At 36.1% G+C, this 243,850-nt stretch overlaps 6 protein-coding genes and 2 long non-coding RNA genes across 24 annotated transcripts; 4 read left to right on the top strand and 4 right to left on the bottom strand.

Moving 5' to 3' along the window:
* Nucleotides 1–3,028: 3,028 nt before the first annotated feature.
* On the bottom strand, nt 3,029–20,759 carry LOC106070902 (cyclin-dependent kinase 14-like). 3 transcript variants are annotated; one of them, XM_013230891.2, is made up of 16 exons: nt 20,543–20,759; nt 17,684–17,755; nt 16,562–16,620; nt 15,470–15,638; nt 15,187–15,356; nt 14,164–14,335; nt 13,299–13,393; nt 10,124–10,186; nt 9,720–9,781; nt 9,450–9,511; nt 8,147–8,267; nt 7,355–7,512; nt 6,762–6,859; nt 6,389–6,479; nt 5,474–5,617; nt 3,029–3,922 (listed from the first exon to the last, which is right to left on the bottom strand). In XM_013230891.2, the coding sequence occupies exons 1-15, from the start codon at nt 20,589–20,591 to the stop codon at nt 5,502–5,504; spliced, it is 1,557 nt and encodes a 518-aa protein (XP_013086345.2). In that variant the 5' UTR covers nt 20,592–20,759; the 3' UTR covers nt 3,029–3,922; nt 5,474–5,501. The 3 variants fall into 3 exon arrangements, with proteins under 3 accessions (XP_013086345.2, XP_013086346.2, XP_013086347.2); XM_013230892.2 differs by having other exon boundaries at nt 15,199–15,356; XM_013230893.2 differs by having other exon boundaries at nt 15,470–15,602.
* A 498-nt stretch (nt 20,760–21,257) lies between these two features.
* On the top strand, nt 21,258–23,787 carry LOC129923293 (uncharacterized). Its single transcript, XR_008775239.1, has 2 exons — nt 21,258–21,499; nt 23,473–23,787. It is a non-coding gene; the product is annotated as an uncharacterized LOC129923293 (long non-coding RNA).
* Nucleotides 23,788–26,179: 2,392 nt separating this feature from the next.
* LOC106070901 (uncharacterized) lies at nt 26,180–48,132 on the top strand. Of its 5 annotated transcripts, none has more exons than XM_013230888.2 (14): nt 26,180–26,662; nt 28,898–29,066; nt 30,873–31,076; nt 31,681–31,862; nt 36,289–36,448; nt 36,878–36,998; nt 38,089–38,275; nt 38,497–38,617; nt 39,259–39,434; nt 40,176–40,310; nt 41,982–42,026; nt 44,081–44,221; nt 45,600–45,713; nt 46,854–48,132. In XM_013230888.2, exons 2-14 carry the CDS (start codon nt 28,949–28,951, stop codon nt 46,998–47,000), a joined length of 1,851 nt encoding a protein of 616 aa, XP_013086342.2. In that variant the 5' UTR covers nt 26,180–26,662; nt 28,898–28,948; the 3' UTR covers nt 47,001–48,132. The 5 variants fall into 5 exon arrangements, with proteins under 5 accessions (XP_013086342.2, XP_055869535.1, XP_055869536.1 ...); XM_056013560.1 differs by lacking the exon at nt 28,898–29,066 and adding an exon at nt 28,714–28,825 and having other exon boundaries at nt 26,181–26,662; XM_013230889.2 differs by lacking the exon at nt 26,180–26,662 and adding an exon at nt 27,105–27,169.
* A 2,358-nt stretch (nt 48,133–50,490) lies between these two features.
* On the top strand, nt 50,491–57,169 carry LOC106070900 (death-associated protein 1-like). The gene is made up of 4 exons (XM_013230887.2): nt 50,491–50,683; nt 54,177–54,279; nt 54,986–55,043; nt 56,239–57,169. The coding sequence occupies exons 1-4, from the start codon at nt 50,635–50,637 to the stop codon at nt 56,353–56,355; spliced, it is 327 nt and encodes a 108-aa protein (XP_013086341.1). The 5' UTR covers nt 50,491–50,634; the 3' UTR covers nt 56,356–57,169.
* Nucleotides 57,170–58,434: 1,265 nt separating this feature from the next.
* Nucleotides 58,435–162,514, bottom strand: LOC106070898 (uncharacterized). Of its 7 annotated transcripts, none has more exons than XM_013230883.2 (55): nt 162,357–162,514; nt 157,344–157,777; nt 149,984–150,157; nt 148,963–149,153; nt 146,946–147,103; nt 123,133–123,348; nt 122,248–122,478; nt 121,625–121,831; nt 120,795–121,026; nt 119,900–119,996; nt 119,436–119,736; nt 118,185–118,485; nt 116,959–117,162; nt 116,465–116,589; nt 116,085–116,197; nt 115,197–115,318; nt 114,758–114,880; nt 113,822–114,087; nt 111,673–111,696; nt 109,076–109,690; nt 108,276–108,461; nt 106,852–107,051; nt 106,281–106,418; nt 105,215–105,386; nt 92,457–92,686; nt 91,234–91,365; nt 90,390–90,548; nt 89,471–89,794; nt 88,163–88,378; nt 87,554–87,653; nt 86,732–86,871; nt 86,035–86,182; nt 85,410–85,627; nt 83,143–83,254; nt 81,634–82,010; nt 79,941–80,142; nt 79,499–79,663; nt 78,952–79,077; nt 77,951–78,138; nt 76,330–76,507; nt 75,633–75,728; nt 75,438–75,531; nt 74,786–74,829; nt 73,985–74,134; nt 72,911–73,043; nt 71,970–72,130; nt 69,896–70,081; nt 68,754–68,906; nt 67,250–67,385; nt 65,826–65,973; nt 64,668–64,823; nt 63,946–64,176; nt 60,879–61,089; nt 60,270–60,451; nt 58,435–60,059 (listed from the first exon to the last, which is right to left on the bottom strand). In XM_013230883.2, exons 2-55 carry the CDS (start codon nt 157,599–157,601, stop codon nt 59,811–59,813), a joined length of 9,999 nt encoding a protein of 3,332 aa, XP_013086337.2. In that variant the 5' UTR covers nt 157,602–157,777; nt 162,357–162,514; the 3' UTR covers nt 58,435–59,810. The 7 variants fall into 7 exon arrangements, with proteins under 7 accessions (XP_013086337.2, XP_055869523.1, XP_055869521.1 ...); XM_056013548.1 differs by having other exon boundaries at nt 69,896–70,051; XM_056013546.1 differs by having other exon boundaries at nt 105,218–105,386.
* LOC106070899 (uncharacterized) lies at nt 102,552–112,379 on the top strand. Its single transcript, XR_008775238.1, has 4 exons — nt 102,552–102,802; nt 104,813–104,876; nt 111,089–111,217; nt 111,515–112,379. It is a non-coding gene; the product is annotated as an uncharacterized LOC106070899 (long non-coding RNA).
* Nucleotides 162,515–170,233: 7,719 nt separating the features above from the next.
* Nucleotides 170,234–206,382, bottom strand: LOC106070896 (uncharacterized). 3 transcript variants are annotated; one of them, XM_056014229.1, is made up of 4 exons: nt 206,225–206,382; nt 175,133–175,330; nt 172,982–173,137; nt 170,234–171,637 (listed from the first exon to the last, which is right to left on the bottom strand). In XM_056014229.1, exons 2-4 carry the CDS (start codon nt 175,314–175,316, stop codon nt 171,480–171,482), a joined length of 498 nt encoding a protein of 165 aa, XP_055870204.1. In that variant the 5' UTR covers nt 175,317–175,330; nt 206,225–206,382; the 3' UTR covers nt 170,234–171,479. The 3 variants fall into 3 exon arrangements, with proteins under 3 accessions (XP_055870204.1, XP_055870205.1, XP_055870203.1); XM_056014230.1 differs by lacking the exon at nt 206,225–206,382 and adding an exon at nt 183,451–183,700; XM_056014228.1 differs by lacking the exon at nt 206,225–206,382 and adding an exon at nt 183,384–183,698.
* Nucleotides 206,383–210,445: 4,063 nt separating this feature from the next.
* On the bottom strand, nt 210,446–217,809 carry LOC106063523 (testis, prostate and placenta-expressed protein-like). 3 transcript variants are annotated; one of them, XM_056014855.1, is made up of 5 exons: nt 217,682–217,809; nt 216,090–216,335; nt 213,833–214,009; nt 212,594–212,745; nt 210,446–211,174 (listed from the first exon to the last, which is right to left on the bottom strand). In XM_056014855.1, exons 2-5 carry the CDS (start codon nt 216,246–216,248, stop codon nt 210,988–210,990), a joined length of 675 nt encoding a protein of 224 aa, XP_055870830.1. In that variant the 5' UTR covers nt 216,249–216,335; nt 217,682–217,809; the 3' UTR covers nt 210,446–210,987. The 3 variants fall into 3 exon arrangements, with proteins under 3 accessions (XP_055870830.1, XP_055870832.1, XP_055870831.1); XM_056014857.1 differs by having other exon boundaries at nt 212,594–212,741; XM_056014856.1 differs by having other exon boundaries at nt 216,090–216,266; nt 217,682–217,799.
* Between the last annotated feature and the right edge of the window lie 26,041 nt (nt 217,810–243,850).

The raw sequence follows: 243,850 nt of genomic DNA, 5'->3' as shown, positions 1-243,850 counted from the left end.
GTATCTGGCCAGAGGTTCACGATTCCCAATGCCAGCACTAGTATACATTAAATAAAAGTTCACTTTCACCCTGATACGAAACACACAATGTATAATATTTACAGTATATAGCACTTTTTTTTGGTCATACGCCATGCACTATATTTAAAAAAAAAAAAGAGGAAGGAGTGGGTATAAATAAAGGAAGGGTCAGCACACATGCTGTTTCAACTAGAGGCATAACAAAGCTTTCACTCAGAGGCATCAATGAAGACAGCACAGAGTATAAAAGTAATTTGTTTTTTTTATAAAAATATTTTGTGATTGATTTTTTTTAGTAGTCTGTGAAACAAAGCATAATGCATGATTTTAGTTCATATTCAAACTACTCAGATTGGTATTTATGCTGCACATTTAAATATATTACTGTACTGGAGAGTGCATCTTTGCAACAGAAGTGTACTTTTTAAGTAGTTACAGGTGGCAGTGGGGAAATATTGAAATTTCCTAAACTACCAGTGTTCCCTCCGTGCCCTATTAAGGCTTTCTTTTCTTTTTATTTTTGGACTAATATGCTGTCACACTACATATAAATATGAAATGTTTTAAACAGTGAAATATTTCAGTGTTTTATGCATTCCTTAACCTTAATTTTTAAATAAATATGTTGATAATATGCTTAAAATATAGTTGTACCGATTGGAAAAGATGAATGCAACCTAGATATATCCAATCACCTTTTAATGTTACAATAATTGTCTCAAAATATTAGCAGCTTAACAATTATCTATAATTAACCTTGTGTTCTCCAGTAAAATATATATATATATATACATGCACAGTGAAATACCGCAGGAAAAAAGAAACTGCATGAAAATCAAGCACGATTTATTAGTTGGGAATCAATTGTCTACAAAATGTGTTCACCACGCTTGACATACATTTTCAGCAATGCTGAACAAAGTAAGCACAGCACAACAGGAAGGAGAAATGGGCATAGTCTTTATGTACAGGGCTTAAGTACAGCTGGCTTGAACTTGTTTCAAGGCTGGCCAAAAAGAGGGCCTCAAATGTTCTGGGAGTGTGATCATTTCAATCTAATATGTCAGCAAAACAAATAAAATTGCCTTCAATGTTTATTGGGAGGCTGAGATGTACTTCCATGTGAAGCATTACTGCAGAATGAAATCATGCTAGAAATCAGATTAAGTTAATGGTCTACTAAATATTACAGTACTTATGGCCTGTGGTACTGAAAGAACTTTTTAATTTGTTATTCCTTATGTAAATGAATGAATTACAGCATACTTTTTAGATAGGCCTATAGGAGATTAACTATAAGTGCTTTTTAAAAATAATGCTTAAACCACAACATTGGAGAGTGGTGTTGATACCAAAAAAAAAAAAAACTCTTTTCATATCCAAAATGTTCAATATTATATAAGGACAGAACAGAAATGCTAGCAAAATCAGTGACTTAGCAGAAATTAAGTCAATATGCATGATGCATAGGAAGTAATCATCTTTTTTGATGTAATGTCTGTATTGTATAAGATAAAAAAAATTATTTGGATCAGATGCACACAAAAATATTAGATCCTAAAAAACAGTAAGTCTAATCCATTTGTTCAATACTTCAAAAATTTCTTGACTTTTCTCAAATCACCATATCAATAGTCAACTCACTGAAAATGCTTTGAATCTATATCAACTATTCTAGTAAAACAAAAGAGATGACATAAATAGTGCATGATATTGGTGGTGATGACAAGGCTAAACTTTTCAATTCCCCCAATAAAATGTATTACATCAATATCCATGATTTTATACAGACATCTGAAATTTATGAATAACATGCAGCCTTCTTGTCAATCAGGTCCTACACAATAACATGTAATTTCCCTATTTTAAAAAACAACTGCCAAGTACCCTAGTAGTTCTAGACAAAATTTGATGGTATATATATACCATGTATAGGCAAAAGAAAATCAATCATTGTTGACAAAGTTTAATGGATGTGATAAACACAAGGTCTGAAAAAGGTCTCAAGGTAAATAAAAAGGGGGTGGGGGGACATTTCCCCAAATGGACATTGCAATTTGTTTCTTATTGCTAACTTTCATCAAGTGCCCCTGTTGTCCCCCCCCCCCCCCCCCTTTCCCTTTTTCCCCCCCAATGTCCAATAAAACTGGTGAGTGTTGATGACTATAGTACAGTCTGACAATGGGAATAATTCCTTGCACTAACACAATCAACAGAATTAAAGCAAAATAAGGCCAAATCCTTCACATAATTTCTTTTGATGTACATTCCCAGTTCTGTTAAGGTCATTCCATTCCTTTGTCCTTTTCTAACAACTCTCACAGCAAACTATAGTCAATGTAACATTCACATTGCTATCATGCTGGTCATGTTCACAAGGCCAAGAGTGTTCTATCAATGTGAAAAAAGGTACATAATTCTGGTACTGTGGTATACAAATACTACAATTCACTGACAAATGGTAAGCCAAAAATAGATTTAAAAAGAAAAGTAAATACTGCAGAAGACTGATCACAATACAATTAAACAGGCATTAGTTTTGCACAGGTTAGCTAACAAAGGTTCTGAGAAGCAATACAAGGCAGAAGTTTCTTTCATGAGCAAAGTCAAGCTCATTCCCCCACCTACTTCAAGGTCTCTATAATACAAAGATTCTTTTTGTTACTTCAACTCAATTATTGTATTTACAGCTTAACATTTACAACTGCCTTTGTTTAGTTGATGGAAAGCAATGCAATGACTTACTAGCAGCTAATGATACATTCAAAGCAATTTGAATATGTACCTGTACCAATATGTAATGATAAAGTCAATCCAATAGGAGCATGACAAAGCCATGAAAAACAACACCATAAACCAATAAGCATTAAGTTAGGTAAAAAAAAAAAACCACTATGTAGTAATGTATATTTTTTTGATTAACAAAATGATTATGACTAAAAAGAACAGCTAGAAGATCTTCACTTAAAGAAAGCAAAAAAAAAAATATTTAAAAATGTTTATGACAGATTTTTTACCATATTTTTATTTATAAATTATATAAGTCAGACTTTTTTAAAAAGGCCAAAAACTATCCATCATTCTTTCTTTTCACCGCTGACTTGACCTTACGAGAATTATTGTTATTTTTTTTCTCATTCAAATGTACTAGTATACCAATATGAATTTTTGGATCAAATCTGCTAAATTTTGATTAGAGCTTAACCATTAGGTTGAAAGGCCAAAAGATTCTATTCAAGGTTGTCAGTACGATGTAAGATTTACTGCTATGGAGGTTTGGCAAAGTAAGACTTCACCTATTGCTGGGGACGATGCTTAGGAGAGAACGTGTGAAAATCACAAAGTAGAGCTGCCCTTAACTGTTTCTTCCTTTAGAAGTCTGTTTATACAGGAGAATCACTATTCTCTGGACAAGGGTTTAAACCCAAGATCTTCATATCAATGTTTATATCACTACCACTAGAGAGACTTGTGACTAAAAGCTGACTTACATGTTAAAAAAAAAACTATTACAATATTTTTTTTGTATATTGAGGGTTGATTAGTATAGTACTAAAGCAAAATCCTACAGTGAATTTATTTTACAAATATACATGTATTTTTTATGATTTCAAAGTAATGCTTCAAGTCCTGACCTTACCATTAAAGTTGTGTGTAACAATATAGTATTACAGTTTCATGTTAAATTAAAACTGTATTGTGTTTTCGATTTTCTCTTGGCCTTGTTATATTGACATCACAAATTAATAATCTGAACCATCAGGCTTTGATTCTTGCTGGTTTATCCAGAAAAAAATAAGTTGAATTTCAATGCCAACTGTCTCCTTTCTTTGATTGGCAGAGAGAAAGTATTTGTTGAAAAATTGAGCTCAGTTGTTTGTTTACAAAAATATACAAACTTCTGAAAAAAAGAATAATGTACACATTTTAGAAATAATTTCAAAGCAACATAACAAGAACTTATTCAACAAAAAATCAAATGATTCTTAACAACTTTGATCAAAGATACAATGATATAAAAAATATTCCAGACTTAAAAAAAAAAAAAATAATAAGGCTTGTCTTCAAGTCAGAAGATTAATCAGGAATGCAAAAGTCAGAAGATTAATCAGGAATGCAGTATTTCCTGCGGCTACGCAGCCCCAGCTGTGACCTACATATTTTGCCACATCCAGGACAACTATTAAAAGGTGATCACTTTTATGAAAAGGTATGGTGAAGGCCAGGACATGAAGGAAAAAAAGTTTATAAAATACACAAGATTAGACTATATACTAAAAACAACAAGGTTACAAAGACAGTTTGTGTGGAAATACAAACTCAAAATCGGACCCTGAAGTGGTCCACCCAGGCAGGTAAAAAGGCAGGTTTAAATTTTTTCAGAAAGAATATCAGAATGAAATTCTATCAAAGGCAAATGACAAAGAAGAATGGAGAAAGTAGTTGACAGATCTTATGTGGTGCCCCAACTGTCCAGCAGACCAAGGGATAGGTAAAAGTGGCCTAACTGATGTCTTATAATGAATATCTAATTGATCTAAATGTTTTGTAAAGGGTCAATCTCTAATTCAAAGCCTCAAGAAAAAAAAAATTGCAGTAAACAAAAATTCCTTTAGTTAAGAGTTCCATAGCCATGGAGTTTCACTGCAGTTCACGTATGTGATAATATGAAAAACTAATTAATTGTTGGTTTAAATTATGTTCCATGTATATGCATACTAAATAGATTTTTTTCTCTTTAAAAAAAAGTAAAGATTTATTTTTGTTACTGGGTAATGTATTAGTTAGTATGACAGAACTTACTTAACTTAGCAATACATTTGTTGAAAAAAAATTTTTTTGATAAAAAATCTGAAACGGTTTGCATAAATATTTTCAAAATATGGTAAATAGCCATCTCCCTTACTAAATAGCCTCCAGTGTTTGTTACTATTAATAGTGAATAGTTAATTTTAAAAATTAGATTTTTCGCTTTCAGAAAAGAAAAAAGCCATTGCATCAGAATGGTCTAAAATATTATTATGTCGGATTTTCACTATCTTTTCTAGTTTACGGGACGAACAACCACACAAAACTAATAGCGTCTTTTCCCCTTTGGGAGCTGCTAAAAAGTAAAGGTCCCAAGTCAACCTCTATTGACCAAGATTTGACTCAGGGTCTCTGCCTTCCCCTTTTGTAGGAATGAAGAAACAACAGTTTGATGTTCTGTGCCAGACTTGCTGGTTCCACAGGTCAGGGAAACACAACTTGCTCTTGATTTGTAAGGAAACTTCCATCATTATAAACAGTTGCAAGGCTTTTAAAAGGAAGGATTGGGTCTCTGTAGCCTTCACTCAAGTTTAAAGATGATAGAAAATGAAAACAAAAATTTGAACAAATTCTTTAAGAAGATAAGATAAAAAAACAACAACAACAGAGCATATTTTTTCTCGAAACTTAAACATCTACATACCCATTGAGAAAAAGCAGGATTTCTTTAGTTATATTTTGAGTGTTGTTCTAATACCAGAACGTGAAGATTGCCGTCTCTGAGTAGTTGACACATCTCCTGTTTCAGGAAGCAGGCGAAGACCAGGAATGTTAAATATTGATGTAGCTGTAGACAAAAATCAAGTATTCATAAGATTAATTGTGTATAATGGTGAAATGCAAAAAAAATATGCCAATAAATACATCAGTTCAGTATAATCTTATTTATCTCTATGATAAATAATAATGATTTTTTTCACAGGACCCCCGGCTTAATCACTACAACTTAACCCTACATAAATAAATAATTCTTCATTTTCTAATTTTTTTTAAAGAAAAAGAAGGCTACAAAGATAGTTTGTGTGGAAACACAAACTCAAAATTGACCCCCAAAGTGGTCAACTCTGGCAGGTAATAAGCCAGATTTCAATATTTTCATCAAGAATATCAGAAGCTGTGAACTGCAAAATATTAACAACCACAACTTTATCTCTGTTAACACAAAAAGACAGACCACACCAAACTAATAGCAGCTTTTCCCCAAAAGTTCCTAAACCAAAAACCACATACAATTACAAAATGGCAATCCTTTCTAAAGAATTGACTAAACATATATCTACAATATTATTTATGTCTCAAGTTGAAGTACCTGTCGTAAATTTCATTACCTTGGAATTTGAATATGATTATATACATTCTTTCAAACCAATAAAATTAGTACACCCTATTCACCCCCATGTGTTAACCTAATCCCATATGTTAATTTTGAAGTTAAAATCTCTAAATCATTGGTTTTCTTGTTCATAAAAACTACACTGGTATGTTTGTAAAAAAAATGTTTTAATCGGCAAAATAAAATACTGCAACATCTTGAAGAGAAATAGTTTATAAGACTTACTATCAGATAACTCATGAATTTTTGAAGGAAGATCTTTAAAGTAATCATGGCGTTTGGCTGCTGCGGCAGATATTCTCAAATGAGGTTGCATCTGTTTTTGTGGGATGGGAAAAACAATTTTTTTTACATCCATAAATTTGTCAATGCAACACATATTGAATTAAAAAACATCTTAACTTTTAAGTGTGAAATGTCAATTAGTAAATGTGGTTGATAGTTAAGGAAAAGAGACCAGAGCACAGCCCTCTTCCCATTCTGTGATGTAATATGACTATGTATTTTTTTAACTGAATTTTTCAGAATGTGTATAAACTGAAAGTTAATCACATTGACTGTTGCATAACAAGGACAAAAGTTTAGTAGCAAGACTCACCTGTAAACATTGAGCTGCCAACTCTTCAGCATGTGGTACAAAAGATAGTTTGGGTATACAGCAGGCCAAAGATTGAGGAGGGTATCTTTCTAGTTTCTCTGAGGACAAAAAGTCAAAGAATTTAGGTTGAGAAACATTCTAATGGTGTCACTAACGTTACAAACTCACATTTTTAAATCGCATGTTTCTTTTCCTCTTGAATTTGTGTAACATCATGTTAGGTTTAATAGTAATAATATGCAGTACCAGTAGATATGATTACAGAAAATCAATAGGATACTGATAAGATGATTTTAAGTAATGCAAAGTGGATAAATCAGAATCTTATCCAAGGTATTTTAATGAAAATTTCCAATTGGATAAAAATATTTTATTCTTATTTTTTAATTAGCATTTTAATATGAAAGAAAAACAAAATCTATTATTTTTACAAGTTAGCAGTGATGACAAGAACTGAAAATATATGTGAAAACATGCAGTACAGAATGGACAAGTGAACTTGTACTTGTTAACTTTATTTTTATTGATACCAGAGTATTCCCTACTTAGTCAAACTGATGGGTAGAAGTTAATCCAAAAAGAATGTTTCTTACTGAGATCATAGTTGGCATACTTGGTGACCCCTTCCCATGATGCCTCTGTGGGAGTGCCCAACATTTTGAAGATCTGGTTTAACTGGTCAAAGGCATCTTTCATGCCAGGAAATGTGGCCTGACCAGAGATCATTTCAGTTAGAATACAGCCCACACCCCTGGAAAAAAAAATCACAGAATTATAATAATATATAGCATACATTAATATATTTTTTTTGTACTAAAAGCTACATTTAGTAAAGAAAATAAAAAGGTAAAGCAAAGCTCAAAAAATAAAACCCAACTGAAGGTAATTTTAAAATGGCAAAAAGTTAAATACATTTGAACTAAGATTTGACATAATGGAAGAAATGCACAATTAAAAAGATTAAAACACTAACAAAATTTTTTCTGAAGTTGTGGTTCATGAAGTAATGGTAGTTGATGTGCATTCCTGGTCTTCTATGATACTAGTGCAAACAATAACCTAGTTACACTATAACACAAAATTATAATCAGTTCTTCATTATCAAAGGCAGATTTTTAAACAATGAAAAGGAGAGGTGAGAAGTCCCTTTTGGTTACCAGATCACTAGTCTATTGTTATCAGATGAGTTGAACAGCATCCACTATCAACTATAAAGAAGCATTAGATGGATTGATTCACTTCAGGTGGGGACACAAAAAATGCTCTCCCACAAAGCATATTTGTGTTAATTTTGTTATAAGCCATAGTTTCAGCCAACACTGCCAAATGTACATAAATACAAATATTTTACTATTTTAAGATATGTAAAACAAGATTTGACTTACCACATATCCAATGATGTGGAATACTCTGTTGAGCCAAGTAAAACATCGGGAGGACGGTACCATAAGGTCACTACTTCATGTGAGTATGTGTGACTGGGAATACTCTTTGCACGGGCCAGACCTAAAAGATAGGGAAAGAATTTTTTTTCTTTACACAAAATCATTATGAGACAATTTATGAATAATTAATCACATAAAAATTAAGAGCACATTTTAAATTTAAAAAAATCTTTTAAGCACTAAGTATTGAATAAATTCTACTTCTAGCACAGACAAAATCTACCAATAGATCTACAAATTTTACTTCTAGAACTGAACAGATCTACAAATTTAATTTCTAGCACTGAACAGATCTACAATTCTACTTCTAGCACTAATTACTGAAAAAAAATGTTTTCCTAAAACTGATGCCCATATTATTGTTAAAAAACAAGTGACTTTTTAGTCTATTTAAGGTTCTTTGAGAAATTAACAACTAAAATGAGTGATAATAAATGATAATAACTGTATTTCTTTTATGAGGCTGGATGTTTTTACAGGCCTTGTAATAATGTCCACATTTTGAGAAAATCTTTGGCCATGAGAATCGTTTCTAAGTTCCCTTTTTCAGGCCTTGCGATCTATAGGGCAGATGATATTAAGGCCATCTGTTTCTATGGCACACTATTAACAAGGGCGTCATGTGGCCAGCACAAAGACCAACTTCTCCCTAACTAACGTCAGGGTTGGGTGGATTCAGAGGCATCCAAAAATCCTGAAATTCAAAATCCCAGTCTTCACCAGGATTTGAACCCGGGACCCTTGGTTCAGAAGCCAAGCGCTATATTGCTCAGCTAAAGCACCCCCAGAGTCATTTCTAAGTTGGTAATATTCAGAAAGATGATGGGGAAATGGGGGAAGCGTAGTCAAGAGGCCAAGTATGCTTGAACACTTGGCTACCTATGAAGGGGGCTAGAGGTTTGACACCAGAGTTGCGTTTACTGAGCGCCTAACAACAGCACGGAAAACCTTCTCCCAGATACCTCCTCCACCCACTAGTCCACAAATGAGTTTGGGCCAAAGCGCTATGAGCATGCTATAAGCTTGAAAGTAGTGCTACATAAAAGCCATAATTTATTTTTATTTATTTTACTTCTAAACATAAAGATATCAGTATACATCTGTACTGCTTCTTTTTTTTCAGGAAGGAAATGTTCTTAGATAATTTATTTAATGCTTTAAAAAAAAACCCATCAACAATGACATCTTGTGATGTGCACTTAAAGTACACTGTAAGACAATAGATTAATGCCAGGAAACATACCAAAATCAGCTAGTTTGAGTTCCCCAATTTCACTAATTAAAAGGTTCTGTGGCTTCAAATCCCTGGAAACAAAAAAGAGTTAATGAACCTTTACAGAGATTTAAACAAACCTGTATAAATAAAATATAAAACCCATAAAAAACATGTTCGTATTTTTTTTCTGTTAACAAGAATGAAACTAGCAACTTGTGACAGCATAGTTTAGTGTGTAGATTTGGTTTACAATTCATGACAGACTATATTATAAACAACTAAAAAAAAACAATTTACCTGTGCAAAATTCTACGTTGATGGCAAAAGGCAAGTCCTCGTAAAAGCTGGTAAGAAAAAAGCTGGAACAAAATGTTTCAACAAACCATTGTAAGACGATGCAAATTTTCATAGAAACAAAAGCAGAAAAAGAAAACAAAGACAAATAAAAAAGATTTGTTGTGAAAGCATATAAAATTCTTCAATATTGTTTCTATTATTAATATTTTTTTATTTTTTTTGTGAAACAATTTAAAAAAAAGAAAGGGTTATAAGAGAATTAGAGGAAGAATAAAAAAAAAAAAAAAGATTAAACGCTTTCCTGAAATTCAACATTAGAAGGTAACATATCTAAAATACTTAGAAATCTAAAAATAAGATGAATTGCTCTAAATTTCTGATTTCTTTCTGCTTTTTTTTCTTACCTTGACATTAGTAGTATTTAAGCCCCCTGGATGTCTTTCTAGGTACTGACTTAAGTCTGTATGCTGTTGGAACAAAAGACATACTTTTAAGCAGTTTCATTAAACAAAAATAAGACGATTATTTTAACATAATTACATCCTACACATTTCATGTGTCAATCTAGTCATGTATGTTAATCAATGACTTAACCCTTTCCGGTTGAATGTCCCACTGGGTGGGACATTTTTTTTTTTCCTGTTCTGGTCGAATGTCCCACCCAGTGGGCCATAATAATTTGGCTCGAATTTAAGTTAAATATCAAACTTTTTGTTCCACTTCCTGACTCCTAAATTTTAAATTACTATTTTATAAAGCAGAAAGTAAATGATAATCGTGAAATTATTCTAAAAAATAAATAAAATAGCTTGACCAAGATCGTTTTTCCAGTCTGACCAGAGACTAAAAAAATTCCAATATTTCATAGCTATCTTTCCAAACAGAAAGACTAAAGACTGCATTGTTTGCAGTAACAGAAAAACACCAGGCAGTGGGTGTAAGACAGTCTTCTAGTGTGAAACTTACTCTTAGTTGGTCAGTTATGTCACCCTCGAGTGCACCCTCGGGAGTGCTTCAAAAAGTACCATCCACAAATAAATTTTCAAAACTAAACATTGAGACATCATGTTTGGAACATTTTTCGTTGTTATAAATAAAATATTAAAAAACAACAACTGGATGTCTGTTTTATTTTATTTTTCTAATTTCTTGTAAAATACTATGAATCAGCTAGAATTTAATTCAGACCTGGCTGCAAACTCCTCAAAAAATAAAAAAGACTGGTAAGGGTTAAACTCTGCTAAAGTTGTTGATTTTCGTGGCAACCCACTCCATGCACTAATGGCACTAGGGAAGAATGACCATTTTTTTGTCCTAGCATATGGAATTTGTAAAATTATGGTTCAGTGTTTCAGTTTCTTAATGTTTTCTTGAGTGAAGGGGTCCCAAACAGAGGATGAATATTCTATTATTGGCCTAATCAAGGTTAAATAGCCTTTTAGTTTTATGTTCTTATTTGATTTATACAAATTTATTTTCATAAATCCTAATGCTTTATTTGATTTTTTGATAGTTTCATCAATATGGGGATTCCATGACAGTTTTTCATTTATTAGAATTAGAGGTATTTTGCGTTTTTAGTCTGTGTGGTTAACTAAATCTAGAAATAAAAATCCAATGAATTGTTACAGTAAATGTGAGGGCCTATTAAAAGAGTGTGTGTGTGTGTATTTGTGTGAGGAGTTTTTTGTTTCATATGTTTCATGAGATTAGGGCTATTTTATCTCTATGAGCTATAAATAACAGGACCAGGGCTCGACATGGTGTCAGCAGAAATGCTAAAACATGGAGGACAATGCATTGATAACAGAATGACTGATCATCTCTGTTGGCGAACTTCAAAAGTCCCTGAGGACTGGCAAAAAAGAGTGATTGTAAAGCTTCCAAAAAAGGGCAACTTGGCAGACTGCAACAACTGGAAGGGCATTACTCTCCTCTCTGTCTCAGGCAAGGTTTTCAGCACTATTTTGTGGAGGTATTTTCCTCCTAGCCATCGACTACATAATGAGGAGAGCAATGAACCAGACTGCCTTTGGTATTCAATGGCATGAACAAAATCGAATAACAGACTTGGACTTCGCTGATGACGTTGCACTACTCAGGGCTAAAAAATAAAGACATAAGAAATGACGGAGAGCCTAGATAGAGAAGCACCCAAAATTGGCCTCCGCATAAACTTAGATAAGACCAAAATTTTGCGAGTGGGATATAGCAAAGGGTGCCCCCATCAGACTTGGCGAGTCAAAGCTTGAAGAGCTGGACAAGTTCACGTACCTTGGCAGCATCATAACAAATGAAGGGGATGCCTACCATGATGTAACGTACCAAATAGGAAAGGCGGGGAGCATTTTCCAAAGGCTGCAGCCTATTTGGACAAGCCAAGCCATTGGACTCGAGACAAAAATACACCTTCTCAGCACAATTGTCATCCCAACTGCAACATATGCATGTGAGACATGGAAGTCATCTGTCAAAATTGAGAAAAGACTAAATGTGGCTCAACTAAAATGGCTGAGACGGATTTTGGGGAGTCAGTTACACAGATCTGGTCTCAAACAAGGAAATCCTTTGCCAAACTGGGAGTCAAACACTTAGTGAGGTTGTGACAGAGCGTCACATGAGGTTTGTGGGGCATGTTCTACGACAAAATGAACTACTTATACCAAGAGTTGCGATGACATGGAGCCCAATACGAGGAAAGCGCAAACAGGGACGTCCTCATATTACTTGGCGCCACACCTTCATGAAGGATCTCAGAACAGTGGACACCAGGTGGGAGGAGGCTTCAGACATTGCCAACGACAGATCTTATGGAGACAGCTTGCTGCCCAATGCGCCGAACGGCGCGGGAGGACCTAAGTCTAAGTAAGTCTCAAGGTAAAAGTCTAGATCTTTACCAGACAAAATAAATTTAAAACTCATGGTCTAAATTATGAATAGTGGTGTCCCTTTTCCAGGGGAAATGAATCAAGTGTTGTTGGAGGGAGGGCAGGGTTGGAAGCAAAGAGAGAAGAAGGAGTGAGGAGAGAGAAAGAAGGAGAGAAAAAGAGAGTGGGTCTTTCCACTTCAATATAAGAGATACTAGAATACATAGGCTAAAAAGTATGCTAAGGGGGGGATCATTAAAATGCTGGTTGTTTTATTGGAAGGGCAAATCAAAAGAAGGGGAGTTTCTGGACAAAATAAACAATATTCAATATACAAGCCTAAAAGCAGCTTTTCCACTTACAGGGGCTGCTAAAAAAGTAAAGTTTCCCCATTCAGACCTTGCGATCTATGGGGCAGATGATGTTAAGGTCATCTGTTTCCTTGGCCAAAGGTTAACGAGCAGGGTGTTATGTGGCCAGCACAATGACAAACTGCCTTTACTTACCCCAACTTAAGTCAGGTACCCATTAGAGTTGGGTGGACTCAGGGGCATCCTAAAATTCCCGAAATTCAAAATCCAAGTCTTCAACAGGATTCAAACCCAGGACCTCAGGTTCGGAAACCAAGCACTTAACCATTCGACCACCGCGCCCCCAATGCACTTAATACCAATGTTTAAAAAAAAAACACTTAAAAAGTTCAGTTACTCACCACATATTCAAATACAAAAGTCAAAGTTTCTCGAGTGTGGATTATGTCATGGAGGGTAACTATATTGGCATGGCGTAAACCTTTCAGTAGAGATGCTACAGACATAATACAAGAGGTCAAACATAATGAAAACAATATGAAAATGATATATTTCTATAGCTAAATAATTCTTTACAGTCATCATGTTTATAAAAATTTTTTGAATAAAAATGGCTTGCTTGGCCACGTTTTCTTTTTATATAACAAAAATTAATAGCATAAAAAAAGTATTATGCGTCTTTCATTGCTTTTACATAGATTGACAGTTTTTTATTTTACCATAGACGCCATTTCTCAGAATGAACTTTGTTCATTTGCAATTAAATAATGACTTAAAAAGAGTCAATGTAATAATGTTATATAAATATAATCCTAGCTTAAATTGTTCTTACTTATTAGTGAGGGTAAGGGTAAGAATTTTTTCATTCTCTCCTAAAACAAAATAGTTTCATGGAGATCTTTTGATGTGAAGATGTAGAAGCGTGGAATACATTCATGACCATGATAATAATGAAGTGGTAATATAATATTACATTAATCACTTTTTAACTTTTGAAAAGTTTATGTTCTAAAGAAAGTGGTGAAAAAAAAAAAAAAACAAATTTTTGGGTGAAAATTATACAAAGCAATATACGTTTATAGTGTCTGAAATTCAAGATATCATAAACACCCCATATATAATAATGACTTTTCATTCCATTATATATTTTATTATCATGAGATCAAACTATAAGAGCCTGATGCAACATAGGCAACATTCAATAAATAAACAATGTGCTGGATGAGAAATTATTGATAATAACAATAATAATGATTATAAAAAGACCTTCTCTTATGGCAGTGAACGGTGCACCTTCCTCCTCTTGCAGGCGGATTTCTTTAAGAGCGACAACTTGATTTGTTAAACTGCTGAAACCTTTGAAAACTGTAGCATAGGATCCCTCCCCAAGCTGTTCTAATTTACTGTAAGAATCAGCGCGTCCAAATGCAGAAGGACCCTAAAGAAAAAAAAAGCCTTAGCATAATGCAGCCCATACAGGTATGTTAATATATGGCAAGTTCTAAGACTGGCAGATAAATTGTTAAAAACTGGTGGTTTTATGAATTTTTTGAAGGAAGAATTCTTTTACAGCCATCACTTAATTAAAGCTGAAGCATTTGAAAACTGCAGCGCTTAATACCTCAAATAGCAGTTCATACTTACTCTAAGAATCATAAAGTCCAAATGCTAATTTTCATTGATAATAAACATCATACATATCTAAGTATTATCAAATTGTAGCGAAAATCACTATGCAAAAATGGAGCATGTCCAAGATAAGAAGATACATTGTTAAAAACTACTGGTTCATAAATGTATAAAACACAGTTGGAATTTTTGTCCTTGTTTTATGTTCTCAGAAGTTGACAATAGTTAATTGTTTTCTTTAAGTCCCTTAATGTCTTAATAAATAAATATATTGAAAATGCATACAAAGTAAAATAAATAAAAGGAAGAAATCTATTAAATTTTTCTAAATTCCATTTCCTAATATTTATCACTTAACTATGATAATATTTCTGATTTGCTTATTAAAAGTTTTATTTTTAGATAGAAAATTCATTTTTTTTTTAAAATATATATTTTCAGACTAAAAGGATTGACAACAGATTATTACAGAAAGAGTAGTAAATAATATACCTTAAATGAAGAAAACTCAACTAATGAAGTGAAATCTAACACATGAGTAACAATTCCATTCATTCAAATTTTGATTTAACTTTGATTATTACCAAAACTTTGTTGCTGCTAAAATGATCTGATAATTCAATAATACTGCTATTCCTATAGATCTCTCTTTATACTGACCCCAAAACTTACAGCTCTTTTGTAAATGGACTGACGGCTGTAAACATGGCCTTCGGACTTGGGCCGGGGCTGCTTTTCCGAGGCCACAGATTTTGGGGCTGGGGGAAAAACTGCTCCACCAAGCATATCCCCTGCTGAGTGGTGCCTCTTTACTGGAGTATGACGGCCTTCTGTGAACATTTTTTATAAATAAAAAAGAACTTGACACTCATATAGCAGTAAAAAAAATTGCGAAACAGAGCTTAAAATAATCTACATTTTAGTAAACTAGGTCTAAGATTACCTGGATTTCGGGGAACTACCACCTGCTTTGTACCAGCTGTGTGGACAGTGTAAGCATCATATCTGTGGTTGCCATTGGTTACAGTGTGGTTACCATTGGCTGCTGGTGGAGTATCAGGAGCAGATCTGGTTTTCTGAGGGTAGTAGCCATTGTTTGTTGATACATCAGCCTTAGGGTTAATAGTTAATAGGTTAAATAGTAACATGGTAACAAATTTGTCTATTTATAAAAACAATTATTTCAAATTTTTTCATTCATTATTGATGTGTTTCATTCTATTCTAAATACAAAAGATTTTACTAAAAATAATAATTCAATATTTGTTGTTTGGTAAATGGGGGCATAGTGGCTGAGGGAAAGTGCATGAGGTCATGAGTTCAAATCTAAATGACTGATTTTAAACTTCTGATGTTTAAAACATCCCTGAGACCACCAACTCTAATGGGTATGTGACATTACTTGGGGAATGTAAATGCAGTTGGTCAATGTGTAGCCATGTGGCACAATGGTTCAAAACTGTCAGTCGTAGAAACAGAAAAAGATGTACTTAACATTATCTGCCACGTGGTCAGCTAAGTTTGAAAGAGGAAATTTACTTTTTACTCTTCAATTTAATTAACACAGATTATATTTTAACTTTGAACTGACATAATTTATTCCAAAGAGAATATTTCAGAATAAGCACTGCAACAGCATAACTATTAAATAACACGTTATGAAGTTAATTATTTTTTTTTAAGTTCTCACAAATCAAGTTACAGCTTTGTATCCCTTAAACTTTTTATTTACTTTATTATAAAATAGCTTGCATTTCAAGGTTTCCCTGTAAAATTTAGACCAAAGAGAAACAAGCTTAAAGTACCCAGTGAAAGAAATAGTATTCATGTTTTAATAGGTGTCAAGTACGCTAGTGCTTGCTGAACTCAGGAATAGTCTCAAACCCCCAAGCAAAAATCTAAAAAATCTACCAATACTTTTAACTTGACAACCAAGCACTCTATATATCTTGGTCACAGTGACTCATAAACTCTCACTGTGTTATTAGTTATGAAAAATATCTTGACACTTACAACAAAGAGAATGTAAACCTACTTGAAATACATAGTCAAGCTCATTATCACTTTCATGAATGGTCTCCTCTTTGCTTATTGCTGCAAGGATGGAAGAAGAAAACAAATTTCTTAACAAGCAAAATACAAAAAAAAAAATTATTTTAAAATAAAACAAATCTTATATCAATTAGTATGAATCAGTCAAGTAAATAAATTTGGAATAGATATAGACTAACAATAATAAATCTGTGTGACTAAAAATATTTTTTTACCAATTGTTTTTGTTTAGCGCATTTTCATGCTTTTAGCGTCATACGCTATGATCCTATCACTTGTCTGGACCAGTTGGAAAGGGGAAAAACGAGCGGGGTATCTGGGTGACTGCTTTTTAAATGTACTTAAAAAAAGAGGGAACAACCTGAATTAGAACTTGGGCCTAAAGTCTTCTCAAGCCAACACGGTAACCACTCTGCTAGTGAAGAGTCTATGAACATGGAAAATTGTATAGTTCTCTATTGTTTCTATTTCATGCTTGTGTTCACTAAGCCTCAGACAGCAGCCTAATATAAAGGGGACTAATTCAGCTAATACCACCACTTTAGTCACAAACTATTTCTTTTCCTCGTTTGAGATACCAAATAAAGTATATTATTACTAATAGTTAACTAATTGATTAATTTTTAAAATTGATTATTGTGTTGTCAGGTAAAAGAAATAATTAAGCAAATTTCAGCTCGATCTGAGATTTGGTGTCAGAGAAATAACTTGCACAAACTTTTGGTCACACAGACAGGTAGGCAAAGTGAGTTGATATAAGCTTTGTAAAAATTAGAAAATGTTAGTTGAGTACACTTTATAGTGAAACTTTAAGTACAAGATGTTGTCTTCTGATGTGGAATAATATGCAGGTCAAAACTGGAATCGCATAGCCATGTGAAACACTGCACTCATTCTTAATCTTCAGAATCGAAGAAATCGCAATTATATACATAATATATAATATGTAGGTTACAGCTGGGACTGCATAGGGAATACTGCATTCTTCACTAATCTTCGGACTCAAAGACAACCCTTATTATTTTATATAGATATCATATATATATATAAAAACAAAAATACACATTTAATAAAATAAAAAAAAAGATAAACTGCTTTAACTTACAAAGTCTTCCAAAGCTGGCAGATATACGCCGCCTTAACTTTTTTAGGCGACTTAGTTGAGTTTTTTCTTTACCTGTTTAAAAATGAACAAAATATAGATATATATATCAAAATAATTATAAATTTAAAAAATAAATTAAGACTGAAGATATTCAATGAACTAAATATATATGGTTAATATGTTGGTACATGTTCTACACACTTCTTTTATTCAAATGACTTCACAAAGGCATTTTTATGTCAACAAGGTCATATTGTATATGGAACAACTCTGAATATAAACATAAAAAGGCTTAGAAAAGACTGGAGCATAACTCTAACAAAATGCCCATATGACTTCTTCTTCTTCTTCTAGCTAGCTTTTTGCTCCATTGCAGACTGTTGTTCAACACTGCCGTACAGGCTATTGGTTATGTTGGGCCATATTGGTAGTAGGGTCTGCCTAAGGTGGATTAGGAAGGGGCATTCAAAGAGGATATATGGTTTACGGTTTCACAAGGGTGGGCACAGTGTCTACAAAGGAGGAGTTGTGAGGAACTTATTTTGTTCAGATGGTAATTTAACAGGAGTGTGTGTCCTGTTCTTAGTTGGAAGATTGTAGATTGCTCTTTGCTGGGGAGGAAGTTAATACTGTCCAGTTTGTTAGGCATAGTCATTTTTTGTCCATGGCTCTGCCTGTGTTTCCTGATGCCCATTGGTTGAGCCACTCTTTGTGATTGTTGACTAACATTGACCTTAGGGTGAGGTAGTTAACAAGTCTATCTGGTTGTTCCATAGATTATCCTGCCTTTGATAGTTTATCTGCCTTTTCATTTTCTGTGATGCCAATGAGTCCAGGGATCCACTATAGTGTGATATCGATATTTAATTTTGACATCATCTGATGGATTATCACAATTAGTGTTGTCAACTCTCTTAGGCTGTTTGAGGTGCTACTGTTAAGTGTTTGCAGGGGAGTCTGTAAAGACAACAATATCTGATGATGATTGTAATCATTCAGATAATTTGTTTTCCACTGTCTGTAATGCTATGGTAATTGCCTCAATTTTGGCTAGGAAGTTTGAGCAGTAATCAGGACAGGGTGCACTTATTTCAAAGTGTTTATTTTTGGGGAAGATAGATAGATAGCTGTGTTTGGATAGCTTTCAATTGTTTTGAGCATGCCTACTTTGAGCCCATATGACAAAAATGAGCATGAGACCTAGTTTAATGCTTTTAAATTCAAGAGATTTTTAAAGAGCCTTAAAGTAAAAACACATTTTAATTTTAAATATGAATTCTAAGCTCAGAAAAAGTTTTTCAAGATAGATAAAAAAAATTCACAGCTAATTGTACAATATTGGTCTATTATTTATTAAAAAAATTGACATATTATTATATTGAAAGAATTGTAGAAATTGGAAAGACACATGACATGGTATATGTATTAAATTTTATACTTTAAAAATGTGAATTTGTAAAGTTCAGAGACAAAAAAAATATAAAATATTATCAATCTGAAGTTAAAGCTAAGAGGCTGTACAAAGAAAACTCTCCTTCAACATTATCATGTCCAGGAATGCAAGAAAAATATCCCATGAAATCCTTTTTAAGGCAGCATGGAAACCTCCCAGATGTACCCCAACAAAAGAGATTGAACCACTAAACATGGTTCTGCTAATATAAGAATAATTGATTATATACATTTGTGATGATATAAGAATATATAATATATAATCTCTAGGCGTAATTTAACAATCTTGTTTCACGACTCAAATCAAGAATGTTGCCATATTTGTATAATAATGACGTTTAATGTGTTGTTGTTTCAAACAGCCACACTTTCTTTAATATAAAACATGTTCCACCAAAAAGTAAAGATCCATTCACTTTTCCTGGTAGATTCTACATTCAGAGTATAATTTCATTATAAACATACAATTTATGTTAAAGATCATGGTAACAATCCATCAGAGAAAAAGTCAGATCCTAACATAGGGAAAGATACATTTTTTCAACTTTTTTTAATAAGTGATTTTCTACACTTTGTGACGACATTTCAGAAGGATGAATGGAACAATGTTGCAGGCCAGATATGGCCAGCGGGACGTATTTTGGGCATCATTGGTGATACCAATACCATACATAGACATAGATGATACCTTGAAAAAACTTGATTGTATCTCTACTACTAGAAAGTAAATAACTAAGATCTATAGATACAGACTAACACAAACTTAAAATAAATCCTTAACAGTACGTAGACTCTAGTAGATATTCTAACAGTAGTAACAGTCACTCACTGAGTCACTCAACAAGTCAACTCACTCTCTGTTAAGATATTATTATAAAAATATAATCTAAAATTACAAGTAACAACTAACTATTTATATATTTATATAGACAATATAGAATATTATTAATATTAATACAGATTATAGATCTAGAATATTTCTAGAATCTAGTATAGCTAGACCTAGATCTAGTCTAATTCTAACTAATCTGGTTTGAGTTACACTTACACTAAAGACTAAACTAAAGTAAAGACTCTAGATTTCTCTAGATCTAGATCTAATTGACAATTGTGAAAATATAAAAACTTAAGTTCTAGATCTAGATCTAGTCTAATGTCTAAGTCTAAAGTACTGTAGTAAAGCTAGACTAGACATTGATTTGATTGATAGACCTAGTCTAAATCTTCGCTCTTTCAATTAGACTCTATATAGTATATAGTGTAACTATATAGAGAGTCTAGATCTAGTTAGACTGTATCAGTGACAATCTGAATCAGTGTCTTGTTGTGAGTGTCAGTGTGACTGTGAGTGTCTCTGACTCCTGACTCTGAACTCTCATTTACTCTGAGACTCTGAGTCTGAGTTACCTTCTCGCATATCAGCTCTGCTTGTAGGTTTGTCTGCGTCAGCAGCCATATCTAAATATACATATCCAAATTTCCCATCAGCGTTTTAGGTATTGGCGCAATATTATACGAATTATAGCATGTTATTCTAAAATCTATTTGATATAGATCTAGACTCTGTATCACCCAGTGAATCATTCCTTGGTCGCCATTATTGATGGGAATTTTTTTTTTTTAGTTAAAAAGCCAAGGACACAACTCTAAGAATAAAAAAATACCGAGTTTATACAAAATTTGGATTATTTCCCATTGTGTGTTGTTTTTTTCCGTTGAAAGCGAAAGGTCGTTTTTGTAGAAAACGTCCTCTTGTAAAAAGTCTTGTTTATTTTTTAGACAGATCTATTATTCTATAGATCTAGATCTATACTAGAGCTAGATATTATAATATCACATAATAATATGTCTATATAGATCTAGATGTGATTGTACACAGTAACACACCTATTACCTATTAATATTATCTAAATTATGACGTCTTCTATGAATAATTTGCGAAGCAAGTTTAATGCTTTGTGGCAAAAGCCTTTAACCAAAAAGTTTGTTATAATAGCAGGAACAATCATTGGGACAAGTGCTTTTTATTATCCTATAATACAAAAGTTTTGGAATCCTTATGCGCACATGACGCCAGAGCAACAAGCTTATTTTGAAAAAAATTCTCTTTATCCTAGTATGTAGATCAACAACTAATTAGAACTATATTTTTATAATTCTTACTCTCTGTCTTCTGTATTTTATTAATTTATTGCAGCCATTGTGTCCAAAGGAAAACAACCGCCAGAATCTAGATATAGTATTATAGTAGGCCTATAGTGTGTTTTAAGCTGCCTATCACCAGCTCTGTTTTTTTGCTCAGTGTTGATTCACAGTCTTGAAATCCCATGTTTGGATTAACTCAAGAAATCTATATTAATTAGTGTTAAGTATAATTATTGGTCTTGTAACAAATCTGAATATTAAATGTATCTATTGTTTAGTTGTATAGGTTCCTTCAGAAATGAAGATACTAAGATTATTAAACATCCTAGATCAAACCTCCTGTAGGGGATGGCACTCAGGACCATCATCATGACTTTGACATTCTAAAGTGTTTATACCAATTAATAAACTAGCCATCTATTTCATTAGCAAGCCATTTCATTAGACTTCTCTGTTACTAATTTAGGCTCCTTTTTTTGATAGCATACAAATCATTCAATAAAATAATGAATGTGCCATATTTTTGTACATATAACTCGCAGGTTATACACATTTTTACAAACGAATAGCAGCTATGCAGGGTATACAAAGGTGCAGGGTTTATAAAATTTATTTTACTCATAAACCTAATGGAAATTATGGACATACCTGTGAGTCTTTATACAACATACTGCAAATGCAATTAAACAACATACTACGGAAAAACAAGTATTAACATCATGTACCAGTAATTTATGGCTTGTCATGCTTTGCACATGCTGTGTATGCAAGGGTGTAGGTTGTACAATTTTGTTTTTACTTATTGTAATTTGTGCGGGCTATACGCATATTATGTACAGATTATACGTAGGGTATATGTGCGAAAAATATGTAACGTTTTTATCTTATTAATCAACTTTTGTTGCATTCAAAATGTAAAAAAAAATGTCGATATCTTGACTGAAGTACATTGATCATTTATTAAAGTAATAAGTCTTGAACATACAATTGTAGTAGTTCAGCAATATCATCTTATAATTACTAATAGTTACTTAAACTAAACTTGCATTCACTGCCAACTCTGCACAGATTACTGGGGCCCAGCATTCAGTCTACACTAAATAACAGTGACTGCCACTTCTGACATCTAGCTTACCATGGATGTTACCTGGCTAATGTAATACTGACCACATGTTGATCACCTCTATCATCTCCTTAACTGTCCACACTTATAAAAGTGAATATTTGAGCATTTTTTTCTGCCCAGAAAATTATCAGAAGTAAAAAAAAAATAATACAAAAAAAAAAAAACAACAGTTATCTTACATAGGGTTGGCCAGTGATTCAAAGTAAAAAAAAAATAATACAAAAAAAAAAAAAACAGTTATCTTACATAGGGTTGGCCTGTGATTCAATAGGGGTAAAAAAAAATTGGAAAAAAAAGTTTCCTTTTCAGACCAGTGATAATGGGGCTAATGATGTTAAGGTCATCTGTTTCTATGGCCAACAGCAGTTAACAAGCAAGGTGTTATGTGGCCAGCACAATAGCCACCTTTCTTAACTTTCCCCAGCTAAAGTCAGGTACCCATAAGAGTTTGGGAGCTCTAAAAAATCCAGAAATTCAAAATCCAGTCTTTACCAAGATTCAAACCCATGACCCCAGGTTTGAAAGCAGAGTGCTTAACCACTCAGCCACAGTGCCCCCAGAGTTGTTTCTAAGTTGGACATATTCAGAAAGATGGTGGGAAATAGTACTGCTAAACTTAAAGATATCAGTATACATTTAAATTGCCTTTTTTTTTTTTTTTCCATGAAGGAATGCATCAAAAACTTAACTATAATTACTGGTAACAGAAACACAAAAGTTGATTTAAAATAAGTTTCTCACATTGCACAATTTAACTAATTAGTCTCTATCATCTGTATGAGCTCTGTTTATAGTTTCAGATTTTATATCATAAAATATAATATAAGGATTAATAAACAGTACTCTTTTTAAAGCTTTTATCAACTTTCTCTGTCTATTTGTCTATATTGGAGGGCTTTTCCTTTTTGTCAGTCTTAAACATGTGTTGAAATGGCATCAACAAGTATCAATAGCATAAAAGTTGTCCTTGAAATAGTGTTTTTATCAACAGTCTTGGGTTGAATGTATGCCAAATGTTTTATTTTATATTCATATTGATATAATATTTTTTGTTTTTATTTTTCAGTTCAAGTTCAGAAACAGAGAGAACAAGAGTCAAATCAAACCAAATTAAATATAGGCAAGACATAGTAGAAGAGGAAAAGAAATCCTGATTTCTGACTTTATACAAACAACAGAACTCACTCAAAGTGTTGCAAAAGAATATTTCTAGCAGTTTGATTATGGCATTCTTATATTTGAAATAAATTGTAACAATAAACATTTCTTTTTAATGTAAGTTGTGCAATGTAAAATAATCCATTGTGTATATAAACATGTAGACCTGCAAGATATATTATGAACAGGTATTTAAAATGTGAATAAATATATGTTTATCTTGGTTTCTGTTTACTGGACTATTGCTTGAAAATGTTTATACATGCGGATAGACAGCTTACAAATTATTTACCTGAGAAAAAAAACGGGCCTTTAATTGCCTTTAAAGCAAAGTTTACCATAACACTTAAAATTTCAAAGCAATATGACAATCATATTGAGTCCGAAAATCTAGGAAGACTGTAGTATTTAAACTTTACATGGTTAAGCTATTAGCAGAGGATTCCAACTAAAGAAAAAACTGTTGTAGAAATGTATTTGTATTAAAAAACATTCTAACTGCTACAAAATTATAATAGACATTGTCATTGTTGTTATTGAAGAATAAGCTAAAATAGTAAATCGTCAATGATAAAAGAATTCACACCAACCCCACAGGGACGGGCTTAGATAACCCCCCCTCTTCATATTCTATGAGTGTAGCCAAGATGAGTTTTGAGTTTAAAAAACCCCTCCAGAGGGCTTAAGTTAACCCCCCTCCAGAGTTTTTTTTTAGTTTACCCCATTCCCCCCGCCTTCGGCGGGTTTTGAGGTTAAAAACACCCTCATCAATCAATATAAAACTAAAGCAAACTACAGTCAACAAACTATATGAGTGTATCCAAGCTTTTTTTTTTTTAGTTTACCCCCTCCCCCCACCCTTCTACAGTCACCAAATTTCATGATCGTAGCCAAGAGGGGCCTTGAAGCTACGCCGCCCCCCCCCCACCTTCCTACAAAAGCAAAGCTACATATATATATATATATGTTAAACTTACTAAATTTCATAAGCGTAGCCAAAAGGGGTTTTGTGGTCCCCCCCCCCCCCAAGGCCCAAACGTGACGGTAGATAGCCTGCTATACGTACTTAGAATATGAAGATTCGATATATACGTAAAGAGAGGAATATAGTCACATAGAAAGAACAAGGTAGATGGAGATAGAGCTGTGAATGGAGAAGTGGAGAGATAGAAGAGCGAAAGAGAGGAAAAAGGAATCTGTAAAAAATTTCATGCTAATACGTCTAATAGTTTAAGAGATCTGTTCATGGGCGTAGGCCGGGAAGGGGGTTCACAGCGCTCCCTCAGATCCGGCCCCTAACTGGGCGGGGTGTCATCTATATAGGCCTACAGATGAGTCAAATCTAGAACAGTTCAAAGTTCATGTTATCATGGGCGCCCGCAGGGGGGGGGGGGTGCAAGTTTCCACCTATGGCTCATATTAAAGAAAAGAATTGGTTCCCCCTCGCACCCCCCATACCCATGTGATATTAAGTTCATTGTAAATACTTGTTTCATGATATAAATACAAAAAAAACTAACGTGAAAAACTATTTACTGTTCATCCGTTCGGCCCGTGCATCCCGACGGTTGATCAAACAAAAAATCCAAAACGCTGCCAAAACTGTCAATAAATTTACTACTGAATTGCTTCTCGTCGCGATGGACATGATACGCTTATCTGGCAGTTCTGGTATTATTCTGTACGTTGCTATATTCTTGAATCGTTTTAGTATGAAGACAAAACAGGTTGAACTGAGCATTATTATTGCTTGAAAAGCGAGACGTTATAATGAAGAAAAAACTAAGGAATCAAGATACGGAATGTTAAGTCGTGTGCTGTTTTTATAATCCCAAAAATGCAAACATGTGGTTTTTGCTCGGTGTATCTGTCGACTGCAAAGTTTCGGCAGCACCAACTCATTACCAAGTTTGTCTGCCAGCAGTGTCACATTACTCAGAGTGCCATCCCTGAAGTGTTCCTAGCATGGACGGGTTAGGGACTAAAATTAACCGTTGTGACCAAGAAGTCATGGAAAGATCACTCTTTTTTTTCTACCCCACGTAGTTTTAACGACGAAAAAAAGAGGGTGGGGGAGGAGAACAATTAATCTACTCTGTATTCAACCGTCACTAAATAGCAGGGCTGGACGCAATCCGTTGTGGGGCCCTATAATATGCGAAACGGATTTCGGGGGACCAAGTTTGGGTTGGGATACGGATAATAATAAGTGAAATTTAAGAGTTTGTATTAGAAATTAAATTCGTCTTTGCATTTTATTCATTCTTTACTATAAGTACAGAACTACTTTACGAGCCTTTTATGTAGCGAAGTCATATATAGCTAGTTAGGCCTAGTATATAATAACATTTTATTTCCAACATAGATCACGCTCAATCGCAAGAATTACCAAATGTTTCAATCTATCTGCGAGAATTGTTGAACTCAAATAATTCTTCATTAGTTTGAGCTTCTTTTAATAGATTGCATGCCATTTTTTTTTATCGCGCGAAGGATTGGCGTTTTCCATATTGAATGACACCCCAAAATAGTGTTCCGCGGAGCAAAGGTTGGGGAAACACCGCCCTAGATTAGGCCACACGATTATCTCAAGACTCTAGATCTAGATCTAGATTTCTTGTCACTTGAATTCGATTATTATTATAATAGAGTCAACAGAATTATAAAAAATCGTTCTCTAGATCTAGATTCATAAATTCTAAATAATATGTTATTTAATTATTATTATATAGTATATAGATCTAGATCTAGAATATAATTCAATATATTAGAATAATAGAAAAATTAGAATTAGAGTATTTACTAGAGAGCTAATCTAGCTCAGTAGCTGGCTACCTGTGTTAAGTGTGTTACTGTGAGTGTGTACCGTTAGTGGCGTTCACACGGTTAGTGTGTTACTTACAGTTACACTGTAAGTGTATGGGACTCTAGCTAGGTCTCTTGTATTAAATAGTATTACACTGTATTGTGCAAGATTAGGCGTTTTGATCTAGAATCTAGTCTTTTATTAAATCGAATCAACAATTAACATCGTGAGAAAATTGTTAATCAGCAGGTTAAGCCTAGGCCTAAGCCTAAGTCCTATAAAGTCAGGCTAAGTAAGTAAAATAAATTTTTATTAGAAATGAAAAAGCTGAATATTATTATTTATTTTACAGTCCTAAGACTAAGACAAGATTATTAATTGAAGATAAGATCTGAATGTGATATGTGAGAGCAGCACACCTATTTCAAGAATTTTAATCTGTTGGAAGATGCAGTCACTTTATGTCTTTTGTGATTAGCCTACCTATTGCCATCTCGATGAAGTTTGAAGTGTTGTTAAGTCATCATGCAGGATGGCCGCCTGGCCGTGTGGTTTGCGCGCTGGACTGTCGTTCGGATTTATCGATGGTTCGTGTTCAAACCCTGCCCGCTCCCATCCCGATGATGATCCCCCGTCGTCCTGCGGGAGGTTTGGACTAGGAAGTAATTATCTTCAACTATGAAGGAACATCCGAAACATGTAAAACATTTTACAAACATGCAAGCTTCATTTTAACTGATTCCTGTGTAATTTCAGAAAAAAAACTCCTAAAAAAAAAGCAAACTGTACTGCTCTGTCAGTGAGTATATCAGTCTTTCTGATTAACACGATGAGACCATCGACAGATCTAAGAGACACGATAGTCTGGAATGTTGAGCCATAGGCTAAATGGAGAGGCTCAAAGAGAGTGTGTCTCCAGTGTCAGCAAATTATCTTTTTACCTTTTCTGAAAGCTCCAGTCACTATAGACAACCATCTGGCTAAGGCCTAAAGCATTTTAAATTGGTTGCCTCCAAATATGAGAGTATCATCAAATAGGTCTCTATGTTTACCAATGTCTAAAAGCAGTGGTTCTTGCAACACTTTTGTATGGCTCTGACAGGGCCGGCCTTAGGGCACTGCAACCTATGCGGCCGTAGTGGGCCCTGCACCTTCATAGGCCCCGCGCTAACTCTATTTGTAAATTATTAAATTAAACCATTTAAACTTAACAGAGTTTCCGCTGCCTCCTGATTTTCCAGGAGCTCCTGGAAATCTGAAATTATTAAAATATCCTGAAAACTCATAAAAATGTCCTGAAAAATAGACAAAATTGTCTAACACCAATCCTACTCGCCATTAAAAAAAAATGGCAATGTCAGCTTTCATTTAATAAAAATAATAAGGTGAATTTTAAGCAAAACAAAAAGTTCCAATACTTAATTTAATGTAATAGTCACTGGCATATATATATAGATCTAAATCTATCTCGATCTCTTAAAAAATCTAGTAAATCTAAAAGGCAGTATGTGAATGTTATTGGCTTTTTGTTGGAAAACTATCTTCTCCTATGGATGGCTCGTAAAGTTAATTTGACCGTGATTTTGTACTTTAGTAAAATGCATAGATAATTATTTATTTTCAAACAAACAAATCTTAATTTTCACTTATTATCCTTATCCCTATTCAGACTAGGCCCTGCGCAATCCGTTTCGCATAGGGCCCCGTAATCTGTTGGACCGGCCCTGGACTCTGACACTTGGGTGTTCTAAGGCTCTTGTTAGGCCCCTCCACACTGTAACTTGGGCAGATAAGTCTAAATGGAGGTAACACTCAATTAACCAAATCAGATAACACAGGTGAAAGGTCAACAATGCAGAAAATACTCAATAACGATGTCGAATAAGGCGTTTAATATGTAATGAATGGAACCGTCTAATGTTGCTTAGCCAAAACGTTCCCTATTGATGAAACAACTTTTCGCACCAAATTCCTATTATAATAGTGTCCTAACATTCCTTAAACCATATTATTCCATCAAAGCTCCATAATGGACATACATTGACAACACTACCATACAAATGTCCATATGTTCTGTTGGAAGCACTATTTACTATTCGACAGCTGGTCAGACACCAGTCCCGCATGGTGCAAGACCACATTCCGATGCAATTTTCTTTTTTGGCAAGTTTAAAATAAGATGTTGTGACAGAAGTATCCTTATGAGCACTATAAAGAAAAGATCAGTTCAGGTATGTTTTGCCCTCACTAGCATATAGGCCCTATTGGGGTAAGCAGTTGGCAGCTGATGGTCTCTGAAATAATATGAAACTCCAAAATATAAATTTATATTTCTTTCTCTAGAAATACAAACAAGGAGCATCTTTTTTTTTGTTTACTCACGAAGCGGCCACATCCCTGTTGTCACTTTGAGTTGACTATAAATAGACTATAGACTAGATCCATATCTAGAGAGGTACTTAAACTAAAGATAGAGACTATTATTATTCTTTAAGATTACAAAATATGTGCTTTGTAATTTCTCCAGATGATGTCACTTTCTACTTAGATGTAGCCTGCGTCTAACTCATACTAATAAATGGAGGAAGAAATTAGGCTTGCTACTACAATAATACAGTCTCAAGAGAGACTGTTATTGTTCATTGATTCCTCAGTCTCAGAAGCAAATGGAATAACTAAACAAGATCTTGATCTAGGTACCCAGACATATTTGAAAGACTTATGTACTTATGGCTAGATCTAGAAGCCACAATTACTTCTGTTCATTTTTTTTTAAATTTAAAGGATTGAAACGGAATAGCATAACAAATTGCTTATTTAATATGAAGAGACAGCGATAGTAAAGAAAAAGAGTTCTTCTTCTGAGATCTATTTTAAGTAATCTAAATTTTGAGGTAACTGGTACTTGACTCACTAGGATTTTTGGAATTGAATGTTAACATGGCGTTGGTGAAAAGTTTTTTTTAATGAATAGAACAAAATGGATACATATAGGCTATATCATGTGTTGATTTTGTTTTGTCTGCATCCATGTCATCATCATATCATATATTTTAAACATCCTGGTTGGCACATTTGCTGGAGCTTTTTGCTTCAAATGGCTATTCTTCCTTTTTTCCTGTAAGTGTAAGCTAACTTTAGTTCAACGCATGTTCACACATTCAGTCCCATTATCGGATTGCACACTTTAATGTGGTTTTCTCTTTTGATTTTCATCTGCCATAGGTAATATTTAAAAACTTTGTTTAATCATGCTGATATTTATAAGTTACATAACTTACTGTGTTTTTTAAATTTTTCAACCTATCAATGAAATCTGCCAAATTTGTAATTGTCCTAAAAGTTGATTCTAGGAATTTTAAAACTCTAAAGCAATGGAAGCTCCTCTGTGACAGCCTGTTTGAACTATTGTTCTGTCTAGGAGAGATACCAGTAGCAGATGTAAATTTTACATCCTTATTACTGATGGTTCATTTCCCAAGGCACCCAAAACTAGAAGTAAGGTCGAAGGCTGTGCACACTGGGAAAAACTCCATTGTTCTTTTCTATGTAACAGCAGTCATAGGAGTGTCTGGCATAATTCATCTTGTTTAGCTTTCCTATTGGCCTTAATCGCCTTCTCTAATGGACTGTTTTCACCAAGACGCAACTTTTGAGTTTGAGAAGCATTTTCTAGGATAAAATCCACTATTACCACCTAGAATTAGACATAATGGAGCAATTTTTTGGGGGTTATTTTTTACTTAATTTGTATATTCTTTGAAACTTTGTGCTGACTCTATGCCCACTTCTCTCTTGGCTATCATGCCGAATATCAAACTGTTCCATTGTGTGTGCTTAATACTTTTTTAATACAGTAAAGTTGCATTATAACTTAACATAACTCAGTAACATTAAGGAATATCCTTTCTAAAATAAACAATAAAAAAAAAAAAAAAAAAAAAAAGCTTAATGTCCTACTTCATTATCTGTTTTTTCCTTGCATCAACATAAATAAGAGGAGAATCTAATTTTCATATCAAGTGATTGTTCAACATGCTGACCAACTTTTACCAACATAAGACTTACTTGACTTAATCCTGTGACCGCAACCACACCTCTACACCAAACTTTGTTCTGAGCAGCTTTCTTCATCTGCTCCCAGTATCCTCAGCTTCACTGATGACTGGCCTCTTCCAGGTATGGTTGGGCCTGCCCTCTTTCCACTTTCTTTGCGTATTCCAAAAAAAGTGCCTGCCTTGTTGTATATTGAATTATAAAGTTATGAATTGTCCCATCATGTCTGGCCAGAGAATTAGCTACTACTTGAATACATGTGTCAAAGTAGAACATAAACTGGCTGTAACTTTATCTAACTTTGGCCATATCTCTTGACCAATATGAAATGGCTGACCAATTAGTGAATGGGTCAGACTTAGAACTTGGCCAATAACAAACATACATAGGCCTATATATTTGTACTTATTTATTGAATTGATTTTTTGAACTAATGATTTGTTTAGGTAAAGAGCAAGCTTCTAAATGTCTTAATGCACTCAGAGAACAGAAGTCTTTTCTAGAGAAGAGTGATGTTGATTTCAGCCCTTTGTGTCTGCGCACTGACGACTTAGTAGAGCTCAAGCAGCTAGTATTGATGCACATACCATCCTCACTGAATGCAGAAACATGCACAAAAATAACTCATCTAGTTCAATCAGCTTTTAATGGTAATAATATTTACTTATTGTCAAGATTAGCAACAAAGAACGGAGACTTGTATTTTAACAGCATTATCAAAAAACTATTTTTTTAGTTAACACCATTGACAAAATTAAACTTTTCTAGCAAGTGTAAGATACCAAACTATGTTCTGATTTTCGAAAACAGCTTATGGTCTTTAATACTAGTAACATTACCTTGAATAGTACTAGATATTGGTTTTATGTGTAGAGGAAGCTACGGATCTAGGACAAAAAAGCATTTTCTGCTACATTTAGAAGATTTATCTCATAACTTTGATGGACATTTAGCTGAGGCAGTTGTAGAAATTAGTGACATGGAACCTTTGTGGTTCGTTTTTATGCTCTTATGACAGTCTAGTAAAAAAAAAATATTTACATTATTGTAAGTTTCATGTTTAACAACATAGAAATAAAACGATGGGTATTAAAGCTACTAAATCACTGAATCATGTTTATGATATTCTAAGCTAAAAATGTTGTTCATGGAAATTGATTTATTTTAACTGTTGTTAGTGTGTTTTTAAGTACAGACTAATACTGTAAATTATTTGATATAAATTTAAAACTTGGCTCCTCTATTTATTTTCAGGTCAGTGCAAAGCTATACTTTCCATCACCTTACTGACCTGCCCTTGGTATGAGCTTTCAAAGAGAGAAAGGGGGGAGCAAGCTAAACACAACATCCTTTACATTATTTTCACATCTGCAGATGAGCATTTCTTTGCTCCTGCCAACTCTCAGATCAGGGAAGAAGCTAGTGTTATTGATTTGGTTTGTATTTACCTTTATTTATTTTTCCTAGGGAGTTTTGGGATTTAGCAGTTAGAGTTTCTAAACCCCAGTCTGTTTTCTTGACAACCCTGCACAAAGACATTCATTCAACCTTATGCAGACCTGCCTACCGTTACGCAAAATGCGTATTCGTTGTGCAAAATCTCCCAAAAATGACAGTCAGTACGCAAATACGCATTTAACCCGTCGCGTTACGCATTTCGTATCCTTTTATTTCCCCCTCTCTTGACTAGCTTACGAGAGGTCACGCTAAGCCGTCCTGTTGGGCTGGAGGGGGGGGGGGGGGGGGTAACAGAAAAGGTGGGGGAACACATAGTGTCCAGATCTATACGTTGATTGGTTCTTAATAGCAATTAGATTTAGTCTAGAAATGAAGAACACAAGAGTGAGGGAGTGGCGGGTTGGTACCAGGTTGGTACCGTCAGTTAGCTGATACAAACGGTGACCAACGTGACTTTTTTTTTTTTTTTTGTAAGTTCATTAGTAGAAATTAATTATGTTGAATCCCTGATTCCCGTATTCATTTGTATAGAAAAAATATCGAAGTGCTATCGATTCAAAACACATTGAGTGACATTGTAGATATCAAGTCTAGATCTAGATCTGGATTCTAGATCTAGAATCTAGATAACTTGTTATACAGGAATAGATCCACGGCATCTGTAACACTTGAGCCCAGATCTAGAGTAGATTACAGACCTGCCTACCGTTACGCAAAAAGCGTATTCGTTACGCAAAATCTCCCAAAAATGACCGTCAGTACGCAAATATGCAAATAACCCGTCGCGTTACGCATTTCGTATCCTTTCCCCCCTCTCTTGACTAGCTTACGAGCGGTCACGGAGGTCACGCTAAGCCGTCCTTTTGGGGGGGGGGGGGATAAACAGAAAAGGTGGGGGAACACATTGTGTCCAGATCTATACGTTGATTGGTTCTTAATAGCAATTAGATTTAGTCAAGAAATGAAGAACGCGAGAGTGAGGGAGTGGCGGGTTGGTACCAGGTTGGTACCGTCAGTTAGCTGATACACCAACGTGACTTTATTTTGTTTTGTAAGTTCATTAGTAGAAATTAATTATGTTGAATCCCTGATTCCCGTATTTATTTGTATAGAAAAAAATATCGAAATGCTATCGATTCAAAACACATCGAGTGACATTGTAGATATCTAGTCTAGATCTGGATTCTAGATCTAGAATCTAGATAACTTGTTATACAGAAATAGATCTAGCTAGAGTCTAGCTAGTCATTACGTTATGTCATGATTCTCTACATAAGTAATTACTGTAGCCTACAAGCTAGATCCAATTTAGTTGTAGATCTAGTATGATTTAGATCATTTTAGATTGACTAGATTCTAGATCTAGATCGATAACATCTACTACCATCTAGTCTCGATCTAGACTAGATTCTTAGTCTTGGTATAGAATAGATCAAGGATGAAGGTAGGCCTACGAAAGTTTGGAGAGTAGACCTACGTTTGTAGCGGATCCACGGCATCGGTAACATTCTTGAGCCCAGATCTAGCGACTAGCGTAGATTATATTTATTATATAGACATCATGGGTGTAGCCAGGGGGGGGGGGGTTCCTTGGGGTTCAAACACCCCCCCCCCCCCCGAAATGAAATCACGCCCCCTGCTGGGGGGGGGGGGAGGGAAACGGAATTAAGTGACTGATTTTTGCTTTCATTTTGTTTATTTTAGGTGAGATTTTAATACTAAATCATCAATTACCACAGCACAGCCGAGGGGGGTTTGAGTTAAAAACCCTGTACCAGGGGGTTTTAAGTTTAAACCCCCTTACCAGGGGGTTTTGAGATTTTAAAAAACCCCATCAGGGGGTTTTGAGATACAAATCCCTCTACCAGGGGGGGGGGGGGGGGTTGAGTTTAAAACCCCCTACCAGGGGCTTTGAGTTTAAAACCCCCTACAGGGGGTTTTCAGTTTTAAACCCCCTACCAGAGGTTTTTGCAGTTAAATCCCCCTCTTCTATAAAACAAAACAAAAAAAAATGCAAACTGCAATCCCCAAATTCCAACAGCACAGTTAAGGAAGATTTTGATTTTAAAACCCCCTCCAAAATTTACGATAAACCCCTCTTCAATATAAAAAAGCAAATTACACATTCAAAATTTTATGAGCGTAGCCAAAGGGGTTTTGTGTTTAACAACCCCCCCCCCCTTTCCAGTTGGGGTTTGAAGCTAAAAAGTACCTCTTCAATATAAAAGAAAAAAGCAAATTACACACTATAAAATCTATGAGCATAGCCAAAGGGGTTTTGAGTTTAAATCCCCTCCTCCAGATGGCTTTTTCTTTAAAGTTAAAAACCCCTCCAGATGGTTTTGAGTTTAAAATTCCCATACAGAGCGTTTAGAGTTGAAAACCTCTCTTCAATATTATTTTAAAGCAAACTACAGTCACCAAATTTTATGATCGTAGCTAAATGGGGTTTTGAATTAAAAACAAAACAAAAAACAAACAACTCCAGAGATTTTTTAGTTTAAAACCCCTCAACAGATGATTTGACGAAAAAACTTTCCTTTTCGATATAAAATCTAAAGCGAAATACAGGCATGTAATTCCAAAAGTGTAGTCAAGAAAGGTTACAAATTTCTACCAGTGACTTGGGCTACATTAATAAAGTGTGAATAGTCTTCTGCCGAAATTGAAAAACATTAAATGTGGCTCAACAAAGATGGCTAAGACAGATTTTAGGAGTCAGTCATAGAGATCGGGTCTAAATCAAAGAAATCATATGCCGAACTGGGAGTCGAATCCTTAGTAAGTTTGTGACAGAGCGTCGCATGAGGTTTTGCGGGACATGTTCTCCGACAAAATGAATTATGCAAAATAAGAGTTGCGGAAACAGCTTTCCGGAAAATGCGCCGAACGGCGCGAGAGGGTCTAAGTCAGTAAGAATAGCACATTAGCTTTTTGAAATAAAACTTTTTAATAGCAAGATAATGCACTGTAGATACCTCAGAATATGCATTTTGTTGGCTTTCAATGCCAGAAATAGTGCTCGGCGGCGGGGCTTTGCCCCGCGCTGGGGAAGCGCTGCGAGCTCCCCCAGAACCCCTTGCTAGCAAGGGCGGGGAGTCTACAATAAACAATAAACGTCTTCCGAAAAGGTCAGAATGTAATAAAGATTAATTATGTACAAACACACATATTTTTTTTCCGCGGGGGGGGGGGGAATCCCCCCCAAAACCCCTCCCGAAAAAAAATCCTGGCTACGCCCATGATAGACATAGATCCAGATCTAGTCTAGATATCATCTCTATTGTCGTATTGATCTAGATTTAGATTGTAGATCTAATCATGACATCGAGATCTAATATATTGTTACGCATCTCACTATCCAGGCTCTCTGCAAACTACACCATACACCACCAACTTAAAGAACTTGACAAGTCAGGGCTCCAAAATAACGGAAAGGTTTAATGTCCATAAATAACAGCCAATACTGTACAATTGGCAGCACGTAGAACAGTACAAATAGCTCTGCGATAACAAATATCTCTCCGATAACACCGTTCCGCCGTATCAAGTCTTGCACTGGTCTCTCCGTCTCGTTCCGGGCTTGCACTGGGTTCAACAGTTCGGGACTGACTTCACACACTTGGGCTCGTTGTGTCGGACTCGATCACAGACCAAGATCAAGACGCCGTTCGTCTCAACTGTACTTGACAGTACTCCGCACTGAACCGTCGTAAGGCTCCGTACAGGACCACACCGTTGAACTGTGCTGTAGTCGACCGTGTTCTGAACTCCTGTCGTAAACCCGCTTTCTGAACCGACTTGACTGCGACACCGTCGCTCTTTATATAGGGTCCCTACTGGCCTTCTAGAACCGGACAGAACGCCGCTCGACGTTTCTAGGTGGTCAGATGACTACAACTCTCGTGACGCTACTGAGCTCTGTTCACGACGTCGATCCTTCCCGAACCATCCTGTTGACACACGACTCGACTGACCGTCGTAACTCGTCATGGTTGACCGCTCATCTAGCGCTGGCCTGGGGCGATTTGCGTCGGCTGACTACACTCACATCACTACCCCCATCTGTGCCACCACCAGGTTTATAACAATATATATATATGACAAAATAGTGGATCGCGTAAGTGTTACGCATTCTGGTGCCAAAATACGCATTTTGACCATCAGCGTTACGCATTTGGACTTTTTTTGGTAGGCAGGTCTGCTTATGTAGTATTCTAGAGCCCTTTGTTTATTCATCTTACTTTTTTTGTCAAACTAGTTTTAAATTTTGTTGTTATTTTAAGCACTTAAGTTTTGACGAATAAAAACAATTGAATATTCTTTACATCAGAATTATTGTATTACAGTATATAAAAAGCTAAAACAGATCACATAGATATATGCATTTTTTATTCTTTTTAGGCATGGTTGTGTGCAATAGAACTAACCCACTTTGGTCGGGCTCTGGCTAGAGGGTTAACACGAAGTGTACAGGCTCTGCACTGTAGTAAAGAGGCAGAGATTTTTTCAACACAAGAATGGAATAATTTGAAACAAAATTTAACTTTTCTCAAAATTGCTGGTTAGTTTGATCAAAACCTCAACTTATTTTTGTTTTATTTCAGATTGTCTACAAGAAATATTCCTTTACTAACAACTTAGTTGAATTCAGAGGTTTCCAAAGATTAACTACCTGTAGCATTGTCCCTTCACCTTCTGCTAATTGAAAAAATATATATATAAAAAAACAGCACTCACACACTAAAAAATTAATGGTTAAAAAATTGAAAATGATTAATAAATGATAATCAAAGCTTCGGGTCTGAATTTCACTTTAACTCATTCTATGTATGTGTGTGTGTACAGTTTTGTTTTTTGATAATTTAAAAGTACTGTACAATAAATTGTTATTAACTCTTTATAGTCACTTCAACTTTGATAAAATACTTATTACCGGCACTGTTTCTCTATTTCCAAATGTGTTTTATTATTATATTCTATAATGTTTCAGGAACAAAAACTTTTAAACAAGCATGTTTAGGTCAAGCACTGGGTGTTGGAAAGAAGAAGAAGCAAGGTGCTTTTAAGTTACGCCCTGGAACCTCTATCTTTAAAATTTGTCAATCATTTAGGTGGATCATTTTTGGTTGTTATCAATCATTTATTAACTATTAGTACCGTAAATCATTCTTCTTAATTACAGTGTGTGATATATAAATTTTCTATGACTACATTGCTTAAACTGACTTTGATAGTTAATTTATGTCCTTGATAAAAGCTAAATCAACATTTTTTAAAATATTGACCTGGTCTTACTTGTATCTATTAGAATTTATGCTTAGACTATTTATTATAATAACATAGGTCTTTTTTTTTTTCAAGTGTAACTATTGCTGGTACAGAGAAAGTAAACATGCCTGAAAAATGTTTTTTTAAACATTATGTTTCAACATTATCTTAAATTAATCTGAAGTAACAAGAATTGTGAAATAAAACGTACCGTTTTGTGCAGATGATGTAAAGCTAACCAGTTTCTGTGGCTATTAATGAGGATGTCATGTGGCCAGCACAAGGACCAACTTTAAATCCCCAACATATGTTAAGTGTCCATTAGAGTTGGGCATAAGGGGATCCTGTTGCTTCCAAATTGCGGTGCCATGTATTCCTGGGCCGTCCCTCCTTCCTCTTTCCTTGGCCGTTCCAGGTTAGGGCTAGCCTTGTTATGTTGGATGCAGGCTTGCGAAGGGTGTGACCTATCCATCTCCAGTATCTCTGAAGGATATCTACTTTAATGGGCTGCTGCTTTGTTCTTTGGAAGCAGATGGGCAAGACGTGGGGACAGTTGGAGAGACTTGCAAAGAAACGAGATGCCTGGAGGAAGCTGGTTGGTGGCCTATGTCCCTGAAGGGGCCACAGACAGATGAAGAGATGAGATTAAGGGTATCCTAAAAATATCAAAAAAAAAAAAATCCTAGCTCTCATTGGAATTGGTAGCCAAGACTCATCAGTGTTAGCCAAGCACTGACCACCATGCCCCTTTGTGAAAAGAGCTTAAATTTTTATTTTTATACAATCGAAAAAATAGATCTATTTAAAAGTTTAAAAAAATAGCGTCAATAAAAATGGAAAAAAAAGTTTAATGTGTAGTCTTATATTCAATACTAGTCTATGCATTATTTCTATATAAAATATTTAGGAACCTTTCAGTATTATCATTCACAGGCTTTGTCATCTTGTTGAGCAAGCACTGAAACAAAATGATGACATTTCTACTGTGGATGAAAGTCAACTTTCACTTGTTGCTTCAAAGGCTGTGGACCTGATTTGTCAGTTCTATGATCATCCAGACTCTGTGAAGTGCAAGCATGAGCTATTTGATTTATTATGTCAATGGGTTAATGAATTGAAGGTAAATTTCTATGTATTTGTATTTCTAGTTACCGGTACATTAAAGTTATATTACGCTATTAAATTTGTAATTATTTTAAAAATATAATTTTGTGTTTAACTTATATGCTGGTAGCAAGTTGCAAAGAATAATTGACTTATGTGGGCAAAATATTCATTACTGCTACTTTATATTCACATTCATAATACAGTTAGATTTTGTTTATGATCTTTTCACCAAAGGCAGATCATCGTGTCATTGAGATGGACTCAGACAAAAAAAATCAGACCTTCATTAGCACAACATTAGGTTCATGGTTAACGTCAACCAGACTTCAGGGAAAGAAAATTAAACCTTTTGCTGGTAGGTTTTAAACCTTGAATATATAGGTTTAAAAATACAATCTTGCAATTTTTCCTATCTAATGCTTGTAAAGACTCAGAATCCACTTTGAATTATACGGCTGCTCAGAAAAATGTAAATCAGAAAATGTTTGCAATGTTTATGGATACACAGCATTTACTTGACTTGGAATGAAAGACAGTTTGATATTTCTTGTTGCTTATATGTCTTTACAAAAGAACACTGCTACATCACTACTAATTAACTGCCGTTTCAGTTAATGTATACATTCTGGCATTGAACTTAATGGTCAGTACCTAACTGTAAACTTCAAATGTTTGTTGTTACCATAGGATCAATGTTTTATCATATCATAGCAGGCAATTGTTAACCTTAAATCTAAACCGACTGTGTTGGCAAGTAGCCATTTAAAAAAAAAACTTGACCATTTTTGTTTCCTGTCTGTCCAAATGGTAAATTCTTTTTTTACACTGCACAAAAAAAAAAGATTTGAACTTCAACATGTATCGGTAGCATAGTTTAAACTATTCTATTTTTTTTCCCCTTTTTTTACACTTATGAGCTCTCATGCAAGTATTTGAAGTGTTAAATATGTTTGATTTGCTTTGCCTTAACTTCATAAATATATATTTTTTTTAAAGCATTACCTGATGACCATTCTCAACTGTTAAAAATAATGCAGGAAATAGGGGGTCCAATGGCTAAAATACAACCAGAACAGATTTTACTGGTTACCATTGCTGGTAGCGCTCTGTACAATTTGAAGGTTCCAGACTCTGATGTTGATTACCTTGTGGTGTATGCCTTGCCAACTGAAGTAAGGATGACTTGTTGCTTCATTTATGATTTAGTTTTTACATGTGTGTAGGCCTTTTGACAAAATTCTGTTTACAGTCTTGTCCTTGAACTCGCCATTGAATAAAATAAAGTAGTCTCATTTCATTCAAGCATATGAATATCCTTTGGCATTTAAATTGTACTGATATGGATTCTAGCAGTGGACTCTGGTCCAATCTTTTTTCTTATCTTCTTATCTTATATAATACAGACCTTACTTCAAAAAAGAAGATGATGATTACGTCCTACGTGTCATGCATTCAGTCATGCATATTAACCAATGACTTAAATTCTGCCAAGTCACTGGTTTTCCTGGCTAACTCAGGGGAATTTTTGGGGGAAACAAGTGGTAATTTAAGGGTAACAGGAGAAACTTTTTTTAATGCAGTTTTTAGGCATTCAAATAAGAAACTGGAGTTAAATCTTGACATATTTTTAGTCTTATGATTTAAACTCAAACCCCTCCTTTTTTTTCTATTAGATATCCATATGTCCCACAACCAAGTGACTATGAAAACAAGCTAAAAGCTTAAAGTTATATAAATCCCCAAAATAATAACAACAAAATCATTTCCTAATTAATCTATTGTTAGAAAGATATATTTGTCATTCTATGCTAAGCACTAGAGCTGTTACGATGTAGATATTTTAAGATGTAGCTTATTGTTTATTGGAAGAACATGTCTTCAATAGTTTGGCTAAAGGTTTTTTTAATTGACAGACTTTACTGTCTGCAACAAGTAAGGTTCAAGAATGCTATGAATGTAGAGGTCAGCATCAAGTCATTGAGTATGGTGCCTATGAAGCCAGAACATTTTGCGAGATGCTTCTCAAATGTAGTGTGATATTGCTGGAGGTAAATAGTTCTTCCATATTGCGACATGAGACTTGTGTGTGCACATTCTTTTGCCATAAACTTGAATTTCACAAAAAACCTTCCCATTGAGTCTTGAGGATAAGATAATGTTATCTGTCTGTCCTGATGATCAAGTGGAGTTGTCTTTCTTGTTAACTCATTTTGTTGGATGCACTAAATGCTTGGTGCCCATTTAAGTTGTGTGGATTTAAGATGAACCTTATATAAATTCTCAGTACCGGTTGTCTCTCACGGTCAAAACATTTCTTTATACCTACCTACTTTTATTAGTTAGGGAACATTCAGATATTACATAACGACTAAGTTGGAGAGTGAAGTTATAAAAATTTGTTACAAGGGTGTTAAGGAGTGTGTGTGTTTTTTCTATGGTAGCAGTGGGAAGAGGTAAGCGATTGGTTGTGCATGATGCAAGATAGGTGGCATTGTCATTGGTTTTAATTGGAATGAGACGACTCCAGAACTTAAGACTGTGTTATTGTTAAGATAGTGTTATTTTAGTGAGTTAGAGTTTGTTAAAAAATATTATTATGGTACTACAGTCTACTACATTTCTTTCATCTCATATTAACTTGATTTGGTCTATAATATAATAAAAGTTCTATTTGGTATTGTTCTCAATGAAGTTATTTAAGTTATTTGAAGTTTTATTAGTTAAGATCTATTACGTTTACAGCAGTATAGTTGTCTACCAGTAGTTTGGTTCTACCAGCCAACGACTGTCAACAACAAAGAGGGAGAGGGGTGGGGGGGTCTGAAGATTTGCTACTTAACAAAACAATAAAACATTCAACTGAAATAACTAAACTTTTAAAAATTTTAACTCTTGTGTTTATGTTATTCATATTAATATCACATTGCCTTGAGCCTACTTTATGTTTCTTAACAGTGCTTTATAAATTGAATTATTATTAACAGGTAAAGTGGTCCCTTGACTTTCGTTGGTTAATTTATGTATTCTCTAACCTTTTTTTCGTTCCCATTTTTATCAAAGCTTTCACATTGTGCTGCTCCATCACCAATATATTGTACAACCATTGTGAAATTATGATGAGCACTTTTGTCAACCATCATCATTTATGTCATCCAGGGGACTGAGGGATTTGCATTGTGTTTTTTTGCCTCCTCATGTGACTGTTAAGATCTATCTGAGCCTGGAATGTTGCACAGCACAATGTGCTGATTATTCCAGCTGGAGCTTGTGTCATTCACCTTGTTTTTTTGTTCTCTGACGCTTTTCTTCTGTCAACGCTGTTTTTTCTTCTCTCTGTTATTTTCGTGCCAGTTCTCAAAGCATGTGTCACAAAGCTCTATCATGTGCTTCCATCTTACATTTGCCAGGGTTAATGTTAAAAGCTTTCAGAGACTTTTTTCTTTGTTCACCTTGTGCTCCCATTTCTGGCCATAAAGGAGTCTTTTTGGGAGGCTAGATGTCCATTCCGCTTGCAGACCCACTTTTTGTCTTGACACTTAACAGTATTTTTCTGAGGCACATCACAGGGAAATGGTTCTGTTTTTTTTTGTATGTCTTCACCAAAAACTTCTCATTCAAAATACTTTATGCTTTTGTGTTCTTCAATTTTAACTGTTTATGTCAGGTGCATTCTTTGTTTTTGACTAGATTTATTTTTACTGGGTACTGTTGTTTTTCAGATATTGTACACTGATGAGCATGTATACTCCAATCATCTCTGGCAGGTTGGTCAAGAAGATTATTATCAAAATTTGTAATAAAATAATTTAATGCTTAACCATTATATTTGGTATATCATGGTTTGACAATACACAGGGTTCGTAGCGCTCCTAAAAACTCCTAAAAATGAAAAGTCTCCTAAAATCCTAAAATTCTCCTGAAAATTGCCGAAAGTCTCCTAAAATTTTGTCCACTCTCCTAAAATTTTTACCCAATATTTAAAAAAAAAAAAATAAATTTTGCTTATTTCTTGCTAAAAATGCGGGGGGAAAAAAACAGCGTAACTAGGAGATCGCGTGACCTTACGGGCTGACTGTGTTAATGAGCTGACCAGTGACGCTTCTACGCCGCCTTTCACCCACTTGTGAAGCGCGACCTCGTGATTGAAGATGGCCTTGGTTCAAGCAAGCATTTCACCTGGCAGTATTTTTCTGAAGTCAGCGTAGAAATGTTTGTTTCCATTTATTGTTACCACTAAAGACGCGCTAGATCTAGTCTGTAGTGACTATTGTCTATAATTAGATCAATTACCAGACTAATTTGTAGGCTACACATCTCCGGTCCCTCCCTCACCTAAAATCTTCTTGTAAGTGTAAGAGTGACTTCGCGTGGAAAATCGGTAAATCTTCTAGATCTAGCTAGTATCTAGTAATAGTATCTAGATTTAGATTTAGATCTAGTGAAGATAATTCACACTTAACATGAAAAATCAGTGAATTTTAGTCAATTTAATGATCTCGATACATCTAATGTCTAGATTAGGCCTACTCTAGAAATACGCTAGATTCTAGATTTACGCTAAATCACTTAGAATCTAGTGGAGATAATTAGCACAAAGAAGTGAAAATCCCGCAAATTTAGTGACTTAGATTTAGACTCTAGATCTACGGTATATCCAGTGAAGATAATTCGATACTGCCACGAAAAGTCCGCAAATTTTAGTGACTTAGATCTAGACTCTAGATCTACGGTAGGCTATATTTAGTGAAGATAATTCGCATACTGCCGCGAAAAGTCCGCAAATTTTAGTGACTTAGATCTAGACTCTAGATCTACGGTATATTTAGTGAAGATAATTCGCATACTGCCGCGAAAAGTCCGCAAATTTTAGTGACTTAGATCTAGACTCTAGATCTACGGTATATTCAGTGTAGATAATTCGCACACAGCCGCGAAAAGTCCGCGAATTTTAGGACTTATATCTAGACTCTAGATTTACTTGAAATCACTAGAATTTAGTGAAGATAATTCTCACACAGCCGTGAAAAGTCCGAAAAATTTTTAGTGACTTAGAGTTAAAGTCCGCGAATTTTAGCGAATTAGCTTTAGAGTCTAGATCTTCTGTAAATTTGGTGAAGATAATATTCACACAGCAGTGAGAAGTCCGCGAATTTTCTCGACTTTGATCTAGACTCTATAGATTTATGCTAAATCACTAGAATATATATAGCGAAGATATTTCTCTCACAGCCCTGAAAAGTCCGCGAATTTTAGTGACTAAGATCTAGAGTCTAGATCTACTGTAAATTCAGTGAAGATAATTCTCTCACAGCCTTGAAAAAATTCGCGCATGTTAGTGACTTAGATCAAGAGTCTAGATCTACTGTAGAGTCTAGATCCACTGTAGATTTAACGAAAATATTTCGCATGCAGCTGTAAAAAGTCCGTAAAAATTATTACAAAACAACATGTTAGTTAAAGGGAAAGCTCATTCATTTTTGTACAGTACAGATGGCTTGGGAGGTTAGTCCTTGTTATTTTCAATCTGCTTTTTGAAGTACGGTATGTACTGCCATATGATAGTAAAAAAAAAGTTGAACAATATTTGGCCTCTTGAATTGAATCAGCTTTTTTTTCTTTATCTTTTGATTTATTTCAAGAGATTTTTTTCATCCTACTGTAGTGTTATTACAATATCATAGTCTTTTTCTATGCTTATGAGATGCCATTACATATTCTCTTTTAAAGCACTGGTTTAGTATCATTGTTATAAACCAGGAGATAGAACTTAATATTTTTGGCATATTCTAACAGACTTTTTTTTTTCTTTTCTAAATAGGAACTTTCCAAACATAAGAAAGAATTTGTCACTGAAAAAGCCATACTTCAGTATTTAGGATTAATAAAAAATAACATGAAGTCTATAGCGACAGGAAAACTGGTGCATTCTGTCAAAAGGGACAGAAAGCTTTTCTATCAGGTAACATTATTATCTTTTTCTACACATTTTGAGAGTTACCGGTACACTCTTCTATCTAATGGAATGCAGATGCTTTTCAACTTAATATCTGCATTTTAAAGATTAATATGGTCAACTTTGCTAGTTCAGACAATTTATTTCAAGTTGTCCAATGGAAAGAATTAGTGTGTGTGTGTAAAGTTACTGTTCTTTTGAACATAATAGCTAGTTGAAAGAATAACTGTAGATTGAATTTTTGGCAAAAAGCCAAGTTGCAAGCAATGATAGAATTCAACAAATAAGAATATTGTCAATGTTATTTGTTTTACCTTAGCATCATTGAAGTAGAACTGAACATACATTCTCTCTGTTCTGTTTAACATATTCCTAGAGTATATCATGATGCATATAATTGAGGGACTTAATTAATAGGGACCTGTGTCCAATGATATGTTCTCAGATGATATAGACCTTACTAACACACTGAATGCTGCTGGGATTTAAAAACCAGCTTCTAAAACTGCAAAACTATCAGCCAGGCAGAATACAAGATGTTCCATAAAACTTGACAGACAAACTCTTGATGAAGTCAACATATCCATCAACTTTTTAAAGGCTTACACTTTATAAACATATATAATAAGGAAATTGAATATTGTTTAAAAATTTATTTTTTTTTAACCTGGCCTCTTTTATGAAGTGGGGAAATTAAGAGTAACATTTTTAATGAGATTAACATTGCTCTTGCTAACAATTTTTATACCATACTATTTTTGATTATGAGAGATGGACACTGAATCTTTAAGCTGAAAGACATTTAAGCCTTTAAGAATATATTTTGCAGAAGATTTCTAGGTTTATGATAAGCAGAACATTGCATGTTATCAGTATATGGTAACAGAATTTAAAAAGTTTGACATGCAACTAGTCCAAAGCTAACAGAATGGACTGGGCTGTGCTTGGAGAGGACAAAATCTTATACCTGTAGCTTGGAAACACTGTAAGAGGTCATACTTTGGCCAATATTATCCTTTATGGCACAATGGAGAAAGTACACAGAAATTGTAGTCAGACCAAAATCTGGTTTTTAGAGATTGAAAAGAGTTTAGCTGCCTTTCTGATGATAGACTAATGCAGATATCTACTGACTGGGAGGATTGAAGAACATTAGTTTCTCATAGAATAGCAGCACTCTCCCATGTTGCAAGTCAACAGTTTAAAAAAATGTGTTGCTGAAAAACTATATATTGGTGAAAACATGTTTGCATCCAAAAATGCTTAATGATTTTGTTTTTTTATCATGTTCATTAGTCGGCAACAAACTTGTAGCTAACAGTTTATTATTAATAACTTTATTGTTAACAATATGCACAGATTTTTCTCATTTGATTATCCTCAGAATTTTCATAAGCTTCATTGCCTGCAGTACATGATGACTGGGGAGGTGCCACCTGTCAGGTTAAATGGCCCAATAAGGGACTTTGTAATGAATGTTAGAACACAACATGAAGGGGTAAGAACAAATTGTTAGTGGAATTCATACAATTATGGTGCAAGGTACTGGTACATAAAAAAAAAAAGGATATTGAGGATCGATTATTAAATAAATGGTTTATAGGGCCCTGTTGTACTCTACCATGCTGATCTTGCCATTTGCATGGCTATAAAGATCTGCTTTGAAAGAAGCTTGGTTTATTCAAAATCTAATCATCAAAGTCTGAACAATTTCTGGGTCCTAGCATAGGAAAAAAAAGTACCCTTCACTACATTTACAGAATCATTTGCCAATTATTATAGAGGCCTTATTTCATGCTGGTGATTTTTTTCAGGGCAAACTGTACAGATGAACCAAATACTTTTTCTTGAACACTCCATTTTTTAAATTAAATTTTTAGAGACATTAATTTTTTATTTAAATATCTTTTATTGGCACTCTACATTTTAGTATCACCATTTTGGTTGACAGAAGTTCTGACAATAACTTAAGAAAAAAATAAAAACATTTTATGCTAAACATTTTTGTTTTAATTACTGCAGTCTTCATTTCTATCAACACATTAAGACTGAGAGAAAAAGGGAGAGATATCCATACAACCAACAGAATGCTTTGACCTCCTCACAATTATACAAAGATGTCTGGCCCTCCCATCTTCACTTTAGAGGATTCCTCAGCTACACACTCTGTCACTCAATACCCTTGGCCTTAAAGTGACCATCATTCCTACTCCTTCTTGATCCCACTGACCCTCTCTATTGACAGGACCATTTTTACAGGTTATTTAAAAATTACTTCATCTCTATTTCACTCTCTTCACCTCACTCATCTAAAGATATCTAAGATCTACTGCAACGTAACATTGGACAATGACACCAACATATATATATATATATGTAGTATGACAAATCTCTTATTCTTAAATCTCATGGAAAGAAAAGCTACTGTTTTATACATAAAAAGAATTACATAATTTGAGCACACATATGTAGTACATAAAAGTGTATCAATCTTTTCAAAGACATAATTGCTTGAACGTATATTGTTTGTCTCAGTCAATTAGTGCCAAAAAAGTCTGGTTCAAAATGGAGAAGCCAAAATCTTCTGTCTATTTAACAACTGATGATTTTAAATTTAGCTTTTAATCTTTTTCCTTAGGAGTGGAGTAGAGAGAGTATTTTGAAACAGTTACATGACCAGTACAGAGATGTGAAAGAAAAATTGGCTCAAAGAGAGAGCAGGTTGAAGGAGAATCCTGATTATAACCTGTGTATGCAATGGCTCATGACCTGTAGAGGCTTATGATTGCTACTTATTGGTTTATGTGATTTTTTTTTTCGAACTGTTCAAAGATCTAAGTATGTCTACCTTTTGGCATCTTCCAAAATTTCTAAAAAATTTTGTATCATTATTGTACATTTTTTTTTTTTACAATATTGTGAAAACTAGGAGCCCATACTTGCGATAATTACATGTTTAACTAAAAATTATATTTTATTTATTTTTTTTTTTTTGGTTTCATTTGTGTAATAATCGTATATATTTAATCAAATATAGCAATTTTAAGTAAAGAAAAAATAATGATTAAAAGCTTTCAAATTTAGAGTTAATATTCATTTAGTTGTCAACCAGTTTAGTGTAAGATTATTGATACATTTTGTGAATTATATTTTATTTCACCTAATGTACAGTACATAACGTATTTTCCTGAATTTGTAGTTTTCAGGGAGGGAACATGGAGGCTGAGTGAACACTATATATTTGCATAAGTGTTGCATTTATCTACTGGCAGAGTTGTGCATGTTTGTTCTTGGTGAATCAAATTTTAATAATTACTTTTTTCATTTTTTTGTGATTCTAGATCTTATTTGTAAGCATTCCTCTGTACATTTTTGTACACAATACTACATAATTTAATGTGCCTCTCTATTTCTATTCATTTCAATCAGCAAACTAATATACATTTTTTTTTATCAAAATGAAATTTAGTTATAAACAATGTTATACATGTTCCAGAATTTTTATGATACCAATAAAATCTTGCTTTTTGTTTGCAGCCTTGCTAGAGAACAGCTTCTATTTGTGTTTGTGTTGCTCCGTCTGTGTTAAGAGCTCAGTAACTAAAAATATTGTCGATATTGTGAACCAAATAGATTAAACTGCTTTAAAATGAAATATACATATATATCCAATGCACATACAAGTAAAACATCTGTATAACAAGGTGTCTTACACTGTCTAATTTGTTTGATGAGTTTTGTTAGTTAAGATTATTTATTTTGTAATTGAGTTTCAAACCTGTTGCATGACAGCAGGGTATAACACTGCAGGATTCAAACTCAGAACCATCATGATGACTGTGAACAGCACATACCATGCATCCAACCTTTTTTACTTCATTTTTTTCTTTTTTGTATTAAAAAATAGGGGCAACCTACTCTTGGTCTTCTAAAAGTGTATCATTTCGTTTTTTTATGTATATACTTTTAAGTAAGGTGACAATGTCAGTTTATTTTACACACTTTCTTTCTTGAAATGGGTTTGGCTGTTGAAACTATAACTTCATTTTTATATTTATATATTATATAAATTCATTATTATTTATTTATTGGGCCAAAAATAAATGCTACCTACTTTTTGGTCTTCTCATAGCATACCCTGCTTATTGTATGCACATTGTAATATATAATACTATAATTCAACCTTTTTTTTTTTTATCAACCAAGAGTTTCGATCATTTCCTCTTACAAACTATGTTAATGATAATGTAGAGTCACATAATGGTTCATTTTGTGGTCATGAATTGTTTTGAATGCAATTTAAGTCAGTAGAACTGACATACAGGAGCTGCCTATATAGATCAGTTATACATGTTTTCCTGTAGATGCTAAATGCTAAAATTGAAGATTATTACATCCTAAACAATGACCAATGATTTTGATAATATATAGATCTATCATTTGGCATACAACTTGTGGGCTGGATCATATAGAATAAATGCCCTGGCTGATTTTGACACCCATTCCTCCCCAGGATACAATAAATTAATCAAGAAAACATTAAGAAACTGGAACAGACACATAATAGAGCACTGAGATTCATAACAAACGAATATTCACATTTGACTAGTGTAACACCTTTAGTAATATCACTAAATTTAGAAAGCCTTCAGGATAGAAGACTTAAAAGTAAAGTAGCAATTATACATAAAACACTGAACCATATTATAATCTTCAAATACAAAAACAAAATTTAATAAAATACTCAGAAAGACACAAGGAGAAAGGCACATTCCTCGTTCCATGTGCTAGGACAAATTTGTACAAAAGCTCCTTCTTCCCTAACGCTATTGGAGCATGGAATGGGTTGCCTGAGCTAGCCAGGAAAACCAGTGACTTGGCGGAGTTTAGGTCATTGCCAATAATATGCATGACTAAATGCATGACTCGTATGACGTAATCATCTTTTTTGAAGTAACGTCTGTATTATATAAGATACGATGACATTACTTGACGTGCACCAAGGCTAGACTAATGTTCCGTAAGGTCCTATTTTTAGAATATAAATTAATACCAAGTTTTCTCCCCATAGAAAAGTTCATGGTTCTTATTGATCGATTTTGAACTTTTAAACTTTCAACCCAAATAAACAACAACGAACTCGGTGACGTATTACACATTTCGTGTTGGCAATCGTGCACATTGTACTTTAAACAAAGTTAGTTGGGTTTTTATCCCCAGAATTTAGTGTTTGTTTTTCTAAAGCTATCTCATAGGGCAGCTGGCTTTCCTATTCTTATGTCTATATAGCTGCCTCATTCCCTTTGCTTGAATCTCGGCGAGGTTTATACCAGACACAGTAAAAAAAAAGTTTACCTCCATGCTGTCCGATCTTGCACGATTTCCTTTCATATTCTTTAATTGTTGCTTGTCCTCAGATCTCGTTTGCAGACATCTCTGTGGGTCAGTCTTTGGTGTCCCTTATTGAGTATGACCGGCGCCTTCGTCACGGTATGACTCCCTCAACAATCACGGCACTTAAGAGTAGGTCTATATATGTTCTTTGGAGTTCTTCCATTTGGCATGCGGGGATGGCCAGAGAACAGGAGCAAAGATTGTTCACCTGCAAAAAACAAAAGGCAGACCACGAATACGGTGGCTAGATGACTGGTTAGATGACGTAGTGGCAGATCTACAACAGCTGAAAGTCCGGGCATGGAGACGTAAAGCACATGATAGATCAGAATGGAGAGATGTGCTAAAGCAAGCCAGGGCTCTCCATGGGTTGTAGCACCACTGGGATGGATGACGGCATGCGGGGACGTGTCTCTGTTAAAAGAGAATATACTGTGTGTACTGGCCAATTGCACATCTTGATTGGTTGACACGATCTCCTCAGGAGATGCTCATTATTATATGTGTCTCAGGCAATATAAATGAAATCTTAAATCTTTGCTCTTGATACATATATGTTGACCAGCTCTCACTACCTTAGAGAAACGTTCTCACTATGCAGGCGTTGTACACTAAACATTGCCGTGGTCTGTTTGGGATTTTCTTATCTAATCTTATAAAATACAGACGTTACTTACACAGACAATATTAGAAAGTTTTAATGATGTCGATTAAAAGTAGGCCTACTTTGTGTGCCAGAAGATAACAGACATTTTTTATCCTTTATTTAAAAAATTATTTTAAACATTAAAACTCTGATTTCCTTGGCACAAAAATAACTATAAGAATATTATCTCCACGCCTTTGTTTAGTTTTTTTTTGTTTGCGAACTTTAATCATCTGGGTTTTTTTATTTGAACCAACTGTAAACATTGCAGACATTACTTTTTATTATCTGAATATTGATATATTCTGAAGCTTTTAGACTTTCTATATACTTGCATCTTGTTTGAGCAATTGTTTTTAAACTATTTAAAGCAATAACAATGTCCGAAGAATCAACAGTAGATCTTAAGGCAGGGCATCCTCCTGCAAGTATGTACATCACTATATCTAGAGACACTAGAGTAATCTAGACTCTTTAATTAAATACTTAGTTAGACCTAGGCTAGTCACGCCTAGTAGTGGAGTAGTGGGCAAGTGTTCCTAGACTCTAGGCCTAAGTAAGAAGCTAAGTGGGCCTAGACTCTAGACTAGGCCCTACCCTACGGGCTACTGCTAGTGTTAGATTAGAATTATTAGATATTTAACATTCTGTTTGTTACAGTTTGTAGATCTAGTAGGAACAAATTGAAGTTCAGCAACAATTTATTAGACCTGCCTAGTCACACTAGTGTGACCTGCTGTGTGTATAGTCTATAGCGTAGTATAGACTATAGTCACTATCCGTCTATAGAGTATAGAGAGTCAGCCAGTCCAGTGCTCCAGTACTGCCAGTAGAGATCATCATCAAACTCCATTTGAGTGAGGGCTTGAGAGGCTCTCTCTTGCAAAAGCCCTGGACAGAAACACTGCTGTCTTACGTAGTGTACATAACATAGATGATAGTCTTCATCAAAATTCATGTCATCATACAGGTCGAGAATTTCGTGACAGAGATAGCAAGTCTGGGGGAGTCAAAATGAATATAAGACACTGTTTCCTCTTCTTCCCCGCAGCAGCACACTACACAGTGAATCAAAACTTGGCCATAGCTATGAGAAGTATGAGTATGAGCCAACAGGACAATGATGTCACAATGGCCTGTCCTGCACTGTGCTTTAACTAGTTTAACAGCCTCCACCACTGAGAAGTGCGGTCAGGGCGCCGCCAGCAGATATATCTAGATAGTTTAGTCACTAGTGTCTGTATGTGATTTTGTGACAACACAAATCAAGTCTTACTAATCACTTAGATCTACTAAACCTAATAATAGATTTTAATAGTCTGAGTGACTCTCTGACATTGATTAAGTGATTGTGAACTAGAATCTAGGTCCATTCTAAGTGCCATACTTCCCACTAAGTTCCCACCCCTCTTTTTTTTCCTGCCAGGATCTTAACTCTATTTCTAGATTTTAGAGTAAAAGTAAAGCTGCCTTATCGAGTCTCTCTCTCCCCCCCCCCCCCTCCAGTTTAGTCTCCCACATAGAATCACACATTTTTTCAATCAAAGCGTCTTTATTTTGATGGCTGTTACAGAAATACTTCATGGTAGTATGGTGCACATTCCATTTTTCTATTTTTAACTCAGTTATTAAATTGTATTCCTATATATAATATTATATGCAAGGTCGAATTTACTTGGCGATAAAGTGCTCTGATATTAAGAGGTTTGAAAGAGTCTCCTACACATGAATGAGAGTGCTTCTGGTGCTAAAATTATTGTAAAGCACATGTTGCATCAGCTGGGCAAAACCTAGAATCTACATAGATCTTTTTGGCTTTATGATTGAAAAGGGAACACATGTATGTCACTTGCCTTGCAATCCTTTTTTTGAATATTTTTTTAGTGAGAATGGTTTGCTTGCAGCACCATGAAAAGTCTGTAAAAGTTATTTCGGTCATAAAAGCCCAGGAAATTGTAAAAGAAATTGTGCTTGAAAGAAAATATGGTAATAGGTTTAATCCCCCCCTCCCGAAAAGCCATTATTTAGTATGCAAACGTCAAAGTCATTCTCAACTTATTTTTTGCTTTATCTCTCCTCCTTTTAGCATGAAGTCTTGCAGTCCAATCCACCTCCAGGACTTCCAATAGTTTGCAGGTCCAAAACTTTATAGGTCTAGGCCTTCATTCCAAGTTAATGCAAGATCTAGATTTAGCACTAGAAAGAACTGTAGTTTTCTTTTTTTAGTCTGTTACCCATCATTTTGTCTAAAGAAATTTTTGGGCGGGGGGGGTGAGAGCTTAATACAGCTTTTAAAATATCTTATTTTTAAAATAAGTCATTGATAACTTTTCTGGATCTATTAAGTGTTACCCAGTATTAAAATGAAGTGTATATTTATTTAGCACTGTCTACAAATACAGTTCAAAACACAAAAGTAGACCTATATATTACAGGCTCTGTTAATGGGGAGGATTTAAGCACAGTTACTAAAAATGCCTCAAATACACACCATGTCTCTTGTTTTATAAGATACACCAAGAATTTAATATACATTAGAAGGCATCTCTAAGAATGTTTCTTATTGAAAAAAAAAACGCAATAGCAACCATTTGTAATGTTCTTTAACAAATCTTGGGAAAAAATGGTTTTTAGAGGTTTTGGGATGACTGTCAAGTTGTTACTTGATTATAAGATAACTTTTGATTATATTTTTTTGTGAACATTCATGGGTGGGATGTTGGCAAGATATTTATGATCTATACATTGAAGTACTAAGAATTGATTTTAAAAATGCTTCATTATCATCATCAAACTCCATTTGAGTGAGGGCTTGAGAGGCTCAAATCCTCTCTTGCAAAAGCCTGGACAGAAAGCCTGCTGTTTTGCGTAGTGCATACATGTCACCATACAGGTAGAGAATTTTGGTTTCCCAGACCTCTCGAGATCAGCAAGTCTGGGGCAGTCTTCTTCCCTGCAGTGGGGAACCGTGAGTCAAAATTTGGCCATAGCCATGAGAGTATTAGCCAACAGCTATAATAGCTTGCTCAGCACACTCAAACCACTTTTCCATTTCTATTTTTTTTTTTATTATAGCAAGAGCATGATGAAAACTCACAGCCTGCTCGTTTGGTGGTGTTAGCCCTCCTTGGTGTGCCACGAGTCTGTGATGATATTGCCAGTCACACCTATGTGACTGTACCCACTGCATTATTACAGGGGTGCCATATCGTTGCTTTATGTTGTGTGAAGCCATGATGACAGTGTCAATATTGGGGGGCCATGTTTCAAGGCTTTTGCAAAACCTGAAGTACAGGTTTTGAGTCTGTGACCACAACAATCTGTTGCCCTCAAATGTCCCTTGCCGAGTTGAGAGTCAATGACTTTTAAGGCTTCACAGACTGCCATGGCCTACGCATCAAAATTGCAAACGCTACAATAATGGTCCAAAGATTTTGACTTAGTCCGACCCAAGAAACTTGATTTAGGCTCCATAGCCTGCTCTACAATTAAAAAATAAAGCATTCAGGTTTATTTAATTTTTTTTTTACAAATCTAACAAAAACAAAATCAAAACTAAAATGTTATTGAACTTTCCTGAGGATCAATATGTGCCCTCTGTTTGGGACTCCTCAACTGACCTCAACTCAACATAAAGAAACTAGAACCAAAGTAGACCTGGAAGATTATAACAAACAAATATTCACATTCAAGTAGATAATAAAATCACTAATATGTATGCATATGAAAATTTGAGGAGAACAATGTATTACTAGAATACTACACTTACTAAAATTTTCAGTTGTTAAGAGCTAATATTGTAGAGTTGCCCCAACGCTATACAAAAGTGTATTTTATATAATATATTGTTTAAAATTTGTAACATTACAACACACACATCATTAATGGATGTTTATATTGTTTTCTTGATTAATTCAACAGCTAAGGTTGGCGGCATGCGTGTGGTGCAGCACAAGAAAGAGGGAGAAAAAAATGAACCCCCTGCAATGACCCCTGAAGAGGAAGCTGAATTCGGCTCATCTAGGTTAGTCATTCACATACTTTTTGGATTGATAACTAATATATTAGAGACTCATTGCAGATGACTAGAGACTACCTATAAAATCCACAGTGTAGTTTAAAGCCAAACGCTTCTTATAGCACCCTCCACATCTTGTCTTGGGGTCTCTCTAGTTGGTCTTAATGAGGCTAAGTGTTGACCTCTTCAATATGCCTAGTGAGGTAAATGATGATGTGACTGATTAATGGACTACTAGAAGCTTATGACTTTTTTTTAAAAGGCAAGATTTCTTTCTTTGTGAATATACTTAGAGGTAGCTCTAATTTTTCTCATATATATATTCTTTGCATTCCTCTGTCAAAGTATGCACAAATCACTCTCTATGAGGTCTTTTTGACATTTCTGAATTGCTTCTTAACTTTTTCATACTTATTAAGCTTCTACCAACAGAATGCATGTTAGTGTTTTTTTTTTCCATCTTTCTCTGTAGGTCACTCAGAGTTTCTCCACAGTCTATACCATTTCCAGCTCTCTTTTCTTGTTTTATTTTTTTCTGCCCACATATTTTACACAACTTAAGCTTGGAACAGAGAAATGAAGTAGTTGAGAAAAGATGATTCATGGCTATTATCAAAATAAAACACAAACAAAAAGTTTTTTTTATATTTAATTGGTTTAGTTAATGTTTAATTAATGCTGATGGACATTTCTGTTTCTGTAATAATTCCAGTCCCCCCAAGACGGACAAGCACCATCAAGCACTTCTAGTATCTGGTGTTGTTACCAAGGTTAGTGTCATTACTTGAAGTATTTTGTAGAAACTCAATTCATAGCACCAAGATGGTGACGTCTCTGTGGCGCTCTACTGGGCCTGATTTTATTGAGGCTTTTTAGCATTAAGCAGACCTAATGGGAATACTGATATGTAAACTAGTTTTTAAAAAGACATGTAATACTTTTTGATTATCATATTGCTATGAGGGAAGTTTCTATCACTAACAGCTTGCTCTATATTGGAATATTTTTTAGCATTCTTTTGAGTGTTCAATAATTAATACAATTGACATAGTTCCGACCATAGTTAAGCCAAGGCATTCATCTCATCGCTTCATGACTGAACGAGGCCATTGCAGTAGCTAGAAAATTTGATTGTATCATGCCCTAATTGATCTCACAGGGCATGTTTCTTTTAGTAGCTTAACAATTTCTCATCTAATTAGTCCATTGACTTTTGTTGTAGGGGGGGCTGTGACCGTTCATATTACCAAGCCCTCCACTTTTCCCTGTCAGCAGTTGTTCTTAGCATTCCATTCTTGTACTTTTTTACTTTGTCCAGCCAGCTTTTTTTTTTTTTAGGACGACCCTTTCTTCGTACTCCCTCTAGTGTACCTGAATGTATGGTTTTTGGCAGTGAGTCATGTCATACAGTATGACTAACCAGCTCAGCTTTAGTCTTTTCACAGTATTGAGAAAATTCTCCTTTTTGACTGGCAAAAAGGAGAAACTCATGTAATGCAATCAAAATGTGAAATGCTATAGGCAGTTTTTGTTCAAAACAAGCCTCACTTAGTCCAGCTATAAACCTGTTCTAAACATTTTGTTTGGTATCTATACAATCACATATGTTGCTTTTGACAAGATCATTCCATCCTACTTGATAGTAACAGCTTTTATTTGAAACAGAACACAATGCACACAAAAAAAGATGTTTACATAATGAGCTCTTGTGACAGTCGAAACTGAATATTTGATCAAGAATTTAGCTGTTTTCAGTCTCATTTTTTAAAAATTTCCATTGAACAAAAAAATTGGACCAAAAATTTAAATAAGATAATTTATCTTTACAATGTAATAGTGAGTTGGTTTTTATTGTTCTGTTGGTCACAGTAACAACTTCCCCATAAAATTCTAAACCTTTAAACTTTTGCAATGAGTCATTCTATTAGTTTTATCATGTCTTACTGTATCGGTACTATACAACAGGGTGACAAGGACTTCACTGTTCAGGCTGTTAAAAGTTTCCATGAAAAACCCCTGCCTCAGCATGACAGCAGACCTCGCCCTTCCCAGATCACCCAAAAAATTCAACAGCCCAAGTGAAAGGGTTCCAGGTTCAACATGAATCGGTTCGACTGAATGGATCCTCCACTGAATCTGAAACCATTTTCATTAATGGGGCAGTTTCTTTGATTCAGATGTTTTCCTTTCAACTAGTGTTAATGCTTTTATTTTGTAATCTTTAACTGTGAATGTGTTGGTGTCATAATATATTTTGTTTGAATCTATACTCAGACACTTCAAAAGCTTGTTTCACATGTTTTTATGTGATTGAGCAATACTTATAAATGTGTTATTGTTATTGTCTTAACGAGGCCAGAAGCTCTATGTTCACCTTTTTTTTTTCTAAGTTGCAAGACCGAAACAATGGAGAAAAATGTTTTTTGTTTCTGTTGAGATAGTTTCTGTTGAAGATTGTGTCTTTTAAAACTCGCTGCATTTGGTGAAGGAACTGTAGTAGTTAGGAATGTTGATTTGTCTCTGCCTTAGCTGATTTTATATGTTGATATATTATATCAATGTTCTTAATGTTTATGTGCATTTAGATTGCTTTTATTTGTAACAAATTTAAAAATGTCAAATTGTTTTTGATAGTTTTGTGTTTTTGATTGAAAATTGAGATCTAAATAAATAATTTTTTCTGAGTCAAAATTAATAAACAACGGTATAAAAAGTAAATGAGTTCAGTTTAAAAAACGTACATACATTACTGACTAGCAAGATAAACTACTGGTACAATTAAATCTATTGCAAAACACAATTACTGTTCTTCACTAGGTGAAGTTTAAAAATATGTATGTATCAATTTACAGCATTATAATGTATTTTGTTTGGTTGATTAAAATGTAAAACCTTATTCTTTTGTTGTTTTGTTTATTTTACCGAGCTCTTATCCAGTTTCTCAGCTTGTCTGGTCGCCTTGTACATATTTATTTCAACCACTTCCCATTCTCGGATCAAGTTGAAACTTTGCACAATTATTTATTGTCAATGACAACACATTAATCAATCAAAAAAAAAAATTAACCAATTAGTTAATCAGTTAGTTGTAATTTTCTTTTTAATATGGAAAGTGTATCTAATCAGTGATGTGTGACCTGTGAAAATAACCTTAATAATGGAGAGAATTATGTTATTTGTAAAAATAATTTAAGTGATTAATAAAACTTATTTTTAAAGCACTTGAATTCATTAGTGGAAAAACATGTAGGTCATTCATAATGGAAGCTCTAGTTGGAATTCAGATGTGAAATATTTTTTTTTCAAATTGCTTTTGAAAAGGCAACACAGAAACCTTCTTCCAGAACACCCCCTCCAAAAGTGATTGGACCCTAGTGCACTGAGCAAGCTATAAGCATGAAAGGTGCATAAAGCATTTAATAAAAAATAAGCATGAAAGTTGTGTTAAACAAAAGCAATTAATAAAAATATTTCCAATCACACACATTTATTATCTATTTGTGATTTATTCAAAATTAATTACATGAATGATTAAAATAATTGATACAATGTCACTTAATATAAGTGAGGTTTTAAAAAAAAATACTTTTTAGATTTAATTTATCTATTTTACTTTCGTCTTTATTACTTCAAAATAAAAATTAGTTTATGGAGATGGAGGTTTTAAAATACTTATAAATCCTTTGAACTAGAGGCAACATTTGATTTATTATCAGTGTATATGCAATAATGTTTTTGTGTGTTTTAAGACAAATCAATATGGAATAAAACTCAAAGCATGTTAAAAGCAAAGATTTCAGGCACTTTATTCATACACCAGAAACAACACACCTTGTAAATATAAAGCAGTACAATCGCTCTACTATTAAAAAAAGATATCAATACTATACAATATTTCTTTCATCTTGTAAAACGTATCTTATCAATACTATAAAGTATTTCTTTCATTTTGTATAACTTTTACTGGTAGCCATTGACCAAATAAGGCAGCACACATTTTTAGATTTTTTGAATTCATTTGTGTTTTAATTAAAATAATAAAGCTGCCTTCTCTAATAACAGAAATGTATGATTAATTCTTACATAACTGTACACTATATGAAACATTATCTTATGAAATAATTTAATACATTTTTTAAAAAAGATGTGTTAAAAGATGTGTCTTAAAAATTTGCTATACATTTTAGAATTAAAAGTTAAAATTTTCTAGTAAAAATAAAAATAGAAAAAATTGTGGGACACTGAGAATTGAGACATTAACTTAGCAAGAGCTACAAAAAGAATAAATGTATATCACAATGTCATCTAATAATGAAACTAAAAATCAGATCTCATAAGCAGAAGATAAAAAGTCTATTTGAAAAATAATTGTTTACAATAACAAAATAGCATTCTGAGATTACTAATGATGTCCAGACATGTACACAGTAACAAATAGTGTAGAGAAAATAATATATACATTTACACATAATGCAGATCCTAAAGTTGCAAATAATATGTCACAATTCAAAGATTGAAATTCAAATGAGTTCCTATAACAACAAATTTTAGAAATAGCACCATTGGTTGAAAAACAAAAACTTTAATGGACAACACTTAGAATAAAACATTCACCCACCATTTTCAAAACATTTAAGAAAAACAATCTCTTTGGAAATCATCGACATTTCAAAATATTTGCTGGGTCAGTTTAAGGATCCTGTTTATCTGAACCTAGTTCTAAAATAAATTGCAGATTTGAAATTTAAATACAAATTAAGGGTCAAGTCTTCATAAATAATTTAGAGGTAACATCTTGGTATGTTTTGATTTACATTTATTTTAAAAGCAGATGTCCAGTATATCCTAATTGAGAAGGAAAAATATAAATGTTTCGTTTTTTTTTTTAAGAGTAAGCTGAAAACATGGGAGCTATTAGTCAAATGTATTATTCAAATGTATAAACATCTCACTGTGCTTTCACTTTACCTTGAATACACACACATACACAAATATTTATGTAGATATAAGATAAAAAGCTAGTTGCTGTTACACACACTTTAAAACACTATGTGAAGACCACCAAAAAAAAATAAAAAAATCAGACATCCCCAACAGAAAAGTCATAATGTTGATCAATGAGAGAGCAGTAACATTCACTCCGATATAATTGTACATATGATTAAAAGCATGACAATGTATACAATTGCTAAAATAATTTATTAAATTACTATACCAAAATCAGTATATAAGTGTATATTTATAATATTCCAAGTAAATTTATACATTTATTTATTACAAATTTTGTTCAGAAATTTGTAAATATTACAAAATTGACAAATCTTCAGTTTTAAAAATAACTTTACATGGCTCAAACTATAGCCTACCTATGTTTGAGTTATTGTATGTCTGTTGTACAATATTTTCACTTTTTATTCAAACTAGGATAGCATTAATGAGTTTCTCTTACCGAAGGCTGAAGAATTATTATATGTTATTTGTTTCAATGTTCTTAGTGTCTAGGAGTTGTTATTGGCTACTATTGTAGTAATAGTGATTTAGGCCAGGACCTGGCGCTTGACCTTAGAGCGAACAACCTGAAGCATGATTAGCTTCCTGGCACCGAATTTGTCACCGAGGGCAACAATGGTTCCCTTGTCTTGGCTCATGGTAATGTAGAAGACATCCACGCCAGCATTAAAGGCACAGATTTCCTGGCCAGACTTAAGGCGCCACAACCGGATAGTTCCATCTCTGGATCCAGACACCACAATTTCATTGTCAGAGGAAATGCAGGCACACCATACCTAGTAAAAGCAAGATGTTACAGATAATAAATAAATATAAATAACTTTTTCAGTTGTTATCAGAAAAAGTTTTATTTGGTATTGAATTAAAGGGGAAAGCATGTTCTTTTTATATAAGACAAAGTAATGTTAATAAAATCAAACATTAATTTTATTTAATAAATTCAAATCAATGATGGAAACATCAATTAGGAGAGAAAGAGTTAATACCTCGTCATTGTGTCCAGACAATGTATTCATGTGTCTCTCAGTTTCCAGGTCAAAGACTTTCAGGGTTCCATCAGCAGAAGCAGACACCAAGTATTTATTGTCCTGTGATCTGGCCACAGCCTTCACCTCACGTGTGTGTGCATGTTTACCATTGTTTGAAAACAGCTGACGTATGGGCTGACCTAATTACACAAGTTAAAACATTAAATCTGACTATTTAAAGAAAAATAATATTAAGTTTTATCTTATCTTTTCAATTCAGGCACTACTGTAAAAAAGAAGATGATTACATCCCACAATAATAAGCATACCGGTAAAATATCTTTAGAAACAATTATTAGATAAAAATAATTTAATTAATTAATAATCTTACAAAATACAGATAATAAAACTAATTAAGTTTAAAAAAAAGACATGAAGAAAAAACTATTAATCTAAAATAGAAATGAATATGAACTTTTTATTAATAAAGTTATCAAAACATAGATGCCATACAATTTACTATGCGTTTTTTTCAAGTTAATGATACAATAACTTTTGAATTTCTTTATTAGCAAATTTAAATGTATTAGATAAAACTACAGTTCAAAATAGTGTTGTGTTTCTTACCCGTGCGTAGACTCCAAACCACCAAATCTCCATTTCTCAATCCAGTAACAGCTTCATCATGGGGCAGGATGGCAGTACATTCAGGAGTTGCATTGAGGCGGAGAATGTTGGGATCGGAAATGTTGTAAGAGGTCAAGGTCATGTCAAAGATGACAAATTCTGCATAGTTATCAAATGTGTTGTTGAAGCCAGCTACCACATATCTATCATTCTGAAAAAGTGAGTCACATATTTTATGCTTATGAGTATGTATATATTGTAATAACTTAAGTGAGGCAACTCAACGAGGACATAGACGTTTATTTACATAGAGACATGACACACACAAAGGGCATCTGCCTTGAGTACAGCATCTCCATATTGGCTCTCTACTTGGGCGGAAATCGTTAGTCTCTGTCAACATCCGACTTGTTTGGTCACTGATAGTGCGCACCTTCTTTCTGCACTATCTTGGATGGCGGTGCGCATGGCAAAGTCATAACATTGCCCCCGTCTTAGCACTTTTCGTCCCGAAAAGAAACACTGCAGCTGAGGTTTGACAGTTCAGGTGGAGGTCGATCAGTGGGAACCACAGACGGTAGGGTGTCTGTTGCCCACAAAGCCATCTGCACAGTTTTCCGCGGCCGTCGCTTTCTCTTCTTCCAGTTGGCCAGTCTATGCTTGAGACGATATCGTGGTCGCTGCTTCGACTTAATGACGGTAGTCTCTGATGCCAGCCACTTAGCACAAATGGAGGTTGTGGCGATCACTGTAGATTCCAGGGTTGTTGTTCCAAGACGCTGAGTCAGCGGACCTTTTCCATGGATGTCTCGTGACACAGTTGTAGGCCCACTGGTAGCCATGGTTTCAGGCACATAGTCTTTCTCAGCCTCATCTGTAAGGTATGCCCATGAAGCATCCTTGTAATGTTCATCCACAGCTACATCAGGTTTCGCTGGAATTAATTCACAACCGTTCAGGTCACTCTCACTGATGTGAGCAGAAGTACACATTTCTGTCAAGTTCAGATCTTGTAGCTGGGTTTCTTGGCATGGGCACTGTTCCCACAGGACGCCACATATACAGTTCAAGTCAATCGCCTGGATGCAGCTGCCTAGCATCGAGTTCTTTCTTATGCAGCTGCCAAAGTCCAATTCGTTGTTTCTGTCTCGGCCATTGTTGGGGCCTGTATTCGTAACTTTACTCGACGACATCCAAAGCAAGGAATCAGAAACGGTCTTGAGGCTTTCATGGCTTGAGTTCTTATGAAAGGTACTGACAGATAAACAGAGGTCTTTAAGGTCCACAGCCGCCAGCTTGGACGCAGACCCAACGTTGTCTTGATCTGTCCGGCCCGTTGCAGGTATACCAGGAACAAAAGTTTCAGGCTCATAACAGACTTCTCTTGTTTCTTCATTTGTTTCTTTCCTTTCGATTTGAAACATACCGTTCAGATCGTCGCAGCAATCGTCGTCACATTTCTCGCCTTGAAATTCACCCGCGACAGACTTGCCCACAATACAGTCACAGACGGCGCTCCAATCCCCAGCGCCTCCATCACCACTGTTTGTGCAGCCACAGTCCTGACCAGGCAACTGCTCCTTCCCTAACGAGTTTATTCCTCCTTTTGCTTGCGACACAATTTTATCACTTTGGTCTATTTGGCCTTCTACTTGTAATACACTTTTATCAACTTTGTTCAACATTATGTTCCTGCTCATGTTTCCCATCTTGTTCCCAATCATGTTCAGTTGTTCATCAAATGCATCCACAAAGTCCTGGATCTTGCCCATTACATCAACAATCCCAGGCTCAATTTCAAATTGATAGGTCTCCGGATCTTCCTCTTCATCGATCAGAGCTTGCCGCAGATGAGCCATGAGCGTTTACCTGCTACCGACAGGTTTTAAACCTTGGTCTTGAAGCTCTTGTCTTAGCTCTTTAATTAAGAGCCGATGTAATAGCTTCAGCGATGCCATAGAGATCTAATCCTACCTCCTCTCGTTGAGTTGCCTATAAATCCCACATCTGAGACCAATTGTAATAACTTAAGTGAGGCAACTCAACGAGGACATAGACGTTTATTTACATAGAGACATGACACACACAAAGGGCATCTGCCTTGAGTACAGCATCTCCATATTGGCTCTCTACTTGGGCGGAAATCGTTAGTCTCTAATGTCAACATCCGACTTGTTTGGTCACTGATAGTGCGCACCTTCTTTCTGCACTATCTTGGATGGCGGTGCACATGGCAAAGTCATAACAATATGTACCAAATTATGTTTACAGAGTTTTGTAAGAGTTCTCTTTTTGCTTCTTTCAGAAGCAGTTGCAACCATCTGAACAAGCATTTAAAGCCTATCATGGGGGACCACTATTTATTTCACTGTCATCTTTGGAGCTCACCAAAAAATATTTTCTTTGGCATGTTGTCTTCTGCAATACAAGATATGTTCCTACACAAAAACCCAGTTGTATAACAAAAAGCATTATCAGTTTACAGTCCATATTGGAATTCATAAGAGATGTGCCATTTGACTCTATGTTGTCCTTATAAGCAAAGTATTCTTTACACAGATGCCCATACTTTTTGTGGGCCACACTGCAGATTCCACCCCACTGACACTTCTGCCCACACAACATAATAAAGCTACACAGGCTCGTTCCAATGGACTCCATTTGATGCTGTTGAAAATATAGCCCCTAGGCTAAAAAAGGTAGGGCATCACTGGTCAACTACATTATGAAAATCACTATTTACACTCATTTGTGAGGTCAAGTAGATCCCATATTGAAGGAATTCTGTAACATTTGTTTCTTAGATTAATAGACATTCATTTGTCTTCCAAAAATTTCATATAGAAACATACAAGTAGTTTTTTTTTAAATAAATTATTTAAATCAGTGGATATTAAACTTAAAGTTTTCATAACCTACTTTAAAAGCCATTTCGAAATAAAGCTTGTTGCTTAAATTTATCAAATATGGTCATATTTTAAAACTATAGCCCATTTAGTGACATAAAAACACTCAAATTCAAAAGCCCATAAATGTATGACACATGACATAAAGACAGAATACAAACCTGTGATAAGCTAATGTAGCTGATGTAGTCATTGTTGCCTACAGGAGCATCATATCTCATTTCTTTGATTGCCTGGTTACCCATCAAATCCCAGACAACAATGTTGGTGCCACCTCCAAATTTGTCAGAGCGGCCAAAGACAACTTTATCATTATCACTCATAACAGTAAGTGCAGAGCAGGTTTCTTGCTGAGCCATTTCTAGAGGACGTCCTGAGGCAAAGTCCCAGATCTAGTAAAAAAAGAATAGAATTGAAGAGTCTAACATAAATACTAACAAATTTTTAACCTAGATTTATAACATAATGGTACTTTCATTAAATATATTCAGTCTAGAATGTACAATCAAATTCTGGAGCTCATTAATTCAAAAAAAGAGAAAGAAGATTGTTTAAACTATAATATGATATGAGTTCTCTATCACTTTACCATTCTCTTTAACAAAAAGTCAACAATAGAATGGGCTAAGTAGCCCGCATTTTTTAACATTTGTATAGTGTAGACACCACAAATCATTTGTAGATAGAAACAATTGTAAGCATTAGTTTGACTTTTACTAAGTATAGATTCAACATTTATCTAGAAAACACTTTTCAAATTTGGCTTCAGTTTTACAAATCAATTGCTTTTATTAAAATTTAAATAACAAAAGGAGTTTTTTAAAATTAATAACCAGTTAACATGTTCTAGTAAAGAAACACAATACAATGGAAATTATCTTACTTGGAATTGATAATTGTGGACCCCTTTAGGTGTAGAATATTGATTGATTTCTAGGTCAGTGTTAATGGCACCAACTAATAATTTATCATTGCACACAAGATGAAGGTTGGTGGAGCCTACAGTTTCTCCATGCATTATTCTCAGGAGCTCTCCTGTCTGGAAAACAGCAGATTAATAATCATCATTTAGATAAATAACAAGTATCAAGTATGCAAATACCTGTGAGCAGTGCTGGATTTACCTATAGGCAACATAAGCTATGGCTTAGGGCCTCCACTTGCTAGGAGGCCCCCAGCAGAGATAGTTGCAATCATTTAGAAGAGAGAGAAAAGAAAATGGGCCTTATTTTTATTACAAGGAGCCATACATCTCAAAAAGGTAATGACCTTATCAAGTCTAAATCTGTTCCTGCCTGTGAGACTAGATCTATATCATCATAATGAATATAACATCATAATTTGACATTCTTCTGTATTAAACTAACAAATAAAGATTCTACATTACTAGTGAACATTTTATCAAAAGCTTATTGTAATTTAATGTATGCGTTTTGAGAATTAAAGGTTGAAGCATTTACATTCTTCAGCCATAAAAAAAGGATAAAATTTACACAATAAACTCAATAATATTGGAGTATTTCATCAGCAATTAAATTCTGGACTACTGGGTGCCAATATATTTATGTTATATCAGAATATTACCAATTACATCATGATAATTTACCTTAACCACTTAAAGTGTTCAAACTGGTCATTTTATTTGATAAGTAAAGTTTATATTTCCATTTGATACCTAGCAGTTTTAGGGGCATCAACTCTGTTTATATGAGATCTGGTTGATGAGGGTAGCCAGCACTAAGACAAATCCACCTTTACTTTCCCCACCATACCAAAGTTGACCCAAGTAGACTCCAGAATACAAAATCTCAATCTTTATTGGGACTCCAGCGTACGCTGGTTAGGAAGTCAAGTAATTTACCATTTCATAATCATTACCCTCATTACCTTTGATACCAGTCACAATATCTGAAAGCTAAAGAAGAGTTGCTTGTTCATGCCTTTAGCATTCTTTTGCTAATTATGCTTCTATTATTCTAATACTGGTTGTTATCTTTCTTTCATTTTTATCCATGGAAAAAACAAAAGATAAACAACTTACTGACATATTCCAGACTTGAGGTGGACCCAGACTGGAGCCTGTGACAACACTGTGTCCATCCCCAGTCATAAGACAACAATCTACACGGATCTCTTCGCCCATTGCACCTGGAGTGACTATTACATTAGACAAGCTTCCAGCAGCATATCTAGAGGAGTAAATGAAATATAATGAAGCTCTTCCCCAACAAGAAACCTCTGATGTTTTTACAGATAAAAAAGTCAAATACTAATGTGTACAAAAATGAATGCAGTAACAGTTTAGAGAATTACATTGTACGTTGTTCAAGTTCATAATAAACAGAGAAGTATATAAGTACCAAACAATAAAAACATAAAAAATAATTAAAAAAAACAACAAAGCTTACATTATGTGTAGTATCAATTAGTTTGGATCAGCCATGTAATTTAATTTTTAATAGATCTTGACTAATAATATAAATCTGTGCGATTAGAAATATTTTTACCAATTGTTTTTTGTTGAGTGCAATTTTATGCTGTTAGCTTTCTCAATACACTTTGTTCCTATCACTTGTCTGGACCAATTGGAAAGGGGTAGGGGGAGAAAGAAGGGTGTATTCAGGTGATTGCTTTTTAAGTGTATTTATATAAAATAAAAGATGAATGACCTGAATTCAAACTCAAGGGCTAAAGCCTCCTGAAGACAATACACTAACCACTATGCCAGCGAATTGCTAATGAAAATAGAAAGTTTTATAGTTATCAAACTTTAAAGTGGCGACCTATAAAACTAATTCAACTTATGCCACCACATCAGTCAAGTACAATTTCTTTCCCTTGTTTGAGATACCAAACATAATAATTAATTACCAATAGTTAATTAACTAACTGGTTAATTTTTTGAATTGATTCTTGTTTTGTCAGGTAAAAGAAATATTTGTGCAAAATTGCAGCTTAATCCGAAAATTGGGTGTGGGAGAAATAACGTGTACAAACTTTTTACAAGACAGATATTCAGACTGAATGAGTTGATATAATCTTTGTAAAAACATAAGGAAAGAAAAAAAACAACAAATGTATAATATTATCTAACTAATTTTTAGATATAAACACCTAACAGGAACTATTAACACGATAAAAACTAAAAGAACTCAAACATGTATTAGATTAATAATTACATTACAGTTTTCAGCAAGTCAACACTAACACTAAATACAACAGTAAGAGTAAGTTCCTAACTGAATACAATGTTAAAATAAAAACAGTGCAAAGTTAAATGATATTCAATTGCACTTATACAAATCTACAACACTAGGCACCACAGTGAACATTAGTTTAAACACCGACAGTTAGTATTTAACATTAAATATAAAAGTAAATATCCATTTATGTTCAATAATGAAATATTGTACTAATTCAAAACATGACTGTTTCCTTCTGGCCAAATATGTTAAGTGTACCTACCCCATGGCAGCTTGCTGTCCACCGACATTTCGTATTGTTTTCACTGTGTAATTATAGTTGGAAGACATTGTAGATGTGGAGTAGCCGCCACCACCACCAGAGGTCAATGTGTTACCTTGGTAGCCAGAATGTACACCTGTATGAGAAAACAAGTATTAGTGAATACAATTAATTATAGCTTTTATATAGCGCTACTTTCACACTTATAGCATGCTCAGAGCGCTATGGTCCAATCTCATTTTTAAATGACTGTGGAGCCCTATTTTGCTTCCAAAGATTTTAGTTTCACACAAATTAACAGGGTCCTGGTTAAGTGAAACTAATGATATGTTTATCAACTATGATGTAATTAATAAAGTATATACAGCAGGAAATTTTAAGACTGAAGGAATAAAAACACAAAATAGTAACTTGGAATGTACTTATCAATATATTATACCAGGGGGTGCAAAAGTAGGTATTGTTGTTGACCTCCTTCAGTCATAGAATGACTATGGTTCATCTCGTTGGACGATTTTTTATGTGACTGTGGAGTCCTATTTTGAACAGACACTCCTGTCCACATATAATGCAGGTTAACCCTTTCAGGTTCAATGTCCCACCCAGTGGGCCATAATAATTAGGATCGAATTTAAGTTGAATATCAAACTTTTTGTTCCAATTCCTAAATTTTAAATTACTATTTTATACAGCAGAAAGCAAATGATAATCATGAAATTATCCTAAAAAATAAATAAAATAGCTTGACCAAGATCGTTTTTCACAGCATCAGAGGCGGTGCAGGGGGGGGGAATATAATCATAGACTAAACAAAAGACAGCATTTCATAGCTATCTTTCCAAACAGAAAGACTAAAGATTGCAGTTTTTGCAGTAACAGAAAAACACCTGGCAGTGAGTGTAAGACAATATTCTATTGTGAAACCTACAATGTTGGTCAGCTACGTCACCCTGGATAGCACCCTCGCGAGTGCTTCAAAAAGTATCATACACTAATAAATATTTAGAACATTTTTCATTTCATTACATACAAATTAACTGGATGTCGGTTTTATTTGATTTTTCTACTTTCTTGTAAAATACTATGAATCAGCTAGAATGTAATTCAGACATTGCTGCCAACTCCTAAAAAAATAATAAAGACTGGCAAAGGTTAAGGTGGCTTTCACTTTGGAGGTAGAGGAGCCGACCATTTTTAGTATGGCATGCTTTTCTTCCAGCGCTGAGACCCATGTTTTTTCACTGTCCAAAACATTCTTGGTCATAGTCTCTCTCCAACTAGTGCGGTCTAGGGCTAAGTCTTCCAAATGGTCAGTATCGATGTTCACTGCTTTGAGGTCCTGTTTTATTACATCCATATAACGGAGGTGGGGGGCGACCAGTTTGTGTTTTCTCTATTTTTATCACTGTACTTTTGCATCCCCCTATATATCATTACATCAATATATTATACATTATGTACTTAGAACATGTATATGAATATGCACTAGTCTTGAGGTACCAACCTGAAGCCACATCATAATCAGCAGTACTGTTTCCTCCTTCAAAGTGGTAAGACTGAAGGGAAGCTGGGGTAATGGCTACATTGCTCTCAGTGTAGCTGGCAGAGGTTGATCCCATCTGGTGGCGGCCCATTCTTGGTGTGCCTATAGCTGTGCCTAGAAAAACACCAGGAAAATAATCTACATGTAGTAAACCATAAGATTTTTTTTATACATGCATCAACTTATATCACTTGTTGGTTGTTATATGCAATGTCACTTTAAACGAAATGAGCAATTTAGAAGGTAAATGAAATAAAAAACATGTCAAATCTGTAACTCTTTAACCACTAGTCAAAGGTATAGAAATTGTTTCAACTATGCCTTTGAGGTAGTTGAAGAGTCAAATGTTAATTCAAACACAGCAAAGCAATTGAAGTCAATAGCATAAGAACTTCCTCTGGTTTCATCCTCTGTTTCTAACAAAGTGTGTCAAGAGTGAAAGTCTACAATGATGTTTATTTATTTAAATTTGAAAATATTCTTACAATTTGTTTAAATAGAATTTGTTCAGAAAATACTTTGTCTATTAACATGAAAGTACTCATGCATCTTTATGTACTTGGATGACCTGTTATATCTATGTCTTTCAGGAGGACTTTAATTGCCATAAAATAAATGGAGTGATTCTAAATCGAATTTCATAACCTTACAAATAAATGAGGATGAATTCTAAAGAATGTTTCATGTTTAGAAAAACAAAACTTTTTAAAATAATAAATAAATGAAGACAAAACATAGTATTAAAAAAAAATAATAAAAAAATGAATGGAATGTCATTTTCAAAGAACTGAAAGAGAGGGGAAATATTTAAAAAATTAAAATTGGTTGAAATTGTATTTCTATTTCTTAAAGGAAAGTTTTCAAAAAAATGTTAAAAGGAACTCATTCAGAGGGTAGACAAAAAGCAGCATTCCAAAGAAAATAGTCAAAACTAAACTTTCATTTTCAATCAAGTTTGAGAACATTTTTCAAAGTAAGTATTTTTTTTGTTAACTTCGGTGACTACATCTCTCTTTCCATTCCTGGTTTGGTGGTTGAATGATGATGGACTTAAACAATGGTCATGAGTAAATGTCCAGACTCAGCCAGTGGCTGACCAATACCTTTATTAGTAAACGTGCCAGTGGCTCTCAGAGTGGCCGAGTCATAGCTATCACTTCTCTGGTGGACATTGGTTGAGCTCTGCTGATAGTAGCTGCTGTTGGACTGCATGGTGCCTCCTGCCACTCCTCCACTGATGCCGACAGCTCTGGCAGCACCTATGGTAACAGCATCCACGACATCAGCATCTTCTCGGCATTCATTGAAGGTTGAGTAAGTGTATCAAAGAAAGGGAACAAACAGCATGCATGTTAATGTTAAGGCTACATACACATACATTAAATGTTAAGGATCAAGCTTATAATGCTTAAACCTAACCTATTTTGATCAGTGGTGGATCATAGAAGATACAGAAAGTGATTTGTTAAGTACAAATATATTTAACACTAACTGTATTTATTAAGATTAAAAGTTGGAAAATAGCTTAGAACTTTTATTGTCAATGTTGGTTTATAAAGCCTATTTTTTCCCATTGTTAGAGCAGTGATAATTTTCTTTAAAAAAAGTAATAGACCTTTAAAGTCATAAAGGTAATATGGTTAGCAGAACTTATTTGAACATGAAAAGACGGTTCAACTTTTGGATTTTCTGTTCTTTTTTTCCTCCTAATTTTATCCCCCAAAATTTTAAATAATTCTATAGTTTATTTTCAATATCTTCCACTGATTCAAAAATACTGAAAGAAAAACAAATAATTTTCAGTAAAAACATGCTTTTAGTAAGTAAACTGACTATGCACTATTTCCAAAAGATAACTAGATCAAAGTAGATCTGGTATAAATAGTTTAGTTACTTTTATAACGACTGTTTTAGTGCCAAGTTAAAAAAAAGCACACTCTGATACTATTACAAGGGGAAAGAAAATAAGATAAGATCAATAACCTTAATTAAACATATATTGCTTGCTGAGAATAGTGAAATATATTTATTGAAATAAAATTGCAGTTGTTATTAATAACTACAACTTTTAACAGCATGCAGTGGCTGATAATAATAATTGATGAATTCATGGGAACACCTATTATACCACTCTAAATGATTACATTAATTAATGAACGTGAAGTTTGATTAAAAAAAACACAAAACACTATATTTGCTACCCACAATTAAATTAATTAGATCTCACTTTTAGCTAAAAATTTACTAGCAGAATCTAGACCAAGACATACTTTCCCCATTATAGATTTTGTCTTGTTTCAATTAGCAAGCTAATTTTAACACACTCAGCTACAACATACAGCTTGCCACCCAATGCACCAAACGGTGCGGGAGGATCTAAGTAAATAAGTCAGATACAACATCCGAAATGCACATCCAAGAGTCAAAATTCGATACTGATTCATTCTTTTGAGGTAAGCTAGACATGTTTTTTTTTAAATTGTTGGCTTCTCACTGTCTTAGAAATGCATGGTTCATCCCATAGATAGTGAGATGATAGCCTGGGCATTAGCTAAGGTCAGAATGATGACCCTGCATAGCAGTTCCACCACTCTTCTGCTAGTAAATTTTTTTTCACAAAAAATAATATATTTAGGTCACAGATTAATTATAAAATGTACTAGTAGTGACAGACTCAAATAGTTGCTCTACTGGTTTAAAATACACAACTAATAATTAAACATTCATCAACTTAAGCTACTTAATAGCCAATCATTGCAATAGTGGATGATGCTCAAAACAATCTTAAAATGTTATGTTTATAAAATAACCTTCATGTAAATAAAATAACTTTCATCCAACATAAATATATATTATGAGTAATCTGTTTAACTTCACCAATTGATCAGGCATTGAATTTGTAATTCTTACCATAAGACTTGTTTCATGGCTACATTAGGCCACATTTTTATTTCATAAAAATGCATTTCATTTCACAATATAGATTATGAATAATTTTCCCCCTCTTTTTTTATGGTATGGAATGTAAAAAGAATAAACATTAAACAGGTGTATTGTCTTATGACTTAATTTAAAAAAAAAACCCACTGTGTTTGCAATTTATTATTGTACAATCCCATAGAATGGTTGCAAAAGCTTTAGGTTTTATTGGATCTAAAGTAGAGAGTAGTTGCTTACCTCCTCCAGCTCCAGCTCCTGATCCAGACATTGCTCCTCCAGCACCTGTTGCAGAGCCAACAGCTGCTTGTTGCTTCAATAGAGGTATGTTGGATCGAGGAGGAGAAATGCTAAGAGGTGTTTCCGCTGGTTTGAGGCCAGCACACCAACCTGGCTTGCACCTGAAATGAACAAGAATTTAAGAATTTTTTAAGAATAGAGAATGATGTTATTGTCATACTTCTTGTAGATTAACAAAGATATACATTTTTCAGACATCCAGATTATTTCAGACCAAATATGCTGATCAAATGCACTTTTTTTGCTGACAAAATATTTTTTGAATGATTTCATTTTTATTCTTATTGCTACTTTGGCGTTGTAGATCATCATGAAATGAAACTTAGGTCTTTCACTTTGATATTCAATGAGTTTTCCAAATCTTATTAAATATAAAATGAAAAAAGGACTACAGTTGCTCCTAAACAGTTTATCCGGCCACTAACGTGTACATAGATTAACAAGGATTTAACTTTCATATTACCATTAATCAGTTAATACTTTAACAATAATTATGCTGTTATTAAATAATTGAATAATGAGCATTAAAAAATTATGTTAATAAAAATAATAATTTCATTCATCCTAGACATACCAGTCTAGTTTAGCTGTCTATTCTTCTGGACCTATAACCAATAAAATGATCATATAAAAATACTTCTTTACCCCTAATACATTAGAACATAATATTGTTAAAATTAAAGAAAACTGATGCAATCTTAACCCCTAAAACGCGAGTGGTAGTTTAGCCTCTAAACATCAGAATTGTAATTCCCTTTTGTATGTACTCATTGTAAATCAGCTCCGCACTTAAAGGGTTAAAAACACTATAACAATTTTACCTATAAAAAAATCTTCACAAAAAAAAAATTGTTTTTCCCATAAAAAGTCCAGATTTTTACCTGTAAAAAGCCCACATAAGACTGCTTGCAAGAGCAGCAAGACCCAAGATAGTTCCCATCACTGCACCAGCTCTGGGACCAACTGCAGGAAGACTTGGTATGACAGATATCTGAGCGGCTGCAACTGGATCCCCTGTTATTTAAACAAGATAAATGAAGTCTAGGCAATGGAACAAAATAAGACATTAAAGTACTTAAAAGCAGTTTGAATAAAATTTCCCTTTGAAACCTGAAGGTGAATTGTTTTGACCTAACATAGGTCAGGGATATATTAGAGATTGTAAACTCAGGAATATTATCCTTATTGTATTTGAGTAACAAAAAAGGAATTCAACCTGTACTTTTTGGAATAGATAGTCAATTTTTTTTCTACCAGGAGGAATTATACTGCTATATTGTGATTGCTTTTTCTGCTATACAGGTAATCCAAAACCAAAGCTTTAATAAAAAAAGGCAAAACTCAAAATACTATTTCTTTAAAATGCACTTAAATATTCATTAACTGTGTGATAGTCTACTAGATTAAAGAGACCAAGAATATTGTTTTTATGTGGATAAAATTGGGTTTGAACATAGAAAGGTAAGGGTTAGATCAACATGATCTGAACAACACTAGTTGAAATGGTTAATCAGTAAGAATTTACTTGGAACCAAATGAGAGCTTTACATGGAGTAACAAGTAACAAATGACTCTTAATAATAATAAGACTTGTCTTCGAGTGGGGGGGGGTGCAGTGGCTGAGTGGTAGAGCGCTTAGCTTCAGAACCTGGGGGTCCACGGTTCGAATCTCGGAGGAGACTGGGATTTTGAATTTTGTGATTTTTAGGGCATCCCTGAGTCCACCCGACTTTGATGAGTAATTGACTTTAGTTGGGGAAAGTAAAGAGGGTTAGAGCTGTGCTGGATACATGACACTCTGCTCGTTAACCATTGGCCAAAGAAACAGATAACCTTAACATCATCTACCCCATAGATCACAAGGTCTGAAAGAAAAAACTTATTTACTTAACTTGTCTTCGAGTCCGTAGATTATTTTCCGTGTTTAAAAAAAGAAAAAAAAAATAGGAACTTGCCTATTGGTCCAAGATTGGTGAGATCATCTGCTGATCCTCCACTCAGATCAGGAAATACCACAACATCAGGACCAAATCCAGCAATGCCACCACCACCTATGTTAGGTGGTATCACTGGAATCAATGCAGGAGGCGGTGTTGTAATCACAGCTGGGGGATATAAATAATAGATTGGTTGAAATAATTGAAGACCACATGATCAAGAAACAACTGAATGAAAATTACAGCTTTAATTACACTTTCACTGTTTAGAAAAAATTCTTCTACAATGGTTTTGTTTGACAATTTTTGGACATTACTTCTGAACTGAAGATTGTCATGTCCTGGCCAAAACTCCCTGCAGGATGGCAGGGAATAATAGCACATGGGTTTGATCTCGAGGGTTATCATGACAACAGTCCAAAGTGCATACCAGGCAACCAGACTTTCATTCTATTGCAATATCTTCTTTTCAATGTGACTACTGTTTTTTTTTTTAATAATATTGAATGGAAAGGAACTTTTAAAAAAAAATTAATATTATCAAGTGCAGATATTGCTTTTTTAGTTATAAATTCCAGAAAAAAAAAGAAAGTAGTGCATTTGAACATAGTCAAAAGGAATGATCAGATTTAAAAAAAAGAAAGGAATGGAAAACTGATTTTTTTTAGTCTAGTCTAAATAATTATGCAAAAAATGGTAAGTCAAATAAATTGAATTTGGGCAATTTAAACAATGATATGGCAAGTCAAATAAATTGAATTTTGTCAAGTTAAACAATGGCATTGTAAAAAATTAAATGTAAATGAATAAAAGACTTACGAGTTGGAGATGATGTAATCCACCCTTGAGTGCTGTGTTGTTCACTGAAAAAGGAGAACAAGTTGGAAGAAATATGATGCTTCATATGGATCAAATACATATTATCTAATTATAAAAAGAGTTTAAAAAACACACACACAAAATGATATACAGTGGTCCCTTAACTTTTGTGAATCTTACTTTCGCAAAAGGGCTATACCTTGGGTTTTCAAAAAATATGAATGGAAATAAAAATTTTAATCTAAGGATATACGTTTAGACATAAGACAAAGATTTAGAAAAGCTAAAATCTTAAAACAGTATGAAAAATGTTTAAAAAAGATTTGATCAGCATATGAAGACCATACAATCAACTCTACAGTTAAGAAATTTTTGTATATTAGAAAACAAAAAAGATAAAATGTGATCAGCATTGCTTTTATTCTGTTGTAACAATTTATTTTAAAATGAAGATAATGATTCTCATCTGATTTTCAATATAAAGATGGCAACTGTTGTTTTTTTCTTTTGAAAATAAAAATATATTAGATTTTTTTTTTTTTTTACATTTATATCTCAAAATAGAGGCGCACATAAGCAAAATTGGCAACATCATCTTTTCTTTTAAAAAATAAATTGTGACAACAAAATTATGCAACACAAACTAACTTACATTTTGCCAATGATGAATGGATGCGTAGCCTGTACAACATCATTCTGGAATTCCAACTTCTCATTAAAGATTAGCTTATCATTAACAAACAAACCTGCAATAGACAGAGGCAAGTCATTGTACATTAAGTTAAACACAGTAATAAGAACCCTGTATATCAACAATTTTCTATAATACTATGTAGGTTAGAATTACCTGCAATTATTCCATGATAGCCGTCAAGTATTTTTTTGCCTTGGTAGACTCCACCAATGAAGATTTTTTCTAAAGCATTGAAATTACCATGTGCGCCTGTAACCATAGAAACAAGTCAACTATATACTAAAGAAAAGCATGAATCAATGTTGTCAATGGGATTACATAAGATTTTGATAATTAAACATGTCCTGCTGAACAGGGAGGTTGAAAAAATTAGGATCCACCTGGATTTGAGCATTTTCTTTAATTATCAAACTATTGATACCAATAAACTGAGTGTAGCTCTCATGTAGCAAAAGTGTTAAGCAGTTCTCAACAGTTTTAGTTTAGATAACTCCTTGATTTTACAAAGTATCTCAATATACACTGGCTTACACTAAAATATGCATAAAAAAAATTCTTTACAAGAAATCTCTACAGGACTGACATGTATGTATACAGGAGTTTGCACAGACTATGAAAATCAATTAGCAAGATAAATAGATTGAAATAAGTGCACCAATATTAGCCCTATTATGTTCAAAAAGATTTATTTTTCCAAGACCAAGCCAAAATATTAATAGCTAAGATATAAACATTAAAAACTGACAAAAATGTTTTGTACATTTGTAGTCTCATTTAAGGAAATGTACCAAATATACTCATTCATCAATTAGGCCAAAAAAAACAACAACACAAACAAACTGTTACTGACTAGCATGGGTGTTTGTTGTGGAGACTGTATCCACTGTGAGCACTCCCTTATCCTTGGTCCTTAACAACTTGATGATGTGGTACTGTTTATCACTGACCATCACATCAGTATTGGTTATTGTGGTTTGGGCACCACCCTTGCCATCGGTGTCATATGTTGCTACCACATAGCCATCCACCTGTAGTTTATGATAATCATTTTATTTTTTATTTTTTTTAATAAAAAGGAATTAAAAACAAGGAAATAAAAAAAATACTTAAAAAAAAACCCAAAGCGTACTTGTATCAATTTCTTTGGATCAGTGGTAATTAAATTTGTAATAGATCTAGACTAACAATTAAAAGCATTTTTTTTAATTTAAAAAAAAGGGGGAATGACCTGAATTCAAACTCATGGCTTAAGCCTTCACAGGCTTTTCAAGCCAACATGGTAACTACTCTGCTAGTGTAGAGGTTATGAACATGGAAGATTATATAGTTATCTATTGTTTCTATAGTCTCATCCTATTTTTCAGGTTGGTGTTCACTGAGACTCAGACGACAACCTATAAAGGGGACTAATTCAGCTTCAGTCAATTACAATTTCTTTTCCTTGTTCGCGATAACAAATAAAATAATTTATTACAATAGTTAATTAACTAATTTAAATTTTTTTTTTTATCAATTCTTGTGTTGTGTTGAATGGTCCTTAACAATTGAAAATTATGACATCATTGCCCAAACTTCCTACAGGATGGCAGGTGGGTGGACCATCAAGTCCTACCACATGACCAGGCAGCCATTCAGACATGTTGACATTGTCCTACATTCTGCCCAATCAGGGAAAAGAAATCTTATTGGACTCTAAATAGTGCATCGTTAAAGAAAAATAATTTTCTGAATGTTTCTTTTTTGAACATTCAATTTTTTATAACTATTTGAAGAACAAAATGCTTTTGTTGTCTTGGATAAAGAGAAATCAGGTCTAAAGCAAGCTTGATTTCTAACAAATCAATCCTGCCTTAGTTTCTTCTTTTACTTTTCTTCCTCACTATAGATGTATTATAAATATTACTGTATACATTGATATACAACCAAAAAATCTAATAAATACTTGGGAAAAAAAATTGTTAGGAAAGTCTATGGTGCTATACAAGATGAAATGGGATGGAGAACATGTACTGACCATAATATATATCAATTATATGAAGACCCATCGATAGTGACAGAAATAAAGAACAGGATACGTTGGGCAAGTCATCTTGAGATAATGTCAGAAAACAGGAAGGAGAATAAATTGTATATTGGCAAAAAAATCAAAAGGCAGGCGACCCAATGGCAGACCTTGAATGTGATGGATTGATGATGTGGAGGCAGAAGGCAGATCTAAAACAGCATGGAGTTTGGGCATGGAGATGAAAGGCTCAGAGAGATCTGATTGGAAGGATGTGTTGAGGCAGACAAGAGGCCTCCCTAGACTTAAGCGCTACTAGGATAGATGGACACATTAATACAGTGTTGAGCAAAATAAATTTGTTGGCAGACATCAGGAAATAAAAAAAATCTTTAAGTCTTTTGACAGAATAATTGACTGTTTTTAATTAAAACTTTTAATATGCATTTTGATAGTGATGATGACTCACCAATTTGATTTCCACAAAGTCATCAAAAATATTAGAGATGAGTTTGACAAGGACAGCATTCTTCTCATCAGTCATGAGTCCAAAAACAATTTCATCTTGCTCATGTTCACTTTTCAAAGCTGTGCGGTGGATCAACATTCCATACAAGTCTATCTTACGTTCATTACGGAAGTAATATCCCAATGGTTCTAAGATTAGAAAAAAAAATCTATGAAAAATATCATCATTTTATGTGTCATCAAGAAAAATTTTTTTTTAATCCTTTTTTTTTTTTAAAGTAAAGCTTAATTTAAAGGGAAAGAACTGTGCCCTAAAAACTATATCAATAATGCACAAATTATTTCTATTTTTCAATATCAAACAAAATAACTAATTACCAATACTTAATTGACTAATTGAGTATTTTATTTTATTCATGTTTTGTTAGCTACAATGAATAATTGTTTAAAGTATCAACTTGACCGGAGAATGCGTGAGGGAGAAGTACCATTAACAATTATTTAAGGGGACTTAACCCAACAAATTTAGCCAGCTAAATAATTAATTACCAGTAATTAATTGATTTATTTTTTTTAATTGATTCATGTCATATCTATGCTAATGAATAATAATGTGAAACAAAAATCAAACAAACAAAATCATCCATTAAATTTACACTCAAAATAGGCAAATGTTTCACCAGTGATCTAGTATGTCCAAGGAAAAAACAACAGCTAGGTTGAAATCACAGTTTTTAAAATTGTCTAGTAACAATTGACTTTAAAACTACAACTATATGTATAACTTAAATGCCTGGGTTGGGAAGCTTCACTCAAAGAGTTATTTACAAAGCATCTAGCTTTGATCCTATGTATGAACTGCACTATTGGAATCAAACAGGGAATCTTTATAATAATTATATGTTACAGTGATAATGCTTTAAATTGGATACATAAATCAGATGAAGAAACAAGCATCTTGGTCCTAACTAAATTTCTTAATAAATTAAAGGAAATAAATACCGTCTTCACAAAGTGGTCCACCGTAGCCTGTCCTTGAGCAGTCACACCATGTGGTCCCATTGTTAAGGTGGTCATGACACACACCGCCATTTTTACAGGTAGTCTTAGTACATTGGCTAACAATGTCTGGTGAGGTTTTAATTTAAAATGTTATATTTCTTTTAAAAGAAAAAAATGTTAGAAACTAATTTATTGCTTAAAAATTATAGAAAGATTGCATATTTTTGTAGGATAATAAAATATTGTGCAGCAAGCCATTACAATTTTACATGATGATTTGGACACACTATAGACGTGAAATTTGAAGAAGGTTGTACAAAGAAAAGAAGTCTTGGATGATTAAATAGTATAGCACTTTCATGATGCATGCAAGTCAATATCATAGTGAGTGACAATGTGTGCTTATCTGGGGAAAAAAAAGAGTGGGGTGATAATTGCGATTGATGACAAAAATGAGTTAATGTGTGTGGAATTTAAGATGCCAAAATTGTCTACATCTGTGAGCAGGTGTCAGTGATACATTGTACAAATCAAGGGATTGACTGACCTTGACAGGAGTTGAGGACATTGACCTTCTGCCCCTGAGCAACCTCCAAAAGATTTGGGAGCCCTGTTCCAAGATACACAGAAGCCAAACAACCTCGGTATCCAGTCTTGGATGAGAGGAATGTTTTAACATTTGCTTTCTGGCTGACAGATTCAGAAATACCACCTGAAAAATACAGAGAATACAAGGTAACTAATGGTTGATAGGAAACATATTTAGCAAAAAAGTACCAAAAGTTCAAGGCAGAATTTTCAAAGGGATAGTATTTAAGATAAAGTGTTGTTTTTTTTTTAAACAGAAAAACAAATACAAAAAAAAAAAAGAACTCTACTTTCAATTTATACGTTAAGTTTTGGCTACTCAACATATAAAAAAGAAAGCTAAAAAATTAAAAGCAATGAATTCAGTAAAAATATGTAAACTAATTGGATTTCTAACTTACCAATATACAATGGACCTTGCAGAACAATTTGGTCAATAAGAGAGTAAGAATTAGAGGACTGCAGTTCATCAGCGGTCATGAACAACTGTTTCTGACCATTCACAGTCTGCCCCACAATGGAGACTGAATGCCAGTTGCCATCGTTAAACCTGCGATTTTCAGGAGTTGAAATACGCAGTGGAGGCTTGCCTGGAATGTCAATCTATGAAAAGAATTACAACATTAAGCCTGTAAAACACACAGTTTTTGTGGGGGTAGGAGAGAATGCTAGGCTGAAAGAACAAATCTAATCTAGGCTTGGGAATAAATATTAAAATTTACATGGTAAAAAACAAACAAACAGGAGTTATCATTTGACTAAACTGATTAATATAGACCTAGAGCATAAAATAGCACAGACGTACTCGCTATCATCTAATGTAAGTAAAGTAAAATTTACAGGTATGGAGATCTATAAGGCAGATGATGTTAAGGTCATCTGTTTCTATGGTCAATGGATAAAGAGTGTGTCATGTGGCCAGCACAATGACCAATTGCATTATCTTTTCACAAATAGTGTCAGGTATCCATTACATTTGGGTAGACTCAGGGGCATCCTTAAAAATCACAAAATACCATTTTTCACCAAAATTTGAACCCTAAAATCCAATGAGATTTAATAAATGAGTAATTTTTTTCCCTTATGAATGAATCACAGTTAAAAAAAAGTTAATGTTGAATAGTAATTAAGTTTAACACAATATAGGCCTAACAGAAAAAGCCTTTTCTTAAGATTCAAAGATTTAATGTTATAAAAATGTATCTATTGAAAGAACCTAGTACATTGAAATTAGAACCACAATGGATCTTCATCTAGGATCATTTCTTCTAGCCCTAGCAATGACTCAGACAGAGAGATGTTTTTCTGGCTTAATTTCTAGTGCTATTAGAGCATGGAATGCGTTGCCTGAGCTAGCCAGAAAAACCAGTGACTTGGCAGAATTTACGTCATTGGTTAATATGCATGACTGAATGCATGACGCATAGGACGTAGTCATCTTCTTTTTTAAGTAACGTCTGTACTATATAAGATAAGATAAGATTTCTAAAGCACGTGAGCAGTCTACGTGATGGTGTTGATTGTCAAAAGTCTATTTTAGACAATGTAGTAGTAATTTGAAAAACTTGGGAGATAATCCATGCCATACATCCAATTTTACTACAATACTAAAAATAATAAATAACTGAAACAATATAGATTACATAAATACTATAGTTATGCATTGATTCTATAAGAAGCTAATCAGCACTATAAAAATTATAAATGCAAAATAAAATTTTTTGTAAATGTAAAAATGTTTCGGATGTTTCTTCAGAGTTGATAATTTACATCCTAGCCTAAACCTCCTGTAGGATGATGGGGGATGGCAGCAGGCAGGGTATGAACCCGGGACTATCAAGATGACTAAAGGACCATCAAGTGTGCATACTCTAGACCATTTGTTATAGAAGGCCTGAACACTGACCTGCAACGTCACAACCTGGGGGCAGTTTAGACCAATAGCTCATTCCCACATCATACAGGCCTATGACGTGGCAACAAGGTATTTGGTCTAAACTGCTCACAGGTTGTGACAAATTCAGGTCATTCTTCAGGCCTTCTACAACGATTGTCTTGGCATCCTTGATGGCCAGGCAGCAATGAAGAACCTACCTTTACATGAATTTTGCCATCAAACAGTTCCACAGCAAACAACTCATTGTTCCTTCCCTCACTGAAGAGAATCACACCATTGGGGTCATTGGTTTTAAACAAGAAATGAATATTGAGCTTGGGAGAAAAACTCAGAGTGGGAAGCTGAAGAAAACTCTGGTAGTGGGGGAAGGTGACTCCATTGAAGATCAGTGGTGGAAGCTGGTTGGAACGTGGGAGAGGTCCATAATTAACATTGAGATCATGGAATACATCGATGTTCTCTATGAAAAAGTTCTGCAGGTAACCAATATAGTTTTTAAAGGAGCTGTCCCCTGTGCCACCACCAACATAGAGTTCATCAATGTTCAGTTTGAAGTCCACCGCAGGCAATATTTCTGAACAGAATAAAAAAAGGTTTAAAAGTCATACAAGTCAACTTTATTTTAGTTGTAAAATAAGTTTTTAAAAATATTCTGCTCAATCTTCATTTACTTAAAAAAAAGTAAAGAATCCCTTTCAGTTGATGAAAAGGTCATCTGATTCTGTGGCTAATGATTAACGGTTGTATCACTTGGCCAGCACAATAATCAACTGCCTTTACTTTCCCAAACTAATGCTTAAGAGTTGGGTGGACTTAGGGGTATCTGAAAAATCCTGAAATTCAAAATCCCAGTCCTCACCAAGATTTGAACCAGAGACCCCTCGATTTGAAAGCCAAGAAGCCACTATGCTCCCATCTTTATCGTGCGCATCTGGAGTTAATGGTTTAATGGTTTGTGCGCTAGTTCCCAAGGACGCGCTATGTTGGCGTCATTGCTGTTGATTTTGCTAGATAGCAGTCCTTTAGATGGAACTCTGTTGTAAGTTAGTTTATTTTACTTTCTTCTTCACGTTGTAGTTCTAAAATTGTTGGTCATATAATCTTGTGAATGGCGGTCTCAAGGAATGCATATTTTTCTTGTTTAGGGATGCAAGCTTGGGACTCTGATAGAGTCAAGCCTGATCTGTAGGCTTTGTTATGGTATGGACCCTACTTGGCTATCATCCATGGCATTGGGTTGTGGGCTTTACAAGCCCTGATTGAACCATGGCACTGAGCTTAAGGTGTGCTATATTTATTTTGAATAATTTGCATAACTTGTACTTGACCTTGTAAATACTATTGGTGCTTATTCATCATTCATGTTATATTACATCATCTATTCATTAAACGGTTGTACTTAAACTATTGTTGTTAACTGATATAGGTTAACTTATCATTATTACTTGTTTTGTATAATTATCTACATGTTAACTAATATACTGTCAGGGCAGACAAGCCACCGCCAAATTACAACCCGACAGGAAGTTAATAAGCAGCGTTATGATGGGGAACCTGGTAGCATATCATAACCCTAGATAGACCTGTAAACCCACCTTGACACTCTTCACTTACTTAAATGTTATAGACTTGACGTTAAAAAAGTTTTTAAATAACTGAGTTCGAAGTCTTGTTTTAAGTGAGTAAAGAAGAAAACTACAAATTACCTTTGCGATGTGGCTTGTCGTCAACCCAAAATTCCAAATGATTGCCTCGACGCTGAACAAATATAGTGTGCCACTGTAAATCATTTAAGTTTTCATCTCCAACAAAAAATGACTGAAATGGATTAATAGTTATTTGATATATTATATGTAAACAAAACAAAAAAATTCAGAAGTGAAATAAAATGTAAAAAAAACAACACAAAAAGAAAATAACAAAAGACTGAATCGTGTGTTGTTGTTTTTTTTTAAATGTGTCCCACTTCTTTACGAATCAGTTTCCCACTGTGAAAAAAAAAAGAACTTCAGTTAATAATTAATAATAATTTTATTTATAAAGCGCTGTTAACAAACAAAATGTAGGCTCAAGGCGCTGTAACAACATTACAAACAAAAACACAACTGCCAAAATAACAGTTAATCTAAAAAAGTTTTAAACAAGTAGGTCTTAATGTTCTTCTTAAAAGTGGTATAGCATGTTGTCTGTCTGAGATCAATGGGGAGTGAGTTCCAAACCTTTGGTCCGTGAACTGAAAAAGCACGCAGACCGTAGCTTTTGAGGGAGAAACGTGGCACTACTAAAAGCGTTGAGTCCATTGAGCGCAGGGTTCTCTGGGGGACATATGGAGTAATCAGTTCGCTAAGGTACAAGGGCATCTCTTTGTTATATATACACTGATGACAAAGTGTGGCGACCTTGTAATCGATTCTCGCTTTCACGGGAAGCCAATGGAGCGTGCGCAAGAGCGTAGTAGCAGAATCTTGTCTAGTTTTTTTAAGGACTATTCGAGCGGCGTTGTTCTGTATACGTTGCAGCCTGGCTATTTTGTCATCAGGTATACCTGCTAGCACGGCGTTGCAGTAGTCAAGGCGGGAGAGTATGAATGCCACAGCTAGCGTTTTTGTTGACTCCGTTGTTAAATATGGTCGGATCTGGCCTAATCTGCGCAGCTGCAGATAAAGACCTTTGCAGAGCTGATTTATGTGTGGGTCGAAAGATAGTGTTGAGTCGAAGAAAACTCCAAGATTCCGCACTACATGGACAAAAGGAACATGGCAGTTCGTGATAAAGAGAGAATCTGTGCTTTCAACTTTCGAGACATTGTTCCTAGTGCCAATCTTAATTATTTCTGTCTTGTCTTCGTTCATCTTGAGTTTATTTTCAACCATCCAATCGCTCACCCTTGCAACGGTACTACTGATTTTCTCTGCCAGATGCGACACCTCTGAGGGTACTGATGAATCGTATAACTGTGAGTCATCGGCAAAGAAATGGTATAAGATGCCGGTTGGCCGTATGACACCGCTGAGTGGATATGTGTACATAGTGAACAGTACTGGGCCTAGAACTGATCCTTGGGGTACTCCGTACTTCAAAAGTAAGCTTGTTGATTCCGTCCCGCTAACAACGACACTTTGGGTGCGTTCCGTCAGGTAGGATCCAAGCCACTTTAGGACGACTCCTGCTAAACCAAAAGTTGCACTGTAACATCATTTTATGAAAGAATGCAAGAAAAGTAGAAGCCACTATTTCAAACACAATATATCTCCTAGAATAGAAAAATGAGAATTTTTTTCTTCAGTGTTCCACACTTCCTTTTCAATAAAATATTGAAAAGATAAAAAAAAAAATTTGATTACCATGTAATAAAATAGTTACACCTTCCAGACCTGTTTCTCTGACTAATGGTTAACAAGGATGTAATATGGCCAGCACAGTGACCAACTGCCTTAACTCCCCAAACATATATCAGGCCACTCTTACAGATGTGTGGGCTAAAGGCATCCTAACAATTAATATATCAGACCACCCTTACAGATGTGTGGGCTAAAGGCATCCTAAAAATGAATATATAAGGCCACCCTTACAGATGTGCGAGCAAAAGGCAACCTAACAATTAATATATCACATCACCCTTACAGATGTGTGGGCTAAAGGTATCCTAACAATTAATATATCAAGCCACCCTACAGATGTGTGGGCTAAAGGCTTCCTAACAATTAATTGAGACTCTTCAGTTTGGAAGTCACATGCTTTTCTACTTTTCCCCAGTAATAAAAATGAATGAGTAGAATTTAAATATAAATATAAGTTTAAATAATTAGCACATGTTATCCTGTTAAATAAAAAAAAATGTAATGCTATTAAAACTTAGTAATTACTGAACAAAACAACAGAAAAAATCCTCACAAATAATTTCACGATACATAAAAAAGGTCTTTTAAAAAAAAGAGCAATAACTTAAAAAGTAAATTTAAAAAATACTAACATTGGTTTTTCCATCAAAGAACATGGTTATTCTGACACGGCCTCCAACCAACTCAGCACGAATGAAACTTTTATCACTCCTGTCCCTGGTTTGGAAAATCAAACCATCGGGCGATAATGTTTTAAACCTGAATGAGATATCATTAACATGATACTGCCTCGATGGCTGGAACCTGACAATGTTGTAGGTGCTACCATTGTACACTCCAGTTAATGCATCTGTTACGGATGGGAGACAAGATAAAATGATTATAGGCTGAGAATAAAAATGCCTTCATCATGGGCTTACAGAGTTTGAAATATCTTTAATGGTTATTTTTAATTTGTATTTTTAATACTTCTGTCTGTTTTGTTTTTTTCATTTTCAGGGTTTTAGTTTATATACAAAGATATTTTAGGAGTTAAATCAGGTGTTGTAGGAGGAAAATAGTAGCTTTACTTGGGTTTGAATTAATGAGAAACAAGGCTTTATTAAACTAGAACAACACAAGAACTGACAAAAAGAAACTTAGTTGGTAACACACTAAATCAATGTTGTGAACACATTTTCATAACGTTACACAAATATAAAAAAGTATCAACTCTTACAATCTAATAATATGACTAGCAATCTTAAAAGCACTCACATTCTCCACATTGTAGCCCAGCAAACTCAGTGGCTCTGCAGTCACAGTAGTAGCCTCCCCATTGGTTTAAGCAGTAGCCATTTGTACAGGGACGTGATGAACACTCTTGAGGCATTGCAACACAGATGCTTTCAACTTGCTTGGCTGGCTGGTAGACAAATAGAGTTTAGAAAGCATTACAAAGGAAACAGTTTGAAGTTTAAACATGTCTGTTTAACGATAGAAAGAAACAACAAAAAAAAAAGATACCAAAAAAATATTTCACAATTTAATTTAACTCTTTCTGTCCGTAATTATTTTCACGTTCGAAAGGAACTCTTCATTTTGCTAAGTAGTATTTAACTTCGCTTTTTTTTATTTAGCTTCAATAACGTGTTCGTTTGTTACCAGAAATGTTTTATTGGTTATAGAATAAAAGAGAAATGCAGGCTTATTTTATATAAGACAAAGTAAAGTCTATAAAATTAAACATTAATTTAATTTAATAAGTTCAAATCAACGATGGTATCATCAATTAGGAGAGAAAGAGTAGCAGGATAAACAAAAAGCTATATCTGAGAAATATTAAGTGTGATGTCCTCTTGTATGTATACAAGTGTGGTTGGGGTTATCTGAAGCTGCCAAATTTGGTAGATCTAAGGATCAAATGAAAAATATTTACTAATTTACTTATTTTGACATATCCAACTCAACTCACCAGATTTTGTACTAAAGATTTAAAATCAACTGTTTGAGAATTCATCTTAAAGTCTTCCAGGCAGCCCTGATAGTTACTTCTGGCCCAGGTGTGCCATGGGAGTAGATCATAAGATATGTAGCCACCTACATGTACTTTGGCTGCAGAGAGGAAAGATGTATTTTTATTTGTATGTCATGAGTGTTGTAAGTCATTCACCTTTAACTTTGTGACCACCAAACTCTGCAAAGAATCATTTAACAAGACAATGCCTATGATGTGTATAAATACAGTCACTGACCCTTATACCTGTTGAATGAATGTGTTAATTGATCTTTTTTTTTGTAGAGATTCTATGTAGTTCCTATTTTTTTAAAAATATTGAATGTATTTTTTTTTTCTGTTTCGAAATTCCTAATTAATCTTTCAAAGTAAGTAAAAGTTCCACTTTCAGACCATGCAGTCCATAGGGCAGATGATGTAAAATTCATCTATTTCTGTGAATCATGGTTTAAGAGGGTGTAATGTGGCCAGCACAATAACAGCCTTTACTTGACCTCAACTAATATCAGGCAGCCATTAGAGCTGGGTGAACTCAGAGGCACCCTAAAGATTCCGAAATAAAAAAATCCCAACCTTCAACAGGTTTCAAACCCAAAACCCTCTTGTACAAAAGTCAAGCGCTTTACGATTCAGCCACCACACCTCAATGTTTCAAAAACTTAAATGAAACATTGAAAAAGTGCAAGTTCCCAAGTAAGTATGGCTACTTCTACTTTCACATCCCCATCCAATCCCAGCTCTTCCAAGTCATAAAAGCAAACTAATTAGTAAAATACATACTTGGAGTTGTTGGCAGTTGTTCATTTTGTTCCAGGGGAATCCTGACGGAACTTCCATCTAAATTGATAATTATCTGATTGGGTTGAAATCTAATAGACAGCTGAAAAAAAAAAACGGACGTAAGTTAGATGATTTCATAGCGTGGTGTGTGGTTTGGGAAGTAAAGGAAAGAATGGTAGACAAATCAGATAGTATACAAAAATAAAGTCTGACTTTTTATTATCAGCTGCAGATTTCAAGTTAGTAATTTAAAAAAATTAAGCTCTTCAGACATGGTTATAAATGCTAAGACAGAAAAAGGGAATTTACAAACTTTGTATAAAAAACAAAGTAATTTTGTGATCTATAAAAAAAAATTCTCAAGCTATAAATGTTTACATCATTTAATTATTTATTATAATAGCAACTAGCTATCAATCAATAAGTCTACAAATTATTAAATAATTAGAAAAATATCATTTCTTTAATAAATTTTTAATGAATCAGTCCAATATGTATATGCTATATGCACTGATAATTTTTTTAAATTAAATAATTTTTCTGATTGATTACATATTTTTTCCCTTCAATAAATTATCTCAATTATTTCCCCTAGCTATGCCACAATACCTCATGAGACTGGCCATCAGATACTTCAGAGTTAGAGATGAGCTTCCTTTTGGTGGTGCCTCCAAAGTTGTACACAAAGTACAACAGACCATCATAGATCTCAAACTCAAAGAAATTTTTTCCAGCAATATTGCTCATTGCATACAAGAGTAGAGCCTTGTTCTTGATGGTTTGGAACTTAAAGGACAAACTGTTGCCAGAGGAGGGTATGAAGGACTGCAAAAAAAACAACAAAAAAACAATAAAAAAACTGAAGTCAATATGTTAACTTTTATCTGAAATGTCACCTGTTATCTGGCATGTTTGTAATGGTTGCTGTGCAGTAGTAGAGATGTGTCTGACTTTGACATTTATGTTTGAGTGTCTTGTAAGAGCGTATTTTGAACAGCACAAGTTTGATGCAAAGACAAAACCATCACAAGAACAGATGGAGAACTCATTCCAGACTGTTCAACAATTCGAACTATGTTTAACACAAAATGGGACTCATTTGTGTCTTTGTCAAGTGACAGATTAAAATCCCAATACCAACTTTATAAAATACCATATAAATTTAAAGTCACTATCCGTCACCAACTGTCCCATCCAAAGTCTATCAACTATGGTGCGTCGCTGCACTAATGAAGTGTCTAACAATGTGATCTCTTATTTCACATGATCTCTCTTAACTCACATGGTTTCTCTTCTCTCATTTCTTATCTCTTATATCACATTCTCTCTATCTCTCTCTCTTATCTCACACAAACACATAAAATAAATCCAATTTGAGCATGAAATGGTTGTCTGAGATATCTAAACTAAAGAAAAGATTCATGGAAAAGACTAGAAATAGATTCTTTTAGATGGCCCATTATATCTGGGTGATGATGGAAAAATATTGACAAAAAGTTTAATGATCTAATCTAATCTAATTAATCATAAAAAAATGTAAATGTAATTAGATTATGAACAGTGTTGATTTCAATGGAGAATTCACAAAGATTGTGTATCTACTCTACTTGAATGCAGTAGAACTTTATACTTTAGCTTGGGACCACTGTATCCAATAGAAAGCATTCAAAACTCAAAACTGCTCTATTTAGTCTCTGAGAATTCATGTTTTGTACTAACCATTTAATCCCTTAAGTAATCTATGTAACATGAAAAGGATATATCTCAGAATTTAAGTAACTAACAGAACATAAATCTAATGTAAATTTAGACATGTGGGAAATAAAATTGTATTCTTCTCAGCTCTGAACAAAGAAATTAATCAAATCAATCTTCCCATTTTCATTCTAAATATAGACAAAACATTTTAAAGTTTACCTCCTGAATAATGAAGTAAGTTGTTTTATCCTTGATGGTGACTTGTGTCAATGGTGGCAGTGGTGGAGTAGTAGGACGAAGTGTGGGTCGGGGGGTTCTAGTGGCCACTGTGGGTACAGTGATCTCAGGGCCAGGATCAGGCCAAGTAGGACGGGGTCGGGGTGCCCTAGTAACCACTGGATCAGGCGAAGATGTAACCGTTTCATACCAAGTCTGATTAACAATTTTGATTCCTTCTCCAAAATTATCTCCAAACTGAGTTATAAGGTTAACTTCCTGTATATATGGTTGGGACCCTTCCATACGCTCACCTTGATATAATACCTGCAAATAAAATACATATTTGAATAGAACAAAAACAAATTATTTTTTTTTATAACTATAAAATTTCTGTTAAGATTTCAGTTTAAACAATGTTAAAAATACTGATATATAAAAAGAACTTGTACATCTCTAGATCAAAGGATAATTATGAAATTTTATTCACTTCTTCTGTTCAAAAAGTGTCATTGAATAGAATCCTAAAAATGCATAAGCAGTGATTTTAAATTGTTTTTTTTTTTAATTTAGGGAAAAATAGTAATTTATGGATTGTGTATCTTACACTGTGTGAGGCATACATGATTTTCAAGTGTAAGAAATAGCCTGCTTGTATACAATTACATCTGTAAATAAGTGTACCTTTGTGTTGTTAGCATGGTAGTGAAAAACTTCCCCCATTATGGAGAAAAAGAAATAGATTTACTCATGAAGCTGCAGTCTTTGGTAATTTTATTACATAATAGAGCAATGTTTTGAATATGTAATAGATAATAATTGACTTACTTGTTTATTAAAATAAATTTTAGGTTTACAATGAAGATAAATGGGTAACTCTGTTCTGAGACAGGATAAAGGGTCAATGTTGGACATATCTTACCTGGGCCATACCACCATTGAAGTTTCTTACAATATTGCCATTAGTGGATCTGTAGGTGTTTTCTGTGCCAGCAAGATAGACATAGCCAGGAGATAGGAGCTGCATGTTTCTCGAGAACATGAATGTCTCTGGGTACTTATCATCAACAGTCATTGTGATCTAGTCAGGTCAGAAAAAAAAATTATAATCTTAATTTTACACATTACTTACACGTTTCATTTCTGGTTTCTTATTAGAATTCAAGATAAAAAAAGGTTAGTGATAAATAAAAATTCTTTATTTCTGACAATCTTCAACTGTTTTTCCCATCATTATGTATGTCTCTCATAGGCTATTTCATCTGACTTAGTGTGTCTTTGTTATTTTCATACAATCAGAAGATAAAAAAAATATTTTTTTTAAGGAATCTCAATTCAAGAATTTAGCTAGTTATTATCAATATCAAAGTTTGAAAAAATAGAAAATGTAAATTTAACAAAATTTTGAGCCCATCTATGTAAAAAAAAAAAGCAAATAAAGGTCCAGTAACATTCACTGATATAAGCTTGAAAAAAAACAGGATCTATTTATTGACTCGCAAAGCCTATCCTTCAGGAAGAAGAAGAGGAAGACAGAGAAAGCGATTGGAAGACAATACCAAAGAATGGGCAGGTATGTCATTGAAAGAAATTCAATTCAAGGCAAAGGACAGAGAGGAATGGAGAAAGACGATTGACAGTTCTTGTGTGGTGCCCCAATGGTCCAACAGACTAAGGGAGGGAAGAAGTATTGTATATGGGTACACAGGGAGATATGAAGAATTCTGGTGTATAAAACCAAGTCAGGTATAAAATATTCTGCTTACAGTTCTTCCATCCCTATGCATCTTGAACAAGTACCATCTACTATCATCAAATCGAACACCATCTCGCTGGCCAATGTTAATAACACGAGGCTGCCCTGTGTAGTCATCAATGACAAAGATTAGGTAACCATCCTGGTAGAAACAAAAATCCGTAAATTATTTATAATTAGACTCTTCCCTCTCTTAAAACAAAGTTAAATAACAATCACATTGTCAAAAACACTCTGAGTTCTAATGGGACACGTTCAATGTATTGGAGTAGGTCCAAGTTTCAATGATTTAAACCATTGCTTCTACCTATTTAAGAAAATAGCAGCCTGACATGAAGAGACGGGCAAATAGCAGCACTATTAGAGAATTAATAACACACTTAAGTGATATGAGCAGCCTATACTTTACCACCTCTGGGCAGTGGTAAAGTAGCAGCTTTGCTCACTCAAGTGTGTGGATGTTTGATGTCAACCATGCTGGTAGGAGGGAGAATAAAAGCCTCTATCACTAGGACAGCTATGAGCAGCCTTTGTCGTTAAAGAGACTTGAGACATTTTTTTTTTGAAAACTTCTTCACAGTTGGTCACACTAGGTCTGAAATGAGATCTCAAGATTTAAACTCTGGGTCTCAAAGACCACTATATTAATCAAGAGATTTTAAATTCAATCTAGCTTAATTAGGACAAAAAAAAAAACAAAAACAAGTTGAATGGCATTGTAGTGTGGACCACTACAATTCCCTTAATTCAGAGGTTCTAAAACGTTTTTGACTGGGGGACCCTTTTAATATAGACAAAATTTGCCCATGGATCCCTCAGTGAAAAAGCTAAATAAATGCATTGTATATTAAATTTATTGAAATTCAAACATTAAAACTTTTGAAAAAATAAAATTAAAAAAAAATAAAAAAATTGGATAAACATGATGAGAATTTATTAGTGTGTTTAGTTAATGTCTGGCTCAACTTCTAAATAGCAACTGCAAATCTCAACGAGCACAAATTTCTAGTTGATTATTATTCAAATTATCCGATTGTTATTAACTAGCTCTTAGTCAAAAAATTATTTTAATTGTATTCAACTTTCATGTTAATTTGAATTTCCTACAGTCATCTCATGGATCCTGACAGTTTGAGAACTACTCAACTAATTGACACATGTTTGGGAAACTCTATTTCCCTTTAGTATAGTGAGTGTATTTAATTACATCATTGAATTAGCTGATTCTCTAACCTTTAATGCAATGTACATCTTGCGCTCAGTGTCTTCATGCAACCACAGAAGTCCATCAGCTCGGCCACGAGAGTAGAAATAGAACTGGAAGTCCTCCTTTTGCATCCTTTTCAGGTAATCAGGTGGGAGCTCATGGAAGTTAAACTTGACCATGGCAGCGCCATTGAAGTCAATGATCTTAACTCGCCTCTGCTGAGAAGGCCGAGGAGTCCTTTGTTCAGTGCTTATGTCTGTAGATACAATCAAAAGAACATTTTATAGTCTTCACAAACTTTTAGAGATATCACAGCTAGATTTGGACACTTCTATAAGCTTGTAAAAAAAATATTTTTAAGAAACATTTACAAAATAACAAAGTAAACTCTAATTTCACAAATGGACATATCTTTGATCACTTGGGTTTCAGGTAACTAAGAGAGGTGGTGGTCAAAATGAAAATAGAACTTAAATAAGAGAGCGGGAGAAAAAAAAAAAAAAAAAGTGGAGCAGTTCAAAATGTAAAAAGAAATTTTCCCAACTTGTAAAAATCTCTTATTAGAAGCAGAGTTATAAATTGACTGACACATCACAACTCAATCAGAACAAATGGGAAAGTCCTTGCAATATTTATTATATAATTCACAAAATTCTCAACATATGAATGATAAAATTATCATAATTTGCACAAAATATTGTTAGCAACAAATGAAAATACCCATTAAAATTTTTGTTCAAAAGTTACCAATGTCAAGTGGCAGACAGAGAAAGTGATAAACGAATAGAAGGGCCTGCCATTGAAAGAGGTTCTATCCAAGACAAAAGAACAGAGAAGAATGTAGAAAGACTGTCAAAAAATCTTGTGTGGTGAAGAATGTCAGTCACATCAAATAAAGAATATGTAGTGATGGAGGAAAAAAAAAGAGATGAGAGAGAGTGGGAGAGAGAGAATGAGAGAGTTAATTGGTTAATTTTTAGTTGATTCATGTTTTGCTAGGAACAATAATTGTGCAAATTTTCAGCTTGATCTGAGATTGTAACAAGGGAGAAATAACTAGTACAAAATTTGTACCAGACAGACAGAGTGAGTTGATGTATGCTTTGTAACAAGCAAAATATAAAAAGTACTCTTTAAAAAAAAAATGAGGCTTACTTAGGGGGAAGAACTGTATATTTATAGCTATATATACCTAGAGCATACTGTAAGATTTATTTCACTTAACATAAACTAAATTAATTAATTACCACTAGTTAATTAATTAATTGTTTTTTTTATTATTATTATTAATTCACGTTTTGTAAGGAACAATGAATAATTGTGCAAAGTTTCAGCTTGATCCGAGAATGGGAAGTGGGAGAAATAAGATGTACAAAAATTGTACCAGACAGAGTGAAAGACAGAGTGAGTTGATATAAGCTTTGTACAAAAAAAAATGGTCATCTTCTGTTAATTTTCACTTCCTCCCCAAACAAATAAGTGGAATGAGAAATACCTGCACCCCAGCAGGTGGAGATCATCTTTCACCCTTTTTTTTTAAGCACAAACATAAAAGATTAAATGCACACACACACAGGATAGAAACATGACTCATTTATTTGAGGCAGTAAGCTTCTAGTTGTCAGCGAGAGCTGTAGTAGGTGAGAGTCAGCTAATGACGTCATTGACAGTAAAATTGAAACAGGATGTGAAACTTTTTGTTTCATTCAAGCGCAATTCTTACACTGATACCACGTGATACCACGTGATCAAACTATGATGTTGACTACTGACATGAACAAGATACGAGCATATAAAACAGAAATGCAGAAACGTTTCACGCAAGCAAAGTATTTACTTGCTTATATAAGGTCATACATCTAAATGTAATTGACCCTTCTTGACAAAGTCATTTTTGGACTAACTTTGGAGAGAAAGATAGCCACAGGGCCGGCCTTACGAATCGCGGGGCCCAATTTACAATAACAATTAGGCCTACTACTATTAATAAGATCAATAAGCCTATACCAACATTTATTATGCAACATGCATAGGAAGTAACTCAAACGCAATAGGCGCCAGTGGGTTAATAGAAGTACGATAGGCCTACACTAAATATGTTAACTCTTTTAAGTCCTACATCTTTAAAAGCCTGTGACAAGAGCCATGACTGATAGTGATATGCTTAATGGAAACACTGCCAGGCGCGGGAGCCCTATTGGAGCAATTGGCCAAAGGCCAGCCAAGTAAGATTGCTTGTAATTTGATTGACTAGGGGAGTTGTTTCATACCTGTGACAAACGAAACAGCCAAACGCCTTTATTTAAAAAAAAACAAAAAAAAAACACTAAATGACGGCAGATACAGCATTAAAAAAAAACTATATACTTTTTTACTAAGCAAATCTAAAAAATGTAATAGAATCTCCATACACTCTACAATTCTGCCAAGCACTTTGGTAAGGATTTGAAGAGCTCATTGACACTATTTAAAAGAGTTTGACTAAAGCCTCGTACTTCTAGAAAATATCAACTATTTGACTAAAGCCTCGTACTTCTAGAAAATATCAACTATTTGACTAAAGCCTCGTACTTCTAGAAAATATCAACTATTTGACTAAAGCCTCGTACTTCTAGAAAATATCAACTATTTGACTAAAGCCTCGTACTTCTAGAAAATATCAACTATTTGACTAAAGCCTCGTACTTCTAGAAAATATCAACTATTTGACTAAAGCCTCGTACTTCTAGAAAATATCAACTATTTGACTAAAGCCTCGTACTTCTAGAAAATATCAACTATTTGACTAAAGCCTCGTACTTCTAGAAAATATCAACTATTTGACTAAAGCCTCGTACTTCTAGAAAATATCAACTATTTGACTAAAGCCTCGTACTTCTAGAAAATATCAACTATTTGACTAAAGCCTCGTACTTCTAGAAAATATCAAACTATTTGACTAAAGCCTCGTACTTCTAGAAAATATCAACTATTTGACTAAAGCCTCGTACTTCTAGAAAATATCAACTATTTGACTAAAGCCTCGTACTTCTAGAAAATATCAAACTATTTGACTAAAGCCTCGTACTTCTAGAAAATATCAACTATTTGACTAAAGCCTCGTACTTCTAGAAAATATCAAACTATTTGACTAAAGCCTCGTACTTCTAGAAAATATCAAACTATTTGACTAAAGCCTCGTACTTCTAGAAAATATCAAACTATTTGACTAAAGCCTCGTACTTCTAGAAAATATCAAACTATTTGACTAAAGCCTCGTACTTCTAGAAAATATCAAACTATTTGACTAAAGCCTCGTACTTCTAGAAAATATCAAACTATTTGACTAAAGCCTCGTACTTCTAGAAAATATCAAACTATTTGACTAAAGCCTCGTACTTCTAGAAAATATCAAACTATTTGACTAAAGCCTCGTACTTCTAGAAAATATCAAACTATTTGACTAAAGCCTCGTACTTCTAGAAAATATCAAACTATTTGACTAAAGCCTCGTACTTCTAGAAAATATCAAACTATTTGACTAAAGCCTCGTACTTCTAGAAAATATCAACTATTTGACTAAAGCCTCGTACTTCTAGAAAATATCAACTATTTGACTAAAGCCTCGTACTTCTAGAAAATATCAAACTATTTGACTAAAGCCTCGTACTTCTAGAAAATATCAACTATTTGACTAAAGCCTCGTACTTCTAGAAAATATCAACTATTTGACTAAAGCCTCGTACTTCTAGAAAATATCAACTATTTGACTAAAGCCTCGTACTTCTAGAAAATATCAACTATTTGACTAAAGCCTCGTACTTCTAGAAAATATCAACTATTTGACTAAAGCCTCGTACTTCTAGAAAATATCAACTATTTGACTAAAGCCTCGTACTTCTAGAAAATATCAACTATTTGACTAAAGCCTCGTACTTCTAGAAAATATCAACTATTTGACTAAAGCCTCGTACTTCTTCAACTATTTGACTGATGCAAAAAGTCGTACAGCTAATTGTAACAGAATGTTTTGATTTCACCGTCCATCTGGCCAATAATGGCTTTAAGTTATAGAAACCACGCTGATATGGTGTGAGCCTGATCACATGAAGGGTCTTTGACAGAGAATCTGTGCACATTTCTTATTCCTTATGCTAGAACAAATTCTTACAAGTGCTCCTTTTTCCCTAGCGCCATTGGAAAATGGAATGGGTTGCCTGAATCAGCCAGGAAAGCCAACGACTAGGCAGAGTTAAAGTCATTGGTTAACATGCATGGCTAGATTGACACATGAAATGCGTAGTAGCCTACGTAATTATCTTCTATAACATTTCGATATCAGTAATATGTAAGAAACAGATGTACCAGTAAGATATGAAACTAACTGATGGTCAATTTTTTTTTCTGGTTAGCTTTAGAACAAATATTACTTTATAAAATCATGAACTATCAAAGCATCCAAGACTACTATGATAGGTCAACAAACAGTGGCATTATTTAAATCATGTTTTTATTTCCCTTCCATTGACTTTGAATAATGGTTACAAGAAGGCAGATATTGCACTATAAAAAAAAGGAGGGGGGGGGGGTCATTGTCTTCTCATTAAAGCCTATTTTATGGGGCCACTTTTGACATTATCAAATGGGCCACCAGTTAGCTGCCTGGAAAGTTAAGATAATCTCTACTACAGACTATTCTCTAAACATACTGCATGCAGGTGGAGAACAGATAAATGAAACTCACCCAAAAGAACGAACAAGAGAAGCCAAACCAGGGCACAGCCCGGCTTCAGGCGGGATGGTAATCCAGGCATTGTTATAACATAACTTGATAGATTAGATCCGTGGAATTATATATCTCTTAGAACGTGAGTGTATCTATGTGGTCGCTAGAGTGTAACAAGGAATTATCTTGCACTATAACACATTGGTACATATAAGTAAGGCCAACAACTCTAGAAGCAAACAGACACACAAAACAGACAGACGTAAATAAAATTTGGGAAAAGAAAGGGGGAGGGGGAAAACGTACTCACGACATCAGGAAATACAACTCTTTTAACAGTGTAGGTACATTGGCGTGGATGTGTGTAATCAAACTAATTATTGCGTGAGTCAGCTCCTCCCTTGATGGGAGGCCGGCTTTTAACCATTAGGGATGTTAAGTGATTAACGCCCTTGTTTGCAAGACAGAAGCTAAATAACGAAAATCCAATTAAGAAATACTTCACGAGATTGTTTCTTCGAACTATTACAGAAGAATAGAAGCTTTAAGAATGGATCTTTATTTGGAAGCTGTATATTACCGATTAAACCTAAACCCACTAGATCTTTGACTCTATTCAGCTAGTATACGTGAGAACCAGTTCACAATAACAATATAAGCTGTTAATAACAATTTAGGCCGTATTCCACTGTTACTAATGTGTTATCAAAAGTTCCCGCAGTTGGATGGCCAACAGGTTGTATTCAGTGGCTACTTCATGGCAATGTAGATGCATACAAAGCAATGTTATAGGCCTAATTCTCATTTCAGTACAGAACAAGTACTTAGTTATGCAGTCAGTAGGTTACTAGACAAAAAAAAAGTAGCCTACACCTATATCTTCAGTACACGATTAGCTTTATAAAACGTGTACATCACAGATTAAAATTCTACGTAGAGGATATGTTTAGAATATTTTACAGCAAGTCTATTTACGCGAGATGCCAACTCGCTGAGATTACGAAATCTCTTGAACCACTAAACGAATTCACGTGAAATTTTGTACACATGTTCGTCTTATCTCTTAGATGCTAATTAAAAACGGTTTTGATATATTTATACTTTAATCGCGGAAATACACGAAAAAAAAAACCTGGGAAATAGGACTACCACTCACTATATCTTGAGAACCACCGAACAGAATCACACACAATTTTTTAAATAGTAGGCTCATAGGAAATAAATATAGCCGAAAAAGAGTAAACTTCGCTACTAAATGATTAAACAGCACGTTCCGTAACAAAACGTAACATCTATTATATAAATCGTAAAAACAACAATTAGGGGACAAGCATATATATTCTAAATCCACCAATGTAATACAATAAAACCTATAATCCGCCAATAAAGTAGATCAAACGTATAATCCATCAAGTCAACACTGGGTGAGCAGCTAACACTGACTCACTTCGGCTTCCTCATTCCAGAAAGGGAGTGGGGGGTGGTTGGGGAGGGAGGGCAGTGGTGGAGGCGTGTGTACGGTGGGAAAAAAAAGGGGAAGGTGGAACGGGTAGGGGTGAGCGCACACACGATCTAGGCCGTGTGTTTACCTACATTAAGTAGACAGGTGGAACTAAGGGTAGGTGGGGTGGGACCGGATGAGAATGGAATCATCGACCACCCCAATCCTTCCACGATTGTAATAAAAATATTTGTTCTAAATCTGGTTTCTGAATATTTTTTTTTATTCAACGTTGCACCACACAAAGTTCCTCAGTAGACGATCACTATTTTCCGAATCATTTAAAGGAGGCGCCAAACCACCACCACCACCACCACCAAAACTAAACGTAAAACTTGCTTCAGTTGTAGACATGACAAAGATTATAAAAGTGTTTTCCCAGAGATGACTGGAAAGGACCTGAAAGATGGAGTCTACACCTAATTAAATATTTAATTAAAGAAAGAGAGTATATTTCAATTATTAAAAAAAGGAGATATTTTAATTTACATAGTATTATCAAATATCTTATTATTTAGAGAGAAGAGAGAATTAATATATGTATATTTTAGTTATAAAGAGAATTTACAGTTACCGTTCATTGATATTATTATTAGCAATATGCTGCTAGCTCTCCCGACCCCCAACACTAAAGCGACCATCGCTAATGTTTTGAAACTCGAGCGAGAGTTCGCTACTTTAGCATAGACACCACTTCCAAACTTGGAGTCCTAAAAATAGCACCGGGATGCCAGCAACCTTCAAATAGCGGGTAAATAAAAAAAAAAGGAAAAAAAAAACTTAAAGTGGAGCAGAGGAAGGTGAGCACGTGACCTAAATAGCTCTCTTCCCCGCCCCCTTCCCCGTGCTTAGCACTTCTCCTGCTGGTGTCACTAAATGAGCACTTCGGATAAATAGCGTGAGTTCATTACCAGACAAGGTGCCCTCTGGTGACAGTACTTTTCAAACGAGAGTATAGTTATAGTGTGAAACATCAAACAAACTGTGAACAAAGTCGGTGGTATACTATAGAACTGAAGGACGGCTCATAGTAAACAAATAAACATAGTGCTATTACTCCAATGCATTCAACGTTCAATGCAAATATTTGTTCTAAATCTGGTTTCTGAATGTTTTTTAATTCGACGTTGCAGTATACACACTTGCTCAGTAGACGCTCAATATCTGAGCTACAAAAATTGAAGTTGAACGTTTTTTCCCACGAACCTGCCATCCTACCCCATGCCGTTATGTGAGGTAGGGGGGGGGGGGGAAAGCAGACAAGAAATAAAATAAAGTATTTGTCACCCCCAGACTATCGTCACAATGATCCCGGGTTTGAACCCCAGTCGTCCTGCACACATTTGGGCAAGAAAGTAGCCTAAACATCTTCATTTCTCGAGGAGCTTCTTAAGCTTCGAAGAGATGTGGATATTAAAAAAAATAAAGAAACAAAAATTGTCAGCTGTTAAAAGCTTTAACCAGTACGGTTGGTCAAGCAAGGGAACAAATAGACCTATTAATTCCTCCGAAGAGTTCAAAAGTTAGTAGACACACAATATGCTGACAAGAGGGCTGTCTCAAATGGGGGTGGGGGGGAGAACAGTTTAGTATCACATATACAAGATTGTGTATGTATACATATGTTTACTTTCACATATCAGCTCATAGAGTAGGCAGTGAATAGTCCCTAAAATAAAGAGAAATATGAAATACCGAGTAGCAAGCTAAATAAAAAACAAACAAACGCTTATCTTAGGGGAATAGCTCTACATGTACAGCCATATATCTCAATACTGTAAGCATTATTTCCCTTTTTTCGATATCAAACAAAATCAGTTAATTACAATTATTTAATTAATCATGTGGTTACTTTTTTAAATTATTGATTTATGTGTTATCTTCGACAATATATAAATGTGCGGGACGGGGTTTCAAGGCACTGCTAAGTAGTTATAAAAATGGGTAAAAAAAAAATAAGGAAAAGATTCCAGTGCAGGGGCGTATTGCGCACGATTGTGCGACCTTTTCCGACTTGTATTTCTAAATCTCTAACCCACATTGAAGTCCCCCACACCCCCCTTTCACCAAGGCGTCGCCATTGCTAGTGAGTGATAGATGTGTGATGGATGTGACTGAATGAAGTTTTAAAAATGAACTCCTAATACAAAAGGAACTCGTGTCGGCCTATTACTTTGGCATTTACGACAGAACACATGGAACGGACAAACAGCCCAGCTTGCAAGTTGGCAGGGCAACGTGTTGGCAGGGCAACGTGTTTGCAAGACGGTCTACAACAAAAGTAATAGGGGAAGAGAGAAAGAACACAAAATCTAAGTTACAGTTGAAAAACAAAAAGTGATACCGCTGGTTGAGTTGTTCTTTCGTTACATCTTATTGGGGTGGGGTGGTAAGGACGTTTTCTCTACTATTATTTTATAATAACAACTGGTCAATATAATGTTTCCAAGCGACTCCAAATATCATTTAGATTAATAATTAAAAACAATCGAACGTCTTCTGAATATAAAAATAGACATATGGTCTCTCTCTCTCTATATATAAATGGATTAGATAGATAGATAGATAGATAGATAGATAGATAGATAGATAGATAGATAGATAGATAGATAGATAGATAGATAGATAGATAGATAGATAGAAAGATCTGAATTCTTAGAACTACTATGGTTCAACTTATTTTTTTAACCATTAGAGAGAGAGAACTGGGTTGACTCAGAGGCGCCCAAAGATCTCGAAATGAAAAATCCCAGAGGACTTGAACTCAGGTTTGGAAGCTCTACCACTCAGCCACTGTGTCTCCACTTTTTCGTGTGCTTTTCGCGGCCCATTTTTTTTTTTGAAGATCATCCCTCCCTTCCCTCTCACTGGCATACATATACGTACATATATTAGACTAGATGTATACGGAAACACATATAACGAGCTAACTAATGGAGGTTTACTTTGACAGTTGAATATTACTTTTCCAATAGGCCTACTAAGTGTTATTGTATGTGATACTAAACCGCTGAACATGTAACAAAACTAAGAGAGCCTGCAAGCAATCAAGGGAAGTAAGAAAACACACCGGAGACCTAATGACCTTTACAGACCTAACAAAAAGGTAGGAACGTAAAACGTATATGGCCTATATATTTATTTATTGATACAGCAATTTTTTTTGTAAGTTCCGAGTACAACTTTTACAATCAATTATCAATATTCTAAAAAGGTTTGTCAAGGAAGGTTTCTTGTAGAACTCAAGAGATTAAAAAAATAATAATTAAACCCTTGATGAAGTAACACCAACTTAAAACGACTTCAAACAAAGATCAATGTCAATGGATATCATGAAAAAGTGCAAAAAAAAAAAGGTCCATCATGGTTAAAGCTATGAATCTGTTTTGTTTTACATGTTTCGGATGTTCCTTCAGAAGTGAAGATTATTGCATCATGATCAAAGCCTAAACCTCCCACAGGAAGGCAGAGTTTTAGCCCGGGACGAACGGTTCAAAGCACACAATAGTGAGTAGACTACTTACTATCTCTTTATGGTTGAGATTTAAAAAAAATGATTTTTTTTCTTTAGTTCACTAGTATAAATAAATTGTTTTTATTGTTGTTTTTATATTTAAATGTTAAGTAAATTAATTAAATGACACGCGCACACACTTACACAAACATGAGTTATGGAAATGAAACCAGGAAGTATGTTATAATTCAAACCACTCTGTATTAGTGTCATTAGTGATCCTATAAATGAGATAATTTTTTTTCTTTTCATTAACACTGTTACAAATTTAGGATTTCACAATTCTACAAATGACGTGATTGTTTTGGTTCAACACTCATGTTAGACCAAAAAAGCCTCAAACAAAACAGCTCAACGAAAAGACATGCCAATAAAAAAAAATTAAGGTTTTGAGATTTCAATGTTTTAGTTTTATTAATTTGTGAACTTTTCAAATGGTTCAACCAATCAGACATGGAAGATCTATTCCATATTGAGCCTCAATGATTAACAGAGACAAGGTAGATCTAGAAGGTAAATGCAATTCACAAATAATCAAGCAGGTGGCACTGCCAGAAAAAAACAAACATATGATGAAATTCACTTTTCCTGCCCAAATTACTCATGAAAGGTTTTTGAAGCTTTTCGTAATTGACCAAGCTATTTTCTACAGGTTGGTGCTTATAAATGCATGTCATTTTTTTTTTCACCAAATACACGTTCAACCCTAAATCCTATTATGCTTGTTGGAAAGTGATCGACTGACAATCAAGAAATGTTTTTAGAGTTCAGACAATTACTCTTCATTTAGGGCAGGCTGAAACAGTTTCATAGAAATAGAAAAGAAAGAAACTAAATGATGTATAGTGTTAGAAAGTAAACAAGTAAAATTCCCCTTTCAGACCTTGTGATCTATAGGGCAGATGATGTAAAGGTCATCTGTTTCTGTGCCCCACAGAACGAGGGTGTCATGTGGCCAGAACAACGGCCAATCACCTTTACTTTCCCCAACTAATGTCAGGTACCTATTAGAGAGAACTGGGTTTACTCAGAGGCGCCCAAAGATCCCAAATTGAAAAATCCCAGTCTTCTCCAGGATTTGAACTCAGGTTTGGAAGCCAAACGCTTTACCACTCAGCCACTGTGCCTCCAAGTGTGAGAAAGAAAGAAATTTAGATGATATATAGTGTTAGACCACACCCTAAAAAACACTCAAACACAAAGACATGTTACATGTGATCTAGAATGTACCTACAGACACAGATATACATTCAATTGAATAGCAATGCAAGAAATCAATTAGTTGTTGCAATGAAAAAACAAAACAAAAATTATGTCTACTACTTATTCACACTCTGGAAAAAGAAATTGTCAGAATCAGTTCAATTAAAGACATGCTAAACAACTCAAGTGTTCATTAATGAAAGGAAATGAAAAACACAATAAGACAATCAACTCAAAAAAATAAAATTAATTTCAGAAATGTACTATGTAATATCAAATCTTGTTGATGCAGTTCAGCCTACATTGACTAGACACCATGCATTTGCAACTCACCCAATTTTTAGTCAACTCTGAAATATGGTTTTGGTTGTTCATTGAATAGCACAGAACATATTAAGAGCAAAAATCTAAGACTTAAGATGATTATCTCAATGTCATAAGGTCCAGATATGGACTAGCTAGGTAAATAAATACTTTCATATTTAAAGTTGTTTCCCACACAACATAACAGGGCTACATTCTAAAGTAAAAATGAACTTATTCTTATATTGACTAAGTAAAAGTCATGAATTGTAGGCTTCACTGGGACTTTGCATGGTTCATAAAATGCAACAGAAGATAATGTTAAGGAGCTTCCTATTATAGTGATTTTAATTTTTCAACATTTCTATGTGGCTTCAAGCTATACAAATACAAGCCAACAACAGGAACAAATAGAGACCTATTTTTTAATCAGAAAGTAAGTTGATGTCTATAGAATGCAATCTGTGATGTTTTTAACTCATTAATTTCATTTAGAAGTGGTCAGAGCTCATTGTTATGTTCAACAGGTTAAAGGTCATAGGTCTACCTATTTATAAAAATTTGCCTTGTTCATGAATAAAATGGCATTTAAATTCTAAAAGAAAGCTTAGAGATTTATTCAACCCAAACTAATTTTTTTACACACTAATTTATTCATTTGAAATAGAGTGACAATTGAATATTTGACTTTGCTCAGTCAAAAGTGTAAAAGAACAGGTACTGGACATTAAGGTGACCATGCTTTAATGAGCCAAAATCTCAAAGGGTAGAATTAGATTTGAAGTGAGAATTATTAAGCACAAAGATTCATTGAGCACTCTTAAATCTCTATAAAAACAATTTGTGGTAGTCTGAGATATACGAATGCCAAATAAATTATTTTTTAGCTGCAAAAAAAAAAATTTCAATACATTTTATGAAAGCTTAATTCAGTAAAAAATGAAACTTACAACTGAGACCTTAGATTTGTGGATTACAATCTATTTCAGTCAGTTTGAGTTTTCAATAAAGCCATTTAAAATGTATTGAATAAAAAATACTTTTTCCCATTAACCTGAATTAAATTTTTTGCTAAAAAAAATTAGTTAACAAAATATTATTTTGATTTGCTTTCTTTTTAATTTGCTTTCAACAAAGTTTCTTTTTTAAATTAAAGAAAAAGAACAATCAGCTGCACTTGAGATTACCAGAAGTAAACATTGCATAAAGATAGAGTTCAGGTAAGGTATTCAAATTGTTAAGTCGAGCCATGCAGCACCAATGTAACAATTCCTCAGTTTTTATTTATTTATTTTTATTAATCTTTAATTGCTCTCCTTAAAGGCCTGGGTGTGAAATTTCTAAAAAGTGCATCTACAATTTAACATCTATGATACTTTGGCAAATTCAGGTCAAAGATATTTTAGAAATATTTTGAGAGCGGGTCCTATCAGAGCTTTACATTTTGTTTTCATAAATAAAGGTAAGATAGTTAAGTGCATCAAGGCTGCACAAAAACTTAAAAGAGAATTTAAAAAAAAGGCTATGATGATATCAAAAGTATGTCACATCTACTTACCACCTATTATATCAAAGGTTTTATCTGATGAATCAGGCCTGTAGGTGGTAGGGGGAGGTCGAGGAGGTTGATATGGTGGAAGCCTCAAGTAACCATCCTCTGGAAGGTAATCTCTGTAGGCAGTCCAAAATTCTATGCTGTCTACAGATCCCTGAACATGTGGACTTCTACCCTGTTTGTAAAAGAAAAAAAATTACATAAATAATTAACAAAAAAAAAAAAAGGCTTTGTTTGACCTGATTGATAAATCTCTTAGCTGCTAAACCAAAATTTGAAAGTTAAATTTCTTCATAGGAGGTGTGTTCCCATTGCCAGAATGTAGAAACTACCAGGAAAAGTGGTAGATTTCACCTTTTTGTGAAGCATGAAAATAAGCCAACTTGTTTGGTTTGTAGAGTAAAAAAAGTACAGTTCCCCTTTCAGACCTTGTGGTCTATGGGGCAGATGATGTAAAGCTCATCCGTTTCTGTGGCCCAGGGTTAACAAGAGTGTCATGTGGCCAGCACAACGACCAACTGCCTTTACTTTCCAACTAATGTCAAATACCCTGGGTGGATTCAGAGGGGCCCTAAAGATCCCAAAAGTACAAATCCCACTCTTCACCAGATTCGAACCTGGGACCCCAGATCGACAGCCAAGCGCTTTACCACTCAGCTACCACACCTCCGGTTTGTATAGTACTAAACAAGAAAAATTGGTAAAAATATTTCTTATTTCACAGATTTCTTGTTGTTGGTCTAGATCTATTACAAATTTAATTACAAGACTGATCCAAACTAATTAATACAATTACACTTCGTATATGCTTTGTTTTTTTAAAAAGTATTTTTATGTTTTTCTTGTTCCCCTTTACTCTAGGCAGTTATTGGCTCTAGCTATGCACTATGACAACAAGTTGAATTATTTTGTTCCTATCGGTTCTTTCTGAATATTTTAATGCTATATTATGAATTCATTGTAATGTCCTGAATAGTTTTTCAAGTGGTTTTACTACTGAAGGAACACTTGCTAGTTATAAATGATTGCTAAAAAAAACTGTCTACCAAATAGTCATAGAAATGTTTACCTCAAGGCTACGACCAAAGTAGGTCTTCCAATCTGTTGGCGGTTGGACCTGCTGGTCAGAACCATATCTCTGAGAGTCTACTTTCCTGCCATTGATGTACATCATCAGTCCTTCTTTTGGATGCCATGTTAGCTCCACCTAGTGGTGAATATAATGAATACAGTGGTGAAAATTGAATACATTTTGTTGTAAATATGGGATATATTTATAAATATATATATAGTGGTGGGCTCCCAGTGATGCCTTTTAGAACATTAAATAAATTATTACCATTCCAAGAAAATTCCTTAAACATCTTAAAAACAACATGAAACTAGATACATGTTAAAAGATAAAAATATTCTTCCAATACTCAGATAAAGATTCACCATCTTGTTTTTTATCTTGCTTAACAGATTTTCTTTTTACTTTGTATATATATTTTAAAATATTTAAAAGTAGGTGAATTATACAATTGTTAACATTTTCTCTTTCTATCATTAGGTTAATTAAGGTTTTATATCAAAATAATTAAAATTTGTAGTTTTCTGCTCATGTCAAAGTGCAAATTATGACAAGAAAAAATCCACACCCTCTGCCATTTTCCAGGTTCAATCTCCCGTGAATTGACTGTCCAAATTTGGGTGGGTGTCTGGAGCTGACCATAAAGTCTGTCATTCTGATAATAGATCTTCACTGGAAAGGAATCGAGGAAATAGGTGTTTTCTTTTAATTGATCTGGTCTGATCCCCAGCCTGATGGTTGCACCTTGATAGCAGCTGTTTAAATCACCTGCAAGATTTTATTATAGATTTTATTATAAATCAATTAAATTTTTTGAAAATACTGTATTAAAATGATTTTTACAATTTTGAGATGGCAGGACATAACTTAAGTTGCAAAACCAAAGTAAAAACTTGGGTCTTTATAAATGTTTGAATTCAGGAGATCATCAACTAAGTGCTCCACTACTGCAGCGTCATATATAAAACAGGGAATAGTCAAGTTGTTTCTTTATCCAAAATTTTAAGGGATAGTCATGTTGAAATCATTTTGTACAACTGACTTTATTTTTCATGCACTTTAGAGAAGGTTTCAGATATCACTGAAACAAAACAAAGCCTAATGAAATACTCAGAAAGACACAAAGATAGAGGCACTTTTCTTAATCCATACGCTATAACAAATCCAAACAAATGCTCCTTCTTCCCTAGTGCCATTAGAGAATAGAATGGGTTGCCTGAATCAGCCAGGAAAACCAACGACTTAGCAGAGTTTAAATCATTGATTAACATGTATGATTAGATTGACACATGAAATGCGTAAGACGTAATTAGCTTTTTTTTTAAATAAAGTCTGTATGCATAAGATAATATTACTAGCAATCATCAGTATCCCATTAGTTGAAGTGGTGGTCTCTTCACTGTATGTGGTGGTAACATAATAGGAATATGAAGAAATTCCTGCTTATGGCTGTGTCATCTAGAAAGTCCAGGAGTGGGTGTATACACTATATATATGGTAACACAAACCCAGTAATTCTCACATACAGGAATTTTCAGACAAGACTAGGGCTGAAGAACTTCCCATCCATGCCTGTTCATTGTGAGAAATCCTTTTCAGTGGTCAAAGGGATAATGATGATGCAGTGTTCCAATTCTCTAATTTATAATGCATCTTTGTTTTGTAAGGGGGGTCAAAAAAAGCTAAGCCTGTTTCTATGGCCAATGGCTTTATGAGACATGCATGACAGGGCAATAACTCATGTTGAGTGAGATAAGACAATGAAGAGCCCAATTTATCTTCCCTAACAGATCAAATAGATGAATGATGTGTGATTTTTGATATAGTAATTCTATGCAGGTCATGTTATAATTAAATTGAATTTAGATGCGAGAGTTAAAAAAACAATAATTAGAATTCCATAAATAAAAGTCTAAAAACCAAAGTCTCACAGTGACTATCTACTTCATGAGGTATCTCTAATTAATGAGCAACAACGTAAACAAAACTCACCTCCACAAGTGAAGTTGTTTCCGAGGTCCAAGTAGCTAGTTGTACCATAGAGATAAATGGCTTTACTTCCAGTACTACGACCTTGTTCAATACGATAATCTCCAAAAGCTCTAATCTCACGGTCCTTTAATCTGTAGTAATTGTTGCGGAAATCATCAAACACGATGTTTATAGGCACTGCTTGAACTAGAATGAGTTAAAAGTGACAAAAAAAAAGATTTATTTTCTTAACAAAAATTTTCTTATGTTACACTGTAAACATAGTTTGTAAACATTAAAGGATTATGGCATCAGTAACTTATTGCCAACAATTTTTATATGAATAGCTTAGATTAGTTTTTTTCCCAAATTAATAAATAAATTATTAATAAAAGTCATGCTTTAAAGTACTCCATTTAAAAGACAACATTTTGGTTGAATTAACAAAAATAACTCTATGAGTGTCTTGTCAGAACATTTCAAATAGGAATTAAATGTAGTAAGTAATGTAGCCTAAATTGTAAACATGTCAGTTTTGTAAGACATTACATTGCAAGCAATGTGCCTGATTCATCTTAATATAATGTATTACTACAACACTGGGTAAGCTATATCTAACATAAAGTCATTGTTTTCTGCATAGATTTTTAGTTTAGTGTATAGTTAACTTTACTGATTATGAACCAGTTTAGACACTCAGGCAGTGGGTTAAATTGAAATTAGTTAAACCATGCAACAGGACATAAGTCAGTTTTAGTTACAGCCCTTGGTAATCTGAAAAAAAGTAATTAAACATTTATTTATCTCTTATATTATCTTACCTTTATACTGTCCAGTGGCCCTCAGCTGTGTCAAGTCATCGTACCATACCTGAAGTTCATCTGCCATCATGTTGGTGGTCAGTCTATCACTAGATAGAGGACGACCTATATACACATGTTCTGAGAGAGGCTGGTCACGCTGTGGGGCATCAATGCCCCTTGTGTCCTCATCAGCTAGCTCATCATTCAGGTACATGGACAAACCTTTCTTAGGGTGCCAAGCCATTGTTAGCCTCTGCCACTCATCAGATCGAAGCCTGTTGCTTGAGGTGGTCCACCTTTTTGTTTTATCCTGGAATTCAGCCCTGAGCCTACCATTCTGGTAGCCTATGTTGTAAGTTGGAGCTGATATGAATGTGGTTCCTTCCCGTAGATCACGTGGATTTAGCCAGACAGACATAGTGAACCCATGAGAGCAGAGGTCAATGTTGCCAAAACATCTCTGGTAGTGCTCTCCCAAATCAACATACTGCCTCTGCCCAAGGAGACTTACAGCACTGCCCATTCTTCCGGAAGCAAGTTTGGCATCATTATAAAGGGTGACGAGGTATTTATTGTGAATCACACGAGATCCCTCAGACATATCGAATGAAAAGGACTCGTACCCAAGATTATCTGAGGAAGTAAAGTTTGAACCTAAAGTATATGAAACATGCAATATTTTAATTAAACTATTATTTTTTAACATAATTCTTTACTCCGTGTGATGCTTGGATAGCAACAGTGTCAACAAGATCATTTAATTTAATTTGTATTTGATATAAGATTAACATATGGGATGATGGTCTGTATATCAGCAGAATATTTTTTTTTAATCTCAAAAAGAAGTTTTTGTGTGGCACTTATGAAAAGGCAGCCACATGAAAACATTTTTCAGACTTCTAAATGAATGTATAGGTCATCACCTTGTTAAGTCTGAAAACGTAACAAATATTTTAAAATTAAAAGTATAATAAATTTATAACCATTTCCAAGAAGAAACATGAAATGTGTAGGACATAATTATCTTTTTGTTTTAAAGAAACATCTGTAATATATAAGATAAGAAACATTTTCTTTTTTTTTATTGAAGAAAAAAAAAAAAGCATAAAAATCACAAATCATACTTGTATAATGTTTTTTTTCTTCATGAGTTATAATTTTGAAAAAGACAATGGTTCAATCAAAGAGTTTTGTAGTAAATATATATGAAATTTCTAAATCTTTTATTGATAAATTAATATGAAATAAACTGAAGACCTGTGTAAAAAAAAAACATTCAAGAAGAACTATACACCTCACATACAATAGCTTTTTTTTTTTCTTTCTTTAAATCAGTCTCTAGGTTAAGAAATTAAAAGATTCAAACAAAGAAATATCTAAATCAACACAATTTAACTAAGGATGATATAAATAAAAAATGATAATTGGACAAATATATACATGAATTATTTGGCTGTCCTTAAAAACATCTCAGTACAATCAGAGTATGTTTTTATGTTACTATTTATAGTTCAGCAAAAATAGAAAAGAAAACATGTAGTAGGTAAAACACGTTTTTGTTTTGGTTTTGAAGGAAGAAGAGAATTAGAATAAACAAAAACGTCAGCACATTAAACAAATTGAAACTGAAACTATGAGAAGATAGGGTTGGAAACATCAACTTTTTAAATCTATGTGTGTGTGTTATTTTATAATGTTTAAACTAAAGATAAAAGTAATTTTTCAGTCTTCTGTCAAGGTTAGCAATCAGGGGGAACTTGAATAAATGATAAAATTATTAGTTTCTTTTTTATTTAGCTCAGTGAAAGCCAAACATTTTCACCTTTTAAACCTATAAGATAGAGGTGAGAACTATTTTGTTGCTGTTTTTAATTTTACATTATGTGTGTTCTCAATAAGGAAAGTTTATATTTTAAAAAGCAACATACTGGGTATTAATATAAAAAAAAAACACACCAAAAGCTACACATAAGATGCTAAAATGTAATTTGGATTGAAAAGAAGCTCTTTCTTTTTAAACAATTTCTTCAGCCACTGTTGTGACCAAAAGAAAAATCAATTGAACCAAAGTGCTGTTTGATTAAGACTTTTTTTTAAAGAGTCCTTCTTTGAGGTCATGGGACCCTTATTATTTTCTCAGATAACCTTCTATATAAACTGGTAAGTAATAAATATTTCACGAATTCTTTAATGAAAACTCTTGTTGAATAAGATTACATACTGGTCAAATTATTTGAATAATGGGTTGACAATCTTAGTATATTTGGATCAAAACATTGCCAAATTTTAATTTTACACAAAAAGTATAGGAATTAGCTTTTACTAAATCAAAAACAAAATTGTTACATATCAGACGTCGCAAAGTGGATTTTTCTAACTAATGGTGATTTAAAAAAAAAGAAAGATAAAAACATGCTTATCATCTATGTGTCTTCATATGAACATCTTTTATCACAGTTGCAGCATGCAAACAGTTACATGTAACCACAACAGCGAGAACAACCAAGACATGCACCACAAGCAACAACAACAGACTTCTGTTTGGTGTTAAATCATTTCAATGGGATGAAGCCAGATAAAAAAAAAAAAGACATATAAATATGAAATGATCTTACTTGTGTTTGAATAATTGTAATCCTCTGTGATGATCATGAATGATAAGTGACAAGAGATGAATGATTAATTTAATGGTAATACACAATACCAACATCACTATGGATATTACTCAACTCAATTACAATCATACACTATTCTAGACTCCTTTTGCTGCCCAGTGACTTAAGCATGATTGTAATAGCCAAGAATAAATACTACTGATGCAGTCTATTCAATATAGACTAAACATTGACGAGTATTGAGAATGAAAGTTATTAAAATAAGATTTGTTCAAAGAAATGACATTTTTCTCAAATTAAAAAGTCTGGTTTGTAACAGCCAACATACACTTTTTTTTTTTAATTTCTGTCTGAGCATGACAGGGACCTAGACATGGTAACATAAGAACTGACATTTGTAAGCCAAAGGCAGCATAAAGAGTCTATGCATATACAACTTTCTGATTGATGGTATGCACAGTGCTGATGAATTAGATTCATGCCTTTATAGGCCTAGTATTAAGACACATAGAATATGGTATATTTTAAAAATAATGAAACCTAAAAACTGCCACATTAGAGATAATAAAAAGTCATTGGACTATAAACACATTTTTGAAGTAGTGTCTGTATTATATAAGATAAGATAAAAACTTGCTTGAAATACAATGTCAGAATATAAACTATTAAATAGCAAAAGTCTTAAAAAGAATTTAATATCATTGACTAGGAGCTTGAAAGTTTTACAATTTTCATCTCTTGACTGTATTTTATTGACTCATTGTGAAATAAATGTAACAGTCTCTTCAATATTTCCTTGGGTAGTTGTATTATTATTGTAGAATTTTTTATTTTTTTTGGGGGGTTGATGGGGAATTAGCATAGCCATAAATATATATAAGGAAACTTATTGAACTAATGTAAGCATTTTAGCTAGTTTAGCCAAAATTATTTGTTGGAGACTAGTTTTACTATTGTGACTATAGACTAGTTTAGCCATAACAATTGGCAACTAGTTTAGCCATAATAAGTGGCAACTAGTGTACCCATAACAAGTGACAACTAGTTAACCTTTCTGACTGGTGATTAGTTTTGCTATTTTACTGCTTAAACTTGCATTTGAAATTACACTTTTTTCCACAGCCTTCTATTTATCCTTATTAGTTTTTATATAACTTTCTTATGTTCATTAGATAAAAACATATGTTTATTTCTTGTTTCAACTAACTTATTTATTGTGAAGTTTAATACTTGTAAAGATTCCTCTTGGAACAGACATTTTCTTGTTATCTTAGATGATGCGAAGGCTAAACAAGATGACTTATATTACAAAACTTTGTAGATAGATTACTTTCTAGTCTCTTAGTATGTCATAGGATAAAACCAGGTTTTAAATTATATAACCATTCAGACCATTAGGTCTGAGTTGCTAGGTTGTTGTGCATCCCAGCATAGTTTATTTTCAATGTCAAAATTACAATACCATACTTCTGTCATTGTCTAACGGTTGAAATGTGCCCATATAAAATCAGTCTTATGTCAATGGTACACTAATGTCATATGTCTTACAGCACTGACTAATGTCATTGTGTTGTCAAGTGTCATGGTCAAAACACAGTGCCAAAGAACAGCATTGTAATGTGTGAAAAGTCGACAAAACACTAGTCACTGCATGGCATCACCAACACTAAGCTCTAAAGCAATGGTTCCAACCTGTGACCCACACTGCCCACACAGTGTTAACTTTTGATGACCTTGAATGAAATGGTCAATTGATAAGATGACATCAGCTAAAGGATTTTGATAGCCATAAAAAAACTTATTGATATTTCCGTAACCCCCCATTGCACAAAATGTTGGGAACCACTGCTTTAAAGCACTTCTATAGAAATATGACAGCAACACTGACTATGAAAAGAGACGACAGATCAAGAGAAGAGAGAGGTTAAAGTATAGCAACATACACATTTGATAAAGATGCTTGATAGCAACTATTGTTTACCAATACATCCAAACAAAGCTCATTCATTATTGATTTCACAACCTTTCATTTACCTTTCTTGAATTTAATTTTTCAATTCCTAAAAAAAACTAGGATCAAAATCCTAATTAAACAAATGATCTAGAAATGAAAAGTATTGCAATAATAATTGTTAAAAATTTGTCTTACCTCGGTTGATATATCCAAAAGCTAGAAGATCCTCTCTGCCACTGTACCAGATTTCCAACTCATCAATATCCAGGATACCATTGGCGTATCTGCTGGTGTAAATGTCACCAGAGTTAGGGTAACCAATGTAAAAGTTTCCACGTGCAGAAGATCTAGGTGTAAAGGTCTTGTCTGACTTCTCTCTCAGCTGATTGTCCACATAAACCTTCAAGCCAGTCTTTGGGTGCCAAGTAATCTCAACAAAGTACCACCTCTCTGTATCAAACCTGGAATGACAAGTAGGAAACACGTTTGAGTTTGCCTTGTCTTAATATATGGTCATAATTGACAAAGAGTAGTCAAAGATATTTAAAAATTTAAACTCTAGGCATGAAACACCATCACATGTGGTAAATACATTCTTTAGCCTGCTGGCAGTGAAGCACTTTCAAAAGTATGGTGTACCACATCATGAAATAGTATATATTAACTATCTCAATCTAGTTAAGAATAACAAAAGTAAAGTTCCCCTTTCAGACCTTGCCAACCATGGGGCAGATGATGTAAAGGTCATTTGTTTTTATGCAGTACAAAGACTAACCACCTATACTATAATGTCAGTTATAGTTTATGCCATTATCATTGGGTGGACCTAAAGCCATACTAAAATACCTGATATTAAGTATTCACCCAGGATTCAAATCCAAGACTCCTCAGTTTGAGCCAAACACTTTATCACTAAACCACCATGCCCACTAATTATAATTTAGAGTTCATGCAAAATCTGTATAATTAGATTTTCATTTTTAAAGATAACTATTTTTAAAAATTGAAATCTCTAATTAACATGTTTGACTAGAAAAACAAATGGATATGCATTAGACATTAACTTTTTTATTGAAAGAACATTTGCAATTTAAAAGAGAAGTATGTATTATGTAATGTTAAAGAGTTTACCTAGGAACAGTGATGATATTGTCGCCAGCGACACTGAACTGAATGTAGCCATCTTTGTACATCATTAGAATACCGTTCTCACCAGTGGACAAGAACACCATGTTGTTTTCAAAACGATGAAACCTGATTCATAAATAGAGCAGTAAATAATGATTGATCTTGGCAATATATATGTTTACCCCCAAATAATATGAATTCCAGAGAGGATAATGAGGACCTATCTTATATTTATATTAATATAGGCTTCTTTTGTTAAAATAAAATTAAATAACTGCAGAGTGTTGACAGTTAAAGTCGCTGTTAAATATATCTTAAATTTGTTGAGATATAAATATGTATTGGTATTGTCAAAATAGGAGACACAGGGCAAGGGAGATAATTTTAGAATATTAACCCTCTAATTAATTACAAGAGTAGAAAAAGAAAACAACTAAAATACCTCATCCAAGCTGCAATAGTGATACCCTGGTTACATAAATACAAGTTACTCATACACTCATCATTGTGGCGGCCAAGGTCAGCATACTGTCCTCGACCACTAAGTTCCAAGGCATTGTTAACCTACAAGTGACAATATACAATTAATGATTACAAAACATACAGGAAACTTAGAAATGAAAGGTCATTATTATTCTCACTAATGCTACAATAAAGTATATGCTTGACAAGAAATGATTATATGGTTAACTAGTATCATAAGAATCTATCAATGAATGAGAGAGACGAGCCAAGTCATTTGCAAAGTCAAGATCCTGAAACTAATTCCAAAGAAAGATGGTTGGAGGTAGGGGCGTAGCTAGAAATTTGCCATCATTTGGGGGCTTGACCTCTTTGGGGGCCCTGCATTTTGCATAATATTTAGTAATGTAAATATATGTATTTAGGGGCCCCCCTCAAGTGGGGACCCGGGGGATTTTCGAATTCTCCTCCTCCCACCCTAGCTACGCCACTGGTTAGATGCCTACGCAAAAGATGGGTACAACATTCAGGGAAGAGATGATTTTTTTTTGTTTTTTTTTTTAATCACTTTTATATAGAGCAACTTTCATGCTTATAATAGCATGCTCAGAGCATTAGGGACCAATCTGATTTGTGGACCATTGGGGGTATCTGGGAGAAGAATTTTCGTACTGCCTTTAGGTGCTCAGTAAATACAAGTCAAACCTTGAGTCCGCTTGATAGCCTCTCTGACACACATCCCATGTTAGTATGCTAAGTACTTATAAGGGTTTTCTAAACTTATCAGTACAAAAAATGGATTGTGTCAAATTAATTTTATTTAATTGAAATATTTCCATTTACTCAGTAGAAACCCAAAGAACTTTACCTTTCCAGGAATCAACATGGGTCGCTGCATCAGGTTAATATTTAAGGTGGGATGCTTTAGCCTGTCTTCACCAATCAATTCTTCAAAAGTAATGAGATAATTCTTTGGCCGAGCTGCAAAGAGATTGTGTGTAGTACATGAAGAGATATAAGAAGTTTATTTTTGAGAACCAGATGTCTAAAGGCAGGTAAAAATTGTAATTATCCATTTTATGTGAAAAAGAATAAAGAGTGCTAACTGTGCTGTATATAACTACGAAATAAAGAATTCTTACTGCCCAATATGTAATATAAAATTTAAGAATGTTTAAGGCACTGTATATAGCTACAAGAATTGTTTTTACTGCACTGTAGGTAACTGCAAGAATAAAGAGTGCTTACTGCGCTGTATGTATCCGCGGGAAGCCAGGTAATCCCTATCAGCCTGCCACAATTCCATCTCGTCAAAAGTAGCTTCAGCCAAAGTTGAACCAGACTCTGATGTCTTTCCTCTACCTAAGAAAAATCTTTGCCCACAAAAACAAAAGTATTTTATCCTCTTGAAACAGAAAGATTAAAGATAAATTATGTTAACTATGAGAAACGAAACATATGTTCCATTATTTTTTTCAAAGAGCAGTGATTAGTGGAGGGGTGATACTATAAGAGTAAAAGCTTTACAATATCGATTAACTCCCTTTATATAATCTGCACTGACCACCTAATTCAGGGATTTTATATATGTATATTTTATATGAAAAAAAAGTTCTCAAACCCAAAACAAACAAATTCCAAAAGGTCACATAATAAAAAAAAAATAGGAAGTAACTAATAGAATAAAAAGTTTGGAAACTTGTTTTATTATTCTAAAATTCAGACTTAAAAAATCCAGTTACCTGCTACGGTCTGATGAGCTCTGGGAACTGAACCTCTCGGGTGATGCGTCCTGAGCTTTGAGCTCATTGTTAACAAAGAGCTTTAATCCTCTGACAGGATGATATGACACTTCAACAAAGTTCCACTTGTTGACTTCCAGGCTTGGTGTGGAAGCCTCCCATCTCTGCGTGGCTGTTTCAGCTACAGCATTTAAGGAGCCACCTCTGTGTAATAATTATATGCATCGTATAATCTATTAACTTAAAAGTTGTCTGACTGGAAACACTTGGTTTTAATCAATGGCTATTAATTTAGTTAAAAACCAGACTTTATTATTTTCATTAGTGAAATTAGTTTGAGTTGGGAAATACATAAAAACCTAGACACTGTTACCAACACTTTGTGAAGCGCAGTAAATAGTTTTGCTTGTTAAAAGATTATTTATGAGTTTTGAAAAATTTAAATAAGTTGTTTTTTTTTAATTTAAAAATTAATAGGATTTCACCTAACTTTGAAAGTATTATCATTTCAAAAAGAATATTTGTTGAATAATCGATCCACACTAATACTAATTAGACATAAAACATGCCTGTAATCCTGTATCAGGGTATGTAACCTGCACTTTAGTAAGTCTACTATACAATTAGATACTAATGGCTGCCTGGTCGTGCGGTTTGCGCGCTGGACTGTCGTTCACATTTATTGATGGTCGAGGGTTCAAACCCTGCCCGCTCCCATCCCCCGTCGTCCTGCGGGAGGTTTGGACTAGGAAGTAATTATCTTCAACTCTGAAGGAACATCCGAAACATGTAAAACATTTTACATTTTACAAACCAAACTTTGAAGATATGATGCTCTAAATCTGACACTAGTTTTGTTTACTCCATTACTCTTTAAAACATTTTTAAGACAAAAATTTATAATCTATATTTCCATCATTCACAACAGATCATTGCCATTTGAAACCCTTAAGAAATGCCATGTTCCGAGAAAAAAAACAAGTAATTCAGCATAGGCTGCCAGCCATAGGTAATTGCATTGCAAATAAAAATAACAAAGAAATATTAACATACTTTATCAACAGACATGTTTAGGATTTGTTATGTACACACAGAAATACACACTAAAATCTTTAGCTCAACAAGAATGATTGTTGCAAATTATTTTGGGGATGACAATTAAATGTAGGAGCTATAAGATTTAGTTCACTGACCTGTATTAAATCAGCTTATTTTAGGTTACTGACCTGTATAAAAGAGTGATCCCCCTGTTGCCAGAAGACAGGAAGTATGTGTTGTCACGCAGTCTATCTGGATGAATCCACATGGAATAAAGGACTCCATGTTGGCACAATGTGAGATCAGCAAAACATCCATCACTATCAACATAAATGTCAGCATAGTCATTCACACCATTCAGCTTAAGAGCACGCCCCACTTTGCCATTAGCCTGCCTTGGAGAGCCATAAAGGTTGATTGAGAGCCTATCATGCAAAACCCTGTTGCCTTGGATGTTCTCAAAATCAATATGATAATTTTCAGGTCGATCTGAAAAGTAAATATAGAGAAAACATCACATGAAAATATATAAAAAACCATCACAAAATGTAGAGAAAATGTCACATGACAATGTAGAGAAATATTGCAACATATTAAGAAAATATCAAATTAGAATATAGAAAAATATTACAAAATGTAGAGAAAATGTCACATTGTACGAAGTGAAAGATTTTCTTTTAAAGTAGAGGCTAATTAATTAATTTTGAAGAAATTTATATTCACAGAAGAATCGGAAGGTTAAGAAAAGGGAATGATCATCTGGTTTCTGAAGAGCTCATATTTAGATATATATTAGGCTTGTCTTCAAGTCCGAAGATCAGTGAGGAATATAGATATGATGATTTAAAACATTGTATTTAGAATGATGATATAAAGTATTGTATTTAGATAGGAGGATATAAAGTATTGTATTTAGATAGGAGGATATAAAGTATTGTATTTAGGAGGATATAAAGGATTGTATTTAGATAGGAGGATATAAAGGATTGTATTTAGATAGGAGGATATAAAGGATTGTATTTAGATAGGAGGATATAAAGGATTGTATTTAGATAGGAGGATATAAAGGATTGTATTTAGATAGGAGGATATAAAGGATTGTATTTAGATAGGAGGATATAAAGGATTGTATTTAGATAGGAGGATATAAAGGATTGTATTTAGATAGGAGGATATAAAGGATTGTATTTAGATAGGAGGATATAAAGGATTGTAATATGATGATATAAATTTTATAGAAACACATTAACTAAAAAAAAGAATACATTGAGAAAATCATTGAGCAGCTCCTCTTTCTTTGATTACATCCTTTATTAAATTCTGATCTTCTTCAGACAAAAAAAATTGTATTGAAAGCAGCATATTTACTACTTCTATTGGAAGCCTTGCAACCTCTACATGGCCAACCTGGGATTAAGTATTTTAAACTTTAACCTTACCTGTAGGGATGTATCCCAAAGAGCCAAGCATATCCCTGGTACCGTAGAAAATGTTCATTTCATCCAATTCTGCATGAGCCAGCTGATCTGTGCGTGACCCCTGATTGCTTCTCCCAAGAAAGACTTTCATTTCGGAGGTGACCCTTGGCTCTCGGATGGGGCGCTCAAGAACTTGCCTGTCCACTTCCTCACCATTGACATACAACACGATGCCACCATCCATCGACCAGCTGACCTCTACAAAATACCAGACATCGCTGATGAGATCTCTGTACTGGGCTTCCCAAATGCTGCTTCCTTTCTATAAGGAGATGAAAACAAAAAGTTCAAGCTGAAATAATACTTAACGAAACAATAACATGACACTGTAATTGAGAGATTATAACAGATATTAGATATGAAGATGTGTACATGCTGGTTTCAACACTAGATTTTGTTTTTTAGATTTTGACTTTGAATGTTACCTGAGCAGAAGCAACAAAAAGAGACCCAGATCTGTAGATGTCCATTCCATGAGGAGAACTAAAAATGTAGCTTCGTGCACCATCAATTCTTTGAAACCTAAAAAAGAAAAAAAAAAAAAAACAAGATTTATTCCTGAACATTATATTCACTTTTATCTCTTTCAGTTTTACCCACTAAATACAGCCATTAGCTTATTTATGCATAACTTTGTCATTACATTCTTGTTAAAATTCTATGTATTCCAAAACAAAACAGATAACAATCAAAATACAAAAAATACTTTTAATTTAAAAACAAAGCTTATAAAAGGGAAATATCTGTACACTTATTTGCATATCTGTCAATACTCTAAGATTTATTTCCCTTAATCAATATAAAACTAATTTAATTTATTACCAGTAATTAATTAATTGATTTGTTAGTTTTTTTTATTGATTCATGTTTTGTTGGGGACAATGAATGATCATGCAAAGTTTCAACTTGATCCAAAAATGGAAATTGGGAGAAATAATGTGTGAAAAAATTGCACCAGACATACAAAGTGGCACCAGACATACAGAGTGGCACCAAACATACAGAGTGGCACCAGACATACAGAGTGAGTTGATATAAGCTTTGTAAAAATAACATGCTTAGCAACAGATTTAAACCTGATGCAAAAAAATAAATTATAATGGCATCATTAAGCAAGTACCATATAATTAGGTAGAAATTTTGAACTTTATATGCAATAACATATAGACTATAAAATTGTGGTTAATTATAAGAAATAAGGTCATTCTTTATTATCAGAACTACAATATATACAGATTTCAGGCCTAAATGTAAACTAGTAACTAAAAAAATAAATCTGCTGGATGAGAAATTAATGATACACTCTACAGATCTACTCACTTAATGAAGAATGAGATGTAGAAACCATGCTTGCATATATCTAGGTCACCCAGACATTTTTTGGAGGCATCTCCAAGATCAACATATTCCCCTCTGGATGTAAAACTTAAGGCATTTCCTATCAGGCCTGGAACTGTCTGCACTTGACCAACAATCTTAGCACTTCCACCGGTCATCTCTAATCTATCTCTGGTGATTTTCTCCATGGGAAGATAATAGAGAAATGCTGGGCCTGGGTAAAATAAGAAATTTAGTGGTGAACAAAATCTTCATCTATTTTAATGTATATTACATATAATGTATCTAAATCACAATAAATGATGCTTACCGATGTAAAAACTTCTAATATAATACATATTCTGCTGTTTCTGGTATACTCTAATCATCACTATATGTTGCATACATGTCACATATAATGGTTTAAAATATGTTTTGTTTAAATTATATTTGGTATGAAAGAAAGGGATAAATGAGGAGTGCAGTATTTCACGTGGCTATGCAGCCCCAAACATGACCTACATATTTTTCCACATCCAGCCCAGGCATAACCATTTTCTGCCATTGGTTGATTTAGATTCCCTTTTCACCGTCTATGTCTTAATAACACATCAGTCAGGTTAATATGTTGTCTGTGTTAGAACTTTGATAGTAATGACTTCCAAATGATCAATTCAAAACCTGCCTTGTAATGTGGTATGCCCTTACAACTGTTGGCCCTGAGTCTAAACCCTGCCCACTTCCATCCCCTGTTATTCTGTGGGAAGCTTGGATGAAGATGTAATAGACTTCATTTCTGAAATAATGTGGGAAACTTATAAAAGAAAACTAACCTTCTTCCTTCACATTTTCTGGTGTCTCAAAAGAAGACTTGAAAATGAAATCATCCACTATCATTGGCACTTGCTGGTCATGGCCAGTTCTTTCATTGGACCTGCCAATTACAAAATCCTTGAACTGACCACCATTCTGAGAAGCTGAAACTCTACGGGACTGCTGTGAGGAAGCTGCCTGTTCACCATTCACATACACAAACAATCCTGATTAAAATACAAAGTGATACAAGATTGATTAAGGTACAAAGTGATACAAAAAAGACACAAGCAGATTGCTTAACCTGAAGCAGCAATCAATAAAAAGATAATCAAATCACATTTCAACTTTTCTCAAGGCATGAACAGATTCAGAATTAAAGCATAAATATCATAACACTTATTGTAACTGAAGAAAGACAATAAAAAAGAAATAGATGGGTGTTACTCATAGACTTACAGCACTGAAAATAATAGCTAAAAATGAGTGCATTCTTTCAAGTACTGTTAGTTTGTTGTGACTTTTTCAACTAATGATTTATAATTATGACTCTGTTGTTCTGAAGACTGGACAAGCAAAGTTAGAGAAGGATTATGAATTCATAGACAATGAAATATAGATAAAGTTATACAAGCATAATCACCTTTGTCACTTGCCCATGAGGCAGCCACATGGTACCATCTGCCTGGAAAAATATCTCGGGCCTCAGCTCTCCATTCTTTACCGTCCTTAGTTTTGAAAACAAATTCCAGCCCATTGTCGTAATAATACATGGCTATGCCATGCCCATCAGGCGAGTGCCCACCATTGGACATGTAGACTGCTTTCCTTGTAGGCTGAGATACAAACTGGACCCACAGCCCAACATAGTACCCTGAGAACAAGAAGCATTGAAAACTTTTGAATTTCAATCAAACAAAGAAAGTGGAACTATAAATATCTAAAAAAAAAAGCATTCATCTAATATATAAAGCAGAAAGTAAGGTGTATATATGTATGTATGTCCCACATAGAAATCAAAACTGTTTGACCAATCTTGATAAAACTTGGCATAAATGTTCCTTAGATCATTGCAGAGTGTATCTTATCTTCTGTTTAATGTCCCTACAACTACAAATAGTATCTAATTGTATCTCTGTTAGAAAAAATGAAACTTTTTTAACATTTGGGTAAACCCATTTTCACAGTATTTTATATTATAGATAAATATGTCTGTGGAACGGGTAAACCCATTTTCACACTCCACTTTTATTTTCGTGGAAAATATAAAAAAAATTGAAAGAAATATTCTCAATGTTTAACAAAAATCTAAATTCAAACCAGTAGATCAGTAGTACCAAAATTAAGGCCTGCAGGCCAGAGGTCATATCTGGCTAGTTATAATATAATGCTAAGACAGTGGTAAGAAAAGTATAGCTTCCTGTTCCTATGTGCCAGCAGTACAAAATGTATTGCTATTTATCAATTAATTTTTTGTAATTACATGAAAACTAAATCTACTGATATACAAAACTGACTTCCTACTTACCATTAGAACAATGGGACAGATCACCAAAACACTCCCCCTTGTGGGCTGCTCCAGTCACTCTTAGCCACTGAGACACACCATCAATTTTCAGGGCCATTTCATGAACACCTCTCACAAGATCAGCCCCTCCATAAACTTTGGCATCCAGGCCTGAAGGGTTCTGTATGATGTCTCCTCTAATGCTGTCCATTGGAAGCACATAGTCAGCCAACAAGTCTGGAATAAAGACATCAAGTTTTTCACATCAGTACATGAATCATACTCTAGAACAAGAGACACAACTGTATAACAATGTTTCACATCAGTAAATAGGGGCAGTAGATTTGACACAACAAGAAACCTTACTGATAGTGTTTTATTTAGTAGGACATTCCTGATATAATAGTAATATACCCTAACTACTTATAGACTCTATCTGGACGAATTGAATTTCTTGCCCCAAATGAAATATAAAAATTAAAAAAATGAACAGGAAAAAAATAAATTTATTTCCTTTATCTGTAACTTTATTTAAAACCTAGTGTACTCCAACAATAAAATTGGGCCAAGTCTTGCTATTTCTTCTGAAACTAAATTGTTTTGAATTCTGTGCGAGCCCCCGACCAATCGGAAGCCCAAGGCCCGAGTCAAGATTCTCGTTAATTTCGCACTCCACGATTCAGTCCAGTACAGTACGAAATGGAGGTGAGTTGGTCAAAGTTTATACAGTGGTGCAGATATATATACGGCAGAACTTTGTACAGTCAGATTTACTGTATATTTTAGTGTTAGTTATTTCGGAGCTTTGAGTTGTTAAGTTCTTTGAGTTGGTAGTGTCGTGTGGTGCAGTTCTGCAGAGAGCCTGGTAGAGAGAACCATTACAATATATAGGCCTCGACTTAGTATTTAGTTTATGAATGAAACATTCCACAAGAAATAAAAAGTCAGCATTTATTCAAAAGACAAGATACTCTTCGATTCATAACCCCGATTTCTTTTATGGCGGTCTTGCCGAGTAATGCCGTAAATTTGCTATGTAACTCTCTATATTTCGTGAAGAATTTATACGAGTTATGGGCCTTACCTATTTATTTTTCAATTTATTACCTATAGAAAAGCAACACGCGGAAAGTAAAAAAAAAAAAAAAGTTATTTTTACGCTAACATTTGATAAAGTAGATCTATCAAGAAAGTTGTGAGTATTTTGAGTCTGTGGACGGGCATAGATGAATCTATATGATGACCTTTGTCTAACATTGTCAAGCGTTTTTAAGTTAAGGTGGATACCATCACCCGGCTTGATCCGTCGGCCTTGCCAACTGTACATCCCAAGGCGCAATATTCTAGGCCAATAAGGTGGAACTGAGCCAAAATAACTGAAAGCAAAGTAGATGGATGATTGTACCGGTGTATGCGGGTATAAATACCGGGATCGGCTAAGAAGACTTGTAGTTTGTGATAGAGCCAATAATGAAGCCCTTGGGAACATTCCCTTTTCCTGCTTATAGTAGACCTATAACTATAGAAGATGCCAAAGAGAACAAAAGATTCGCAATGTGCTAGATCTAGAGCTATTAGACTTGTGGGTTATCCAAACATGATAACGGATTGCTTAACCAGAAGTTGCATAACCTATTAACAAGGCCAGATTTAGGGAAGGCAGACAGAGCTTCTGCCCCGAGGACTCCGTAAGAGAGCTAGCCCCACCCCCATAGTAGTTGCAGTGAAAGCATCAACAACATTTCGTCCAGAAAAAAAAAGGCTCGCTAAATTTCATACGTTTACGAGGTAATTTGTTGTTTTTAAATACATTTTATTTTACTTTAACAAGCTAATATATTCTTTGTTGTAATAATTGTATTTGTTTGCATTAAATTTTTTTGAAAGACTCTTTTATTCGATAAATAATCCGGGGCCTCCTGTCCTTCGTCGCGCCACGGCCTCCAGACCTCTATATCCAGGCTTCTGTTTATATTGAACTCCAATGTGCATATATAGTTTCAATTTTGTATAGGAGTCTCGTGACATTGAACTAGGTAGATGGAGATTTCTGTCGCCGTCAATACTTGGTGATAGACTCTAGATCTAGACTATTAAGAAACAAAGAGGGTTAGGGTCATTATCGAAATAGGTTGACATTCAATTCATTCATTGTCAGCTACAAGGAAAATATGTAGCTTGGGTGACATATCCAGAATATATCCACCCACATGGAGCTGACAGTCAAGGCTCAACAGCGGACTAGATTAGTTTGTTTGTTTTTTCTAAATCACACGCCTTCGCAGAAACTAGGTGGGCGGTTACTCCGCGTTACTCCACTGGCGCAAACAAAACTGGAAAAAAAATATTTGAAATAAATTTACGTTGTAACAGCTCATATTCATAACATAGTCAGTATGTACAGTCATTCAACCGTAACGACAATATCTACGACATGAGAAAATAGACTGCGGCAGAAGAAATAGTCTAGATCAGGTATTTTATTTGCTTCAACTAGTCTTTTTGTTCTCTCTCTCTCTCTCTCTCTCTCTCTCGACCTGTGCAATAACTTAGGTACATCTCCCACATGATTCACGCAATAGTGAAATTAAAGCTACGAACTAATAACGCGAGAAATGAGGCAACAGAAAAAAGAAGAAGAAAACAAGGCAAGACGCACTGGATTGGATTCTTAGATCCCTTTTCCTTAAGCTTGGTAAACAAAAAATTGCCAGGCCTCTGTGTGGTTGCAGACACCCCTAGATCTGGGTCTGACCAAGATAATGTAATGTTTCATTTGTGATACACACATTATATTTATGTACAACCAGCGTACTTCAAAATAACAACTTGTTTTTGGCAGAGCATGTCTCGCTCGATCTTTTCAAAGCGTCTCGAAACATCTTAATGACAAGACTATGGTCATTTAAAAAAATGATATAATCACTGAGCAAGAAAGGTGATTTGGACACACTATATGTAAGACTGTGTTTGGAAATGTATGCCATCTTCATGAACTTTAAAAAAAAAACAAAGCGTAGTTGTTTCAATTAGTTTAGATCAGTCATGTAATTAAGTTTGTAGTAGGCTAGATCTAGACTAACAATAATAAATGTGAGTGTTAGTACTATTTTTTTTCTAGAAAAACGTAAGCACTCTTAATAACGGTAGGCCTACATTGTTCGTTGTGTTTAGATCTATCAAATTCTGTCGAAGACAAAGGTGTAGTAATTCGACATTGAACTAACGAGAACATTTTATTTTCACACTCTGATCTAACTGATATGCGAGAAAATTCCACAAATGTTGGTTTGGATACTATTTTGTTATTGTTGTTGTTATTGCTGTTCGTTCAGACAACTATCAAACCAGAAATCCTTTGCAAGGTGAAAGCGGATCAACTTGCTGAACCAGAGCTGGTTTTGAAGTAGACACATGTTAGGGAGGTACAAAGGAATGGGACTTTCATGGAAATAGAATGGAGCTGTCATTTCGTTCAGTCAGTCAACACTGAAAAGTACTTGCGCTTGTAGGCCTAATCGTTTGTCAATAGGTAACTGTTATTAGCGGAAGGGACCAAAGTTTATTAGAAGTAGGTAACTGTTATTAGTGGTAGGGACCAAAATTTATTTGAAGTAGGTAACTGTTATTAGTCTTAAGGACCAAAGTTTATTAGAAGAAAGTAACTATTATTAGTGGTACTGACCAAAATTTATTCCGATACTTAGTAGGAACAAAATACAGGGGATGGTAGGGAAGAGAAAACTTCCACAGGCTGCTGACCGTGACCTTAGAGGGTAATCACACGTGACTGTTTTATTTTGGTACTTACTGTCCGTATCACAAAAGATGCATTATATAGATTGAGTCAGGCCCGGACTTAGGTTAGTGGAGGGGTACATATTGTGCGCTCGCATTGGGGATCGATCCTAAAAGACCCAGTACAACGATATAAGAATCCAATAATGAATCCTACTTTTCAATATTGCAGAGTTTGCTCTTGATCTGGTATTAAAAAAAAATGGTGAATTTAATTGAACTGCCTATCCAATCAAAACAAAAAAAACGGCTATCATTGAAGAGTCGCTAACGTCTTTTTGGATCTAGAGTTATATTATTGGTATAATACTTTTTGTGCACAGCAGAATCACATTTCTAAGCGCTTAAGCTTATAGCACCAAGTATTTTATTATTTTTAATTTTGTAGAAAGTAATCTCTCAATATGTTGTCCTGTACATTGTTAGTTTGGTCTATTTTAAAGTATCTCTCAATATGTTGTCCTGTACATTGTTAGTTTGGTCTATTTTAAAGTATCTTTCAATCATCTTCTTTTTATCTTCTTTCACTAGGTTCCATTATATCACTAGAGCATATATTCATATCGCTTTCCCTTCTTATCATGTCTTATTGAGTTTTATTGTTTCGAGAAAATAAACGGGATCTTAACACTCAAAGTGTAAGCAAAGAGCAGATTACTCTGATACATTTTCAGTGTGAAAAGCCACAAATAAACTGCAGGATTTATTTTATTACAAAATATATTGTTTTCATCATGGGTTCGTTTTAATCGAAAGGAAAAACATCGAATAAGTTTAAAGCAGTGGTTCCCAAACGTTTTCCTCAAGGGAACACTTTGCATATTCTGAGTATTTAGTGGAACACATTTTTTTTTTAAAAGATGTTAATTCATGGGTGGCCTACTAGTTAATTTTTTCAGAAGATTGCAGTCGGAACACTGTTTGGGAGGCACTGGTTTAAAGGCTGGGTCAAACTGAAAATGTTGCGAACTTCACACCTCTTAACTACTAAAGTAATGGGTGACAACACTTCACATTTTCACATTAGACAAGCTGCAAGCCACATTCTGCTAACGAGTGCTTGCGATCGTGCAGGAGTGAGCACTTGCGTGAGATGGTGGCAATAGGATGAGCACCCTATACAACTAAATTGGGTTTCTGTGCACATCTCCAAGCTGAAGGGTCAGTTTCCGGGTGTTTCATTTGAACTTGTAGACCTGTGACCATTACCAACTGTTTGTAGATCTGTGGCCATTACCAACTGTCGTCCACGCGGAACATATTTTTTACTCTTTTGAGAAGAGATCAAATCTGGTTTAGGTGAAGGTTTGGGCCAAGCCTTTTTCCCTTAGTGGCTTTTCGAATATTGCGATAGGCGAAAGTACAATCTTTAAATTGGTCACTCTCCCCCCACACACACCTTCGCACAAGTACACACACATACTGTAACAACGAAGCAACTCCTACTCCTGTTGTTTTGTTTTTCAAGCGGGAAGATACTGATCTACATATAGAAGATGGACCTTATCTTTAATGATGAAATATACAAAGATTTAATGACGCACTAACTAGTCGGTACACGTGAAACTACTCAAGACTTGTAGCATACGCTTGATCATGCTGCAGTCAATAGGAGCAATGGCAGTCATAATGTATATGTAAGTATTATCACAAAGTAATAGTAGGCCTAAGTAAAACAAAAGGAAACCAAAAAAGAAAGTAGATCTGTAAGTCAATTATAGAGTGGTAACTCGTACAAACGGACTCCATGGGATTCGAACCCAAGAGGCATTTTCAAGACATCAATAATATGCATCAGGTTCCCGAAAGTTTAATTAAAAATCTGTGATGATACCCTTCAAGGACCGAACTAGCCAACATTTGCAGATCAAAAATGGAGGGTTAATTTTCTCACTGGAGAAATAATGTTCTTAAAGTGCTCTATGTCATTACATTTTGTGGTGTTCGAAGCTTTATTTATCCTACATAGCTCTTAACAAGTCAGGGACAAATTATTCAAAGTCCGGAAAGCATTTTGAAGTTACATAAATAAGTACATAAGATTAAAATGCAATGTTAAACAGTTGCTTTCCGCTCCAAGATTGTTAGCTCGGGCTCTGAGTTTCGTTCTTTCAACACTGAAGGTCCACCGTCGAGTATTCGTCATTGGGAAAACAACGCAAGGGAGAAAATAACATTTGAACAAAGCCAGGATGGAGTCTATGTTCACAGAGTGTTCGGATGTGAAGTCGACATGCTTTTAGCACGTTCGTATCCTCCAACAGGTAAAAGGGGGCGAAGAGACATTTAATCACTCCCGAACACTGGTATGACCTGGCAAGAACGCTGATCGGCCTAGGGTAGGGTGGGGGGCATTAATCGGCCCTGAATGATGTATACAAAAAGTGGCATGGGGAGTTGAAGGGGTGTCGGTTTTCCCGAAGAAATGATTGGGACAAAAATGGGGGGTGGGGAGGTAAAGTTGACTCAGCCAGGACAAGCTGAAGGGCATGTGTGTAGGTGAGCCGTGTGTGAGTGCAAGCACACACACAGAGGCATATAAATGTGTATGTGTGCTTTGATATATGTGTGTTTTTGGTCTACGTGTTAGTGAGCTGCGCATTTACTTGAAGGCAAGATGTGTGTTTGGTCATTGCGTATATATGTGTGTGTTAGAGCATGCGCTATGTGTTAGCAACAATGACACATCCACTATATGTCTTTCTGTCTGACCTTTTAGGTTTATTGAAATAGGTTTGTATAAATCAAACAAAAAAAATGCTATTTAACCTTGGTTAGGCCAATATCAGAATATGCGTCCTCTGTTAGGGACCCCTCAACCCAAGAAAACATAAGGAAACTAGAGCCGCGAGATTTGTAACAAACGAATATTCACATTGGATTACAGTTATACCTTTAGTAAAATCACAAAATTTAGAGACACTTCAGGACAGAAGACTGAAAAGTAAAGCTGCAATTATACACAAGACAATGAGCCATAATTTACAAATACAAAAACAAACTTATAGAAATACTGAGAAAAACACAAACATAAAAGCAGCATTTCTTATTCCTTATACTAGGACAAAGTCAAACAACTTACTCCTTCTTCCCTAGAGCCATTTAAACATTAATCGGGTTTCTGAATCATCCAGGGAAACCCCCAATCAGCCCCAATGACTTATCAGAGTTTAAAGTCTCCAATTAACACATACGACTAGATTTACACTGGGATACGCGTAAGACGTAATTATCTTTTCTCTTAAAGTAATTTGTAAGATAAGAAGATCGCGATAGCCACCGTCGAGATTTTACCTTTGATCTTACCGACACATTTCTTTACAGCGATTTACATTTAAAACATACACTACTTAATATCATGTATGAGGTCAAGTGATATATATATTCTACACTTTAGGTTAAAAACAGCTCTGGTAGCACATAGGCTCGTATTAGCTTATGTCATTCCTCTTTTACAAATTTAAATATTTAAATTTGCACCTGGCTGGGGAGAGTAGTTTCCCGTATGTCCAGGCGAGCAGACGGTAGCTAGAGTTATCGTTATGTTGCTCCTGATATAAACATGGCGAGCAAGACAACAGGGCTAACATTTCACAGGCAAGAGAAATCTGATTAACATTCCAGCGGCTCCGCCTGGGAAGACAAAATGTACGCCACTATTGTGCTGGCAGGATCTAACATCTTTCCTTCACTTTTGCCTGGTCAACATATAGGCGCAGTTGTTGTAGCATTAAGAGAAACTCGAGGTGGCCTGAGCGACTTTTAGATTACATCCGCTAATTAAATGATTAAGTAAATGATTAAGGACATAAATGAGTTACAAAGAGCTGGTACAAGTTAAGACCAGCGTTTCTCAAATTGAATTACGCTGTAATGACACATTACCAAGACGCGTAGAAGTTGGATTTAATTGGGTAATTCCTTAGTGACGTGACAGTGCATCTAAAAGTAAGAACGGAAATAGATTAGAAACGATTCACGGACGAACGAGGAGTAAGAAGACCAGCTGGTAGTATAAATACGGCGTAGGCTGTGCCCTTATTCTGTAAACTGTTGTTTTAGTACAGAACTGGACTTCATTATCTATTATTATTGTTCTGTTGGAGGTTGGTAGTAATGTAACGAGCTCGCTGATAACATCTCACATAACCAGAGTAATCATCATCTAGACTCAACTGGATCAACAGACACCACCTCAACAAATTATCAACACTGTTTAGTACTTGTCCCTTATCCTCCCCTTCCCAAAACACTTTGGCAATGTTTACGATGAATTCAAGCCGAGGTGACCTTGTCCTAGCCCATGGCTTTGGTAATGTGACCTAGTTGTAAACTGGATCAAATTTCAAACACAAGAATTCTGCCATACGTGATTACCTGGCCGAATATTGCATTAGTCATTCCATCACAGTAACGGTTTTTTTTAGCGTCTTATCACTGACAGACACAATTCATCAGTTTAAACAGCTAATTATATATATATATATATATATATATATATATATATATATATATATATATATATATATATATATATATATATATAAATAATTCGGGGCGCAGCTTCTGAGGTAGCTTATCACACCTGGGTAACCACTGACTTACTGAGTGATGTAGTGTAGGTCGGGGAGAGGGTTGATAATCTTACTGACAGGTCGCTTTTCATCGACCTAAACTCTAAACGATGAGTATGTATTCAAACATTGAATTAATATTTCAGGTTGGTAACAACAAAAGATGCGCGCGTGTGTGTGTGTGTGTGTGTGTGTGTGTAGGGGAGTTGAGGGGGAATCTGAATGAAAAAAACTTCTCAGGTAAGCTACTAATAAAAATAGGTATTAAATTAGAGTGTAAAAAAAGAAAAGATAACTGGTCTGTACTTTTGGTATTCTTAGAACAGAAGCAGGCGGCAACATATTTATATCTTTCACAGACATACTGAGAGAGAGAGAGAGAGAGAGGACCAAACACTGAGCGTCTGCAAACAGTCGTTATCAACTTCCAGAAAAAAAAAAAGACCTGCCGCCGTCAGACATTCCAAGATAGCATGGAGTTAATCAGATAACTGGATTCTAATTGCTCAGTGCTAAGTTTATAACGATCGTCATCTGTACCAGTCATTAGCTAGCACTTAGTCTTTTCAAAAGGGCACGAGCTTTGTGGCGTTTTTATCTTTTTGATACCAGCAAACCAAATGTTCCAACAGAGCGAGGAAGCACTTTCAGTCTTTGTGTTCTTGATCCTTCTACCAACTTTTAGTCTTCGTGTTCTTGATCCTTCTACCAACTTTTAGTCTTTGTGTTCTTGATCCTTCTACCAACTTTTAGTCTTTGTGTTCTTGATTCTTCTACCAACTTTTAGTCTTTGTGTTCTTGATCCTTCTACCAACTTTTAGTCTTCGTGTTCTTGATCCTTCTACCAACTTTTAGTCTTTGTGTTCTTGATCCTTCTACCAACTTTTAGTCTTCGTGTTCTTGATCCTTCTACCAACTTTTAGTCTTTGTGTTCTTGATCCTTCTACCAACTTTTAGTCTTTGTGTTCTTGATCCTTCTACCAACTTTTAGTCTTTGTGTTCTTGATCCTTCTACCAACTTTTAGTCTTTGTGTTCTTGATCCTTCTACCAACTTTTAGTCTTTGTGTTCTTGATCCTTCTACCAACTTTTAGTCTTCGTGTTCTTGATCCTTCTACCAACTTTTAGTCTTTGTGTTCTTGATCCTTCTACCAACTTTTAGTCTTTGTGTTCTTGATCCTTCTACCAACTTTTAGTCTTTGTGTTCTTGATCCTTCTACCAACTTTTAGTCTTTGTGTTCTTGATCCTTCTACCAACTTTTAGTCTTCGTGTTCTTGATCCTTCTACCAACTTTTAGTCTTCGTGTTCTTGATCCTTTTACCAACTTTTAGTCTTTGTGTTCTTGATCCTTTTACCAACTTTTAGTCTTTGTGTTCTTGATCCTTTTACCAACTTTTAGTCTTTGTGTTCTTGATCCTTCTACCAACTTTTAGTCTTTGTGTTCTTGATCCTTCTACCAACTTTTAGTCTTTGTGTTCTTGATCCTTTTACCAACTTTTAGTCTTTGTGTTCTTGATCCTTCTACCAACTTTTAGTCTTTGTGTTCTTGATCCTTCTACCAACTTTTAGTCTTTGTGTTCTTGATCCTTTTACCAACTTTTAGTCTTTGTGTTCTTGATCCTTCTACCAACGTTTAATCTTTGTGTTCTTGATCCTTCTACCAACTTTTAGTCTTTGTGTTCTTGATCCTTCTACCAACTTTTAGTCTTTGTGTTCTTGATCCTTCTACCAACGTTTAGTCTTTGTGTTCTTGATCCTTCTACCAACTTTTAGTCTGTGTGTTCTTGATCCTTCTACCAACTTTTAGTCTTTGTGTTCTTGATCCTTCTACCAACTTTTAGTCTTTGTGTTCTTGATCCTTCTACCAACTTTTAGTCTTTGTGTTCTTGATCCTTCTACCAACTTTTAGTCTTTGTGTTCTTGATCCTTTTACCAACTTTTAGTCTTTGTGTTCTTGATCCTTCTACCAACTTTTAGTCTTTGTGTTCTTGATCCTTCTACCAACTTTTAGTCTTTGTGTTCTTGATCCTTCTACCAACTTTTAGTCTTTGTGTTCTTGATCCTTCTACCAACTTTTAGTCTTTGTGTTCTTGATCCTTCTACCAACGTTTAGTCTTTGTGTTCTTGATCCTTCTACCAACTTTTAGTCTTTGTGTTCTTGATCCTTCTACCAACTTTTAGTCTTTGTGTTCTTGATCCTTCTACCAACTTTTAGTCTTTGTGTTCTTGATCCTTCTACCAACTTTTAGTCTTTGTGTTCTTGATCCTTCTACCAACTTTTAGTCTTTGTGTTCTTGATCCTTTTACCAACTTTTAGTCTTTGTGTTCTTGATCCTTCTACCAACTTTTAGTCTTTGTGTTCTTGATCCTTCTACCAACTTTTAGTCTTTGTGTTCTTGATCCTTTTACCAACTTTTAGTCTTTGTGTTCTTGATCCTTCTACCAACGTTTAATCTTTGTGTTCTTGATCCTTCTACCAACTTTTAGTCTTTGTGTTCTTGATCCTTCTACCAACTTTTAGTCTTTGTGTTCTTGATCCTTCTACCAACGTTTAGTCTTTGTGTTCTTGATCCTTCTACCAACTTTTAGTCTTTGTGTTCTTGATCCTTCTACCAACTTTTAGTCTTTGTGTTCTTGATCCTTCTACCAACTTTTAGTCTTTGTGTTCTTGATCCTTCTACCAACTTTTAGTCTTTGTGTTCTTGATCCTTCTACCAACTTTTAGTCTTTGTGTTCTTGATCCTTTTACCAACTTTTAGTCTTTGTGTTCTTGATCCTTCTACCAACTTTTAGTCTTTGTGTTCTTGATCCTTCTACCAACTTTTAGTCTTTGTGTTCTTGATCCTTCTACCAACTTTTAGTCTTTGTGTTCTTGATCCTTCTACCAACTTTTAGTCTTTGTGTTCTTGATCCTTCTACCAACGTTTAGTCTTTGTGTTCTTGATCCTTCTACCAACTTTTAGTCTTTGTGTTCTTGATCCTTCTACCAACTTTTAGTCTTTGTGTTCTTGATCCTTCTACCAACTTTTAGTCTTTGTGTTCTTGATCCTTCTACCAACTTTTAGTCTTTGTGTTCTTGATCCTTCTACCAACTTTTAGTCTTTGTGTTCTTGATCCTTTTACCAACTTTTAGTCTTTGTGTTCTTGATCCTTCTACCAACTTTTAGTCTTTGTGTTCTTGATCCTTCTACCAACTTTTAGTCTTTGTGTTCTTGATCCTTCTACCAACTTTTAGTCTTTGTGTTCTTGATCCTTCTACCATCTTTTAGTCTTTGTGTTCTTGATCCTTCTACCAACTTTTAGTCTTTGTGTTCTTGATCCTTCTACCAACTTTTAGTCTTTGTGTTCTTGATCCTTCTACCAACTTTTAGTCTTTGTGTTCTTGATCCTTTTACCAACTTTTAGTCTTTGTGTTCTTGATCCTTCTACCAACTTTTAGTCTTTGTGTTCTTGATCCTTCTACCAACTTTTAGTCTTTGTGTTCTTGATCCTTTTACCAACTTTTAGTCTTTGTGTTCTTGATCCTTCTACCAACTTTTAGTCTTTGTGTTCTTGATCCTTCTACCAACTTTTAGTCTTTGTGTTCTTGATCCTTCTACCAACTTTTAGTCTTTGTGTTCTTGATCCTTCTACCAACTTTTAGTCTTTGTGTTCTTGATCCTTCTACCAACTTTTAGTCTTTGTGTTCTTGATCCTTTTACCAACTTTTAGTCTTTGTGTTCTTGATCCTTCTACCAACTTTTAGTCTTTGTGTTCTTGATCCTTCTACCAACTTTTAGTCTTTGTGTTCTTGATTCTTCTACCAACTTTTAGTCTTTGTGTTCTTGATCCTTCTACCAACTTTTAGTCTTTGTGTTCTTGATCCTTCTACCAACGTTTAGTCTTTGTGTTCTTGATCCTTCTACCAACTTTTAGTCTTTGTGTTCTTGATCCTTCTACCAACTTTTAGTCTTTGTGTTCTTGATCCTTCTACCAACTTTTAGTCTTTGTGTTCTTGATCCTTCTACCAACTTTTAGTCTTTGTGTTCTTGATCCTTCTACCATCTTTTAGTCTTTGTGTTCTTGATCCTTCTACCAACTTTTAGTCTTTGTGTTCTTGATCCTTCTACCAACTTTTAGTCTTTGTGTTCTTGATCCTTCTACCAACTTTTAGTCTTTGTGTTCTTGATCCTTTTACCAACTTTTAGTCTTTGTGTTCTTGATCCTTTTACCAACTTTTAGTCTTTGTGCTCTTGATCCTTCTACCAACTTTTAGTGGATACATTTGCCTTATCGTTGAAAAACTCTCAGTTCAACAGCGGGTGTAGAATATAGTTTAAAGTTAAACAACGCAAAGAAATAGTAGTAATTAGAGTCTAGAATAGTCTAGATACACACACAAACACACAATATTATTTGAACGTATAGTAAGAATGGTTTAATTTTTAAATTAAATATGTATAATATTTTATTTAATGGCATCAAGATGTGAGTGTCGGAGTTTCATGGTACGAGGCTAAGACCATAGCAGCAAAGCAATCAAACAACATCAGCACTATTTTGAGCCAATGCTGGCAATACTGTTATAGACCCAACTTTCAAAGCTAAGATCAGACTTCACAGCCATTTTCGAGTTCCTAGGGAATAAGATTGTGTTAATCATCAACCAAAAGCCTTTAAAACCAGATCTAGTTCAACCGCGAGGAAAGCGAAGGAGGTATCAGATTTTCAGTGGCGCGTTTTAATTTTCTGATCTCAATATGACAGCAGACACCGGTAAAAAAAGAAGCATGAATGAACAAGACATACATCAGCTAATAGTTCATTTCAAAGCTCGTTAAGACTTTTGAGTGTGTGAACGGTAGGTTTGTGTGTGAGCATGTATGTGTGGGAGGTGTGGGTGTGGTCGCGCAACATTTTTTCCTCATTTAAATAATTTGTTTAACTTCCTGTCATTTGTGTTTCTAGTCTAGGCATCTACTTCATGGTCCACAGTGTTAGTAGTATGATTAGAATGCACATGTCTTGGCATGTCTTTATCTCATTGTCAAGCTTCCACTAGTTCAAAAGACACAATACCTAGATCTATATAACACAGGCCGAGTTTAGGATTTAGCCACCTACCTTGGAAAGGTTCAGCCGTGACTGACAATAAGCTCGTGCAAGAAACTCAGAAGGAATATCTTTTAGTAGGATTGTCACAACATTGTTTGAAATGAACTAGTTGGGAATCACGGAGTACACTTTTTTTTATTGTGCTTAGTGTTTCACGTGGAAAGTCTCTGCTGATAACGCGAATGTCGTGGGTTCGATCCCCATACTGGCCAACATATGTAGAGTTACCCGTATGTTTCTTTGTATTGTACATCTTTTATTGCACAATAACAACGGTTCGTTGTTTCTTTAACAGCCAAAAGCTCACAACTTAAATGTTGTTTTTTTTGTTATATCATTTTTATTTCGTTTTAATCTCCAAACTAAAATTTTGTTCTTTTGCCATTTTCGATTTCATTAACGTGATTTTTATTATTACTATTAACATGCTAGAAACCAACGAATATTCATTCTCTGGCACTGCCAGGACGAGCTTCGTTAAAAGTAGTCCCTTTATCAGTTTCCATTGAGGAATTTTCTGGTTATGTGTTGTGGCAGGTCTGCAGCAGTACCTCCCTTTGACAGGCCTGGTGAGGTAAGCTGTCATTATCCCCTCAGTTGATATAACAATGGGGTATATTGTTATTTTAGACAACTTCCATAACCGTTTAATTATTGTTATTATTATTATTATTATTGGAGTGTTTCTATGTTTTCATTTCGTATGTTTCGCTTGAAGCGATCTCTTTTACTTACTGTCTACAAGTGATCCCAAAACAGCAAAACTAGAGTCCAATCCCAAATGGAAAAAAAAAATTACTTTACGTCGGGATTCAAACCTGAGCCCCCCCCCCAAACCCAAAAAAAAAACAAAAAAAAACAAGAAGCCAAACGTTTGATGCCACTCCTCCACAAAACATGAAAAAAATGGTCAATTTAATTAAAATTCTGGAATGCCATTTAAAAAGAAAACGCCGAAGTGTGAGAAACACTGCGGGAAGAGCACAAGGAAGCGTTAACGGGTGTGTGCAGTTGTCATGGTGATTGTATTAGATGACGACACAAGGGGGAAGGTAGTCGCTAATGTAAACATGCGGCTTGTTAGGAAGACATATCTGTGTTTGGCAACTATCTGTGCATATATATCTATGGCGATGACTAAGTGGATAGTTTTTCAAGACAACAATAAGTTATATATACGGGGCAAGGTGGGTGGGGTTTGTAAACCCTGGAAGTGTACTTTTAAAACTAGCAAAATATAAAAAAAAAAATACTTAAAAAAAACAAAAACAAAGCTTATATAAGGGAAATAACCGCACATTGCTGCAAGATTTATATCCCTTTTTATATCAAATCAAAATTAATTAATTACAACTAATTATTTAACAGATAGGTTAATTTACTGATTGATTTATGTGTTGTCATTGACAATGAATAATTGTGCTAAGTTTCAACTTGATCCTAGAATGGAAAGCAGGACAAAAAAATGTACTAAACATAATAAGGAAAATAACTCCACATATATATATATATCTCAATAAATAACATTTTTACCCCTTTTTCGATACAGAAAAAAAAAGATTAATTACCAATAATTTATAAACTAATGTATTTTTTATTATTGATTCATGTTTTAATTAGGTACTACACATAATTGTGTAAAGTTTCATCTTGATCCGATAATGCGTGCGGGACATAAAAAAGTGTAAAAAATTCTACAAGACAGACAGACACAGTTGATTTAAGCTTTGTAACAAAAAAAAAGAATATTTGATGAGCACGAAAGAAAAAAAGACACAAATTGACAACACCTAGACCTCACTCAGACACAGGCCCAACATTACAACACCTAGACCTCACTCAGACACAGGCCCAACATTACAACCCCTAGACCTCACTCAGACACAGGCCCAACATTACAACACCTAGACCTCACTCAGACACAGGCCCAACATTACAACACCTAGACCTCACTCAGACACAGGCCCAACATTACAACACCTAGACCTCACTCAGACACAGGCCCAACATTACAACACCTAGACCTCACTCAGACACAGGCCCAACATTACAACACCTAGACCTCACTCAGACACAGGCCCAACATTACAACCCCTAGACCTCACTCAGACACAGGCCCAACATTACAACACCTAGACCTCACTCAGACACAGGCCCAACATTACAACCCCTAGACCTCACTCAGACACAGGCCCAACATTACAACACCTAGACCTCACTCAGACACAGGCCCAACATTACAACACCTAGACCTCACTCAGACACAGGCCCAACATTACAACACCTAGACCTCACTCAGACACAGGCCCAACATTACAACACCTAGACCTCACTCAGACACAGGCCCAACATTACAACACCTAGACCTCACTCAGACACAGGCCCAACATTACAACACCTAGACCTCACTCAGACACAGGCCCAACATTACAACACCTAGACCTCACTCAGACACAGGCCCAACATTACAACACCTAGACCTCACTCAGACACAGGCCCAACATTACAACACCTAGACCTCACTCAGACACAGGCCCAACATTACAACACCTAGACCTCACTCAGACACAGGCCCAACATTACAACACCTAGACCTCACTCAGACACAGGCCCAACATTACAACACCTAGACCTCACTCAGACACAGGCCCAACATTACAACACCTAGACCTCACTCAGACACAGGCCCAACATTACAACACCTAGACCTCACTCAGACACAGGCCCAACATTACAACACCTAGACCTCACTCAGACACAGGCCCAACATTACAACACCTAGACCTCACTCAGACACAGGCCCAACATTACAACACCTAGACCTCACTCAGACACAGGCCCAACATTACAACACCTAGACCTCACTCAGACACAGGCCCAACATTACAACACCTAGACCTCACTCAGACACAGGCCCAACATTACAACACCTAGACCTCACTCAGACACAGGCCCAACATGTGTCCACACACCCTTCCTTAGATGTACTCCCTTCCTTGATGCAGTCTTAAGAGGAAGTCCATGTCCAATGTTAGTGTTGTACAAGTGGTCTAGCTGGAGTCTTCTTTGAGACTTTCAACTTAACGAACACATCAAGTCCTACAAGTTGGCAAACTAATTCACTCTTTCTCACACACACACACACTCTCTTTCTCTCTCACATACAACCTCCAATATTTTTCTAAGACAACCATAGATATACTTCTCTCTCTCTCTCTCTCTTTCCCTTTCTGTTAATCAAGTATTAAAAAAGATTAAATTAACCTTTCCAGGTCATTGAGTCATTAAAAAAAACAAGGGGGTGGGTGGGTGTGGGAGACATCGGGGATTTCCTTTTCTATTTTATCTCAACATTCCGAGACATTGCGACCTACTGGTAGACTAATTGTATTTTGTATTTTTCCCAAACACGTCTCAGGCATCTTTTATTCTAAACACTCTTTAAGGGAACAGTACCAGGAAAAAGAAGGAGAGGCAACAGAGAAAGCGATGGGAAGACAACAAAAGAAATTCTAAGGCAAAAGACAGAGAGGAATGGACAAATACGATCAACAGATCTTGTGTGGTGCCCCACGGTTCAACAGACTAAGAAATAGGAGAAGAAAAACAGAATTTCCCCACAGCGTCATCGATGAAATAAACATAGTTTCTGAAGGATCGTTCCTACTGTCCTAAACTTGGCACAATGATCGCTCGCTTAATAGCCTGATGTGACTTCAATACTATTGTATGTCCACCGCCGTTGTTTGTTTTGTTTTCACTATTTGGACACTGAAGTCATAACATCGCCAAGATTCCTTCAGAAATGAATATTATTGCACTGTAGTCCAGTCGACTGACACGGCTTGAACTTTAGTCCATCACGACAACAGTTACCACAAAACACTGACACCAGGGACTGCATGCTTCAGTCTGTTTGATTTCAATAAGATACGATACGATACTGTTAAATGCCATCACAACGTTTTGAAAGAACTGGTTTTGTTCATTGACATTCAACAGACAATAAACAAGAAAAATGTTAAAAATACTTTTTTAAAAAAGTTTATTTAAGGTGAAAAACTCCACGACTACTGCAACATCTCTCAATACTGTAAGATTCATTTCTACGAGAACGAGAAGTAGGAGAAATAACGTGTTCAAATTTTGTGCCATGCAGGCAGACAGATGGAGTGAGTTGATATATGCTTTGTAAGGAAGATAATTATGAACTAATTGAAAGATTGGTTTTGGCTTTCACATATGTCGGACGTTCAGTCAGTACATCCTTGCCCTAATTTACCGCGGTTCGGCAGAAGATGGCGGAGGACAGGGTTTGAACCTGGGACCATCGAGTCAAAGCGCATACTAGAAGGCCAGGCAGCCATCCTTGCCCTAATCTACCGCAGGACGGCAGAGGATGGCGGAGAACAGGGTTTGAATCTGGGACCATCAAGTTAAAGCGCATACTAGGAGACCAGGCAGCCATCTACGACCTTAAGCATACTCATGCCATCTAAATATAATTCCTGAAAAGAAACCGTGGTTTTCGGGTTATCTGGGCAGAGCTAACCCAACGATCATCAAGTCGGCTGACATCTCATTCAACATACCACCACTGGTTCAAGTGCATTCAAACGTAAATGTGAAATGCCACGAGCCTAGTTAAATCAGTCCAGTGCCCCACGGAGCGACGACCTCGACTCAAAATACGAAGGGAGGAGATTGCAACACTGAATAGTTCTGCTTGTCTGTGGTGACTATGTATAGCCTCCCTTGTTTCAGTCTAGATGAGTGCTTATGGTTTCTTATCGGAGACAGTTCACAACTTCCATAGAGTGTCATTTATTTTAAAGTCGTTACACAGTCCCCCACCCCCACCCCAATACAGTATTGAGGGCGTTAGATTCTGTTAGGCCGCTGTACCGAATAAAAAATGTTTATTCACTAAAAGATATTGGATATCAAACTAAATAATAAATGGACTAATTGGTTAATTTTTTAATGATTCTTGTTTTGTTAGGTACAATAAATAATGTTTAAAGTTTCAACTTGATCCGAGAATTGGTGTGGGAGAAATAACGTGTGCCAACTTTTTACCAGACAGACGGATAGACATAAATACAGACAGACAGATAGACATAAATACAGACAGACAGATAGACATAAATACAGACAGACGGATAGACATAAATACAGACAGACAGATAGACATAAATACAGACAGACAGATAGACATAAATACAGACAGACAGATAGACATAAATACAGACAGACAGATAGACATAAATACAGACAGACAGATAGACATAAATACAGACAGACAGATAGACATAAATACAGACAGACAGATAGACATAAATACAGACAGACAGATAGACATAAATACAGACAGACAGATAGACATAAATACAGACAGACAGATAGTGAGTTGATAAAGCTTTGTAAAAAAATGGTTGCCGTTAGAAAAAAATTGGAAAGGAATTATTAGGCATTACATTTTTAAAGGTCCTGTGCTCACGAGAGGAATATTCTATCTAGATAAATAGAGGGACATTCTATCTGGACCATGAGAGGAACACGTTATCTAGACCAAGAGAGGGACATTCTATCTAGAGTTTCTAGACCAAGAGAGGGACATTCTATCTAGAGTTTCTAGACCAAGAGAAGGACATTATATCTAGAGTTTCTAGACCAAGAGAGGGACATTCTATCTAGAGTTTCTAGACCAAGAGAGGGACATTCTATCCAGAGTTTCTAGACCAAGAGAGGGACATTAAATCTAAATTCTAAAGTCCTATGTTATAGGCAAGTTTAATAACCCAACGGGTAGAGTCTTCTCGGCTTCTAACGAAAATGTTTCAATATAATAACAGAGAGCCCGTGAGTCGGATTGAACACAGCACATGAAACTAAACACAACACACGAAACTGGCTAAGTCAGCACATTGTACCTTGTTTACCTGTGGACTATTTCTAGGTAGCTAAGCCAGTTCAGCGCAGCGCGCATGTTGTCGCCACCCCCCTCTCTCTGTGCCTCTCCCATTACTTCTGGTATAGACCTGTGGGAGTGTGTGTGTAAATGAGAGAGTGAGGGGTTCACGAGTGAGTAAGTAATTAAGAGGGGAATTGGCTGGTGAGTAGTTGAACAAGTTACTCGCGAGAGATAAACAAGAGACAGGGGATGTAATTACGAGATGTAAAGATATGCTCAAATTATCCACTCTTTCATATAAGGGCGTCGGGGCGAGGGGGGGGGGGGGGCTCTCGCGAACATATAAAATTCTATTTTTGTTTCTATCGTGCAAAACAGCTGTAGATTAAACGCAGGTGGTTCGATTCTAGATCGCGAAATTCGGCCCTACCTGTGCTTCAGCCGAGACCATTCATTACAGAAGGCCTTAACACTGATCGGTAACGTCACACAATTTATTGGTCTAAACTGCCCACAGGTTGTGACGTTGCAGGTCAGTGTTCAGGCTTTCTACGACCATTGATCTCAGCCCATGTCCAGACCATCAAGTTGAAATAAACAGTTCAAAATCATCCCAAAGTTAAACACTACTCCTCTCCTATGATTTAGTCATCTCTTTGATGGAGTATTTTCTTTATATATATATATATTGATACTCAATGCATTCAAGCAATATCTGTAAGTAACTGCCAAACTTCTGTGAAGAGAATCTCATGTAACAGTGTTCTGGCATCGAGCCTAATGACCCATCTTAGTGTGGAGACATTGGTTTAGTTGTCAGTGTGTTCACAAGGTGGGTGTTTCTTTTTGAACTGTTCAGGGATCTTGTGTTGCTCCCCCCCCCCCCCCCAAAATACAAAGACTGTAGGAGTTATAAAACACACATAACTAAATTACGGCGCCTTCCTTAAGCACTGCGAGGCAAAGTGACGAGGGGCCGGAAAACACAGCATCAAGAACCACTGGTGCAGTCATAAGACTCCAGTCAACCACTGGTGCAGTCATAAGACTCCAGTCAACCACTGGTGCAGTCATAAGACTCCAGTCAACCACTGGTGCAGTTGTAACACTCCAGTCAATCACTGGTGCAGTAGTAACACTCCAGTCAACCACTGGTGCAGTCATAAAACTCCAGTCAACCACTGGTGCAGTAGTAACACTCCAGTCAACCACTGGTGCAGTCATAAGACTCCAGTCAACCACTGGTGCAGTTGTAACACTCCAGTCAATCACTGGTGCAGTAGTAACACTCCAGTCAACCACTAGTGCAGTCATAAGACTCCAGTCAACCACTGGTGCAGTCATAAGACTCCAGTCAACCACTGGTGCAGTTGTAACACTCCAGTCAACCACTGGTGCAGTCATAAGACTCCAGTCAACCACTGGTGCAGTTGTAACACTCCAGTCAATCACTGGTGCAGTAGTAACACTCCAGTCAACCACTAGTGCAGTCATAAGACTCCAGTCAACCACTGGTGCAGTCATAAGACTCCAGTCAACCACTGGTGCAGTTGTAACACTCCAGTCAATCACTGGTGCAGTAGTAACACTCCAGTCAACCACTGGTGCAGTCATAAGACTCCAGTCAACCACTGGTGCAGTAGTAACACTCCAGTCAACCACTGGTGCAGTCATAAGACTCCAGTCAACCACTGGTGCAGTTGTAACACTCCAGTCAATCACTGGTGCAGTAGTAACACTCCAGTCAACCACTGGTGCAGTCATAAAACTCCAGTCAACCACTGGTGCAGTAGTAACACTCCAGTCAACCACTGGTGCAGTCATAAAACTCCAGTCAACCACTGGTGCAGTAGTAACACTCCAGTCAACCACTGGTGCAGTCATAAAACTCCAGTCAACCACTGGTGCAGTAGTAACACTCCAGTCAACCACTGGTGCAGTCATAAGACTCCAGTCAACCACTGGTGCAGTTGTAACACTAAAGTCAACTAATGTTGTAGTCATAAGACTCCAGTCAACCACTGTTCCATTGGTAACACTCCAGGCAATGTGCACTCTTTGCCTTATGACATGAAAAGTCTCAAATGGAAACCCAACTCGTTCTGTGTTACTAAAAAAATAATTGTTAAAAATAACAATTTGGAAAATAACGAGACAAAGTGCGCACTACACGGCCGCTCCTCCAGTTAGAAACTACTCAATGGAGAAGGTAGTCGCACTAACATTTGGCCTGCATTCAACTCGTATACCAAAACAAGAGACGAGGGATAGGAAACTGCCGTAGGCAGATAGATCAAAAGGTCGCTTGACTATATCAATAATATGCTTATTTTAGTCTAAAATGTTTAGAATGCATAAAACAAGGATTGGCGACAGACTTTGCCTCGAATCTGACAAATTTACTAAAGAAGATCAACGTATGACAGTTAAAACATTCAATCTAAATATATGTGTGTATGCTTGTATAGGTAGGTACTTAAGAGACTTGCTATTACCGAATGTAAACACACACAAGCATTCTCGGTAAGATGTTTTACTAGCAAACAAGAAAAAAAAAACTGGTTTGACAAGACTCGTCGCTGTCAGTGTCATTCTGTTGTGTAGGTTGGAATGCAAATTGTTACCTTTTACAACAGTCGAAAAGAAACTAATTTGTCTAATTATGGTTCCATAATTTTACTATGACATTGTCGGGGTTCGCAATGCTCTAAATCTAGGTCGTAGTCACGTAGAAATATGTCAACAACATCTAGGGCAGGTATTGATGAAGTAAGGAAGGGGAGATCACTCAAGTTGACTAATGTCATAACAACCCATTGGCCAGACTGAAAAATGTCAGTCTGTTATGGCATTGTTCCGGTTTACTGAAGCAGACGATCGAATGGCAACAAGGAGAGTAGCAGACGATGTGAACACACGAGGAGAAACAAGTTTTGCAGTGGAAAGAATCCGGTGGTAGTACCGTAGCGTTAAGTTGAACAAGTCAGTCGTAATAGACAAGGTAGAGATAGTCGCGGTCACAGTACATGGCTTCATTCTGAAAGGTGTTCATACATTAAGTCACTTTTTTGTAAAATCTTTTATACAGAAGCAGAGTTCATGGATACTATATGAGATGTGGTGACCCAAATCTTTGTCCACGGGTTCAAATCTTGGCAGAAATCTGACTTTCATTATCTTTATGTTTAATTAAGCAGTCTCGATCAATCGTAAGGTGGAAAGAGAGAGAGAGAGAGAGAGAGAGAGAGAGAGAGAAAGAAAGAGAGAGAGAGAGAGAGAGATGAGAATCAAACAAGATCAAGGAAGAAAAAAAGCTAAAAGAAAAAAAACAGAAACTCAACGATCTGTACTTTTCTTTTTTTCCCAAGTTTAAAGCAGACTTAAGAAGTCTTTTGCCTTTCATGTCAATATGTGAACACGACTAGAGGCGGCCTAAGAGGTCTGAAGTTTGAGTGTGTGTTTTGGGGAGGAAAAAAAAAGGGGGGGGGGAGTATGAGAATATTATCTTCAGGCCTATGTTCCATGTTAATGTTTCAATGTAGTGGAAAGAGGATATACTACAATGAAATGGGGAAGAACAAAAAGGAGGAGGGGGGAGGAGTGCAACATGAGACTTATTCATGTAGTAAGTCATCCGAATCTGACAGCTGACAATATTGAAATTGTAGGAAGTTTCAAACAGTGGCGTAGTTAAGGATTTGGGGTCTCGGGGGCTTGACCTCTTTAGGGGCCCCTGCATTTTGACATTCGACATCATGGCATGAGAAAATGATGTAATATTTAATATTCAATGTAATAACAAATTTTGCACATTCATTTGGGCCCCCCCCTCAAGCAGGGGCCCAGGGACATTTTCAAATTTGGACCTCCTCCTCGCCCACCCTAGCTAAGCCACTGGTTTCAAAGTTAGCAATGATGTTGGTGCAGTACAGCAGAATAGTGTCTAATGAACATGTATTTGTGTGTACGTTTGAGTTAAACAGAGACACGAGAACTTTAGGATGGGGATTTATAAACTATATAACTTAAATAGAGATAGTTAAGTACGTGAAATTAAAACACTAAACGCAATTAAAGAGATTCATCAGATTCATCGTAATTAAAAGTGACTCCTCCTTACTCAGGTCTTTTATAACACGTACCTTTTGATTATTACAAGCTTCGTTCATCAATCTTTTATATGTCTTATTTGTTTGTCTAATGTCCACTTCCCCACATGCTAGACTTGGTGGGAAGCGTGGTCGAGAGGCTAAGTACGCTTGAACTTGGCTTGGCTACCTATGATGGATCGAGGTTCGACACCCGACTGAGCGCCTAAAGAAAACCTCTCCCAGATACCCCTCCCCCCACTGGTCCACAAATGAGATTGGCCCATAGCGCTCTGAACATGCTATAAGCATGAAAGTAGAGCTATATAAAAGCCATAATTTAATTTTTTTAAATTTTAGACCTACCTTTCAGGCAATTCTGTTTATAGATACACTGGCATCCTGGGCCATCATCCGCGCTGATACACACACAGTACTTGTCCTTATTCTTATCACAGGGATTCCTGATCTCACAGGCTTCCTGGGGTCTCCTACTGGTGCCTCTATCTTCTATCACACTTGGCCTGGACAAAGGTAGAGGATAGGTAAATTAGGTACGGTAACAAAGGATAAGTAACTGAGCTAACAGGGGATAGGTAACTGATTATATGTAACTGAGGTAACTGAGGATAGGTAACTGTGAAGTGTGAACACTTCAAATACATTCATCAACATTGCAAAGATTCTCGCTTGCTTTATATTGTGAATTATCCATCTTCGAGACCTAATGATCCATCAAAAGGGACGTTCCGGTCCAGTAGCAGCACTACAGAGGTTATAAAACTCTAAAAGAACAATGACTCAAAAAAACGACGTGGAAAATATGAAGTTTAGGTAACAAAAATCTACACACCCATACACGCACCCTGTTCAAAAGAAAGCAACCCCACTGATTATGTTTACCTGATAATGTAAGTGTGGATTATATAGAAGATAAGACGATGTACTTAGACATATAACAACTTGACTATTACCAATGAAACAGGCTATCCCTTCAGTACACTGTTGTTTTTGTTTTAAAAAGTACTCCATTTTTGAGCTGTATTCCCCTACATTCGCTATCACTACTAGCTCTGACTTTTGCATAGGTCTACTTCCATGTCTGGTCTTATTAACATAGCAGCGGACAGAAGTTACTTAAGATGACTTTAAAAAACAATAACAGCCCCAACCTGTGACTCGCGAACCTGTTTTAAGTCTTGGAATAGCTAGCTCCCTGGTGAGGATCTTAGTTATTATTAAAGGGAAAAAAATACAATTTACTTGAAATAGTAGGGACAATATTTAGAAACAAAAAAAATGGTAATAATCCAGGGAACAAAATTAGTGTGAAAGAGGAAGGGAGTAAAGGGATGCTTGAGAGGAAGAAAGAGAGAGGTGAAGGAGGAAGTGAGAGGAAGAAAGAGAGAGAGGCAAAGGTGGAAGTGAGAAGAAAGAGAGAGGTGAAGGAGGGTGGAAGTGAGAGGAAGAAAGAGAGAGGTGAAGGAGGAAGTGAGAGGAAGAAAGAGAGAGGTGAAGGAGGAAGTGAGAGGAAGAAAGAGAGAAGGGAAGGAGGGTGGAAGTGAGGTGAAGAAAGGGAAGGAGGGATGTCGAAAGAAAATTTGAGGGTTAGAGGAAGAGAGAGAGAGAGAGAAATAAGGATGCTAATAAGATTGCTCTACTAAGTTGCTAAAGTTTGCTGCTTTCGAACCTCAGTGAGAGTTGAGTTTTGAGTATTTGGCACATCGGCACAATTTAGGCCATGTCGTGCCCGCCTCTGAAAGAATTTTGGTTTGGAATTTATTTTTTCTTTTATAATTAGCCCCAACATGTACAACAAACATTTTATTGAATGTGCATATAGCGAAAACTAGTTTGAATATATTCAACAGGTAGTCATGAATTGATTGCAATGTTACACAGGACCAGAATGTCTTTTTCTGTTTAAATAAATCTCTCAGAATTTATCAAATGTAGAGACATTTCTTTAAACAAACACAAACACACAAAATCTAATCCATAATTGACCATTATCGTTTTCTGACACCCCCCTCTCTTGTTTATCTAATTCTATGACCCCAAATTCTGTATTGTATACTACATCGTGAATACACAATGACCAACAATTTAATCTGGTACCCTGTCGGAATTCAATATATTCCCAAATAGTATGGTACACATATTATATATTTATCTATATTACAATAAATTAAATAAAGATTCTTAATAAATGAAAGTAAAAGAAATGGTTGTTTTATTGCCACTAAAATGTACATTATAAATTTAATACAATGTAAGTGGGGGTTGTGTCTGCCTGACGAGTAGCAAGCAGTTTGACCACATAGTTTGGACCCAATAGGTAAAACACTTCAACTGGCATCTCAGGTCACGTGACAGAACTTACCTGACGGGCATACACGAGCAGTTGAAGTAAAGGATGTTCCTGATCTCGCCCACGAAGGGCGTGTTCTGGACGGACACGGGCAGCACGGCGTTGGAGACGCTTCTGTTGTATAGGAGAGGCAGACCCCCAAAGTACATGTAGTTGTTGGTCTCCAGAAAGTCGCCGAAATTGAAGTCAGAACCGAAGGAGACCTGAAATGTGTGAGATGTTTAGTTTCAGAGACTAGGAAGTGTAAACGTGTCTTCAATTGAGCCTATAACATCCTCAGTAGAGTCTATAGATGACTGGGGAAAAAACAGGGGGAGGGGAGGCTTTAAAATGTTTACCTGACAAACAAGTATTTACAAAAAGACAAGAGGGTTGATCTGTTGTTCTTCTATAAATCAAATTCTAGAAATATTTCTTTTATTAAAAAAAAAAAATAATAATAACGTTTGTAGGCCCTAGGTCATTTTATGAATTTTGAGTTCAAAGGTTCTGCTACTCGTTGAGTCCAAGTGCTTTTTTTTCTAGTTGGAATTCCCACTTCCGAGATAAGCTGAACTTAAAGATGTATATGAAGGCAGTGGCGTAGCTATGGTTGGGGGGCAATTAGAAAACCCCCGGGACCCCACTTGAGCGAGGTCCTCAAATGAGTGTTCGAATTTTCTTTTTACATTAAATATTAAATATTACGCCATGATCGCATGTCATGATGTCGAATGTCTAAATGCAGGGGCCCCTAAAGAGGTCAAGCCCCCCTGGGCCCCCAAATGATGGCAAATTCCTAACTACGCCACTGTATAATGAAGGGAAATAACGTTTACAGTTAGGAAACTTTTCTATTAACGCACTCATCATTAATTGTAGTTCAAAAAGAGCGTAGCATGTGAGAACACATTAGGTGTAATTTTTGTTTTCAAAGGTGCTCGAAGATCAAATGGATTAAAACAAAAAAAATAATTTTTCCTAAAGATAGATATTATATATTCTATATAGAAAAATAAATGAGTACCGTTAAATACAAGACGAAAGGACTTACCCTACTGAATTGGTTATTGTCCACTTCCAGGGTACTCTCCATTCGGTTTCTCTTGACGGCCACATTATGCCATCTGCCATCATTGAGATCTTTGCCCAAGGCAATGGTCAAGTTCTGGTTAATCTCCCGGACAAAGTTGATCCATAAATGGACCGAACCATCTACAATAGCCACCTGCAAGGAGTAGCAGTGTTTCTACATAAAGCTATTGAACAGACAGCAGATTACGTAATAAAACACGAACAATTCCTAAATATAAACTTTGACATTATCAAGAAACTTTAATAAACAAAAACTAAAAGCGAAACCGAACAAGGTTACAAAGACAGTTAGTGTGGAAACACAAACTCAAAATCGGCCCCAAAGTGGTCCACCCAGGCAGGTAAAAAGGCAGGTTTCAATATTTTCAGAAAGAATACCAGAATGAAATTCTATCAAAGGCAAATGACAGAGAAAATGGAGAAAGAAGGTTGACAGATCTTGTGTGGTGCCCCAACGGTCCTGAAGACCCAGGGATGAGTGAAAGTGAGGTTAGATGTGATCCTGGCATAACTGATGTCTTATAATGAATATCTAATTGATCTAATTGTTTTGTAAAGGGTCAATCTTTTATTCAAATCCTCAAGAAAAACAAATTCCTTAAAAAAAAAAAACAAAAAAAAAAAATAAAAAATAAAATTCCCTAATTGAGTTTTCCATTTTGTTTCTGGTTTTGAAGTTCATGCGATAATATGAAAAAAATTACTTATCAATTGTTGTTTTAAATCATTTTCCACTTATGTGTATACTAAATAGTTTTTTTCTCTTTAAAAATAAAAGTAAACATTTTTTTTTGTAAATTTATTAATTAATATGACAGAACTTATTTAACTTAACAATATATTTTTTTTATAAAAATCTAAAACCGTTAGCATAAATGTATTGTAAACATTACAAGTAGTTTCCTCCCTTACTAATAACCTTTCGTGTTTGTTACTATTAATAGTGAATAGTTGTCAAAATGGTGTAGTTTTATGAAAAAACTGCTTGCATAGTTGATTTTAAAAAATTAAATTTTTCGCTTTCAGAAAAGAAAAAGTAGCCGTTGCATCAGAACTTTGAAAGGACTAAAATATCATGATGTCGGATTTTCAATATCTTTTCTAGTGTACGAGATCTAAGCGGGACGAACAGACGGACGGACAGACAGACCACACAAAACTATTAGCGTCTTTTAGTGTTTAAAGGCAGTGTGTTTAATTTAGATTTGGAGAAAAAAGGCGAAAAACGGAGAGGCCAATAGAGAGAGAGAAGAGAGACTGAGAGACAAACAAAGTGAGAGAGGGGGTCTGAAGAAAATCGAATTGTTCTCTCCATGCCGACCTGCTTCAGACTGCCTGTTTTCTGGCCTATAAACATCTGATGTCCAATTTTCATGAGATATTGACCGTCTCGTTTCACTAGTTTAACCTCACTGACCTTGACCTGTAGATGGTATTCCTCCGCCCCCCCCCCCCCCCCCCGCTTTTTATTCATAATAAACTGTAAATAAGTGGTTCACAAACTGTGGGGGGTCCTAGAGACGACCAAACGGGGTCCGAAGAAAGGTGAAATTTATATACAATTAAAATAACTTCTTCGCTAAAAGCCAGTTTCTCCGATACGATAATTTGAATAAAACTAATCTCGCCCTTCACTTCTGTTTAATGACTACTATCTTAGCCAAAGTTTTTCAGACATTGCCGACTGGGTATTGAACCCTTTTGGGCGTGGTAAAAAAAAAACAGATCCCAATCACAGATGAATCCATACTAATATAGGAGCAGCTTATTGAAATATCCACAAACGAGGAACTTAAAACCAATTGTTGAAACAAGGAGACCACAAATTTTGGTTACCAAAACATATTCCAAATTTATATCCTACATTATGGGTCTTTATAAAGAAGCTTTTGATAACGTTCCCGTCTTTTTTATATAGTACAACGTGGATTCATTGACGTAATAAAACTTATCACAAATAAAAGAAAGTGACTGAGAATTAGTAGGCCTACTCGTTGAGATTTATGGTTGCTACTTAAAACATTGAGTCGGGCATAAATACACTCATAAAATGTCATCAACCTCATTTAGGTCATATATTTTTAACAATTTCATTTAAACAAAATTTATAATCCCAATAAATCTCATTCAACAAAATTTTCAGTTTTTTTTTTTTTTTTTTTGTAAGTAATATACAGTGCATTTGTGTAGCTTTTTTACTTAGGACTTACTGGACTTGTCTTGAAGGTCCCGGGTTCGAACCCTTCCCATTACCTTCCTCCCCAGGTCGTCCTTGAGAGGTTTGGGCTAGGAAGTAGAAATCTTCAACTCTGAAGGAACATCCGAAACAAATAAAACATTGTACATCTGTTTCTTTCTTCCCTTTCATGTTTTCTAAAAGTTTCTTCTGCCTGCTTTCTTTCTCACTTTTGTCTGCTCTGTAGGATTCTTTAGCTGAAGTCCAGACACTTATGTAACGTCAGAGGCGGCCTTAGAGGGTGGCGAGTGGGGCCTGAGAGGGCCCAGCGATAGTAGAATTTGTTTATCTAGTTTGTTGATTTTTTACGCAGAATCTTTCTGAATCATTAGTTACGTTGTTTAAAGGCCACTATATCAACGGTACCTGTCTTGTCAATGTTTGTCTCGAATAGCTGTCCAAGTGTGGTTTGTTTATCGCCTATGATTTAACTAGCAGCATTTAGAATTTAATACAGTTTTTTTTATTTAAAAGTTCAAATTGCCATACCAGGCAGTGATGTTGAAACCTAATATACTGTACAATTGAGCATGGTAAACCATTGACAGCGCTTTATCGCTAACACTAAAGGAGGACATTTTTCTGAGTAACTTAATCTTTGTTGTCCTTTTTTTTTTGGTGATGTAATCTGTGTTTGTAATCAAATTTTATTAATTTCTAACACAGTTACGAGGTACTTAAAGACTTGAACTATGCCAATGCTGTCCCCAGCTACTGAAACAATTTGTATGTGGTGGCAAAGACTTAATAGAGACGCTGACTGTGTACATACACATTTAAAGTTAAGTACATACATAATAGATCTATTGCTGCATAGGGAGATAGGGGCAGGGACTTGAGCAGTCGCCCCAGCTCGATCTCTTCTTGCACCGCCTCTAGCTCATAAAAGTCAGAAAACCATCGCATATAGCTAGTTTTTTTTATGCATGCGACTTTTTTTTTGATGTTATATGATATTACAGTGTACAAAAGAAGGTGTATCCTTTTTTTATAGGTTCTATAGGCCTACATATCACAATCATTACAACGCTTCACTCCGCCAATGTTTATCATTAATCCGGGAGCAATACATGTTATTCAATACTTATTAGCTTCTCGTATGATACATATCGCAGCACCATGTCACACCACAAACCACAAGCGAATGTTTCCAGGGACAATAAAAACGTAGAATGTGATAGGTCACACGTTGATACCTCGCAAACGTTTAGTTGTTGTTTCTATTATTTAAGGATTGAAAAATTAGTTGGTTTTTTTTGTGACATGTGATAAAGCTGCTATTCTCAATCTTTGTTCTAAATGTGCATTCTTTTTTTTTTTAGCATTCGTAAGAACCCACTTTTGTCTACCTACGATTGCGTTGGAAAGGTGCCTCTTTAATAACGCATCTTTCGAGATCTCAAGAACATCAATGATATAATGATAGTGTTATATGGAACTGAAAGATTCAAACAAGGTCCTCAGATAAGAGTCACACTATTTCGACAGACCCGCCCAGGAGTGTCTTATGAGTGGTGAAACTGGTAAATGAGATTTTATTTACTGTTTTTTCTATGCCCTTATTAATTGAGTTCGTGTTCTTTTTTCTCCCCTCTCTTGTACAAAAGGATTTTGGTAGGACTGTTAATCTTAAAATCTAGTTAAAAGAAAATTGAACGCAGTACATAATTTTGTGAATTAGATTGTCATGTTATTTTTGGACTGAAGAATTGTAACCAATTAAAGAACAGAAAAAAAAAGGTAAAGGATCAGAATTCTCTCTTCATAACCAATGTATGTAATATCAAAATTATTTCCGTGCTGTTGTGTTCAAAAATGCTAAAACCGGTTGTTTGTTTTTTTCATCAAATCTCGTTTTTAAAACGAGACATGCTTAAAGTTGGCATGTCTTTCACACTTCATTATTATGTAAATGATATGTTCATAAAACTGACGTTGTCGCATGAGATATGACAATGTCAGGGTGTCTTGTTTTGTCAGGACTATCTAAAGAAAAAAAAAACAGAGAGCTCTCCAGCTCTTTCAGATGTCATCTGCTTTTCTTCTATGTCACAGGGGGCAAGATTCAATGACTACTGAAGCCAGTCATAAGTTACATTTATCAGACACGAAAAAATCTAAGTGAAATCTTAGTTTATGGACAATTTAATAATGCACGAATTTTGACCTACTAACTTCACAAATATATTCACTTGGATCACTTCTCGTTTAGACTTTATTTAAAAACATTTACATAACATAAAGCTGTCCATTGTTAGGTTATATGCAAAACACCCTCTCCGTTATGGATCAGTTCTTCAAATCATTGTCCAGTAATAAACTACACTTTCCAAGCACGAATACTGATCTATGACTCAATACAGATCTATGACTCAATACAGATCTGACTCAATACAGATCTATGTCTCAATACAGATCTATGTCTCAAAACAGATCTATGTCTCAATAAAGATCTATGTCTCAATACAGATCTATGTCTCAATACAGATCTATGTCTCAATACAGATCTATGTCTCAATACAGATCTATGTCTCAATACAAAAAGAGATCTATGTCTCAATACAGATCTATGTCTCAATACAGATCTATGTCTCAATACAGATCTATGTCTCAATACAGATCTATGTCTCAATACAGATCTATGTCTCAATACAGATCTATGTCTCAATACAGATATATTTCTTGCGGTTAAATAATAATCTGGCACTCTATTTGTTACACACGCGACAAAATTAGTAGAATTTGAAGATTCACGTAATAACTTTCCACCAGTACATCCAGTGGTCGATCATTGGTCAGTGTAGTTTCCACTTGAAAAGGAGGGGATGGACTGGGTTCTCAAACGTGAAAATAAAACTACTAAATAAAAAGGAAGTGATGGATATATGTGTGTCTACATTCGTTCAAAGGATGTTTAGTGAGTGATAGGTGCCATACTTAACTAGTTTGAACTTCAGTGTTTGACAATATGTAAAGGACAAGACTCATCATGTAGGAACTGGCTTGAGTCTGTACAACTTAGACAAAGTAGAGTTCTGTCTAGTCCAGCCCCGAAATCTAAATTAATCGCATCACAACTCAAATTTTGTCACATCTTCTTTGTTGTGGGGCTAGTCAGTTTTCAAAATGAGAAGTTTTTTTTGTTTTTTTTTTGTTGTTTTTTTTTTGTTAAAAATTATCAAGATTCTAGATCAGTGCTTGGCAAACCATTTTAAACCAAAAGCTTAAAGAAACAATTTTGGCGGGCCATTAAATAAAATAAGAATAGTCATACATAGAAGTGAAGTATGGAAATATGGAAATATAGACAGTCCTCATGAACGACCTTTGGTTTCACAGCGCATAAGACACCTATTTGTTGCGATGGTTTAACTCGTATTTTTTTCATTGCGAACGACATTACTTTTTATAATTTTTAGGCTATAACAAAAGATGTGGCGGACCGGGTAAAACTTCTCTGCGGGACGCATTAGGCCCGCGTGCCGTAGTTTGCCCAGCACTGTTTTAGATCTAGTAGGTTACTTTGCAGACGCCAAACCAAGTTTCAGGTCTGTCTCACGCGCAGCAAATGATTCCAGTTAATTATTTATAACACCAAATAAAAGAAGAAATAAAGATTAATATGCTTAAGCAGAACTTCTTCCGGACGCCATCATCACCTTCAGCACCTGCTGAGCTCATACTGTTGGGGTGTTACCGATGTTTGCTAACCTTTAATGACAATGAAACATTTCGGCGACTCAGAGAAACCCAGATCTTTGGCCCGGAAACTTGTATTTTGATTCACCGGGACGAAACAAATGACGTCTGCTAGACACACGGAGAGGCGGTGACATCTTGAGTGTATTAGTCTAGTTGCAATGTGCACTGTGTGCATTTTTGAAAAAACAAAGTAGCCCTATGATAAGCTGACGGTTTTCTAATTGGTAATTTATCTACTAAAAGACACGCTCACGGTGTATCTTATTTTGCAAAGGTTAGAGCAGCTTTGTTCGCGGAGCACCTTTAAGAGTATTCTTTTTTATGACCAAAGATTTACGACGACGGTATGATATGTGAGGAGTGGTAAAGCGCTTGGTTTCTGAACAGGAGGTCCCGTATTCGAATCCTGGTGAAGACTGGGATTTTTAATTTCAGGATTTTTAGTCCACCCAGCTCTAATGGGTACCTGACATTAGGGAAAACAAAAAGCGGTTGGTCGTTGTGCTGGCCACAAGACACCCTGGTTAACCGTGGCCCACAGAAACAGATGGCCTTTACTAGATCATAGATGTGTCTAAGACTGAAACAGATTTACGAAAGTGACATTAGCGTTTTGTTTGTAAACAAGAGAGAAGCGAATTTGGCGATGGGGAGATACGGGAATTAGATGTTGTGAAGAATAAACATTATGTGCTAATAGATTGGTCTTAGGCATTTTTAAATGTTTCTAATTCGCTTTGGACTCATTATAATGTCATTTACATAACGAAGGATCGACTACTTATTACTTTCTACAACTAATTTTAAGGCCACATTAATGATACAAGAAAATAGCCCTTCAGAACGTAATGTGAACATAAAGACTTCGGTGCTCCTTAACCAAGACGTATTTAAAAATACACACACACACACGAACGTACACAAACACACGTGTTTTCATACACAGCAACAATGAGTTCAGCACAGAGCGACTTAGAACAACTAATGGCTACATTATCCCAACAATGAGTTCAGCACAGAGCGACTTAGAACAACTGATGGCTACATTATCCCAACAATGAGTTCAGCACAGAGCGACTTAGAACAACTGATGGCTACATTATCCTAAAATGATGTGTAAAAGATGTCTCCATGTGTTGTCCAATAAAACACTGACTTTAGCTAGTAGATCTAGATGGGATTGGAATCCTACATATGCAGGCAGACGCTGACAGCTGTTATAAAGTGTGCTCTTTGGTTTGACGAGCTTGGTATACCTGTCATCATAACGTAGAGCCGTTTCTTCCCACCACCACCGGCACCACCCTACAACACATAGATATTCAAATATCACACTCACACTTCACTCTCGCACCAATGATACAAACAGGTCGGTACATACCTGCAGGTAATCATATTGTCCCCTGTCGTCAGTAAACATCAACAGCCCATCCTTCTGTGTGGTTTTAAATTCGAACTGGATGGAGGCGTTGCTGCAGGCGTTCCACTTGGGGTATTTGGCATAGGTCTCTCTCTCCCCCAAAAACACAATCGATTCACAGGCACATATCAACACAAGCACTAACACAGCAGATAGATATAATCCACCGGGACTCGTTAATCCTGGACAAGAATATCCACAGCACCTCCTGGAAGTCATCTTACTTTTGTTTGTTTTCGAATCGAAACTAATCCAAGAATGTGCTCGATTTGAAAAGACACAACTTTTGCTCCTTCAAGCACAAGATCAATGAAATAACATTTAACGTAGCATTTTGATCCAAGGAACTTCCAAGACCTTGTTATCACAGCACTATCTTTTGTTCTTTACTCATTCTGAAATAAACACAAGAGAATGAGCAATAATGAATAAGAAGCTAAAAAAAAAACAAAAACAAAAAAACAAGTCTCAACTCATTACATTAACTCTCTTGTATTGAAAGGCTGGATAAGTCTGCAGCATCAGGTCATAGATCTAGGTATGCAATGTGCAGCATTTCGTGAGAGAGGTAAGGTAGGGCGACCAAATATTTCTCTCCTCCCACTACTGCGCTCTAACGCCAAGAGGAAACCTTTGGGATCAGACAAACACCTTCACGTTTCTTGGCGTGATCTACGCGTTGTATTCAGCTTTTTATTCACATTTATTCGGTTTTTTATTTTGTGATTGCTTTGTCTTTGTTAACGCTTTTAACATAAGGAGAAAGCCTCACCTCCATTTTCTTTTCCACGGAGGAGAGCCGCTACTGTTATGTTTTCTGACTGTTGGTTTTTCTGTCAAGTTTAAATTTCAGAAACTTAAACTCTAAAAAGTCCGATTTCACCTTCGCCTGTATGGTGATCGAGACAGGTTTAAAAACTCCCTTTTTTTGCCATTTTAAGATAAAAATGGCAATTGTATGCACCCAATTTGTAATTAATTCTGCTTAAATATTTTGTTTTTATGGATTCTCCCATAAATCTACTGCGTGTGAGAGAAATGTTTCAATAATATTGTACACATACACACAAGTGTACATAACCGGAACCTGTGTTTCCGTTACTAACTTACTTGTATACACACATGACACAGACGAGCTCTCAGACATAATAGACACACGCTGTGATGTCGCCGGCATTACATCTTTCCTGGCGCGACATCATACCTGGCGGTTCTATCTTACCTTCGATTTGACCCTGACAAAACAAGTATCGACCAGACCCTCGATACTGCATCAAAATGGATACCCTAGCGTTGAAATAAATTCAATTGTTTCCTAAACAAAAGGTGACCACGCAATCATATTAAGACTTACACACTCTGAATTACACAACACTTGTGGTGTTCACCTATTAAGTTGTTCTACTTACACAGTTAATGTGAGGGTAGTTGACATTTGAAATCAACCAGGCCAAAAAAAAAAAAAACATGAATTTTTGCTTTCGTACTTGTGGGGACTATAAAAATGAGAAACGCAAGTGTCAATGCCAAAACGTGTGATATTTATTGGTAGAATATATAAATTACATTTAAAGTAACCTAAAAAGTTAATTGTAATTCAGCTAGTTTATAGATATGTATTTCCCTTGTTATCTAAATATAATACGGGTGGGTGACAGTGGGACGCAAAAAAAAAAAAAAAAACGGGAATTTCTGCATGACCAAGGATTGATATGTTTTGTAGCTGCCCCTTTTGTTAATTGACCAAATGTATGTGAAAATGTACGGATAAAGAAAAAATGTATTTAACTCTTTCCCTCCGTAATTTTTTTTTTACATTCACACGGAATTCTTCATTTTGCTGATTACTATTACACTACCATATTATGATTAAGCTTCAATAGCTTTGTTTCGTTGTGATCAGAAAATGTTTTATTTGGTATAGAATTAAAGGGAAATGCATGCTCCTTCTATATAACACAAAGAAACGTTTTTAAAATTAAATATTAATTTAATTTAATGAGGTCAAATCAACGATGGTATCGTCGATTAGGAAAGAAAGAGTTAAAGGCTTGAATTTGTAGGAAGAGAGAGTTAGAATTTAGAGAGAAAGTTGGGAAACGTATGAAAAGAACTGTGTTGTAGAAATGTACTTGTAGAAATCAACATTGAAACTGCTACAAAATTATAATAGACTTGCCATTGCTGTTATTCAAGAATAAACTTAAATAGTAAATCACCAATAATATATTTAAAAAAAAAAGTCACATCATAACAGTACTACAGACTACAGTCACTACCCTCATAGGCGTTGTGAGGGGGGGACGGGCACGATGTCCCGGGCGCCACTCTCAGTGGGGCGCCAGACGCAGCCTATTTCTATGTGATGTTCATGGAAAATGGCGCCAATAAAGTATCTTGCCCTGGGCGCACGTTTTGCTCAGTACGCCTCTGAGTCTACACCAACTAAAACTGTTCATCCAGCTGTATAGAATAATGATCTAATTCTGGGATTTACGTCATTCTAACACTAGGGGATCACTCTTGCTTCATTTTTTTTTCTCTGTAATTTTTAAGACACGATACTATCTAGACCAAATTTAGATCTATACACATTAGCAAAGTTCCTGTTGTGACATTAATATTCGGCTTGTTTGCTTAGACATGAGACATGCCTGATAAAGAATGTTTCTAAATAACGCACTGTCAATATCTTATCAGCTTTTGATCAGAGCTACAAATGTTAATTCTTATTTCTAAAAAAAAATTTCTAACGCAGTGTTATGAAGTAGTGACTTAAAAGTTTATTAGTAGTCATTATAGAGCTCAGTGGTACCCAAACTGCGACCCAAGGGTCATGTCCAGTGCATAAGAAAGCAGCAGAGGGTCGACGATTATTTGTGTGTGTGTCTGTTTGTGCTAATGCGGTCCGTGACTTGCGTGTCGAGAATTATATGCATTGGCGTAGCTAGGAATTTGCCATCATTTGGGGGGCCCGTTGGGGCTCGACCTCTTTGGGGGGGGGGGAGGCTGTATTTTGCGTAATATTTAAAATTTAATGTAAAAACTTTAAATACTCATTCGGGGGCCCCCCCTCAAGTGGAGGCCTGGGAGGATTTTCAAATACTCCCCCCACCTTAGCTACGCCACTGGTTATATGACACTCCTAAAAAGGTAGGCTATCACTGGAATAAATTTAAACTTTTTCCCCACGTTCAGTTAGGCCTTTTAATTTGATGTCTTAAGCGTTCTTCTTATGGAGAATGGACACTACTGGACAGTAACTTTAAATAACAATGTATACACTAGATCGTTACATTGTAAAGGCACTTCAATAACGTAAGAATCAAGTTTGAGTTGCTTGTCACTTTAGCTATCAATGGACTAGACTGGATCAATGATAATGTACACTAAGGATCAACCCTATAAGTCTCTTATCAGGAGTGCGGATATACTGGCGCGCGGCGTTTTAAAACTATAAACAAGACTAAATCATTAAACTTAAACTTGTAACTAATGTTGTAATAATACACAGACTTGTGCATTAAAATATTTATTTTTCAAGAACTTTAAACAAAATTATTTCCAGATTTTTCTTGTTTTTTTTTAAGATACCCAGATCTAGTTAATAACGATAGAAGTATTTAGATATACAACATGATGCTATACATTTATGTAGGCCTGTGTACAAAAACTATAGCTACAGGACTCAAAACATTATAATGAGCCTTTACTAAAATTATTAACAGATCAATTGAGATCAAAGAATTCTAGTTGACCTGGTCTTGTGGTAGGCGCTTATCTTATAGAGCTGACGCCGAGGTGGCCTTAGGGGGGGTATCAGGCCTTGCGCCTTAAAGGGGGGAGGGGTCATCGATGAAGAGAATCTTCTGTCACTGTCAGAAAACCGTACGAGAATTCATGGCCCTGATGTGACACTCGCCCAGGACCCCGCGCACTGCTACGGCTCCCTCTGGCCGACGACCCGAGTTTGAACCCTACCCGCTTCCATTCTGGCGCCCTAAGGGAGGCTAGATCTAATTATAATCTTCTGGAGGAACGTCTGGAATTGAGTTAACAAACTAACACAAAATGTTTTTCTTAAAGAATAAATAAATAACAGCTGTAACAAGTAATCAAGGCAGCTAAAGACAGATATATAGGTCTCTAAGTCAAATAACTTTAATGTAGTTCATTTCTATATATAACAAATAGATTTAGATCTATAGATCTATATCATGCACGCGATTACTTGAAAAAAAAAAGGTATAAAGAAGTCTATATACAAATACACGCACATGGATCTATAACAACAATGTAGATCTAAATGTTTTATAACCAAATAAAATGTCAAGTAATTTACCTCTCATTATACTTATTTATCTAAATATAGGGAAAATGGCCAATTCGACTCAAAAAAGACAATTTAAAAATACTGAAATGTTCTAGTAACTAGATCTAATCATCACATTGGCAGAAGACCAGTTTCAGGTGCTACAAACTACTGCTTCAAATAAGTTTCAATTTTAAGTGAAGCCGCAATGAGAGATCAATACACAAGCACTGGCTCGGAGCAGCCAATGACAGGAACAGTGGTTGACAGATCAATGAAGCAGAGAGAGGCAAAGTTAACTCACAAATGAAACGGGTCGTTTCAGGCCAGGTAGATCTAAACTCTAGTCCAACGAATGAAATAACATTATAAGATCACGATCTAACTGACGCGAAGTCCAGAAGGTAGATCTATCTCATGCATGTCACTTTACAACTTTGCTTTTTGTATTTTATCCCTCCCACGCCTACACTTACGTACCTAACCAATCCTCTGGTAGACTTTGTTGCAAAATAAGCGCGTATACACCGAGTGTCTTCCTCTCTTGTGCTCAGGCCTACTTAGGAAATACATTTATTATTTACAACCTGTTAAGCCTAACTTTGCTAAAACTTGACGCTCTTCAAAAGTTGTTTTCTAATAGCACATCCTAATAAGCCTACCTGTGTAATCATTACTTTAACAAAAAAATGTTAATCCGTGATTAAAAAAAAGTTTGACACACTAAACTCAGCTTGCAGCACACACACCCGGCTTATGTGTCATGCACCGGTGTAGTTCTCATGCATAACACATTTACTTGAGCCCCCTCAGCACGCACACGCAGCGCCGGGAGCCCTCCCTTCTACAGCAATCCCTCAGCGCGTGGCGGGCTTGATCAAGTCCCACCTTAGCCAGTCAGCACCTCGCCGCGCAGCTGAAGCGTAAAACCAGTAGCGAGCAATCGTTTGGTTCCCCTCCCCCCTCATTTGTTCCTCACTGTTTTGAAAAAGTTGATTTGACTCACGACTGTTGTTTTTTTTTTTATCTGTTACCCAGTGGCGTAGCAAGGTACCCTTTTGCCCGGGTTCAAGAACATCTTGGTGGGCCCCCCTCCAGCCAAGAAGACAAAATTTAGTGTGTGACAAAAATGAGCAATCTAAATGCAAAGACATTCCAATGTAAAGATCGTACCTTTTTTTAAAAAATAAGTTATTCAAATGGATGGTTTTAAGGTTATGCGATGTGAATGAGTGGGCATTGCATCGTATTGGTTTCAAAATCAACCACCGAAAGGAAAGAAAAAACACAAACAAAAAAAACTTCGAATGGATGGTTTTGAGGTCATACGATGAGAATGTGTGGACATTGGCATCGTATTGGTTTCAAAATCAACCACCGCTGGAATCCGCTATCGGAGAGATGGGAGATGGCATAAACACGGCTTGGTGTTGGACCGAATAGATGTTGGAAATCAAGTGCCAGTGCTTCTTATGACTGAATTAGAGACAGTATTATAAGCGCACATTCTTAAAAGCACGGGATAAAACGATATTATTAATTATTTTAATATCTATTCGTTTTAAAACACATTAGGAAGTAATATGTAAGCATGTAGTTTAAATATTGGACTACTAGTGTTAAGTTAAATTTTAATTTAGGTGATGGCCAGAGACTGTAGATGTATACGACGTAACCACTGCCTGCTACACAAGTAAATATCACACCAGTACTGCGAGGACTATAGGACGAAACCACTGCCTGCTACACAAGTAAATATCACACTCCGGGTTAAAAAACATCTTGATGGGCTACTCTCCAGCCAATAAGACAAATTTAGCGTGGACAAAAAATGAGTAAACTAAATGTAAAGACATTCCAATGTAAAGATCGTACCTTTTTCTTAAAAAAAGTAATTATGTCATAACGTTTGATTCAGTTAGTAATAGTTGCTGTTACCTAAGCACATTTAAAGACCGCATCACATTATGATCACATACCAAGATTATTAGAGACATGGTTATTGCAGGGATTGGATCCCATGATGACCTGCTAACTATCGTAAAAAAAAAAACGCAAGCTAAAAATCTATGGCCATATTACAATGTCCTCGGGGCTCGCAAATACCTTCCTTCAAGGAACAGTGTTAGGAAAAAGAAGAGGCAGACAGAGAAAGCGATGGGAAGATACCATAAAAGAATGGACCTGCCATTGAAAGAGGTTCTAACTAAGGCAAAAGACAGAGAGGCAAGTAGACTATGGAGAAAGACATGAAAAGAGAAGGGCATGTTGCCCCAACGGTCCAACAGACTAATGGATAAGTAAAGGTAAAAAAAAAAAAAAGCACAGGTTGGAATAGATGACAACTGACAGTGTGAGAAAGACCTGTACAGAAATGTGTAGATCTATTATCTACTCAGATCTAGAAATGTCCACATCATCAGGGACGGCCTTGGATGATTGGAGGCCCTAGACGAAATAAATTTGGTGGCCCCAAAGGAAATAAATAAAAAATAGGGAAAAATAAAATTACGTATTTTTTAAAAACCTGCCCGTCGTTATCTAAATCGGCAAACAAATGAAATCTCCATATATCGCAGAGCTGGCCTAGCAAACGTAGAGCCTTAGTGCAATACTAGGTTTGAGGTCTGATCCGAGTTTCGCAATTATTTCTGTAATTTGTTTTATTCCTGTGCGAAGCCCCCATAAATTGCAGGCCCTAGGCTACTGCCTAATGTGCTTGTGCCCTAATGCCGGCCCTGATATCATCTGGTACAAACAAGTTTATGTGTTGTTTTGAGATAGCGGGTTATTTAAAGTGCTTACTTGAAAGGAACACCCTCAGCTTTTAGATCTATAGGACGGGAACGGCTGTGCGACAAATGTGCGCGTGTGAGTCATTAGGTGCACAATGTGTGAGCAGATAGACGCTACATCTACAGCACTTGACTTAATTACCCAGCTCTGAACAGATTGAATCTAGTCATATCATTAGCTCAGGTTGTCTCAACTAAATACACAGAAGTGACCGTTGATTTCATATTTTTGTTTTAGTCAACATTTTAATTGATTAGGTCACTTTTTCATTATCCTTTCGAGCTGAAGTTTCGCAAATAAATTCTTGCTGCAGCCTGAATACACATTTTATGTTTGAATTGAAATAATAAGCATTTTTTTTATATATATTGTTAACGCGCAGTATTCTTTCTATGGGATTCAGAGGAACTTAAATTTTTTCTAATTAATGAGTATTGGTGACATCTTTTTTGCATACAGCCTTCCCCATGTATCTAAAGAATGTATGTAATTTTTATATGGCATATAGCTTCCTCTGCCACGAGAATGTTTCTTTTATTACCATGTATCTTAAGTATGTAGCCTATTAAATGAATATGTATGTATCTGCAGAGCATCGTCAGTGACTTCTCAAGGGCATGCTCAGACTTTGGTCTTACCATTAACACAAATAAGACTGAAGTCATATATTTACCTGCTCCTGGGAATGCCTACTCGGATCCAAGCATCAAGATAAATGGACATGATATAAACGATGCGGACAGATTCACATATCTTGGCAGCACACTCTCCAGAAACGGAAAGATTGATAATGAAATCGACCTGCGTATCGCCAAGGCCAGTGCCTCCTATGGCAGACTGACTAAAATGTCTGGAACAGACGTGGTATCACTACAAATACAAAGCTATGGATCTATCGAGCCGTCATCCTCCTACATTGCTCTATGCCTCAGAAACGTGGACAGTGTACAGAAAACATGCAAAGAAACTGAATCGCTTCCACATGACATGTCTAAGAAAAATACTGAATGTCAAATGGCAAGACAAAATACCAGATACTGAAGTCCTTCGAAGAGCGGGTCTTCAAAGCATCCATACAACCCTGATGCAGTCTCAGCTGCGATGGGCAGGACACGTCTGCAGATTGGAAGACCACCGCATCCCTAAACGACTCTTGTTTGGCCAATTAAGCGAAGGAAAGCGCTCGCAAGGTGGTCAAAGAAAGCGCTTTAGGGACAGCCTCAAAGATTCTCTGAAAGCCTTCAGCGCTGACCCAGACATCTGGGAGACGGAAGCACATGATAGAGCATCATGGCGTCGCGCTGTGAAAACTGGCGCACAAATTGCAGAGGAAAAGAGAACAGCGCTGGCAGAAGAAAAACGCCAGAGAAGAAAAGCAAGGCCCACGACACTAGCTCCAGAATAACCTTCCCAGTGTGCAGCTGAACATTCCGGGCTCACATAGGTCTCACCAGCCACATGAGGAGGCACAAAACCCCAGTGCAAAGCCCTCAAGCCCCTGGATGACAAAGTGGTCATCATCGAACCACGATGGACGAACTATATATATCTTTACTACGCAGACTGAAAAATGACGTCAGTTGTGTTTCAAAGGTTGCAGATCTCTTTGACTCAAGACGGGCGCTTCTGCAATTCAATAATTTGTTCTATAGGTTGGTCGCCAAAGAATGATGGCTTAGAGCTAGTCTATTTTTTTAAAGGAGGAATTTGGAAACTACTGGAATAAACAAAGTAGTTTAGACAAAGAAAATATAGATTTAGGAGAGGACTAAGGAAAGTATTTATATTTCCCTCTTATGGACAACCGACTAGATACAACCCTCCTTTTTTAAAATCTAAATTGTTAAATTCAAATTAAACAACTAATTGAACAACAAATTCAATACCAAAACAGAATTTATAAATAAAATATTAACTCTTTCACTCCAGTATAATATCATAGTGGCTAGTCCGGTTGTCCCGACCCCATTAAATTTAATTGATTTTTGGATTAATAAAATTTAATTTGTTATATAAAAAGATCATGCATTCTTATAGTCTGTACATGTCTAATCATAAGATGACCAGACGCAGGCGGGACAGTCACGCCTTGAGCCGTCTGTTAATCCTTTCATAAAATACTCTGGCGGGAGGCAAATGTAAAAAGAAAAAAGTTGATTAATCTTTTTATTTAAAAATCTTATTTAGCGTTGACTCTTTGATGCTTGTCGCTACACGGACCTCCATGTTTCCTGATGTCAGAACGCTTCCTGTCTACCACTGGCCTGCCTCTTGTTGTCGGACTGCTTATTCATCAATTCAAGCTAAGATAAAATAAGAGAGGATAAAATATGATCATTTTTCTTGGTCCAATCAAATGGAAATTCAATATGACTACATTCGACCACCTCAACGTAACTACTGTAACAATAACAATATAGATGCTAACGCGAACAACATTCACACACAAATCTCATACACACTCACAACCAGCGCTTTATGAATTAGACTTCTAACACAACAAAAGGAGCTCATAATACGAAAAGGAAAATATCTGGATTTGTTAAAATTTTAAATCAAAACTAACTGGAGAAATTTGCTTTCCTACACGGCACATCATACTCCAAGACATTCTCTATAAAATTGTCTTACATTCACAACCAGTCCTCGATGTTATAATAGAAGCTTGTAATTGCTATTCGCTCCCGCTGGATTGCCCACAGATAATGTCAACAGCTCCTTAATCCCATACAATCTGAATACTCTGATGTGCTTTAATACACGAAAGTAAGATGGCTTAGTACAGGGCATGTCTTCAAAGGAGTTTGGGAATTTACAACGAAGTAGTCTCATGAGAAAACTTAGTCTGCGGAAGAATTTGAAAATCTTTGTATTTTGCATTTTTAGCGCCCCCCTCCCACCCCCAAAAGGGGAATAGCCGCTATTAGTTTTGTGTGAATTAGTCAATGTTTGAATTCTTTATAAATTATAACTCTCTGTGATATATGCCTACACCCACTTTACATTAGTTTAATTCTGATATTATGATACCAATTTGTTTTTGTCTTTTTGTTGTTTTTTTAAATAAAAAAAAATTATTATGTCCGCTAAAATTTCTCCTATAAGTTTTTGGCCCGCTCATAAAATCTTTTTCTCCATCACAGGTTTTAAGTGCACGCTATGAAGGCAAAATTGGCATAAATGTATAAGATAAGGGAGATAACTTATGTTAAATTATTTAAACCTCTTCTATAACAGTTACCCTACTTAGTTGCCTTTTAAGAAAACAATACTAGATCGAAAATAATTTGTCTCTCTCTGCTGTACCATGCTTGAGCAACCTGGGTCAGTAGTGTCCAGGAAGGACCAGATGACCAAGTGATAGAAAAGCATCTGGCTGCCTGGGCCTGTGTGGAATGCTCTTAGAACTGGCATCTTCAATTCTGAAAGAACCTCCGACACTAGTAAATCAAACAAACCGTAAAGGATTTATACAATTCTTGAATACCGTGGGGTTTCTAGAGTTTGGACTTTACGTTCCCATTAAAGTTATTTGTTTTGTCATTTTTGGGCCTATGTCTATTTTTTTTGGCTTATGGCTCTTTTTTTTTTTTTGGGGGGGGGGGGGGCCTTATATCTCTTTTTTTGGCTTACACCTCTTTTTTTGGACTTATACCTTTTTGGGCTTATGTCTTTTTTGGGAGGCTTACACCTCTTTTCGGGCTTGAACCTCTTTTTTTGGGTTTACGCCTGTTTTTGTTTTGGCTTATGTCTCTTTTTTGTGCTTATAGCTCTTTTTGGGCTTATGTTTTGAGCTTACATTCCTTTTTGTGGGGTTTTATGGCTCTTTTTTTTTGGGCTTATGTCTCTTTTTTGGTTCTTATGTCTCTTTTTTAGTCTTACACTTCTTTTTTGGAGGGCTTATGCCTATTTGTTGGGCGTAGATCTCTTTTTTGGGCGTATGTTTCTTTTTTGGGCTTATGTCTCTTTGTGGGGCTTATGCTTCTATTTGGGGCTTACATCTCTTTTTGGACTTATGCGTCTCTTTGGGCTTACGGTTTATGTCTCTTTTTTTGGCGTATGCCACTTTTGGGGTTACGCTTTTTTTTTGGCTAACGCCTTTTTTGGGGGCTTACACCTCTTTTTAAGGCTTACACCTCTTTTGGGGGCTTCTTATCTTATCTAATATGATACAGACGTTACTTCAAAAAAGAAGATGATTACGTCCTACGCGTCATGCATTTAGTCATGCATATTAACCAATGACCTAAACTCCGCCACGTCACTGGTTTTCCTGGCTTATGCCTCTTTTTAGGGCTTATTCCTCTTTTTTTTGGGTTATTCCGCCTCCTACCGTTTTGTTTTGTGGACACCTATTATGGATTGTGTGTGTGTGTGTGTTTGTGTTTGTATGGTGACGAGAGAGACAACTCCTGATTGCCAGAGCAAAAAGACCTAATTTTGTAGTGAGTTACATTTTGTTCAAAATACTATTTTATATTATCACTTAAGTCTACTACATTTATTTAATTTCATTTCATTGTTAAATTTGTCTATATTGTAATACATTTATATCATATTATTCTTCACAAAGAGGGTTTTCAATTTATTTTAAGTTTTACTAGTTATAATATAATACGCATACTGCGGTTTAGTTGTCTACCAGCAGTTTGGTGCTACAAGTCAACGGTCGTCAACACCAACATCCACCGCCAATATTGGTTGTTTCCAAATTATATCGGGGGAGATTGAAGTCCCCCATGGAGGTTATGATGTTTAGTTTGGGGCTGCTTATTGAAGGAGGAGAGGAGAACACGCAAGAGACGCGAAACTTGTAGTTTAACTCTTTCTCTCCTAATTGACGATACCATCGTTGATTTTTACCTCATTAAATTAAATTACTGTTTAATTTTTTAAACTTGATTTTGAATTATATAAAAAGAGCATGCATTTCCCTTTAATTCTATACAAAATACAAAATACAACAGTTTCTGATAACAAACAACAAAGCTATTGAAGCCCAATCATAACGGGGTAGGGAAATAGTAATGAGCAGAATGAAGAATTCCGTCGAAATGTGGACAAATAATTACAGAGAGAAAGAGTTAACGAGTCATATCTTTTTAAAATTATCATTTCAGTTGTGTTTCTACATACACTCTACTTTCAAGTTGACTCTGTGTTTATTTCAAGTTGACTCTGTGTTTATTTCAAGTTGACTCTGTGTGTTTATTTCAAGTTGACTCTGTGTGTTTATTTCAAGTTGACTCGGTGTTTAGTCATAAATGAACGTTATATTCCAATTTGTTTTAAAAAGATGTCAGTTCAAGAATTTAATATGCCTACATCGGTTTAGTTGTGGTCTTAAAAGCTGTTTCGGAGCAACAAAAACAACGACCAAGTGTCCCAAAGTATCGTTGAAACTTCTCTTTCATATAGATCAAGATCTATTCCTTTGGCAAACTAAATATTACATGTTGACAACTTGATCTACTCTCATTGAGGAAAATGGCCTGGAGCCTGACAACAGATAAAATAACAATTTCTGTGAACGAACATCTGCACATGTTTTCAGACGAAATTTCATCATGTTTTCCAAATCTCCATGACTAGTTTAAAATTGTATAAGGGGATCGCGGAGCTAAAAAGGTTGAGAACCGCTGCTATAAAGCATGAAAGTTGCGCTCATTGACAGATTTGGTTGCTCTTTATAAAAAAAATATTTATAAAAAAAAAAAAAAAAAGGGAAATAACAAAACAAAGATTCCATTTTAGTATCTATTAGTATATTGCTATATTTATAATAAAAACACATTTTTAAAAACTTACATTAACATAAATGGTATACTTGCGAGAAATTAAAAAAAATATTATACGATAGTGCAAAGTACAATGTAAAAAAAAATGTTAGTGATTGAGAATTAGAACACCACACAGATGTGCAAACCTCAGAGCACGAGCGTCAACATACAGGTCTGGAAGAGAGTGCCCGTTTTAACTTGGTCAGATACATCACATGCACACATTCATATATGTGCATTAATAATAATAATATATCATAATTTTTCCGCCGTGTTTGAAAATTTTCCATAATGCAACAGGTAAAACTTTTCAATAGTATTTTTTTTTACCTCACCCACCTCATTAATGATATAGAATTCTAACGAGTCAATGCGTTATCATATAGTCATATAGACCTTCTTATCTTATAGAAAAAAAAAAGAAGATAATTACGTCCTACGCATTTCATGTATCAATCTAATCATACATATTAATCAATGACTTAAACTCTGCTAGGTCGTTGGCTTTCCTAGCTTATTCAGGCAAACCATTCTATTCTCTAACGGCACTAGGGAAGAAGGAGCACTTATATGGCTTTGTACTAGCGTATGGAATAAGAAATGTGCCTCTATCTTTGTGTCTTTCTGAGTATTTCATTAGGTACACATGTTTGGCCCTAACACAAATATGACACTAAACATAGAAATGCATTTTTAAAATAAATTTTTACAAGAAAATGTATGTACAGATACAAAGAAAAAACATGTTTCTATTATAGACATCTACATGTAATAGGGAGAATAGAAGGCACCATATACTTATATATCTAGACTGGAAACCGGAAACAAATTCTTATCTGCGGTTGATCGATTCACATATCTATATATATATATATACTGTCAATAGATCTTTCATACTCTCGAGAGTCTTTCCTTAAACTTGTTAAAATCTTCCTATCCAGATCAGGATTGAACCATGATGGAACTTTATACATTTTTCAAAATTTGTTATGGTATCTTTAGTGAAACTTTTATTTGATCTTATCTCTATATTTAATTGTATTTATTCTAGTATCTATATTTAACTATTTTATTTGTGCTGTTTAAATTTCTTTTCTTAATCTTCTGTCTTATTGTAGTTTTTTGTTTCCTGTGGTCTCTATACTTTAAGATTAAATTACTTTAGTCCTGGTGTCTAGTTAAACTTTTTATTTTGTCCTGAAGTCGAGTTTAGCTTTTCTTGCCCGCATGCATCAGAAATCCTCCGGCCGGAATGAGAGCGTCAGCGACAATACACAGAATGTAAGAGTATCCAACATCATACACATTCTTGACGTCATCCTGGATTGTTGCACCCCAGACTACAATGCAGATAAAGATGGCCACTCCTGAAATAAAAATAAAGTAATCACTTCACTTGGAAACTTCCAGACATTATTATTATTATCACGACCTAACCCTACGCTCAGTCAGGACGGCAGGGATGACGACATTCAGAGCTTTTAAACAGGGACTATCGTGACGACAGTCCCAAGCGCTTACCACACGACCAGCCAGCCATCTAGCTATCAAGGGCGGATACAGACATTTTGAGTTATTTGTGGCGACCTTTTCTAAAAACCAAACCCAGTAAACCCGAAGTTATCCCTAACATAGGGTTCACTCTTAGAACAAGAAACAAAAAAAAAGGGTTTATATTCAAATTTAGAGCAGTGTTTGCGCAATTTTCGGCCGAAAAAAAAATTACATTGTTGCCCCACCTCTTCGAGAGCTAGGACGTCTACATAGTATCCATCCTTTAAAAAAACCCAGGAAAGTCAAATTTAATAAAAACAGTAGATTCAGGCCACGGGCCGATACTGAGGCACACGTCTTTATTTGGTGTAATCGTCCTATAATTATCGTGCGAGTCTATTGTAGCAGGCCTGCTTTGGTCAGCAGAAGACGTCAACAGAACGGTGGTTCGACGCTCTAGGGAAATTCAAGCGTGTAGAATGTGTTTGGCTACTACATATGAAAATGTCTGCTTTAAAACAATCTTTTGAATAATTGTTTTTTCTTGATCAATTTTCAAACTACTTTGGCAATATAAAAGTTTTTTATTTCCCCGGGCCTCGTCAGCAACATGCGCCCCGGGGGTTGAGACGCCATCGCCCGTCTGCAACCTAACAAAAGACCCAAATTTTATTTTTATTTTACTTGGTTATTAACCCAATCTGTGTAAAATATCAGCTACTGATATATTTATATTTGCTAATATTATACTCTTATATCATTTCAATAAAAGTGGAACAAATGAGATTTGAACCCAAATATGTTTTTCTCAGTCGGCTTTTCCCAAGCTCTTCTCAATCTCAGTTTTTTTCAATATAAAACTAACTTTGGGTCAATAACTCATATTTAATGCATGCTTAAACTGCTTGAAATAAACGAAATTCAGAGTAGTAGAGAGTAGATTATTCAGTCCCCGCCCCCTTTTTTTTTTCGACTTTCATTTTTACACCTTTACAAGACAAAGTTCTGCAACAAAGTCTCAGACAGGCGTAATGGACACGATGAATTCCAGTCTAATTAAATATGAATGGGATGTTTATAAACACGTTCCTGATGTCATTTTGTCTAGACCCCTCGAAAATAAAGTTTCTTGTCATTTGACGATATTCTAAAGAACTAAAAGACTAACAATAATGACTATTAAAAACAACAACCTTTTCAAACAGAACTTGACTTACCGGCAGTTAAACAAGCTGACCAATTTAAGAATGGAAATAGACGATGAGCATTTTTCCCAAGCACAGCGAAAATAATCTGCAAAAGGCCCAACAAGACACCAAGACCTGCAGCTATGACTCCAATTAGGGCAAATGCTTGGCACGCCTCATACTTTGCTTTATAGAGATAAAAAATGAGAAGATCTTTCATGTTTTGGTATTAAAATTTCATTAGGCATTAAAGAAGTTGAAAAAGATAGGCTTACAAAAACATGTGTTTTTTTTGTGTGTCTCCTATTCAATAATAAAAAGCTTATATTAAGTGTAATTGTATCAATTAGTTATTAATTACTTTATCTGGTATCGAACAAGGGAAAGATATTGAAATTGTACTTGACAGATGTGGCGGTATAAGTTGACTTATACTTTGAGTCGTTGTGCTGGCCACATGACAACCTCGTTAACCGTGGGCCACAGAAACAGATAACCTTTACATCATCTCCCCCATATATCACAAGGTCTGAAATGGGAACATTTTTTTTTTTAAGTTAACAATAGATAGAAACCTTCTATTTTCATAAGGACTTCGCTGGCACAGTGGTTAGTGTGTTTGCTCGAGAAGGCTTGAGTAAATCCAAGTCGTACAACTTTTTCTTTACATAAAATGTATTTTAAAACGCGGTGACCCAGACACCCTTTCTTTCTTCCCCCCCCCCCCTTTTTCCCAACTGGTCCAGACAAGTGATAGGATAAAAGCACATTGAGAAAGTTAAAAGCATCATAATGGCTAAACAAAAATATTTCTAATCGCATAGATTTATTATTGTGAATCTAGATATATTACAAATTTAATAACATGACTGAACCAAACTAATAGATACAATTACAAATAAGTAATATAAGCTTTGTATTTTTTAAAAGTATTTTCTTTTTATGCTTCTCTTGTTATATTTTTGCATTAGGTCTAGGGTTTGATTGTTGATCTGAATCTCTGCAAGTTATTCTCTCTCAAATCTTCTATCCTTTCTTTAGTTTTGTGAACATTCAGAATTAAAACGTTGTCTATGCATCATTCATTTGTAAATTTATAGTTGAATGGTAGTCTTTCTACACCTGCGTTTGTTTATAGTTCATGTTCAGTCTTCTGTCACCTGCGTTTGTTTATAGTTGAATAGTACATTCTTTCCTCACCTGCGATAAGGTCGATGTGATTGTGTCGGCATCAAATTGAATGATAAGGATATCAACTGGTGGGCTTCACGTCTAGATTGTGTAGATGACATAAATTACCTTTGCAAGAACGCTCCAGTGCGGCGCTCCAGTCCTAATTTCTCTTGTACCAGACACACGACGTTCGCTTTTACATATTAAAGGCGTTTTATAAGAAAGTTAAAAACTCACACCTGCATGAGTTTGCTAACTTTTTAAAATAACAAAGCTTTTTTTATCATGAGATGTGATTGGATGGCGAAAGTCAACGAATAATACTTTACCATATTGTTTTATGGTATCAAAATTCACTACAGATAGACTAATAAAAGACACTATCCAGCATGAGTAGTTTTGTATCTCGGGTACTTCCTGATGATTTGTGTGTCAACTGAGGAGTAAGAGAGCCTCCCAATCTGGTTACCCTAAGACAGATCTAGTTCAGAATCACTTTGTTTAGTCACATTTGATTAACTTAAACATTCACTTTCCATGATTTGTCTGGGCACAAACATTGTCTTTGAAGTAGGAGATGCCGTATACATTAATTTATAAAATATACACATTATTTTAAGATGCCAATTGTAAGAATTATCTAACTAATTAGAACTTGAAACTGCAACTAACAAAGGGTAAAGAAGACATGGGCCTACAAAGGTATTTTTAGCCTTAAGAAATCCTGTTCCTCATTTGTGTTTTGTTTTTACTTATTTACATTTAATTTTATAAATATCTTTCTAATTAACAAAACTTTATTCTTTGCCAGATACAGAACTTGTTATTGTATGGAATACCCAGGCAAACTAGGAAAAGGATTATCATTTCGTACATTGCCTAAAAATGCCAGGCATTTCGCACTTTGCCGGTAACACATATATACTTATGTTGAGCGAAATCTTACATTCGTTGAAAACCAACCAAACAAACAAAGTTTCGATTTTTTTGAAGACTACCCAAACTTACCAGGTATTTGTCTCTGGTCATATTTGACGCAGATGTCTCCAACACAGACCTTCCAAAGACCAAAACTCCCTGTTAAGCTCACCGCCCACTCGTTGGTTGCAGTCCCTATGATGTGCAAGATAAGACCAGCGGACGCCAAGACAAATCCGATGATGAAAAGCATACTAGTACCGCCCAGCGCCATAATCTTTTTCTAATCTGAGAAAACAAAAAAAGAAAGTACAGTTATAATTTGGTAGGAATTCTTGGAAATCTGAACTTCTGAAGTAAACAAAAAGTAATTTTTTTACACAGTGTTGTTCTACCTACGACACGTAGGTCACATCCGCCAGTAGCTTCATGTCCCACCCCTCGAAAATGGTATCATAATGAAGTTCTATGGACTTGATTACATTTAGACGATGCGACTCTTGGCTCGTTTTGTTCAAAACACGTATAGTCTCCAGATTGAGAAGTTCGGACATCAAAGTTTAACAGATGATTGAGAATGGAAAAAATTGCCCCCACTTCTTTCAAAAGTTCTGGATCCGCTTGTGTCTCACACACACAACGGTGTCAGTGGAAATTCTCATTCAAGTGAACACTGGGCTAGGGAATGATAAAGAAACACACACAAAATCAGTTCTCAGAGAGGTTGTTGTTTTTAAATAGATTTTATGAAGCGCAACTTTCATGCTTATAGAAAGCCCAGAGCGCTATCACTCTTTTTTTCGTAACAGCAGAGGGATGGGGATAGCCGGGAGAAGGCTTTCCGTGCTGCCTTTTAGGCACTCAGTTAACACAACTCTGCTCGAGTCGAGTGTCGAACTCTAGCCCACCTTGATAAGAAGCCAATCATCCCACACGGAGCTACACGTTTATTTTGAACAGCTCATTAGGAAAGAAAAACATTTTCATGATGCAGGTGGTCGAAAACGTAATCCCTTTCTGGTGTAGGTGTGTATTCAAGTGTATGAGATGAAACCAGAAGATGGACAGAACTCGATTGACGGATAATGTGCTATTGTAGTCATAAACAAAAAAAAAACACAAAACACTTAAAAACAAAACCTTTATACATTATGTAATTATATTAATTCATTTGGATCAGTCATGTCATTAGGTTTATAATTAGAGATGGGAAACGAACCGAACCCGAACCTCACTTATGACCGAACCGAACCGAACCCGAACTTTGAAACTGCTTGGTACGAACCGAACCGAACGAACCCTCCTTATCTTAACCGAACTAATTTTGCAATTTGTACATCCTTTTTTTTTTATTTTTGGTTTAAAAAGATATACAAAATTACTTAAATATTTTATTTAAATTCTAATGATTCCATTATAGTTTGAAAACTTAGGAGGGGAAGGGTATTTTGAAAACTTTAAAAAGAAAAAAAAAAGCGGCGAGCTGTGATTCCCATGGGTTTTTCCGTACATGCCGACTCCCTCCTGGCCTTGAATTTTCGCGGGCTGTTTGCAATATTGGTTTTGAGTTGAATATGCGGCCTCTAATTAGATTTAGATCTAGACTCTAGTAACTAGACTAGTAAGTACAAAGTCAAGATTAAAATATTGTCACTTTTATTTGAAATGTTACGGGTAGAATATTTTTTTGCCGATTAGAGAGTGTAGATATAAATCTACAATAAGTTCATTTGTGTTCTAGTTTAAAATAAATTTTAATTATCTTCTATTAAGTGATTTATTTTTACAAAATTGTGAAGTATTCCATATTGGAATATTATCAGTGGCGTAGCAAGGGTGGGGGAGGAGGGGGAGAAATTTTTACAATAGCACATTATCCGCCCACTTGAGATGGGCCCTAAATGACTGTTTTTTTACAATAAATATTCAATATTACGCAAAATACAGGGGCCCCCAACGAGGTCCAGCCAATCCCGGGCCCCCAAATGATGAAAAATTCCTAGCTACGCCCCTGAATATTTTTACTATTATTCTGTTTTGCATTATTGATGATCAGTATTTTTAATGCAGCGTTTCTCAAACTTTGGGTCCTCCCCCGTGGATGGGGATGGCGAGTACCTTGAATTGGGGGATGAGGAGACGCAACTTCATGACAAAAAGGGATGTCAAAGAGTGTGTGTGTGTGTTTCCTGGTGGCGGTAAAAAGAGGTTAAGCGATTGATTTGTGTTTATGCATTGAGGATGATGAAATTAGCGTAATGCAAATGTGAAACGGCAGACAATCTTGAGACATGAAAGAATAAAGACGTTGTTTTGTGGTGACCTAGAATTCGTTTAAATATCAGTATATTTCATTAATATTACATCTCTATCTCAAGTTAAATATGTGAATATTGTAATAACAGTTAGGCTATATTGAGTTGTTCACATAAGAACTTTATTTTAAAGTTTATTAAGTTTATATATTATTATAAGGCTTGTCTTCGAGTCCGAAGATTAGTGAGGAATGCAGTTTTTCCCATAGCTGCGCAGTCCCAGCTGTGACCTACATATTTTGCCACATCCAGGGCAAGCATAACCACTGTCTGCAGGTGGTCGATTTAGTTTTTCTTTTCACGTCTGCGTTTGTCCTCGGCAGCGGATTTTCTTTTGGTCTCAAATGTGTATCCCGCGGCCTTCGGGAGTGAACTCCAACTGACTCGTTCTGAGGCCGCATGTAACCATGTGCTCTCTTCTATGTCAGCTAAGCAAAGTTGACGCCTAAGCTGGTCTTTGAAGCGTTTCCGTGGGGCGCCTCTGTTACGTCCTTTTAGCTCACAAAAAAAAAAAAAAGACTGCCTTTGGCAACTATCGGACCATAACAAGTCCCTCTATACTATACTTACCGGTAAAAATATAAAACGCCTGTATTGGTTCAATTGTACTAGCTGTTTGTAAGCGACAAACCAACGACCAACTAACAAGGAAAGGGGGCGTCGAAAAAATGTTTTATTTTCAGTGTAACTTATCTGAATATTAAAAATTAAAATATATTAAGTAGGAGATGTCAGTTTATCTTCTAATAAGACCTTGTCAACTGTAGACTGCTTTATGCGAGGCGCGTATACACAATATGGGTCAAAACGTTTTGAAGTAAACATTTTAAAACATCTCCGCTGTTGAGATTCTTCTAAATTTTTTTTGTCTCAGAATAGTCGAATTTCTTCAGTATATTGCAATTTATTATAGTGACGACTTATGTGTGAAAAAAAATCTCGATAGAGACGTCTTTACACGAAGAATATTTGTTTAAAAAGATCACGGCCATTATAGAAGTACGTGCGCAATATGTAGGCCTACCTAGAATGTCCCTTGCATAATTCTATTGGCCAGGTCTGCCTTTTTATTATTAGATTTCATATGGCCCTCGACTTTTTTTTTTATGATGAATAGTGCGTTCTGAAAGAAAGCACATCGATATTAGCATTTTTAAAAAATTCTCTCTGCTTACTAAGAGAAAAAGGTTAGAATACGCTAAGCGCAGAGTCACGCCCGGAATTAAACCACTTGCCGACTTGAGCGAGAACCTGCCGCATCTTCATTTCTATCTCCATTAAGAAATTTTTACAACGCTTAAAATGTATGTAGGCAACATTATTTTGGAAAAAGTATTGCCCATAGGCCTATTATATATGTTGTAAAGTATTTGTTTTGTGTAAAAATTCAAATGAAAGTGTTTTAACTGATATATTGTATTAAACCTTATAACTTAATTTTGCTATTACATAATTTCATAACATCGAACCGAGCCGAACCCGAACTTTAGACTTGACCGAACAAAACCCGAACTATACTCGTCATAGAACCGAACCGAACTCGAACTTAAATCTGACCGAACCGAACCCGAACTTTAAAAGTTGGGTTCGATTCCCATCTCTATTTATAATAGATCTAGACTAACATCAAGAAATATGTGCGATTCTAAATGTTTTTACCAATTGTTTTTTGTTTAGCGCTATTTCATACTTATAGCTTTCCCAGTACCCTATGATCCTATCACTTATCTGTACCCTATGATCCTATCACTTATCAGTACTCTATGATTCTATCACTTATCTGTACCCTATGATCCTATCACTTATCAGTACTCTATGATTCTATCACTTATCTGTACCCTATGATCCTATCACTTATCAGTACTCTATGATTCTATCACTTATCTGTACCCTATGATCCTATCACTTATCAGTACTCTATGATTCTATCACTTATCTGTACCCTATGATCCTATCACTTATCTGTACCCTATGATCATCACTTAACAGTACTCTATGATTCTATCACTTATCTGTACCCTATGATTATATCACTTATCAGTACTCTATGATTCTATCACTTATCTGTACCCTATGATCCTATCACTTATCTGTACCCTATGATCATCACTTATCAGTACTCTATGATTCTATCATTTATCTGTACCCTATGATTATATCACTTATCAGTACTCTATGATTCTATCACTTATCTGTACTCTATGATACTATCACTTATCTGTACTCTATGATACTATCACTTATCTGTACTCTATTATACTATCACTTATCTGTACTCTATGATACTATCACTTATCTGTACTCTATGATACTATCACTTATCTGTACTCTATATGATCCTATCACTTATCTGTACTCTATGATCCTATCACTTATCTGTACTCTATGATCCTATCACTTATCTGTACTCTATGATCCTATCACTTATCTGTACCCTATGATCCTATCCCTTATCTGTACTCTATGATCCTATCACTTATCTGTACTCTATGATACTATCACTTATCAGTACTCTATGATACCATCACTTATCTGTACTCTATATGATCCTATCACTTATCTGTACTCTATGATCCTATCACTTATCTGTACTCTATGATCCTATCACTTATCTGTACTCTATGATCCTATCACTTATCTGTACCCTATGATCCTATCACTTATCTGTACTCTATGATCCTATCACTTATCTGTACTCTATGATCATATCACTTATCTGTACTCTATGATACTATCACTTATATGTACCCTATGATACTATCACTTATCTGTACTCTATGATACTATCACTTATCTGGACCAGTTGGAAATCTGGGAGGGAGACCAAGAAAGAAATAACTGGAGGAATTTTTCGGGAATTTCTTTTTAAAAGCATTTATAGAAGAAAAAAAGCGGAGTAACCTGAAACTCATGGCTCAAGCCGACATACTAACCACTCCGATAGTGAGGTGCTTATGAACATGAAAATTGTATAGTTATCTATTTTTTGTTTCAAACATGCTTTAAAGTGGCGACCTATAAAGGGAACTAATTCAGCTTATACCACCGCTTCAGTCCTGTACAATGTCTTTCCCTTGTTTGAGATACCAAAAAAAATAATTAATTACCAATAGCTAATTAACTAATTGGTTACTTTTTTTTTTTACTCTTGTGTTTTCAGGTAAAAGAAATAATTGTGCAAAATTTCCGCTTAATCCAAGATTGGCTGTCGGAGAAATAACGTGTGCAAACCTTTTCCCAGTCTGAGTTGATATAAACAAGAAAAACGTATTAAAATACTTTTAAACAAAAAAAGCATTTATACAAATAAAAAAGGGGGAAACAACCTGAATTCGAGCTCATGGCCCAAGCCGACATACTAACCACTCCGACAGTTATGAGCATAGAAAATTGTATAGTTTTTTTTGTTTCAAACTAAAGCGGTGACCTATACAGGGGAATAATTTAGCTTATACCATATACTATATACTTCAGTCAAGTACAATTTATTTCCTTTGTTCCAGATACCAAATACAATAATTAATTACCGATAGTTAATTAACTAATTTTTTTTCTTGTGTTGTCAGCTAACAGAAATAATTTTGCAAGATTTCAGCTTAATCCAAGATTTGTTGACAGAGAAATAACACGTACAAACCTTTTTCCAGACAGAGTTGATATAAGCTTTATAAACAAGAAAAACATATTAAGATACCTTTTAAAAAGCATTTCTACAAATAAAAAAGGGGGAAACGACCTGAATTCGAACTCATGGCTCAAGGCTTCTCAAGCCAACACGGTAACTACTCTGCTAATGCCGCTAGTGGAGAGCCTATGAACATGCAAGATTCTATTGTTTCTATAGTCTCGTACTACTTTTCATGTTGTGTTCACTATCACTCAGACGACGACCTATACAGGGGACTAATTCAGATTATATCACCACTTCAGTCAATTACACATTCTTTACCTTGTTTGAGCTACCAAACAAAATAATTAATTACCAATAATTAATTAACTTTTGTTGATTCTTGTGTTGTCAGGTAAAAGAAATAATTGTGCAAAATCTCAGCTTGATCAAAGATAGGGTGGGGGGGGGGAGGGGATAACGTGTAAAACATTGGACAGACAAACAGACAGAAGGAGTGAGTATATATAAGCTTTGTAAAAGGGATGAAATGTTATCCTTATGCAGGATGTCCTGTAAACCTTGCAGAGTCTCATTCAACACTTCAATGGAGAGACTGCAAAACTTTCGAGCATCTTGTATTCCAAGGCTGGCATACATGAATGATCTCTGCAGATGTTGTTGTTTTTTAAAGGATTAACAGGCGCAGTAATATGAGTGTGTGTTTCTCTGTGTGTGCATGTGTGTTATGGAATAATTGTGTGTGTTTCTATAGTGATTTTGGGAAGAGGTTAGCGATTGGTTGTGAATGATGCAAGATAGACGGCGTTGTCGTCAGCGGTGTTATGAGACGACTCCAGAACGTGAGACTGATAGGTTTTGTTTTTGTTTGAGTTATATTTTTTTACAAAAATATAATTGCTAAAGTATAGTACATTTATTTTATCTCATAACAACCTGATTTAATATATAGAATATATATATATAATAATTTATTTAATATCGTTCAAGAAAGAAGCTACTGCAAGTTTTGCAAGTTAAGATACAATACACCTAGAGCGGTTTAGCTGTCTACAAACTGTTTGGTTCTACAATTCAACGGGGAGGGGGGTTGCATCGTACATCACACAGGTCTGTATTATTAAAGACCATAACCTAATTCACATAATTCATACAAGTTTTATAATAACAGTTACACTGTTGCATCACAATTTCATTCCTAGTCAAAGTAAATTTCATCATAAGTTCTCGGCTATGATTGTGAAAATCGTCTGGGCTGACTGTCACTTTCGTTTCTTTCTTTTGTCTTCACCAAAAACGAATTAAAATAGTATCAACATTAATAATAACAACAGAGGAGGCTATGTTCTAATATAAGTACAGAATTTTATTAACTAAAATATCTCAATTTATGTCTGATGTTAAAACTACCACATCTAAAAAAAAAAAGTTATACCCCTTAGTATTTTGGCTACCCGACAATTTAACGTCGAAGTCCCAGGCACCATATTGCGACTCACCAATCGAGAAACGTTCTACTAGATTCTAGAGTGTCTAGACTCCCCCTCACCCCCATCTTGTCAACACACAAGGCTAGATTCATAAGAGTCACGAGTCACGGGATAAAGTGACCTTTGACATCGCCTAACCCTGGACAGCTGTTTACATGCGACAATGATGCATTCTATTCTAGTAAGTCCTGTATACAAATAATGTACATTTGAAAACACTTTGGTCTATAGACGTAACTAGGGGAGGTAAATTGTGCCAATATCTTGAAATATTGGAGGTTTTAACATTTAACTCAACAATGTCAAGGACTCTAAACTAAACTCCGCTGTTGTCAGCTAAATATAAAAAAAAAGAACTGACCTATAAATTTTAAAACTATCTCATTGCGTCGTGGTTCATCTTCATTTCAATTCCAATTTATTCCCGCCAGTTAGTTTCCCATAAGTTTTGAAATGCATTGTAACAATAAGACACACAGCTCATTATTACTCATTATCTTAATGGTCATATTTGTAAGGGCCTAAAAAAGAGGCTACTATATATATACTTAAGTTTGTCAATTATATTTTCAAAGGGGGACAATTGCATAGAAATCAATTGAGGTTATGATCTTTACTGATCCATAATAAATTATTTTTTAAAAAAATGGGGCGACACATCACATGACTATTTCCATAGAAGAATAAACAAACAATATTTCTTTCCGTGTTAATTGAACAATTCCATCTAGCATTAAAAAATCAGTTTATATAAGTAATAATGTTAGTTATAGCTTTTATACCCAGAATTGAATATAAAAGCTATTGGAAACACTACGCACTTGTAAACAACTTTTACATATACAAATACAACTGTAACAATAACATAACTGATGCAAAGTGACACAGTAATGTATAATTAGACTAACCTTGAGTAATGTACCAGTTGATTGAGCTTTCCTATGAAACCAAAAAGATTTTGTTTTAAATCCTTACCGGTACTAAAAACCAGGCTTAGACATCACATGTAAAAAGATTGTTTTGAAAATGTATTTTTAAGTCTGCCAGTCAGTCTAGTCCATGGGCGACAAACAAGTTTTCGTATCGTGAATGGTGGTGAGATGAGTCATTCATTAGAGTAGAGAATGCCATCACAGTGGGTGCAGCGATTTAACTCTGACCCGTTAATTCTGCCTTGTGACACACAGGGCCCAACACCTATTGTGTCAAGTAGCTCTGACTTCCGTAGGAGAGGAGAGAAACAGCTAAATAAAGTGTGATGGTCAGGGAGGGGGCTAAGCACATGATACACGTACCTGATTAGCAATCGTCCACACGCCTAACAAAAAGAAGAGCAGGGTTCAGAGTGTGAAGAAGCAAAAGCCAACTCGCATTTAGAACTACAAGTGGGCTTTAATCAAAATAAACAACTTAAGCATATGACCTGTGGATGGAGTGGTGCCAGTGGCGTCACTAGGGGGTGCGGGAGGTGAGGGCCACACCGGGTGACACCCATCAGGGGGGTGACACCCAAGTCGAAAAATGCACTTTTCCAAAATGCAACTTAAAAAAAACTACTTTGAATGTCTCTCAGTTAAGTATCAAGATGTCCCAAACTTTCTTCATTAAAAAAATGACTACTTTGAATGTCTCTCAGTTAAGTATCAAGATGTCCCAAACTTTCTTCATTAAAAAAAAATGACTACTTTGAATGTCTCTCAGTAAAGTATCAAGATGTCCCAAACTTTCTTCATTAAAAAAATGACTACTTTGAATGTCTCTCAGTTAAGTATCAAGATGTCCCAAACTTTCTTCATTAAAAAAAATGACTACTTTGAATGTCTCTCAGTTAAGTATCAAGATGTCCCAAACTTTCTTCATTAAAAAAAAATGACTACTTTGAATGTCTCTCAGTTAAGTATCAAGATGTCCCAAACTTTCTTCATTAAAAAAAAATGACTACTTTGAATGTCTCTCAGTAAAGTATCAAGATGTCCCAAATTTTCTTCATTAAAAAAAATGACTACTTTGAATGTCTCTCAGTTAAGTATCAAGATGTCCCAAACTTTCTTCATTAAAAAAAATGACTACTTTGAATGTCTCTCAGTTAAGTATCAAGATGTCCCAAACTTTCTTCATTAAAAAAAATGACTACTTTGAATGTCTCTCAGTTAAGTATCAAGATGTCCCAAACTTTCTTCATTAAAAAATGACTACTTTGAATGTCTCTCAGTTAAGTATCAAGATGTCCCAAACTTTCTTCATTAAAAAAAAATGACTACTTTGAATGTCTCTCAGTAAAGTATCAAGATGTCCCAAACTTTCTTCATTTAAAAAAATGACTACTTTGAATGTCTCTCAGTTAAGTATCAAGATGTCCCAAACTTTCTTCATTAAAAAAAAAAAGACTACTTTGAATGTCTCTCAGTTAAGTATCAAGATGTCCCAAACTTTCTTCATTAAAAAAATGACTACTTTGAATGTCTCTCAGTTAAGTATCAAGATGTCCCAAACTTTCTTCATTAAAAAAAATGACTACTTTGAATGTCTCTCAGTTAAGTATCAAGATGTCCCAAACTTTCTTCATTAAAAAAAATGACTACTTTGAATGTCTCTCAGTTAAGTATCAAGATGTCCCAAACTTTCTTCATTAAAAAAAATGACTACTTTGAATGTCTCTGTGACAGGTGGGGAAATGTGACGTGTGTTTGGCACGTTTATTGTCTAGGGGATGATTATTTTTAAAGCTATCACACCCCCACTTATCAGCATATGAATCGGGAGCAGACACGCAACGAGACAAAGCAATGAAAAATAGATACAAAAGTTAAAATAAAGAATATTTATTTACATAAATATACATATAAGGATAAAAAGGGGGAGGGTTTGCATCTATCCCTAGTATATTCTATGTCTAATCATCACTCTTGCACCTAATAAGAGAGTATGTCACTTTGTCCTCTGACTTAGCTGGTTATCCTGTTGATGTCGCAGCTGGCTGTGTCCTGGCTTGAGGTTCGGCAGCTGGAGGTGGCGCTCTAGCGGATAGAGGGACGCCGGCGATATAGTTCTTGTGGAGTCTCAGTCCCAAGTTCTAGTATCTGTAGTGGGCACAGTATGGCGGGTGGCCGGATACCGTGGGCACAAGGTTACTGCGGGCAGAGCTGATCTGCCGTGGGCAGTGTGAGTAACAGGATATGTCCAGTGAGTTGCAGAGGGTTGGCGTAGCTATGACGTCTCGCACAGATCTGACTCTATAGGGACGTCGCGCCTAATAGTTTGACAGGTGGGCTGTCGAATAGGCGGGCAATGCCGATAGCGCCAAGTAGTAGAGCTGAGTAGATCTCAGTAGGCAAATGCAGCGCTGAATAGCACTAAGCACAACTGCAGGTAAATAGATCGTTGATCCAATAACTAGGCAATAGGTGATTCTTGATGGCAACTAGGCAAGTGCAGCGCTGATTAGCACTAAGCACATAGGTAGGCCAGTAGGCAAATAGGTAGGTAAGTGATCCGATAAATAGGCAGACACCTGAGGGAGGCTGCGGATAAATAAAGACAAGTTAGGACATGTCTCTCATACATCTTATCGATGCCCTCGACTGAGGTGCATTCGTCAGATTGGTAAAATTGCTTTAGAGCATAAAGGGGAGATGATGAAAAATGGGATTTGGAAAATAGATGGCAGATAGTAGCAATATAGAAATGTATATAAAAGGGGAAATAATAATATAAGAATGTACATAGAAGGGGAAATAATAATCTCAAATAAACAACACAGGTGGATAGAGAAAGAAAAGGGGGGGGGGGTGAGTTGGGCGGTGGTCAGTGACCGAGACGCTTTGTTTGCATATGACCGTGGGTCGAGAACAATGGAGCGTGCTTGAATGTCCCTTCAAGCGGGGTAACTCTTATAAGAGTAAAATGAGTAAAGCGGAGATAATTCAATACAGGGGAGATAACTCGTATCTCTTTTCTAGACGCAGTATCAGTGCGCTAGTAAAATTATCAAGGCGATCAACCGAGATAAAGGAAATAAAATAAGGTGTACAAGTATATACATGGTTGCATCAATGATCAATTGAGCCACGTAGCATTAATAGATTAACGCAATACATAAATATACATTAGCCATGTTCATGTTTTCTACTTACGCCAGTGAGAAATACACAATGCACTAATTAAATATAAATGAACTAAGCAAAATACACATGATAAACTCCAATGGAAATATACACAGAGTAATTAAGATGGAACTTGTGATTAAGTTCGGCTTACCACCAGGTATTCCTCTAGGAGAAGGAATAAATGATATAGTCCAGACTCGATAGCTCAGCTCGAATGCGAAAGAGAGGGTGATTTGAGTTGGTTTACTATATATATATGCCTGAAAAGTGTGGGCGGACACCGGAAATGTCCAAGGCTTAGCATTATCTTACACGTGGGTGAAGTAGACTTGAGATGGGAGTGGCACATGGGATATCAGGCGGTGTGTTGACCAGGGTAATCTCTTAGATCAAAGAGAGACGTGAGAGAAGGGGGGGGGGAGAAGGATTAGCTTGCATTCAAACCAAGGTGGTGTCAACCGCGATCGTCCTTCAGACATCCGGCGGTAAGACAAAAGAGATTGTGTGTCTACCTTTCCCCGATCAAGGGCAGATAAATGAAAGGACGCGCCTTAGCTATCTCCAATGTGGTCAACTAAGTCTAGCCTGGAGAGGAAAAGGTGTGGCGGGTGAATGATTTAGGGGTAGGATGGGGAAATAATTAAAATAAAATAAATAAATAATGAAAAATAATAATTAATGCCGTGATAATTTAGAGTGACTCTGACAGCGAGTTTTTGACTTGTCACATACGCCGCCGCCAAGATGGATCTATCGCAGAAGATCCATAAAGTGCGAGCAGACTGATGTCACTCTAACTTTAAGATCAGTTGTTATCACAGCATTAGAAAAAAAAAATCTGAGAAAAAAAAAGGGATAGCCATGTCAGGAGGAGAGTCTATCCAAGTTGGTCCGTGGTCTACTTCCCGTCCCTGATTATGTAGTCACCTGGGTGAAACATTTGGGGTTGCTCGGGAGAGTAGATTGGGCGAGATTGAGTGAGTAATAATTCCTTCCTGTGGCGGGTGGGGGAGCGTGATTGGGGCTTAGGTGGAGCGCCCGAGACAAGTGTGCTCGTCGGGGCTTACCTCCGAAGCCGCTGTGAGGCGCTTCTTCACGAGAGTAAGTAGTCAGCTTCCCTCGGTTTCGCCTGACAAGATCAATGTCAGGGAAGAGTGGCCTGATAAAGAATGTGGAGTTCTGACCGAGAACGTCCCCACGAGTGCGATAATTCGGCTTACATCGTGGCTTCCTGACACGGTCGATGCCAGGGAAAGGTTGATATTGAGTGGTGGCTGCGGAGCCACGAAGGGGAATGTTTTCACGAGCGCGAGGGTTCGGCTTACCTCGTGACTTCCTGACACTATCAATGCCAGGGAGAGGTTGATTCAGAATGGTGGCTGAGGAGCCATAAAGAGGAGTGAGTCCACGAGAGCAAGGGTTCATCTTACCTCGGGGCATTCTGACACTGCCAATGTCAGAGGAATGTTGCTCAATTTTGGCTGAGTAGCCTGGGTCAAGTAGACCTTCACGAGTGCGCGGGCACACTTTGACTCGTGACTTCCTAGCAGTGTCAATGCCAGGGCAAAGTGATTTGAGCTTCGCTGATGAGTCGGGACTATGCGTATCAGTGTGGCGACCAGGGCTTCCAACAGGCTGGTTGCAGCCACGTTTCTGCTTCGTCGATCTACCGACGGGCAGAGAGAAGTACGGCTTATGGATTACTCCAAGAGGGACATATTTGGAGCCTAGAATGAAATCATACACTGGCGTGTCCATGACGGCGGCGTCAATGGTGCCATGTACGTATCTGCACTCCACGTGTACCCTCGCGACAGGTAGAACCTGCGGAGGAGTGCCACGGTCAATAGACTGGATGGTAACTGTTCCACCAGTGAGATCCGATGGGTCAATCAGCGTTCTATTTATGACCGCGCCGAACGAACAACCTGAGTCGTATAGGCCCAAAACTTCGACACCGTTGGCCAGAATGTTCTCTACTCCCGGAGGAGAAGAGATGGGGTGAGGTAGCACTGGTGGGAGTTCTGGTTGGCCGAGATCAATGGCAGTGGGTTGAGGAGCCACGGCCATCGTGGAGACGATGTATGTGTCCTCCTCCGGTTGGTCCGAAGGCTCAATCGCGGAGGGTCGATAGACAGGCGTCACCGTAGATAGGGTCCGTGGGGCCTGCTGCTGCCGTTGTGAAGGGGGTCTACTGTCACGCGCGCTATGACGTGAGTCATGCTGAGAGTAGTTGGCCTGGTTATAGCGGGACTGGTGGTTGGGGCGGTTATTGTGGTTATGAGGGGCCGATTGTCGACCTGGTGCCTGGTTGTGCTGGGGGGTCTTAGGAGGAAGGTTTGACGGAGCAGGAGAAGTTGGTTGGTCTGTTTGCTGGTCTGTCGCGGTAGCTTTGCCTTTTAAGTCCTTACGAGCGTTCAAGTACCTATCAGCGGCGGAAGCTATGTCAGCGGGTGCAGTTGCTTGTTGCTCCTTGACATAAACTCTGACCTCTGGGGACATGCATTCTAACAGCTGCTCAGAGAGTACGAGGCATGCTAGGCCATCAAAAGTCTCTGGCAATTGGCTGAGAGCGTGCCACCTGATAAGGTACTTGTCCAGCCTTTCGCAGAGGTTACCGTAGGTCTCTCTGCGTTCGAGGCGGGGCCCTCTGAACTTTTTGTGGTAGGCCTCGGCGGTCAGCTCAAACTGGACGAGTAGCGCCTGCTTGAGGGCTGCGTAGTCTTCTCGCCGGCCGGAGGGAAGTTTGGAGTAAACTTCGTAGGCTTTGCCTCGGAGGCATTGGGATAGCCGGAAGCACCATTTCTCCTCTGGCAGACCGTAAAAACGTGCTACTTCCTCAAAACGGACAAGATAAACTTCGATGTTCTCTGTCTTGTCGTCGAAGTGCTCCATTGGCATGTGGGGTAGACCGTTCAAGGAACTTTGAAAGGATGCTGGGCTAGCTGGGCGAGACTCAGAAGAAGCCTGGCGGGCGGCCTCGTTCTCTTTGTCCGCGGCTATCTTTTCTCTCGCCGTTATTTCTTTCTCCTTTTCTCGCTCTGTGACTTCCTTAGCAATAGCTATTTCAGCTTCCTTTCTTTCTCTTTCTTTAGCTATTTCAGCTTCCTTTCTTTCTCTTTCTTTAGCTATTTCAGCTTCCTTTCTTTCTCTTTCTTTAGCTGTTTCTGTTTCCCTTCTCTCCCTTTCCATAGCTATTTCATGCTCCCTTGCCAGTTTTTCCCGTTCCTCTCTTTCAAACGCCTCAAATCGTGCTCTCACAAATTCTTTCCGTTCTGCCTCATCATCAAATATGGAGGCTGCGGCATCTTTCCATTCAGCCATTCTCTGCTTCATGTCAGAGTCCGCTTTGGAGCGTGTGCCGCTGGCCATAATGATGAGGGGTGGGCGATGAGGGGTGCTGGGATGGTGGAAGGGCAGATAGAATGGATAATGGGATTGAGCTAGACTTAAAGAAAGTGGGTTAGCGAAAGTGAGTCGCCGGTTATAGGAAAGAGTGCGAAAAGAATGTGGTGTCTGCCTATGTTAATCACAAATTCCTGCAATGAGATATTACAAATAAAATGCAATAAATATAAAATATAAAATATGACAGAAGTGACACTCTTGTTAATGCGAAGTGATGATACTTATAAATATTTTAAGGAAAAAATATTGATATGGAATTTTAGTTATTGCCGCCTGTTCGTGCCTGCTGTACTAATGGGTTAAATCCACGGACGGGCTCGCCAAAATGTGACAGGTGGGGAAATGTGACGTGTGTTTGGCACGTTTATTGTCTAGGGGATGATTATTTTTAAAGCTATCACACCCCCACTTATCAGCATATGAATCGGGAGCAGACACGCAACGAGACAAAGCAATGAAAAATAGATACAAAAGTTAAAATAAAGAATATTTATTTACATAAATATACATATAAGGATAAAAAGGGGGAGGGTTTGCATCTATCCCTAGTATATTCTATGTCTAATCATCACTCTTGCACCTAATAAGAGAGTATGTCACTTTGTCCTCTGACTTAGCTGGTTATCCTGTTGATGTCGCAGCTGGCTGTGTCCTGGCTTGAGGTTCGGCAGCTGGAGGTGGCGCTCTAGCGGATAGAGGGACGCCGGCGATATAGTTCTTGTGGAGTCTCAGTCCCAAGTTCTAGTATCTGTAGTGGGCACAGTATGGCGGGTGGCCGGATACCGTGGGCACAAGGTTACTGCGGGCAGAGCTGATCTGCCGTGGGCAGTGTGAGTAACAGGATATGTCCAGTGAGTTGCAGAGGGTTGGCGTAGCTATGACGTCTCGCACAGATCTGACTCTATAGGGACGTCGCGCCTAATAGTTTGACAGGTGGGCTGTCGAATAGGCGGGCAATGCCGATAGCGCCAAGTAGTAGAGCTGAGTAGATCTCAGTAGGCAAATGCAGCGCTGAATAGCACTAAGCACAACTGCAGGTAAATAGATCGTTGATCCAATAACTAGGCAATAGGTGATTCTTGATGGCAACTAGGCAAGTGCAGCGCTGATTAGCACTAAGCACATAGGTAGGCCAGTAGGCAAATAGGTAGGTAAGTGATCCGATAAATAGGCAGACACCTGAGGGAGGCTGCGGATAAATAAAGACAAGTTAGGACATGTCTCTCATACATCTTATCGATGCCCTCGACTGAGGTGCATTCGTCAGATTGGTAAAATTGCTTTAGAGCATAAAGGGGAGATGATGAAAAATGGGATTTGGAAAATAGATGGCAGATAGTAGCAATATAGAAATGTATATAAAAGGGGAAATAATAATATAAGAATGTACATAGAAGGGGAAATAATAATCTCAAATAAACAACACAGGTGGATAGAGAAAGAAAAGGGGGGGGGGGTGAGTTGGGCGGTGGTCAGTGACCGAGACGCTTTGTTTGCATATGACCGTGGGTCGAGAACAATGGAGCGTGCTTGAATGTCCCTTCAAGCGGGGTAACTCTTATAAGAGTAAAATGAGTAAAGCGGAGATAATTCAATACAGGGGAGATAACTCGTATCTCTTTTCTAGACGCAGTATCAGTGCGCTAGTAAAATTATCAAGGCGATCAACCGAGATAAAGGAAATAAAATAAGGTGTACAAGTATATACATGGTTGCATCAATGATCAATTGAGCCACGTAGCATTAATAGATTAACGCAATACATAAATATACATTAGCCATGTTCATGTTTTCTACTTACGCCAGTGAGAAATACACAATGCACTAATTAAATATAAATGAACTAAGCAAAATACACATGATAAACTCCAATGGAAATATACACAGAGTAATTAAGATGGAACTTGTGATTAAGTTCGGCTTACCACCAGGTATTCCTCTAGGAGAAGGAATAAATGATATAGTCCAGACTCGATAGCTCAGCTCGAATGCGAAAGAGAGGGTGATTTGAGTTGGTTTACTATATATATATGCCTGAAAAGTGTGGGCGGACACCGGAAATGTCCAAGGCTTAGCATTATCTTACACGTGGGTGAAGTAGACTTGAGATGGGAGTGGCACATGGGATATCAGGCGGTGTGTTGACCAGGGTAATCTCTTAGATCAAAGAGAGACGTGAGAGAAGGGGGGGGGGAGAAGGATTAGCTTGCATTCAAACCAAGGTGGTGTCAACCGCGATCGTCCTTCAGACATCCGGCGGTAAGACAAAAGAGATTGTGTGTCTACCTTTCCCCGATCAAGGGCAGATAAATGAAAGGACGCGCCTTAGCTATCTCCAATGTGGTCAACTAAGTCTAGCCTGGAGAGGAAAAGGTGTGGCGGGTGAATGATTTAGGGGTAGGATGGGGAAATAATTAAAATAAAATAAATAAATAATGAAAAATAATAATTAATGCCGTGATAATTTAGAGTGACTCTGACAGCGAGTTTTTGACTTGTCACATACGCCGCCGCCAAGATGGATCTATCGCAGAAGATCCATAAAGTGCGAGCAGACTGATGTCACTCTAACTTTAAGATCAGTTGTTATCACAGCATTAGAAAAAAAAAATCTGAGAAAAAAAAAGGGATAGCCATGTCAGGAGGAGAGTCTATCCAAGTTGGTCCGTGGTCTACTTCCCGTCCCTGATTATGTAGTCACCTGGGTGAAACATTTGGGGTTGCTCGGGAGAGTAGATTGGGCGAGATTGAGTGAGTAATAATTCCTTCCTGTGGCGGGTGGGGGAGCGTGATTGGGGCTTAGGTGGAGCGCCCGAGACAAGTGTGCTCGTCGGGGCTTACCTCCGAAGCCGCTGTGAGGCGCTTCTTCACGAGAGTAAGTAGTCAGCTTCCCTCGGTTTCGCCTGACAAGATCAATGTCAGGGAAGAGTGGCCTGATAAAGAATGTGGAGTTCTGACCGAGAACGTCCCCACGAGTGCGATAATTCGGCTTACATCGTGGCTTCCTGACACGGTCGATGCCAGGGAAAGGTTGATATTGAGTGGTGGCTGCGGAGCCACGAAGGGGAATGTTTTCACGAGCGCGAGGGTTCGGCTTACCTCGTGACTTCCTGACACTATCAATGCCAGGGAGAGGTTGATTCAGAATGGTGGCTGAGGAGCCATAAAGAGGAGTGAGTCCACGAGAGCAAGGGTTCATCTTACCTCGGGGCATTCTGACACTGCCAATGTCAGAGGAATGTTGCTCAATTTTGGCTGAGTAGCCTGGGTCAAGTAGACCTTCACGAGTGCGCGGGCACACTTTGACTCGTGACTTCCTAGCAGTGTCAATGCCAGGGCAAAGTGATTTGAGCTTCGCTGATGAGTCGGGACTATGCGTATCAGTGTGGCGACCAGGGCTTCCAACAGGCTGGTTGCAGCCACGTTTCTGCTTCGTCGATCTACCGACGGGCAGAGAGAAGTACGGCTTATGGATTACTCCAAGAGGGACATATTTGGAGCCTAGAATGAAATCATACACTGGCGTGTCCATGACGGCGGCGTCAATGGTGCCATGTACGTATCTGCACTCCACGTGTACCCTCGCGACAGGTAGAACCTGCGGAGGAGTGCCACGGTCAATAGACTGGATGGTAACTGTTCCACCAGTGAGATCCGATGGGTCAATCAGCGTTCTATTTATGACCGCGCCGAACGAACAACCTGAGTCGTATAGGCCCAAAACTTCGACACCGTTGGCCAGAATGTTCTCTACTCCCGGAGGAGAAGAGATGGGGTGAGGTAGCACTGGTGGGAGTTCTGGTTGGCCGAGATCAATGGCAGTGGGTTGAGGAGCCACGGCCATCGTGGAGACGATGTATGTGTCCTCCTCCGGTTGGTCCGAAGGCTCAATCGCGGAGGGTCGATAGACAGGCGTCACCGTAGATAGGGTCCGTGGGGCCTGCTGCTGCCGTTGTGAAGGGGGTCTACTGTCACGCGCGCTATGACGTGAGTCATGCTGAGAGTAGTTGGCCTGGTTATAGCGGGACTGGTGGTTGGGGCGGTTATTGTGGTTATGAGGGGCCGATTGTCGACCTGGTGCCTGGTTGTGCTGGGGGGTCTTAGGAGGAAGGTTTGACGGAGCAGGAGAAGTTGGTTGGTCTGTTTGCTGGTCTGTCGCGGTAGCTTTGCCTTTTAAGTCCTTACGAGCGTTCAAGTACCTATCAGCGGCGGAAGCTATGTCAGCGGGTGCAGTTGCTTGTTGCTCCTTGACATAAACTCTGACCTCTGGGGACATGCATTCTAACAGCTGCTCAGAGAGTACGAGGCATGCTAGGCCATCAAAAGTCTCTGGCAATTGGCTGAGAGCGTGCCACCTGATAAGGTACTTGTCCAGCCTTTCGCAGAGGTTACCGTAGGTCTCTCTGCGTTCGAGGCGGGGCCCTCTGAACTTTTTGTGGTAGGCCTCGGCGGTCAGCTCAAACTGGACGAGTAGCGCCTGCTTGAGGGCTGCGTAGTCTTCTCGCCGGCCGGAGGGAAGTTTGGAGTAAACTTCGTAGGCTTTGCCTCGGAGGCATTGGGATAGCCGGAAGCACCATTTCTCCTCTGGCAGACCGTAAAAACGTGCTACTTCCTCAAAACGGACAAGATAAACTTCGATGTTCTCTGTCTTGTCGTCGAAGTGCTCCATTGGCATGTGGGGTAGACCGTTCAAGGAACTTTGAAAGGATGCTGGGCTAGCTGGGCGAGACTCAGAAGAAGCCTGGCGGGCGGCCTCGTTCTCTTTGTCCGCGGCTATCTTTTCTCTCGCCGTTATTTCTTTCTCCTTTTCTCGCTCTGTGACTTCCTTAGCAATAGCTATTTCAGCTTCCTTTCTTTCTCTTTCTTTAGCTATTTCAGCTTCCTTTCTTTCTCTTTCTTTAGCTATTTCAGCTTCCTTTCTTTCTCTTTCTTTAGCTGTTTCTGTTTCCCTTCTCTCCCTTTCCATAGCTATTTCATGCTCCCTTGCCAGTTTTTCCCGTTCCTCTCTTTCAAACGCCTCAAATCGTGCTCTCACAAATTCTTTCCGTTCTGCCTCATCATCAAATATGGAGGCTGCGGCATCTTTCCATTCAGCCATTCTCTGCTTCATGTCAGAGTCCGCTTTGGAGCGTGTGCCGCTGGCCATAATGATGAGGGGTGGGCGATGAGGGGTGCTGGGATGGTGGAAGGGCAGATAGAATGGATAATGGGATTGAGCTAGACTTAAAGAAAGTGGGTTAGCGAAAGTGAGTCGCCGGTTATAGGAAAGAGTGCGAAAAGAATGTGGTGTCTGCCTATGTTAATCACAAATTCCTGCAATGAGATATTACAAATAAAATGCAATAAATATAAAATATAAAATATGACAGAAGTGACACTCTTGTTAATGCGAAGTGATGATACTTATAAATATTTTAAGGAAAAAATATTGATATGGAATTTTAGTTATTGCCGCCTGTTCGTGCCTGCTGTACTAATGGGTTAAATCCACGGACGGGCTCGCCAAAATGTGACAGGTGGGGAAATGTGACGTGTGTTTGGCACGTTTATTGTCTAGGGGATGATTATTTTTAAAGCTATCACACCCCCACTTATCAGCATATGAATCGGGAGCAGACACGCAACGAGACAAAGCAATGAAAAATAGATACAAAAGTTAAAATAAAGAATATTTATTTACATAAATATACATATAAGGATAAAAAGGGGGAGGGTTTGCATCTATCCCTAGTATATTCTATGTCTAATCATCACTCTTGCACCTAATAAGAGAGTATGTCACTTTGTCCTCTGACTTAGCTGGTTATCCTGTTGATGTCGCAGCTGGCTGTGTCCTGGCTTGAGGTTCGGCAGCTGGAGGTGGCGCTCTAGCGGATAGAGGGACGCCGGCGATATAGTTCTTGTGGAGTCTCAGTCCCAAGTTCTAGTATCTGTAGTGGGCACAGTATGGCGGGTGGCCGGATACCGTGGGCACAAGGTTACTGCGGGCAGAGCTGATCTGCCGTGGGCAGTGTGAGTAACAGGATATGTCCAGTGAGTTGCAGAGGGTTGGCGTAGCTATGACGTCTCGCACAGATCTGACTCTATAGGGACGTCGCGCCTAATAGTTTGACAGGTGGGCTGTCGAATAGGCGGGCAATGCCGATAGCGCCAAGTAGTAGAGCTGAGTAGATCTCAGTAGGCAAATGCAGCGCTGAATAGCACTAAGCACAACTGCAGGTAAATAGATCGTTGATCCAATAACTAGGCAATAGGTGATTCTTGATGGCAACTAGGCAAGTGCAGCGCTGATTAGCACTAAGCACATAGGTAGGCCAGTAGGCAAATAGGTAGGTAAGTGATCCGATAAATAGGCAGACACCTGAGGGAGGCTGCGGATAAATAAAGACAAGTTAGGACATGTCTCTCATACATCTTATCGATGCCCTCGACTGAGGTGCATTCGTCAGATTGGTAAAATTGCTTTAGAGCATAAAGGGGAGATGATGAAAAATGGGATTTGGAAAATAGATGGCAGATAGTAGCAATATAGAAATGTATATAAAAGGGGAAATAATAATATAAGAATGTACATAGAAGGGGAAATAATAATCTCAAATAAACAACACAGGTGGATAGAGAAAGAAAAGGGGGGGGGTGAGTTGGGCGGTGGTCAGTGACCGAGACGCTTTGTTTGCATATGACCGTGGGTCGAGAACAATGGAGCGTGCTTGAATGTCCCTTCAAGCGGGGTAACTCTTATAAGAGTAAAATGAGTAAAGCGGAGATAATTCAATACAGGGGAGATAACTCGTATCTCTTTTCTAGACGCAGTATCAGTGCGCTAGTAAAATTATCAAGGCGATCAACCGAGATAAAGGAAATAAAATAAGGTGTACAAGTATATACATGGTTGCATCAATGATCAATTGAGCCACGTAGCATTAATAGATTAACGCAATACATAAATATACATTAGCCATGTTCATGTTTTCTACTTACGCCAGTGAGAAATACACAATGCACTAATTAAATATAAATGAACTAAGCAAAATACACATGATAAACTCCAATGGAAATATACACAGAGTAATTAAGATGGAACTTGTGATTAAGTTCGGCTTACCACCAGGTATTCCTCTAGGAGAAGGAATAAATGATATAGTCCAGACTCGATAGCTCAGCTCGAATGCGAAAGAGAGGGTGATTTGAGTTGGTTTACTATATATATATGCCTGAAAAGTGTGGGCGGACACCGGAAATGTCCAAGGCTTAGCATTATCTTACACGTGGGTGAAGTAGACTTGAGATGGGAGTGGCACATGGGATATCAGGCGGTGTGTTGACCAGGGTAATCTCTTAGATCAAAGAGAGACGTGAGAGAAGGGGGGGGGGGGAGAAGGATTAGCTTGCATTCAAACCAAGGTGGTGTCAACCGCGATCGTCCTTCAGACATCCGGCGGTAAGACAAAAGAGATTGTGTGTCTACCTTTCCCCGATCAAGGGCAGATAAATGAAAGGACGCGCCTTAGCTATCTCCAATGTGGTCAACTAAGTCTAGCCTGGAGAGGAAAAGGTGTGGCGGGTGAATGATTTAGGGGTAGGATGGGGAAATAATTAAAATAAAATAAATAAATAATGAAAAATAATAATTAATGCCGTGATAATTTAGAGTGACTCTGACAGCGAGTTTTTGACTTGTCACAGTCTCTCAGTTAAGTATCAAGATGTCCCAAACTTTCTTAATTAAATTCTATGTATCTTTTAATCTTCCTTTTATGAAAAAAAAAACAAGGCGTTGTAGACGTCGGGAGAAAAATTTTCTGAAGCTCAGAAATGTAGAAAAACGCTTGGCGCCAGGGGCTTCGCCCCGGACAACTCTGAGTGAGCTTAAGGCGCTCCCCCAAACATTTTATTTGATCAGTTGAGTGGCGAACGTAACATTTTTAGACGTCGAATGCCTGTGTGGAAAAAGATTTCTCTATTGGTAACATTATCTCATTATCTTATTCGTAGGATCCTTCTCAGCCATCACTGCTCAGCCTCTTTTCAACTTTCCACGTCTCGTAGCGTCGGTGGCCTTTGGGACAATGATTTTGAGTAGGTGGAGTAGGTTTAATCTCCAGGCTAATTGATTTGTTTGTTCAGATAAGCCGTACTTTTTGAAAGACGGCTTCTGCTTTCCGATCCGACATACAACACCATGATATGCAGCTTAATTGCATATGATAACAGTGCCTAAATAGACTAACGTTTTTATTTGTTCACGATCTGGGTGACCAATGTTGGTGGGAGTTTTAGGTCACATGCACCCAATTTGCATAACTTTGAAGGCGTCTTTATCCGTCACATCGAGTATACATTTAGTTGTATTTCAAAGTAATGCTATGTCGTCTGCAAAATCCAACTCTGTTTTCTATATGCCATGGGAACCTGAATGCAGCCTTTATCGTCAATGGCTACAAGAAAGAGAAATGGGGATAAGATAAAACCCTACTCTCATATAATCGTATCGGTTTTAAAGAGTTCAGGCGTCTATTGTGACACAACAGTTTGATTTTCTTTAGACTTCTGTGGCATTTTGCGTCTCGAGAGACAATGTTTCCCCTTTGCAACTTCTTGTGTGACTAAAGAGGCCAATCCTTGATACACAGCTGCGGTCACAGGTTGGGCATATGCCATCACTAGGCGCCGTTGGATTTTCACAATTGTAACTGCTGCTGTTGTGTATGGCATCTGCAGTCCGAGACCCTTCCTTTATGTTCTCTCTCCATATGGATCTATCCAGTGCCACTTTTTTTTTTTGCAGCTGCTAATGTCAATTTTGAAGAGCTTCATGTCGCGTTTGCATACATCCGTATATCTTAAAAGTGGGCGACCAACGGCTCTCCTGCCTTCTGTTAGATCGCCATACAGAATGTCTTGTGGAAGTTGACCTACTGGCATTCTACGAATGTGGCCAAGCCGCAATGCCGCTGAATTTGGACAAATTGTGGCGAGATGCTGATTCTCTTGCTATTTTCCATAGCTATCAAACTTCTTTGTTTAATCTACAAAACTGATCAATCGGGTGACACCGACCCTAGTGACGCCACTGAGTGGTGCGTTGGGTTATAACTCCTGACAGCAAATCCAACTAAACATTGTAGGCGTTTAACTTTACTTTCACACAAAACTTGAATAAAGCTTGAAAACATAACAAGAAAAACATTAACTCTTTCTCTCCGTAATTATTTTTCATGATCCGACGGAATTCCTCGTTTCGCTCATGAGTATTTCACTCCCCTGTTATGATGAGGCTTCAATAACGTTTTTGTTTGTTACCAGAGAATGTTTGATTTGGTCTAGGATAGTCTAGATTTAAAGGAGAAGGCACAAAGTAACGTTTATACAATCAAACATTAATTTAATTTGATGAGGTCAATTCAACGATGGTATCGCCCATTAGGAGAGAATGAGTTAAAATGACATTGTTTTAAAAAAGACCACATCTCCCTTCTACAACCCATAGAGCGATTATTTTGCTCTTAACAAGTAATGAATGTTCTATTTAAAAAAAAAAAAAGAACATTATTTACCACTCGTCCCCTTCGTCCACCCCCCCCCCCCCCCTTGAACGAATCCTGTTTCAGCGAATGTAGAGATCTACTAGACTTTATAATATTCCAATGATAGGTTTTAGATCGAGACTTAAAAGTTTTTTTTTAAACTCTTAAAAGAATAATGCACAGACCTATAACTATTCTAATATTATATTTATACTAATTATACTGGAAAACGGGAACACATTTTTATCTTATCAAATGTTCCTGAACTTTAGTGTATTAAATACCAGAAGACGTTTAGTCCGTTCAAGAGAAATGTGTTCTCGTTCTCTGCTAAGATTATTATTATTATTTTTTTTTACTTTGAAAAATTATGACGTTCAAACTAGAGTTTTCCCCTGTGACCAACGAACTAGTCTTTCTTTTCCCGGGGATAAACAACAACTGTTAAATTTATAGGGAAATCGTTTGAGTCGTTTTTGAGGTCAGTGTCCAGCTTCCACGAAGATACGAGTTGAACATATAGATTGTAAAAATTTTTTTTTTTTTTAAAAGACAATTTTTCCTTTATACAAATTACAGAGCAATTATTGTTCTCTAAATCGCTATTGAATTTTTTAAAACATGGAACATTTGTTTACCCTTGCACATTACCCCCCTCCCCCAAAGAGAGAATCCTTGTTTAGCGAATGTATAGATCTACAAGACTTTATACAATTCCAATAACAGGCCTCAACATCTAGACTCAGAAGATGCGCGAAATGTTTTAAACTCTCGAATGAATAATGCACAGACCTATATATATTCTACCTAGACTGGAAAACGGAAACAAATTCTCATCCTATATTGATCAGATCACAGACCTATCTATCTATCTATGTATGTATCTATCTATAATATATATATATATATGGGCGTAGCCAGGATTTTTTTTCGGGAATAGGGGGGATTCGCCCCACCCGCAAAAATATGTATGTGTGTATTTGTCTACTCACACACATAAGTAATCTTTATTACATTCTGACCCTTCAATCTTTCGAAAGACGTTTATTGTACCCTACAATAGGTTCTTCCTGGAGTAAGATGAAAAATTGTAGGCTCCCCGCCCTTGTCAGCAAGGGAGTTTTATTTCAAAAACCTTATGTGCTATTCTGACTGACTTAGAATCCTCTTCCTACCTGCTCTAAGGACCTCCATGAAAGTGTGGCGCCAAGTTGTACTAGGATGTCCCTGTTTACGCTTTCCTTGTAATGGCCTCCATGTCATCGCAACTCTTATTATGCGTAATTCACTTTGTCGGAGAACATGTCCTGCAAAACTCATGCGACTCTCTGTCACAACCTTACTAAGGGGTCGACTCCCAGTTCAGCATAGGATTTCCTTGATTGAGACCCGATCTCTATAACTGACTCCTAAAATCCGTCTTAGCCATCTTTGTTGAGCCACATTTATCCTTTTTCAATTATGGCAAATGACTATTCACTGCACTTTAGTAATGGAGCCCAGACACTGGTAGAAATTTGTAACCTCTCTTGGCTACGCTCTTGGAATTAGGTGACTGTAGTTAGCTTTAGATTTTATATCGAAAAGGGAAGTTTTATCGTCAAAATCATCTGTTGGGGGGTTTTAAACTAAAAAATCTCTGAATTTTTTTTTAAAACTCAAAACCTCCTTTGGCTGCGATCATAGAATTTTGAGTGTGTAATTTGCTTTTTTTTTTTATATTGAAGAGGTATTTTTTAGCTTCAAACCCCGCTGAAGGGGGTTTAAACTCAAAACCCCTTTGGCTACGCTAATAGATTTTTGAGGGTGTAATTTTCTTTTTTTTTATAGTGAGGAATTTTTTAGCTTCAAACCCCGCTGAAGGGGGTTTAAACTTAAAACCCCCTTTGGCTACGTTCATAGAATTTTGAGTGTTTAATTCGCTTTTTTTATATTGAAGAGGTGGTTTTTAGCTGCAAACCCCGCTGGAGAGGGGTTTTAGTGACAAAACCCCCTCTTGCCATTGCTCATAGAATCTGGTGACTGATGTATGGATAGTCTTATATTGAAGAGGGGGTTTTATCGTAAATTTTGGAGGGGGTTTTAAAATCAAAATCTTCCTTAGTTATGCTCTTGGAATTTGGGTATTGTCGTATGCATTAATTTTTTTTTGGTTTTGTTTTATAGAAGGGGGGTTTAACTGCAAAAACCCATGTAGTGGGTTTTAAACTCAAAACCCCCTTGGCTGCGCTGGGACAAGTGATGGTTTAGAATTAAAATCTCACCTAAAATAAATACAATCAAAGCAAAAAATCAGTTACTAAATTCCGTGTTGACGTGAGTGTGTTGTTGTGTGTGTCTGAGTGTGATCTCTCTAAGTAGGTCACTCTGGTACACTCTAGTAAACAAAGTCCCAGGTTTGTATTCTATACCTGCATCGTTGTTACGGTTTTGTCCACTTAGTCACTCTGTCTCTCCCTCCCCCTCTTTCTCAGTCTCTCCATCTCTCTCTCTCTCTCTCTCTTTCTCTTTCTCTCTCGCTCTCTCTCACCTTTAGTCTTTCTCTCTCTGTTTGAATGTCTTGTCAGTTGTCACAAGGCAGATGTCACAACGAACCCACATTTCTTCTAGCACATACGGGAGATTAACACTACACATAGGTCTGGGGGCTGTGAAGTTTTAAACTAAATGATTCAAAAAGCAATTGAAAAAAGAATACTTTAAAAAAAAAGCCTTCTCTAAGTTTAATAATTAATTTTGCAAAGTCTTATTTTGATCAGAGAATGGGAAATTGGAGAAAAAAACAGACAGAGTGAGTTGATATAAGCTTTGTAATAACAATACAACGTTTGTATTATCTGCTTTTATAAATTAAAAAAATGTTATAAAATGTTCATAAAATAAAATTAAAAGAATGATGATACTCAATTTTACTTGTAGGCCTACTGCAAGCAGCAGATCTATCTATCTATCTATCAATCTATCTATCTATCTATCTATCTATCTATCTATCTATCTATCTATCTGTCTGTCTGTCTGTCTTCTATCTATCTATCTATCTATCTATCTATCTATCTATCTATCTATCTATCTATCTATCTATCTATCTATCTATCTATCTCTATCTATCTATCTATCTATCTATCTATCTATCTATCTATCTATCTATCTATCTATCTATCTGTCTGTCTGTCTGTCTGTCTTCTATCTATCTATCTATCTATCTATCTATCTATCTATCTATCTATCTATCTATCTATCTATCTATCTGTCTGTCTGTCTGTCTGTCTGTCTGTCTTCTATCTATCTATCTATCTATCTATCTATCTATCTATCTATCTATCTATCTATATCTATCTATCTATCTATCTATCTATCTATCTATCTATCTATCTATCTATCTATCTATCTATATCTATCTATCTATCTATCTATCTATATCTATCTATCTATCTATCTCTATCTATCTATCTATCTATCTATCTATCTATCTATCTATCTATCTATCTATCTATCTATCTATCTGTCTGTCTGTCTGTCTGTCTGTCTGTCTGTCTGTCTGTCTTCTATCTATCTATCTATCTATCTATCTCTATCTATCAATCTATCTATCTATCTATCTATCTATCTATCTATCTATCTATCTATCTGTCTGTCTGTCTGTCTGTCTGTCTGTCTGTCTGTCTGTCTGTCTTCTATCTATCTATCTATCTATCTATCTATCTATCTATCAATCTATCTATCTATCTATCTATCTATCAATCTATCTATCTATCTATCTATCTATCTATCAATCTATCTATCTATCTATCTATCTATCTGTCTGTCTGTCTGTCTGTCTGTCTGTCTGTCTTCTATCTATCTATCTATCTATCTATCTATCTATCTATCTATCTATCTATCTATCTATCTATCTCTATCTATCTATCTATCTATCTATCTATCTATCTATCTATCTATATCTATCTATCTATCTATATCTATCTATCTATCTATCTATCTATCTATCTATCTATCTATCTATCTATCTATCTATCTATCTATCTATCTTGTGTATTGTCTTAGGCTATTGATCCTCGTTTTCGAATCCAAGTCATTTTTTAAAATATAAAATACATTTAAAACGCGATCGCGGTATCATTGACACAGATACCCTCCCACCCCCAGTTCCCAACTGGTCCAGATAAGTGATAGGATCATGGCGTACTGAGAAAGCTAAAAGCACGGAATAGCGCTAACCAAAAACAATTTGTAATCGCGCACAGATTTATTATTTTTAGTCTAGAATTATTACAAATTTAATTGTATGACGGATTCAAATTTATTGATACAACTGCACCCAATATTTAGCGTTGTTTTATAAAAAATGAACTTTTAAATATTCTTTATTTTTATAGTTCTTCTTCATTTCTAAGGTTTACCATTTTACAAACTCGTGCTCCTTTTGGATTTACTATGCACTATTTCTCCTAACTAATAAGAAGATTGCAGCTCACAGCTCAAATCAAATCGAATAAAATTATATATTTATATATTATATATGTATATATATATATATATATATATATATATATATATATATATATATATATATATATATATATATATATATATATATATATTTATAACCCACTTTTCATAATGTAATTAAATGTATTCATACGCGTATGCAAAAAACGTGGTATAAGTGTAACCAGCTATTAGCGTTAAGTACGATGACTGATGACTGAGATTATACCACTAATTACAAATCTACATTCACCACCTTCTACCTCGTGCTCAAAATAGATGCCTCTTATTTAAAGGCGTGCCCTTGAATTATATTCAAAAAGATGACAAGAAACCAAAGGTGGCACCTTCCATAAGCATGCATTTGTAAGTGGACCACCATACACCATTTTAATAACAACATGGAGAAGGGAATTAATGCATCTGAATCATCTCATCTCGAGTTGTCCCTCTTGCTACATCTCGTAGTAAAAACCATCACACTGCTTTTTATGTTGTTGATTTTAATCAGAAGCATTGTCAGTTCTGACCTGATTATATTTTAAAGTCGTTCTGGATAATAGCGTACACCCGCGTTAGTACACATCGTATGGTATGTTAACTATGTTTACATGGTACATGGTACATGCACTTTACATAGGATATATTATCGTCTTATCTTATTAAATACAGACGTTACTTCAAAAAAGAATATATGTATGTACTGGACAACTAAGAAGTTCCCCTGGCAATCAAATCATTAAATACGAACAATCTGATATAAACTTTGTAAATTATGAGTGAGTCTGGTGTGAATTGACACTTTGGTTTCTTATAGTTATAATATTTTTTGTTTGGTGTAATGCACAAATTGTAAGACCAATTTCCATACGGGCAATAAAGATTATTATTAATAGGCAACCGTATAGGCCTGAAGACGAAGGAAAATTCTCGATTGCATGTTTTGCACCAAAACCATTGCGCTATATTTAAAATAAATCAACCATTGATACCTACCTGGACAGCGGTGTTCTATATAATTTAAAGTATTTTTTTCATGCTATACAACTACACAATGTGACCACCACCAGCGTCACGGACAACATAAAACCAGTGGCGTAGCTAGGGTGGGGGAGGAGGGGGGAGAATTTGAAAAGCCTCCGGTCCCCCACTTCAGGTGTGTTTTTTATAGTAAGTATCAAATATTACGCAAAATGCAGAGGACCCCCAAAAAGGTCAAGCTCCCGGGCCCCCAAATGATGGAAAAATTCCTAGCTACGCCCCTGCATCAAACCGATAGGTGAATTCTTCCCAAACGCGCTTCAGGATGTCCAGGTCCACTTTGTTGATTGCAGTTTGTTATTTGATCTTTCGTGTCAATGATATTTACTGGCAACGGTGGAACACAAACTTTGTCTTTAACATACCCCCACTGGTCACAGACAGTTAGGTCGGGGGACCTGGCGGGACTAGCACAGAGAGCAAGGTCTTTAGCACCTCTTCTGCCAATCCATCGCTATCTGATGCTAGTTTCAAACTTTTAAGCGACGACCTAATTGTCTACAGAAAGTGAAAAGGGGACTAATTCAACTTATACCGCCACATCTGTCAAGTACAATTTCTTTTCTTTCTTCGACACCAATCAAATAATTAATTTAAAAAAAATAAAGTTTCCCTCTCAGTCCTTGCGATCTATATATTTAATTACCGATAGTTAATTAACTAATTATTTTCTTCTTATTATTATTATTAATTCTTATGTTGTTAGGTAAAAGAAATAATTGTGCAAATTTTAAGCTTGATTCAAGATTGGGTGTGGGGAGAAATAACGTGCACAAACTTTAGGCCAGACAGACACCCGGACAGAAAGACAGACAGAATGAGTTGATATAAGCTTTACAATGATTACAAAACATGTTAAAACATTAGCTGTTTTTTTTCCTCCTACAAAACCTTTATATAAATATATAGTTCTTCCATTGCCTCATTGACAGTCTATGTGAGTAATCAATTAAATGTATGTATTTCTCCTGTTATTCACAAAGATCCGATATAGGTTGATAGTCATTGTTGTGAATGCTATTTAAGTGTTCGCTTGCGCTTGGGTATAATAGGTCTGACCCGCAAGGTCCGCCTAAGAGTTCACGTGTAATTTTACAAAAACTCTCTTGGTATTCTTGTGTTCCTGTTTACGGCCCAGCTTCTAAAAGTGAAACTGTTGGTACAGAAAGAAGAGCTTACCTTTGATGAAGTAGGCACATCAACCAATCAGAATAGAGCGTGTAAGCCTAGCAGACCTGAATAATTCAAACAAAGTCAAAATTCAACACATGCAAGAGTAGGTCCGAGTCTGAAGTGTGAGGCTCAATTCTACGCCAATCGTTGACTTATGTGTAGGCCACACTTTGCACTTCCACGAATGCACAGGGCAATGGTGAGTTTCACATCTGGTCGTAACGTAACAGATGTTAATGTATGGCACGTGATGGCAGGTTGTTGATTTAGAAAAAAAAAAAAGAGACTAATTGTTATTCATTGATAAAGTTAGCAGAAAACGGCGTAAGTTTGAAAAGAACGTACACTTGTTTGAAAATAAATTCTTCGGTTGGTTTTATACAATTTGATGTACTGATGGCGGCTTTCTGTTTCGTCAACCTAAGCCTGGGAAGGTTGTAGCTAGAAATAAAAAAAAAAAAAGGTCCGACGAAGCGAAAGAACCAGAAGAGATAAATCGAATTTTCACTACACTTAGTAACGTAATGTTCACTACACTTAGTAACGTAATGTTCACTACACTTAGTAATGTAATGTTCACTACACTTAGTAACGTAATGTTCACTTCACTTAGTAACGTAATGTTCACTACACTTAGTAACGTAATGTTCACTACACTTAGTAACGTAATGTTCACTACACTTAGTAATGTAATGTTCACTACACTTAGTAATGTAATGTTCACTACACTTAGTAACGTAATGTTCACTTCACTTAGTAATGTAATGTTCACTTCACTTAGTAATGTAATGTTTACTACACTTAGTAATGTAATGTTCACTACACTTAGTAACGTAATGTTTACTTCACTAAGTAACGTAATGTTCACTTCACTTAGTAATGTAATGTTCACTACACTTAGTAGCGTAATGTTCACTACACTTAGTAATGTAATGTTCACTACACTTAGTAATGTAATGTTCACCACACTTAGTAACGTAATGTTTGCTTCACTTAGTAATGTAATGTTCACTTCACAAAGTTTCTACAAAATGTATATTTGGCTTTCTCCAGTTATAGGCCTACACATTTAATTAAGAGCGTGAATTAAAAACGAAGAATGTCTTTATATTGCGCATCTTTTATTCTTATAGCGATGCTCTATGGTCCAATCTCTTTTGTGGACTGGTTGGGGGGGGGGAGTATCTGGGATACTGTGCTTTCCGTGCTGTCTTTAGGTGCTCAACAGATACACCTCTGCTCGAGTCGGGATTCAAACCCGAGACCCCTTGCTAAGCGACCACGCCTCTTTTCTTTGATTCCATCATTAAACCTCATGATTTACGGGGAATTTATTTCGACTTTCTGGAATTGTATCCCTCTTGTTACTGTAACTCTTTACTATCGCTAAGAATTGTGTTTAAATGGCTATAAACTGAAGTTTCAAATTAGCTCTAGTCAGGCAACAAACTTCTGACTAAGAAGTCCAGCATTTAGCCTGCTCTTGTGACACTATAGCCAAAGAAAGCTGACTAACAAGTCCAGCATTTAGCCTGCTCGTGTGACACTATAGCCAAAGAAAGCTGACTAACAAGTCCAGCATTTAGCCTGCTCTCGTGACACTATAGCCAAAGAAAGCTGACTAACATGTCCAGCATTTAGCCTGCTCGTGTGACACTATAGCCAAAGAAAGCTGACTAACAAGTCCAGCATTTAGCCTGCTCGTGTGACACTATAGCCAAAGAAAGCTGACTAACAAGTCCAGCATTTAGCCTACTCGTGTGACACTAGAACCAAAGAAAGCTGACTAATAAGAGGAGAGAGAATTCTTGAACTAAAAAAAAAAAACGATTTAATACAGCTAAGGGAGATTAACATTTTATTTCTTTGTTGCTTGTAATAAATGATAAATTACATCCCTTTTTTATGCCTGTACGTGTGTGAGAGTATGTTTGAGAGAGAGAGAGTGTGTGTGGGAAGAGAGATAAGTAGAGGATATAAAGAAAGAAGGTGAGAGAGTGTAAAGAGAGAGAGTTTGAAAGTGAGAGAGGGGTGGAAGAGATAGATAAAAAGAAAGAAAGAAAGAAAGAAATTTTGAGACAGACAGGCAGACATCTCAAATGCATTAGCGTTTTATCGTTCGGTGAATACTAATGATCTAGTCATTATAATATTCTTTTTAACACCTCAATTAATGTACAACTTCGTGTACACACACACATACACACATGTATACATATATGCAAACACATTGGTGCAGTTACTTCCCATTTTGGGAAAATGAAAAGCAAAATGTGTTTTATAATATGTCTAAAGTGTGCGTGCTTTGAAGAAAGTATGATTTGTGTACTATTCAACATTCGGCTTAATGACAACGTATTGTGACAGATAAAAAAAAACAATAGCAAATGATCGAATTAGGAAAACAGAGCGCTTGACATATCGATCACGAGAGGTGTTTGGTTCTTCAGCTTAGATGGTAAATAATAACAGGTTAATTTTTCATTGCAGGTTTTCAAGTTTAACTAAAAAAAAATGTAAAGGACATTAAACTGACCCTTAATGCTGCCAACTGAATTTAAAAAAAAATGCTAAAATTCTTAGTGTTTTTTTAATTAATGCACTAGCCAATAGTTATTAAACACCGAACAGGCTGTGAGTCTTCATCATGCTCTGGCTATAATTATAAAAAGAAAACAGAAATGGACAAGTGGTTTGAGTGCTGGGACAATTTCCAAAAAGCCCGTGGAGTCTGGGAGCGCATGAGACGCCCTGACCGCACTTACCCTGGTGGAGCCCAGGGTCGGACTGGGTGTCAAAATCGGCCCGGGCATCTTTATTTCGTCCGGCCCGTAAATAGTATATTATATGATGGACATCCAATTCTAGGTCAAAATGTCCTCAAAATCATTCTGTCAAGTTTGATAATGTATCGATAGCTGTAAACATGCATACAGTGAATATAAATTCTTCACTCAGAGGGCCTCTTTTGTAAGAGAATACTAGAAAACATTCCACAATTTAATACGTGCCGAAGTGACATCTATGCGGCCCTTATCTTATAAAACAGACGTGATTTAAAAAAAAAAGATGATAACTGTGGTTCTACCGGCCCATTTAGGTACCGGCCCACCGGGCATTTGCCCGAATGCAAATATAACCAGTCCGCCCCTGGTGGAGCCTGTCCAGGCCTGAGTAAGATATTATAGCCCAGTGAAGGACAGGGCATTGTCCTGTTGGCTCATATTAATCACGGCTATGGCCAAATTTTGATTCACGGTACCCCTGCTGCGGGGAAAAAGATCAAACCGTGCCTCATATTCTGTTTGACTGCCCCAGACTTGCTGATCTCCGTCTCGACAGGTCTGGAAAACCAAAATTCTCTACCTGTATGGTGACACGTATGCACTACGCAAAACAGCAGGCTTTCTGTCCAGGCTTTTGCAAGAGAGGATTTGAGCCTCTCAAGCCCTCACTCAAATGATGAAGGTGATAGTTCTATAATGAACTATTACATTACGGGTGTCTAATATACCCTATTTTATAAGTTCGATGATATTATGAAACTTCATATATTCTGATTAGTAACAACTTGCTAATAAATGTCTAGATCCAGTTTTTTAATGCAATGCTATTCTTTTCAGCCAAGTATAGCGTATTAGAGAGATACCAATGCTATAATTGTAGCTAAACAAACATAGTTGACATCATTTTCTATTTTAGATAGACACTATCTGCATAGTTTACATCTAGATCTAATTCTAATTTATTAAAGAAATTATTAAAGTAAATTTTATATGTTTGAGAAGTTTTCGTTTGATCCCAGTTGATCCATTAACTCTGCTACTTAGTTGCCTATTTGTTTTGAACTAAGTTTTGAGTTGTGTCACTGTCATAGAGTGAGAGTCTAATGCTTCCTACATTTCAAGTTTATATTAAGCTAGAAATGGAGAGCTAGGAAAATGTAATTCTGTGCTGCTAAAAAGTGTAAAAAAAAATATTGTCTAGCTTTTCAAAAACTGATCCAGACTTCATTTAGTGTGTACAGCGGATACACCAACAAATCGTACTATTTATAGTTGTCCTGAATTGTATGAAAATCTCCAATATTATTGCATCCACTCCAAGTGTGAAACTATAGGTGAGTGAGTGAGTCAGTTAGTGCTTTGGCTTACATTGACGAACATTGTTTGAAATCCAAGCGAATTAGAACACACCATAATTATTAACAAAGGCTAAGTTCTAGTCGAACATTTAGCATGTGTGTTTCATCTGAACATTTATTCGGCATACAAATTGAATAAGGCGTAAATTTCTAATAAACAAATAAAAGTAAAAAGTAATGCATCCAACTATACAGTCCAATAAATAAATAAAGTATAAAAAAAAGTATAAACACTTCCATGCGCATATCAAACAGAAACAACAACAAAGGAAAAAGGTGTCAGCTTGATCAGGTCTATAATCTCCCCCCTCCCCCTCATCAATGGTATCTAACCATTACATCACAATTTTATTAAGGTATTTGCTATGGAGTGATGGTAACAAATAATTAGGTCACGTGTGGTGAAAACAAAGGCCTGGACAATGAAACAAGCAGAATGAACAACAAAAAACTTTTCTACTTCTGTCTTTGTATTTTTAGTGCTTTAGGTTTTAAAGATGTTACATGTTGGCTCTAAAATGTAATTCCTATCTGCTTTCCTTTATGAGAACCTCACTCATTCACATTAACATTGACCGTTTATCCGTGGTCTCCCCTTTCCCCAAAGTATGCCTCGACCATGAACTCAATGGCCTTGCACCAGAGGGTCATAGTGCTCGGGCCTGCCGGAAGGGTTCATCCACACCTGACCAGACATATTGCGGTAGAAGGTGGGATGCGCGTGCCTATATCTGCTATTGGTGTTGGCAGGGGTAGGCTGGCCTTGGTGATACCCGTTGGGGTCCATCTGGGGTTCACACTGGAACGTCTGCCTGAGGACAGAGGGATCAAAAAGCAGGAATGAAAACATCAAGAACAGAAATGAAAAGATCAAGAAAAGGAATGAAAACATCAAGAACAGAAATGAAAAGATCAAGAACAGAAATGAAAAGATCAAGAACAGAAATGAAAAGATCAAGAACAGAAATGAAAAGATCAAGAACAGGAATGAAAACATCAAGAACAGAAATGAAAAGATCAAGAACAGGAATGAAAACATCAAGAACAGAAATGAAAAGATCAAGAAAAGGAATGAAAACATCAAGAACAGAAATGAAAAGATCAAGAACAGGAATGAAAACATCAAGAACAGAAATGAAAAGATCAAGAACAGGAATGAAAACACCAAGAACAGAAATGAAAAGATCAAGAACAGGAATGAAAACATCAAGAACAGGAATGAAAAGATCAAGAACAGGAATGAAAAGATCAGATCAAAAATGAAAAGATCAAGAATAGGAATGAAAAGATCAAGAACAGGAATGAAAAGATCAAGAACAGGAATGAAAAGATCAAGAACAGGAATGAAAAGATCAAGAACAGAAATGAAAATATCAAGAAAAAGAATGAAATGGTCAAGAACAGGAATAAAAAGATCAGATCAAAAATGAAAAGATCAAGAACAGGAATGAAAAGATCAAAAATAGAAAATAAAAATAAAAAACAGAAATGAAAAGATCAAGAAAAGGAATGAAAAGATCAAGAACAGGAATGAAAAGATCAAGAACAGAAATGAAAAGATCAAGAACAGGAATGAAAAGATCAGATCAAAAATGAAAAGATCAGATCAAAAATGAAAAGATCAAGAACAGGAATGAAAAGATCAAGAAAAGGCATGAAAAGATCAAGAACAGGAATGAAAAGATCAAGAATAGAAAATAAAAATAAAAAAACAGAAATGAAAAGATCAAGAAAAGGAATGAAAAGATCAAGAACAGGAATGAAAAGATCAGATCAAAAATGAAAAGATCAAGAACAGGAATGAAAAGATCAAGAACAGGAATGATTATGGACTAATAGTCGGCATTCATTTTATTGGACTTATAGTTTGCAAAATTTTTATTTGATTAATGGGAGAATCTGTTTATTAGACTGATACGTTGTAAAATTTTGATTTGATTAATGGGTAGAATCTGTTTATTAGACTGATACGTTGCAAAATTTTTATTTGATTAATGGGAGAATCTGTTTATTAGACTGATACGTTGCAAAATTTTGATTTGATTAATGGGTAGAATCTGTTTATTAGACTGATACGTTGCAAAATTTTGATTTGATTAATGGGTAGAATCTGTTTATTAGACTGATACGTTGCAAAATTTTGATTTGATTAATGGGTAGAATCTGTTTATTAGACTGATACGTTGCAAAATGTTTATTGGTTCTATAGGTAGCAATCTTCGTTTCTTTACCTCCTGTTTCTAATTTCCGGCTTGATGATTCTGACAGCTGCCCCATCAAAATGATAATTTTGGTCTTGAACATGTGGGTAGAGATGTTTCTGCACATTGGCTGCCTGGACATTAGATCTCTCCACAAACTTGGCCCAGGCCAAGGAAGCTTTCTGACCAATGAAGAACTGTGTTATTATTGTAAGTGTCTCAGAAGGACTTAGCTTTAAAAACCTAGGCCCTACAAGACTGGACACGTTATCTCTCCCGCTTTCCAGTTCTTCTGATCAAGTTGAAACTTCGCACAATTATATCCGTTGTTCCTTTCAAAACATGAATTAATAATAATAATTTAAAAAATTAACCAATTAGTTTGTTAAGGCCTCCGCGCGGTGTTGATTCTTGGCAATATGTCTATGTAGATCTGACTGGAAGTAACGCTGAACTCAACTACTTCAGTAACACCGGCGAAAGGCCGAAACAATCAAATATATAGTCGACGCTGATGTTGTTCTATAAAGATATTTAATAATCAAGAAGGGAATCGTCCGATGTCAGCTATGTCCGTAAATCCGTATCTATTCTACTGCTCTACAAGAAGCGTCTTCTTTTAGCGTCACTTAGAGCTTTCTTGTTTTTTAACCCACTTTACGTCATCGTCGCTAAGTAAAACTTTACCCTATTCCCGAAACAAATAACTAATTCCTAATCATGTCATAACAAGTTAATCAAATAGTGGAGGCGCCGTGGTTGAGCTGTAAAGTGCTTGGCTTTCGAACCGGAGGTCTGGGTTCGAATCCAGGTGAAGACTGGGATTTTTAACTTCGGGAGCTTTGGGAAACTCCTGGTCCACCCCGCTCTAATGGGTACCTGACAGGTGGTTGGTCGTTGTGCTCCCACATGACACTCTTGTTATCCGTGGGCCACAGAAACAGATGTCCTTTTCATCATCTGACATATAGATCGCTAGGTCTGAATGGGGAAATTTACTTAATCTAATCAAATAGTAGTAATTAATTAATTTGGTTTCATATAGAAAAGAGAAAATAAATCTTAAAGTATTAAGATATATGGCTTTAAATGCGAAGCTCTTATATAAGCTTTGTGTTTTTTTTTTTAATATTTATTATATTTTGTGTCTTCCAATTTGTTCCCGCCTTGTTTATTATTAGATCGACCGTAATTAGTAAAACGACATTGCTATTTGGTCAATAGCTTAACCACTTAATTGTCTACCTGTCACTATTACAGTGGACCAACCTGGACTTCCTGGGGTGTGAAATACATGTTTGAGACAGCTCGGCCAGTCCTGGTGATGTCCAGGCAATGCATTCGCTCCACAGGGGGCTTAAATGCATTCATTTCCGTTTCTGCGAAGTCACGTGGCGTGCAGCAGGTGGTGGTCTTGCAGTGTTCATCACTCAGCCTACCTATTACCTGGCAACAGTCGAATTTCAAGGAGTAAGCTTCAATATCACCTGGCATTAGACCGTCGTTTTTTTAACTAGGGTGTTACCAATTTGGTTATAGAAACTCCTGACAATGGAGTCGTTCCCTACTTCTTCCATGTCCCGTGTTAGTGTGTATATACATTATAAGGCCACATCGATTTGGTTGTTATTTACATGTGAAAACGGTCTAGATCTATAAATCTTTATGTAATGAAAAAAAATGTTGCAACTATTCACCAATTGATATGATTGTTTAAGTACATCTACTAGATCTAGGCATAGATAAGAAGTGTCTAGATCTAGTACTAGATTTAGATCTTCATCTAATCATAGGAAGATAAAGTGACGGTAAGTGTTATTGTTTTGTCAGGCCCGTCTTGTTATTGTAACCCAGTAACCCACAATGCTGACATGTCGAAAGAATGCGCTAGCTAACAGAGAATGGGGACACTGAAAGCCTTATAGCAGGGGCGGACTGGGTGTCAAAATCGGCCCGGGCATTTCTATACAGTGAGGCCCACAAATTGCATATGATTTGATGGGCCTCCAATCATACCTGTCCTCATAATCATTATGTTAAATCTGATAATGTATCGATAACTGTACGCATGCGTACAGTGAACTTTATATCTTTAAAAGAAGTATAGGCTTTATGTTGCTTTTTGATCGCTAAGTGAGTTGGCCCTAAAAGGATGCCTTTCGATGGCCCTACAGGCCCATTTGGTTACCGGCCCAGCGGGCATTTGCCTGAAAGCCCGTATAGCCAGTCCGCCCCTGCCTTATAGGCTTATATATAGGGACGATCCAACCTGAATAAAGTGAGCACCTACACAGGCCAGGAAGTTTGTTCGTGTCTACTAGTCTACTAATTACAGATATAGCCATTGTTCTCTTTGTAAGACTATAACCACGTGACATAGCATTAAAGTAAGTCAGAGATACGGAAGCACTCCATTGGCGGGAACTACTATATATAATGGTATAGAGCAGGGGTTATCAACCCGTGGGTCGCGACCCCCTTGAGTGTCGATTGACGATTTGCCAGGGGTCGCCAAAGACCATCGAAAATATAGAATTGTTATTGTCTATTCTTCTATTGCTGTGTATGTGTGCGGGGGGGGGGGGGGGTCGCGGCAGAGTAGGGGATTGTAAAAAGGGGTCGCCGAGCATAAAAGGCTGAGAACTGCTGGTATAGAGTTTTGTGTTCCTCGTTTCTTAACTAGGGTGTTACCGATTTCCTTATAAAAGCTCCTGACAATAGAGTCGGTTCCATATTTCTTCCATGTCCCGAGTTAGTGTGTATTTACATTCTAAGGCCACATCGAGTTCGTTGTTAGTTACATGTCAAAACGGTCTACATCTATAAATCTTTATGTAATGAAAAAAATGTTGAGTTTGATATCCTTATAGAGCCTAATTAAAATGACATGAGATTAAAAATACACACACTTAAGATTTTATTTTACCACATTTCCTTATCTCACTTAACGTTTGGGGGGGGGGGGGGTTCAATTCACTGGTGAAGATTGAAATTTTTTATTTCGAGATCCTTAGGTGCCTCTGAGTCCACCCAGCTCTAATGACATTAGTTGGTAAAAGTAAAGGCCGTTAGTCGTCAAGCTGGCCACATAACACCCTCGTTAACCGTGGACAACAGATGACATTTACATCATCTGCCCCATAGCTCACAAGATCTGGAAGGGGAACAACTTCACTTAATTTGCTTTATCTTACTTATTCCGTTACTTTTAACTACCAAAGTGTACACTATAGTCATTCACGTCTGCAATAGCTTTTATTATTCCCACTATTCCCTAAATATGCACATTCTGCATAAAATAGATAAATATATACATACATATATATATTTAACTTTCAATAGTCATAGTCCCGTAGTTCAATCTCAAATCAGTGTGATATTGGTTTTAGTGGCAACCAGAGTAATTTTCTTTTGTTATTTTAAAACACCGAAAAGCGGCTCGAGTAGCATAGGCATCTGTGAGGCTACTACTTGCTTTATTGCAACTACACTAATCCCTGGGCGAAGTAATTCTACTTTCACTTACATTATCCCTGTCCTCATGCCTCAATGTTGGTAAATTCGGATTATACAACTTCTCTTTCACAGCGGCTAGTTGAACTCTCTTAAACGTAGGGTAGTGATGGACATAGTCAGGCCCCACAACTCGGAGAGCTTTACCATCCTTTCCAATACAGTAAGTCATCTTGTTTTTGTGTTATTCCTGTCAATGTTTAACAACTTGATGTCAAAAGGGGCCCTCTGTTCAATTAATTTTCCACCTTCGTTAGCTCTAAAAAAAAATGCAAATTATAATTAGCTATTTGGCCTACAGATTGGTTGTGATCTTGAGTCCTGGCATATATGGTTTTAAAAGTAGAATGTAGTGTCTTCCATTACATTGAGTACTGAATATAACTTATATTTGAGAAATTACAGTAAAACATTATCAAATGAGTGGGTTTCCTTACGAAGAGTAACAGAAATGAGAATGTCTAAATTTCGCAATTTTACGAGAGCAAATCATTTTCTAGAATCTGGAAAGTGAGCTACACAGCTTCAACGAATAAACATGGGTTTTGAAAGAAATGTTTTCTTTTTATTTTCTTAGCATGCTTTTTGAGTTCTGTTAATTTTAGTTTTTGTCCTAGTCCAAGACTCATGAAGTATGGCAGGTGAATGATAGCAGGTGATAGCAGGTGATTGATTGTAGGTGATGGCAGCTGATTGATGGCAGAGGATGGCAGATAATTGATAGCAGGTGACTGATGGCAGGTGATTGCAGATGATTGATGGCAGGTGATGACAGGTGATTGATGGAGGGATTGAAGGCAGGTGATGGCAGCGGGCAGTTTTGAAATCCGAAACATCGTGGATGGCTTAGTGGTCTTGTGTTATGCGCTCTGGACTGTCGTCTTGAAGGTGCAGTGTTCGAGCCCAGCCCCCAACATCCCAAGTCGTCATGCGAGAGGTTTAGGTTTAGATGTAAGAATGTTCAATTCTGAAGGAAACTTGTTCAACCAAACAGTCCGGAGTGAATGTTACACGACACGACCTGTACAATTATTAATCTCATCCACCACTTCTGACATTGACTGGTTTCCTGATTCGTCACTGCCAATACAGTGAGGCACCATAAACAAAAGTGAAGTACATGTAGTCATTGTGTGTGTAGCTGTGTGTGTATGTGTGTGTAGCTGTGTGTATGTCTGTGTGTGTAGCTGTGTGTATATGTGTTGGTCAGGCAGAGAAGGCATGGAAGAAATCTTCTCAAACGTATTTTGTTTCTGGCTATCAGCAAATTCAATTTAATAGTTAACGGTTTGTCTTTCTTAACTAGCTACCTAATATATTACCTCTGAAGTTTGTATGTTTTAGTAGAAAGAGTGGATTTATGTTATAGAAACTAGATCTACACCTTTAATCAGTTTCTAAGTATTACTTTAAATAGGTATATAGATCTATTTAAGGCTAGACCATATTATTATTAGGTAGATTTAGTGACGATAGTCTACATGGAGTCTAAATCACAGCAGACATAAATCTAGATCTAAATATATAGAACAATAGATAAAGTTCTAGGACTAATTCAAACCCTTGCTATTGCAAAAACATATATATATATATATATATATTTACTTGAAATGCCAGCTACATTGTTTTAATTTCTTTGTTTTTATAACATCACTATAGGATTTTTTAAAGTAAAAATGGGACAGCGATACAAATTTGTTCAGAACACAGTCATCAATGATGCTGCTTGGTTAAAGCGGGCGCATTTTTGCAAATTCCGATATTAGTAATCTGGTGAGCATGGAAAACGCGATGATTTGTTGAAATGCTTTGTAAAAATTAACAAAAAACAAGGTTACAAAGACAGTTTTTGTGTAAACACAAACTCAAAATCGGCACCCGAAGTGGTCTACCCAGGCAGGTAAAAAGGCAGGTATCAATATTTTCAGAAAGAACATCATAATTAAATTCTATCAAAGACAAATGACAGAGAAGAATGGAGAAAGAAGGTTGACAGATCTTGTGTGGTGCCCCAGCGGCCCAGCAGACCAAAGGATAGGTGAAAGTGAATGTGAAATTAAATGCGAACCTAGCCGAACTGATGTCTTATAATAAATATCTAATTGATCTAATTGTTTTGTAAAGGGTCAATCTCTTATTCAAATCCTTAAAAAAAAAAAAAAAAAACATTTTCGTAAAAAAAAAAAATTCCTTTAGTTGTGTTTTTCGGTTATGCCATATAGCAGTTCACGAGATAATATGAAAAATTACTTATTAGTTGTTGTTTTAAATTATGTTCAACTTATAAGCATACTAAATAGATTTTTTTCTCTTTAAAAAAACTAAGCATTTTTTTAGGGTAAACGTAGTAGTTAGTAGGACAAAACTTACAGAACGTAGCAATACAAATGTAAAAAAAAATATTTTTTTTAAATAAAAAGTCTAAAATCATTTGCATAAATATGTTAAAAATATGGTAAATTGTCATTTTCCCTACCAAAAAGCCTCACGTGTTTGTTACTATTAATAGAGAATAGTTGTAAAAGTGGTTTATTTTTATGAAAAAACTGCTTGCATAAGTGATTTAAAAAATTAGATTTTTCTCTTTTAGAAAAGAAAAAAGTGGCCGTTGCATCAGAACTTTTCTAGTTTACGAGATCTAAACGGGACGGACTGACGGACGGACATACATTTCACACAAAACTAATAGCGTCTTTTCCCCTCTCGGAGGCTGCTAAAAAAGAATTACGTATAAATACTATGCGTATTTTTTGCTGACGGGTTTCTGATAAAACCACTAAATGGTCTGTCGTAACGGAGGTTACTAGAAGTCAATTGTTTGAGAGTTGAACGAGAGGCAAATGAGAGACGCGAGACAGTAAAGAATTGCTTTTTTGTAGTGTGTTATAATTTGTTACTACGAGATTTGTTATTCATGTCAAGTTGAATCCATGTATATTTATAAATAAAAGTTTAAATTCAAGTTTGATTAAAAAGAAGTCTGTTCAAGTTTATACTAAGAATGTAATACGTCTACAACACTGGCGGATCCGGGGGGGGGGGGCGGTAGGTGCGATCGCAGCCCCCCCCCCCCCCACTCGGCCGACCCGGGAGGGGGTGATGGCATCAATCCCGCCCCCCCCCCTTTTCCATAAACTTTCGAGTGGGGGGGGGTCCAATGTAATTGTAGAAATCAAATCATTGTAAAAATATCAATTAAACATTTATATGATTAAAACTTGCTATTGGTGTTTTAACCGATCTTTATATTATGTCGTTAACCTGTTGGCCGATTGGGGGGGGGGAGCGAATACCTCTATTGCCCTTCCCACCTAAGCCCTTTGAGTGTGGTGGGGCGGCGGTCATACTTTTATGGGGAAATCATAATTTGTGAACAAAATAAGTTGAATATCTATATAATATAAGCTACGTATTGATATGTGACCCATTAGTATATTATGTCGCACCACACTCTAATCTCAAATTTTATCATAAGTAATTATAAAATGAAAAAGGGTTGTACCAGGTGGGAGGGGCGATTCATGCAATCGCCTCCCGCCCATCGAACAAAACAATATTTTTCCTTTTTTGTTTTATAGTTAAGATATTACAATTTTTTGTTTAATCTGTCACTAATATTATGTATATATGCTATAAATTAAATTTTTATATCGAGTCGCCCCACCACTATTCTTTAATGCCGAATGCAATCATTAGCAAATATTATAAAAAGGAGCGAGGATTAATTGTTTTCACTCTACAGCCCCTCTTTTTCCAGACGAAAACACGATGTTTTAAAACAGAATAGTTAAATATGGCGACAGAGTTTATGTAATTTCATCATTTTTTATCATAATTTTTTAACGAAAGACTTTGCTTTGGAAAATTTAGAATTCATACCAAATTTCTCAGTAGAAGAGTAACGATTGAGATGTGTTTGGAACTCAAATATTCTTTTCCAATCCGCCTTTTTCCAACCTTTACAAAATCTACAATTTTTCTAGTTAAATTTGGGACTATAGCTCACAATTTATGCTTGAATCCTAAAAATGCAAAAACAAATCTAATTGGCCCACTTCATTTCTCCTCCTACTTCAGAAACTTTTTGTTAGAGCTTTAGATTAGAGTTCTGTAACAAAACAAAGTTACAAACATGCCTATTGAAATAAATGTATAACTTACAAATGAGCTTTTTTTCTTATAAATATTATTTTTCTAGCTTTTTTTTCGCCGGCGATCCTCAAAGCCATAATCTAACTATGTGGGGTATCTTCTAATCGTTTTATTTGCAATATAGTAAAGGCCTATACATTTATATTAGAATATTTTTCAAGTAAAACATTTTTCAAAAGTTCCTTTTTTAAAAGGATGAATAATGAGCTGTAGATGTCAGGGAAATGCGTTTCTGCAGTGAAGAATGTAAGAAAACGCATTTGACGTCGGGGCTTCGCCCCGAACCCCACTGATTACTAATGAGCTGTAGATGTCATGAGAATGCGTTTCTGCAGTGAAGAATGCAAGAAAACGTTTTTGGCCAACAACAAATGTTTAGCTGGACTAGCTGTGTGGAGCTACAACCCAACAAATGTTTAGCTGGACTAGCTGTGTGTAGGTACAACCCAACAAATGTTTAGCTGGACTAGCTGTGTGGAGCTACAACCCAACAAATGTTTAGCTGGACTAGCTGTGTGGCGCTACAACACAACAAATGTTTAGTTGGACTAGCTGTGTGGAGCTACAACCCAACAAATGTTTAGCTGGACTAGCTGTGTGGAGCTACAACCCAACAAATGTTTAGCTGTGTGTAGCTACAACCCAACAAATGTTTAGTTGGACTAGCTGTGTGGAGCTACAACCCAACAAATGTTTAGCTGGACTAGCTGTGTGACGCTACAACACAACAAATGTTTAGTTGGACTAGCTGTGTGGAGCTACAACCCAACAAATGTTTAGCTGGACTAGCTGTGTGGAGCTACAACCCAACAAATGTTTAGCTGGACTAGCTGTGTGGAGCTACAACCCAACAAATGTTTAGTTGGACTAGCTGTGTGGAGCTACAACCCAACAAATGTTTAGCTGGACTAGCTGTGTGGAGCTACAACCCAACAAATATTTAGTTGGCCTAGCTGTGTGGAGCTACAACCCAACAAATGTTTAGCTGGACTAGCTGTGTGTAGCTACAACCCAACAAATGTTTAGCTGGACTAGCTGTGTGTAGCTACAACCCAACAAATGTTTAGCTGGACTAGCTGTGTGGCGCTACAACCCAACAAATGTTTAGCTGGACTAGCTGTGTGGAGCTACAACCCAACAAATGTTTAGCTGGACTAGCTGTGTGGAGCTACAACCCAACAAATGTTTAGCTGGACTAGCTGTGTGGAGCTACAACCCAACAAATGTTTAGTTGGACTAGCTGTGTGGAGCTACAACCCAACAAATGTTTAGCTGGACTAGCTGTGTGGAGCTACAACCCAACAAATGTTTAGTTGGACTAGCTGTGTGGAGCTACAACCCAACAAATGTTTAGCTGGACTAGCTGTGTGGAGCTACAACCCAACAAATGTTTAGCTGGACTTGCTGTGTGTAGCTACAACCCAACAAATGTTTAGCTGGACTAGCTGTGTGTAGCTACAACCCAACAAATGTTTAGTTGGACTTGCTGTGTGTAGCTACAACCCAACAAATGTTTAGCTGGACTAGCTGTGTGGAGCTACAACCCAACAAATGTTTAGTTGGACTTGCTGTGTGTAGCTACAACCCAACAAATGTTTAGTTGGACTTGCTGTGTGGAGCTACAACCCAACAAATGTTTAGTTGGACTTGCTGTGTGTAGCTACAACCCAACAAATGTTTAGTTGGACTTGCTGTGTGTAGCTACAACCCAACAAATGTTTAGCTGGACTAGCTGTGTGGCGCTACAACCCAACGACCAAGCATTAACACTGGTTCATAGCTTTGTAGTACTCTAATACTGCGGAAACACCTCTGGTTTTCGACATTCCCTTGCCCTCTTTGTTGTTTCTTCAATGCTGACTACTTGGAGATGACAACCTCATCATAGACTGAAAGTCATTCATGACACTTGTGTTGTTAATTTCTAAAGTATCGGTATGTCTGTGCTTCTATTCATATTCTTGTTTACCATTTTTTTGTTGAATGGTGGAAGTCATCCACTTGAAGTGTAGACCGGAAGTTATATGGTGGAAGTAAATGTAGCGACTGTAAAATATGTTACACGTTTGTAATGTTCCTTCAGATTACATACCCAACATAATTACATACCCAACAAGACGACGGGGGAAGGTGGTGGGCAGGGCTTGAACCTTCGATCGACAGTTCAGTTCCACATACCACACAGGACGACGGGGAAAGGTGGTGGGCAGGACTTGAACCTTCGATCGACAGTTCAGTTCCACACACCACACGACCAAGCAGCCAACCAAAACGTTCAGAAAGTAGCAAGTCAGTGGTGCCGGTTAATCAGCCGTAAAGTCACCCTGATGATTTCACTCAGCAAGGCTGGTCAGTCAAGTAGTCACTAATACCCCTCACTGGCCTAAACCATTTCTTAGTCTTGTGAGTCTTGTGGCGTGTGTTGTATCGTTAGTTGGGTGAGGGGGTAGGCTAGGGAATCGTTTTGATTCCTGTTCTCATCGACCTTTTTTATTCATACATTTCTGTCTTTTTATTCAGTTTTGACTTAACCAATCTACACCTAAGCATATACAATATAAAAAAAAATAAGGGGATATGGAGTTACCTTCGGATGGCGCACAGAGCGACTGTTTTTCTCTTAATAACTAATAAATGTTAGATTTAAAAAAAAAACAATGGAAGAATGTGACCAATTAGCTAGTAAAAATTTTTTCTCAGGGATATACATCAACTGTTAAATTACTAGGAAAATCGATAGAGTCGTTTTTGGTATTTGTGTCCAGGTTCCACCCAGCAACCTCCAGTGAAATTATACAGTTTTTAACGAGGTAAATTGTATCGATTATTTTGAATCAATTATGCGATTAGTTTTTGATAGATCTCGACTTAGAATAACAAATTTGTGCAATAAGAATTTTTTTTTTTAATTTTGCTCAACTTTCATGCCTATAGCCAGCTCAGTGCGTTAGGGTCCAATCACTTTTGTTGACCGTTTGTGATGTATATGTGAGGAGGAGGGGCATCTGAGAGAAAGTTTCTATGCTGTCTTTTTAAAAGTATTTTATATTAACAAAAAAAAAGTTGCTTAGTCTGAGTACAAAACTTGAGGCTCCACTATTAAAGACCGACGTGTGACTCAAGTATATCCACAACTCGACCAAGTAATTTCCTGTTTTTATCTACAAAGTACTTTGAACGGACTACTTATGTATGAGAGGTGGGGGAGAAGAGGGAAACACTAATAAAATGACAAACTACTCTTATTGAGAAAGGCATTTTTTTTTACAAAGCTATTCACAAACTAGATTAATACGCTTCATCGTGTTGTGTCATGTGCTCAACTTGCGTGACAAAAATAAAGTCCCCTTCAAAACAAGCGAGGTTAACAATAGAACGGGATTAAAAGATGGATACGAGGCAAGTTTCGCTTTAAGTGTGGAGTGGGGAGCAGAGCTTTATACATGTTTAATGTGTCTCTGTGCCATTGTATTATATTTGTGAATGTGTGGTGGGGTGCAACTTTATTGAATGTAATAAGTTATATATTCTCATTTTATATGCGAGTGTATTTCATTCACACCCATGTTTGAATGTATCTAATCTATTTAGCTTTTTAGCGGCCCCCGAAAGGGGAAAAGATGCTATTAGTTTTGTGTAAAATGTCTGTCCGTCTGTCCCGTTTAGATCTCGTAAACTAGAAAAGAGAGTGAAAATCCGACATCACAATATTTTAGACCATTCAAAGTTCTGATGCAACGGCTACTTTTTTTTTCTGAAAGCGAAAAATCTAATTTTTTAAATCACTTATGCAAACATATTTTTTTAAGTGAAAAAGCTAATTATTATGCATTATAAGTTAGACCTAATTTAAACGAATAATAGTCTTGTAAATTGCATTTTCCTGAACATTATTTGCGGAGGTTACTATAGTCCTTTAAGGATTCCAATAAGAGAAAGAGCCTTTTCAAAATTACGTCAATTTTAAGACTTCAGTTAGGGAGAGGCGCGGTAGCTGAGCGGCAAAGCGCTTGGCTTCCGAACCGGGAGTCCCGTGTTCGAATCCTTGTGAAGACTGAGATTTTCAACTTGGGAATCCTTGGGCGCCTCTGAGTCCACCCAGCTCTAATGGGTACCTGACATTAGTTGAGGAAAAGTAAAGGCGGTTTGTCGTTGTGCTGGTTACATGACACCCTCGTTAACCGTAGGCCACAAAAACAGATGAACTTTATATCATCTGCCCTATAGACCACAAGTTCTGAAAGAGGAACTAGTTTGGCCAGGTTCACATCTAACTTTGCATTCACTTGCACCTATCCTTTGATCTGCTGGACCATTGGGGCACCACACAAGATCTGTCAACCTTCTTTCTCCATTTTTATCTTTCATTTGTCTTTGATATAATTTCATTCGGATGTAGTTTCTGAAAATATTGAAGCCTGCCTTGGTGGACCACTTCGGGGGCCAATTTTGAGTTTGTGTTTCCACACAAACTGTCTTTGTAACCTTGTTTCTTTTCTATTGGAGAATTTCGTGACAAACTAAACAACAACAAAGACTCTCAATTGAATCGCTACCATTACTATATCAGATAATTGAGCTTTAACTTTAACAGTATCTGAAGGATTGGCAGTTCTCTTCAATAATAAAACTCTTTCCCTAGTTAGCTGCCCATTTGTTTTATTACAAAGCTTATATCGGCTCACTCTGTCTGTCTGGTGCAAAGTTTGGAAATATTTGTTTCTCCAATTTCCCATTCTTGAATCAAGTTTCAATTGCATGATTTTAGTTGTACATGACAAGAAATGAATAAAAAAAAACATAATTAATTAATTATTGGGGATTAATTATTTTGTTTGAAATCAAAATAAGGGGAATAACTGCTTAGTGAGATATGTGGATTTATTTATGGATTAATCCCCTTGTTGCATTTTGACATGTTTTTTTCCATCCCACCTTCCATTCTCGTACTAAGTTGAAATTTTTCATAATTATTCATAGTCGATGACAATACACGAAAATCCAAAAATCTCATTGTTAATCCATTAAGACTAATTAATTAATTTTGTTTCATAAGACAGAAAGGGAGATAAATGGCAGTAATTAGCTGTTCTCTCCCAAGATAAGCTTTTTTTTTAAAGTAATCTTTTTACTTTTGCTAAATACTTCCATAGTGAAAGAGTGAAAGTCAAAGGCTTCCTTCATATTGAAATTATTCTGTGTTACAAACGAAAGAGGCGCGGTGGCTGAGTAGTAAAGCGCGTGGCTTCCGAACCGGGGTCCTGAGTTCGAATCCTAGTGAAGACTGGGATTTTTATTTTCGGGATCTTCGATCGCCTCTGAGTCCACCCAGCTCTATGGGTACCTGACGTTTAGTTGGGGAAAAGTAAAGGCATTTGGTCGTTGTGCTGGCCACATGACACCCTCGTTAACAGTAGGCCACAGAAACAGAGGACCTTTACATCATCTGCCCTATAGACTATAGACCACAAGGTCTGAAAGAGGAATTTTTTTAATTTTTTTTTTTAACAAACGAAAGAGATTAGTTTTTGCTTATCGCGGAACCCTATCAAGTGCTGGACGTTGACGTTGGACGTTCATACCTAGCGGAAGAAAAAAAAAAAAACTAGCTCACTTTTTTGGTGTATCCGGCGTACAAAATAAAGGAACTGCTGATGAACTGCTTTTTTATTTACTTCTTCTTCTTCAAGGCAGATTTTTTTTGCTGCGGAGCTGTCACCTCTTTTAAAGACTGTGCCAAAGAAAAATATTATTGCTGTTCTATTCAGTTGTTCAGCACTGTCGTACAGAGTTTAAATTGTTGTTTTTTTAAAGGTTTATGAAAATTTTTGTGCACGTTTCAGCATTACAGAATCCAAATTTCAGTGGCGTAGCTAGGGTTGTGGAGGGGGGGGGGAGAATGTGAAAATCCTCCCGGGCCCCCACTTGAGAGGGGCCCCAAATGAGTGTTTTTTACATTAAAAATTAAATATTACGCAAAATGCATGGGTCCCCAAAGAGGTCAAGCCTCCAGGGCCCCCAAATGATGGAAAATTCCTAGCTACGCCCCTGCAAAATTTCTTATCTATTTCTTTCGTAGCCCAAAATAATGTCAATACGAAGAAAACATTTGACTTTTACTCTATGACAGTGACTCAACGTCTATTTCAAAACAAATGGTGGACAGTTGTGGACACCCGGATCTAATTGTTTATTTCGGGAAAACCCAAAGGAAATCACTAGGATGTTGCTTTAAGTGGGGTAAAGGGAGTAGATTGTATAGTTACATAACTGTAAGCTCATACCGAAATCGTCTTTGGGGTTCTAGTTAAACTATTTGCATATACTTGTGCTTGGGTGGAAAAACATAAATTCGAGGCAACTGGAAGCATGCACACTATTGAAATATCTCTAGATATAGGTTTTGCCCCCTCTGAATGTGCGACTTCAATAGAGGTATTTTAAAAATAAATATTACGCTGTCAGGTTTATCAAATTGAAAAGTTGAAGAAAATGAAAAAAAAATATATATACATTAGTGGCTAAGTGAGGGTTGAGCAGTTTACTTAATGCAATGTAGACAAATATAAAGTAAAAAACAACAACCGGGGGAGAGAAGGGTATGATGTTGACAACTGACTGACAGTTACCAAAGAGGAAGTAAAATAGAAGTGGTTTAACATGGGTTTAGAACAATCACACACTGGTTCATTTTTCTCTTTTCTCTCTTGGAGACAAGGTGGTCTAATATCGCTAACCATTTCGCTAACCATTCTTTCAGTTTACGCACAAGAACAAATCATGACTTTGATTGTACATCCATTATTGATCGCCGCTGTGGTTGTCGTGTTCGTTGGGTTGGTTCTACAAATAGTAGCAACAGCCACCGTTGGATGGTTGGAAGACACGACATTGAATGTAGTGTACGGCCTTTGGAGCCAATGTCCTCAAATCTCAGTTTGCAACTCTTATGGTACGGAAGTGGAAAGTAAGTACAAGATTTTAAATATTATTGTTTACATTTTCTGCAAATAAGGTTTTTGTTTGGTAGAAGAAACGTAGCGAGGCTTCGTGGCCGTGTTGTTAGCACTATATGCTGTCGTTGCCATGGTCTTCAGTTCATGCTCACCATCATGTCATGCGGTCCTTCAAAAGGTTTATGGTTTCTTCGAAACAACTTTGTCAATTTCATTTACATTATGTCGGAGTGAAAAGTGGTCTTTCATAGTTTACAAATAGTAGGCACATCGAGCAACTTGACCTAGTGTGACTTAATGTGACAAAATGTAATCTACTGTGACTTAATTTTACCTAGTGTAGCCACATGTGACCTATTTGTTTTTGTTTGGTATCTCGAACAAAGGAATGAAATTGTAATTAAATTGTAATTAACTGATAAGGTGGTTGTTGACTAAGTTGAATTAGTCCCCTTGATGGTTTGTAGAAAGAAAAGTTTGTAAATAGCTTTGAAACATTTTCATAAGCAGCTGCCTGGCAAAGTGGTTACCGTGTTGTCTTCAGGAGGCTGATGAGGCCTTAGCCCTTGAGTTCGAATTTAAGTCTCTCACTTTTTTTTTTGTTTTATAAATACATTGAAAAAGTAAGCGATCACCCAGATACCCCGTTCTCCCCCCCCCCTTTTTCCAACTGGTCCAGACACGTGATAGTATCAAACCGTATAGAGAAAGCTAAAAACATGAAATTTGATAAACTAAAAAACGATTGGTAGAGATATTTTTAATCGCACAGATTTATTCTTTTTATTCCAGATCTATTACACATTTAATGATATGGCTGATCCAAACTAATTGATACAACAACAGTAGCTTTGTTTTGAAAGTTTTTCTTTTTTTTGTGTGTGTATATTCCTTGTTTTTTTTTTTTTTGTTAATTGGTAAATTATTTATAACTCTGTAGACATTTTACCAGCAATACAAGCGTGCGAGGCATTCTCCATCTTATCGATTCTCTCTGCAAGTGCCACTTTAGTGATGTGTATAGGACATGTTGTAAAGGAAGCGACTAAAGATATCACAAGGAGGCTGTACATCACAATAGCTTTTTGGGTCAACTTTTTTTCAGGTTAGCAAGTCTTCATTTTTATATTATTATTTTATTATATAGGCCTAGCATATGCAAAATATTTTTAAAAAATTAGCAAAAACAGTACTCTATAAACAAAGTAACAAAAGAAGTTTGTATGCGCAAAAACTCAAAGTAGGCCCCAGTGGGTAGGTCGTACTCGCGAATGATGTTGCGCAAAAACTCACATCTAAATCGCATTCACAACAGCGACCTCCAATTAATTGATATAATACAGATTATGCTTGTGTAGACGACCAATGAACAACTTTGTTGATATCTTTTGACAAAGTGGCTGATAAGATTAATCCCATACTATCCATGCACCAATAGAATAACACGAACTTAAAAGAAAAGAACTATAGTCACCTCCGATTCTAAGGCTAATGCCTCCTACTAGTATGCGGATATGTCAATCTACTTACAATTTTTTAGTGTTGTGCGATATTTACGATTGCCTTTGGAGATATTGGTAGAATGGCTACGTGTTCATGTGGTTAGAACCTCGGAATGTCCTCAGGTGGCCCCGAGTTCGTACCCTGCATGGTGCTATCACTTGCAAGTCTGTACCAGGTTAGGGCCAGGACGTTACAACCTTCGTTACTGAATGAAAATCCGTATCTCATAAGAGAAAGTAATTAAAACTAGGGCTAATAGAGATTGCCTTTCCATTAGGATACAGCTCATTAGTATTGCACTAGTTTAAAATAAATGGAGTCTTGATAAAACGTTTGTTATAGTTTAAGTTTACTAATAATCAAGTAACTTTCTTATCGAAAATAAATCTATGTCCATGTACATACAAAATGAGATCGAGTTTATAGAATATTTTCATAATGACTGAAAAACTATAAATAGCCACCTTTTTGGTGTATCTGGTGTACGGGAAGTGTCGGTAAGCTTTTTTTGTTAGAAGGTATTTGATCATTAGCACTGCAGAATCAAATTTCCTAAGCTCTTCCATTTGTAGCACTAAATAATATAAATTATGGAGGCAGCAGCAGACTTTCATTCTAATATTTGTACAAATGTAAAAACAAATGGGCAACTAACTAGCGTCAATAAATGCAGATTTGATTCCAACCGCCACGCACTGCGATTATGTTAAAAATATGGCTCAAATTGAGTAGGCAAAAATCAACACCGATAACAGTAAACTCAGGTGTACCTCATGGAACAGTCTTGGGTCCACTATTATTTTTAATTTACATCAATGATTTACCAAATTGCATTACTTCAGGAACAAAAGTCCGATTTTTTGCAGACGATTGCATAATATATAGAACAATAAAAACAACACAAGACACAGATATTTTACAAAGAGAATTAGATGAATTACAGAAATGGGAATCAAATAGGAGCATGTCTTTCCACCCAGAAAAATGTCAGTGTTAAGAGTAAAAAAAAAACTAAAACAAATTAATTCCACTTATCTTATTTATGGCAAACCAGTAATACAGACTAAAAACGCAAAATACCTAGGTGTTATAATAAATGAAAAACTTTCATGGAATCCACATATTGATGAAACTATAAAAAAAAATCAAACAAAGCATTAGGGTTTATTAAAAGAAATTTCTATAAATCAAATAAGAACATAAAACTAAAATGTTATTTAACCTTGGTTATGCCAATAATAGAATATGCATCCTCCGTTTGGGACCCCTCAACTCAAGAAAACATTAAAAAACTGGAACAGACACAAAATAGAGCAGTGAGATTCATAACAAACGAATATTCACATTTGACTAGAGTAACTCCTTTAGTAAAATCACTAAATTTAGAAAGCCTTCAGGACAGAAGACTCAAAAGTAAAGTAGCAATTATAGATAAAACACTGAACCATAATCTTCAAATACAAAAACAAAATTTAATAAAATACTCTGAAAGACACAAAGATAAAGGCACATTCCTCGTCCCATATGCTAGGACAAATTTATACAAATACTCCTTCTTCGCTAGTGCTATTAGAGCATGGAATGGGTTGCCTGAGCTAGCCAGGAAAACCAGTGACTTGGCAGAATTTAAGTCATTGGTTAATATGCATGACTAAATGCATGACGCGTAGGACGTAATCATCTTAGTTTTTGAAGTAACGTCTGTATTATATAAGATAAGAAGGCAACAATGAATTGAAGTCCTTGACATTGTTTAGTTTATCGTAAAAATCTTCAATTTGAGCCAAGTCAAGGATGTTTCCTATTAGCAGTGATAAAAGCGAAAAATGGTTTTCGATTTTACTTTTATTAAACGTTATTGTATAAATTAAAAATGTACAATTATAGAATTGAGAAACCTTGAGCTAAACAAATTTTTTACTAGAGATTATTTAAGAGCTTCTTACGGTAAAGGTCTTAAATTATACTAGTGTTTCTCAGCTACTTCCAAAAGGGCAAATCAAACACTGAACAGGTGCATAGAATACCAACAAGGGATAAAAATTCAGTTTTGTAGATTTAAAAAAAAAATAAGTTTGATACCGTCCATCGAAATCACTCTTGAAAATAGCAAGATAAAAAAGCATCTTGCAACAATTTGTCCAGATTCGAAGATGTATTTAAAGCAAACAATAGACGGTGCAATTCTTCAACCTCGAAACCTATATGAAATTATGGTTTATCTTATCCGCATTTCTCTTTCTTTTAGCCATCGATGATTTCATAGAAATTCATTAAACAGTTGCATTTGGGATCCCATGGTATTTACCAAACCGAATTGGATTTAGCAGTCGACATAGCATTTTTGAAATACAATTAAATGTGTACACGAGATGACGGATAAAGACGCCCTCAAAGTTATAATATAGGGTGCAGATTCCCAATATCATTGGTCATACAGACCTTAAGCAAAAAGCAAAGTTCACCTATTTAGGCAGTATTATCTCAAGTGATGGAGATTGTCACGATCAATGATGTGCTAGATGTCACGTTGAATATGAACTTGATCTAAACTGCACAATCAATGATTGTGATTGCCGAGGATCTAGAAATCGTCAGTTGATAAGATGATCATTTAGAGGTTGCCAGTTGATAAGAGGATCATCTAGAAGTTGCTAGTCAATAAGACGATCTAAGTATACTATTATATATTTATTGAAGAAACTTCTCCTCGTCAAATACAAATACTTTAATTCAAAACTTGGAAAAGTTATTGACAAATAATTACAATGATATATTGTGATTGAATAAAACAGATAAAATATTTATTTCTACTAGAATAAATGATCTACACAATAATATGATCATGTCATCTTCCTTTGAGTTCCAACAAGAGACTTAAGTACATCTTATCTCTAACACGTTCCGCTCGACACTGGAGGCAATCTAGAATCTTTCAGACCTTTGGGCGTTACCACGTGACTAATATCTCCTTGCCGCTTGGTTAATAAATCTGATCAATAAATACAGCTTAACGTACAATAATTAACATTTCAGACCAATCACATTTATTGTAATAAAAGGTTTCTGTCTACTTGGTTTTTCCCGAGCTAGCTGAAATCTTGCCGACAAACCTTGAGCTAGACAACGCGTACGTGACATTGATGTATATACCATGATGTTGCATGTCGGATTGGAAAGCAGGAGCCGTCTTTCAATAAGTACGGCCTATCTGAACAAACTAATCAATTAACCTACTCAATACAATTATTGTCATAACGCCCACCTACGCTTCGAGACGTGGAAGGTTGAAGAGGCTGAGCAGTGATGGCTGAGATGGATCCTACAAATCCTACCGAGATAATGTTACCAAAAGCTAAATCTGTTCCCGCACAGGTATTCCCTTCTAAGGGAAGTGGCGACTGAACGTCAATTGACATTTGTGAGACATATCATGAGACAAAATGAAACACGTTTACCAAGTCAACCTTAACATGAAAGCCGAAACCTGGCGTAACACTTTTGTAGAAGTCCTGAATTTCGTGGGCACCTTCTAAGAAGTCGCCTTAGACTGATTTCTGTGGAGAGAGCTTGATGTTTGGGGGAGTGCCTTAAATTCAATCAGAGTTGTCCGGGGCGAAGCCCCGGCGCCAAGCGATTTTTCCACGTTTCTGAGTTTCAGGACTCTTTCTTCTGGCTTCTACAACGCACAATAAAGTCAAATAAAATTAAATTAAGAAGGGTTGGAACATGTTGATAATAAATTGTGATAGACATTTGAGACAGTAATTTTTATTTTTAAAAGTTGCAATTTGGAAAAATGTATTTTTTCCCACTTGGGTCTCACCCCCTGGTGAGTGTCATCCGCAGGGGCGGACTGGCTATATGGGCAAACGGGCAAATGCCCGGTGGGCCGGTACCAAATGGGCTGGTCTGGTAGCGACCAAAGAAAAAAAACTTTTCGATGCCGACAACTTAAAAAAAAAAGTGACAGCAGTAAGACACAAAGGCCCGAACACGTTTTCTTTTCTTTTTTAAATTCTAATTACAATTAATTTTGTTTGAAATTCAATAAGAATATCCACACACAAAAAATACATTATACACTGTACGTATTATCATTTGCAAAACGTTAGACCGTACTTTCTGCTATGCACGAGCGGCATGGACTGCTTGAATGTCGTCGAGGTTGTGTTTGGCCTAATCATTTTGCTGGTCGGCATGGGCCTTTGATGGCACTCCCATTTGTTTTTCTCCTTCCCTCCCCCCTCTTTTAATGGTCCCAATGAAATTTAAACAAAAAGAGGGATGAGAGAGGTTAAGTTAAAAAACATTGATATAACGCAGCAAAATTTTTTAAAAAGATAGGCGCGACAATTAGCTCTTTAACAATACTTAATAGAAATTAACTTGAACACATAAACACAGCCGCGAAATTGCAAACCACCCTACTTATACACAGCTCAATATGGGTATAAAGCTTTACTTTCTGCGATTTGGAAAGAAAAAGTAAGTTTTCTTTTTTTTTTTTTTAATAACATAGATATAAAAATACTACACTTTAGGCTTACAAAACAATTATTTAATTAAAAAATAAATCTAGATATAAATCAATTTTTATACTTTTATAATTAGTGGCAAACTTATGCTTAGTATGAAGTCATTAATGATGAAAATTATTACAATAATTTATATTGCGCTGTCACATTGGATATTTAATGAAAGAAGATTTATATTTTAAATAATGGGTCATGGTATATTCATATAGAAATCGCGTTTTTGAGAATGTACTAGGAGGAAGCAAGAGCTTTTCACATCAAGTAATTCCCTGTCTAACCGTTCTGCTTTCTCTTGTCTTTTAATGGAATGGGTTGCCTGAGCCAGCCAGGAAAACCAATGATTTAGCATATTTTAAGTCACAGATCAACTATTAACATGCATGACTAGATTGACACATAAAATGCGTAAGACGCAAGAATCTTATTTTGGTAATCATAATGATGAGCGTCAAAAATTAACGATTCACCGAAAATAAAAAAAATAATTTTAAATACAATTAATAAATGTAAATAGTGTTTTAAAAAGATTTGCTTGTATAAAAGAGGACTTTTATATTTATATGACATCAACAAAAAAGCATTAGCGGCGTCGAGGTTGCTTAGCACGCTGCCATTTTCTTTTCAATGATGTCACAGAGGTGTTGCCAACTTAGTATTTTGAGATTTTTTTTGATTTTTTTTTACACTTGCTTAAACTGGTGCTGCACGCTTGTTTGTAGGCATAAATTATATAATTAACCATATAAACTCTTTCCTTTTTCTAATAATTATATTAATAAAATTGCAATAACACAAATATATGCTTAACTTGTTATATTTGTGCTGTTTTGCTTTTTTTTTCTTCATTTATTTTTAAATGGTTAAGTCTATATTGCCTAGATCTAAATATAAGATCAATATTATGTTTTGTTCTGTTGTATTTGAGTCACTGGTAAAATAAATAGTAGGCCTAATCCTATGGCATTTTCTAATATTTAGATGATTTTTGGCCAATATAGAGCGTGAAAGGATGACATTGTGACCCGCTTCTATTGAACCACGGATAAAAGAATCGGCCAGGCTATAAGCCATTTAAGAAGAAAGTCAAGCTGTAGTAGCCGTGTAAAAAAAAACGTGGATGGAAATCCAAGTCTAGTAACTAAGTAGGCTAGTAGTCGGTCGAGTTGTTAGAATATTTTAGAAAAGTAGCGATGTAAAGAGAAGTGACTAAGTCACAGTAGAAGTCATGAGAGAAGCAATTATAAAAGTCTGTATGAAGTAATCGACTAGTTTTATGTGTTGAAATATATGTGCTCGTCTTTAATAGTAGTTAAGTATCTGGGCAACAAGCTGCTAAGAACATGTAGATTTCATTTCACATCAAGAGAACGAGGAAGAAAATTTAACATCAAGACATATTTCATTGTATATTTCATAGACAAGATATTTCGGGTGTTCATGAGCGCCCGCAGGATTTTTTGCATGGCGATGCAAGTAGCCTCCTATGCTTCAAAGTTGTAGCTTCAAATTATTTTCCCCGAGCATATTAAAGAAAAGAATTGGTGCCCCCTCGCCACCACCCCCTTACCTATACGATATTAATTTCACTGTAAATGCATGACGCGTAGGGCGTAATCATCATCTTTTTTTTAATGTATGGGTTAGGGTTAGATAAGAAGATACATACTTGTTTCATGCTCTTGCATCGTTTTAGCATGTATGTATGTATTGGTTGAACTGAGCATTAGTATTGCTTGAAAAGAGACGTTAACGAAGAAACGAACGAATCCAGATACGCAATGTAAAGCAGTGTTCTTTAATAATCCCAAAATCCAAACAAATGTTTTTTGCTTGGTGTGTCTGTCGACTACAAATTATCGGCAGCACTAAGTCATTACCTAGTTTGTCTGCCAATAGTCTCGCCTTCCTCAAGATGCCATCCCTAAAGTGTTCCTAACCATGGTCAATTTGGTTTTTGATTATGTAATTAATGTGAATGCTGGTGTGCTTTTGAGCGGCCACTTATGCTAAGATGGACAGACTGCAACGTACAACACGAAAACTGGTTCAAGAACAGATGAATAATTGATTGCAATTAAAACACACATCAGAAGCACACGAGAAGCAGGCACTGATTACACATAAAGCAGTTTGTCTGGTTTCACTTAAAGTAACTTTTTAAAAATGCACCAAACATGTTGTTTTGTTTGTTTGTAAAATATTTTACATGTTTCGGATGTTCCTTCAGAGTTGAAGATAATTACGTCGTAGTCCAAACCTCCAGCAGGACGACGGGGGATGGGAGCATGCAGGGTTTGAACCCTGGACCATCGATAAATCTGAACGACAACCGCACGACCAGGCAGCCATCCAATTCAAAGATCTTCTCAAATTGACAGCTGACTAGAATTTTTCCTCCAAGACAAAAAGAAAATAACATTTTATCATATTCTAGGCCTTTACTAAATATAATGATAGCTAAAATTATTTGCAAATGAAAAAAAAACAAAAAATCGTCACGACTACCTGCTACAGAATTTTGAATTGCAAGTCCATAATAAAGCGTGCATGGTCAGACATGAACTACAGATTAGCTTATTCCAGTTTATTACAATTATATAGCTTATCCTCATAAACTTTATTTCAGTGAAATCACTACATGCTAAGTTGCTTCGTATCAGAAGTTAATTGATTTGAAGGTGTAAAAAACATGACAACTCTCTCGCGCGCTTAAAGATTGCACGAAACAGGAAAGGCTCGATATTAACTATCAAACAATTTACAGCCCAGACACCAGAACATAACATCTGGCATAGGTTTCTGTCACATACTCGTTTGAGATTCAATGTGACATGAAGTGAGTTAATAGTCATTTGACTATCTCGTGCCTTATTTACGAAGAAATAATTGGTTACCTTTTGGACTCCTGAGAGTAAAGAGATGTATGTATGTATTGTGTAAGAGATACGAGATGTAATATAAATGGGTTCTATGTGATGTATTTCCATGGCTGGAGTTGCCAAGTTATTATGCACTATTTTATTATGATTATTAAACGTTTTGTCTGCTGAGACGATGCTTGCTTCTAAATATATGTGTTGTGGTCAAATTACTCAGTGAACATAGTGGCACTACGCAACAACAAAATTTATCAGGATAAAGTTATTTAATGTTTGCACAAAGAACATTCTAACAAGGCAAGAAGAGGCCCTAATGCTATACAAATAAACATTCGCGTTATCAGCATATATCAAAGCAAAGATATGACAGTTTCGAAACGAGCTTATGGACCTGATGTAATCAGAAGAAAAGGGAACATTATTGAACCCCAATCCCCCTGGCTACACCCATGCTCAGTAGCGGCCTTAGGAGGTGGCAAGTGGGGCAACTTCCCCAGGCCCCGCGATTGGAGATTCCCTTGACACTGCCAGCTTCGAAAACCAGAACAGTTCTCTACTCAATATCTTTGGAAATCTTCTCAGGCATCTTTATAATACCAAATACTATTTCTATGTAAGCTCTTAACATGACATAAACTTCAGCAGCACGAGGTTTCTGTACATCCCGTTAAGTGTGTTACTTTCTGGTTGGATATAGCTCTGAGAATGTCAAATGGTAGCACAACGAATAACGTGATGCAAGAAAAATTAGAAAAGTAAAACTGCTGTAGCGCGCAGTCTTAACAAAAATTCTAGCGATTGTACAGTAACTTTAAGAAAACAACACCGCATATCATGGGAGAACAGAGAAACAAACGAACAACGGTGATAGCCGAAGTCGACCCAACCATGCAAGTACATCTTCGAAGAATTAAGAACGCCGAGGCTCACGGCCATTACATCGGGCATAGGATTCAAAACGAGCTTTTGAACATTATGGCATCAGAAGTAAAAGGGAACATTATTGATAAAATCAAACTTGCAAAATATTTTCCCGTCATTCTTGACTACACACCTGATGTTAGCCACAAAGAGCTGATGTCCCTTATATTGAGTTTTTTGGGCGTATCCTTATGTTGACAACTTAACAGGAAAGAGTTTGTCATGGCGCTTTTTGCTGCGCTGTTGAACGTTGGTCAGGACATCGCCGATTGTCTTGTCCAGGGATACAAATACAAGGGTGTAAACTTGAAGTGAAAGCACCAAGGAGTCCAAGCACACATTATTCGCATCAACAATCGACCTTTTGCTCTCTTCTTGCGACGGCCATAATCTTAACCTTCAGAGTGTTTAGCAGAAATATTATTATGTAGTTTGTTGATTGTTCTTGAACAAATGTCTTAATACTTAGTTACGTTGATTAAGGCAAAATCTTTCATGAAGTACATTATGTAATGTAGTCAAACGGCCAATAGAACAGTACATACGTAAGGTACTATGTTTTGTAACAAAAATAAGACCTACAGCATTAGAGGCGGACGAGACATTAGCGTGATGTGATATGGATATATAGCCTACACTTACGGCTTAGGGCCCCGCATATGACAATCGCCCAGGGCCCCCATGCACTGCTAAGGCCGCCTCTGCCCATGCCTCCAGAGTAATCTGTTCAAGTCAGACAGCCATCAACAAATACAAGCAGGACTATCACAGAAGGGCTACACACGCAAGTATCTTTTTTCCATAAATTGCGAGAAGTCACCTTCCAGGAGCTTCTTGTAAATCAGGAGGCCACGGAAAATATGTTATAAGTTATAAAATGGTTTTATTTTAATAATTTACACCTATGACAGTGCGTGATTTACTGCGTTCGTATAGGTTGCAGTGACCTAAGGCCGGCTCTGCAAAGTAGCGGCGTATGCTACACCGTGAGTCGACTAGCATTTAATATTTAATGTAAAAACACATTTACTCAGAGAATGTAATAATTCATAATTCAGTGACAATGAAAAGTAACATCTATTTAGCACACACAAAAATTTCATTGCAATAAATCTGAAAAAGAAAAATATAACTATTTTATTGTGGTCTAAATTTTTTGTGTCTAATAATATTAATACATCTGTAGGTTAATGGGTGTTTCTTATTTCTAGTTGGCAACACTAAATGATGCCAAAATTATTTTTGATAAAAAAATCTGGATTTGTTTTTGGCCAGGAAGTGACAATAAAGAATGTCGCTAAAATAATTTTGACGCTCACATTCATAATTACCTTTATTTGAAGAAACGTCTGTAATCTATAAGTAATACCAAAAATTTTCAAACTCATTAGGCTGCTATTGTATTGTTTATAGTTTTCAGACTACATACATGTATAAATAGAATACATTATATAATCCTACGGATACATACATCCAGTTTTCGATGCGTTATCAAACTTTATGTATTTTGTAGAGAAATTAGGCTTACACCTATAAAATGACACATGGGTGTAGTCGGGAGGGGAGGGGTTCAAACCATCACTTGCCTCAGATTCATTGTCTGAAAGGGAAACTTTACTTACTATCCCAGTGTATCCAACTTTAGCAAACTACAGTCACCAAATTTCATGAGCGTAGCCAAAGGGGGTTTTGTGGTTTCCCTTCCCCCTCCAATAAAAAAAAACTAAAGCATTTTACTATTTTCTACCAGTCGCTAGACTCCAGTGAGTAGCAGATTTGGTTTTTGAATTTTTTTTAGCGGAAGAGTATCAGGCTAATTGCACTGTAGATACCTCAGAATATGCATTTTTAAAGCTTAAAATAACGGAAATAATGCTTGGTTTCGGGGCTTCGCCCGGACCCCACTGAGGGGAGCTCACAGCGCTCCCCGGACTCCATAGCTGTCCTTTGGCGGTGTTTACTATCTTTCCACTAATTATAGGAAGAGAGTATTCTAGGGTAGAAAAAATGTTTGAAAGAATGAAAGATCAGAATGTAATAAAGATTAATTACAAATACACACACACTAATATACGTATATATATATATAAATTGCGGAGTGGGGTAAAAATCCCCCCCCCCCCCCCCGAAAATATATGACTTGCCATTTGTGGGCCTGTTTATATGGTAATGCCCGGACCGATTTTGATACCCAGTCCGCCCTGGTCACCCGGTGTGGCCCGCACCTCTCTAGTGACTCCACTGCTTGAATGACACCAATAGGTGAAATGTAGCGCATAGATAGTCATTTTGCTTTGCTTGAAGCTGCCTAATCATTGAATAAAAAACTTAACGGTGTAATGCTAGTTATAAAAAAACGTCAACAGGCCAAACAATACAACCACATCTGTAACACTATCGCCCAGCAGACGTCTGTTTTGTATGGAGAAGACAGGATTGTGTTTGTTGTTAGATTGGTACTTCATAGCTCCTGATATCCGTGCTGAAAATATTGAACGCTGGCTCTTTACTTGCATTGATTACCGTGGAAAGACCATCGGGAGCCGCAACTGAGTTTGTGGGTGTGAAAACTCCTTTGTAAGCTTTTAAGAAAATAAAAAATGAAAGATTGGGAGAGATTTTGAAAGAAATAGACAAACTCAACAATGTCAGGGACGCCATATTAAAGGGTTAATGTTGCCAGCTGAATAAGAAAATAAGCTTTGATCTACAAATAGAAATTTGGATTTTAAATGCTCAAAAAGTGCACAAAAGTTATTACATGGTTTTTAAATTACTTAGCAATACGGTCTTACTGTGTACGCCAGATACAACAAAAAACTTACAATTTATAGATTGGACTCAGTGTATGAAAGTCTCCAATACTTTCTATAAACCTCCACTCCCCACTCAAATCAATCACTGATTATCTATGTTTGTAGGTTGGTATATTCTCTGTCGAATCACGTTAGGCTATGATTTGGGATTGTGAACATTTTTTTGTTTTATTGTCTTTGTTTCAGCTGTGTGCAGTCTAATATGCATCTTTGTTTGGAGGTTCAAGGTTGGCGAGGAGCTCGGTGGTTATCTTCGGTACTCCTACTTTTTGTGTGTAGCTGGACTGGTTTGTTTCGCTGTGAGCTCACTCCTGTTTCGAATTTACATTCGTCGTCTGGTAAGAGGCAGTTACCAAGTGATGCCGTAAAGGGAGATCACCTGGTGGAGTGACACTAGCAGAAGTCAAGATGATATTAGGAGAATGTTTGATAGCCTGCATAAGAGAAAAATAGTTTACACATTACTTACTAATGTTATTTTAATTTTTAAATCTATCTACTTATAACAATACTAGCACAATTTTTGTAATAAGAAATTTTAAAAATAGAAATAGATTAAAGCAGTGATGCCCAAAATACGGCCCGAGGGCCACATCCGGCCCGCGAGATGTCGGCGCAAAGTGAAAAAATCTGTCTCCGCAAAAAAAAAAAAAAAAAAACGAAAAAAAATGTGTTCATTACGTTAGGGTTCTCAATGTTAATATATTTTTTGCGGCCCCCGAAAGGGGCAAAGACGCTATTAGTTTTGTGTGAATGTCTTTCATTCTGTCCCATTTAGATCCCGTAAACTAGAAAAGATAGTGAAAATCCGACATCACAATATTTTAGACCATTCAAAATTCTGATACAACGGCTACATTTTTCTTTTCTGAAAGCGAAAAATCTAATTTTTAAAATCAATTATGCAAGCAGTTTTTTCATAAAAATACACCACTTATACAACTATTAACTATTAAACACTCAAACAAGTGAGGCTCTTTATTAGGGGAGACACTCATTTTTCACATTTTTAACACATTTATGCAAACGGTTGTTGATTTGTGTTTTTATATTTGCATTGTTAAGTTATGTAAGTTCTGTTATACTAAGTACTATATTAACACACGAACAAATGTTTACTATTTTTTTAAAGAAAAAAAAATCACGTGAGAGATAATTCTTAGTCTATCGCCCTTCCTGTTTCCGCCCATCTCTTCCTGACCTCTATAAGGTAGAATAAGGCGGAACAGATAGACTCTTTCACTTTTCATTCTCGCCGACATCGAGTCTGGACTAATCATTTATTCTCACTTAGAGGAATACCTGTTACCTCCCTCATGTGTCTATTGGATACTATTTATTTGGATCTGCCTATTGATTATCATCTATTGGCCTATTTACTTGGATCAACTATCCAGTGTCATCTGCCCACTTGACACTACTCAATAGCCTATTTGGCTCTACTACTTGGCGCTATCGGCTCTACTTGCCTGCCTATTTGACAGTCCATTTGTCAACCTATTAGGCACGACGTTCCCATAGACCACGTGTCTGTGCGAGACGTCATAGCTTCGCCAAATCTCCGCAACTCACTGGATTTATCCTGCTAACGACGCTGCCCACGGCAGATCAGCTCTGCCGCAGTACACTTGTGCCCACGGTAGCCGGCCACCCGCCCAACTGTGCCCACTACATATATCAGAACTTGACACTCTACAAGAGCTGAATCACCGGCGACCCTCTACCCGCTAAAGCGCCACCTCCAGCGGCAAGACCTCCAGCCAGGAACACAGCCAGCTGCAACATCAGTAGGACAACCAGCTAAGTTCAGAGGACGAAAGTAACATACTCTCTAATTAAGTGCTTAGTATAATGATACAATATTGCTGACGAGATAGGTGCAACCCCCCCACCCTTTTGTATTTTATTCTACCTTGTACGTTTATGTAAATAAATATTCTTTAATCTTACATTATTTGTATCGTTCTCCATTGTTTGTTTCGTTGCGTGTATGCTCCCGATATGTCTTGATTGGACCAGTGTGTGGCAACTAAAAAGTAATCATCCCATAGACATTAAACAAGCCACTCATTCGAGTCTTACACGAGGTCCGTCACAGATTTTTTTTTTACGGAAATGTTTGTTTTTTTTGAGGATTCGAATAAGATATTGAGCATTTTCAAAACAATTAGATCAAATATAAGACATCAGTTAGGCCAGGGGAGGCGCAGTGAATGAGCGGTAAAACGCTTGGCTTCCGAACAAGGGGTTTCGGGTTCGAATCCTGGTAAAGACTGGGATTTTCAACCTCGGAATCTTTGGGCGCCTCTGAGTCCACCCAGTTCTAAACGATACCTGACATTAGTTGGGGAAAAGTAAAGGCTGTTAGTCGTTGTGCTTGGCTACATGACACCCTCGTTAACCGTAGGCCACAAAATCATCATCTGAAAGGGGAACTAGTTAGGCCATCTAATTTTACAATCACTTTCACCTATCATTTGATCTGCAGGACAGTTGGGGCACAACACACGATCTTTCTTCTCCATTCTTAAGTGTCATTTTTCTTTCATATAATTCATTCGGATGTTCTTTCTGAAAATATTGAAGCCTGCCTTTGGGGGGGGGGGGGGCGATTTTGAGTTTGTGTTTCCACGCAAACTGTCTTTGAAACTTTGTTGTTGTTTTTTTTATGTTTTGGTTGCAATAAAAAAAATAAACGTATTTATAGGAAGATTGTTCTATTTAAAGAAAACAAAAACATTCAACAACTTTTGAAAATCAAACATATAAATAAGTCAGCATTCTTGGTTTGAGACACGATTGTTAAATAGGGTTTGTTGCTGAACATAAAAATTATATATGTGTCAGACGCGAATAGCCTAATTTTCAGTAAAAAAAAAATTACAAAAAGTCATTTCTCTATAGAAGAAGTTACGAAGGCTATATAAAATTCAACTACAGACCTATATATACTACAAAAAATATAGGTTTTTGATTGCTAGTTACGATTTATTTAGGTAGGTGCTGTTTTACTATTACATACCAAGTATTAGAGTTTAGAAAAACCTAGGTTTGTTTCTTGTGCAACGCTATTAGCTAACATCTCATATCATCTCTCCATTAGTATATTTAGATCTATAATCTAATTCTAGTCTTATCTTATCTTATAAAATATAGATATATATATATAAATCGAATAGATCTAGTAATAGTATAGATTCTATCTTGAGACTAGATTGCCGAGTCTAGCCTATGCTATGCCTATAGTCAGTTTTTATTAGAAAAAAGTCTAGATATTAATAAAGACTAAATTTTTTTTAATTATTAGATTATTAGATATAGACATAAGACATAGATCTAATAATACTGTAATACGTTTACTATACTCTATACTTAATCTACTAAACTAGAGATCTATCCATAGATCTATCTATAATCTTGTCAATCTAGATCTATACAATATTCATTATAATACTTCTACTTATAATGACTTATTTAATAAGTTAGTACTTAGACTTAGATCTATTATAGTTTATTAATAGATTTACTTTTCAATGCCTAGACCTAATAATAAAATTGCGAATGATGTCTATAATGACTGATTATTATTTTTTTTTAATAATAATGGGCCTACTAAATCTAGGTCTAGACTCTACTTAAATCTAGTCTAAAATAATGACTGTCTAAGACTCTAGATGATTGAGAAGTTCACATAGAGGTGTTTTTAATAATACAGCATGTCGGCTGAAAGTATATAAAGTGCTTTTTTTTTTTTTTGTAAAAATAAAAAAGAGGCTCCAGTACTCATTGATAGATTGCCTATCTTTCAACTAATAATAAATTAACAATTAACGTTGAATTACAAGAAAAGTAATCATTTTTCCCGACATTGAAAAAAGGTGCCGGTACCCCGTACCGGTGCGTACCGTCACAAAAATATATGTATATCTCAATCTTCTTTCATTTAATTTTTTTGCGGGGTTATTGCTACTTAATACATTGATACCGGATCGATTTAAATAGGGCCTTA

The sequence above is a fragment of the Biomphalaria glabrata genome, chromosome 16 (assembly GCF_947242115.1).
Source record: "Biomphalaria glabrata chromosome 16, xgBioGlab47.1, whole genome shotgun sequence".
Classification (NCBI taxonomy): Eukaryota; Metazoa; Mollusca; class Gastropoda; family Planorbidae; genus Biomphalaria; species Biomphalaria glabrata.
The sequence above is the reverse complement of the archived record's forward strand: the minus strand, read 5'-3'. Positions and strand labels throughout refer to the sequence as shown.

Bases quoted from the DNA above. Each gene is read 5' to 3' on its own strand.
- LOC106070902 (XM_013230891.2), bottom strand. From the start codon at position 20,591: ATGGCTGCTGACGCAGACAAACCTACAAGCAGAGCTGATATGCGAGAA. The intron at 16,621-17,683 runs GTAAGTTAAAGC...CCATCCTTGCAG, and splicing joins TGCCAGCTTTGGAAGACTTT to CAATAAGCAAAGAGGAGACC. The intron at 15,639-16,561 runs GTAGGTTTACAT...ATTAACCCTAAG, and splicing joins AGCTTGACTATGTATTTCAA to GCTGATGTATCAACAAACAA.
- LOC106070901 (XM_013230888.2), top strand. From the start codon at position 28,949: ATGGAGGAAGAAATTAGGCTTGCTACTACAATAATACAGTCTCAAGAG. The intron at 31,863-36,288 runs GTTTGTATTTAC...TATTCTTTTTAG, and splicing joins AAGCTAGTGTTATTGATTTG to GCATGGTTGTGTGCAATAGA. The intron at 36,999-38,088 runs GTGGATCATTTT...TATCATTCACAG, and splicing joins AAAATTTGTCAATCATTTAG to GCTTTGTCATCTTGTTGAGC.
- LOC106070900 (XM_013230887.2), top strand. From the start codon at position 50,635: ATGTCCGAAGAATCAACAGTAGATCTTAAGGCAGGGCATCCTCCTGCA. The intron at 54,280-54,985 runs GTTAGTCATTCA...TAATAATTCCAG, and splicing joins GCTGAATTCGGCTCATCTAG to TCCCCCCAAGACGGACAAGC. The intron at 55,044-56,238 runs GTTAGTGTCATT...ACTATACAACAG, and splicing joins TATCTGGTGTTGTTACCAAG to GGTGACAAGGACTTCACTGT.
- LOC106070898 (XM_013230883.2), bottom strand. From the start codon at position 157,601: ATGACTTCCAGGAGGTGCTGTGGATATTCTTGTCCAGGATTAACGAGT. The intron at 89,795-90,389 runs GTAAGATATGTC...TTTTATTTGCAG, and splicing joins TCAATGGTGGTATGGCCCAG to GTATTATATCAAGGTGAGCG. The intron at 76,508-77,950 runs GTGAGTCATCAT...CATAAACTACAG, and splicing joins ACTTTGTGGAAATCAAATTG to GTGGATGGCTATGTGGTAGC.
- LOC106070896 (XM_056014229.1), bottom strand. From the start codon at position 175,316: ATGGCGCTGGGCGGTACTAGTATGCTTTTCATCATCGGATTTGTCTTG. The intron at 173,138-175,132 runs GTAAGTTTGGGT...ATCTCTATAAAG, and splicing joins TGACCAGAGACAAATACCTG to CAAAGTATGAGGCGTGCCAA. The intron at 171,638-172,981 runs GTAAGTCAAGTT...TTTTTATTTCAG, and splicing joins GTCAGCTTGTTTAACTGCCG to GAGTGGCCATCTTTATCTGC.
- LOC106063523 (XM_056014855.1), bottom strand. From the start codon at position 216,248: ATGACTTACTGTATTGGAAAGGATGGTAAAGCTCTCCGAGTTGTGGGG. The intron at 212,746-213,832 runs GTTGGTCCACTG...TTCATTGGTCAG, and splicing joins TCACACCCCAGGAAGTCCAG to AAAGCTTCCTTGGCCTGGGC. The intron at 211,175-212,593 runs GTAAAGAAACGA...CTCTGTCCTCAG, and splicing joins CCGGAAATTAGAAACAGGAG to GCAGACGTTCCAGTGTGAAC.